Source organism: Myripristis murdjan, chromosome 10 (genome assembly GCF_902150065.1).
Source record: "Myripristis murdjan chromosome 10, fMyrMur1.1, whole genome shotgun sequence".
Classification (NCBI taxonomy): Eukaryota; Metazoa; Chordata; class Actinopteri; order Holocentriformes; family Holocentridae; genus Myripristis; species Myripristis murdjan.
This window is the reverse complement of record NC_043989.1, coordinates 27,195,891-27,468,633: the sequence shown is the minus strand read 5'-3', so window position 1 is coordinate 27,468,633 and position 272,743 is coordinate 27,195,891. Positions and strand designations below refer to the sequence as shown.

General features: G+C 41.8%; 15 protein-coding genes and 2 long non-coding RNA genes across 28 annotated transcripts; 11 read left to right on the top strand and 6 right to left on the bottom strand.

Moving 5' to 3' along the window:
* Window positions 1-33,707: 33,707 nt before the first annotated feature.
* Window positions 33,708-45,797, bottom strand: clcf1 (cardiotrophin-like cytokine factor 1). Its single transcript, XM_030061649.1, has 5 exons — window positions 45,700-45,797; window positions 35,926-36,080; window positions 34,317-35,069; window positions 33,963-34,079; window positions 33,708-33,800 (listed from the first exon to the last, which is right to left on the bottom strand). The coding sequence occupies exons 1-5, from the start codon at window positions 45,716-45,718 to the stop codon at window positions 33,708-33,710; spliced, it is 1,137 nt and encodes a 378-aa protein (XP_029917509.1). The 5' UTR covers window positions 45,719-45,797.
* Window positions 45,798-48,020: 2,223 nt separating this feature from the next.
* ssrp1a (structure specific recognition protein 1a) lies at window positions 48,021-62,689 on the top strand. 3 transcript variants are annotated; one of them, XM_030062323.1, is made up of 19 exons: window positions 48,021-48,093; window positions 49,050-49,132; window positions 49,506-49,691; window positions 51,889-51,994; window positions 52,779-52,972; window positions 53,694-53,794; window positions 53,942-54,071; window positions 54,229-54,332; window positions 55,108-55,236; window positions 55,410-55,631; window positions 56,560-56,632; window positions 56,768-56,773; window positions 58,114-58,246; window positions 58,364-58,409; window positions 58,627-58,759; window positions 59,194-59,361; window positions 60,107-60,204; window positions 60,311-60,494; window positions 62,102-62,689. In XM_030062323.1, the coding sequence occupies exons 2-19, from the start codon at window positions 49,079-49,081 to the stop codon at window positions 62,162-62,164; spliced, it is 2,130 nt and encodes a 709-aa protein (XP_029918183.1). In that variant the 5' UTR covers window positions 48,021-48,093; window positions 49,050-49,078; the 3' UTR covers window positions 62,165-62,689. The 3 variants fall into 3 exon arrangements, with proteins under 3 accessions (XP_029918183.1, XP_029918186.1, XP_029918184.1); XM_030062324.1 differs by having other exon boundaries at window positions 48,027-48,093; window positions 49,053-49,132; XM_030062326.1 differs by lacking the exon at window positions 56,768-56,773 and having other exon boundaries at window positions 62,102-62,687.
* A 5,189-nt stretch (window positions 62,690-67,878) lies between these two features.
* On the top strand, window positions 67,879-77,305 carry p2rx3a (purinergic receptor P2X, ligand-gated ion channel, 3a). The gene is made up of 12 exons (XM_030062051.1): window positions 67,879-68,229; window positions 69,736-69,871; window positions 73,014-73,085; window positions 73,225-73,294; window positions 74,632-74,728; window positions 74,878-74,955; window positions 75,111-75,252; window positions 75,588-75,724; window positions 75,866-75,959; window positions 76,274-76,339; window positions 76,432-76,509; window positions 76,754-77,305. Exons 1-12 carry the CDS (start codon window positions 68,096-68,098, stop codon window positions 76,874-76,876), a joined length of 1,227 nt encoding a protein of 408 aa, XP_029917911.1. The 5' UTR covers window positions 67,879-68,095; the 3' UTR covers window positions 76,877-77,305.
* Window positions 77,306-82,107: 4,802 nt separating this feature from the next.
* Window positions 82,108-87,922, bottom strand: LOC115366076 (nucleolar protein dao-5). Its single transcript, XM_030061308.1, has 6 exons — window positions 86,251-87,922; window positions 86,003-86,151; window positions 84,991-85,414; window positions 84,606-84,747; window positions 84,261-84,466; window positions 82,108-83,989 (listed from the first exon to the last, which is right to left on the bottom strand). The coding sequence occupies exons 1-6, from the start codon at window positions 87,376-87,378 to the stop codon at window positions 83,735-83,737; spliced, it is 2,304 nt and encodes a 767-aa protein (XP_029917168.1). The 5' UTR covers window positions 87,379-87,922; the 3' UTR covers window positions 82,108-83,734.
* A 1,218-nt stretch (window positions 87,923-89,140) lies between these two features.
* On the top strand, window positions 89,141-95,137 carry rad9a (RAD9 checkpoint clamp component A). Its single transcript, XM_030061763.1, has 12 exons — window positions 89,141-89,434; window positions 89,591-89,661; window positions 89,788-89,861; window positions 89,967-90,015; window positions 90,129-90,243; window positions 90,992-91,091; window positions 91,861-91,967; window positions 92,391-92,497; window positions 92,657-92,721; window positions 92,810-92,908; window positions 93,765-94,008; window positions 94,603-95,137. Exons 1-12 carry the CDS (start codon window positions 89,401-89,403, stop codon window positions 94,723-94,725), a joined length of 1,188 nt encoding a protein of 395 aa, XP_029917623.1. The 5' UTR covers window positions 89,141-89,400; the 3' UTR covers window positions 94,726-95,137.
* Window positions 95,138-106,029: 10,892 nt separating this feature from the next.
* On the top strand, window positions 106,030-109,330 carry ndufs8b (NADH:ubiquinone oxidoreductase core subunit S8b). Its single transcript, XM_030061764.1, is given in 9 exon segments — window positions 106,030-106,146; window positions 106,694-106,754; window positions 107,445-107,510; window positions 107,613-107,702; window positions 107,813-107,985; window positions 108,574-108,658; window positions 108,661-108,701; window positions 109,068-109,169; window positions 109,172-109,330. Coding segments are annotated over 8 exon segments (636 nt in total). The 5' UTR covers window positions 106,030-106,146; window positions 106,694-106,705; the 3' UTR covers window positions 109,202-109,330.
* Window positions 109,331-110,691: 1,361 nt separating this feature from the next.
* On the top strand, window positions 110,692-114,851 carry ran (RAN, member RAS oncogene family). Of its 3 annotated transcripts, none has more exons than XM_030062398.1 (7): window positions 110,692-110,784; window positions 111,767-111,832; window positions 111,996-112,080; window positions 113,099-113,224; window positions 113,499-113,686; window positions 113,832-114,002; window positions 114,450-114,851. In XM_030062398.1, the coding sequence occupies exons 2-7, from the start codon at window positions 111,797-111,799 to the stop codon at window positions 114,492-114,494; spliced, it is 651 nt and encodes a 216-aa protein (XP_029918258.1). In that variant the 5' UTR covers window positions 110,692-110,784; window positions 111,767-111,796; the 3' UTR covers window positions 114,495-114,851. The 3 variants fall into 3 exon arrangements, with proteins under 3 accessions (XP_029918258.1, XP_029918259.1, XP_029918260.1); XM_030062399.1 differs by having other exon boundaries at window positions 110,695-110,784; window positions 111,770-111,832; XM_030062400.1 differs by lacking the exon at window positions 110,692-110,784 and adding an exon at window positions 110,801-110,876.
* Window positions 114,852-117,721: 2,870 nt separating this feature from the next.
* On the top strand, window positions 117,722-135,365 carry stx3b (syntaxin 3b). Of its 2 annotated transcripts, none has more exons than XM_030062037.1 (11): window positions 117,722-118,132; window positions 124,920-124,994; window positions 125,130-125,229; window positions 125,572-125,646; window positions 125,779-125,849; window positions 126,092-126,200; window positions 126,369-126,442; window positions 127,838-127,972; window positions 129,214-129,324; window positions 134,486-134,576; window positions 134,668-135,365. In XM_030062037.1, the coding sequence occupies exons 1-10, from the start codon at window positions 118,103-118,105 to the stop codon at window positions 134,561-134,563; spliced, it is 858 nt and encodes a 285-aa protein (XP_029917897.1). In that variant the 5' UTR covers window positions 117,722-118,102; the 3' UTR covers window positions 134,564-134,576; window positions 134,668-135,365. The 2 variants fall into 2 exon arrangements, with proteins under 2 accessions (XP_029917897.1, XP_029917896.1); XM_030062036.1 differs by lacking the exons at window positions 129,214-129,324; window positions 134,486-134,576; window positions 134,668-135,365 and adding exons at window positions 128,714-128,824; window positions 131,400-131,519; window positions 131,938-134,002.
* Window positions 135,366-135,963: 598 nt separating this feature from the next.
* Window positions 135,964-150,916, top strand: kdm2ab (lysine (K)-specific demethylase 2Ab). Its single transcript, XM_030061321.1, has 23 exons — window positions 135,964-136,180; window positions 136,629-136,669; window positions 138,222-138,360; window positions 138,580-138,658; window positions 138,846-138,892; window positions 139,573-139,751; window positions 140,289-140,395; window positions 140,573-140,666; window positions 140,776-140,929; window positions 141,145-141,260; window positions 141,899-142,025; window positions 142,970-143,247; window positions 143,428-143,505; window positions 143,886-144,152; window positions 144,579-144,707; window positions 144,822-144,908; window positions 145,116-145,340; window positions 146,270-146,299; window positions 146,679-147,745; window positions 148,027-148,190; window positions 148,385-148,531; window positions 148,803-149,018; window positions 149,179-150,916. The coding sequence occupies exons 2-23, from the start codon at window positions 136,634-136,636 to the stop codon at window positions 149,358-149,360; spliced, it is 3,948 nt and encodes a 1,315-aa protein (XP_029917181.1). The 5' UTR covers window positions 135,964-136,180; window positions 136,629-136,633; the 3' UTR covers window positions 149,361-150,916.
* On the bottom strand, window positions 146,832-165,669 carry LOC115366089 (uncharacterized). The gene is made up of 4 exons (XR_003928806.1): window positions 165,631-165,669; window positions 159,460-159,618; window positions 152,858-153,062; window positions 146,832-146,921 (listed from the first exon to the last, which is right to left on the bottom strand). It is a non-coding gene; the product is annotated as an uncharacterized LOC115366089 (long non-coding RNA).
* On the top strand, window positions 151,063-211,164 carry ankrd13d (ankyrin repeat domain 13 family, member D). 2 transcript variants are annotated; one of them, XM_030061323.1, is made up of 16 exons: window positions 151,063-152,047; window positions 152,187-152,319; window positions 152,413-152,537; window positions 152,886-152,931; window positions 153,563-153,706; window positions 154,747-154,936; window positions 155,775-155,841; window positions 156,481-156,562; window positions 157,205-157,266; window positions 157,373-157,503; window positions 159,473-159,630; window positions 160,037-160,150; window positions 161,614-161,786; window positions 208,666-208,745; window positions 209,207-209,440; window positions 210,558-211,164. In XM_030061323.1, the coding sequence occupies exons 1-16, from the start codon at window positions 151,964-151,966 to the stop codon at window positions 210,619-210,621; spliced, it is 1,887 nt and encodes a 628-aa protein (XP_029917183.1). In that variant the 5' UTR covers window positions 151,063-151,963; the 3' UTR covers window positions 210,622-211,164. The 2 variants fall into 2 exon arrangements, with proteins under 2 accessions (XP_029917183.1, XP_029917182.1); XM_030061322.1 differs by having other exon boundaries at window positions 152,184-152,319.
* On the bottom strand, window positions 185,250-189,918 carry LOC115366088 (uncharacterized). Of its 2 annotated transcripts, XR_003928805.1 has the most exons (4): window positions 189,760-189,918; window positions 186,446-188,258; window positions 186,181-186,269; window positions 185,251-185,659 (listed from the first exon to the last, which is right to left on the bottom strand). It is a non-coding gene; the product is annotated as an uncharacterized LOC115366088 (long non-coding RNA). The 2 variants fall into 2 exon arrangements; XR_003928804.1 differs by lacking the exon at window positions 189,760-189,918 and having other exon boundaries at window positions 185,250-185,659; window positions 186,446-189,050.
* An 875-nt stretch (window positions 211,165-212,039) lies between the features above and the next one.
* LOC115366293 (signal-transducing adaptor protein 1-like) lies at window positions 212,040-218,328 on the bottom strand. The gene is made up of 10 exons (XM_030061648.1): window positions 218,227-218,328; window positions 217,879-217,950; window positions 217,316-217,432; window positions 216,977-217,033; window positions 215,600-215,793; window positions 214,972-215,103; window positions 214,235-214,304; window positions 213,258-213,360; window positions 212,278-212,460; window positions 212,040-212,107 (listed from the first exon to the last, which is right to left on the bottom strand). Exons 1-10 carry the CDS (start codon window positions 218,326-218,328, stop codon window positions 212,040-212,042), a joined length of 1,098 nt encoding a protein of 365 aa, XP_029917508.1.
* An 11,056-nt stretch (window positions 218,329-229,384) lies between these two features.
* On the bottom strand, window positions 229,385-233,780 carry LOC115366706 (paired box protein Pax-5-like). Its single transcript, XM_030062276.1, has 7 exons — window positions 233,647-233,780; window positions 233,368-233,533; window positions 232,272-232,469; window positions 231,328-231,368; window positions 231,141-231,248; window positions 229,587-229,730; window positions 229,385-229,490 (listed from the first exon to the last, which is right to left on the bottom strand). Exons 1-7 carry the CDS (start codon window positions 233,687-233,689, stop codon window positions 229,468-229,470), a joined length of 723 nt encoding a protein of 240 aa, XP_029918136.1. The 5' UTR covers window positions 233,690-233,780; the 3' UTR covers window positions 229,385-229,467.
* A 3,154-nt stretch (window positions 233,781-236,934) lies between these two features.
* Window positions 236,935-238,985, top strand: LOC115366878 (growth-regulated alpha protein-like). Its single transcript, XM_030062537.1, has 4 exons — window positions 236,935-237,049; window positions 237,310-237,439; window positions 238,332-238,412; window positions 238,734-238,985. Exons 1-4 carry the CDS (start codon window positions 236,986-236,988, stop codon window positions 238,843-238,845), a joined length of 387 nt encoding a protein of 128 aa, XP_029918397.1. The 5' UTR covers window positions 236,935-236,985; the 3' UTR covers window positions 238,846-238,985.
* A 1,288-nt stretch (window positions 238,986-240,273) lies between these two features.
* Window positions 240,274-255,360, top strand: LOC115367109 (zinc finger CCHC domain-containing protein 7-like). 4 transcript variants are annotated; one of them, XM_030062841.1, is made up of 8 exons: window positions 240,274-241,114; window positions 246,327-246,379; window positions 246,951-247,058; window positions 251,313-251,450; window positions 251,693-251,728; window positions 252,203-252,307; window positions 252,637-252,754; window positions 254,497-255,360. In XM_030062841.1, the coding sequence occupies exons 1-8, from the start codon at window positions 240,703-240,705 to the stop codon at window positions 254,979-254,981; spliced, it is 1,455 nt and encodes a 484-aa protein (XP_029918701.1). In that variant the 5' UTR covers window positions 240,274-240,702; the 3' UTR covers window positions 254,982-255,360. The 4 variants fall into 4 exon arrangements, with proteins under 4 accessions (XP_029918701.1, XP_029918699.1, XP_029918700.1 ...); XM_030062839.1 differs by having other exon boundaries at window positions 251,280-251,450; XM_030062840.1 differs by having other exon boundaries at window positions 246,948-247,058.
* Window positions 255,361-255,930: 570 nt separating this feature from the next.
* Window positions 255,931-271,382, top strand: LOC115366549 (E3 ubiquitin-protein ligase RNF38-like). 2 transcript variants are annotated; one of them, XM_030062053.1, is made up of 13 exons: window positions 255,931-256,992; window positions 257,070-257,387; window positions 261,871-261,923; window positions 262,080-262,261; window positions 263,081-263,519; window positions 264,801-264,941; window positions 265,152-265,340; window positions 266,641-266,802; window positions 267,137-267,240; window positions 267,460-267,541; window positions 267,643-267,764; window positions 268,560-268,659; window positions 270,250-271,382. In XM_030062053.1, exons 2-13 carry the CDS (start codon window positions 257,111-257,113, stop codon window positions 270,310-270,312), a joined length of 1,914 nt encoding a protein of 637 aa, XP_029917913.1. In that variant the 5' UTR covers window positions 255,931-256,992; window positions 257,070-257,110; the 3' UTR covers window positions 270,313-271,382. The 2 variants fall into 2 exon arrangements, with proteins under 2 accessions (XP_029917913.1, XP_029917912.1); XM_030062052.1 differs by having other exon boundaries at window positions 255,932-257,387.
* The last annotated feature ends 1,361 nt before the right edge of the window (window positions 271,383-272,743 follow it).

Here is a 272,743-nt window from a genome sequence, read left to right as displayed (position 1 = left end):
AATGTGTTATTTTGGGAAGTGCGCCTCTCATTAGGCCTATGGATTAATTGTTTTTATACCAGCGTTTCTGAGTTGACAGAGGAGGTAAAGCGATTGAAAAAAACTGTAATAAAGTAATGCTGAGGAACTAAGTAATGCAACTAAAACTCCACCTGCTCACTAAAACCTTTCTTTTTCAAGTAAAAATCTTGAGAAATGTGTATTTAAGCAGCAAAATGATTAACTAAATTTAATTCATTAGTATGTAAATTTTGATTCTGGCTTTTGTCCTCACAACAGCACTGAGATAGCGCGAGTTAAAGTTGTGAATGACCTGAGAATGAACATGGATGACAAGAAACCCTCAATATTTGTTCTTTTGGAATTCAGTGCTGCTTTCGATACATTCAACCATGACGTCCTGATTGACAGATTACAGAAATGTGTTGGTCCCTGTGGTTCAGTTTTAGGTTGGTATAGGACTTATCTGTCCAGCAGAGACTCCCTTGGTGACCACTCCTCAGTTAACATGAGCATAACATGGGCTCAAGGCTCCTTTCTGGGAGCTATGTTTTTTCAGCTAGCACTGGGAAATATAACCACAGAACACAGGATTGCATTGATTGATCTTATCAGCATGTGAACGTCATGTAATTTCTTGTAACTGAACACTGAAACAGGAGAACAAAATTATAATGGATTGATAAGATGTATAAGGATTGTGATGAGTATAATGTCAAGTGGTGCCAGGTGCCACCGGAGCAGTCTAAGACCTCAGCCACACAACTGCCATCACCATGGAGACCTGGCAAAAGGATAGGCTACATATGCACATAGGAGACTCACATCACACAGTACACACACACACACACAGGAGAAAACACAAGAAGGGCATCACATATAGAAGGAATGTGGTGAGGAACACACCAAGCTGTGTCCAGGTGCATCTGGAAACTAACTAACCAGCACTAACTTAAAATCCTTGGCACTATCCCTACTAAAAACCTGCTTCTTAAAAGAAATTTTAGGATATACCTTTTTAGTTTAGCATTCTCTTGATCCATTTTATTTTAATCTATACCCTCTTCTGCTGCACCCCACTGATCTCTCGTGTCTTTTATTTCCTATATTATGATATCCTTAAATCACCATTTATTTTCACCTTATTGTTCCCTCTTCATTGTATTGTTGTAGTTTCATTGTATTATTAAGCACCTTGTATTACAATTTTTTTCACGAAAGGTGCTATAAAGTTTGATTCAATTTGGCCCACGCCCCAGACTTACACCTACAGACATCCTAAATACCAAACATGATAAAATCTAAGGAGCATACACCCTGATACTGAGAAATGCTTGTATGACATCATACCATTACCTAAATGACAAAACACAGAGTAACCAAGACTTGAAATCACTTATGGCTGAATAAACTGTTGAAAAGCTCTGTCAGTCCCTCAGTGATGAGCATAATTTCCTTACAGTAGGCACATGCCTGCACAGACAACTAAACACCTGTCCAAACACGTAATGAAGAATGAAATGACTAAATCTAATGAAGAGGGCTTGGATGTTGCTCATCATTTTTTGGCCTGTTTTCAGCTTGATGCTCACTTGAGCTTTCAACTTCTTCACTGCTCGAGACACTCGCTGGTCTGAATGACTGGACACTGATGGAAGCTTCTGTATTTTCCTGACACGTCTCCCACTGTTTCAAAGATGCAATCAACCCAAACTTCTCACTGCATTTGAAGTGTTTTAAAACAAGCAAAAATATCTGTTTTGTCTTTCTGTCCAAGTCCACATCAAAGCCTTGACCACTGTGACCTTTACCTCACAGTTAAGCTTTCAGTGGCTTTTCCAATGTCAGTCACCATTTCCCTTTTAATATGTCAAATTGCTAGAATGAAAATATGTGTAATGGGCTGATTCACATGGTATAACGTGCACACAGTCATCTTGACCTTTTAATGACACAGAAAATAAATGCAAATAATGAAGATAGTATAAACAATTACATGATTATTATTATTATTATTATTATTATACAGCAAATGCACAATCAGTACAACCACTTCTGCAAACACTGAGACTCATACAAGGTACTGAGACAGTTAACTACCAGATGTACCGTGAGCAATTAAAAATATATAACAGAGCTCTGAAAGAAGCAAGAAATAACCATTTTAGCAGAATAATCTCATTTCACAACAACAATCCCAAAATCCTCTTTGACACCATCGACCGTTTAATCAACCCCGATTCCAGCAAGTTCCATCACACTCCAACAAACTCTCTTTATGAGGACTTTGCGGACCACTTCAGAGGTAAAATTGATTTAATCAGATCCACAATTTTAGGTAACCAAAATACTAATTTTAATTCAGTTGAATGTCTGTTTTACCCCGAGGAAACACTGGACAGTTTTGTCCTGGTTGATGCTGACATGCTTGGTAGAGTAAGTTCCCAAGTCAAACCAACAACCTGCCTTTTAGACCCGATCCCAACATCACTTTTTAAAACATTTTATGGATTCTTTGAAGCTTTTAAACATTGTCAATTCTTCTCTTCAGACAGGCGTCTTCCCTGCAGCTTTTAAAACAGCTGTAGTGAGGCCTCTTCTGAAGAAGAACAATTTGGATCCCAGCATTCTTAATAATTACAGACCAGTATCCAACTTACCATTTTTAAGTAAAATTTTAGAAAAAATTGTTTTTATTCAGCTGAATGATTTTTTAATTAATCACTCAATCTTTGAGAAGTTTCAGTCTGGTTTTAGGATGAATCACAGTACAGAGACTGCACTGTTAAAAATTGTTAATGACCTCAGGTGCAATTTGGACACACACAAGCTTTCAGTCCTTGTGCTACTGGATCTAAGCGCTGCTTTCGATACAGTAGATCACACTATTCTCTTAAATAGACTCAGACACCTGGTTGGCCTCTCTGGCACTGTTTTTAAGTGGTTCACTTCCTATCTCACAGTGAGAAAATTCCTGGTAAGCTTGGATACGTGCTCCTCAAGAATACATGAGATAAAATGTGGTGTGCCCCAAGGATCAATTTTAGGCCCCATTCTTTTTAATTCATATATGCTCCCACTTGGCAGTGTCATCAGGAGACATGGGATCAATTTCCACAGCTATGCTGATGACACACAGCTGTATATTTCCATGTCTCCTGATGACGCAGGGCCACTGGATGCCCTTTTTAACTGTATTTTAGACATCAAGTCCTGGATGGCAGAAAATTTCCTGCAGCTCAACCAGGACAAAACTGAAGTTTTAATCATCGGTCCTGAGGCCCAGAGAGTGAAACTTTTACCAAAACTACAAACGCTGTCTTTAAATCCATCCAATCACGTAAAAAATCTGGGCGTCATTTTTGACTCTGAGCTCAATTTTATGCCACACATTAAAAATGTTACAAAAACAGGATTTTATCATTTAAAGAAAATAGCCAGAGTCCGCCCGTTTCTCTCTCGGGCAAATACAGAGATGCTGATGCATGCTTTTATCTCCAGTCGTATTGACTATTGCAATGCCCTGCTTTCTGGTCTTCCTAAAAGAAACATCACAAATTTACAACTTCTACAGAACTCAGCTGCACGTGTGCTGACGAGGACCAGGAGGCAGGCGCATATTACACCGGTTTTAGAATCACTGCATTGGCTCCCTGTATGTTTCAGGATCGATTTTAAGGTTCTCTTAATAGTTTTTAAATGTCTTAGGGGTCTTGGGCCTTCTTATCTTTCTGAATTGCTTTTACGTTATGAACCCTCGCGGACCCTCAGGTCCTCCGACACCGGCCTGTTATGTATTCCCAGAGTTAAAACACGAACACACGGTGAGGCATCTTTCCAGTTTTATGGCCCCCGATTGTGGAACAGCCTGCCGGAGGACCTGAGGGCCGCAGAGAACGTGGATATTTTTAAAAATAGGCTCAAGACCCACCTCTTTAATTTGGCTTTTAACCCATGCTCTTAATATGCTCTTTCTTTTAACCTGACTTTTATTTAATGTTTATTTTATACCCTATACGTTTTGTTTTGGCTCTTACCTAAATGTTCTTATATGTTTATACATGCTTATCTTAGCTTTTATTGATGTTCTTATATATTTTTACTTTATATGTTTTTATTTCTCTATATACTTTTTTATATTCTTATTTTATATGTTTTCATACTTTTATCCCATATATCCAGTGTTTCCTCAGTGGGGGCCCTCTGCGCTGGGGGCTGTTCTCGGCTGGGGCTGGGGTGTCTCTTCTCGTGGGGCACACCGGCTGGGGTGGGTGGGGGCTCTGTGGCTCTGTGGCGGTGCCCCGCTGCATTGCCATGGGTCCTCTGCCTACCTGTGGCTTGGTGGGCCCCTGAGCTGTGGCGTCCTGGCCTGGGCCATGGGCAGCCCCCAGCGCAGATGGCAGCGCTTCCTGACCTGGTTCCTCTGTACTCAGCCAAACAAGCATTATGTGTGTGTGTGTGTGTGTGTGTGTGTGTGTGTGTGTGTGTGTGTGTCTGTGTGTGTGTCTGTGTGTGTGCGAGTGTGTGTGTGCGTGTGTGTGTGTGTGTGTGTATCTATGTGTGTATATAAGAGAGAATCGTGGGGTGGGGGTTTAGAGGTTGGGGTGGGGAGGGGGGGCGGGGGGTGTTTTTAACATGTAAAGCACTTTGTGCTACATGTCATGTATGAAAAGTGCTCTACAAATAAAGATTGATTGATTGATTGATAATACCACAACTATACTACAATTATTTCAAATGGCTGAGAAGTTTGATTTGATTTGGTCCACACCCCAGACTTACACCTACAGACATGGGATGATTCCAAGATGTTTCCATGACTCTACAACTGTCATACATGTGAACAACACCTTTAACTGAGACATACACAATCATATACGATACGATACAATACGATACGATACGATACGATACGATACGATACGATACGATACAACTTTATTGTCAGTAGTACTGAAATTGGTTGTACGACACAGCACCTGTATGCAGACATAATCACATAAAGCAACAGAAAGCAACATAGAGCACAAAAAAGTGTCAAGCACATGCAGCACATAGAGCAGACACGTGTACTATACATACAATTCATAACAGAAACATACAAGACAGAGGCATAATCAACATTTTCTCTTGATCAGTGGTTCAGAGTTTGATTTAGTTGTAGGACTGACTGATGTACAAATGACTTCTTCAGTCTAACCTTGCTGAAGCCCGGTACTCTATATCTTCTTCGTGAGGACATAAGCTCATATTCCCCATTTAACGGATGTCTACAGTTAGAGGTAATATTCCTTGCTAGCCTCAGCACACTGTTGTTATAGGAGGATTCATAGAGTTTCTCAAGTGGTTGGCCAACAATCTTAGAGCAGATGTTCAGTTGCTGCATCAGTTGTGATTTTAAGGCAACAGACAAACATCCATACCAGGTGGTACTACAGTACTGGAGGACACTCATAATGACAGATGTAAAAAAACAAAAGACGGATCTCTCTACTTGCCCCGAAGGATCTCAAGCGACAGAGAAACTATATTCTTTGTTTTGTTTTCTTACAAATGGTTTCAACCTGTCCCTTCCAAGACAGCAGGTGGTCTATAACTACACCAAGGTATGGATATGAGCTTACTTGCTCTATGTTTTCACCATGAATGTTAAGGGGGAGTTATGGTTTTCTGGTGCTTTACCAAACACAATCTCTTTAGTCTTTTTTGTATTAATCAGGAGAGCATTGTTGTCACTCCATTTGACCACTCTATCAACTTTTTGTTGGTGTGTTCCAGGGTCATGTTCTCCCCGTGTCTGCGTGGGTTTCCTCCGGGCACTCCGGTTTCCTCCCACCGTCCAAAGACATGCAGGTTAGGTGAATTGGAGAAGCTAAATTGCCCCTAGGTATGACTGTGTGTGTGAATGTCAGTGTTTGTCTGTCTGCCTTGCGATGGACTGGCGACCTGTCCAGGGTGTTTCACTGCCTTCGCCCTATGAGCGCTGGGATAGGCTCCAGCACCCCCCCGCGACCCTAGTGAGGATAAGCGGTTTAGAAGATGAATGAATGAATGAATGTTCCAGGGTCACTGCTGCTGTTTAGTAGGGAGATCAGAACTGTGTCATCGGAGTATTTTAAGATGTAATGTGATGAGTCAGAGTGACCCACCTGAAAACAGTGTAGAGGGTGAAGAGTACAGCTGAACTCACGCAGCCCTGGGGAGCACCAACATTTGTTGTTATTGCTGATGAAAAGGTATTGTTCACCTTTACCATTTGAACCCTCTCTGAAAGAAAGGAGGCATACCAATGGATTAAATATGGGTTTGCTTCTAGCTTCCTCATCTTTGACACAAGAATATCAGATTGTATTGTGTTAAAGGCTGATGAGAAGTCTAGAAAGAGAGCCCTAGCATAGTTAGTGTTAGACCTGTCCAAGTGTTTTGTAATAAGGTGAGCTAGCGTGACAACTGCATCCTCTGTGCTGCATCCTTTCTTATAGGCAAACTGACATGGGTCGACTTTATCCTGTGTACTTATAATAAGATGCTGTAGCAATATCTTCTCAAGTGATTTCATGACCACTGAGGTAAGGGCAGACTACCTACAGTATGTTGGATTGAAGTTGGATCCAAACACACCTGTCCGTACACGGTGCCTTGAAGAACTTTGCAGCTGCCAGCTGAACTGTTACGGCCATACTGGTCCAATTAAAATAAATAAATAAATAAATAAAAATAACAAAAAAACAAAAACAAAAAAATAACAACAAAAAAAAAAGGTGCAAAATAACTTTGCAGCTGCCAGCTGAACTGTTACGGCCATACTGGTCCAATTTAAAAAAAAAAAAAATAAATAAAAAATAACAAAAAAAAATAAAATAAATAAAGGTGCAAAATATAGGGCTCTGGCGGAAAAATACTTGAACTATTGTTAATGAAGACATGCACAATCCAAAAGGTGCAAATCATCATTCTCCAGAACAATTTGGGGAACTTCCAAAAAATGGAAATTATGCAATAATGACAAGGATGAATTGATGTCAGTCTGCCCTAGATTGTAACTGCATAATCATGTTCCTGGAGGGCAACAGTGGAACTTGCATCACCATCATAATGTGCACTTTGCTTTCAATGATTCAGTTTCTCATGTAGCAACAGCTTTCACTCCACCCTTTCCTGTGTCACCCACACATGCACACTTGCATGTACACACAAACACACACACACACACGTACGAATAGCTATACACACGGATAGTAGTTATTGGGCAAGAGCCCACCCCACTGCTTCACTCCAACACCCACACATGCATGTTCCATCATAAATAGGGTTGACTGGGGCCATAATGGAGAAACCTGCACATAACAAAGACTTCACATCCAACCTGCTGCTCCTCACAACAAGTAAGTCCTGCTTCAGGGTGTCATCCTGCTCTGTTTTGATTTTTATCACACAGGTAGTAGTGATAGGTAGTAGGTGTGAGCAGAATGCCCCTTCAGCAGCTGCACTCACACATGCACTGATGGAGAAAGACACAAGACATAGATAGATAGATAGATAGATAGATAGATAGATAGATAGATAGATATACTTTATTGATCCCAAAGTGGGAAATTCTTGTGTTGTCCAGATATTGCACAGGAAACCATAGAAGGCTGCACAAAATATAGCTCTCAACACTAGGAGAGAAAAATAGATATCTTTAGACAAATAAAACACAAGTGACAAAATAAATAAAGTGGATCAATATAAAGAATATAACCTATTGCATACCGTTTAAAATACACTATATATATATTCATAGAATATCAAATAATAATATAATAACAATAACTACAATGCTATTAATAATATAATATGAGAATACACATAGTATATATCAAATATACTATGAAAAATCAATCATCCAAATGGGATAAAAAAATTTTTTATTAAATTTTAATTTAATTCAGAGATTAGACTAGATTAGGTAGATTTGATTAGATTATATTAGTTAGATCAGATTATATTAGATTAGATTAGATTAGATGACAAAATATACAATGTACCTGTAACAGTGTTCATAAAGTATTATCACTGCAAGACCAGTATTTCTGAACAAGTCATGTCATCTGTCCTTATAATTTATCACATAAACTCCTGAATGCACATGATTTAGTCTTCACAGAGACTGTTACTAGTTTTGAAATGGATTACTTTCTCTCACCTGAAACAAAAAAATAACCTTCTCTCCCCAGTGGCAAAGTGGATCCTAGAGCTTGCCTTGGCCTGCATCTTGTTTTACACAGTGACGTTTGGGGCCCCAAGCCGCCGGTTGGCCCGTAATGCGCCGTGCAGTCATGATCGAGAAAAACTGGAGGATGCGCTGGACGACGCACCACCAGGCCCAGATGCCTTGAATGTGAGTGAATGAGCATTAAAGATGCAAAAAGAGGCCATTATCGGGACAGAAACATATGAAGATAAGAGGTTTTGGCGTCAGAAGAGGACACCATCTTAGAACAGGACAGGAATCCGTGATTTTTAATTTTTCTTTAACAAGGATTCGTTCTGTCATAACAACACACTTTTGCTATTTTGACTCACTGGCTTTCGTCTTCTGGATACAGCTACTGTCACACTTAAAACTTATCTCAAGAGGTCCACCTTGAAGGAATGAGACAAATCGGCTTATCTTCAAATTGACGACCATATATTTTAATCAAACTGTAGGTTTGAATTTGCACATTTCAGTCGGCACATACACAGATGCTGGTCATTGTTTCGTTCCACTGTATCAGAAATAAAGACCAAAAGGTTTGAGGTTTTCATCCAACGGCAACCTGCAGAATTCAGCTGGCCCTTGAATTTGCACAGTGTATGTACAGGTGTCAGTAGGTATGTGCAGTAAAGGTGCACATTTCGCGATGTTTCTATGCTTTACTATGTTTTCTATGTATGATTCAGTTTATTTTTCACTGTTATTCATTGTGAAATCTTATAGTTGATGCCCGCCTGCCTTCTTCTTTACAGGTTTCAGATGCTCAAAACAGTGAGGTACGTTTGACATACAATATTGTGACTTGTAAAAGATGATGATGATGATAATGATAATTATTGTTAAATTATCATGGATTGTAAAGTGAATCACTAGTTTGAGTTAGGGGAATTGCAGGATTGACTATTAAGAAAGCCACAGAAAATCTACTATCTGAATAATGAGGTTGGTTCGTTTTTTTCCTACAGATTATGTGCACATTGAAAAGAATTGGAAACTGGCCAAATAATCCCAAGGTTGACTTCACCCAGAGTTTAAAGGCACGTGCAAAAGACTACGAAGAATGTTTGGAATTAAATGTGAGTTTGTTTGCATGACCCTATTTTTGTCCTTGTGTTCAGCCAATATTCATACATATTACATGTCTATGCCAGTGTTTCAAACATTAATGACGGAAATATCTTGCAGGGCTTTGCACCCTCCAACTGCACGAACGTGGGCTCTGACAGTGATGACTTTGTGAATTTGGCAGACAAACAGAGTCTGATCGCTGCCTTGAGAAAACACATCGAGTCACATCAAGCATGAAAAAAAAAAAAAAAAACCTGGAAACACCTCCCTGACAAGACCAAAGAGCCTTTATTTATTGTATTTATTGTTTATTTATTGTTACACTATGATATTGTGCTTTTTGTAGCAGCTATTTACTTGCCTGATGACCAAGTCTTTGAGTTTTGGTGTCTATAAGTTGTTTTCAGCTTGCAACCCTGTAATGGACACAATGCAGCTCTGTTCATTTTCCAAGCTGCTTATGTTCATCAGGGTCGCAGGGTGCTCGAGCTGATCCCAGCGCTCACTGGGCGGAAAGCAGGGAAACTCCCTGGATGGGTAATGTTTGCTATATTTATTTTTATTTATTAAATTATTTAGTTATGTATATTCATATGTATTCCTAAGATCTAGTTTTCATGGCCTTGTTTGCTGGCGGATGAGGATCAGTACAATCTGTAGCTGTTCCACTTGATTTTTTCAGTGGTTGTCTCCCCCTGCCCTCTCCCTTGCAAACAGTTGTATCTGAATCTGAACAGAGAAAAGTTTATTTTATTTTATTTTATTTTATTTAAGAAAAATCTATTTTTGTACTTTGGATTTGTACTTTTGCACCTGTAATAACACTAGAAATCTACTGATCCCCTTAAAAATAGCCCTTTACTTAAAGGTGAACTATGTACTGATGTGAGGACTGTTTAGACTCAAGTAACTGAATAAATAATGCACTTATTCCATGTTGTTGTTTTTTTGTCAGTTGTGTTCAAATGGTTCTTGCTTCAGTGGAGCCACAGTTTTGCATAGGGCTCCTCATTTAAGCCCACCAGCAACTATAGTTGCCGAAGTCTATGCCTGTCATTTTCTACTCAAAATAAAAAATCTATATGTTACTCATATAGTTTTCTTCAATTATATGATAGTAGACAACTTAGACAAAGGTCTTAAGAAAAAAAAAAAAAGTTTGCAAGTGCTTCCTGTCAAATGACATCATCGACTTCCTGCCCCTTCCTCCCGAGAACATGGCGGCAGCAAACCCTCCCAGAAAGAGCTCATTTTCTTTAAATTATGATGTTTTCAACCCTGACATGTATATATGTATTTAATCATACAAGTCTCTTGAATAACCCAAAAAAATAATTTTGTACCTGGGATGAATAGTTTTTTGTTTATGGGCAAATTTGTGCAAGCGGCAACTATAGTTGCCGGTGGGCACATAGCTTGTAACTACCATGGGAAAACACTGTTTGCAATATTGCTCATGAATTACTTATTTTAAATTGTAGAATGATGTACAATGGCTCATTTTAATCCTCTTAGATTACCTTTTCTAACTATATAAGGACACTGGTGTTCAAAAGCCACATGTCCCTAGATTTTGACACATTTACACACCTCATCTTGCTCGCTGCTAACATAATCGATCCTACTTTGCTTTAGTATTGAACTGAGGCAAAAAAAAAGACTTTTGTCCAATTGGAGATGCTTTTCCCTTCATACACAAGTACTAACCCCAACCAATGCTCCCACCCTCCCACCCAATCCCCCCATTTCGTAGCTAACACACACACACTCTCCCCAGGACCTATCCCCAGTCCCCCCCCAATCGCCTCCTCTGCTAAATGTTAGCACTTTTCATATAATAATCAGGTACCAAATGAATAATCATGTATATATTCATGGATGACATGAGAGGAAAATCAGTTTTTAGAGGTTTTGGGTCATGTTTGAAAAATGAAAAGTCCATACTGTTTTTACATGAACTACAATTCATAATGTTTATGCTTTATACGATGTTTATCTATTTCACATGCACTTTATCATTTCTAACTTTATAAGTTTTAAACTTGTTATGGACTTTTAAAAAATGTTAATGACCCTTTATGAAATTCTTGTAATTGGTTTACATTTGCTGCAATTGGTGCTTTGATGTATCCAACTTGTTCTCACATTTTTTGTCGGTTTTGGATTGACAAAGTGTTATTTAATGTTTTAAACCTTTGACTTGATATTTTAATCTTCAATTTTGTGCTAAAACAGATTTGAGCTTACATGTAGCTCCAGCATAAAGATTGTTTATCAATAAAGAAAATTGCTGGAATATTTTTTTTATTTCATGATTTGATTTGACCATTGTTCAACATGTAGCTTAGAGGAACCAGGATTCGAACCAGTAACCCTATGATCATTGGGTGACCCCATCACTATCTGCCTGGGCCAATAATTCATATCCATGTACAGTAGGGTGCATCAAAAAATAAAATTTTTGAATTTTGATATGGCTGGGTGCTAAAAGTGTTCCAATATATGTTTTAACAACACATGCAAAATATTTTTCCAATACATCAAGGTTTAGGGGTGCCAGCTCACATGTGTTTCTGTGGATAAAGGGGCAACAGTGCTAACCGATCACCACAGAGCTCTGACGTAAAAAAAAGACTGCACCTCAAGAAAACTGAGGAGATATTTATATTTTTGTGTTGGGAATGTATACACTTATTACATGTAATTACCATATCTGCAGTTGTTTCTTTGTATATTGAAATACATTGAGTGAAATGTAGTCATATTTAGAGGTATTTGGTGCTCATTACATCTAAGGTTAACTTGCTAGCCACAGTTAGCTAGCTATGTTAGCTAAGCTATTAAGCTTATCATCAACAGTATTTTAGAGTAGGCAATATCATATTCAGAGTATTGATGTCTCATCTTTATTGAGTGTAGCATTGTAGCTGTTCAATTAACATTTTAAAGAAAGGTAGGGTTGCCAACTTTCACGCAGAAAAGAAAAAAAAAAGTCTGTCCTAGTTTGCTCAGAGGTTAATACTGAAATGAGGCCATATCACACTTCTTTGGAAAATTACAAAATAAACAGGCTTCAATCACAAAATGTTAACAGTGATAATGCACTGACTGTAACACTGCAATTATTCATTATTCGTTTAAGGGGCTTTCACACAGCACTCGGTTTGGGCCGCACGCTATTAATTATTATTCCCTCCTATTGGATGCACCGAGGTGTTGTCACTGGGTGCTGCGCCCAAGTTAAAATATTTTCAATTTGGCTCCCGGGTACCTGCTGCTGTTGCTATGGGCAGGCACTTTGTAGCTTAGCAACTCTGAGTGACAGCGCTTTCACCAATGAACGGAGTGCACACTCACTGACGTGTGTGAATGAGCTCCGCTCATTGGTCAAACAGCGGGAGAGGGGGCAGACTCTCAAAAATAAGGGACAAAGTACATCCCTTATTGGTTCAATACAGGACGTGTGTTTTGGTTGCCAAATATGGGACGATTCCGTATTTCAAGGGACGGTTGGCAACCCTAACCAACTGGTCCCAGCCAGACTAGCTGGAGACATTTCGGGTGGGATGCACCAGCTAGGTTCAAGGTTCCATTTCCATTCCCTCTCTCTCCCTGGTGATGTTGCTCAGTGGGGCGGACTCTGGCACAGACTGAGCATTTACGTTTTGTCAGTTCTTATCATTAGGTTGTGTGAGTTTCCACTAGGGTTTGTTCTTTTAAGTGTCTCACTATTGCCCCTTGTGTGTAACAGTAAAGTCAGTTAAACTTTATATTTGTGTCTGACGTCCATCTCTGCTGCACAGACATAAAGAAAAAGGTGAAGCATCATCCAACTTAGCACCCATAAAATTTTGGCTTGGATCTGACATGTCGGTCCTTGATCTCCAGTCATTGTTTGGACCAGAATTACACAACCTATAAAACAGATTTTGAACAAACTTGATACAGGTGTGAAGCATTGGCCAACCTAGAAACCCTAAAATGTTGTTGTGGATCCAACCCACAAGGCAGGTCCACAGGCCACGCGAAGTTGTCCTATTGCCCTCCATTCATTTGTCTATAAGCTGTCGTAAATGAAGAATCTTGAAAGGTGAATTCTAAGAAATTCCCAAAGTTATCCAAAGGGCAAACAAACTAATTTTGCTTGAGTTACCCTATAGAACATGTTTCTGTATAAAAGTTCACCTTATTTAACATTTCTGGGTCAACCATTTGGCAAATAGACTAAAAAATGCACATTTTTTGACATTTCACAGAAGTTCATGTGTTAGCTGGTACCCCTAAATCTCAATGGATTTCCACAAAACTTTGCAAAAGTCATTCGTACATGAATAGGAACAAAATGCAATGCCAGCCAAATTGATATTTTGGAATTAAAATTTCACCATGTTAATTTGATGCACCCTAATGTACAGTTGATACAAGGTATGTGCCCACCGGCAACTATAGTTGCCAGTCATTAAACTGCTATTTTCTTCAAAGTAGAGTACAAAATGGAAAAAATACATACATAACATCATTGTTAGTGACTCAACTGACATAATTATATGCATGAAACCTTTGAAAAAAATTTGGGCATAAATGGGTTAATGTGCTGTGTTCTCCTTTCACAGACTTTGATTTGCTGATGTGTTAAATGACTTTAATGCCAGAGACTGAGAAAGTCAAATTACAAGCACTTTTTGATAAATAGAACAGTTTTCATTTCTTGTTTTCATTAATTCATTCATGCATTCAAAAATAGATTTATTGGTAATAGAAAAGTCTTTAGAATATTTCCACTTTTCCACACACCAACAAATTGGTTCAAGATCAGCTCACTCGCTGCCTGCTCTGCTGTTGCCAACATTCAGTTGTTTTTTTTTTTATCTCTCTTTGTACAAACAGTCAAATTATATATGCTGGGTAATGACATCTTGTAGAGATGTGTGCACTAAAAAATGTAATGGTTTTATAGGTGTGAAAAGCCCTTTAAAGGAAATGCCTTTACACAATACATCCTCCTTCGCTTGTGCTTTCTAAAACAAATGATATTACCACCGTATTAACTACAATATACTAATAATAAGAAGAGGAAGAGGAAGAAGGAGACGAAGAAGAGGGAGAAGGAGGAGAAGAAAAAGAAACAACTGTCTAATTAATTAGAATGAATGAAAAGCTGTATCTAGCATGTCTCATAATAATTTATAAATGTAAGTAAACATTACTTATGCGGTCATTTTCACCACAACCAGTAACTGTGGTAGAATGACAGCAGAACATAGATTTATTCTAATAATGTTCCGCCTCAGTTTGATACCACCAGTGCAAATAAAGCATTAAATCATCTCTTGTTATAATCAATCTGTGATGTTTAGGTATTACAGGAGTTCCTCTGTAATCTGTCTTTTGTAATACCCACTCTCCTTCAGCATTCTTTTGTTTACATCCGGTTTAAGCAAGTCATTTCAGAGTGCTCCACACTTTTTCCCGGAGTGCCTGCAGGCCATCCTCACAGGATGAGAGTGAACTTGTTGCATTCAAGCGCTGCTTCTTCAATGTTTATCCATTGTGTATTAATCATGAAAACCCCTTAAAGCCCCTTACTTGAAATATCACCTGTGTGCTGGCTGCACTGTTTACTGGCCACTGTGGGATGAGACGTGTGCATCACCTCCTCTTCCTCAGTGGATTTCGCCCTAAATGGCAGCCCTTTGCTCTTTGATTCCTGCTACCATCACATTGTCCACATTTGACCTTTTATCCACAGGAATGATACAAATGCGCCACCAAACAACAAAAGGAGCCCAGAAATACAAGGGATATCACCAACAGTTAAGGTGTTTCAGGGTAATCACCCTGGTTGATCTTGCACTCTGCTTTCCTGCTTGCTTAAACACGGGGAATTCCCATCATTTCCGCTGGATATGACAATTACTGGCTCATACACACAATCTGTCTTATCTGATGAGGCTCTGCATATTCAACCCACCATGCCAATGCCAAAAGGAATCCATCTTACGTTAATGGTGCTGTCATACCCATCAAACAAGTCTAGACTCGCATGCACTGTCAAGGGCATCGGGACTCGAGAGCATGGCGTCATTATTGCGTACATGCATGGTAAGCGTAAAGAGTCAGAGTGCTGCTGAATTTAACTAAGTGTTAGTTTAAGAAAACTAACACGGAGTGAAGCTGGTTGGCTCTGGATCACAGAGGACTGGTGGCGTGTCTGGAAGAAATTACAACAAAAAAAGGTCACTGAGCAATAAAATAAAGCAAAAGTGTCACCAGGTAAATGTTGCCAAGTCAGTTTCCACATGGCACTCATAGCTAATTATTTTCATGATCTCATATTGGTGTATCATTACAACAATATAAACACAGTAATTGAGGCTAGCAGATACAGAATGATGTTGATTAATATTTTTTTAATTGATTTAACTTGTTACTTCCCTTCCCCTTTAAGTTATTCATTAGGTGGAAAACACTTTACAAATCATTACTGAGCTGTTATAACACACAATCGTAACCTGTCGCTTGCCAAATAGTGAGCCTAAATTTAGCTGTGTGTCCTGTTAAGCCTCTGATCTCTTTGGTTACCTCTCTTTGTCTGACTCTGTCATTTCTACCAGCCAGCATTTACACCCGCCAGCTTTATCAGATGTTTGCAGTTTTTTTTTTTTTATTGATTGTGTGTGCTTTTATGTTTTAAATTGTGTGTGCTTTTATGTTTTATATGTTTGGGTTTTTATGTTCAGCTGCAAATTCCAGCAACTATCCAGCTGAAGTGGAAACAAAGCGTTGAATCTTGAATGTCCAGGAGTAAGACTTTATTTGGTTTCGTTGATTTACATGACAGTAAATCAACAGCTTTGGTTTTATTTCACCCTCTTTACAAAATTCACTTTATTTTTCTACACTTTTTTTGTGGTGGGGGTGGGGGTGGGGGGCTTTTCTACTTGTTGTCTTCTTCTCCTTCTGAAAATTTTCATTTAATTTTAAATATACTGATATACTGTATATTTGTAATAATTATAAATATTTTTTGTAATTCTTTTATTTGAAGAAAATTTATTTATTTTTGGCAAATTTTCCAGTGATATTTTAATGATCCTTACAAGTTTTTAAACCAAGAACAAACAAACAAACCGACTAAGTGTAATAGTTTTTTGTTGCAACAAATTTGTCAGCGTCAGAGGAAACAGACTCGACGCCCCTACTGCTTGCTGACCTTCCCACCTCTTGTTATATAACAAACCAGATTACAGAGGTGCATTAATGTGATTTTGCATTGTCATAATTTGCAGATGATAACTTAATGTATTTTGAATAGACCACAATAAAGTTGCCGTAATTACTCTGTGTGATTTTCTGCACAGAAGTGACACTGAATGTTAGATTAAATTAAACATTAGCGATTCCTGTGGGGAGGTTTGGCTATCACCTTAAACTTAGTATCACATAAAACACAATCAAAGTAAACAGTGCCAGATTCTGATTTTTATATATTCAGAGAGGTTACAGAGCGCCCAGTGTGTGAAAAAGAAAAACACCCTTGAACTCAGTGACTAGCTACACCAACATTAGTGGGAACAACAGCAGCCAAAAGCTCTCAGTACAAACTGATCAGTCTCTCACAGGGCTGTGGATGCGTTTGGCCACAAACACAACTGCTGCTGCTTGTTTAGTGTTTATAGCTCCTTTTGTAGGCTTTTGGTAATTTGCACCATTAGAGGCTGGATTGAAGGAGCTACTTATGCTTGTGGTTTGTTTTATGGGCATTCTTTTGTTAGCGATTTCCTTTTGTTCACACCGGCGGAGGCACGAGAGAGCACAAAAGGTCATTATTAGGCAGGGAGGAAGCAGGCAGGTGATGCACCAGTAAGAGGGCATTGTTTTCACCATGGAAAAAGTTAATACGAGGTAGAAACTTTAGAAATGTTACACGCTTGCATCGTCTTTGTGGAATAAACTCAGATTCAACATGAATCCTTTCTGATGGACTTTAGAGGCTCTTTAATCTGTTTTTATTCTTTGTCATTTTTCATCTCTTGACAAATAGCCACAGCACTGATTTAGAGCCGCTCATGTGTTTCAGATTAGCTCGTGGATGAATGGCTTGACAGTGTCCCGGTCCAGAGCAGAGTTCACAGTTCCTTCTGTCCCAGCAGGTGGCCCAGGTCCTGATGCAGCATGGAGTCCCCAGACCAGGATGCTGCCACCACCACATCAGCTGCTGGTGCACTGGGGAAGCCAGCGCTGTGGGCCACAAGGCTGCACTCATAAGGATCATGTAGGTATGTTTCTGGCAAGTCTCAGACAAGCATAGATTTTTCTCTTCTCAATGAGCAGTGGTTTCCGCTTTGCTACTCTGCCATGAATCCCGTTTTCCCCCGGCGTCTTTTCTGATGGTGGAGTCATGAGCGCTGAGCGTGGCCAAGGCCAGAGAGGCCTGCAGATGCCTGCATGTTGTAATAGGGCTCTCTGTGACTTCCTGAATGATTTTATGCTTTGCTGTTGGACAGATTTTGGCAGAGCGACCGCTCCTGGGAAGATTCACTACTGCCCAAACTTACTAAAATGTATTTGGCTGTGGTTCAGTGGCCCCGGAGCCTTAGGAATGGCTTTGGAGCCGATTCCAGACTGATAGGCGGCAACGACTTTTCTCCGGAGGTTTAGAGGAATTGCTTTTGATCTAAAACCTGTGTGCTGCGCTCTGATGGTAAAGGCCAAAGTTTGTCAGAATTGTCATGGGGAAGTCTGGTCCAAATCAGACCGGATAGTTAACCACCCCCTAATTACCCCTTCTGCTAAAGACTTGAGTTGAGGAATTAGCCTCTGCACCAACAACGGCAAAATAAACACCAAATGCTGGTGTCATATTTTTTTTTAGTTAAATTCCTTCTATAAACCACTGTAACTCCAACTGTAATTTGAAAATCTGCAAAAATGCAAAACATCAAGCAAGACATAGTTTACCAAATCCATCACTTTTGTATAAATAAAAAACATATTTTAATGATGTGACGGAAATTAGTCTGTATCTGTTTGCAAAACCATTACAGAAGAGTAGAGTGAGTTCTAATCAATTGCATATTACTTTTTGTACCTATGTGTGTGTGTGTGCGCGCGCACGTGTGTGAGTGTGTGTGTGTGTGGTTCCAATTGACCTGAAGCCCCTTTAAAAGCAGTCCTGTGATGCGGCTGCTGTTTGACAGAGTCAGGGAAATTCCTTCCTATTAGGCCTAATTATCATTCTTCAATCTGCTTCTACTCTAATAAGCTCCAGACAGCAATCAGTGTACACACGCACAAGCACACACACACACACACACACACAGTCAATGTGGTCTTAATTTTCATTAATGCGAGGATGGTTGGTGGTTGGCAGAGGAGCAGGGGAGTCTCACGGTACCTGAAACATAAAGCTTATCTAATCCCATGATTCCATTAGCAGACAACCGCAACACATCATTCTTCCGAGCTGAAAAGTGCACACAGGTGGTTAAACACACACAAGTTGTGAGAGCCTGTGGAGAAGTAGTAGTAGTACTGCTCATTGATCACCACAGGAGGGCAACAGAGGGCCATAAAAACAGCACGGATGCTGTGTTTTACAAGAGCCGGCTCTGACTTCTGTCTTTTACATTGTCTTGAGCGTCAGCCCATCATTTAGGAATCACTGGTATGAGCTGAAAATAAAATGTTTTTTTTATCAGAAGCAGAGGGAATAGTCTGGAAAAGAGGCAATTCCAGCGGGGGAGTCTGAGATTTTTGACCCCTGGCAAGGAACAGAAGCTTTCTGCTTAACCCTTTGGGGGATAATCCCATTGTTGCAGTTATGGTTTCTAATGAAATTGACAGGGGGTGTAGTGGACACCGGGGGGTGTGGGTGGGGGGCTTCTGGAGCCTGTCCCCCGTGTCCCCTGCACTCTCCTCCACCTGCAAATTGTTAGTCCACTGACTAAATAGTTCACCCACTGTCGGGAGCTGGCCTTCCTGCCTCATACTGTGTCTTTTTATTTTTTTTGTTTAAATGTTTTCACAAGCATTTAAGCCTTTGAAACCTGAGCTAATTCACTTGATTTCTTTGAAAAACATGGGGAAAAAGGTGGAAATAAGCATTAAAAGAGACAAGAAAATTAGCACAAAAAAAAGCAAGAGAAAATGTCCAGAAAATTAGTTTTAAAAATGTATCAAAAAAAAAAAAAAAGAGTGAAAAATAAAAATTCTTGGAATGTTAGTGTAACTTTTAAGAAGTTGCTCAGATTCAAAAGAGTTTGTAGATACACACAATGAAAGTTGATTATTTTATGTTTTAAAAAAAATAAAAAAAAATCATGCTCTTAAACATTCCATCCCCCTCACTTTTGAAATTCTGGCTGCGCCCATGGAAATTGGTACTCGTTTCAAAGCTGCTGTGACTTCCCTATTGCTGATATCCTGCAGCTCATCTGGTTTCTTCGATCACTGAGTCACTTCAAGAAAATATACGGCTGCTCAAAAGCCCTGGAGACGGAAAAGAGATAAAACTATAATTTACTACTGTATTTACTGTCAGTGAAGTGATTAGCACAAAGGGAGCTTTTTCCCATTATTCCTGTGTCGTTTAAGAAAAGACAACTCATAAAAAATATGACATGAGGCTGTTAATATCATGTAAAATAACTGTGACTCCAGGGGGGGCGTTTAATCGGATGCAGCGGCTGCCCATGCATTATTCAAGGCAAAAACAAAGCATCAATCAGCCCTTCATCTGCTTTGTCTGTTTGATCGCTTGCTTTGTCTTTGGCTCGGGTTCCTTTCAGTGACTTGGATGCGTCTGTGCCGCTGCTCAGACTTTAACAAAGCATGCAACTCCAGCCAGCTTCAACTTGGCAGCTGTTTTCCCATCATTTGCCATCATACTGATTCCGACCAAAATCTTGTCAGTGTCTTCAAGATAGAGCCACTTACGTCATGCCTGCCTGGGTGTGTGGACCGCGGACAATGTGTGCTCTACTTTACATTTACAGCAAAGCAGGTAGGCAGGAGTAAACACTGATGTGCAACAGCATCAAAACTATGAGAGAGGCAGGGCTTTGGATCAAATGGAACAGAATTTAAATCTTTTTATCTCCTATCATTACAGAGTGAATCATCAGTACCTTAAGAATACAGATGCTTTTGGGGTGTGCACATGTTCACGTTCATGTATCCATGCGCCAGTGCAAGCAAGATTTATAGCAAGTGGCTCTGCAATGACGCACATGATGAGATTTTGTCAGAATTGAGAAACGGCTGGAAAAATGGGGTCAAGGTTGAAAGTGGAGTTACACTTCAACCCACTGAACTCTTATCTTCCTTCAAATGCCCCCTTAAGTATAGCTTCAATGTTTCAAAAAAAAAAAAAAAAAAAAAATGTCTGTGCATGTTGTAGGACAGTGTCACATGCACGATGTGTATCTGCTGGTTGCGACACCTCGCTGAAGTTACATCACACTTATTTTGGGGGATACATTCAAACCCAAGATGCCATTGTTTTGTGGCTGCAGCATTACATCAAACAGAAACTATGTAGATGTTTTGTGCATCATTTTATGCGCTTTTCCCTGTAATTCAGCAGGACATGTTTGGGATCTCTGGAAAGCCTGGAATCTCCATTAGAATTTAAAATAAAGTTCTGTGGGTTTGAACAAAGCTCGGCTGCACAGCATGCATTTGTAATGACGAACCCACCGATGGGCCTGGCAGGGATGAAATAGTTTTATGGGAGAATTTGGACACTCGGGGCATAAATGGTAGTAATTGCTCTCCCTGTCACCGCTGTGCACACTTCTGCTCTGTGGTCCTGTGTAGCCCAGTGGGCAGAGCATGGCACCACCAACACTGCTGCGGTTAGGGGTTAGACTCCCACTGTGGCGGCCCAAATTGAAAATGTATGCATCAGTAGTGAAGACAGACTTTCAAGAGACAGACTCCTCCGAGGGTCTTACGGTGCACTCTGTGTGTTTGTGTCTGCGTTGGGCGGGAGAGTGCCCAAAAGTAATTATCACATTCATCATTTTACCCTGGGAACTCTCATTGTCTGAAAATGACAGCCATCACTGAGAGCGGTATCAAATCAAAGGGATCCCATAGTGCCGTTAGCCCTGTGGGCCAATCAAACGTCTCCCTCTGGCTTGAATTATGACATGAAGCTCTTCAAGCCCGGGGCAGAGATGCAAAGGAGCCCTGAGTGTGCATATAACCGAGCCAGCGCCAATATGGGACAAGAATATTCGCATAAATGCGAGACAATTATACGACAGTACCACAACCTCCAGCGACAGCACATGATGGATGAGTCAGGGAGAAAATAAATGAAAGAGGCAAAGGGAGAGGAGGCAGAGGGAGTTGAGGAAAGGCTACCGGTGTAACACAAACTGTGGATGGAGGGATGGCAGTGAAAGACCAAACAAAAGATGAAGCAAGGGAGGGAGGAGAGATGGCAGAACAGAGGCGCAGATAATGGTGGAGGACTTGGTGTCTCCGGCCTTAAGTATTGCCCCTCTCTGCTTGCCCTTCTTCTGTTTCTGCCTTTTAAGGCTGAGGCTCTTCAGAGCTTCAAGTGCGTAATGAGTGCCTTGAAGCAGGTTGAGTAAATCACAGAGTGAGAGAACAACGGAGGGAAGGGAGAAAAGGTGCGCTGGGGTGCGGGGGTTGAAGGAGAGATGGCTCAAGAATGCTGAGGAAAAGGGGGGGCTGGTGAGAAAAAAGCGTTAGGGGGAGAGAGGTGGTGGGACACAGTGAAAGGAAGAGGGAGATTAGAAGTGATAACAAACGGAGCGAGAGAGGCAGAGAGAAATGTGGGCCGAGGCGAGCGGGCCGAGCGAGGAGCTAAGCCGAGTGGAGATGCATGATAAGGTTGTGCATTAACTTAAAAGCATGCTTTAATGAAAGAGCTTTGCAGAGGGAGAGGGAAAGACGGGCCTCATGCAGCTCAAGAGAAAAAAGCATGTTACTGGTAGATGTTTTTGTCCTCCATATATTTGTTTAACCCCAGATCCCTTTCTCACCATTCTTTACATTCATCACTTTCCTCAATTTACAGTCTCGCCAGCCTCCCTGCCGACTCCGCTGAAGCAGAGGGAAAAAATTACCGTGCACCCGAAAAACTTCACTTTCTCTGAAATGTTGTGACTTCGCGGGCGCCTTAAGGGGACACAATGAATTCATCATGTGATTGGCTGAACTGTAACCTCTGACCCTGATTGGAGTCATGTGTGTGTGTGTGAGAGCGCCGCTGCTCCAGCGCCTCCTCGTAAGCTCTGAGATCGGAAGCTGTAAATGCAATTTGTCATGCATTCAGGGGCTTTTGGTCAGAAATAAAACCAACATGGACGCCACAGCAAAAGCAGATTTGTGGGCGCCTGTTGTTTGAAATATATAAATCAACAAAAAAACACTACTTTGTGTTGTGGTGGCAGAATGAAGAGCAAAATATCTGTTGGCTATGTAAAGATATTAATTCGTGAAAAACAAAAAAATCGTGACAGCTGACAATTGAATCAATTGAAAGTATGTACATGTACATGGGATTCCTGTTTACAAATTACAGTAGAACCTTGACTATCCGAACCACTTGGGAACCTTTTGGGGAAAAAAAAAAATCATATTTACTGAAATATATTAGGTTTCCAAACATTTTTGTAGCTCAAATAGCCTTTAAACCACAAATATGTAGGCCTGGCAATAAAATCTTAGTTGTCAGCAAACACTTTAGGACAATAGCAGCGTCAAAGAAATCACTTATTGTGGCTGTAGTGCATGCACACACACATGCACGCACACACACACACACACAGGAACAAAACTAACCAATGAACAGCCTGATTTACGGGAGAACAACACTGTAACGACAGCAGAATTAGATCGGTAGGCTACTGGGGAGTAGGACGCAGCTTGTAGCGGGAAGGAAAACAAAGGAAACGGCAGTGCGGTTGACGGGTCATTCTGTATCATCAGGGGTCGGATCGTCGAGGTCCTACTGTTCATCATTATTACTGACTACAATCATGGCTGGCAAGCTCTGCAAAATGTCTCCAAAACGGTGCAGTTCAGCAAATGTGACCAAAAAAGTCAGTTTATTGAGTCATATCATGTGCCCTCGGTTTGTAATTGCGGTATTTTGGATGGCACCTGAAGGCAGCGTAAGGTGAATGGAGAATCAAAGACTTTTTGGTTCATCATGCAACCATATACGATGTCTGCATATGTTTGCATGACGCAGGATGTCGCGAAAAGCCTGTCATTCTTGAACAAATAACATAGTTTGAACAAAAAACATTTTTTGTGTGTGTTCGCTGTAGTTTAAAAATGAGTTTTGTCAGTTGCCTGTCCGGTGCTGCTTCTGTCGTCCTTCCAAGTGGCCGGCACACGTCCAATCAGGCAACATCACCATTTGTAAGTCATACAACCTTATGTAAAAAAAAAAAAAAAAAAAAAAAAAATGCCAGACTATCCCTTTAAGGGGAATCCTGGCCACTCGGAGCGGTTACTTTCAGTGGATATCACAGCCTCCATCTTCATTGTGAAACAGCTGTTTTGCATTCCTACTTGTAAACATTCAGTGTAATTCATTTAGGGACGCAACATGGTGCACAGGCAACAAATAACTTAACTGACACTGAGTTTGTGTGTGTGTGACTCCAACAGCTATATCTTATGGATTTCTGTGGTAAAGATACAGTTTCGTCTTTTTCAGGCCGACACGGCAACAGCTAGTCTAATGGAAAACAAATAGCAAATATGCTCCGGCTAATAAGCTCTGGTGGCAACGGAGGAAAAAAGAACACATCCCATTCTCTCACCCCTTTTTTTCCCAGCTCTGTCTCTATTCGACAGTCTTCCTCTGGATTTTTTCTTTTCTCCGTTCGTCCAGTTCCCTGTCCCTAAACCACAACAGTTGTGGGAAATCAGTCCCAGCTGTCAGCACTTTGATTTGATTGTAGAATGTGTCAATCAAGCCCGGGCACGTTGCGCAAAATCTAATCCGAGTCACTTATTGTTTCAGCTCCCACCAAAGTCTTTGCCCGGGGATTATCTTTGACGGTAGTGCAGAGGAATCCCAAGGCAAAACTGACCGGCGGGCGCGAACTTCATTCCATCCGCCGATGGAGCTGAACTGGAAAGCACAAAATTTATTCAAAACAACTTGTCCTGGTTCCCTTTCAACATCATCGCTCCTAGCAGTGAATACTTGGATTTGCACGGCAGATGTGAGATGATGTTTCTCAAACGTGCGGCGTTTATAAGACCTTTATGGATTCAGAATGTCGGGCCCTGTTGCAAATTGTGGTGATGCTTGTTCCTATGTAATAAAGCGGGATATCTGTGTTTGGTATGGTGGTATTTCAGAGAGTCCAGATCTCTGTCTGCCAAACATCACATGGATGTCAGGAGTAGGACGTGGATCAAAAACCGCTCGGGCTCGCTCAGCAGTCTGGTCAGGAAGAGGAGAGGTCGACTCCAGACTCTCTCTCTCATCCCCATCCTTCCTCCCAGGCAGACACACAAGGCATGCCTGTTTGAGTTTGTTTTGGTCCGCTCTTGTCTAAATGTGTTCGAATGGTGAAAAACCAAAAGGGAATTAGAGAAAAGAAAACTCAGACAGCGCGACGGAATGAAGAAATAGCATCGTATCGCCATGGGGTTTCGAGAAGACCGTAAAAAGATATGCCCTATGTACTTTCCAGGGTTGGAATGGGAAAATATTTGGTTCTGCCTTTCCGACTCCCTTGAAAAAAAAAAAAAAAAAAAAAAAAAAAAGTGCGCTGTGTGAGAAGAGGAAGTAGTCCGGCGCTTGTGAACATTTAAGAAAAATTGGTGTACATGTGCATGTGTGCATGCTTGAGTGACTGTGTATGTGTGCAGGTGCAAGATGGTAACATGTGTTTGTGAAGGCGTTAGAATAAGGTGGACTGTTTATGTAAGTCTTTGCATCCATGTGTGCATGTGTGTGTGTGTGTATGTGCATGTGTGTGTGTGTGTGTGTGTCAGAACAGGCACCGGTCTGAAGCTCTTCCATAATCTTCTGTCTTTATGTGTCACACAGACAGACTAAAAGCTTTCTATTTACCTTTCGCACCATTCGCCCATCTTCAGAATTCAAGGAAGGATGGGGGTGAGAGAGAGAGAGAGAGAGAGAGAGAGAGAGAGAGAGAGCACTCTTCCCGTTCCACCAGTGTGGGTGGACAGCTGGTCCAAAGCAGGCGTTTTTAGACTTTAACAAACCGTGACACGTCAAACATGTAATACAGACCGCGACACACCAACACGTAAAACGCCTCATTGACTCCCACCCGGTGCCTCGAGGAAAAGAAAAGGAGAAGCCTCATTCACACACTCCAACTGCAATCATTAATCATAAATGAAATTTTATGAGGGATGGAGAGGGATGTGATTGTCGTGAAATGAGCAAAACAAATGTGCAGAGGGAGGTTCCTGGCTGCGGCTGCGGCTGGAAGCACCTCGGGACAGCTTGGCACGGGGAACAAGGTTGTGCAGAGGTACCCTGGGTTTGGATGAGCGCGGTTACCTCGGTTACCCTCCCCCCCGCCCTGCTGCTGTTTTGCGTTTGCACATGTGAGCTGCTGCCAGGATGCCTGTCAGTTGTCAGACCTATTAGATGCCATCAAACGTCTCCTCTATCATCTGTCTGTCATCTGACTCTGCACTCGCTCTCTCATTCTCTCTCTCTCTCTCTCTCTCTCCCGGTCTGGTTTAAAGACGCTCTCTGTTGTTCTCGCCTTTTATCAGTTTCTCACCACACACACACACACACAGAAAAGTAGTGTAAATCCTGCCAACTACAGAGACCGAGAAAGAAGAAAAAGAGAGGAACGCAGGGAAAGAGAACCTTAGCATAAACACAGCAAAGACACATAAACACACCGAAAACCCAAAACACACACGCACGGTCTGCGCTTCGAAGAATCATTCAAACATCGGATGAATCAACACCAAAACACCCAGTTCCTCCCCTAATCGCTTTTGAAAAAACAAAAAAAAACAGGGAACATGGAGGATGACAGCTCTCGGTGTTTTCCTAAGGGACTAAGTCAACAAGCACAGACAGCGAGATGAAAGGTTTCACACACCTCTGCGGTTTGCTCGCTCACACGGACGGCCAATTGATTAACTCATAAATCAACCTCATCCCAGGCCCCGGGCCCTGAGACTCCCCCCGGCAACCCCCCCTCAAAAAAAAAAAAAAAAAAAAAAAAACCACGGTGGTGAGAAGGTTCAGCCCAACCCAGCGCCCTCCAGCTAAGTCAGCGGAGGCGGAACCTTCCATCACATGGCAGGGACCCAGCAGAGTGGGAGGAGGGGGGGTGAGAGGGGTGGGGGTGGGGGGGCAGGTACGGTGGGTGCTACGGGGTAAAGAAAAAACTGGGTGAGGCCGTGGAAACGAGAAGATCGAAGACAGGTATGGGATTGGTATGTGTTGTTCCACAGCGAGGGAGGGATGGAGGGAGAAAGCAAAACAAAAGAGGGACTTAGAGGGGGATAGAAACGTGTTAAATAGACAAAAGGAGAGGACAGGCCAAATCTAACGCTGTGTAGTGCTGCCAAAACAGAGAGGAACAGGGAGAGACACATACAGAGAGAGAGAGAGAGAGAGAGAGAGAGAGAGAGCATGGAGGAATGCAGTAAATCCCTGAGCGACTCAACAATTCTCTGGAGAAAGAAAAGAGGAATTTTTATGTGCTGCAGGTGAGCAGAACAGAGAGAAGGAGGGAAAGAGAGAGGGAGAGAGAGAGAGAGAGGATGAGAGATACATGGAAAAAGAGGGAGAGAACGCGGGGGTGGCCGAGGGAATTTGAGGAAAAGTGTGAAAGGGCTCGATTGTGGCAGAGAAAGGAGGGGGGACGCAGGCGGTGAGAGGGAGACAAAAAAAAGACCCAAAAAACGCACCAAAACTCCCGCCGCACGCCGGACGGAACGGCATATGGATGGACGGAGAAAGAAAGACATATGGAAAAAAGATTGGGAGAGAGTGTGTGACGAGAAAAGGAGAGGGAGAAAGAGAGAGAGAGAGAGAGAGAGACAGACGGACAGAGGGGAGGAGGTCCGAGAATGGCTGCACAGGCGCATCTGTGCATCTTAAAGGAGAACACCGAGCTTTTTGGGAAATCGGTCAGCTTGGACGCCGAGTGATGAGAACATGGACAGGAAAATCATGTGTGTGTGTGCCAGGAGGATCGATCCCCAGAGCTTTAGCAAACACACGATCGGGTCCTATCGAGGCAAGGAGCATTAGAAATAAGAGATAAGCATAATTTGTAGGTTGGTTTGTTTGTGCATGTGAAAGAGAAATACATCTTCTACATCAGGCAACATTTTAGAAGAAGAATCAAACATTTGGAGGTGTGATGGCGGTTGAACTCAAAGATATTGGACTCAACTGCGAGATCCTGGCAACATCTACATTAGTAACATTAGTTTGCCAAAAGCAGACATTTATTCACAACATTCATGAATATCTTTGGTGAAACCTGTCTAAAAAAGTAAGAAATCAGTTAAAGTTTGCCATTTTGACGATGACGACACTATCAAATGAGTCTCACAAACACCAGTCTGGGACATATAGAGTTGTTTTCTTCAGGAACTATCCATCACAACATAGTGATTTTTGCTCATTATATGGACAATAAGTTTGGGGATTTTTTTTTTTTGTGTTGTGCATTGATGTTGCTAACAGAAAATATTCACAATTCTTAGAGTTGTTTCATTCACACCAATAAGCTTAAGGTAAAATGTCACGTCTGAACATACAGTAAATACCCCTGCACATCTCAATGTAAACACTTAGAAAATTCTCCCAGCTGTTATGTGCTTATATTAATTTCCCTTCATTGGAAGCGGCGAAATTCTGGTAGCTTTAGCCAACAAAACAGCTTTGTTAAGATTAGGAAAAGGTCATGGTGAAGGTTAGAGTTAGGGTTAGGAAAACATTACAAGTATTACTTTAGCTGCTGAGAGCAAACCTAATGTTACCTAACATTAGCTAATGTAAACATTCGGTGACATTAGGAAAACAAACACCGCTCTCACCTCCAGTGGGACTCAAACTTTGGGTCTGCAGAGTGAAAGTTGTGTTGATGGACCATCCGACACCCGACCACCTCCTTCCTCCTAACACTGACCCTGTGACTGTTTATTCCACCTCACAACACATGATACAGGCACGGAACATACTTCTGTTTGAAATGCATGCTGACTGCCACAAGACGTGTCCATGTACACCGCTCTATAGATTACACTTTATCACTGTATCACAAACTGCTATGAGACTGGGCTGAATTAAAACTATTTTATGTGGACAGCCATGAACTCATCTGCTGTCCTGTCATATTTAGCTGTACTGCCTCCTATCACCTATAACCTTTTTTTTTTTTTTTTTTAAAGTTATCCTTTTCTCACTTTGGAGAAAACACTAGTTGCCTTGTGTCACTCAACATGTGGACGGATAGTCCAGTAATTTTAGGCCAAAATTGGGGTCAACCTAGTACAAATTGCAAGAGAAGCAAACTCAACTGATTTTGGATCCTCAGTTTGTCCTGAGTGAGGGAAAAAAAAGTCCCAAGAAATCCCATTGGTGGAAAGTTTTGAAAATCACCTATTTATGACCACATATTACCAAAAAACAGTTTTTAACACACAGGGGAAAGGGGTTCAAAATTTTACTTTCAGATATCACTATAAAAATTCACAAGATGATTACACACACAAAGACAAGAAAAAAAGTAAATTACAAGTTCTTTGAATTATTCTGTTTACACATGCATATCACACATTATCTGAGTTGATTATAGTAACCTTTTAATTCACTGTTTAAATGTGTGATATGCATGTGTAAACAAAATAATTCAAAGAACTTGTAATTGACTTTTTTTTCTTGTCTTTGTGTGTGTAATCATCTTGTGAATTTTTATAGTGATATCTGAAAGTAAAATTTTGAACCCCATTCACCTGTGTGTTAAAAACAGTGTCTTTTGGTAATATGTGGTCATAAATAGGTGATTTTCAAAACTTTCCACCAATGGGATTTCTTGGGACTTTTTCCCCTCACTCAGGACAAACTGAGGATGCAAAATCAGTTGAGTTTGCTTCTCTTGCAATTTGTCCTAGGTTTTTTCATAAAATGACTGGACTGGGAGCGTGGAGTGGATGATCCACCAGGGTCACATGGATGGTTTTTAAGTGAGTCCATCTCTCCAAACAGAGCTGCCTCCCATATTTGGTCTGTTGCTTTAAGGTGAGCAGGGGGTCTTGAGAGGAAGAGGGAGCGAAGATAATCAAAAAAGGAGAAAAGCTCCCGCTAAGTCCTCTCCAAGAGCCTATAAAATAAAAGCTTTTCGGCAAAACGGACCATAGATCAGCTCCACTGCAGGCCGTAACTCTCCCACTGGCTCACAGGCTGCCAGTCAGACGGACGGGCCTTTCATCAGCCAGCACCTGCCTGGTAGACTGAACAAGGCAATAATGTCAAGCCGTTGTCACTCACACTATCTGTTCCTACATATGGACTCAGCAGCTGAGTCATGCTAATAGGACTGAGCTGTTCTGTTATCTATCAGTTCCAGCGATTTGTCTCTGCCGCGCTGACACAGGCAGAGAGGGAGGAACAACGCTGAATGATGGGCGTACGATAGTTACGCATGACAAGCCTCATTCCAAAGAAGTTCTGACACATACAGAGATAATGACTCACACACGTGCTGTGCTTGCAAGCCCACACAGGGGCAAAATACACACACACACACACATACACATATACACACACACACAGAGAGAGCATACAACACACAAAGCTGTCTTTGTTGATAACTGGTGGCCCTTCTGTTGTGGCTTACAGAATGTGAAAAACACACAGTGTCTTGTGCACGTATATGTGTGTGTGTGCATCCTATCTGAGTGTGTGTAACCCTAGCCCAGCGTTAACCCTTTCACCCGCTGCTCCCTGGGCCTCAGTCATGAGTGTGACCATGTGTCAGCGCTGACACCGCCGACCCCCGCCGAAGTCACTTCCCGCTCAACCGGCGCCGCTTTTAAGGCTCGCGTGCAAGTGTGCACTTGTTTGCGAGTGTGTGGGTGTGTGTGTGTGAAAGTGCGCTTAAATATGTGTGTGTGTGCCAGGGCGAGTGTGTGGTGGTGTGCAGGTGTGCACCTCGGAGGAAGGGAGATTCTCATTGATCCCTTAATATCTGGCCCGAGGCAAAGGGGAGGGAGCCAGCGAGCGAGAGAGCATGGGTGACAGAGACTGATGAGAAAAAAAGAGATAGACCACAAGTAAACAGCAAAGAAAACAGGTGGGAAAGAGTGAAAGAGGAAGAGAAGTGTGTGAGAAACTTGTGACAGTGATTAGAGGCACAGACACAACAAGGGAGGCAGGCCGTCAGTGGGATTATGAAGGATGTGTGTGGCCATGTTTGTACCTGCGCCTGTTTGTGCTCATGCAAATCCCCCCCTGTCACAGGTCACCGGGATTTTTCGGGGGGAAGAGGAGCTCCGTGAGATAGTGGGATCGGAAAAGAAGAACGCGGGACGGAGGGAGGGACCGAAGGAGGGCGGAGGGATGGTGGGGAGAGGGAGATGAAAGCAAAAGAGAGAGATCGTAAATTTTCGCCAGGACAGACAAATAAAAACTGTCTCATCCCCCGCCTCCCTCTCTCTCTCTCTCTGTGATGAATGTGAGTCGGCCTTTGTTTCCAGAAATGCCCCGACCCCAAATTCGTCTCCCCTTGTGCCAATCACCCAAAACCATTCCTATAAAACGAAACCATCGCAAAGGCAAAATCCCAAGTACATTCTTTCTGTCTCCCATCCCGACCTCTCCCCAAATGACCATATAACGCGACGCTCAGTACAAAAGCTAGTATTTATTCTCTTCTTGTTATGGTACAGTATTTTCACACTGAGAGGAAAGAAAAAAAATAAATAAAAAATCTTATTCAATAAATATTATAGGGATATGATTCATAACCTTTACACACACTGTCCAAGGCACACAGCAAAGACACAGGCAAGAGAAATTGCAAAAAAAAAAAAAAAAAAAAAAACTGAGCCATTCATAAGTTTCTGGGGGAAAAAGTGGTGGAGATGCTGAATTTTTCATTGTAACTTTTGACTCAGATTATCAAGTCAGAGATGTTGCTCTACTCAGGTGACACAATAACTTCATTCTAATAACTCCTTTGGTGTTTTTTTTTTTTTTTTACTTAACCCTCCTATTATGTTTGGGGTCAATTTGACCCCAGCCAATGTTTAACGTCTCTAAATAAATGATTAAAATCATTTTTTTTTTGCTTCATATTTAATGAGTGTTCCTAATGTAATGGGTTCTACCGGGTAAAGATGAAATTCACATGATGATATGTTTTCAATGTCCTGTACACACTTTGTAACGCATCGGTTATAAATAACACAAATCTGTACTTAGAAATAATAAGTCATTAAAGCCATTAAAACACCAAAAATTAATATTTCTTTCCAATTTTAGATCAATCAGTGAGATTTTATGGTGACTTGAATATTTTTCCATTGTCGCATAATAGGAATACTGGATGTATAAGTGAGGGTGGGGTGGAGTTATGTTTTATTTAAAGGACTATTTAGGTCGTCAACGAAGAAACATAAAGTACCTGACACATAAACTTTGATAACAATTTTAGTTATCATAATTTTGTGGAAGTTTAAACTGCAGGGGTCAAATTGACTCCAAATATAAAAGATGTTCAAAAATGTGAACATAACAGGAGGGTTAAGTGAGTTAAGCAGCAAAACTAGAAATACTGTGATAGAAAACAAAGGAAGAATATAGAAATATTTAAATATTTGGGGTGCTGATTTGATCATATATTGCAAATAAAGTTCACTGTAACAAGTCATTTTCCTGATCCTGGTGAGCTGCTCTGCGTTATCCCGCCTTGTTTCAACATATTGATACTTAAAAAAAATCCTCCAACAAGTGAAACTGCACTGGCATGTTCTCATTCCCCCTTTGAAGGAAAATACAATGTTAAGACTGAATATCAGACTGAAAGACAAGGGCTTTTTTTTTTTTTGCAGCATAAAATAAAATAAAAATAAAATAACTTTCTATTATTTACTCTGGAGTGGAAAAAAGTACAAAGTGTTACAAATCGATGAGTGCTGAATCCAAAGCAGCATAGACATGACTGGTACGTGAAGGCACCGCTGTGTACCACCGCATTTGTGTGTGTGTGTGTGTGTGTGTGTGTGTGTGCGCGCTTGCGAACATTTGTGCGTGTTTCACCGTCTCTATGTGTAGCGTCGTTGTAGGCTTACTGTAACTGACTGGTGGATTTTCTGATTACTCAGCAATACCCCTCCATCCGCTGACTCACGCCTCCTCCCGGTTTCCTCCCCTTTCTTCCTCTTCCCCTCCTTTTCAGCGCCCTCTCCATCCCTCTGGCCATTTCCCTCTCTCCCTCACGCCGCTTTTGTCTCGGGCCCATTCATAACTTTCCCTTCTTCCCTCAGAGAAAATGAATGTTTGCTGATTCACGCATCTGAGGGCCGTCTGAATCAGCGTTCGCTCAATGGTCGCACTGTCTGTCAGTCAGCCTCTGTGCTTGGCGAGTGTGTGTGTGTGTGTGTGTGTGTTTGTGTGTAACCACCTACAGTGGTATTTCAGGCTGATCTATGAGCCGTGAAGTCCGGTAACTCAGCCCAGTCTCATCGGCTCTGGCTCAATGAGCTGCTATGTGCATTAGGCGGGTGACAGTGCTGGTAATGCGCTGGCTGTGTGTGTGTGTGTGTGTGTGTGTGTGTTATATTCCATTAGCCCCGCTGGTGACCTGCCAAATAGTCCTTCATTCACTTATTCCACCGCGGAGCAGCACGGTATGAATGAACGTGTAAGAATGAATGTGTTTATATGTGCATCTGTGTGTGTGTGTGTGTGTGTGTGCGCGTCTGCAGTCTGGCGTGTGTGTGTGTGAGTGTGTGTTTAGGTCTGTAAAAGCTCTCTCAGTCTGTTTCCATACAGATGCACATCCAGTCTGCTCCGATTCTGTGCAAGTAATATAGTTTTGATATACTGCATGTTTACACTATGAAGATCTCCAGCTTAAAAAGTCATTTAGTCTCATATTCAGACCGAAAATCTGAAAAGATGAGATAATCCCACTTGATTCCAACGCTAATCCATTTGATTTTCTTGAATTGAGTGTCATTTTCTTGACTGGATTGAGCACAAGTGGGATTATCTCATCATCACTGGCAGATTTATTTGACTTGTTTTAAGAAATAGGAAGATTTTAACACTGAATATGGGGCTCAGTGACTTGGAGATGGCAGTTTTTTGCAGTGTGTGTGTGTGTGTGTGTGTGTGTGTGTGTGCACAGTGTCAGCGTCCAGTCCCGCCTCAGCCTCGGAGTCTCTTCTTGAGGCGGTTGAAGTCCTTGGCCGAGCGCCACAGCCAACTCTGCAGCTCCCGCAAAATCCAGAAGCCCTCCACCTTTCGGGAGAAGTCGTTGAGCGTCGGCCGCACGGACAGCAGCGGCGAGGAGGAGGAGGGGGACAAGGAGGAGGAAGAAGAAGGGGTGGAGGAGAGCGAGGAGAGGAGGGGTGAGAGGGGAGGCGAGAGGAGGGCGGGGCCCCTTCGTAGAGAAAGGGGGACGGGCTGCGGGAGGAGGGTGTGCTCCTCGCCCACTCCGAACGGGTAGAGGAGGGAGAGCGTGGAGAGGGGGGGGTGCAGGGTGGGAGAGAGCAGCGAGCGGGGGGAGCGATGCTGCTGCTGGACAGAGGAGGAGGAGGAGGAGGAGGAGGAGAGCATGGAGGTAGGTTCTCTGGCTATGTGCGTCTCATCCTCCATGAAGAACGCTCCTCCCGCCTTGACGCCGTCCTCCTCTCTGGCTCTCTCTGGGTAGCCCAGGTTGTAGCTGTACTGATTGTTGTTGTTGTTGTTGTTGTTGTTGTTGTTGTTGTTGGTTTGGAAGCTGGACAACAACGCCAGTTCTCCGTCCTCCACAACACTCAGCAGCCTCCTCCGGCCCCATCTCTGCGCTCCTCCCTCGCTCTCCAGCTCCTCCTCCTCCTCCCCGAATCTCTCTTCTTCTCCGGTGGCCCATCTCGCGCTCTCCGGCTCTCCTCTCTTCCCTCTCCTCCTTCTCTCTCCTTTCCCCTTCTCCTTCGATCCGCCGCCTGCCTCCGCTCTCCTCCCTTCTTTCCCACGCCATTTCTCCGCCGCGTCCCTCCTGACCCCGTCCTCCCTCCCTCCCCTGACCACCCTCGATCCGCCTCTCCTCTGGCTGTCGCGCTGCCCGGACACAGGCCTCGTCCCGGCCCTGGCCTTGTACAGGCTCTGGCTCATCAGTGGAGCCGGTCTGCTGCCGCCGCCGCCGCCGCGTCCGCCATCGCCGCCCGCGTCCCTGCGAGGCTCCTGCAGCTCCCCGTCGCTCCCGCCGACGCTCACAGCAGAGGGAGGAGGAAGTGCGTAACCGAGGGTGGTCATCAGCCCGGATATGGAGCCCAGCAGGCCGTCCAGGCCGGTGCAGAAGTGCAGCAGGGAGGTCTGGAGGTAGGGGCAGAGGGTGGAGCGCGCCAGCTCCCTGACGGCCGCCAGCAGGACGGAGTAGGCCCGCTGGTTTTGGGCGAGCCGGGCTCGGTTCTCCAGGCCGCGCCACAGCTCCAGGCGGGTGGCAGCGCTGGGCAGGGAGAGGGCCGTGGTGTTGGGACGCGGGGGTGAGAAGTCTTTCTCATTGAAGGGGGGGCCCAGATAGGACAGCTGCAGCAGAGATACACAAGTGGCAGGAAGGGATGAAAGGATTTAAGTTTGCAGAAAAATGCTTCAGTGCAGGTAGTAGCTACAGATGATCAGGAATGTTTCTCAACTTTAGCACTCTGTCTAAGAGTCTTGTTCAAAAATACATCCTGTTGACAGTGGGATCATGGGGCTCAATAACAAATCAATGGAGACACTGATGATGCCCATATTCAGAAGACTGAATGCTTGAATGTGTGAACGAGTGACAGGACTTGTTCTTGCGCAATATTTGCAGCTTGCATTTTTTCCAATAAAAACACAGTGTTTATTTGCCTCTCATTTTTATTAGATATTAGCCTCCAGACAGAGCCGCAGAAAAATTATTTTGTCCTGGCATCCAACCAAGATGATCTGTGATCTGTCATAACACTACAGGCCAATATTTCAAAGTCTTGTTCCTCTTCTTTACTTCTTCTTTATCAGTGTTCAGGAAGTGTTTTTGCCTTTTTTGTCACTGCACTTTAAATTGTTAAGTCCTGTCACTGTCCATACACACACACACACACACACACACACACAGCCCGGCTCATTTGCACATGACTAGAGTCGACCTCAGTCGTAGCTCCGTGTTAACAGCAGGACTTGGTTTTACTCGTCGCTGCTCTTGTTAAAAATTTAAATATTGAATAAGAACTTGACCGATTGAGCACCAAACGAGCATATTTATCTCTAATGTGAGGAGTGAAATCTAGTAGCTTTGATCATATTATGAAGTGGTCATTGTCAAATAAAACAACGAATAACCAAAATTAGCATTCACAAATAGTATCTTCATAAAATAAATAAATAAATAACTAAATAAAAATCTTTTACTCACATATGTGTCCTTGATTTCCTTGAGCTGGTACTCCAGGTATTTGGTCAGCTCGTACGTCCTCTCGATCGACGTCCTCTCGTTCGCCAGGTTGTGGGCGGGGTCCAGGGCCGTCGCCACGGCGGCGACCAATAGCAGCACGAGCTGGTTGTGATGGACTGCGGAGAGACGGAGGAAATGAATCTGATTAAAAACAGCAGACAGAAAAAAAAACGTGGGGATGTTTCCGCGCTGGCGCTCAGATCTCGGGTGTCCGAATGATAATCAGCACGCCGCAGAGGTATTCGTTTAATCATAACAAAAGGGCTGAAATTTATATCGGCACTTATTTTCTCAGACGTTCTGTGATTATTTCACTTGGATGCCGTGTTTTTAATTAATTCGATGATGATGGGACGTTATGCTGGGAGTTGAAAAGACAAAATCACCCTACGGCAACCGTTTTCCAACCTTTGCTGCCGTCGGCGCACCATCGCACTGTTTATAGGAATTTTTACAATATTCCAGTTTATTTCTTTGTCTCTATGGCGATGGCCTTGTCTGTTTACACATTGCCAGAATCAGAGTCATCTGACACTGCCAATAAAGCTTTTTCCGCTTCAGGTCTAATTTTAGAGGTTTCTGGCTGTCGTAGGTTTACTCTGGCTTCAAATAAAACCTCGTTTAATAGCCTCAGACAGTCAGACAAATGGCTCCTATGTTCAGTCCACCGCTCTGTCAGGCAAACAGGCACTTAAGCACACACATGTGCATGTCACTTTCTTTCTGTCTTCCTTCCTTCCTTTCTTTCTTTCTCGTTCACGTAGTTCTCTTTCGTACACAAATCACACACACATCCTCATTCCTCACCGATATCCTGAAATAGAAAGACATGTGGCTTTCTTTACAATCATAAACATTAATGTGTGTGTTTGTGTCAGTTGTGTATATGTGTGTGTGTGTGTGTGTGTGTGGGTGTGTGGGTGTGTATGTGTATGAATGCATACCATTGAGCTCTTGCTTATGTTTCCGAGTGCTTGCATAGGTGTTTTGTGTTACTGTGTGAGTGTTTGTGAGAATGTTTTGTATCCGTAATGATGTATGAATGCATGCACTGCATCCACAAATGAATACAGTGAATTTGTGTTTGTGTGTGTGTGTGTGTTTGAAGGTGTGTGGTGCAGCGGGTGACTCTGGAACCCTTTTAGTGCCTCCCTCTCTGGTTTCAAACAGAGAAAATTGGAGCTGAAAGGTGGTTTTTCGACATTAAGGAACGTCATGTCCGTCTCCTCCTCCCGTGCGTGTTTCTCCTGGACACTTTGGCCTTTTCTCCCTCGCTCGCCTCCTCTGTTTCCTTTGTCCCGACCTGTCCCCCTCTCTTCCCCTCTCTGGGAATCTGTATTTTACTCGCCTCCTCGCGTCCTCACACACAAAACATCCCCCCCCTTTGTCGTCTCTGCTCTCCGTCATCCTTCCCCGTGCTCTCTGCGTTCTCTCATTAACCCCCCCCCCCCCACGCCCTCCTCCCTCCCCTCTGACAGCCACACGGTAAGCTGTGATTCATGCTTGTAATTATGGGCGAAACATGCTGCTATTCAACAGGTGTGAAATATGTGTTGCACAATGAATGACCCCGTCAGCTTTCTCTCCCCGGCCTCCCGTCACTTCGCTAATCCAAACCCTTTCTCCTCTAAAACTCGTCAAATGACTCTCTTTCGCGACGCATCTTTCATGTCTTCTCTTTCATCTCCTCTTCTTTTTCAAGTAAATCTTCCCCACCCCTGACGCGTCTTCCTCCCCCTTTCCGCACTTATCTCGGTTTCGCCCCGGGTCAAAATAACAGCAGCCAATTAACCCTGATTAGCTCTCCTCCTCTCATTCTATCACTCCCTTTTCTCTCTCTCTCTCTGTCTTTTTTATCCCTCCATCATGAGGAGTCCCCCCCAGGGGGGAGCACGAGATTTTAAGTGGAGCATTTAAACACCTTGCAAAACATTTACCCTCAACATGTTCTCGGCTGCGCTAAGCAAACATGTCGGGACCTAAAACAGTCAACACCTACTTCCTCTGACTCAACCGCAACTTACACTCAACGTGGAGCAGCGTGCACTCCCACACAGGGCTGGGTGGAAGCGGGATATGTGTAATTATGTTGGGCATCCTAAGAAAAAAAAAATCAAAAGAAAGCATTGCAAAAGAAAAAAAAGGGAAATAAAATAAATGTAAATAAAATATAAAAAGAAAATAAAATTAAAAAGAAAGCAGTTACATGAAAAGGTATCCTGATTACAGATCCTCTGATAATATGATTTCAATATAAAGGCAAGAAAGGGCGTTTACATAGAGATTTATGTTCTATACAATATGGCACTGAGAAAAAAAAACGTGTCTGTATTCAAATCTGAGATAAATATCCTGAACTTTGCAATTTCTAATTTTTTCCAATCTGTATCCTTTCAAAGTAAACATCTGAAAACAATCCGAATAGATTTCTCAATATGGGCAGTCTCTTGGATTATATCACTAAGCATAATTTTGATGAGATAACTATAATGGCAGACATTATCTGATGCCTTCGGTGAGTTTGTCATTGCTGCAGAGCCGAGCTTCGTTCAAACCCACAGCATTTTATTTTAAATTTTAGTGAAGATTCCAAGGTTTCCAGAGGTCCCAAATATGTGCTGCTCAGTTCAGGGGAAATGCGTATAAAATGACATCTAGATATTTTCTATTTGATGTAATGCTCCAGCCATAAAACAATGACATGTTGGGTTTGAATATGTGTGGCATCGCAATCAGCAGGTACAAAATATGCATGTAGCATTGTTGTGTAATATGGGAAAAAATGTGTTTTCTAACTTACTTTCTTAAGGGGGGATTTAGGGAAATTTGAGCATTCAAGGGGTTAAAGTAACCGACCCAACCCTGCTCCTAAACTAGCGAGGCGAGCTGTAAGGGAAGGAGACAGGAGGGAATCAATTTGTCACTTGCTCTAATTGTGTTCAGCTCAGTGACTTAGCTTTAATGAGTAGCTGATGGGTAATTTTGGTGTCATTCAAGAACAGCTGAAAAAAAAATTGTTGACAGAAGCACTGAGGCAAGTTTAAGGCGAGATTGCTTTTTGCGTTTTAATGAAACAGTGAGGAACGTGCTCAGGTGCAGTGCAAACGTTTCAGTCCTGGGACACCTTCATTCACATTTGCCCTGCACCTGAATGCCACTTTCTGAGCACTCCTCACTTTGCCATTAAAAATGAAAAGCAATATTTCAAATTTGAAACTTGCCTCGGTGCTTCTGTCAACAGCGTGCTGGCTTTTTTTGAGCTGTTCTTAGATTACTGTAGTTAATTTTGACGTTAAAAGCGTTGAGTGGCACTACCAAACAAAATCAACAAACACAACATTGAAATCGCTTGATGCAAAAAAGGCTGTGAGCAGCTCTGAACAAAACCAGCCTCCGTATCACTGTTCATACTTACACTACCAGTTGACCCTGAGTTGTCGGCTACATCAAAGCAGCTTCCCAGACTCTTTGCTCAAACACTGAGGTTGGGCCAAGGCAACTCCCACACACACCTTGAAATCAGTCAACTAAGACAACCCCACCGGCTCGCAAACAGCCGAGCCTCCTCCAATTGTCTAAACCACAAAAGCCTCATCACCTGTCAGAAGCAATAAGCATCTCCAAGAGACGCCGAACATTTGGAGCTCATCAAGCCGCGGGCCCCTCCTACCGAACATCCCCCATTAGCATCAAAACACCCCGAAATCAAGTCGACATGGACGACTCTGCATGTAAACACCCTCTAAAAGAGAGGACGCACTCTTTTCCAGTGCATGAAGGTCGCATTCGGAAGGAATAAACAGGTTCCAGAAAGAAAAAAAAAAAAAAAAAAAAACGTCTGGAACCGGGAAAGAGACTTCTCCTTGGCAAAATTCACCCCAAACTGTTCCAAACTGTTTCCTTTTGTCTGCAGCCACATGGTCTGAGATGATTGCCAGACGTGAAAGGCTCTTGTTGTTTTGATTGAACGCTGACATGTCTAAAAGCATCCTTCTCCGGGGCTAAAGACAACTGGTCTTTTGTACGAGTGGCGTAAACTGAGATAACTCCCAACCAGAGCCGTGTCCTTGTTATATAATAATATATTGGGTAACTTTAATGCAGTCGGCAGATATCCCGGCTTCAAGGGCAGGCCCTGCAGGCTTGGGGCTGTGTCTGTGTACCTGGCAGTGGGAGCACACTCCGCAGGGCAGGGTTGAAACCAGAACATTCTCCAAGGGAGGATTGCATTACAGCAACACAGGGGTTCCCTACAACAGCCGACCATGACCTGCCTCCGTGAGTGTGTGTGCGTGTGTGCGCGTGTTTTCGTCTGCCTCCCCTCAGCTCTACATATTTTGGCACGTATACCCATCGAGGTTGTGGAGTGATGCACGTACATGCAGGGGAGCTCCATTCTTCACAACAGATCGCTTTTTTTTTTTTTTTTTTTTTTTTTTTAATACGGTTTGATCGCTGATAGAAATTCAGATCTGGTGTCTGGTTGCCATCTGTAACACAGAGCTGAATGTGAGCTGGCTCCTATGCGGGGGTCAACATTAAAATCCCAGGGTTAGAGGGTTCAGAGTTGAATGTCGGGGCACCAGGTTATGTTTAGGGCCAAAAGAGCCTTGTAGCACACTTGACACTTAATACTGCAGACGGTGTTTTTGTAAACCGGTGACCCTGTCTTTGCGGGTGTTGTATCCCCTCCGTCCAAGAGGAGGACTTGTGTTTCATCTTTCCCAACAAGCACCATCATTTGAGGTTTTAAACAAGCAGTTAAATTGGGTTTGGTATTGTGGGAAAAGTATGCGCGAGTAAATCTCCCCGGTCTAGTCCAGGAAAACGTCGCTCTCGTGCCAAAAAAAGTTGCCCTCTTTTGCTCTAACCACTTGAAAAGAGGTCTGACCTTAAACAGGAAGGAGAGGAAAGGTAGGTTTAAGAGATGCTCATCCTTCCCAGCTGTACTCTGAGCGGTGTTTCTGGTAGGGAGTGACGCAGCTGATGAACATGCACTGCAAGATTTGGGCAGTATTTAACCCCAATTAAGCCATCAAGCACGATTTAAAAAAAAAAAAAAAAAAAAAAAAAACTGGATTGAGTGAAAAGCCAACATTGTTTTCCTCCCAGGCTTCCAGAAGAAATGTCTGGTTCACTAACCACAATTAAAAAAAAAAGAAAAAGAAAAAACACTTTTAACTCATAAGACACAATGAGTTTGTTCTAAACAAATGAAAATTCAAAGAAGACGTTTAATGTTATATTTAGGTGAAATGTCTTCTTTTTCTTAAAAAAAAAAAAAAAAAAAAATCAGCCAGTGGAATGAAGATAATCCCACTTCTTTGCAATGCAGTTTCATTTGTTTTTCTGAAGGAAAGCAGAATAAGGCAGATCAGCCCACCAGGATGAGGAAAATGACACTTGATTCGAGTGAATTGTGGGAAAAAGTTAGCGCTGGAAACAAGTGGGATGATGTCATCCCACGACAGATTTTTTTTTTTAAACTTGTTTGAAGAAAAACAAGATTTTAACACTGAATATAAGACTGCATGATCGCACTATGTGAGGTTCATCTTTCAGTATTTCTATATATTATTACATATATATTACATATACATATATATTGTATAATCATATAATATTGTCAGATACAGAATACAGGAATAATCGCATTTTTCTTTAGTTGCCTTAGTCGCCTGTTTGATTTTAAAACATAATCTGTTTCGGTTTTAGCCCATGATTCATTTCCTAAGACGCTGTGTCAGTATTACATCTCGTGTCAGGATGGAAACCTTCAAAACATCGACAAGTCTCACAGAGCACATCAATCCCCTGCATTTCCTGTTTCGAACGTATTAGTTATTATCTCGCAGACATGTGGCAGCAGAGACGGAGCAGCGGCCTCAGCGATGACAGAGGAGGACACAGCACAGCCAAATCCGCAAGAGCTGTTTGTTCCTCGCATTTGAAAAAAAAAAAAAAAAAGTTTATCCTGTTGCACTGCACCTGGAGACTCGTAACGCCTGGCCTGCATGTCAACACACCTGTGTATGGAGACAGACACACATTCACAAACACACACGCTGGCACTCGGGGTGGACCCTGCAGACCGGACAGTGCCATGCACGCGGGGTGCGGGCGGGGCGAGGGAGGGGGAGGCGGGCCGGGGTCAGGGTCGGCGTTGTGTGCCTGTGTACAGTTAGAGGCCAGATTTATGTGCAGCCTGTACTCAATCAAATGTGCATTCCTCCACTAACTCAACACACACACACACACACACACACATACAGATACACACAAATGCACAGGCACACACACTCAGAATTCTACACACATATGCATCAAGGATGTGCATAGAAGTGAAGCATCCATCACACGTATGTGCAAAGACACAACACTGAGCAAATACATGCAAGCGGGCGCACCATTGTGGACGCACGTGCACACACACACACACACACACACACACACACACATCCTCCGTCTCCTCTCCCTCAAGATATCCGCCTCTGGAGTCTGTTCATACTGAATTTCAAATTGATCCTCTTGGCACTGGACGTGCGCTGGAGTTGCCAGACACCATCAATGATCCAAAAAAACAAAGGCGAAAATAAAGAGACACATTAAAAAATGCTATAAAAATTATGTTTATGCCCACAAACTTCTCTGCGCAGCCATTTCTCACTGGCTTCTCCCATAGCCCTTTCTCATAAAGCCGACGTCTCCAGTTTGCCTTTGTTTAAATCTCCTTCTTGCCCTCTCTCTCTCTCTCTCTCTCTCTCTCTCTCTCTCTCTCCCTGTGCGTCTTCACCTTATAAGCCAGCTCGGCCTAACTCTCCTTTTTTATTGGATGATTTCAATCGCTCCATGTTTGGTTTCGGTTTCTTTGTCGCTCCATCTTTCTCCCTGAAAAATCAAACCTCCATGTTATTCTCTCCTTCCTCTCTCTCTCTCTCTCTCTCTCTCTAATTACCTCTCCCTTCTCTTCCTTTCACTAATTGGCTCCACTCTTTTCCTCAATCCTACCTCTTTCATTCCCTCCTTCCCCCCTTTTTTTTCAGACTTCAGTTTTTAATTTACCTCTCTCTCTCTCTCTCTGTGTCTCCTTTTCTCCACCCCCTGCTCCAACCCCATCTCCACACTATGGCTCACTCTTTTTAAAAAAAAAAAAATCCTGAGAACAAGATAATAACAAAAAAAAAAAAAAAAAGAAGAATGGCAAAAGCCCTCCATCCAAATTTCAATTTCCCTGCCCTGTCTATGCCTTTGGAAAACAGAGGGGAAAGATAAGAGGAGGAGGAAGAGAGGAATTGAAAGAGAGGAGGAGGAGGGAAAGGAGTTGGTGGAGGGAGTGGAGGACAGAGAGAGAGAGAGAGAGAAAGAGAGAGACGGTGAGGGAGAGTTTGCTGAAGCGAGGGGCCATGTTAATTTGGGAAAAATGTAAACAGCATGTGTAACTGTTCAAAGCGTGACCGACTCATTTTATATCATTCCCCCCCTCTTTCTCTCCTTCCCTCTCTCCTTCTCTCTCTCTCTTTCCCTCTGGGTGCTACTAACTTCTGTCAATCGTGAATCTGCACTGCATTAACCCCTCCGCCGCTGGTCCCCTCCTCCTTTGTCTCTATTTACTTTTACCTGCCTGTCCCTCTCTTTGTCTCTTTCTCTTGGCTCCCCCAGTACCAACCCACCCTCCTCACCCTCCTCACCCTCCTCACCCTCCAGCCGCCACCACACATCCTCTTCACATCTCTATATATAGTCCGTGAAGAATCGAGGATGGCGCTGAGCGAATCGAAGATGTGAAAGGGTCACTTTTTCCTCTCTTTCCACATGCTGCTGCTCTCGCTTCTCTCTCTCTCTCTCTCTCTCTCCCTCCCTCTCTCTCTCTCTCTCTCTCTCTCACTCTCTCTCTCTCCCTTTCTCTTTGTTTCCTCCCTGCTTGCTGCTGGGTCTCCACTCGGGTCGGCTGGTCCAACACACACTAACGCTTTTTATCTGAAACACACCGACACTAATTCTTCCCTCCCAGCAAGAGAGAAGGCCTCGTGTGTGTATGTGTGTGAGGGAGGAAGAGATAGAGAGAGAGAGAAAGAGAGAGAGAGAGAGAGAGCAGGAAAGGGAATGTGGTGTGTGTGCATGCATGCATGCATGTGTGTGTGTGTGTGTGTGTCGCTGGCTGTGTGTTGCTGTGTATTTGTTTGCTCTGAGTACCAGAGGGAGCAGCAGTTTGCTCTGCACCCAGCTCTCTATTTATTGATCTTCTGAAATTACACCAAAGTTTCTGAATAACAATGGGACGTCCAGTCACGTGGGACAGCTGAGACGGGACAGGGACGGAGAGAAAGGCAAAAGAAGGACAATGAAAGACAGCAGACCGGACAGAGAGAGAGAAAGAGAGAGAGAGGGACAGGGAGAGAGGGGGAAGGAGGGAGAGGAGCTTGGTGATCTTTGCTCTTTAAAGCTCAGCGCATCATTTCGTCACACAGCCTTCATTCTATCCTCTCTCTCTCTCTCTCTCTCTCTCACCCCCTCCCTTCCCTTCAGAGACATGGAACAGCAGCCGCAAGGGTCATCCCAGGGGGCAGGTGTGTGTGTTAGTGTATGAGTGTGTGTATATGTGTGAGTGTGAATGTATGTAAGGAAGTCTGTGTGTCAACTTGAGAGGCTGAGATGAGGAACTGTGTGTGTGTGTGTGTGTGTGTGTTTGTGTGTGTGTGTGTGCATGCGTGTGTGTGTGTGTTCTCACACCCTGACTAAAGTGAATCATGTACTTTCTCATATCGGTGACAGCTAACTAGACAGGGGCTTTAGCTGCCTCTGACCCCCTCAACCCCTGTCATTTTTTACAATGAATGAGCCTCCCGCCTCTCTCTCTCTCTCTCTCTCTCTCTCCACACACACACACACACACACACACACACACACACACACACACACACACACATTTTCTCTCTCTCCTTCTCTCTGTTCATTTCCTTTACAGGCATATTATTTAGAAAATCTAAAAAAAAAAAAAAAAAAAAAAAAAAACAACAACAACAACTCTAAAGTTAATACAAGTTTTCCCAAACTGTTTTTTTTTTTTTAATCTACTCTGTCAACTTTCTATGAATATTATAGATTAAATAATCAGTCTGAGCTCTGCTGATGAGCTACCAAACATGTACTTTTTTTTTGTTTTAATGTGAAAACAAAAAGAATTTTACAACTAAATTCCAGTCTTTTGGGCACGCATTAACAAAATATCTAAAAAAGAAAAAAAAAACAAAAAGGAAAAACAGATAAAAAAACAAACAAAAAACGATTCGCCAAATATTTGTTTAAAGTTAATTGTTTTTGTCTCCTCAATACTACAATAATTATTTCGATTTGTCATGGCATTTGTTTTCTACTTAATGTTGCTTTAGGGTTAGGTGTAAAATTACTGCATGATTAAGGCGAAGACGAAAACATGCAATAGCCTATGAAAATATGAAATGTTGGGATTTAGAAAGTGGGGGGAAATTGGAAAACATATGAATAAAAAAAAGTTCCTTGAGGCTTTTACAACTTCAAGGGAATTATCCCTCAGATTAATTAGCCGACAGCTCATTCTGGAAGAAAACAATTCGCTTTAAAATAGCCAGGCGGTATGAAAAGAAAAATCGAAACAAAATCATTTTGAATCGTCCTGCCTTGAGTATTACATAATTATTTATTTTGGAATGGGCTACTTCAGCACTTCCCATATAAGTCAGTGACTCGGGGACTTACCTCCGCACAGCCTTTTCATTTCGCCCAAATCCTTTTATTTCCGTCCGGTGCGCTCTCCCAAGCTCAGCCACAGGCAAACGAAGCAAATCAAACCAGACGAAATCAAATGAAGCGCCGGTGCCGTCCTCCTGTGACTCACTTTGCTCTTTTCTCTCTGAAACTTTCGACCACACTTCGCATCATGTGTCGGCTCTGTTGGATCTGCTTCCCCCCGACTCACAGGGATAAATGATGAAGGAACAATGCAGGTGATGTCGCGTCACTTCTGTAAATACACGTGATGATGAAGATGATGGTGATAATGAGAGAAGATGAGCTCCGGGGTGAACGGAGGTGGTGACAGGATGAGGTCTGGATCCTGACGGTCCGCAGACTTGACTGGGTGCGTGTGGTCTGTGTGACAGACTGACTGACGGCGGAGCCCTTTTGTACCTCCTAGCTCCCCCCTCCTCCTCCTCCTCTTTTTTTCCTCCTTATTCTCCTCTTTCTCCCCTCCTTCCCATCCCTCTCTCCCTCTCTCTTTCTCTCTCCCCCCCTCTCCCCGTGTCTCTGTGTCGTTATCCTCCTCGGTGATTCACCGGGTTGACGCATCGGCTAAACTTGACAGAGCCGCTGAACCACGGGACTTGTCACAACTCATTTCAGTCTCCGCGTTTGGGTCTTTCCTTCCATCATCCTCTCAGACGCGACTGGCTGGACTCGTTTGATGTTTAATCAGCTTCCCTTATTAAGGTGAGAGTCCGCCCGGCCCATTCGGTCAGACAGGCCGGAGCGACCCCGAGGTTCAATCATCCAATTAATACTCGTTTTCTCTCTCTCTCTCTGTGAGAAATGATAACAGCTCTTTCATCTCCTCCATGCTCTATTGAAATCTCTACATTTAAATAATCCATTGAGAAATAAGAAATTAATCCCGCCCAACATACACACCCCAATTTCCCCAGGTTTATAGTAGCCTGATTACAAAATAAACTTTATAGAAAACGTATAGAAAAACTTCTAATTATTATAAAACTCCTTAAGTAGCAATGCAAACCTCTATAATAATATTATAAGCTATTGATAGGCTACCAAGGGTAATAAAAAAGTCTACCATAAGGTTACTATAAACTTACCAGCCCACTGAGTGGGCCTACAGGCAGCCTATTCAAGTCGCTATGGGAATATTATAGGAATATTACAGTCTCTGCCTCTGCCTCCGTTTAGAAAACGGGGGAGGAAGACAAGTGTTTGCCTGCTCTTCACAGCACCTTTCTTTCTTCTGTTCCCGTTCCCTTCATTCCTTTGGTTTTACTTTTATTGACTGTGAGATTAGGCTGATCTCCTTCTCTCACCTCGAGCTGCCAGCATCCACTGTGTGTGTGTATGTGTGAGTGTGTGAATTATGTGTGTGTGTGTGTGTGTGTGTGTGTGTGGAGAGAGAGAGAGAGAGAGAGAGAGAGAGAGAGAGAGAGAGAGAGAGAGAGAGAGAGAGAGAGAGATTCAGGTAGATTATCCTGGTATTCATGTGTGCTGATATTTTTGCAGGATTCAGATTACTAAAACAGCACTTCTCTCCACACCCGGTTTTGGTAGAATATATTGATTTTCACGGTAAAAAATTAATCACTTAAATGCCAGTGGTCCCATTCTTGTGACCAATAGTAGGCTACATATATTTTATTTGACCCACTCAGTTTGTGTTTCCAAAATCCCTCTTACAGGCACAACCGCTGTTGTGTTATTACCTCTGCTATTACAATACAATGTTCCTACTGATTCTGATCAAAAGAATAGCGGTACTCGACTTAGCATTTTAATGTTGCAGTATGTTTACTTTACTGTAGCCTACTATTTTATTTTGTAGTGTGTGGTTTTTACTGTTACCCAGAAGAAGAAGTTAGACTACAAGGAAAAGTTTTTAGAAAATTGAAATTTTGTTCTTGGAACAAGCGGCTTGAGAAATGAATGAATGAATGAACAACAGTTGAGTATAATAGAATAGATGTTGAGTATAATAGAATAGAATAGAATAGAATAGAATAGAATAGAATAGAACAGAATAGAATAGAGTAGACCATCTCATTAGTTTTGCGCCATTTTAACAGGATGCCGTGGTGCCACCCAGTGGTGATGTGTGGTTACTGCAGCCTGTTCTGCGCTCCGCTGACTTGGTGAACCTTTTGCTGCGCTCCGTTTTAAGCTGAAAAGAAAAAAATAAATGTAGTATTTAAAACAGGGAAGCATCTAAACGGAACAACAGTGTGTTTCTGAAAAGTTAAAGGGCTTTTAACAACAAATAAAACCGCTTCACCAAACCGGAAGTATTTTGAAGAGCCCAGTTTCCTTCCTGTGACGTCGCGCTAGCTCCCGATGCTACACGCGGGAAACAGGCGAAGTCTGGCCACACTGACAGTAAGACATGAAGTTTATATTTGTCCTTTATGTTGTATTTAGGAACTGGAGGTTCGTGTATTTACAAGTAATATGGAAATTATGACGCAGAATACACTTGTAGTTTGTTTGGAGCTATCTAGTTTGCAAAATCAACTCTGAACATCACTTGGGAATCGTTACGCCGGCCTTGTTTTGTATGGGGCGCTGCATTTGTTTCACGGTGCGCCTACAGTGGGGCGGGGTTTATTAACTTGCCGTGCACTTCAACGGTGATTCACTCCACTCACTTCCAGTCGGTGCTACAAATGAAGCGCACCCCACAGAGCACAAGCCAGCGCTAGCTTAGCTAACGTTATTGTTAGTGGCGCAGGGCGCAAGTGTGCCAACTTTAACCTTTATTTAGAGAAACAGCGTTACTGTTGAATTAGTGCCAAGCGACAGAAAGGTTCACACGTTAATAAAAACCAAACTGCAACACGGCTCTAGCAGCAGCGGTGACGGCAGTCGGGCATGTCAGCAGATAGTGCGGTAGTTAGCTAGCTAGCTCACAGCAACATGTAGCTGTTCAGACATAAACAGTTATGTAAAGGTAATGCATATCCTCTTTAATGCTCATCAGATCACCCTTTAAGTTTTCTTTATATGTCCCATAAAAGTAGTGGTGAGGCTGCCCTCTGTTTTTATGCCCATAAACTGTGGAGCACACCGTCCCTGGATATCAGAATGACAAGCTCGCCAGGAAATTAAAGACCTATCGTTGCAATATGGCTTTTATTTTGGAGTAATGTTAAAGCCTTACATTTTCAATTGAATCATTTGTTTTCATATGCATATTTTCCTTTTTTTTGTGTTATGGCATTTTATTTTATTGAGTTTTGTTTAATTTATTTAGAAGATTGATAGCCAGAATCTCCAAATTGAATGAGGGATCTTGGTGTGTATTTGGCTACATTTTATTTACTTCTTCCTGTCAGTAGAGCATCAGTCATCGCCTGTCACCAAGATGGGAGACACACTGGAGTTCAACGAGATTTACCAAGAAGTCAAAGGCTCCTGGGTGAGTATCCTCCTCCTCATCCTCATCATCATCATCATCATCATCATCAACATGTCTGTCTTCTGAACTCATAATCAAAATCTGCAAAGACAGAGGACGTAAAGGGGATTCATTCATTAGTCGGTGGATATGTATGTCATATTATATATCCACATTGCGTCCTTGAGGTTTTCGTATATTTTGAAATTGGAAATGTTTTATGTTTGTGCTGTTGTAAGCAGTGGGATTAAGTGATTTGTATTTTAAGTTGCAGGATCTGTAAGAGATGTAGCATGTAGGTTAAGATATGCACCAACTAATTTTGGATTCCAGCCTATAATCACATCGTTTTCTGTCTCTGTGTTTGTGGAATCTTGTCCGTCTGTCTTTGCAGAATGACGGGCGTCTGCGTTTCAGCAAGCAGAACGTGGTGTATAAGAGCAGCAAGACGGGCAAGGTGGACAATATCCCAGCTGGTGAGCTCAACTTGGCGCAGTGGAGACGGGTGTGTTTAGGTCACGGCATCAAGCTGGCCACCAGCACTGGGCACGTCTACAAATACGATGGCTTCAGGGACACAGTGAGTATGCACATATTTGTGCTATATGTGCGCCTGTGGCCATATGTAGATTTCTCTTTGTTTATTTACAGAGTTTTGCATGTTTGTTTGAGTTGTACAGTTTCCAGTAATGTGGGGGGACCCACCAGAAACAATTATAATCACAGGCCTTCCATTTTCTGTCTGATGCTCTCCATACTTTACTTTCCTGAAACCTCTCCACACTATAAACATTATTCCCTGCCTGTATTTTTTTAAATTTTTGTTTCTTGGAAATAATTGTTACCTTACTGCATACAGAACAAAGCAGCTGTATAGTATTACAGAGGCAGAGTGCAATGTTTATGACAGTAGAGACAACATAAGCAAAGGGACCACCACTAAACAACTTTCATCCCCTCGTCTCTGACATTTCCATGGAAAAACGCTACCATCTTGTGAAAAGGTCACCACTGGAATGTGTGTGGCTCTGCCTGTGTGTGTTCAGCCTGTGTTTTTGACTCATGGTTCTCAATCAAAAGCATGTGAACGAGTAGCCTCCTCTCCCCAAACCTCCTAATGGGATTAATGAGGGAAACCAGCGCTAGCATGTGTGTTCCATAAACACTGTAATCATCGGCTCATGTGAGTCAGTGTTTATATCAATCCGCTGTAACAATTTGGCTCCGAGGACAGACAAGAAAAAAAAGATTGTGGTTTGTGTTTGTTTTTTATCACCCTATTTTTTCCCCTGGAGTGTACGGGAAATGTCAACACGCAAGTAACTGACTGGGATTTTGCATGCACATGTAAGGGCGGGAGACTGGGGGTCCGTTGCTCGCTCTCGCTGGTTCGTACGCGCAGCAGTGTCTCCGGAGGTTAATCAGTATATTTTTGAAGATGGATCCTCTGTGTCCCGGGGCGCAGGGCCTGATGTCATTGTTTATTATCCCACAGCCAATGTCAGTAACCAGAAATCAGCCGGAGGTCTAGCTGCTGGCTAGCTGCAAGCCATTTTAATGAGACTGACCCCTCCTTGGCAGATGGTCACCTCCTTGCCGAGGTGCCCTTGAGCAAGCATCCGGACTTACATGTCATTGTTTACATCAAGAGCATGGCATTGAATGCACACAGCATCCTGTTAAGGATGCAGGACGCTTCAGTAGAATATTAAGGTGTGATTAGCCGATGGGACACGTGTGTGTTTAACAGATGAGAGGTGTGTGTGTGTGTGTGTGTGTGTGTGTGTGTGTGTGTGTGTGTGTGGGGAGAATTGGGAAATGTAATAACAGACAGACGGGATGGAACGGGTGTAGCGTGTAGTCAGGTTTGTGTTTATTATGATTAAATGAGCTAAGCAACAGAAATTCTGCCAAAACGGTAATGAGGAATAGAGAACACTACACAGCAGGCCTGATGAGGACAGTGGGAATGAACACACACACACACACACACACACACACACACACACACACACACACACAGTATCGCACATCAATGCTAAAAGGCCTCCTCTGCCCAGACTCATTTTATGTACTGTATACATTTACACATCTGTGCACACATGCTCTCCTGTCAATACAGCGCCTTATTACAGGCTAACACACACGCGCACACACACACACACACACACACACACACACACACAGTGGTGAAAATGTGCGTACACTCGCTCACTCCCTGGGCTCTAATTAGCTGTAATAACCTTATGGACAGGCAGATATCCAGGTGCGTAAACTCTTGTTTCCCCACACAGCCTCATTCTCTTCTCCCATGCGCACACACTCACACGCCACAATCACTTCCACATGTGTGTGTAGGACAGTGTGTGCGAGTGTGTGTGTGTATGTGGAGAGTGTGTCCTTTCCCGTTGTAATCGGGCCTACAGGATAAATAAACAGGCTGATTGTCAGTGGCAGGGAACAGAGAGGAGTGGTGGATTAAATTCACCTCCAGCGTCCCCCAAGAGGCCCGAGCGAAGCGGCAGGCGGGATTATAATTGCACTTTGATTAATTGGGACCCTCATTATGGGGGCGCAGGGTGTTTTGCTTTACTAAGCTTTGAACCATGCGACGCCAATGCATTTGCTGCCATACTGACGTCTGAGTCTTTTTGAGCTCTTCCTTCCACCTCTCACTTTTAAAATCTCTTTTTCTCTCTTGCCGTGTTTTCTTTCCCCTCCCCGTCCACCTTGTCCTCTCTGTCGCCCCTCCTTCCCCCCACCCTTCAACCCATCAGGACTTTGAGAAGATCTCAGAGTTTTTCAAGGCAAACTACAAGGTGGAGCTGACAGAGAAGGACCTGTGTGTCAAGGGCTGGAATTGGGGCACAGCCAAATTCTCAGGTGGATAACACACACACACACACACACACTCACACACACACACACACACACACGCACAAAAATGTCCCGAACCAGTAGGCCACAGCAGCATTACCCAGTATCTCCTGGTACATGACCATTGTAGAATGGTTTGCAGCTTGCACAGACTGTGCAGTCCCATGGCACATTCATCACATATGTGATTCTGAAAATGTTTGCTTGAAATAAGCAAACAACGTTTGAAGATTCATTGAGCCAAGTTTTCTTTCCCTCAGTGGTAGATTTTTTGCTGTCTTGTTTTAGTTACACTACTAAGTAAATAATACACCCAACAAACTTGGACTCAGTTTGATTGCACACAGGTACAGAGGAGGCCTGAAACTGTCTCTTCATGACTATGACACTGAAACCATAGTGACGTGGTATAAAAGAAATTTTGACAAGATTTTAAAATGTGTTTCTATAAATCATTCAAATTAATCACAAGTGAAGAATTAAGTGCTGCAAAAAATTTCAAGTCATTGTGCATTTTCTGTCAGCGTTACACCATGTGGCATGACAGACAGCTCTGTTTACGTCAGAGGTTAAATAGCAGCTGCTGATGTCATTGAATCTTAAGTGAATGTACTGTTTTTATTCAGCGATTGCCTTACTGTAGCAAATCATTAAAATTTTATCATCCTCAAGCAAGTGAATAATCTGTTAGTTACACTTTTGGCATTCATTCAACAGTTGCTGTTTCCATCAAGCACTTTTTAACAGAATTAATGGAAACTCTGTTAATGTCTCTCCACTTGTCTCCCAGGTCCACTGTTGTCATTTGACATCAATGACAGCACGGCGTTTGAGATCCCGCTGTCCAGTGTGTCCCAGTGTGCCACAGGGAAGAATGAGGTCACTCTGGAGTTTCACCAGAACGATGATGCAGAGGTTTCCCTCATGGAGGTCCGCTTCTATGTCCCGCCCGGCCAGGCTGATGAAGGACAGGACCCTGTGGAGGTGAATGCAGCTTTTGATTGCCATCAACAGGCAGTTTGTAACTGGTCCTGAATATCAGGCCTGGATAGAAGATCTCTGCTGCTGTGTCTCACCCAGCGCTAGCTGTGGTTGGAAAACTAGTTTGCACTGTTTCTGGCTCAGTACTTTCACTAGTGTGCCACGTACAAGGGCTGCACATTCTATTGTTTCAGCATCGACATCAGCATGTGCACATGTGTAGGAGTCACATTGCAGGATGTGCAATGTCAAATAAGACAAATTAATTCAAAGATGTTATGCAACATTTTTTGCTGCTTAAAACAAAAGCAAAACGTGCAAGTTTCTGATTTTTCATGACTGATCTACAAGAAAAGTCAGTCTGATATTAAATAACTTTTTCTCACTAAGGGTTCTTGGATAAACACATTTTGTTGCTAGTGGCATGCACAGCGATCAGTTCACTATTGTGTACTTGAAGGGGTGCAAATAGCAGACTGACCGCTGTGCATGCAGAGCTGCTTGTTACCCACCTGTAAACACGCAAAAGACACAGCTACTGTCACAGATTATATCACCTGGAATCTAGAGACAGGCATTGAGTTATGTAAGGCATCTTTTGGGTGCATGAGTTCAAGTTAGCAGCAGCACGTTGCAAATATTTCTTTAATTGAACGGGTCCTATGGCGTTGGGTTTAAAGCACTCTGTGTTCATTGGCACTGACATGTGTCTGTACATCCCCAGGCATTTGCCCAGAACGTGCTCTCCAAGGCAGACGTCATCCAGGCCACAGGAGATGCTGTGTGTATCTTCAAAGAGCTGCAGTGTCTCACACCCAGAGGAAGGTAGAGGAACAACACACACGAGATCACACACTCACACACTTTAGTATGAGTGATCCAATTGGGAATCAAACCTCTAACCCTGACAATGTTAGTGCCATGCTCAACTCTCCTAGTAGGGCTCTATCTCACTCCTTTCCCCCCCTTCAGATACGACATCCGTATCTACCCAACCTTCCTTCACCTCCACGGTAAGACGTTTGACTACAAGATTCCCTACACTACTGTCCTCCGCCTGTTCCTGCTGCCACACAAGGACCAGAGGCAGATGTTCTTTGTGGTAAGTGGGCTTTTCTGTCTGCAGCTCAGTCTGTCTGGGGTTTCTTAAAAAATGTATTTTTGACGCTGTTGACAAGAGCTGTTAAATTTTAGTTTTTTCCTTTTCTCACACTGTTGGCTTCTTTTGCCTTCTCCTGTCTCTCTCTCTATCTGTTTAGATCAGTCTGGATCCTCCCATCAAGCAGGGTCAGACACGGTACCACTTCCTCATTCTGCTCTTCTCCAAGGAGGAGGACATCAGCCTCACCCTCAACATGAGCGAGTGAGTAACCGAACACACTCAGGTTTTGGGTTTGGGTGTTTGTGCACAGGGTGTACATGGATAACGCAAGGCAAACCTGTGCCAACACAAGTGGGGAACAAGGCAAATTCTGTGCTCCTGTGGCACACATGTTGACTGACTTCCTTGAATCCTGTCTGTTGTTCAACAATTTGTCCACAAGGGGGAAGCAGAGCCTCTAGTCTGGAATGAGTGATCCTGGATGGGCAATTTTAAAAGCATCTACTTAAACAGGAATGTATACTTGCTCAGTGTCAGCTGTCACAGAGACAAAAAGTTGAGTAGGTACGAGAGTGCTTTTTACCTGGCTTGTCAACACAAGCCAGGTAATATTAGTTCATGCAGAACTGAATGAAGACTGGCAGCTCCAATATTTTTTGGGTGTCATCAAAATTTGGCAGCCTTTTCCTTTATACATCGCCCGCGGCGTTTCTGTTGGCATGCCATAGCAATGAGTTGTTAGAGAGATGCCTGTGTGCCCACATCATTTTGTCCAAAGGCTCTTCAAACTCTCACGTTAAGATGTTTTCTTTGATTGTGGTTGTTTATTGCACAAGTATTTGCATTTAGCACCACTACTTGAAAAACATGTCGTTGCAACATGCGTGCGTGTTGCTTTATAAAACTGGGATAGTCATTTTGCTGTTGAGTGAATAACATCAGTATCGTTAGGTGCTCTTGTGTGTACCGTTTAGCGGGCCAAAGAGTTGAGTGTTAAGATGGTAAATATGTTTTTCTTGATGTGTTTGTCTAACAGGGAGGATGTGGAGCGCCGTTTTGAGGGCAAGCTGAGCAAGAATATGTCGGGCTCTCTCTATGAAATGGTCAGCAGGGTGATGAAGGCCCTGGTCAACCGCAAGATCACTGTGCCCGGAAATTTCCAGGGGTACACACCAAGGCAACACACACACACACACACATACACATTCGTAGCTAACCTTGACCTTTGAGCTCTGAGGCAAGACAAACAAGAATTTTACTATTGAGCTCAAAGAATCACTTTCCACACCTCCAGTAGCATTCTGTCTCATTTCTCTCTCCCTTTTCGTGTTCCTCCAGCCACTCTGGGGCTCAGTGCATCACCTGCTCTTACAAGGCCTCCTCCGGCCTCCTGTACCCCCTGGAGAGGGGCTTCATCTATGTACACAAGCCCCCCGTGCATTTGCGCTTTGAGGAGATTTCTTGTGTCAACTTTGCCCGAGGCACCACCACCACGCGCTCCTTTGACTTCGAGATCGAGACCAAGCAGGGCAACCAGTACACCTTCAGCAGCATCGAGAGGTGAGCATGGCACACACCCACCTACGACAACCTGTAAGAAATCTAGGATCTAAATGAAAGTGAGAAACTAGCCTGTCCACTCGAGTCAAATCCCTCTCCTCACTTCTTTCTCATGTGGCTCTCAGGTTTTGCAGACATAAATCCACTACACAGTAGACAAATTCTGATGAAGAGAAGTTAGCTCGCCATCACTAGCTTTAGTAATGAATCAGAAACTACACTGTAAATACAAGTGGACAATTTTCAGTACAAACTCAGCATCACGATTCCCATTTCGTCAGCAGTTGATTGCCATATTAGTTCTTTTTTTTCCACTCTGTCTGTTACACAAGAAATCCCAGAAATCTCCCAAATGCAGACACAGCATGCAACATGGGTTTGTTTGGCATCGGTGAAAACATGGTGGAATGCAGTGACAGCACTAGAGCTGCAGTGATTAGTTCAATAATTGATATGTTTCCAATATTTAAATGAATTGATAATTATTTTGATAATCCATTTATCATTTTGAGAAATTTTTAAGAAGAAAATTTTCAAATTCTATGATTTCAGCCTCTCAAATGTGAATCTTTTAAATTAATTAATAACAAAAATATTCATTAGTTGCAGCTCGGCACGGCACATTTGTTTTCATATGTTCACATCAGGTATTGGCTGTGCTATTTTAATGGTCATGCAAACCAAAAGTGCATAGTCCCACAAATTTTATTTGTGGTTTTCAAGGATAAAACCTGAAATAATTTCATTTTGTGTATCAGTACTTTCTGAACATTTTCAGCACATTTGAACAAAACAAAACTACAGTAATACTGGTAACTGTGATAATTTTGGTCACTTATAATGATGTGAAACTTTGATTCGGTTTAATCTCAGACTGTGTGTTGTGAGTCTTGGCTCAAATGACACCTGGCTTTCTCCTCTCCCCCAGGGAAGAGTACGGCAAACTGTTTGACTTCGTTAACGCCAAGAAGCTCAACATCAAGAACAGAGGATTTAAAGAGGTAACACCTGTGGCCTTTGTTTCCACCCTCTGTGTGAACAAAGACATTACACCAGTTTGTGATTAGACTGATTTCCATCCCGTGTATTGATGGTTGTCGCCCTTCTCCTGTCTGTTTGTCCTTGTACCTCTGTAGAAGAAGGTGGGTATGGTAACGGGCGTTCACGTGTGGAGTGGGCACTTGATTTTATTGGTTTGCAGTGCTTACTGCTTGCATGTTGTGTTTCTGCGAGTGTGTGTATGTGCGAGAGAGTGTGTGTAGGTGGGGAGCGCCTGCTGTAATCCTGAATTCGATTGGACATGTTGGTTGATTGTTGTTTGACCTGATAAACATTGAGTGATTCACCGCTAATCATGTGACATGGGGGTGAGAGATTGTGTGGCTCTGATAACTCGGTGTTTGAGTGTGTGTGTGTGTATGTGTGTGTGTGTGTGTGTGTGTGTGTGTTTGCATCGTGCTGACTAATAAATGGCCCTTGGGGGGGGGGGTTTGGTGTGAGTTAACTGTAATCATGACCACTTCCTGATATAGGTGCTGGTGATCGCCCCACACACAGCGCTGTCTGTTGACATAAACAAGCCCCCAGTCTGTCAACACAGAGAAGAACTGGCTTCATTTCATTAGTAGCAAGGTCATCTGTCGCCATGGTTACGGGGTCAGCAAGTGAGGTCAATTAGAATAAATGGCCTTGTTCTCCATTTCCTCCTGTTAGAGGTTGAAGCGGAGCCTCCCTGGCTTGTCCGCCGTCTCTTGCTGTCCTCTGGCAGGCAGCGGTATTGACGGATGGAAAAGGAAATGTCAGAGCGAGAGCGGGGAAAAACACGACTTTGATTTTTGGTGTCAAGTAGGGCGGCACAGTGACACAAACATTACAGTATGAATGAACTGCAGTTTTCAAATTACGTGATGGCGCAATTATTTATCAGAAGGAGGGTGCTCAAACTGGACACCTAACACCTGCTATTCTGATGACTTGGATTTCTGGTCTATAAATTAAATTGAACATTGCATATAAATAGAACAGATGTTATGCAGAAATAGCTCTGTTTTAATTAAAAAAAAAATATTTGTTTGCCGAAAAATATATTTAAACAAAAATGTGTCCAATTGCAGCGTCCAACTAAATAATCACAGTTTGTTATTGTGCCGTCCTATTTACAAATTCAGCCAACCTTACCAGCTCCGTTTAATATTTGACCGTTTCCTAAGGGAGTGGAGGTTCGGCTGCACTGGATGGAAATGAACACATAAATGCCGTCGGAGTGGCCATTAAGAAGCCAGCGAAGCTTTTACAAAATGCAGCTTGCATCATAATCAGAAATTGGCACAAACTTGCTTTTCATCACTCATGCGGGGGCATCAGCTATTGGAACACACCCCAGAAACGTGCACTCTTTCTTCAGCTTCATTAATAGCTGAAGTAAGACTGGTCCGATGTTGCATCGTGGCTCGGGCTGTTTTTGACTGCGGTGTGTTTCCAGGGCATGAAGGGTAACAATGACGAGTACAGCGACTCTGACGACGACCAGCACGATGCCTACCTGGAGAGGATGAAGGCCGAAGGCAAGATCAGGGAGGAGGGCAACGACAGCGACGAATCAGATGCTGAGAGCGGTGAGTGACGGCCTCAATCAACCAATAGGATTGTCAGTATGACAGGTGGGCAGTGCGTGTTGTCTTCAGGAGATAAACATGTTTGATTCAGAGCTTTTCCTTCCTTTTACATTTTAGATGAGTCTTTCAACCCTGGAGAGGAGGATGATGACATTGCAGAAGAGTGAGTGACTTTTCTTTAAATTTTGCTCAATTTTTATATCTTTTTTTTTTTTTGCCATGAGTTTCTTCCCCCTTTTCCATCATTTTTCCCTTTCTTCTCCTGTCTCTCACCATCAGTTGTTTTTCTTTCCTCCTGTCCTCCTTCATTAAAGTCGCCTTTTTTTCCCAGGCCAAGTAACTTCTCTTTTCTGTCTTGTTTCTCCACTTGCATCCATCAGGTACGACAGCAACGCCTCAGAGAGCAACAGCAGCGAAGGTGGGGACGACAGTGAGGAGGACAACAGGAAGAAGAAAAAGGCCAAGAAAGCCAAAGTCGTGAAGGAGAGGAAAGAGAGGAAACCACGTAAAGAGGTGAGAGGAAAGATGATGACTTGCATGTAGTAATAGTTTATTTTCAACAGTAGCATGCCCTAGTATTTACTTCCTTGATGTTCCCCAAAATCGCTCTGTTAAGCCAGTGAGGTTATCATTGGTAGACTTGCTAGTTGCCTCTACAACATTATCACATATGATTATCATTATCTCAGTGAAACAAATGCAACACACAGGACATCACATGGTTGTTGTGTTTCTTTAACTTGCTTTCCGTACTTGACAGCATTAACACCTGCTTATTTTCATAAACTACATCAAGTCAATGAGGAGTCAGTGAGCACATATTTGCAAGTCATGGATATGGATCTCCTTTAGACTGAGGATAAGCATAAAGGTGTTTGCATGTGATAGTTGGAGTTAGAGAGTCTGTTTATGGGTCCATGTTTACCTGTCACTCTCCCTCGCTGCAGAAGAAGCAGAAGGACACTGGCGGCCCCAAGAGGCCGATGAGCGCGTACATGCTGTGGCTGAACTCCAGCCGCGAGCGCATCAAGTCGGAGAACCCGGGCATCTCCGTCACGGAGATCTCCAAGAAGGCCGGAGAGATGTGGAGGCAGCTGGGCAAGGACGAGAAGGAGGTGAGAGAGACAGTTTGTGATGCTGTTTATCAGTTGCACCCCGTGCTCCTGTAGTGTCGTCACAAAACCAAATGTGTGACTGTGTCGAGCATCACAGTCATACTTGACATTAAAATTCTAGATTGGCCTTGAGCTTATACTTCTGTCCATTTACTCAAAATAAATAATGCACTATGATGTGCTTAAATTTCTTGATATCAGACATGATCAGCAAGATAAAATAAGGTCTGCAAAGGTCAGGAATGGTGTGGCCAGACAGTAGTGCTGTGACCGTGAATCATCATGTAGGTTATACGACAGCTAAATCCTACAACAGTGGAGAATATAAGATAAAGTGGGAAATACGAGTGAAAGGCACAGTGGGAAAAACATGGAATTAACATTTCCTGCTTCCCTGCCTGTTGCAGCCAGCAAAATGGTACATTTATCAGAATGGAGCATATACTTATCTGAAGTTGCATATTTCATAGTTTTTTGGTTTTATGAAAGGCAAAGTGGTTACGTTAATCTGTTTTCCTAAGTTTGTATAAAGATTTATATTTGAGTGTGAACCTTGAGCTGACGATGACATGACTGCAGGACTTATTCAGTATGATACTCCAGGCGATGCTCAACTTTTGATAGTTGTGTGTCCTTTGTGCAAACCTCTGCTTAAATAAAATAAAAAAATTGATAATGTGACCCTCTTCAACCATTTTGTCTTCAGTGTTTCACTCTTCCCTCACGTTTCCTCTGTTTGTTTCAGGAGTGGGAATCAAAGGCAGGGGAGGCAAAGAAGCAGTATGACAAAGCCAAGAAAGAGTACAACGAGAGCGGTGGAGGATCTTCTGCCGCTTCCAAGAAGTAAGGCTCACACACACACACACACACACACACACACACACATTTTCTTGACATAAACAGGCCTAAATACTTTTCTCCTTTGTTCTCTTATCTTCCAACCCATCAGGGATAGCAAGAAGAAGGGAGGCAAGAAGGAGGAGAAGAAGAGGAAGTCTGCCGGCGGAGACAAGGACAGGGAGCGAGGAGGCGGCAACGACAGCTTCAAGAGCCGAGAGTTCATCGAGACCAGCGAGGAGAGCTCCTCAGACTCCGACCGCAAGAGCAAGTCCAAAAGCAAGAAGAAGAAGAAGGTAAAGTATTTAACTTGAATGGGGTCACCTGCATGCGTCTTTTCAGGTGGTCAACAGGATTTACTCCTCCACAGTGTCTGCAACTCCTTCAAGTCTTAAAATGTCTTAGATTCAATTTTATAAATAGTAGACGTCATTAAATCGTTTTTAATTTGAGTTTATGATGTCCTATCAAAATAAAAGAAAATGTGTGGAAAATCCTCTAGCTACTCAAACCTTCAATCTGAACTTACCTTCATATTAACCTGTAGTACTTATTTGAATAAAAAAAAAAAACTCTATCCAAACGTCAGTCTTAAATTTCATTAAAATGTGCCTTTCAGAAGTATTAAATTTAACTCCAATGCCTGGCAACAGCCTGATTCAGGTTTGTCTGTGTGCATACTAGTTTTTGGAAAGACACATTTTAAAGTATACCATCAGTTGGAAATCAAATTTCTACAGTCACAGTATTTTTTCTGTGTCGTGGGGCGGTGCTCCTATCAAAGTTTCCCTGCGTGCAGACGGTCACTTCCTGACGAAGGATGAATGTGGACCTTCAGGCTGGACGAGCTGAGAACCACGGACACAAACCATCAAAACGTTTTGTTGCTGCTGTCTAGTGCTGGGTATCGTTTCAGATTTCAAGAATCGATTCGATTCCGATTCACAAGATTCAGAATCGATTATCACGATTCGATCCGATTCGATTCGATTCGATTCGATCTGATATTGCCGATCCGATTCGATCCGATATTGATTTGGTTAGTTTTATTAAAAAGCATTTTGAGCTGTTACTGAGTTACATGCCTGTCTAGTTATGCAAGACATTAATACTATTATTATATTGTGTCATTTGACAACAGATTAATATAGGTATTGATAATTAAAATGGCTGTAAGACTGGTAAAAAAGGCTAGGACCACCTTTTGTTGCCCAGACTTGGTATGTTGTGTTAGTGTATGTTTATGAGTTGTAGAACATAATAAATTATCTTGCAGGAGTAGATGGTTACCAGTAAGCGTGAGTCAAATAATTTAACAATATGTTAAATTATTATTTGTTTTATAAATGTAAATTACTTATCAAACAGAGCTAACAATTCAGCTACCAATGAATGAGCTGTAGTATGCATGTGATAACATGGTTTGAAAAATATGCCGAAGTGATACCTCTTCTCTGAATAGACAAGCTAAGCCAGTGTGCTGCTGTTAGCCAGTAAAAATAGCACAGAGTGGGAACTCTTCACTTTGTACGCAATCTATGTCAGAGCGCTGCGGTAGCCTGGAGAGTTTCTCTGCGTTTTGGACTCGTGCGGTGCCGGTGCAGGTGTTGTAATGTTTTTTCTTGGTGGTGCAGGTGAAACCACTGGAGCGGTTGTGCCACCCAGATTTGCTTCCCTCCATGTAATTTTCCCTAGACATACGTTCATATTCCACACAAAAACAGCATTTATATATATATTAAAAGATCGATCTTTCGGCGCACAGATCGATCCATGGGAATTTAGATGAAGATCGATTCAAAATCGGAGGATCGATCTTTTCAACACAGCTCTACTGCTGTCTTTGACATACTGTACACGAGCTCTAATGATCTCAATGTGTTATTTCTTTTGTGTCTGTCAGGAATCAGAGGACGAGGAGGAAGAGGTCTTGTCCACACCCCCCAGCTCAGAGGAATCTGACTAAACACACACACTCTCATCCATCACATACACTGCAATCAAGGACCAAGCATTTGTACTCCTTTATGTGCATATCACAGACAAATGGACTGAAAAACAAACCAACGGACTTGAGCTGTATGTTGTTTTTTTTTGTTCTGTTTTGTTTTGTTTTTTTTCCCTCCCTCTCTACAATATATAAGAGTACGGATTCACATCTTACGGCTAACTCTCAAAACAGAAATGGTAATATTTGATATTTCAGATAGGTTTTCCTACTGAAAGTTGAGTGATTTGGTGGTATACAGGTGGACGATATCTTCCATAATTATTAAGGGGCTTTCATCTCACCCGTGGCAGTGGTTTGGAGTTTTACAGCACTCAGGAGCACGGGAGTTATTCGTTGGTTATTGTGGACGGGGAAGGGAGGGTCAGTGAATAGCATTTTTTTTTTTTTTTTTCCCCTGTGTAGAGAATTTTAAAGCCGCAGTTCAGTGTGTTTTATTTTGTTATGTCATTTTCAGGATGAATAAATAAATGAATCTTTTGTAGCAAAGGCTCACTGTTGTGATTCATTGATGGCTCCTGTGTTGTTATGCTGTGAAGTCAGTTTTGGCGCCAGCTGTCTTGCAACGGATTTATCTCCATCCATGGTTAGGAGCCACCTCATCAATTCATATGACTTGTCTCTCTATGGTACACACTAATAGATGCTCCAAAACCAATCCATCGACAATGTGTTTTAAGTAGCGTATTATAGTGCAGTGCAGCAGTGAGGTCAACTGTGTTTTTCTCCTTGGCTCCCTGAATCGACACTTCTCGCTGTCCTTGGACTCATCTAACCCTCTACAATGTGATTTCACTCTCAGACCACCAGATGTGGAGTGATCCTCCACATTTTGTCTGGCAGAGGATGAAAAGCTCTTAGGGTGTCTCGGGAATTCCCAGAGGGGTTCCCCACTCTCTGCTGCCGCTCATCAAGCCCATTTAACCAGGCGGGGTGCCGGGTGAGTGCGTGTTATCAGGGGAAGTTAGATGACCGCTAGATGGACAGTGGTTTCAGAGGGAAGGCCGGGGTCTAAGTACAAAGGCGATTGAAGAGGGTGGTTTTTAAGAGCCAGTTATTCCAGGATGTGTGGTCCACTTCCATGAGGTTTTGAGGATAAAGTACTTCACCTCCTCCCCTATCAAAACCCTCACCTCACACTGGATGTCCCAGAAGTGACCCCTTCACTGTTTTGTCCTGGAATCATACTGTGACAAGTCTGACATGATTTCATTTTCTTAATCGGGACTCGTTTCCTTGTTCAGGAAGTGAAAGCTTAGTCAAAGCAGTGAGGTGCATTGGTTTATTGAAAATTATGACTTCAAATGACAAATGGCCCAAAGTCATGCTTCCCCCCCCCGATTTATTTTTCCATTTGTGTGATTTCGACTCATTCTTGATATAACTGCTGTTTTCTACTTTCTTATTGTCAAATATCTCAACAAAAGGATGAGAGGGAGTCGAGCACACATCATGACTGGGACAAGGTGCTGCTCCTTGCACCATGTGGATGTGTAGCGTCCACATCAGCACGTGTGCCTCAGGAGCTACAAGACAAAACAGCCTGCCACAATTCCAGCTTGCTTTTTCTTAGCTAAGCACCTCCCACTAACACACCTGCCCCGACTTCACCTTCACCTGTCATCCACCGAGGGTCCTGCTTCCTAAAGTCCCAGCTGCTACACTCAGGTTCACTCACCAAAATGAAGTGTTCACAGGTGTGATAAATACATATCTGTCACATGACCAACCATCACAGTTTTCATTTTTCCTAAGTATGTCAATATGTTCATACAAAGGTGAATCATATTACAAAACCCATGAAATTATTCCTCGACATTATATTTTCCAAAAAACAAACAAAACAACAGCAACAACAACAACATGCTAATATAGGACAGAGTTACAAGAGCCCATAGTGTAAACTTAATTGGAAAACTGACTCCTGGTTACAAGTGGCAAAACAGGATGAGCTAAATTTCTGTAGAAAGATAGATTATCTGTCCACGACTGTCCCAAGAGGGGCGGTTAACCAGCTCTTAACCCTTAGATGACCTACCGATACCTACACTCTGCCATGAGAGAGGTCAAAAATGACCCCATTTAGAATGAATGCATTTTATGTTGTAAACTTAAGAAATTTCTTTTATTTTGGTTAAAGATGATGATTTTTATTATATTTTGCTCAACAAAAGAATTATTTCATGTTTGACATGTCCATTTATCACTTTTTATTAACATTTTATCACAAAACATATTTTACATATATTTTATTTTTTGTCAAAAAATGATTCCTATTAGAATCAATGTGTTTAATGCAATATTTCTTCATTTTGGTTTTAAAATAATGATTCTTATTATATGTTGGTCAACACAAGAATAATTTCATGTTTTACATGTTCATTTATCACAGGGCTACTCAACCCGCGGCCCGGGGGCCACATGGAGCCTGTGCATCATTTTTATGTGGCCCGCCACTGTCATATAAAAAAAAATATTATTATCCTATCTAATTATTGACTTTCAGTCTGTGGACAATTCATTTCTATCACTAACATTTTGTGAATGAAGCCTGTTTATTTTATAATGTTCCAAGGGAGTGTGATATGGCCTAATTTGAGTATTAACCTCTGAGCAAGCTGCCCAATCTGTTCACATTTTGGGAATAAAGCCTCATTTTGTTGTAACCTGATCATTTCATCATTAATCATTGCATGACAATCTTTTGTTCAGTGAGGTTTGGCCTTGGATGGAAATGTAGCTGTTTTCTGTATGTTTCATTCATTTTTAGACTAGTCATGTAGCCTGTGACAAAATGAATGTTTAAACGTCCAAAACAGGACAGACATGTTTAGCTTGCGGCCCTTGGACACAACTTAATTTTGCTGAGTGGCCCCTGAGCCATCTTAAGTTGAGTGGCTCTGATTTATCACCTTCTTTCATTTGCTCAAAATATTGCTATCAATGCTGCTATCAAAACGCCAACATTCATTGTTTGTCTGTCTGTCTATTTATGCACGTCCACACATATGTACACACACGTGTCCTCTCTCTTCTCACTGTGAGCAGCTGTTACAAACTACTTGTTTGTGGCTGTGAGCTGCACACAGGGTCACTGCATTTCCAACAACTATTGCTGGCTTTGCAATCTTTGTTTCTTGGACATATCTTACACCTCTTTCTCTTCTGCTGGCCCTGTCTGTTTCTCTCCTGTGGCTGGATTGAAGCTTTTGTCATTCTACACCTTCCCATTGCTTCAGTGATGTAGGTTGGTAGGCGTGGGTTACCTTCCAGTTATCACATATATATTCTGAGGTATAAAAACTGATGATAATATTTACATGTATGTTGCTGTGTAAAAATAACCTTCAGGGTGGTGAGACTGCTGGCATTAGATGTGGGGATCAACACTAGATGTTTACCTGACATTCACAGTTGATAAAAATCAAAGGTTCCTAGGGTTAACCCTTGAAACTCCATAGAAAATGCTTGGGGTAATTTTTGACCCCACGTATGGAAGAGTGGGGTATTGATATAAAAAATGCAATTACTTAAAAAATATAAGAATCAGATACAAATCCAAATGGCCATGTCAGAAACAACCTATTTGAGGAATACATGCAAGATTAAACGATAACATTTTAAAATTGCAAAGACATTGCAAAAAAAAAAAAAAAAAAAAAAACTGCTGAGGTCATTTTTGACCCCACTTATGCATCTAAGGGAAAAAAGAGAGGCATTTTGGATTTATGAATTGAACACATCTGAACCTTATGGACTTAATGAAAAAGGGTCTGTCTTCTTTTCTTTGATATGAAAACATTAATTTATAGTTCTCCCTACAGGTAACTTGGGCCCTCAGTGAGAGCCACCAGGTCCCCTGACACTCACCCTTCCTCTGTGGTGATGTAGCGGGACAGTGGAAATTTAGCCCATCCTGTCCAGCCAGTTGTAGATGGGTGACAGCTTTGTAGTCTAAATTATGGCAAATGGTGTCATTCTTACAGCTCTGACCTATATTAACCTGGTTGTTTTTTGAAAAATTGAATGTTGCAGAATAATGTCATGGGTTTTGTAAGATGACTCATTTTCGATAAAAATGTTAAAACACCATGGAAAAAAGTGAAAACTGTGATGACAGCTCATGTGACCAATATGTATTCATCACACCTGTGACCACTTCATGTTTCTGAGTGAACCTGAGGAGGAGACGGGAAAAATGCATCGCTGGCTTCCAGTAAAGTTCCAGTGAAGTTATTTCTGCCTGCAATGATTCATTTTTGTCCTCATATACATAACAGCATTATCATTTATTCAGGGGCTATGCGATGTCAAGTAGGCGGTGTGTCTGTGTGTGTGTGTGTGTGTGTGTGTGTGTGTGTGTGTAAGCAAGTCAATGTATTTATACTGATCATTTCCTGTAGCATGATGGTCACTTCCACAGTGGTTTCCCCTTTCACAAAAATTGCATAGAGGATAGTCTCTCTCTCTCTCTCTTTCTTTCTCTCTCTCTCTCTCTCTCCTCATTGTGTTTTCCTACATCTGAGATGTATAAATTGCCCAGTATCAGTGTATGGATTACATACGTCTCTCGAGCAAACACTGTGGCAGAGTGATGGGCACCATCTGAGCTCGTCTGCTTGTCTCTGCAGCACGCGTTCATGTTTGCGTGGATCTTGTCGTGGATTGGGTTACCGTTAATTGACCACAAACATAATGGAACCACTTAAGAAATGACAGTCTCTAGCAGACAGGCACATACGTCTGCGCACGTACACACACACACACTGTCATTGCATTATTACATTATCTCATTGATGTGTGGGGCAGTAAGGATACTAACGCTTGTGAGTGGACTGAGAAATGGTCATATCGCATGTCACAATTATTGCACGGTTGTCAAAAGTGCCACAGTTTGTAATTTATATTTTATGCATTTTGATCCAGGGAAAAAAAAAAAAAAGTGCCTATGTACATACAACCAGAGACAGATAGATGACCAGAGGTGTTCAATGTACATTGTTCAAATTTGATTTCAAGCTAATGCATTCTCAGTAGTCCTTCCTTTTTATGGTCCATTCAGACAGACTCCAGTCGACACATCACAGCTAAACCTGTTCCTGATTGGCTCCCCTCACTGAGCGATTACTAAAAATCCTTCCGCAATCCCTCCTCGCATTTGAACTGGAAAAACCTCCACTGGAGAGTTGACTTCTTTGAATGAGGTGAACTAATGTTATCGTCCAGTCAGGATCAGAAACAGTTTTCCTAGAAGACTTGAGAACAAAATTAGGAGTAATAATGAGCCTCTGAACATAGATAGCACAGGAGCCAAATCAGAAATGTATTCTTCCTGTTCTGGGTTTTGAAATCAAAAGGCTTTTCTTGAAATGTGATGACCTAAAAAAAGAAGGCTGCAGACTCATTTTTGAGTCTGGGATAGATTGCAAACGGAATGTTGCCCTCGCCAATAAGTGTGTGTGTGTGAGTGTGTGTGTGTGTGTGTGTGTGTGTGTGTGGGGAGTACACCAGAGAGGAAAGGAGAAAAGAGGAATGGGAAATGGGGATTTGTGGTGAAGAGAGAGAGAATGTGTGTGTGAGGGAGGGCCAGAGGAGAGGCTATGTGTTTACCCTGGCTCATATGGAGGAGGAAGGGGAGGTCCACAATTAGTTTCATAAACAGAGGAAACAAAGGCAGCGAGTGAGAGGAGGGAGCCAGGGAGTTTGAGTCACCAAATCAGTGATGTACCAGCGGGGCTCAGGCCACCACAAGGAGAGAGAGCGGACACAGCTGAGCTTCCTGGTCACTTCAGAGGCAAACTTTAGCCAGTTTTAGTCCACCACACAGCTCAGAGGGCACCTGTTGAGACCGGACAACAGCTTTTTTTTTCTTCTCTTGACAGAACAGCTATGGCCTCCAAGCTGCTGGGCTGCGTGTCTGACTTCTTCACCTACGAGACCACCAAGTCTGTGGTGGTGAAGAGCTGGTCTGTGGGCATCATCAACCGGATCGTGCAGCTGCTCATCATCGCCTACTTTGTCGGGTCAGTCGTGTGTGTGTGAGGATGTGTGTGTGTTTTGTGTACATGTCTCAACATGTGTGATTAACTTCATCCATCTATTTATCCATCTGTCTATCTGCAAATTGCTACTCAAGTAGACGTACTGTTACTTTGCTGATATGGCTGTCAAAACATACTGAAGTAAAAGTAAGTTACTTTTTCCAAACACTAAACTTTGTTAGGTGTGATCTTTTCCATGCACTTATTAAAGGATGAGACAAAGATGCATTGTACCAAAGGCTGATTGAAGCCTAGGCCGTCTTGACTCGATTGACAAATATGGAATAAGAGCATTATATGATGGTTGAGTCTACGTGGTTCTCATCGCCAGGCCTGCTCACTAATATTTTCGCTGTTTTTTCCCCACATTTATTCCACATTTGTGCTACTTGAGTCTTAATGGCGGGTGCTTCCGTTGACCGTCTGCAGTTTTTCATTGCGCAACTTTCACTGGAAATTGGGAAATGAAAAAACAAACTGTGAAAAAAATGAAAAAACAAACTAGAAGCAGATTCCTCCTCTGCTGACTCTACTGACGGAGCGTTCATTGTGAAAGTTTCCACAACCTGCCACTGATCATTTGTTCTCTGTGACGGATGTGAGTTAAAATAAAGTACTCAAGCAAAAATGTACTGAAGTAAAAGCACTGACTCAAAAAAAAAAAAAAAAAAAAAAAGTACAAGTGTAGAAAAAGGCTCAATCACAGTAAGTGTGCATGTAATTGGTTACTTCCACTTCTGCTATCTATTTACTTAGATTTTAGGGAAAGTGAATGGAAAAGTGTTTTAAATCCCTGCTAGTGTACCGTTTGTTAAAGTGCCACCCACTGCATGCTGTATTTGCACTGCAAAAAATATTATTCACTCACATTTTCTACTGAAAACAAGTGTTTCCCAGTGCAGATCAAGAATTTCATTTTCTTGATACTGGCAGTGTAATTAGACATATGTATAATGTACTTTGTCTTTTTCTATTTATACATTTCTATATTTGTATTTGTAACTTATGATGCTTGTGTTTTTTTTTTTTTTAATTTACCCACCTAGGCACTACAGATGTAAATTACCATTATTGCTTATCTGGCATGTTTACATCTCACCATTCCATACTGATTCATTAATGTGCTCTGTCCTTACCAAAGAAATACATAGATACCTAAATAAATTAATCACCTAAATTTGAAGATAGTTTCACTTCTGTGAAGAAAAATAACAAAACAGAGTGAAACTACATTGACTTCTGTTTTTCCCATCCTGTTTTCATAGCATGTTTTTTGAGGTATGAGATAAACTGAGTTGTTAAGATGGACTTTTGCAGTGTGTGTGCATGTTTGTGTGTGTTTCTGTGTGTGTCAGGTGGCAAAGTGTCAGACTCTCAGTTATTTTTGCAGGTTTGCATGGAAACAAGCACACCTGTGTTTTTCAGACTCAGTTCCTTCATTTCGGGTTCAGTTCCTCAGTTTGATTCGTCCTGTCTGTCCCCCTGCAGGTGGGTCTTCATCCACGAAAAGGCCTACCAGATGACCGACACAGGCATTGAGTCCTCTGTTATGACTAAAGTCAAAGGCTTCGGTTACCATAACAACCGGGTGATGGATGTGGCCGACTACGTCTCCCCTTCACAGGTGGGGGACCCTGATAACACACGGCCAACACCCAGACATGCATGACCTCTGACCTTTCATCCAACCGCTGCTTTCTAATAACTCCACTCTTTCACTGCTACACACACACAGTTACATACACACATATGCAAATTTAGCCTTTTCTAAATTATCTTTGCGCAACATTTTTGGACTCGGTGAGAGGTGAAATCCAAAAACCAGACGCGGCTGGTGGTCTGTGGTGCAGATGAGGTACTCAGATCTTCAGGGTGAGCTCTTAGTGCCGTCACTGATCCTGCAACCGTGGTTAAGTGTTTCTGTTAATGAACAAGCTGCTTATTATGTCAGCGTTCATGAGGGTTTCCCATTTGTTGGTTATTCTGCCTCAAAGTCATTGATTTAGACGTGCGTTCATATGTTTCAAATCAATTTGCTCAGGTGGCTTGCAGTTTCTTCGCTGAAGCATGAAAGATGTCGATTTAAAAAATATTTACAGCTGCGGTCTCAGAGATTGTGCGTCTCTGCTCATGCTTGGCATATTTTCCAGTGAGACAGAGCGTTTATTTTTCAGTGGCATTCGTATGAAACTGACAAGTTTTGACTGTCCAAAGCACTGATGTGGCTCTGGGACGAGTGTTCAATACAATCTAAAGTTGTCAAATTATCCCTGGTGGGTCTGGACTTGGATAACACTTTCACAGTTAATATTATAATGCCTTTATTTAAACCTTAAAATGACTGAGGGCAAACCCCACTTTTACCATGGCACCGAGCAGAAATAAAATGATAAAAATACGAGAAAAAGAAGAACAAACAATCGAAACTAACATCTGAGTACAATGAAGCATCCAAATTAGTTAAAACAGGTACAAATGGGAATTTAAAGGTTTAAGATTATGGACTTAAAATAACCATGAGGGACAAAGAAAATTAATTTTTAAAGTGTTGTGGTGATTCTAGGTGGAAGGTGCAAAGAAGCCAAACCCTGATCTTGTATGTAATAACCATGTATAATATAACACTGAATATTTTACGTTAATATTATATGAATGTACACAAATATATAAAACAATCAAATATTACTACAAAAAAAAAAAAAAAAAACAGCCAACAGTAAAAGCAATAGACTGCTCATGTTCTCCTAATTTCCAAAATGCGCAGGAAGGCTCAGTCTCTGATGCTTCTACACTTAAACAGGCATCTGACTTGAATGTTTAGTATTGAAAATATTCATAGTAAGAAATAAGCTATGAGAGGATGTACTTTACAGTTTGTCAGCGCTGACTGGTCCATTCCAAATACCCAAGAAAATCTGATAATGCCCCAATAGAATAGAATAGAATAGAATAGAAAATACTTTATTCATCCCACAGGGAAATTCAGGTATCCAGCAGCTCAAAAAACACAAACATATAACATATAACAATAAATAGATAAATATAAAAAAAAAAACACATACGAGCAGCATAACATAGTATAATAAAAGCAGCAGCAGAAATTATTGCACACAATCCAGTGTCAAAACCACATAACACTTCATTCAAACACTAATGCAAAAAAAAAAATCACATCTCATGCAGGTACTTTGTGATATTAACTGCTTTCTTTAGCGACTGTGTAAACCTTTTTGGTGCATGAACAACATCGTATTGGTTTTATTATTTAATAATTGCTGCTTTAAAGCTGCAGTTGAGTCGCTGCTGTTTTCTAAAAGCAGTGAAGCAGAAGCTGATGCTGAAGTGCGTAAAAGCCTCTGAGCTGCTGTTAAATCTCTGTGCAGCACATCTGCGAGTGGCCAATTGCTTTTCTCAAATGTCACTATCAAACCACTGCAGTCGAAATGATCTTTAATTAACAATATTTAATTCATAACAGGAATTAAATGGCAGTGACATGGCCATCAGAACTAAGGACATGAACTGTCTGCCTTAATAAAAAAAATAAATTCAAAACAAAAATACTATCCTTTTGACTGATTTAAGCCTCATCAGAGTGTTTTGTTTCTATGGTTAGTATTACGATCATTTTTCCATTTTGGACAGCCTGTACTGACCATTTTGAATTTTCAGGACACCTTTACACAGTCAAAGCATCCTCATTAATTAATTGATAGATTGGCTGATTGATTCAGTCAGTCAGTCTTTGGAGAGAGGCAGGGAGCTTTTACGACCGCAGTGTTTACCAAAACATGTGAGTGAAAAGTTACTCTCACGAGCTCCGTGGTGACCGCAAGAGTTAGTCTGTCAGGCCTCAGAGGTCATGTCATCATTTGTCTCGGATTTGCGGTTGTGACTAGATGGTAACCCTAGATTTGTCAAGCTCTCGCACACTCTCACACATGCACAGTTGATTCAACACAGTAGTGCTTTTCTCTGTCCTAACCCTAACCCCAACTCTAAATCCTGAACATAACCCAAACCTTGACCCTCACCACAGTAACCCGAGAGTTTGGACCTAGATTTGTGAGAATAGGGTTACCATCTAGAGAGGACCCCAATTTGTCAGCATTTTTAACACTTCTGGATCAAAAATTCGATTGTCTGTGGAACAAATAAATGTTTTTTTCCCCCATTTCTTCAAAATAATTTACAACATTTGGACATTTGTTTGTACGTGAAAATTAAGAACATTTTTTGCATTTTTTTTTTTTATAACTAGGAAGAGCTTAGTTTTTTTGGTGTAGTTTTAAAAAACAAACTGCAAACGGCTATGTGGCTAGTCACCCATCCTGAAATGTTACACATAACCAGTAGTGTAGTGAGTCTCTTTCTCTTCATACATTGTTATGGTCATTCTTGAATAAAGATGACAGAGTGGCCAAAGAAATGAACATGGTACTTAGCTAACCAAGTTTTTTTTTTTTTTTTTTTTTTTTTAATCTATCAGCAGCAAGCTAGAATAAAGCCGCAGTATTCCCTGGATCCAATCAGTCCAAGTTAAGAGAGAAACGTTCAAATGTACAACAGCTATGACAACGATGATGATGATGATGATGATAATGTGAAAACCCTGTGTATTTCCTCCATAGCTAAAACTCATTGGCTCCAGAGTTCCCTATGTTTGGTTTACACCCCTCATATTGCTTGACTCAGTCCACCCACTGAGAAATATTACATGAGATAACGTAAAAAAAACATATCGCTGACAATCTGCCTTGTTTCAGGGTGCATCTGTGTTCTGCATCATGACCAAACTCATCATCACAGAGAATCAGTTCCAGGGAAAATGTGCAGAGGTGAGTCCACGTTCAAACACACAAGTGAGGCTTAGCTCCTCCCAGTGAAATAGTCCACTCTTTGTCATATCAATATTTAACGCTTCTGTACGTGTTGGCATGTGTAACGGTGTGTGTGTGTGTATGTGTCCTTTTTCAGACTGTACCCATGTTCAAATGTGATACAAATGAATTCTGTGAGAAACATTTGAATGCCTACCTTGGCAATGGTGAGTTCAGCTCAAGTGATTTGGGGACAAATAAAGTATGATTGATTGATTGATTGATTGATTGATTGATTGATTGATTGATTGATTGATAGAATAACTCTGTTGTCACTGAAAAAAAAAAGTGGTGGTATTATTGAATGAATATCTTGTTTGCACTGCTAGTGCTTTAACTTTAAATAAGGATGTCCACTAATAAATATGTCAGTTATACAGTATTTTATAACAATATCAAAAGAGCTCAGTGACAAAAACTACCCTAGTGTCAAATTACAGGTAACTTGAAAGTTTCTGAGGTAGAGAGCTCAATGCACACTATGCAGTCATTTTCATCCAAGCTCAGGAAGACCCAGCATGACCTCTTAAAGACCAGTATGTCAAGCTAACATCCTCATGACAGTGAGCAGCATCTGCATCTGCAAAGCCAGTGGAGCAAAGGACTCCTTTCTGCACGTAATAAAAGTGAAGTCAAAAGACAACTGGCAAACTGCAGCCCTAACGGTATCCACATCAATTCTTCAGTGATACAAGAAGTCTAAATATTTGGCACTGGTCAGCGTTTGAACTTTATGATTGCCACTGGAGAGCTTCTGTCAGGCATCACACACATGAAAGATTAATCCATCAGTGTTTAAAACCTACAGTCAGATATGGTGGAAACATTCAGGTGTGGAGCCGTTTCACTAATTCCACACTTTGGCGATTTGCACAGGATGAAGTACTCTGTTGTGCAGAGGATGTAACCTCCTCTGGTTTAAGGAAGAGGGTTCGTTTTCCAGCAGTACAATGAACCTAACCCTACACAGTCTGAACCTTTTCAAGACTTTCAGCTTTCCCTCCATGGTCAACAAATCTTTGAGAGCATTAGAAAAGGGAAAATGCTGTAACATCACACTGGGGATGATCTGAAAAAGATGGACAATTGTGAATTCTCAGATTCTGCAAAAACTTTCAGAATTGATGCCAGACCGACAGCAAGCTCTTGTTAACACAAATGGTCGATAGTGGAAATATTGAGAAACTTTCACTTTCAGTAACATTTTATTTTACTTGTAGCAGTGAAGGAACGTGTAAACATGTTATTTAAATAGATGTGAAATGATGAAACAATATATATAGAATTCTTGGGAGTGGACTTTTTGGAGATCGCCAGTGTAGATAGGGATGATTATATGGGTTTGGGCAATTGACGAACTCAAGATATTACGCTTAATTGATCAAAACAAGTCTTTTGAGTATCTTTGTATACCTCAGAAACAGGAGGTGAAAGATTCTCTCTCTCTTTATCTCTTTTTATCTCTTTATCTCTCTGTTTTTCTCTGTCCCTCTCCCCACACCAGGCAGAATAACAGGTGTTTGCCTTAAAGCCTCAAATGAATCCCAGGGTAGCTGTGAGATTGAGGGCTGGTGTCCAGCTGAGAATGACTCGGTCCAGAAGTGAGACACACAAACACACACATGCACACACAGACACACATACACACACACACACACACACACACACATATATATATATATATATATATATATATATATATATATACCACGTTTGTCTCATTCAAAGTGTCCTTCCCCTTCCTTCTCAGCAAACCCATGCTGGATGTGCAAAACTTCACAATCTTCATTAAGAACAGCATCCGCTTCCCACTCTTCAATGTCACCAGGTGAGCTACACACACACACACACACACGCCAAGGCAAACACACATGTACACACATTCAAGCATATGGTACCCTTATGATAACTTAAAAACACTTGTGAGATATGTGTGAGAAATATGATGCATCATAACAACGAGAAATAATCTCTCTCACTCAGAGGAAACTTCCCTTCCAATCTGACTGCAAAAGATATCAAGAAATGCATATACCACCCAGTGAAAACTCCCTACTGCCCCATCTTTCGGGTGGGGGATGTGTTGAAATACATCGGGCATGATGTGGAAGCCCTTGCTGACAAGGTATTATCTCCATCTTCATCACTTTCTCTTTCCCTCTTCCTCCTCAGCTGCTCTCCTGATTCTAGGTGGCAACTGGATACACAAATGTGAAATCAAATTTCATCTGCATTGACCATTTTTTTGGGGGGGGGGTTGATAGTAAGTGGTGTTGAACTGGTGTGATATGAAGACAGAGCCTTCTAAGGAACAGTGGGGCATCAGTCAACACTTCTCTGAAAACATTGCTGAGGTTTACACTTTGTTTTATGCCCCACTTTTGTGTCACCAAATAAAAGACAGGTGTGAATGTTCACTGTGCATTTCTTCCTGTGTCTGTGTCTCTGTCCTCCTTTCAGGGTGGAGAAATAGGAATAAACATTGAGTGGAAATGTAACCTGGACCTAAACATTAAATTATGTGAGCCCAGGTACTCTTTCACTCGACTGGACGCACCATTTATGAAGAATGCCGTCTCCAAAGGCTACAACTTCAGGTAGCAGTCCATTTACATGTTTCCTGTCTTTCTTATTTACTTTCTTCTTCCTCTTGACATCCTTCCATCATTGGCCATACAATAAATCCATCGTCTCCCCCTGTCTGTCCTCACTAATTGCCCTTCCTTCTTTGTCTGCAGGTTTGCCAAATATTTTAAGACAGAGAATGGGACTGAATTTCGAACGCTCCATAAAGCATATGCCATCCGCTTCGATATTATGGTTACTGGCATTGTGAGTTGTGCAGGACTATTGCATTGAAATTGCACTTGACATTCACTGCAACTGCTAGGACCCCCATGTCCATTGAAACTATTAAGTTATTTTAGTTTTTAAACTGCTCTCCTTTGGCTAGCAGTCATGTGTAACCCCCATCCCTGTGAATACAACAAATATGTTCACATTTTCTTGGAGAGCGTTTAGTACATAACACATTTTATTTGATATGAAACATCTTTACAATATTTTGTCAGTGGTTGAAACATGTACATTTCCTTTGTCTGTCTTGCATGTCATCAAACTTGCTGTGTCCCTTTCTGTGCTTTCAGGCAGGGAAATTTAACACGATTCCTACTTTGATCAACCTGGTGGCAGCCTTCACTTCTGTTGGACTGGTAACGACTTCATTCTCATCCAATCAAAATCCATGAAAACATTTTTTTCTTGAAGCTATCAGACTGCTCATCAGTGTGTTATGTGGCTTTAGGGCACAGTTCTCTGTGACATTATCCTACTGAACTTCCTGCAAGGGGCAGAGCAGTACAAAGCCAAGAAATTTGAAGAGGTAAAAGAACTCACTTGAACTCACTATAAACTGTCCTTTTTCATTGTCCTTGTTTATATGGATTCAGCATCTTGCCTGCTGAAGTGTCCTTGAGTAAGACACTCCTTCAAGTAGCTGAACCTGATCTCTGACCTCTCCCTGGGAAGGCACATGAAAAGAAATCTTCTTTCACAGGACTTGTTAAAAGAATCCTTGACCTCATGTCCTCTTCATTCTTTTCTCCCTCCATCCCTGTTTCTCCCAGGTTTCAGGAGCTCAGATAGAAGCATCCCTCTCTCAAAGCCAATGCAGCCAGCTGTCCATCAAACCAGACATGAAGAGCTCATATGACTCTGGAGCTGTCTCACTTACTGACCAGGCTTTCTGATAGGGACAGTGAGGCAATGAGCAAACAGGTGTTGTAGATTAAAAAGTTTTTTATTTCTGCAAAAGATGCAAAACCACCATAAACCAACAAGTCAACAAAATATAACTTTACTCAGTATAGTGTAACAACAATTAAACAAGATGTTAACTGAACAAACTGACCTAACACATTGACGCACAAGAGAACATACTGTACATAGTGGCTTGGCCAAACCAAATAACACACAAGGGGTAACCAACACATGGTTTGGCTCAGTGAACTGGCTTCAGTATTTAGTCCCCAGCCTTCAGTCATGCCTTTTGCCAGGAAGGGACGTCCCCCAAGGAGAAAATGATTTATATAAGAGAAAATTGCCTGTGTAACCCCACAATGTTAAAATGTGTGCATTTCATATAAAACAATGTAAGGTTAAAAGGAAATAAACAGGTTCCAAATTAAACAAACTGTGAGATGTTAATTGTTTCGGTGTGGTTGGCTGCAAATCAAATGAACCTGTGTAGTTAACTAATGAGGTGAGGGAGTGTGACTTGGAATAAAATTACCATGTGTGGCTGTGACCATCACCCCCATGACTACCTCTGGAGAGAGGTAGTGACTGCTAGTGACTGACTTCCTCGTGAGAAAGGTAGTCAGTGGTGAAGCTGTCCTTGCCTGAGATGTGCTAAATTCTGGATCTGAACAGTTGCAGTGCCATTTATGACCTGGGGGAAAACCGTCCATTGGTATCTTTCATCATTTCCATTCACTGAAGTGATTCATCTCAGGGCATATCCTCCACCCAGGAGGTCGTAATGGAATGAGTCAAGGGCCCAATTGATGGCCTTCTCCACCGTCGAATAATGAACCTCCCTGGGGAACAGTTTCCAGCCGATGTTGGGAACTGGATGTCAGTCACCTGGCAATCTCTGGAGAAGCTTCACATCTGATTGCAGTATGAAAATTTCAAAGTTTGGACTGTACAGAACCAGTTTTTTACTCAATGTTTGCTAGATGTCGTGCAAATCTATTACTACCTCCTCTGTCCACTGGATTTGATTGGGACACTGGGATCCAATTAGGTCTGGAAGTGGAGCCTCCCTGGTAGAGAGTTGCAGTTTGGGGTGATGATAGAAGCTCGACATGCCCGGAAAGCACTGGAGTTGCTTCCTTGTCCCTGACCCGAAGAGGCAAAGATGCACTTTGATGGGTTTACAGTCAACTTGGCAGAGTGGAAATGATCCAAGAGAGCATGCAGATGTTCCAGATGTTCCTTCCAGGTGGTACTGTTGTAACAATCACAACAATCAACTCTCAGTGGAGAACTTAACGGACCAAAAGATGTTCTTTCAATAAACAGTTTTATTAAATCTATGGGAACAGTTTGCACTTAATTACATTTGTGGTGTCTCTCAGAATGTCCACAATGTCTATAAAAAAAACAGTCCCCAGGCAAAAATCCCTTTCAAATTGCAAAAATATAACTCAAAAACAGCAGTGCATTGCAAAAAAGGAAAGCAAACAAAAATGTCTCGATCTCACCAACAGATATCCAGGAAATGGAGGAGTGGATGAAAGTCCATACAGATGCTGTAGAATACAGCTTTTGCTCTTGCTTTGAGGTATTCAGCTCAGGGGAACCTTTCCCTTGGGCATGGCTGATCTTCTTGAACTAAGAGTCATTCTATTAATTTAACACATCTTAAATCAGATCTGCTCTCACTGCTCCCTGGTTTTCTCTCTCTGCTCCCTCTTTTTTCTTCCCTCACGCCCCAAACATTCCTTCAATTTCATAGCTCCCTCTCTTTGTTCATCCAGCCCCACCCACATAGGAAACCACCAATAAGCACTTGCACGACCATATATGAACACTACGTATACCTTATCTGTGGGCCAGGATTACACACAGGAATCACATCAGGTAGATCTAACCCAAGGCTTTAACATTTAGATCAACCCATTAAACCACTGATCTCACGCCGGTGTTGATGCCACACTGTAATGACAATGCCATCAAGATGTGCTGCAGCAAAACTGGAAAAAGAACCAGGTCCATGAGCCTCTGGAAGGTCGCTGGAGCATTGTGCAAACCAAATGGCAGGGCCGTGAACTGGAGGAGAACCTGGTGTCCTGAAGGCTGTCAGCTCACTCGACTGCTCAGTGAGTGGAACCTGCCAGTAACCCAGGTCCCTGAAGTCAATGCAGAACCTAATGCGGCCATCTTTCTTTGGCACCAGGACCACTGGATTACACCGCTTGCTTTATGAGGTCTTGATGATCCCCAAGGACAGCATCAGATCAACCCTGTTGCTTAGCAGATCCAACTGGTGCTCAGGGATCTTGAAACTAAGTCCTGTAACTTCTCACAAAAGCACTTTCTCTAAAAACGTCATGTTCAACAATGTTTGTCTTCCCAAGGTTTTTCCTGAAATTCTTCCCAATTCCAGACTGATCTCACCTCAGGCTGTTTGTCTTCTGAGAGATGGCTGAGGCCAAATCTCTCTCAGCAGTGAGAGAGGTCCTCATGCTTGCCTGTATAAAAACTCAAAGAGAAGGTATGCAGTCACTGATCCGACTACTGACTACTAAGAAAAATAGACACAGGTAATACAAGTTATTTGTTTATTTATTGACATTTCTGACAGTCATTTAATTCACAGGCTTTTACTGATGCAAAGTACTACACACGTCAAACTGATCATGTCATCGGTAATAGTTTTGCCTGTTTTACAGCCTTTGTCCAGTAGAGGGCTTACTGGGAAAATGAAGAGCAGAAATGAACCCTTCAGTGAACTAGTTTGATAGAAAGCATCAGTGCCTCATGAAGCTTCTTTTCATCATCACAAGCAGTGAGCCAATGAGGAAGCAGGAGTTATAGATGAAAAAATTGGTTTTTATTTACCTAAAAGATGCAAAACCATCATAAACAAAGAATTTAATTAATAACTAGGCCTATAAAAGAGGTCAACAAAACCCACAGTGTAAAAAAAAGTGTGCACTTCATGTAAAACAATGTAAGGTTACAAGCAAATAAGCACACTCCAAATCAAACAAAGTGTGCGATGTTAATTGTTTGGGTGTGGATGACTGCAAATGAAATGGAGCTGTGCAGATAGCAAACTAGTGATGTGAGAGAGTCTGACTTGGGATAATAACACCATGTGTGGCTGTGGCAATCACAGCATCTTCTCAGTTTGAGCTCTATGCGGATTCCATTCAGATGGCCTGTGTCTTGTTTTGCTTAGCAAGAGATTCATCATGTCTCTTCCGGATGACAGGGTCCTATTGGCTGTAATATACAGACAAATTACAGGGAAAGTCTAGCTGACTGAAGGATTCATGACAAACTGAAGGCTGGGTTCTGGAGTTCTAGGATGAACTTTGGTGAGTTCCTTTGTCATGAAGCAGGTCCAATCAACACCTTAGATAGCCAGTTACACAAAAATAAAGAACCAGGGTGCCTCGGTAGCTCATCTGGTAAATCACAAACAACGAAGCTGAGTCCTGACCATAGCAGCCTTGGTTCAAATCTGAGCCCAAGCCATTTGCTGCATGTGATCCCCTCTGTTTTTCCTGTCTCTATCTCCTGTAACTATCAAATAATAGAAATATGAAAAAAGCAGAAATATGAAAAAAAATCTTTAAAAATAAAGGACCATTTTAAGTCATCTTTATAGTTTCAATGCAACTGTGCATGGTCTCTTCTTGATTTAGAGTGCCACCATACACGTGACTTCAGTAGTCCCATAATGGTTTGATACAAGCAAAAATAAAAGTTTTTGTTTTCCATGTCCATTTCAGTCACTGAACTTCAGCCAATTTAACAAGTCATCTGAAACCCATCCAGAATGCATTTTCCACCCTGCTCAACTAAACACCATTTAAAAAACAACAACACAAACATCTTGTGTTATAATGGCTTCACATCCATCCAGTAATGTTCAACACACTCAAAATGTGTACTGCATTAAAGCTGTTTAGAGGGCCTTTTCAATCTCAAATTGAGTTGATTTAAGTTGCAGATCCAGAATGGTTGTAATATACAGTTTACATTATACTACTTATGAAACCATGGACCTTTCACTCACTGTCAATAGTAAGATTGTAATCCTTGCCATGTATTTACTGCTTGTTAAAGCTACAGACATAAAACTTTAAAGCCACAAATGAAATGAAAAATTACATAAAATTTTCAACTCGGCAGCTTGTTTTCCATGCCAGAATATTTAACTATTTAACAATAAATGGCAAAAAAACAACAACTTTTTTATATATTTATACTGCACCAGTAGGCATGAATAAAATTTGAAAAATTTTAACCAATAAAAACATCGCATTTTTGAGCAAACGCGCCCCTCTGATCAAATAAAATGGCCTTTCCCCTCCTGATTGCCCATTGTTTCACACTTTTCAAAGATACATCTCTTTGTGTTATGTCCCGCCCACAAATACTGTTTCATTGTGGTGTAAAACAAATTACATGGAACTGGAAATTAGATGAACTGAGATATTTTGGTATAAACAGTCTTAGAAATCCATACTACCTCCAAACCAAAGGAAAATGTAGACATGTATAATGTATTAAACCTGCATGTCCATACATCTGAATTTCTCCATATCGTTCCTTCTTTATTGCAGATTTGCTGTGGAATTTGTTTGATGTTGAATGTTTGTGGGGAAAAGGGAGTTTGCTCAAAGAGAAGCACTGATGAGCCTCTTAATGGCATAAACCATGCCAATATTGACGTGCTTATGTGAGGTGTGTGTGTGTGTGTGTGTGTTGGGGGTAGGAGGTAAATGAGCGTGTGGCTTGTGGTTTCCAAATGGGCCATTATTAGTCCATTTCTGGGAGATGGCATAGGAGATGATACTGTATGGACTAATGGACTAAGGAAGATCAGTGTCACACAGGAAGATACCGACTGAGCGTGTAGCTGTGTGTTGTCAGAGGCAAGAAAGAGACAACACTGTGAATGTCATTCCCTGTTTCTTTCTCTCTTTGCTTTACCTTTTAACCCCCATCACAGTAAATTACAGTCCAAACTCAGAGGAAAATCCTTCTTATTCTATCATTGTGTCGTTCGACCCGACACCACACAATTCCATCTGCTGTGCCCCCTCCTCTCATTGTAGACTCTGACCCGGGGCACTAATAGATCCCTTAAAGAGCCTCTTAATGGCCCCGACAGTTATTTATGAGACGAGAGAGCTGTGAAGTGAGGACACAGAGGAATTGACAGCATTTAGCCGTGAGGACTGATGTACTAATTTAATCACACAAAAGTCAATATTACACATTTAAAGGAAATGGCAGAGTATGATACACAGTGGCACAAAGCTCTCTAGCTCAGAAATCATCTGGAGACTGAGAGGACTAACAGAGTTTTTTCCAAACTCTCGAACTAACTAACTAAAACAACAGTCAGTGACTTGGCAGCTCTTTGATATGCATGTGGGTGCAAAAACAGAAATAATTTGCCAGCTTATATGACTTTTCCTTCAGAAGATATAATAAATTAAGATGGGACAATGAAGGCAGCTGAGGTGGATTTGACCTTGTCTAGATCATCTTCATTTCTTCATAAATACCCAGGTGTTGAGCATAACACCTGGGAGCTGTAACTTAAGCTTTTGCCTGTCCCTTGCAGATTCACTTACTTCCCATGCATCTACAGGGAGGCACCACTGTAGGTGGTTTAGGTTGAAAACTAGAATGGAGGTCACTTATTTCTGTGCCATCAACACTGGCACTGCACTTCCCCAGTGGCCTGGAATTATGTGTACAATAGAGGCCAAAATTGATAATCCTCTGAAGAACATTATGAAGAGGAGAGGCCCGTTCAGGATGGCACTGTAGCTGGAGTAGCTCAGTGCCCATTAGCCTCCTTTTAGCTCTCAGACAGGGCCTCACCAGCTGAACAATGAGGAGCAAAAACCACTGACAGTCAGCCACAGCTTCGCCTTCCAGCCAGTGTCTCTTCCATCTACAGGCTCTGCCAGAATGGAGGCAGGCAGATGCGACTAGTGCCAGACAGGGAGCCATTACCAAGAGACAGATGATGCAGAGCGGGAGACAGGAACTGTACAGTGGAACCGCACAGTCGTCTGCTGCTGCGCCCTCTGAGATTCAGGAGGACAAGGCAACAGTTTGGGGGAAATCTCCAAAAGATGGCAGAGGGATGTTAGCTGATTCAGGCACTGGATGTGACCTGATTAGATGAAAAAAAGAGCTGGAAAAGGCAGGAAAAAAACTACTTTTTGAGATTAGAGATTTGGGCTTTTTGCTATATTGAACCGCTCGACCAGCCAGGGCTAATCTAAGTGCTTAGTCGCCAATAGAAGGTAGTTGTGCAGGAAAATGTTGTGAATGTGAGGCAGGGCGTTGCTGCTTGAATTAAGGTTGAAAACTTCAGAGTTTGGAGCCTGAATGTCAAAGAAAATCAATAAACATATGCAGTTCTTTGCCATTTTGTTTTGGCTCTGTGTATGAAATCCAGACAAGAGCTAATGAATTAATAGATACACTTAGGTGCTCTCATGTCCAAGGAGAAACCAAGGCAAGAAACAATGATCACACTGCAAATAAATAGTCATTTTTACATGGTATTCAATCTAGAATTGAGTCTTTAAAATGTGAAAAAAAATCTCTTTGTTGGGTGAGATAATTTCACTTGTTTTTAATTCAATTCCTTTTTTTATATTTTCTTGGGTCAAGTTGTTTCAGTGCTCCAGGAGTGATCTGCCCTATTTGAAAATCACGTCCTCCCTATAGTGAAACTATCTCCCCTCTGTGGCAGATTTGCTGAGGAAAACAAGTCTTTGAGGCTCAGTACTCAGCCAAATGACTTGTGGAGTTGGATATTTGTTGCAGTTTGTTTGTGGTCAATGTCTGAGCTTCCTCCCCGTCTTTCTCCTCTTCAGGGCAAGTATCCAGGCAGGGAGTGCGGGCCGCGGTGCCGGTGCCACCTCCTCCTCCATCGCTGTCTGCTCCATCTCAGCCTCCTCCTCCTCTACCACCGACTCCTCTTCTGTCCCAGAATCCTCCTCTGAGTCGGCACCATCCAGATCCAGCTCTACGGCTGGTATGCTAATCACCTCCTCTGCGAAACGAACCCGCCGTGTCTCCTCAACTCGCCTCTGACCCAGAGAAGATGAGCAAGAAAGACGTACAGAAAATGGAAAACACATAAAGATATTAAAGCCAATTACACAAAAATATTAGCTGATAACTTTTAAACAAAGTTTCACTCTCATTTCAGCAATCATAAGAGTACATGTCACTTTATTCACATTTAACATGTCCACTTCATCAGTATCAGCAATCCTGTCTAGCTGCATTTTTTTTTCACACCACAGGGAGGCGCTGTGATACAAAGGACGTTGTACCCTAGAATGCCCAGATACTTACCTTTTTTGGGACGGTCTCCATTAACAAGGAGGACTCTGAGTCCTGAGATATGGAGTGTTTGAGCACGCTGCGGGGTGCACGAACAGGAGGAGTAGAGGAAGATGGGGAGGGAAGAGAAGACTTGATGGGATGTAATGTGAAGACATTCTCCTCTGTTGGCGTTTCTGTCTCATGACCGGCTGCTCTCGGAGAAGACTGGGACTCATCTGCGAGACAAGAGAGACAACAGAGAGAATTGTCTTTCACATTTTTTAAAAAAACGATCCAACTCAAATGCACCATATGCCACTGCCCAGACGCTGACTTTTTAGCCAGAATGTGGAGAGAGTGTTAGTTTGGTCTGACCTGTCTCTGCTTCTTTTTTGTCTCTTGTCTCCCCTTCCTCTGCTTGCAGCCACTCTCCTCCCTTCTCCTGCGAATGATGCGCTCTCTTCCTGTTGAGGAGGACTCTGCTCTTCAAGGCCAAATTGTCCAAAACATCTGCAGGCTGCGAGGAAAAACAAACAGCAAGCAAAGTGTTGAACTCAGTTACAAACCTGTAAAAGTGACATGGAACTTTTTACAGGTAAAAATCTGTCGCAAAAGGATAAAGTTTATAAAAAGTTATAAATGTTTTTATGGGTTGGTCTTTAATAATCCAGTCATTTTACTAACTTGGCCTGCAGAAATGATCATTTTGATGAAGGAATGTTCTTTGGAATGGCCCGTTAGTGGCTGGTTGATACCTTACCTTTTTATAGGTAACAGCTTCTTGATCTTTATGTTCCACTCCCTTTCCGCTCTCTTCTGACTCCATGTCTGCTTGGGTGTGACTGTGCTCCATTGGTTCTGAAATGTCCATTCTGGCAGGCACGGAGACATCAGCTGATACCGGTGCCATGCTGAAACCTGAAACTTGGGTTGACTCACTTCCCCTGAAGCTCCAGTGGTTGTTCACACCTGCTGGTTGGTTCGGGATCACTGGTGACTGGGCCCCATTTTGGCCTTGAGGGCTCAAAGTGCTTTCTGGCTTGCTTGATGGCTGTTCTGATGATCTCTGATTGGTTGAGAAGGCTGGCAGGGCAGGATTTAGGAATTTTGCCCACTCTTGACCTGTGAGGATCTCCTCCATCAGGCTGAAGGGCCCCAGGCTGAACTCAAAGTCGCTGATGGATCTGTGACACAACATGAGATTTGCTAAACTCAGTGCATTACACATACATACATACACAACTGTGAACTTTTGTGGATGATTCTCTGACTGCGTAAGGGTATGTGTGAGCTTGTCTCCTTATAAGGAGTGAAAGCCTCATGAGCCCATTAAAACATTCATGTCATTGTTCCCATAATATAAAATAACTCAGTCTGAGTGCCAGGGTGAAGACAGAGGGCTGGTGACAGCCTCTATGAGTGACAGGGGTGTGTTTGTCACATCAGACCAGAGAGAGAGAGGGAGAGAGAGAGAGAGAGAGAGAGAGAGAGAGGAGGGGTGCGGTAGGCAATATCATCATATCATTATCGTCAATATTGCAGTTATGTGTGGTAACCTCTCACAGATTCCACACATATCTTCCTCATGTTGCTGGGAGGCTTACAGTCGTATCAAAGCCTGTGTGAACCTTTCAGGTGGTTAACCAAAGTTATACCTGTATGTGTTCAAGTGTTCACATGTTCACATGTTCACATGTTCACATGTTCACATGTTCTGCTTCTCTGAGGCTGGTTTGAGAACATTTATATATGTATATTTTCTGGCTGATTACCTGATCTGACTCTCTGCGGTGCAGTCCTCTGAGAGTGTGGGGCTATCAGCGGGATCAGTCCTGTCTACTGAATCCTGGGTCCTTTCCCCCTGTTTGGTTGTCATGTTGATGGGATTTTCTGCAGCTGGTGGCTGGCTTGGAGCTGGAAACTGTAGAGAACATAAGTCTTTCAATGTTGCACTTCAATTTAAAGACATCTTTCAATTTTGACAAATATAAGGTCAACAGAACTACAGAACACTACTCACTTCAAACTCTTTTCCATTCTTCATCTCAACTCTCCCTCCAGCTTCTTCTCTTTTTTTCCCCAAACTTGAGCGCCTCTCCGCCCATCTCATTTTGATCTTCTGTGTCCACCTCGTTTTAGTCTCAAAGGTTTTTTTGGGTTGCTTTTCTGAGGTGCCGTTCACTGTCTTTTGGCTCGCCGAGACAACCTCTGTGTCTTTGCTACCTCCATTTTCCACCAGCAACGTTTTCTCGTCTTCACTCCCTGTGCCTGGACTTGTCTCTGTGGCCTTCAAGGACCAAACATACACTCTGGGTGTAAATCCCTGGACCGAAGTGGGAGAGCCATCTTGGGCCTCACTCTGCTGTGGGCTTCCAGAGGTCAAAGGTGAAGCATCAGGGAGTGAACCTTGATCGTCATAGACATTTGTGACAGCATCCGTCACTGAAAGGTTTTCACAGGGGATGCATTTTTTCATTGCAGAATTGCCATTCCCCTCCTTTTCCCTTTGTATCTCATCTTCTGTCCCCTCAGACAAAGTGACATCAGCATCCTTAAGTGGTTTTGCAGGAAACAGCTGCTGTCCCGTTGGGCTGAGCGCCGGCAAATCAGCCTGTCCCGAGCCCCTGTTCTCACCCCTATCAGTATCACTGTTGTCTTTATAGGAGGGGGAGGAAATGAGTCTCGGAGAAGAAGCCATTGTTTCCTGTCCCCTGTCTATTTGACCACCATGGCTTGGTTGCTGTCCCTCCCTGCCTCTGGGACTGCTTTCCAAGTTGCCGTCCCACGCAGGGATCCCGAATTCCTGCCTAGAATCCCACTTCCTCCCCTCATGCCCCTTTTGGGGGTTGCCATTATTAATGAGTACCCCTCTGCCCTCTTCTATTGGCTCTTTGATGATGTCATCAGTCTGAGCCGACTCTGCCGCAGCTGTCCCAAACCCGTTTACAGAGATGCTGTTTACTCTGGCAACAGCCTGGAGGCTGGGAGATCCTTTCAGTCCGTTCTGCCCCCAGGTGGGAGCAGCGGTGTCAGGCCTGGGGGGGTGCAGGCCTCCCAAGCGCTCCGTGCCCGGCTGGAGCTTCAGTCGCTGCAGCATGGACTGCAGAAGGGCCTGGGTGTCTGTCGTGGAGCCGCCTGACTGAGACATCCAGGAGTTTTACTGGGACGGGTCTAACTACTGTATATCAAATCCAAAAGTCACACAGAAACACATTGGCAATGAGGGCACAGGAATGCCGCTGGGTAAATGTGAGTATTTACAAGAAGACTTGAGACTGTATGACACCTGGAATTACTTCTGTGTGAGGGTCTTCTGTGCAATAAGATATCACCCCTTTGTCCAAGAAAAGAATCCTTTTTTCCTCAAAAGCATGGAAAGGTTTTCTTTCTTCTTAATGCTCCAGATGGTTCCCATGATCACCGTTTACACAGCTTGCTTTTAAATATTCTCAAGATATTAAGACTTTTACCTTCCTCAGCAAGGTATTCTTTGTTTTTCTGTGTGTATTTTGCTCCTTCTCACAGATGATCCTTTGCAATACCACGTCCACTCCTCTGTGATATGGAAAAAAAAGTTTCAACACTCTCTCTCCTATTACATCCAAAACTCAGCTGTGCAGAAAAGCAGACTGAGCTAACTCTGACTTCCCCCCGTTCAGTTTTGCCTTCAAAGTTCTGTCCAAGACTCTCGACAGATCCCTCCAGGTTTTGTGTACAAAGGTTTCTCAGTCCCACCTCTTAAGCGACAGTCATTTACATCATGAGAGAGAAAGACGGGAGGAGAGACAGTAGAGCAGCGTTCCTCAGAGTTGACACGCACAAAGGCAGCACAACAAGAAAGACCAGTGAGGCTAGATAACTTTGCACTGACAGTGTATTTCTCTATCTCTTTCTGCTGCCCTCCCTTCCTAGTTCTCTCTGTCTGCCCTGACATATTGCTGCACACACCCTCTGGCTCTCCACTGTGGCCCGTGGTGCGGTCATCACAGGGCGTTTTGGTGGCAATAATTGCTATTTATATGCCTGTGGTTTAAGGCTGAAGCGAATGAAACTGCCTCCCAGGGGCTGCACAGCTCCATTTGTAGCAAGTCTGGCAACTCTTTTGTCTTCTTTATTTTTCTGCCAGACCAAAAATGTGAATATGTCTACACTTGTGTGTTGAAAACATAACATTAAAAAAAAAAAAAAAAAAAATCCCATTTTTATGATGGAGCATGATTACTCCAATGCCACTATACCACACTTTACACGTCTCAAGAAGGTGCATCCCAACTCTATATGCACCCATCTGTGTAGACCGGTTTATCCATTAGGTAAAGTCCCCCCCCACACACACCCCCCCCTTTAATAGAGTTATGAACTCCAAAATAAGAGCCCTGTTTCAGGACAACATGGATTCTACTGCTACAGCAACATTTTATTGGAATTATTTTGTTATTAATATTGACTAGATTTTTTTTTTGTCCTTACCACAAAATTTCCTCTAATAAATAACCTTGTCTCATTTAAACCGATCCACACATTGTATGCAAAAAATAAATAAATAAATAAATAAAGATTTACACAATAAATAAATAAATAAATAAATAAATACATGAGTGGAGAACAGCGTCAAGTTTGTTTAACATTCCCAATTTTTCCGCAAATGTTTTGATGTTAAAACATATTTTACCACAATTGAAAATTTTAAACTCAGAAGTCACAATTGCCAAAAAATATTAAATTACTCACACATTTCAGATTTACTCCAATTAGTTAACAGACCCTACAGGTTTATTTGTTTGTTTGTTTGTTTGTTTCTTCCTTTCATTCTCTGTACGTGTGGTTACTTCAGACGTCCACTGCGCATGCTTACCCCCCAAACCACGCCTACAAGACTACGCGGCTCTCTGATTGGTGGAGAGTGCGGAAACGCGTTATGGCGGCGTAAACAAGGCGAGTGTGCTGTCGGAAGCGGCGCGCACCACTGTGTTTTCAATGCGTTTTTGTTACATGGAGGGTAAAACCGTAACAAATTAAAATATAATAAAGTATGTTTGTGTTTTAGGGAACCCAGCTTGGCGTCCAAACGTCATAACTCCGGCGTAAAGGGCAGCAGCCGCTAGTTTCGGCTAACTTTTAGCCTTAGTTGGCTAACGAAAAAACGAAAAAGTTGTCAAAAAGGGGCAAAATGGACTGCGTCGTCACTGGAGGAAATGTGAAAGGTAACATTTTCCACTGTTGCAAGACGTCACAACATCAGTGAAGGTGCTGGTTTAGCTGTCATGATGACTGTGTGTGTGTGTGTGTGTGTGTGTGTGTGTGTGTGTGTGTGTGTGTGTGTGTGTGTGTGTGTGTGTGTGTGTGTGTGTACTGTCCAGTGCTGGCCAAAGCGATCCACTCGCTGTCCAGGATAGGTGATGAGCTCTACTTGGAGCCTCAGGAGGACGGGGTAAGCTGCCCTGCATGTTGACTTTTGTTTTGCTGTGTTGTTTTCTGTTGATGCTGCCGTCACATCACTGTACATTGACTATAATGTCTAACTCTGTTTCTCATTGGTCTCTGCTCTGTCTTGCAGCTGGCCCTGCGGTCTGTAAACTCCTCTCGATCTGCATACGCGTGCTTCCTCTTCGCACCGCTCTTCTTCAGCAGGTACAGCTCCTGTGTGTTTGCTCATGCACACCATCTGAGTGTGTGAGTCCGCGGTCTTTTCTGTGGCCCTGGTATCAAACTACCATCCCTCTTGTCTTTCTGCAGGTACAGCACCCCCAGTGGACATGCCTTTCGCTGCAAGATGGCAATCAAGGTGTGTTGAGAGAAAGGAAGGAGCGATGGTTTCTTTATTGGTTTGAATATTTTCTACTTGCGTTTTTTTTTTTTCTTCTCATATGTCTTCCTCTCCCTCCCTGTGTGAGTCAGAGTGTGCAGGCAGTTTTCAGGTCCCTGGCCTCGCTGGAGAAGACAGTAGAGAAGTGTCACATCGAGCTGGATGGGCAGAAGAACCGCCTCACATTTGCGCTGCACTGTAAATATGGTGCGGACACTCCACTTTCCTCAGTTTATTTGGACGCCTTTATTGTCCGGTTTAGATATTAGGGATGGGAATCAGCAGTGACCACCCCATGTGTAAAGTTAGGACAAAGTTTCGATTCAGGGTCAGTATAGTGTTAGCACCCGATTCTTTTGTTGAATGCCCAAGGACAGACCGGAGTCAATCTTCAGCTCTCAGATATAATATTTATTTGGTCACATATAAAGCAGGGCAGCGCTGGTCTCAGTGTGACAGAGCTGTCGCAGGATCTCAGTCAGAATGAGCCTCGATATTAGGAAATGATACACATTTATGTTCTTGGGCTTGGGCCTGCCCCGTACATAGGTTGGACTTAAACGCAACCGAGAATAATTGGCCAGTTACCCGGACATGGACAGGCCAACCACTGTCCATGCCTTGTTTCTGGAATGTGTGATGCTATGTGTGTGAATGTTGACTGGGCGTGTATCTAATGCAACAGACCTAAATAACAAGATAGAGAAAATACATCTGGCTTTTGCTTTGTCTGTCCTCTGCTTAGCAGCCAAGCTGCCCTGAACTATGTAATACATTGGATAATGCAAGAAACATGAACTATAAGGCCAATTATAACAATAGCAATATAGAAATTGTGATTTGTAACTATCCCTGCTAGATGTACCGCTTGACTGAAAGCATTACATAACACTAACAGTGACAACAATCTGCAGTCTAAGAGCCGTTGTTGTGTTTGCGTGTCTGTGCTCTGCAGGACTACTGAAGACACACAACCTGTCTTTCCAGGACAGCGAGAGCTTACAGGCTGTGTTTGATAAGGACAGCTGTGCCAACACACTCCGAGTCCAACCCAGGTCTGTAAAAAATTGTCTGTTATGAACAACAAATAACATACTCTTTTATCTTCTTTGTTAGTACTCATTGGGTTTTAACTAGTACGGCTTTTTTTTTTTCAAGTAAATAACCACTTACATGAACAGAAAGTTCAGTGTAATTTATTATTGTCAGGGTGGAAAAGCTTCTGATACATTTAGACATTTGTCTTTTCAATGTGACTTTGTGGTCGTGTGCGCTAGATGGGAACTTAGCTGTGTCCACGTGTGTGTGTCCAGATGTGACACTTAAATGCGACCCACTTGATTGGATACAAACTGTGTGTGATTGGATATATTCCCAGATATATTCCACCATATGTATTGAAAAAAATTGTCTAGATTGTACCCACATGCTTTCCACACCTAACTGAGATCTCAACTCAATGTGAGCCAGGCGACCTCAGCATGCGAGCGTACAGACTTGACGATTAATGCATTATCGCATGGCAAAAGTCTTATTGAAAAGACAAGTGTAACTATGTGACCAAACGTAACTGCAGTATGAAGTGATTGGGGAAGAATTCATTTGCAAGACACATTATTGGTCTAGTAAATAAAATGTACAAAGAAAATGAACTACCTTGACATATTTTACAGTGTCCTTTAATACAGCTGTGGCTAAGGAGGAACCTCCAATACATCCGCAGTGGATGACTCTTACTGATAGCCAGTATTTCATAAAAAGCTGGTGCTGGCTCTATATATTGTCATAAAGTGGTTCCTGCAGCTCAGCCTGTTTGCTCCGCAGGGTGCTGGTGGACACGGTGGTGCACTTCCCTCTGTCTCTGGAGGAAGTGACCGTGTCTTTGAGTGACGAGCGAGTGTGGTTCCGCAACCATGTGGAGGATGAAGCAGGTAACAGCGTTTCCTTTAAGGCATTTTTTTAAAAAAATTGTTGCAAATTTATCACAGCAGATACATTTTGTGACACTGTGACACCGATTTTTGCTGAGATGAGCACTGAATAGCACAAAAACATAAGGGAGACCTTTTTAATTTTGCTTTGCAGATCCTTTTGCACAATCCATATCTCAGATGTTGCAGTGCTTAAACATCATTCTCAAACTTCTCTGCCTCTTGGTGTCTGTGAAATTTCTACGTGCATTGCAGTTGTACCATTGTCAGTCATTCAGTGTGAAACAACCTTAATGTGCAACTGAGCTGTTATTTATTTGTAGAAAAAAAAATCAAAACTATAATCCCCATACTATTTCCCTTCCCTCTCTGATGCCATTATTTGTTTCTTTGTCCTTCTTTATCTCCGTCTCTCCCTCTCAGAGCAGTCCAAGGCCATGCTGACAGAGATGTGTCTGGCCTCAGATGAGTTTGACCACTTTGCCGTTCAAGCTCAAAACAGCATCACATTCTGTCTGAAGGAGCTACGGGTGAGACGGAGGGAGGGAGCGAGGGATGATAGATTCAAAGAGACAGGGTGGGAGAGAGAAGTCCTATGAAGGCATGGACACTAATGAAGGAAGGGCAAGAGCAAATTGTACGCAGCATTGGTTTGACTGCTAATTGATTTCCTGTCATCTTCCCTCCAGGGCTTGTTGGTGTTTGCAGAGTCTACTGGTCTCCCCATCTCTATGTACTTTGACGAGCCAGGCAGGTAAAGCTGCTCACATACAGATTGTTTGTTATTCAGTCAACATTGTAGAATGACAAGTACAATTTGTGTGTGTGTGTCTGTGTCTCAGTCCTGTGGTGCTGTCAGTAACAGACAGTGTTCTGGAGGTGAATTTCGTGCTGGCCACGCTTTCCGATGATCCCAGTCTCCGTAAAAACAACACCAAACGGTAACTAGCCCTCATATCAGAGATGATTCTGTTACTGAGATTGTGTAGTATGCTCTGTTTTTTTTTTTTTTTAATTACTGTATTTATGCAGCTTTTTACTATTAATAGACAACAATACATTTGCATAATCTAAAAAAAAAAAGAAAGATATGTACAGAGAAATAAGGCATACCAGGGAAAAAAGCAAAACCAGCAACAACATCCACATCTGAAATAGACAGATCACAGAAAAACAAAACAAAACAAAACAGAACACGTGTATCATAGTGTATTTAAGCATGGATAGGACAGACCAGCCTTAGAAGTATGAGTTCATAGCTCCAGGCCACGTAAAGTAGGCACATTGTACATGAATGAGTCCCAGGCTTTGTACAATCTCTTAATGGAACCATTGTGGGTGCATCTGAGTTTTTTCCAGCTTGATATTCTGCATCTTACTGTGTCTGATCCGCTGGCTGTATGACAGAGGGGTTACATCCTTCCATTGCAATGAAACTATGAGTGTGTAGCTAATAGAGCAAAAGGCAATGACCTGTGAATGAGCAGGGAGATTGGAACCATCTGGAGCTGAGAATAGACCGAAAATAACAATCGTAGGAGAAGGCTTAATATTACAGCTGTAAGTCTTAGAATTGAAAAAAAAAATGACCTGAGCATGCTGTATTTTTAAATAGTGGTTCATGTAGGACATGGCTGCTGTTGCTTTGGTCTAGCTTTGGAAATGTTAGTGAGGCTAGTTAAGATAAGATCATGGAGATGGAAGTCAAGGAGACATTTAAAAAAAAAAAAAAAAATTGTTTGTTTTTTCATTTTGTTTTGTTTTGTTCATCTATTTTTTCTCTCTTGAACCCCTCAGAGCAGCCTCACCACCCCCTCCTGATGACTTCCTGAACGATGACATGGACTCCTACCTCATCGCCATGGATACCAGCATTGCACCAGGGACCTCGGCTGCAGGTCCACCCTCGCCTCCCTCGGCTAATCATACATACTCACATCAGCCTGCTGTGGCCTGTCACAGGACGAGGCCGCACAGCGAAGACGAGGAAGAGGAGGAGGAGCAGGAGACAGATGATACAGAAAGGCCACCTAATAAAAAGGTATGTTATGGTTCAGTATAGCAGGACTAGCATATTGTTTTATGTCTTTTAAGTGGTTTTTTTTTTTTTTTTTTTAACAACGAATACAACCAGTATATTTACTTAAGCTCAGTAGGTTTATTTGTCCAACATGGGGCAACTTAAGGGACACAAATAAAGGGTTGAAACAGTCATGAAAACAGGTCATAGAGTAAACGTATCACACAATAAAAAGAGACAAGACAAAACAGATTACCACACTGGCAATTGTTCTTTTGCATATTTGTGCTTTTCAAGTACAAACCAGCATATATTTTTATTTTTTCTCTTTGCATAAGGCAGTGAATGGGTTAGTTAAAGTATTTGTGTGCTGTTAACAGTCTTCATTGCCTAGCATCATGCAAAAACCCATCATGCTGATCATATTGACATCTACAGCTCTCTATCCGAATGTGTGCACACAGCTTGCAGCCTCGGATAAATGGCTGGATGTCGCTCACAGAAACATTTTTTTTTTCATTCAACCGACTCTTATTTTTTCTGCATCACTCTCTCTTAATATTAACATGTATTTTTTGTGCATCTTCTCCCCTTTTTTCGCCCTGTCTGTCCCAGTTCCGCTCGCTGTTCTTTGGCTCAGTGTTTGCCACGGCTTCTCAGATGACCAATCAGACAGTGACCAGTCAGGAAGTGCTGGCCAGTGACAGTGAAGACGACACGCAAACGGAGTCACCGTGACCAGACACTGCTGGATGAGAGGAGAGAGACGGACTGAACTGAAAGTGTGTGTGTGTGCATAACGTTTCACACCTTGGCCAGCTTGAACCCCTTGCTCTTGATTTATGTTCAGATTTTATAAGCCTGTACAAGAGCTCTGCTGTGAATCACTTTTATTGCCCGAGCTAAAATATGCAAGGAGGGCACACACAGTGTGGAACAGGATAGTTGCTCCGACTCTATTCTGACTTTTTACTGGACAATAATAATTATGTTGGACTTCTGGGATTATGAGAAATTTGATAAATGGCACTTCCTGTTTCATTTGGCACAGAAACCATTCAATGTTTGAACAACACAGGCCGGCCAAATAAAAATTAAAAAAACATTTGAGAGTCTGAAAATAGAATTGTTTTATTTACATCCCAAAAAGTTAGACAATAATTTGTTTGTCAGAAGTAGGATTCAGCATAAGAAGCAGAGTGTCTAAGTGTCTGTGAGCCACTGTTTGCAGGATGGACGACGTCATAACTGCCTTTGTCTCTTTGCACTTGGAAACTTTTCCCCCTTGTCTGCGGTTTCTTCCTCTCCCGCTCCTTCTCCTTCTCCTTCTTCATCTCCTTCTCTCTCTTCTTCCTCAGCTTCTCCTCTTCTTTCTCCCTCCTCTCGAGCTCTCTCCGTCTCCTCCTCCTCTCCCTGGAGCTCAGTTTTTCCTCCCCCTCTTCCTCGATCGGGCTCCCCTTTCCTACTCCATCGCTGAAGTCCTGAATCAGGATTTTGGGGACTTGCATCTTAGGTGCCCCCTTTTCTTTGCTCTGTTTGGTCTGCTCGCCTCTCAGTCTGCGGAAGAGGCCAAAGCGTTTGGGGGCGTCGGGCGGGGGCCCCTGCTCCTGCTTTTCCTCACTCTGCAGTGCCACACTTCCTTTAGCACTAGCAGCCAGATTTTTGGACTGTGTTAATTTCTGGTTAGATGCTCCAGATTGGGTTGTGTCAAGGGGAGTTTCGATGGAGTCTATAGCCCCGGGATTTGTTTTCAAGTCTTGAGTTTGGGAGTCGGGGATGGACTGTGATTGGGTAGCTTGTGGAGGGGCGGTAAAAAGATCTTTGGAGAGTCTGCGAGTAAACCCATGGGAACTGGACGACTTCCGGACGCGGAAATCGCCAGAAGATGTGCTGATGCGATACCCGGCCGTGGCTTGTGTCAGCTCGGGATTACCCAGATCAGTCTGGTCTGTCACGGCGTCTGTTGTGTGACGTTCATCCTCTTGAGCTGGTCGAGGAACATCAGATATAACACTTTGATCCGGAGAAGATATGAAGACCTCATCTTCTTTCACTTTTTCTTCCACATGTTCTGTTTCTTCCTCCTCCACAGGAGCGATGGGGAGCTGACTCTTTGGTTCCTCAGAGGTAACTGTTTGTACTGAAGCTGTTTCCCCATCAGGCTCAGCGGTGGAGTCCAGCTTTGCTGGTTGCGTTGAAGTCTGCGTGTTCTCTGGAGTTGTTACGAAATCTGTTTTCTCCAGGTGTGTCTCTGTTTCTGTTGGCAAGGCCTCGTCCTGTGTTTGGTTGCAGATATTTGTGTCTACGTCCGCCTCTGCCTCTGTGCACACGGCTACAGCTATTTCCTCCCTTGGCTGTGTAGGTTCTGGTGCTACAATCTCACGTTCTTCCTCAGATTCACCTAACACCTCGTCTGATTCTAATGCTGAATTTGCAACTTGTATTTCTGAATTGGTCTCTGTGCACTCGGTTAAATTTGTCGTTGATTTCATAGCTGTGTGAACCGCTAAGTCAGTTTGTTCTTCTTGGGAAATACATTTAGCTGAAGACACAGTTTCATCCTCTGTCTCTTCTACAGATAATCCATCTTTGGACAAATCGGTGTCTTGTTCTTCCTCTGGCTGTGTATCAGTCTCAGGTTCCTTCAATGTCCCTGTGCCAAACTCTACCTTTTCCTGAGTCTCTGCAGGCAAACTGGTTCCTATCACTAATTGTAAATCAGTCTCAGGTTCCGCCTGTGTTAACTCCACCTCTTGTGTGTCTGCAGCTACGTTTTCCTCTGGCTCTGTCTGGGTCAGGGACTGTGCTTTCATTTCTGTTTCTGCAGACAGATCAGTGCTTTGATCTCTTACTTGTAACGCATCTACTTGTGAGTCTTTGTCTGACTCTTTTATTTCATCGTGCTCTTGTTGCGTCTTTGTCTCCGTCACAGGATCTGGATTGACGACAGGTAGCTCTTCGACATCTATATCTACCTGTGGGCTCAGACTTGTCTCAGTGCTTATCTGTAGCTCACTCTCCGTCCTGATTTCTATGACTGTGTCCACATTTATCCGGGGCACAATTTCAATTTCTGTCCCCTCTTGTTTGATGTCAGGTTGTGTCACTGGTTCCTCACTTATGCCTACAACTGCTTGTATCTCTGGATCCGTGTGTGTCTCTGTCTCTGTGTCTGTGTTGGTATCAGTATTCGCATCTCTCTTTATCACAGTCTCTATTTCCTCTGTGGCAATCACGTGTTCACTGTCTGCTACCTGCTTTACAGTCTCTTCCTCCACTGAGTCTGTGTTTGCATTTTCCTGGTTGTCCCTGTTGTGACTCTGCTGTTCCAGGATTTGGGATTGGTTGTTACAGTCCATCTCTTCTCCCTGTTTGGCGTGAAAGGTATCCTCAGTGTGCTGGAAATCATTTTCATCACACTGGGCTGTAGCTGGACCTTGGTTTGGTTCTGCCTTGGCAGTTCTGTCTTCGTCCTCTGAGTTATCTGTTTGTTGTGATGGCACTGTGGCCTGATCGTGACTTTCCTCTACTTCAGCTTTCGTTGGTTCTGCCTGTTCAGTCTGCTGTTCTACTTGATGTTCTTTCTCTTCTCGGTGTTGTGTGGGTTCGTTGTGCTTTTCGGACAGCTCCTCAGGTTCTTTTAGAGGTTCTATCTGTTCACTTTGTCCCGTCAGTTTTGTGTGGCTCGGTTCTTTGTGTTCCTCCCAAACTCTGTCCTCCTCCTCCTCTACACACTGCACTCTCTTGAAATTTTCATCCGCCCAGCTTTCCCATCCCTCGTCATTCGCTCCCATTGAAAGGTTCCTCGCAACTCGACCACCGCCTTCCCATTCACCCTTGTTGGCCTTTCCCCCTTTCCTCCACCTCTTGCGGAGGAAAGAAGGGGAGAGGGAGAGAGTGGAGGCTGAGCGAACGAGAGGGACGGTCAGGTTCCCTTTCTCCCTCTCTCTTTTGTCCTGTTGTTCTTCCCTCGCCAGAGCCCTTGCCCACACCATCTGGTATCCATGGCAGCGACCTCTGGGATCAAAGGTGGATGAAGGTCGGTCTTTCCTCCACTTCTCCAACTCCTTTTCTGTCTGTTTCTCCAGATCTTTTCCTGACAGCGGCACTGAGCATACCTTGGATGATTTTGAAAGAGAAAAAAGGGAAAATACTAATGTTGCGATTATTTTATATTGCAATTTTAATAATTTCATTCATTATATGTTGTGCAACTAAACTATAATAGCAACTGTTCAATGGGACATAACATCAGTAGCATAAGTACATTTGTTAAAGGTTGATCCCCAATGAATGAGGTGCCACACATCCTGATCTACAAAGAATGTATTCTAGTAAGGCACCACTCCACAAAGTTCTGTATTAATATGTGCTTTTTTGTTCCTTAAAGCTTAGAGAAGGAAATAATATTCATTATTCGGGTGTAGTGTAACTATATTTTTAGTAGCCTTGCATTTGTGTAACTCAAATTGAATCTAAATAGTGTCATTGCTTTTTTGTTGTTGTGAAGTGTGGTTAACCATCAGCTACAAACTACAAGCGAAAAGGAAGTCACATGTTATAAAGGCCCTTTCATGTGTAAGTTTTCATGCAACACGGTGTCAACAATCCCTCTACTTTTTTGTGTGAAGAATCCAAATTCTGAATGTTTGATTTGGTTTAGGTCCAGATTGTAGCCCGGACAAGCATCTGCATGAAAATATTGGAGAGGAGGACAGTACACTCAAAAGGAATTTCACATTCTGCTTAATAATTGATGACCTCAGTTAAAATGATTTGGTTTGTGTTCATGTCCAACTGTAGTTTCTGGCAGCCAGCGGTCTGTCTGAGTGTGACCATTATAAATACAGAGAGCATTTAATGCCCCGTATTTCAAATTAAACACATTCTTTCAGGCATTGTTATATAGCATTGCCTTGAGAAACTTTTTCTGTGTAACTCAGTACATGTCTTTGAGGATAGCTTTGCTCTTGTTCAGCTTCTTGCAGTGAGAAGTGACAGGTGGCTTGTGAACTGGACGTCCTCAGCACTGTCACATTTTTGGTTCTTACTTCCGCTATGAAGGCATCGTCTTCCTGTTGCACATGGTCTTTCACTCCCCGCAGCCTCTCCAGAGTCTCCATCTGGCCCTGGCACTCCTGCCTCTGCTCGGACCGGCCCAGCACCAGACGCACCAGCACCACCGCCACCTGGTACAGCACTCGCACCCCTGGACGGGACAGGACGGACGGGTAACAGCAAGGAAATGCTTATACACAGCAGAAAGGATGGAAATAGGTAATGGGAGCAAACATGGGAAATGGAGGTGATTATTACCTGGTTTGGTCCATTTTGAGATTAAGTTGCCCCACTGAAACTATTATTGTTTAAAAAAAAAAAAAAAAAAAAAAAAAGGCCCTCATAACAACAACAGTGAATATGTCTATTTGTAAATTTTTAGACGAGACATGTTTAAGTGCTTAAAGTACAACAGTCTTGGTATCTTCTCTGCAAAACATACTTTCTTCCATAACTTTCTTTACTACTTACATTTTAGATATGGTCACCAAATTTGACATCCTGCTTCTTAACAGAAAAAAAAAAAAAACAAAAAAACGAAACAACAAAACCCTGAAGATTAAGTTTTTTTTTTCTATACTTGTCATGCATGCAGTATCATAAACAACTATTTTACAAATCCCATTGTAAATGACACAGTATCTAGTTATTCATAAGAGTGAAACAGGAAAATACACTTTGACCTCATTGACAGAGAGAAGGTGTTCTTAAATATATGCAAATTTGCATTTTTAAAATAAAATATTAGCCAATTGAAATATGTAATGAATACTGCATTTGTGTCCAATTCAACATAAAATGAAATATGTTTTTTTTAAATTCACATGCAGTGTCTGGAATTAAATTCATTATCTTAACATTTTACACCCAACAGAAATTTCCTCCTATTTTATAGAGAGTGAAAACATAGAAATTTGGATTATTGTGTAACCAAACACTATCACATTCACTGATTCAATAACCACTTTCATGAGAGATGTTTGGGCTGTTATTGCTGTTTATTTGTTAAGGGCAGGATGGCTCTCATCCTAAGTGGAGGATGTACCGTAGCAGAAGAAGAGGTCCCAGACTCGGAGCAGCGTGTTGAAGGGCAGATGGCGTGTGAACAGACACATCAGCCAGTCGGTGGCGAACATGAGTGGCTCCACGCTGTGGCGCTGCAGGTGTTTGTGGGCGGCCGGACACGTCCTCTTCAAAACCCAGGTCAGCATGGCGGCATCAAACAGGACTCCCTCCTACACAACACAACACTGCAAGCTCTGACAATCCAGCATAAAAGATATCCACTGTGTTCCTAGTTTCTATCGCTAGGTGATGTAGTGTAATTTAAATTTAAAATAAATTTTCTTTCATTTGCATATTTTATTGCATACTTAAAAGGTTTCTAAAGACATTTTTGTCACCTATCTCCACAGTTTTTATGCTATGAAGACGTTATATATGTCAGACCATTAGGCATTCTTTGTAGATTTACGCTATTACCTTTGTAACACCTTATGCTTTTTGTATCTGTCTGTCTGTCTGTCTAATGTTGAATAAGATTACTTTGACTACCATTATCTTTGTAGGTCAGCCACAGGGTACAGCAGAAATTCCATTCAAATGTCTAAATGCTCAGTATGACATGTTGATCAAATGTCTGCACTCTCTTACTGGTGACATGTATGGTTTGTTAGTTATGAAATACATGGAAGTCAGTGAAGCCCCATCCACTCCCATTGTATTTGTAAGTCAGCAAATATGCACAGTAGATGTGGCAAAAGACTTTGTAGGTAATGTACTCTAACACAGTCCTCAATTCTCCTGCCTTACACTGCATGTATCTTTGTAGGACCTCGTGAGGAGGTTTTGAAGAATATAGCTATATGTAGGAACATGTTCTCACCAGCAGAGGGCTGTAGTATCCAGGCAGGTACTGCTCACTGATCTGCACCAGGCACCAGAAAGCCTCCTGGCAGGGTTACACAAGGCAACGGGACACATAAAACATGTCAGCATGTCAGTATCAAATAACACCGCAGCTCACAGTCATTTTTGGATAACTGTCAGTATAAATTCAAAGTCAACAGCTCTCTTGCCCAAACAAGGTAGGAAATAGCTTTGGCCTCACGTGGGCTACAGATAATTATCCAGTATCTTAACAGCATAAAACAACAAACATATGTAGGTCGTCTTAGGTTGCTGGAGGCTCTGCAGATGCATCTTTTGCAAAGACAGAGCTACTTTGTTTAGTAGGTTAATTACTTATGGGATAAGAGATTTCCCTCTGACACTGGCCACTGTGCCTAATGAGCTTCCACTTTCAGTCCCTCTGACATTATTTATATATAAATTATATTTAGAACATGGAGCATTCTAACTCCCCTTAGATATCTGTATTAATGATTTTTTTTTTTTTTCAAATTGTGGTGTTGATCGCTACCTCAGCAGGCATGTTCATGAGCAGCACGGCAGCCACAGGCCCCTGCGCCTGGCAGTAACCCTCCTCTGGCTGGTACTGAGTGTAGGCCTTCAACACCCGGAACAAACCGCGCTGCCTACACACACACACACACACACACACACACACACACACCCACACACCACAGTAACAATACACACAGATTACAAGTTAATAGAGACAGTAATCATTAGAGATGGGGAAAAAATTTGTTCAGTTATAAATTGCGCTTTTTTTTTTTTTTTTTTTTTTTTTACATTGCTGTGCCGACCGTGAGTTGATAAATACTGTTTTAATTTTATTAAAGGTAGAAAAAAAACATTGCTGCTTAGAATGCAACAGATGGCTTTGTGACCTGCTCAAACAGACATTTACTTGCTGGTCTCTTGCATAGCATCATGGAAATCAAGCCTATCATCACAGGAATTAAAGACTGAAAGAAAAAAAACAGATTCATGCTGCAACTCCACTCTTTAAATCAAACATCTGGAAGATCTTTGGTTTTAATCGTTGAGAAAGTAAAGATTAGTTTGGCATGAGCACTGCTGTATGCAAACTATGCAAACAGAAAAGTCAAGTAGTGTGGTAATATGAGCGATGTGTGAGCCCACATTAACCATATCAGGTTAAAAGCCTCAGAGAAAAACACCATGTTTGAATCTGACCAGCAAAACAAAACAATCTTTAGGCCTGCATTAAATGTTAAAAGCTCAAAGTAAATTTGACTGACAAAAAGTGATCCAAAATCACACAATATTGAACAACTGAATCGCAATACTAACAGAATCGCAATACATATCAAATTGCCACCCAGATATGATGAATTGTATAACGATTTCCATCCCTAGAACTCATTGTAAGTTTACATGCACACCAATTTTCCACTATTATTCCAACTATAACAATATTTATAATATGATACACGTAAGGTAAACAGCTTCTCCTGTTTGGATATTTCAAATTAGGCCTTTTAACGAGTGTAGCATTTTCCGATTAAGACATTATTTGTGTTTTAGGAGCATTCCCAGGTATGCAGTGAATCTGGACTGTGCATCTCAACTGGAGTTTTTAAACGCAGTTTGCGACACAGCCTCTTGGTATTTTACAGTCAGCTCTGTGTTGTAAACAAACCAACTAGCCAACAGTTGGCAAGGCTGAGGTAGAGATGCACTCACAAAAGAAAACCCCACATTTCTTTTAAGATTTTTTGGGCATTTCTGGTTTATTTTACAGCCACAAAGGCGAGAGACAGGAAAGGCAGGAGAGAGAGGGGATGACATGCAGCAAAAGGCCTGGGCACGATAAGTGGTACACACTCTCACCAAGTGAGATTCCAGGACGCTCTACAAAAATGCTTCTGGTTGGAAGAGAAACACACCTACTTTTAAACATTATGAAAGACTTGGATATGTGCAAATATTGCAACACCTTTTCAATATGAACCAAAGAGGCTGTGGAGGCTGTGTTCGTATTAATTTTCATTAGCTCTGTAATCACCTCAGTAGAATTATTGTCTTTTTTCAGAATCCAGGCCAAATTCGTAATATTTTGTGCACATAAACGTAGTCACTGTTACTCACTTTCTGAAATACAGGATTATTCTGTTGCTGTTTGTTTGTCAGTAGAAAAGAGTAGAAGCAGAAATGTAGCATACCCGTGTCCGTCCCGGGACAGGAACATCTCGTGGAAAGGAAACTGCCGGTCCAGGTCTCGCTCGATAACATCCACCCAGCTCTGCAGAGCCGGCTGTGAATCCAGAGACTGGCACACAGACACAGAAGGTACTATAACTCTGTCATTAAGAGAGGGGGTCGAGGTGCAGTCCTTCTACCGACGAGGCCTTGACATGAAGCCTGGGCTGGTTAAATGTCATCTCCTTTGCCTTTCTGTCACTTTTTTACAACATCCAGTGTTACCCAGCTGTAGCATGGTGATATTTAATAACAGAAAAAATGCCTCAGCTACTCCTCCTCTACATCTGTATTCGTATCAGGCCTGCTTCTGTTTTCCTTTTCCCTGTGTCTGGTTATCTGTGTTACCTGGTAGAGGTCTTTGTTGTGTTTCGTCCTGTTGGTCGCTCCACACAGCAGTGGCCAGCACTTTGCTCTGAGCGAGGCCGGGATGCCCTTCTGACACTGTATTTTGACCTGTGGGACATGAGCGAGTGAAGGGAGACACAGTCAGTCCAAATGACTACAGTGATATTCCATATGTGACTGTATGTTACCACTGTTGCCATTATGGAAGCTCATCACCTGTCTTGGCATTACAATACATTTAATATTTTTCAGTGTCTTCACCAGGACTGACCTTGCTGCTCTTCTTCATCAAGATGCGATCCCACTGGCTGATGATGTTGATCCACTTGGCCTCCCTTTGTCTGACCAGCTCAGGGGGTGGGCCCACACTCCTGACACAGAATGAGGTACAAAGAAACAGGAGAGTATTTCAAACAGAAAATCCATAGCCGTACTTATTGCACGTGTCTGACCCATGGGCTATAATGTGGCTCTGAATGCAGGCATTTAAATGGAATTGACTAGGTCAGCGCACAAAGCTGCATGCACTTTTGTGTGTTATCATCACAGACTGAACAAGGCTGCACCCCAAAACGAGACAGGAAACAGGAAAACCACACGATGGTGGCGCTCATGTCTCTATAGCAACGGGCCAGGATGTTATCAATAAAGAGGGTGAAGGTGTCGGGGAGCTGTTGCAATTTTTTTGTCTGGTCATATCCTGATTTTACACTGCTTCATCTGCAGATGATGAAGAAACTTGATGCTATTTATTTTTGTATTGTGCGTATGTATGCATTTTTAGAACACCTTGGTCCTTCTATTTTGCCTCCCTGAAGACTGAGCTGAATAATCTCACCTTTAACCTCAGGGTCCATCTGTCTACCTACCATTTTAACTGCAAAAATTAAACTGCTGTAAAGAAAAGAGTTTGGAAACTGCCAGAAAACCAGCACAATTTCCTTTGTTTATGTCAGCGCCACAGTGCCAAGTAGAAACCTGACTACTCACCCAGCTGTGGTCCATTGGTCAAATGAAGCCGAACCGATCTGTCTCAGTGGCCGCTCCGAGCCAGAACTATCCTCTTCACTGAGGTTCGTCTGGGCCGATCGATGTATTCGACTCTTACGTTTGGAGGAGAAATGACAATATTGTCTCATAATTCAACATGGACTGTGCACCCTGCTCCATCATCATGTTAATGTGAAGCCTATGTGGGCAGTTTGTCAGAGGAGTCCTCATTTACGCCTCTGCCCATATATTAATATTTTGGACATGTTAACCTTCTTACATCAAACTAACAGTGCTGCTCAGAGTGGCATGTTTGTTTATTAGTAGTACCTTAGTATGCACCTTGATGTAATGGGATATGCTCAGTCACAGTTTTAACACTACACCATATTGTACCAAAAGCTTCACCAAAAAGCAATAAAAGTTTGTTTCTCACCCCTTATAGACTTGCTCTTTGGTTTTTAGCAGAAGTGTAAAACTAGTTGACTTCCTCTCCTCCAACCACGAGCATAACCGCACCCATCGAGCAAGCCTGTTCCATCTGCTAAATGACTTCAGTTTAACTTCAGATACCTTTTAAATGTCCCTCACTTTGATCCCTCGGTTTGGCCTCGTGAAGAAGTGAAGTTTTAGCTCCTCAGTGATGGGAGAAGTAGACAGAAAGGTCATCTCTCGCTCTTTCTGTCTCCGCTGCTCTCATCTCTGCTTCCTCCCTCTGTTCGTTTCTCTCTCCCTCCCTCTGTTGTTCTTTCTCAGTTTCTGCCTCTGTCTTCATCTCTGTCTGTCATTCTTTCTCAGTCTGTCACCCGCCCTGCTCGCCCTCTCAGATGTATGTACTCCCACCTAAGCACAACTATGGGCTGTTGTAGCAGTGAATTAGACCATTTTTGGAATATTTCCTCATGATACATACATGTTAATGAGCATTACTTAGACTGAGTCAAATGAGCAGTGAGGGAAAATGTTTGCATATGCCATACTGGGTATGACACAGGCCATCCAAAAAGGCTTCCTCTTGTTTCCTCATCCATCTGCTGCCTTCAGGTGCTGTGGGAAAGACTGCAATCACATATATAGATAGTGGGCAAAAGAATGGTTCCTACTGGTGGTAAAAATAGTTGGCTGAAGTTGAGGTACGCTATTTTGATACCCAAATATCACAAACTGATATGTTTAGACGATAGAGAGCATGAAAAGTGGTTTGGCATTACATCGTCAGGCAGATTTGTTTATATTTTTTTCGGCAGTTTGAAAATAATTACCATATATTCCTATATTTATGCTTGTGAAACATTAGATGCTTCATATGTTGAATTAAAAACATAATGTGCATTTTCCTCCTCACCTTTCTGTAGTAGTAGTTTTAAACTTTATGCTATTTGATAAATGACACACAACGACCACAAAAACTAATGTTCATGTGTCCATTCAATTAATTAATTGATTGATCCATTAATTTGTTTCCAAGCAAACAAACTCGAATAAGCACCAAGAGTACTACTTACGACTTCCGCACAGAAGTAGGATCTTCCGAGGAGCACGTGAACGCAGCATAAATACGCACAAAGCAATTGCGCAGCTCCGAGTGCCTGTTGCGTCTGCTGCCTGTCGCTGGTCAAAGTTGTGAAAGAGGTATGTGCAGTGAATGATGATGACAAATGCTGTCTTCTTGTGATTATATTGTGTGATTAATTTTGACTTCATATTGCTGTCTGTCTGACTTTAGTCCATCATGACTGCGATTTTGGTGAACGCTGTAGTTATGTAGGATGTGCTACTTCAGGTTACAGTGTGTCCACACTAGGCAGGGAGTTAATTAAAACTGCTGTCGTTAATGAGAAAATCACCAAATGTATGTACTTTTGGTAGGCCAGTGTAACTCTATGGTTCAACAAGTTTGTGAATGCCGCTGAGGAGCGCACATTTTTCTAAGGGGCTCGTGTTTGTCGGGAAGGCTGACGTAAATCCAGGGATTTGGAGCGGCAGATTACATGATGCTGGTGCTCAATCAGCTGGCAGTCTCCCTCCCTCCCTCCTTCCTCTCCTTTGTTTCAGAGAAGAGCTTCCTCTGGTCACATGGTGGCAGCAGTGGAGGTTTTCCTCAGTCACTGTGACATTTCAGTTTTTTTTTTTTCAATTTAATGTGGATGATAGTGCAGCTCCACCTCTGTTTCTCCAGTTTGCTGCTGAGATGTCTACTGCTCTGAGTCTGCGCCTCCTCAACTCCTACTCAAGGCCAGGTACTGAAGCAGTTTCTGAAACATTAATTACAATATATATACACAGATATACATACCATGGTGTCTGTAGGTCCTTCATTTTTTTTTAATGTCAGAAATTCATTAAATATTCTTAAATTTGAATTTACACTGTGTTAATTTCCACATAAACATGCCATCTGATTTCTTTTATCCATCCTTTGTTTTTCTCCATAATCGTCAAGCTTTTCTGCATGAAATTCAACATTTCGGATGTTACAAAACTGTAAATCTACTACTGAACCTAATACTCTCTTAATATTGATATTGCTGCAGTTAATAGACTAAGAAAATGCCTGTTGCAGATTACTCACGTTAGTTTTACTCTACTATATATACTACATTTACATGCACATAAAAAACCTAATTATAGACTTTAACATCTGTAGAGAGAAATCCACAAATATCTTTGGATTTACTTTGGACTTTGGTTAAAAAAAAAATCCTGATCTTATTTATTTCTGTTAGAATCATGTAGTCAATAACCAAAATATACCAACCAAACATATTCCTACCTGAAACTAACCTCGGCACAAGACCAAATATATTGTACTTACCTTTGCACTTACCTGAAATGGTTATTTAAATAAGGATGAGATGATATTTCCCAAAAAATGAATAATAAATTGTTTATGATCCCAACTGAAGTGTCCCCTTTTCATGCATCTCCAGGTGTATTTGGGGTCAATCCCGGCCTTGTGCGTCCATTCAGTGTCAGTGTGCAGAGGGAGGCCTACAGTAAGTCATTCTCAAAACAAAAGCTGCTCCTGTGTGTGAGTTTCAGTGAGCGGCCACTGAAATTATCTGACCATGCCCCCCCCTCCACTCTTGTATTTGCAGAATATGTAAATGCCCAGGAGCTGCCGACCGATCTGAGGTCCATCACTGACAGGGCTGCCACAACTCTCCTGTGGACTGAGCTCTTTAGAGGTCAAAACACACACACACATACACACACCATGATTTGCAGATAAACAGTCTATGTAATGGCAAATGGTTAAATATCTTTGACTCTCTGTAAACCGCTCGTGCATGTAAAGGTTTGGCGATGACCATGAGTTACCTGTTCCGCGAGCCTGCCACCATCAACTACCCGTTTGAGAAGGGCCCTCTCTCCCCCCGCTTCCGTGGAGAGCATGCCCTGCGCCGCTACCCCAATGGAGAGGAGCGCTGCATCGCCTGCAAGCTGTGTGAGGCCATCTGCCCCGCCCAGGTGAACACATGAACACATAAACACGCATACACACGTTCAAGTCTGTGCACAAGTCACTATATACCTACATCCTATATCCTGTGCCAAATGAATACTTGAATTATATATACTTGACACCTTATGTACTTTACTGTCAGCACTCTGCATAATTAAATTCTACACACCACTGAGTGCATGCATGTTGCATTCCCTCCTATTTAGCTGAATATTGGCTGACTGCTGGTAGTATTGTGACACTTGAATTGCCACTCTTGTTTACTCTGGACGTGACCTCACTGACCTACTGTTGCACTATGCTGTCCTGTGTTGTCTTGTTGCACTTTTTTGTTTCTGTGTATTGTCTGTGCTTCTTGTGTGAATTCTAATGATAGTTAAGTTAAACTGAGTAATGCATGAAGCCCATTGCATGTCTCTGTTTGCACCAGTGTGCGACTGTTACATTTCGATGTGGCCCCAGGTCATGTCATGTCTGCGTATGTCAACAGGGCCGCACCTCTGGAGTTGTCCATTCGTAATTGCATGTTTGTAGTAGCAGTGGCTGACTTCACCTCTGTTCTGTGTCTTCTTTCCATCTCGTGTCGTGCTCAGGCCATCACCATCGAGGCTGAGACTCGCGCTGACGGCAGCAGGAGAACTACGCGCTATGACATTGATATGACCAAGTGCATCTACTGTGCTTCTGCCAGGAAGCCTGCCCTGTTGATGCCATTGTGGAGGTAAACTGAATAGCCATAACTGTAGATTGGAATTAAACAGGGTGGGGTAAAGCTGTATTTCCCGTTTAATTTTTTCTGTACTTTACAAAGACAAAGGGGATGTATTTCATATTTTCTGTTGGAGGAATACATATACTTTTTGGCTAATAATCTTTCGGTTAAATGAATCAGTTCCTTGTGAGCTTGTAGGGTTTCAGTGGCTTACTTAAGGACACTTCAGCAGGGTGAATGCTTGCCACTACAGGGCTTTAGGTCAGGTCTTCCTATTGAAGGACAACACTGCAATCATCAAAGGCTTAGGGCTCCACAATAGATAATTTGAACTGTGAGTTTTGTTTTCTTTATCACTCTCCATCCCTTCCTAAGGGTCCAAACTTTGAGTTCTCCACCGAGACCCACGAGGAGCTGCTGTACAACAAAGAGAAACTGCTCAACAACGGAGATCGATGGGAAGCTGAGATTAGCAGCCAACATACAGGCTGGACTACTTGTACAGATAGACTGGCTGTTGGATTGTAAACTGTCTGCCAAGACAACATGTCCTATTAGCACATTATATATGTGTGATTCTACTATGCAGCAAAGAGATTCATGTAGTTTTTACAGATGTTCCAGTGAGTCTCAAATGAGCAGTGCAGTACACATACAGCTACAGCCACTGACCCTGTCAGGAACCTATAAAACACGCACAATATATAAATGCACATACTATCCTTGACTTTATGGCACTTTATTGATTTTGATATTATATTCTGCATTTTGGCCATATCGCCAATCTGCAGCTTGTGAAGAATAATGTCTGATGCAATCTGAAAGCATGTAAGTGATTTAAATAATAGGGCACTTTGAAAGAGCATAATGTGTTATGTTTAACTATTAAAAATCTTCATGTTACCACGTGGTGTGTGTGTGTGTGTGTGTGTGTGTGTGTTTATTTTATTTATTTATTTATTTAATTAAACTGGCTTGGAATCTACACTCAGTGTCTACTTCATCAGCTCCACCTGTACAGTCTAATGCAGTTCAGTGCAACAGCTCTGCCATAAATTCTACCTTTTAAGAAAGTTTATAATGATCAGTTTTTGTTGACACTGTGGAGAATGTATACATTTAATTCCATGTTTATTACTGACATTGTAGTTTGCAGAGGTCTTGTACTGGACTACATTATACCGAGAGGTGTTTCTAAGTTTTTGTCCTCCCTATTTATATACATGAGAGGGGGCAGAATAGTAGAAACAGCTCTCAGTAAAATGCAGTCCAGTTCAACAGCAGCACTAACTATGAGCTCAATGCCAGAGAACAGAATGAACATCTCTATTATTGTGACAAAAAGAAAACCTGTGCATTATAGGCATCATAAAAGGAAACTATGGCACAACAGTTGGATTGGATTAGATTTTACAGCTTGACCTAATAAAGTGGCCTCTGAGTGTATAATTCACCAAAGTATTCATTCTCTTGATATACTAAGAAAAAACATATCGTTGCCAATCACCAATCATGCTTCACTCAAAATTAATACACTTCCTTGATTTATGTAGTATGACTGATGACTTTAAGTTGGGTTGTGCCGAGAAGTGAGGCTATGTATAAAAACGATAAAATATGACAAGTCATAATTTCAGTTTGAGATTATCTACGTCATTCTGACGAGCCTCTTCAAGATGCAACGTCATGCTGACTAGTGACAATATGCAGCATCTGAAAAGGGACTATGCAGATATCTTGAATCATGGAGAAATAAATCTTGAATCCGAATTATGACCAGTTACAATTAAACTGCAGATATCTGAAAATGGAATTACCAATATCTACAGCTGAATTGTTAATAGGCGATATGGCAAAGAGTTTGATGTTATTAATCAAAATAGTGCACACTTCAGAGTTTTGATGAAATATATTTCAGATGTGTTATGGTAATCAGGGTCAGTCCTTTAGTGCCACAGCCGGTGACTGCACTAAAATGCGTATTTTACCGCTAAGATGGTCACGTGATAAGGGCGGAAACTGACTCATAGTCCACGCTGAATCTCCCGCGAACGCAGCCATTTACTTCTTTCCCTCTTCGCAGCAACACCGGGTGAGTCTAAACATTTTCCCTCACAACGTGCCATCCTAAATTCAAAATAGGTGCGGATCGGGGAAGTAGACTACAACGCCACAAACTTCGGGGTATATTTTAGAAGCTCTTTTGTTTCATGTTGCGTTGTAAGTCTCACCGCGTGTTTAAGTTATCAGAACAGATTTATCCATTGGTTTCTTGCTAACTCACAGCTAGCCTGTTAGCTTCGTGAAAAGAATGGCTTCCATGTTGTACAAGCTAACGGGTTAGCAACTCACGGTGTAGCTCTCACTGATTTCTTGGCATTGTTCTTTTGAGCCGTTCTTGTTTCTACCTTTTACAGTCCGATGGCGGTTGGGATCAATTCGACTACGCGAAAGCATTTTGTAGTGTCCCGAAAGTTTTATTTTTGTTCAAACCCTCGACCAACCGCAACATGGAACACTAGATGCTTTCCACTCCGATTGTTCCAGACGAACAAGAAAAAAGTGCGGGTCGCGCGATCGTAATGGCGCACTCAAACTACTAGCATTTAGCTAACGGTAGCTAGCTAGCAAACCTTCCGCGTCAAGATACAGCTTAACAAGTGAGCTTCCCATGTTGTTTTCTCACTATTTCGGGCTCGACGTTGCTGTCATGGCGATTCGGTGTATGTTGTGGAGTGAGAATCTACAGTTGGGATTCCGCTTTGCATCATGTCCGACTGCGTTCACCGTTAACGTTAGCTTGGGGAGAAATTGCTAGAATTGGTTAACGGCTAATTTGGTTAGCTGCTTAGCTGTAACGTTGCCGCCCAGAGGCGACAGGAGCACGCTGGCTCAGAAATCAACTTTGATGCATCATTACTTTAACTTTGTTCCCAATTTTGGCTCGGATAGTTCCTAGGGCACTCTATAATGATTAATAATACTAGTTAACTTACTCTATATGATAGCTTGTTATCGTGCTGAAGTGATAATGGAAAACTAACTTCACTATCCCGCCTTGTTTTGTCTCAAAGTAGACTACCGAGACCACGACAGATTCGACAATGGCAGAAACCGATCAAGTTATAGTCCAGTTCAAGGTAAGTGCTGCCTGTGGTTAGTAGTTCTTGGGCTAAATGTGTGTGAGGTGTGTGTATGTGGGGAAAGGCGCTTGGCAGTTGTCGACTTGGCTAAGCTAACAGCAACTTTGTGCAGAACCAGTAGCAGCCAGTTCAGACTGTACCCTCTCCTCTGCGCTCACAGCTTGTGTTGGTGGGAGATGGCGGAACAGGAAAGACAACGTTTGTGAAGAGGCACTTGACGGGAGAGTTTGAGAAGAAATATGTTGGTAAGTATTTTTTTTATATACTGTAGTAAATCAGGCCCCACTACTGCGTTGCTGCCAACGAGGAATTAGAGGCTCGCAGCTGCCATCCATCAACTTTTTTTGGATGAGGGGGGGGCTTAGTCATCAGCTTTTTGCCATCCTGTTGTATGGAGCAGGCTGGCAGAGGTGGGGAAAATGTACCTTCATCAGCACATAAACTAACACTTAGCCACAGTAAATTGACGGTCCTTAACATTGACATGGAATAGGTGTTTGACATGTACTGATCAACTGCTAAATGAAACATTTTGTGATAAATACAGCTGATGTTATTCATAGAAAGGCCTTACTGGTCTCAACATATCACTGGAATTTGGGCAACATTGCAACTTCACTTTCCTCCATACACTAATATTGCAGAAAATGATACTACTTTCCATGAAACTCAAATTTCTGTCAGCCGAATTAGATGCACAGTTGTAAATGCCATTAACTATCTTATACTTAAATCTAATGCAGTGTTTCCTCTATAATTTAGAGGTGGTGGCACTACCACAGCAAGGATGTTAAAACAGAAACACTGAATCAAAGAATATTGTAATTGTGTCTTAGATCTAATTATCTCAAATTTTAAACTGTTAAAATGTTTTGGAAGTAAAGATTATAATTTAAAAATATTTTCAGTATTAGAACCTCAACTTGAATCATAACTTTAGGCCAAATCAGCAACAGATATGGGACAGTTCTGTCTCAAGAGCACCACAGCTGCACAAAATGTTGAGGAACCACTGAAATAACAGTGTGAAGTGCACCCCAAAAAGGATGTTAATATAAGCATGTCTAAAATTGTAATTCCAGTTGATAAACTTTAGGTTGTTTATATACTGACCAAATATTCCTCATCACATTTCATCCCCTTGATTTTTCTCAATCTCCACCGCTTTTTTTCCCCATCTCCCTCACTTTCCTCCATAATGCATGATTCAATCTCTCTTTTCCATGTTTTGCTCATTGATTCTTTTTCTTTGTCTGAATCCAGCCACTCTTGGAGTGGAGGTGCATCCACTGGTCTTCCACACCAACAGAGGACCCATCAGATACAATGTGTGGGACACAGCTGGACAGGAGAAGTTTGGAGGACTGAGAGATGGCTACTACATTCAAGGTACACTTCACCATCCATAGCAGACTATTGGCAACTGGTGCAGACACAGTGCTTAGCTGTTACAATAAACGGATTAATACTGAGTCAGTGGAGCACACACAGCCGGGGATGCCTGATGAGTGCAGGCATTTTATAGGGTTTAATGATCCTGGCCACATTTTGACTTTTGGTTTAACAGTAGTTGATCTTTGGGATCTATTTTAATACTCAATTTTTCTTTGTCTCTGTCTCCTCCCTGAACCCGTTTCCTTTTCTCACACCACCACCCCAACAGCTCAGTGTGCTATCATCATGTTCGACGTCACTTCCCGAGTCACCTACAAGAACGTGCCTAACTGGCATCGTGACCTCGTCCGTGTCTGCGAGAACATTCCCATTGTCCTTTGCGGCAACAAGGTGGACATCAAAGACAGGAAAGTCAAAGCCAAGAGCATTGTGTTTCACCGCAAGAAGAACCTGCAGGTAATATTTGGTAATCAGTATGCAAGTGTGCATTAACATCAAAGCATTTCAGCAAAGACCAACACTTTTAATGAGTTACACTGAGTTTGAGCTCAGCTTCTCTGATGCATTTTTTAATAGCAATGTCTTGCTTTTACGTCCACAGTACTATGACATTTCCGCCAAGAGTAACTACAACTTTGAGAAGCCCTTCCTGTGGCTAGCAAGGAAGCTAATTGGCGACCCCAACCTGGAGTTTGTGGAGATGCCTGCCCTTGCTCCCCCAGAGATCCAGATGGACCCATCTCTTGCTGCGCAGTACGAGGAAGACCTCAAAGTGAGTATAACGTCCTGCAATGTCTGTTTTGTTCAAGAGCAGGGGTGTCCAATCATGTGCCATGGAGGGCCAAGAGGCTGCAGGTTTTCATTCCAACCAAGACCTCCACCAGGTGATTTCACTGATTAGTTCCTCCTTTCTGATACAAGGTGAGGTGATCAGTGAAGTCACCTGGTGGAGGTCTTGGTTGCAATGAAAACCTGCAGCCTCTTGGCCCTCCATGGCACATTATTGGACACTCCTGTTCAAGAGACTAAATACAAAGTATAAATAAGCCTTTCTTTGTTCAATTTGTATATTCATTGAGGGATGGGCATTTCAGGCAAAAATGCAGTTGGATAATCATGGGGAACTATTAAAGTTAAACTGGGAATGGAAAGCATGATTTGCCACAAAACGCTGTCGATTCTGCTCTAATACTTGGCCACCTGTCTTTCTGCTGTCCAGGTTGCATCACAAACAGCGCTCCCAGATGAAGACGATGACCTCTAACCTGTTACCTAATTGTACCCTCTCCCCTCCGCCGTGGACAGGAAGTTGTTGGAGTTTCGCCCCCCCCTACCCCCCTCCCTTTACTGTAAAATCCTGTTGCAGATTTATTGTTATTTTTGAACTTTTTTTGTTTGTGTTCTAAAATCTAAGGAAAAAAACTTGGTGGAGAAAAAAAGTTGTGGCTCTGATTTCACTGTATAAGACACACACCCACCCTAGTGTTGTTGTTGGCATGGCGACGTGCTACTCTTCATCATTGAGCACCCTCCACTGCATTTACCCAGCCCAAATGCTGTTGTAAGGTGTACTTGAAGCACTAAGGGGAATAAACTTTGAATAAAAACATTCTCAATATAACATGGCCTTGTTTTGGATTAATTTCCTTGCATTGTAGAAATACAGGATGTGTGAGTAGCTCTTCAACAGCAGTACTTAAAATGTGTCATCTGATGCTTTTTTTAATACTGTACCTGGTAGTTAATTAAAATGACTATGATCCACACTTGGGAAACAAGTCTTTATTTTATGAGAACATGATGTACTAACACAGCCGTAGCAGACTTTAGTGATCAGCATTGTGTTGAATTACAAACAGCTGTGGAAACTATCTGCTGTGTACAGTAGTGTGTAGCAGTATGTGCCTATTATGTAAAGCTGTTATAATTGAAACATTTATTCATGTTAATCATAGTAGTTGGATGTACTACATATCCTACAGATAACTTGAAATCTGATGCGAAATATCTCCAAGTCTTCAACTGTGGCCTGCTGCCTCATTCAACCACCAGCCACGAGGTGTCAGTGTTGCATCGTTTTAAACGTCATGCAGAGCACTGTAGGTAAAATTACATAATCATGAGTCTATTCACTGTGGAGAGTGACGTGACTGTTACAACACACCAGGTTAAATCATGTTGCTCTAGTTTTGCCTCAAAACGTAATTGTGGAGATTTTCTGTCTATAATGGTGGAATATAGGCTGCGCTTCCAACATACTCAACATCACTTTATTATGTTTTTCTAGGCACGGTTATATGTACTATCCTGTTCATTTTTTTTTTTTTTTTTTTTACCCCAATGTTGAAAGTGTGTTCTTGCAAGGTCCCTATTATCTGTGCTGATCTTTGCAACATTGAAAATGAGGGGCTTAAACCCTCCATGCTCTCTCAGCTTTTGCCAAAGTTCATGATGATGATTATCTCGGTGTTCAGTGTTTTGTCTGTGCGCAGGAAAAAAAATGCCCCAACCGAACTGAGCGTGAGTGAGAGCGACAGGGATGAAACAGCTGTTTTCTTTGCTGCCTGGCTGGGATGCAGTAAACACAGCGGCGGCCAGCTCCGCCCGCTCACGGGCCGTAATGAAGCGCTTCCTTATCGGCTTAACGAAGAGGGAGGGCGGATGAGCAGGAGCATGATCTCTCTCTCTCTCTCTCTCTCTCTCTCTCTCTCTCTCTCTCTCTCTCTCTCTCTCTCTCTCTCTCTCTCTGTTCCATTCAAAGCGGGTTTATTGGCATGGGAAACACGTTTACATTGCCGCAGCAAGTGTGACATAAAACAGCAAAAAGTGCACATTGAACAGTGCAATTGCTGTTATAATTATGTATACAGATTAGTAAAAAAAAGAAAGAAAGAAAAATATAAACAAATGTAGACTTGCAATTTAAGATATTTGTTCTGTAAGTATGTAGAGTAAGAATGCCTTTGTACAGAGACCAGTACAAATGGTCAGTGCAGGAATACACAGGAGAGCAGCCCCCCACCCTCTCTGTGCAGATAAATGTTTAACTGTAGCTGATCGATCTGTGTATTTAAACAACACATTCACAGTGAATTTGTTGACTCCTGGTCAACAAAGATGAAAGAAAACTACAAATGCAACAGCATAACCTAGCTTTCATATCTCCATGCTGCTGCCACTATATTATGTTTATATTAGGGATGTAGTGGAGGACAAACTCACATGAACTCTGTTTGACCATCTAAGCTTCCTGTTTATTACAACTTTATGACGCCAATTCGAGGCACATGCCAAATGTGTTTGTGTTTGTGTTTTTTTTTTTTTTTTTTTTTTTAGCGTATGAAGGCCATAAGGGTCTACATATTAGTCAGTAACTCTGATTAATATGCTGGTTATGGTACCTCTTATTATAAATAATAATAATTATAAAGAACAGTTTACCCACAGATCCTCAGTTCTGATTGGCTGAGTCGTCACGTGCAGTAGTAGCACACCGGTAACGCGTGGAGGTTAATTGGATGTATTAATGCGCAACTGAAATTCACCAGTACCCTTATCTGCCAACTGTGAACGTGTTTAACGACTGTTCACAATCGTGTGTAAAGAATGGCATTAAACTAGTGTCATCATTTCATCACCATGTCATTATAGACTGAAAATTAAATATTTTTCTGTTACCCGCCGTGTTGTAAATGGAAAAGCACGGCCTCTCGTGGCATAACTCCCGTAACATCACTACTATGGGCGATGATGCATTCAATACATATGAGAAAAACGGAAAATATTGTTTCCTACTTATATGCAGCATTCCACCGCAGCTTTTGGGTAGTTTATGAGCACTTCTAGCTGACTTTTGGTGATGGACGTCAATTTGTCTTGATTTCAGACATCATAAAAAAGAAAATAATCTGCAGTGACGTCCTAAGCACGAAGAGCTGAACGTTGGTGCACTTAGAGCTATGCAAATTTTCATTTCATATAGTGCAAGACTTTGGTTGAACAGTGTCTTTTTCAAGGCATGCCAAGTGGATAATATCTCAGTTAATTCATGGCTAGGTACAAATGCTTATAGGATTTATTTTGTTTTATTTTATTTTTTATTTTATTTTATTTTTTTCTGCTGTACATTTGCAAGTGCATTAGTGCATGTACCAGTGTGAAAGAGATGGAAAAATAAGCCACTGTACCTTCAGCCTCAACAGTCAGTATTAATCTTTTAGGTGCAGTGGCGTGACAGTAGCACCTGGGCAGCCCCGTCAAAAAGCACCTTGTTTGTAGAATAGTTTACAGATTTCCAACACGCACACACAATCCATCAGTTCCCTGTGACCTGTCATGTCGAGGCTCTTTCTTTCATTGTTAAGTGATTTGACATTTTTTCCCACGGGACATGAATGCAGCATGCGTGCAGGTGCACCTCTCTCCCTGACAGTCAAGGGCGTGGTTTCATCAGAGGACCAGTACTTGTCTGCGCATGCGTCAGCCAGAAAAGTGCGTTTTAGAATGATTACTGTGGGCCAGCGGAGAGACAGATTATACGGCTGTACACAACTGCTGTCCTAATCCCCTGAGCGGAGAGATTTAGCAAATAAATAAAAAAAAAAAACAGGCTTTAACCTCCGCAGCCATATTGTATGGAAAAACGACGGAAAAGAAGCAGTTTTGTAGAAAAACTAATCTCCCAAGACACCTTTGACAGGACTTTTGGAAAACTGAGTTTTTCTCTCACTGGCGGTGGTCTTCTGTTGCACAGCTAGCTTGCCAGCTGGCTGAGGAATTCAGAGATTTGGGACTAGTTTTTGAATAAGAGCGGATAATATAGAGTTTTAAAGTGCATATTTTGTTTGGGAGTGTTAATTTTCCGCTTGTAAAATGAAGGACCGATTGGAGCAGCTCAAAGCGGTAAGTTGTGTCCAGGAAATGTAAAGTTTCTTAACAATGTCATTTATCCCAGTCTCGCTGTGTAAACGGCACAGTCCAAGGGCCTCGTCATATAACGTCAATTACGTGACAATACGATAAGCCAGTGGCAAATGACTTAAACATTGGGACACTGGACTAATTCCACGTCTACATATGGTTTTCAGAAATGCTCTTGACATACAGTTCATCAGTTTTTTGAAATAATGTTGCCCTGTCTCGTGTGATGATAACTCATTATGGATGACAGTATCTGAAAGGAAATGGGTCTGGCAGACAAAAGTGCTGTCATATGATCTGGACATAATTTCCCTGTCGTGTGCCAATTGGAAGTTTTGTTTTTGTGGTTTCTGGAGGCAGTGATATATGGAGGTGTTGGGGGGGGGGTGTCAGGTGTCTAAAGTGTCCCAGGTATAACTATAGTTTCAGTAATAATATACTCAGTATACCCAAGTGATTTACAATAGATTATTGTTTACATGTATAATATTCACATAATGCTGATTGACTAAGCAGCCTCAAAGTATGTTAAACAAGCTAATAATGACCATGGCCTGTTTTGTCCTTCAAAGACGTTTCTGTGATTTTTCTAGAATTCATAAATGACTTTTGGCTCTGCTAATGGAAAAATTCACTTCCAGGTAGATAGGGGTGGGAATCACCAGAGGCAGCACAATACGATATTATCAAGATACTTAAGTCATTATATGGTAGTATTGTGATTTTAAACAGTATGCAATATCCTGAGCATTGTGATAACATACATTGTGATATATTGGGATTTATTTCCTTTTGTTTAACTGCAGAATGATGTCCCCAAAGGAAAACTGTGTCAACGTCTGATTTATTTAATAAGATAAAGTTTTCATTCTGATCATCTGACTTCAATCACTTGTATTGCAGCAAAATGGGATTGTCAAGCAGACAGACTGACCAACATTGTCACAGTAATCTGTCATAAATGTTGCATCGATTCTTGGCAATACAATATCGATACCGGCTGTGTGTGTATTGCCATAATATTGCCACACAAAATATGGCGATACCATGCTGTATGGATTCCTCCCCCACCCCCACAGGTAGAACAACTTAAAAACATCTAACATATATTGAATATGGCCAGTAAAGCCCATATCACAATGATATTATCCATCTTAGAGCTACCTTAAAATCCAGCAGGTAGTGGATCACATTCTGGCAACAAGACAGGATCTCAGAGGCAAAATCCTTTTACAGTTTCAGGTTATCCAGTTGATACCTTCAGCAATAGAAAGAGAGCTAACATTAGTGGAAGGAATATCTGTGTTTTTCCTTATTCCTGTTTTTTACTTAGCAGGATTCAGGATCTAGACAATGTCAGTAAGTCAGCTAGACCTTCCTCTGCCTATGAGGGCAAGGCCCTGCTCCAGTCTAGCCCTGTTCGGGATATGTTGCTATAGCCACCTGGAACTGTTGGCCAAATATTTGCTGTGTTTAAGCCGTTGAACTGCGGTCTCTCCCTAGACATCAGTAACCTCACGCAGCTGGCTTCTTTTCAAGGAAAGGAAATATAGCATGTGAGATACAGATGCACGTCCTTGTTGGAACATTATCAGGGTCTGTGTTAAGGCCTATAAAGCTACAACAACTTATGTTCCTCTGTTTTTCTGCCTGCTTCCCTCCCCGCCCACCTACACTTTTTCCCTTCACTACTCCTCTCTCCTCTCTCTCTATTTTTCAATCCCACACAACTTTCCCTCCCCCATTGAGTTTCCTTCCTAATGTTTAACTTGCTGGCGAGGATCTGGGCTGTGTATTGGATTGTGTGTGTGTGTGTGTGTGTGTGTGAGTGGCCATATGTACATGTGAATGCATGCTCATGCCTCGTGTGATTAAGTCACCTGACTTGATGTCAGGGAAAGAGGAGCAACAGGAAGTGTCAGGATAACAGTTCAGCTTGCAGTTATGGCTGTGTAGGAGAGCTCATAGTGCCTGCTATTCAGTACACTTGCTAGTGCACACTATTTTTAATATAAATATCAGTAAAGTAAGACCATGGTTCAACTGGCCATATTACCACCTGACTGATGATGTTAAAATTGCACTGTGGCCGGATGTTAATGTGAAAAGTTGTTATGTAGGCCCCCTACTCCTTTTGGAACCTGATATTATAGTAGCCATTCGATGGTTTCAGCCTGCTTTCAAGGTTTCTCTCAGTGATGTACAGCCAGGATGAGCTACTTGTTTCACTGTATTCCTTCCCTGGTTGAAATGCTAACAAAATAAAATAGGAAGTCTGTAATGTTTCTCAAATGGCTCAGCTTGGCTGGCTACTTCTATGTCAAAAATGGAGTTTTTAAATCCCTTGTCAGATTTTAGCATCACATTGATATAAGGCCTGATGGAATATTTTGGACTGTCATCATGCTGCAGTAAATCTGTCCCCCGGTCCCCATCCAGCTGCCCTCGTGGGCTGCAGACACCGCTTCTAACTGCTCCTCCATGGGAAATCCCAGGGTGCACGTTATTTCATCTGTGTATGGCCATGTGTTTGGCTCAGTGTAGTCTTTTTGCCTGTTAATGAATACAAAGTACTTCTGGGTTTTAGTGGTTTACAGCTGAAAGTGTTATATCCGGTGTCATTTCCTTATTTGTGATCCACAGAGACAGTGGCAGTTTCTCAGATCTCTTTTTGTAAGAGTATGAGTAACAGCAAGATGAGAGAGAGGAGAATGTGCAGCACGGGTCACAAGGATGAGCTCATCCCAAATCACTAAGGATTAGGGTTGTGCAATATATCCATATTATATCAATATCGTGATATATGGCTAGATGTTTCCTGAGCTTTTGGATAGTGTGATATCATGTTATGCCATAATTGTTGTCTTTTCCTTATTTTAAAAGCTAAATTACAGTAAAGGGGTGCACTTTTCTGAACTTAGTAGTCTGTTCCAGATGGTCTGTTTATTTGTCTGTATCTACTTGGTCATCATATTTCCATTACTAATAATTGTTTATCAGACATCTCACTGTGTAAATTTTTGGAAAGCTCCAGTAGTCATCCTTACAATATTGTTGCAATATTGATATTGAGATATTTGGTGAAAATATTGTGATATTTGAGTTTGTCCATATTGCCCAGCTCAAATAAGGAGTGATGGAAGTGATTTCTCTTCAGAGGAAAATGTCTGTGTTCCTGCTTTTCTGGCTGACCGTCTGTCTGTCTGATTGTCCATCTGTTTGTCTGTCTGTTTATCTATCTGGCTGATTGCTTGTCTGGCCGCGTTGCTGTTTTTGCTGTCTGGTATAGTTCCTAGCCGCTAGACAGTTGTGAGATCAGCCTGTTGCTTGTCTGCCTGCATGTTTGTAGGAGTTTTACATCCACGGTTTTAATCAGTTTTTCACCGTGCTACAACACTGATCTGTTTTTTCCAGAAAGCCGAGGGATTTAAGTTCTGTAAGCCTTTACAGTGCTGGCTCCAATGAAACGTCTTTGTTATGAGAGCCATTCAGTTTTACAGTCAGCTGTGTGTGTATATGTGTGTGTGTCTGTGGGGTCACTGTATATGCATCACTGCAAACCTCTGTTCAGTTATTGCCTTATTTAGGGATTATGTAACTAGACATATGTTGCTTTGCATGCACAATAAATGTAATAAAATGTTGCAAATAGCTGGAAAAGGTCAGATGCCAACATATCCATCATTCATTTATTGATTTGCAGCTGACAGCCTTTGCACTGCACCCCTCAAATTTTACATATTCATTGACTGACTGTTCAAACATTATCCAGGATCTTACCATCAAGTGGTGGGATGGTGCTACTAGATCAGCTGCTTTAAGACAGGGGTTCAAATCCAAATTTTGACGTGGTTACATAAAAGCTAGTGGCATTAAAATTAGTTCCAAAAACATTTGCCCACAATTATTTTGATGTTGACTATATTTTATCTGAAAAGGTTTTTATTTGAAAAAGAGTACAGTAGGCAACACAGTGGTTATTGTGAATTATTTGGCATCAATTCATGAACAGCTGTCAGTTATTTGGTAGCTCATACTGCTTCTTCAAGTCATATCCTATTGACTAATTATTTGGCTTGGGCCGATTGCCGATTGAATTGGCAGTTGCCGATGGACAGAATCAAACGTGATTGCCAGTTTAGCTGTCGATGCTGTATGAATATACTCATGTAAAATGTACTCATTGTTTAAATTGCTGAGTTACTTTTTAGAAACAACAATATTTACATACAGTAATAAATAAACAAGGTTGCAAAATTTAATCATGCTTCTTTTAATTTTTATTTTTTTTAATGGAAATGTTGAAATGACTTTAAGTGCACCAACAAATTAAAGTTAGATTAGCTAATCTTCCAAAGATTAGCCTACTGACTTGAAAAAATGCTCAAAAAAGTAGAAGCACACAAAGGAGTTATTCAAGTACAGCAACATGAGTAAAGGTAATTAGTTACTTTGATCCTTGCTTGTACCAGCTGTGGACAGTGAAAGATTAATGTGACATGAACAATGTTTTGAACCAAAATGGTAAAGCAGTTCCTAGTGGATGTGCAATATGTTTATTAATTTTGATCTCTAATGTCATCCAGCGTCATCAAGTTGAGTCATAAGATGAGCTAGTGAGTTTTACGACACTTACTAAACTTGTCCTCATGACTCCGATAAAAAGTCACTCCCTTTGTTCTTGCTTCTGTCAGCATCAAACTGTTGCAGCCTGTGTGTGTGTGCGGCCTGAGTCTGTTAACTTTGTGGCAGCTTTTCTTTCACACAGCATTCCCTTTCCCTCATTTTTGCTGAATTAGAAACACAGAGGAAGGAAATGAGTGCTCGATCCTATCTCACCGCTGCAGAAGTGTTGCGCGTGTGAGCGTGTGTGTTTCCGTGTGTTCTATGTGCCATACCGTCATATGAATAACTTGCTGTGAAACTCAAAAAGAAATTGCTTATGCTTTGTCTGTGGCACTCTGTGTTCCCTCAGATGTCAACCAGAGCAGCCTGAACCAAATTGTCTAGGTTACATTTGCAATTCAAATTGTAGAGGAAGGGTAGAAGGTTAAAGACCATCTAAAACACAAAATTGGGACATCATGATCTAGTTCTGTTTTATTAAATGTAAACTCAAGGTTCATTTTCCTAAATTTCAAAAATTTTATACATTAAAAAAGTATTAATAGTGTAACTTCTTGTGAGAGACTGGAGAGGTCAGATGGTAACAGAGAAAGAAAGGAAGTTGAGAGAGAGAGAGGGACACGTGTGGTCTAACATTTCCCATGCCTTGACTTTGCTCCATGCTGATTAATGAGGAAAGTCAAGTGTTCAGACTTTAGACCCTTGGTCACTCAATGCAGATCAGAGACATGAATGACTACCGGGTGTTCAGCTGGACAGTAAAACACTTGATCTGACACGCTCCACAGCACCTGTCTGTCAAAATGGTTTTCTTTTTCCTCTTTTATTTACCATTATCTATCCCTCATTCCTTCTCGCTGTTTTTGTCCAGCTGACTCCTCTGCCGCGTGATGTCACGTCTGTTTGCTGTGCTTTCTTAGAGGCTTTGAGATCAGCTGAAAACTGGTTGGGTCCTGGAGCCCGGCCCTAGTCCTCCACAGTGTCAATATTGCCCAGTGTTGAGCTGTTTGTGGTCAGGCTGCTGCGTTACTCTGTGTTTACTGACCGCCCTTTGTGGCGTACTTATGACCGCAACAGCCTGCAACTTCTGATGTGTTATATTGTGTTTAGTCTGGGCTGATATTGGCTTTTCATTTAATCTTGAATGCTGGTGTTGATTTGTTGTAATGAAGGTGCCGTCCTGTCTCGAGCTACGTGAAAGCTTTACACAAAACAAAGAATGACATTTTTATTTTCATTGCACATTGTATTTATTCATTCAAGAATGGAGAGGGTCACCCTGCCAAAAGGAGCTACTAACCCAGAAATAACGTAATTAGTCTCGGTTTCAATGCAGTTTTATCACTTGGTCTAAATCAGGGGTGGGCTGAATGTGCGATGGAGAACCGAGAGGCTGCAGGTTTTCTTTCCAACCAAAAACTCCACCAGCTGATTTCACTGATTAGTCCCTCCTCGCTGCTTGAAGATGAGGTAATCAGTGAAATCACCTGGTGGAGTTTTTGGTCAGCAGTCTAATAACTTCAGAAAATTTTGTTTCTTTACTGTTTATGCAGCCTTTGAAATCAAGAAAAGACAACAGTTATGTCATATCATGATATTACTAGCCTATATCTTATATCCGAGATGATACCCAGTCTCATATCACAGTATCAGTATAATATTGACCCAGTCCTACTGTGCGATGCACACAGTGTATGTATGTAAATAGGTGATTTCCAACCTTGTTAGGGCCTAGTTTGTTCAGTAATTACTACTGACACAAGATGTTTTTAATTGGTGTATATTTCATGGCTTGAAAACAGTCCTTTGCACTGAAAATGAAAATTTCAGCAGTTTAAATATATAAGCTACAGTGTTAATGGTACACTTGTGCACTTCCATTAATACAACAGTTGTATGTTTAAAATGAAGCCTCTTCCCTCACAGTAACATGTACAGTTTGGTCCGCCCTCGTCTCCAGATAAACTTATAAAATCATGTATATTATTAAGGATGACCTGGGTGGTGGCCGTTCATGCCCACTGAGCTGTGCATGAGCGCTCAGTGCCCGCCATGTGACTCTGCTGGCCAGCTGGAAAGTATAAGTGCCCTATTATTGCATATGCATACTCTTTTTTTAAAATTTATTTTTTCTTCCTTCCAGACGTGTGATCATGATGATGAAGAGGTGGAGATTGCTGTGGATAACGCAGCCTTCATGGATGAGTTCTTCTCTCAGGTGAGTGTTATTATAAGCATGTTGTGCATTTTTCTGTCATCTGTGTGTGTATTTATGAGGGCATGCATAGATAAATATTTGGTATTGGTGGAAGCATATCAGTGAGATGTCCTTTTCTGTGTCTGTGTGTTTCAGATTGAGGATATCAGGAACAGCATTGATAAGATCGATGAGAACGTGGCTGAGGTCAAGAAGCTGTACTCGGTCATCCTGTCTGCTCCCACATCAGACCAGAGTAAGACACCACAGCTTTTTTTTTTGTCAATTTCAACATGTTAGTCTTATGCTGAGTCTTAAAAAATCCTTAAGATAAGTTAATAAAAAAAAAAGAAAGAAAGATGAAGCTCCACAAAATTTCACAGAAACAAATGCTAGTATACTGAAAGAAATTGGAATGTTCCATTTGTATCAAGAAAATATTGCCTGATTCAAGAAGAGGTTGATCTGAAATCAATGAAATTCTCTTCTTTGATCATTTGTATGATTTTTAAATTTTCAGTAACACATTTAATGATAAGATTTGGATATGGACACTTCTGCCGTAACTAGTCCATCTCCCATGTCACGTCCTCCCCAGAAACGCAGGATGACTTGGAGGCAATCACCAATGACATAAAGAAGATGGCCAACAATGCCAGAAACAAACTCAAGAGTGAGTCCGCTCCCCCACACACCACCACACAGCTCACAATGTGACACAAAAGAGTGGAAACTGTCATTAGACCAAACACGGTGATGTGGTTTCAAACATGGTCACTAATCAGTCATGTGGATCATTTCTCAGCCATCGAGAGGAATCTGGAGGCGGACGAACAGGAGAGGATTTCTGCTGACATGCGGATACGTAAATCACAGGTAAGTCATCTCTTTCATGTGACCCCTGCCTGGTGTTGGCTTCTGTCTGCTACACACACTTAAACACTTTGGGTATTCTGTGTGACGACTCGATTTTATTACTCTCTGAGGTGCTTATGTCTTAAGAGTTTGTTAAGAGTTGTCAGATCCTGGGCTAGGTCATGACGGTTATTCTTTAGGTGGTGCAACACATTATGAAAAACTGCAGCTGTTGTAACCCAGTGTTTGCTGTCTTCTCCCAGCATGCAGTGCTCTCCAGGAAGTTTGTGGAGGTGATGACAAAGTACAACGAAGCCCAGGTGGACTTCAGGGAGAGGAGTAAAGGACGCATTCAGAGACAGCTAGAGATCAGTGAGTGACACACACATACACACACACATACACACACATCCTCTGAGACTGTGGTGACCCTGGGCGTGCTGGCGATATGGTGTGGTGCCCCTTTCTTCTTAGTGGAATTCTTTGTCATGGTTGCACATTAATTTCTTTGTCTTTGCTTTCTTTTCTCTGCCTTGCCAGCTGGCAAAGCTACAACAGACGACGAGCTGGAGGAGATGTTGGAGAGTGGCAATGCTGCTGTGTTCACTGCAGGAGTAAGTGTGTGTTTGCTCATGAGTTTTAGTGGTTTTGAACAGTAAGCTAGCATTCCCACATCGAGGTCCGAGAAGTTTACTTGCCAGTTGAGGCTGCATTGAGTGGTAACCTGACTAATGAGATCACATGGGATTTGAATGAGATTTATTTAGTTTATTATCTTAAAGATTCTTTTTGGGGGCATTTCTTCTTTATTAGACAGTCAGAGTGGAGAGAGACAGGAAAGACAGGGCACAGGAGGGGTTGCCGTGCAGCAAAGGGTCCAGATGTGAACCCAGGCCACTGTGGCTAAGTTAGCCTCAGTGGTACGTGGTGCGTGCTCTATATGGTGAGACACCGAGGCAACCCCAGCCCAGAGATTTATTGTGAGGATGACACATCGCATCCAGACAGCACTGCATTATAGTTCAGAGCCAGTTGGAACTGCTGGCAGGATAAACAGCGGTGCCACGTGATTATAAGCACATAGCCCATTTCAAACAGTGATGCTTGTCTGTGCTTGCTTTCTTGAAGTTTGTTTTCTCCAGTACAGTTTGGGAACAAGGACAAGCATCGACTTGGTGTTGTTAGATGTGGCAATCACCTAATGCCCACTGAAAGATAAATGCTTTACCTTTTATATAACCCAGGTTCTTTTTGTCTGTGCATGGCCCTGTAATAAAGAAAGCTATAAATAAATACTTACATATTTAAGTATACATAAACAGCAGTTAATATCAAACATATGTTTATATGTACAGTATAATGCTTTATGCTTGTTATCTTATATCAGGAGATATAGACATCTGCTAACTTTCACTTTTAAATCCTCTGTAGCTGATTTTAGCCTTAATGTTTACAGACATCTAAATATGTTACAAACATTTAATTGATGTTAAATGTTTCAGTGGGTGTCTTTCTAACCTGGCTGAACTGGGTGACCCCACAGCTGAACCAGCTCCCTTCACAGTTTAGTCAGACTTTGTGAAATCTGCCCCTAAATTGTGACATTGAAGATGATTTATACTGGGGGAACATTGTATGTATGTTGTGAAAAGGTTTGGCACTACATCAATTATACTAATTGCAGCATTTATATCTGTCACAAAATAAGCAATTGGGCAAAAAATGGCTTAAAAATGCCGGTTTCCTATTGGTTATCTTGTTGTCTTCACTCTGTTGGAGAATGTAAGATCTGATAAAAGGGGCACAAGATGCACTAGTATTCAGTGCCTGGTGTTATATGGCAGGCTGGGTGTTCAATGAAGATGCAAACTAAACCAGGCTGAACACGCACATAATGGTGACCAGGCATTAGACCTGACCAAATGACAAATCTTCATTTTGACACCTAAAAGTCTGAGGTGTTTGAGTGTTCTCTGTTCCTGGGTGGTAACATTAAGCCCTCCCTACAGATCGTGGACTCGGGGATCTCCAAACAGGCCCTGAGTGAGATTGAAGCCAGACACAAAGACATTGTCCGTCTGGAAAGTAGCATCAAAGAGCTGCACGACATGTTTGTAGACATCGCCATGCTGGTCGAGAGCCAGGTACACTCCTTTACTCCACCACTGCACTTAATAGAAGGTCATCAGCTTTATGAGCACAAACTCCTCATTCATTCATTCATTCATTCATTCCTCCTATCCATTCACCCACCACTTATTCCTGCCCAAGGCCTTGCATTCAAACCTGACTCATTTATCTCTTGTTCTTTTCATTTCCCTTGCTCTGTGTGTGTCTCATGGTCTGACTTTCTGCATCTACCTGTTTGCTTCCTCTTTTCCAGCTGCATGCCTTTATAACCTCCATCTCATCACTCACTCATCATTATGGGATTCATCATGAATACACTTAGTAAGAGGTGTGAAATTGAGCATCAGTGGTTCAGGGAAGATGTCATCACACTAAGAGTTAGTACATCTTCATATTGTTAATCAGTCAGTTCTGAATATAACCACATATTTCTTGCTGCTTACTTCATTGCTTCCTGAGGGAAAGCCTTTTTTGAGGTGAGGCACTTCATTTGTCTTGCTCAGTGTTGTATTTTTGTGTTGTGTGGATTCTCTGGAATGTTGTTGTCATTAAATTAATGCTAGCATGAAAGTAAAGCTTCTGATAGACTGGTTATTGAAGCTGGCTTGAGACCTTTGTTTGAATTTGTGTGGTTTTGAGAATGCCATAAGTTGTGTTTTTTAAAAATGAAATTGTTAATTTAAATGACTGTACCTTGTTTTTCTGGTCATTATGTGTTACTCTGTGTCTTACTGTGCTTTATGTGTGTTTTTCAGGGCGACATAGTAGACAACATTGAGCAGAATGTATCCAAGTCAGTGGACCACATAGCAGTTGCCAAGACAGAAACCAAAAAAGCTGTAAGATACCAGACTAAAGCTCGTAAGGTAATGTGCTCCATTTTATCTAACCACTGCACTCTGAGCTTGCTTGTGACTGCAGCTTTTGCACATTATGCTGCAAAAATTTCCATCTTCATTAGTGATTTAGTCTCTCATACAATGTTTTTTTCACTTAGAAAGAGGCTAACTGACTTAAGATGGCTATTTTCTTGCAGTGTCAGCTTCATCCTGTTTTTTGTGTTTATCTTTTTGACACAATCATACTGTTTTCACCGTTTGACACTTTAGAATCACACATTGTGTTCATACAGATCACACACATTACTAATCACACACAACTGTTACAGCCTGTGTACTTCTTCCCTTCTCTCTTCTTCTCTCTTTCAACCTCACTGCATGGGTTTCTTCTCCTTCATCGTCCCGCCCCGTGCTAGGGTGGAATGATTGACAGGATTGAGAGTAACATGGACCAGTCAGTGGGGTTTGTGGAACGAGCGGTAGCAGACACTAAGAAAGCCGCAAAGTTTCAGCAAGAGGCCCGACGTGTGAGTGACCACTGTCAAGAATAACGGCCTGGTTTCCCAAAAGCACAAAGACTCACAACAAAACAATACTGACAAGAATGCTACTGAAACTCAAATGAATTTTGCGTAGCATCTCTGTTTCATTAGTATAGAGAGGAACGTGATAGGGAAGACAAAATGGAGCAAGGGGTGTGCCCTGTGATAAAGAGCCTCAGCCAGATTGAAAATAACAAGATGACTGGCATTGTGTTGGAATATCAACATGTGAAGTAATCTGTGTTGGTCCTACAACCCTGGGCTAACATGCATTTGAACATCAGCTCATCAACCTCTGCTGTCTAACAATATTGGACTGAGGTTAAAGATCACTTTTGAAACTGACTTGTCCCAGAGACCTACAGTGTATGAATGATGGAGTTGACAAAGATGCATTTTGGGAAACCTGCCTGACAACATGAAGAGCTCTCCCCACATCAAGACCCCTGACCTGCATCGTGATCCTGACCTGTGATAATCCCTGACCCGTTTACCTGCTCTGCTCCTGAGCCTCCCCCTTGTCGCCTGTGGATCCTTGTCGTAAAAACCGCTGATAAACCTGGAACCAAGACCCCTACCCCTTCCTCCAGCACCCACACACACACTCACACTCACACATAATGACAGACATACTCAGCTTTCACACTCTTATTTTTTTTCTCTCTCTGTCCTTAATACTTACTGTTCTCTCTACTGTTCTTCTTTGCTTTCTTTCTGCATCAGCCGTCATGTTGTTTTGGTTTGTAGTTGGTCCATGACTATGGCATTATTCTTTTGACCATCTTAGCACATGCTTGCTGATTTGCTTTAGCTTATCTTTATGTTATGTTATGTATATGTTGTATACATATATATGTTAAGAAATGAAGTGCTGTGTCAGTACAGCTTGATGCATAGAGTCAACACTGCAATGCGTGGAGAAAATTGATGACTTCAGCAGGGCTTTAGCAGGTCTAAACACAGCCATTGTGTGGTTGCCAAGCTACATAAAGAACAGAGACAGCACACAACGCGTCACACTTGAAAAGCCAAGTCCACTGGAGGGGAAAACAATCCGTGGTGATTAATGCAACCAAATGTAAAACGGCTATCAAAACACCTGTAGCTAGCTAGTGTCATGATTTGGCAATCTGTGTCCACAAGAGCACTGGTTCTCAACCTTGTTTTGGTGTCAAGGACCCCAAATTGCCACACATCAGGCGATGGACCCATATTTGATAAGATGTATTCTCAGGGATCCCCTTCTGATAACATTTCGTTATTCTGTAACTGTCTGTACTGTAGATTGGCAGATTAACAGTGAAGACTGTGAAACCTATGAACAGAATAGTCATTCTTACATTTACATTCATACATTTTCTCATTACGCTAACTTATAGTACATGGAATAGTAGTGAAATTAAAGTATTCCCCACTTTACTGGGGACCACCTGGAACCCCCTCAAAATCCTCCTGAGGGTCACCTAACCCCAGGTTGAGAACCACTGCACTAGATGGGAAAAATTATTTAGAGAAGCTCAATATTGTTAGTCACACCAAGTGAATGAAAGGAAACTTGAACTGAAATGATACAGTGGGCAGATCACGTCAAGGAGGAACAAATCCAGCTTTACACTTTAAAGATTATTTAACTGAAAAATCCCCTTCCTTTTTTATCGCATCTCATTGTCTGAATCTGCATTTCTCTTTTTGAATGCTAGCTTTTCCTGCCATAAAAACTAGATTCTGGATTCTTGACCTTGTTTTTAGTGCTTTTGGGCATTTTTTCTAGCTTGTTAATGAACCAAAATTGCAAGGAGACATGGACACTGAATATAGAGTTAGGGCAGAGTAATGTTTTTTCCCTCTTATGTGTGTAGGACTCATTTGTGCGCTGTCTCTGTTCGTGATATTTGATACATCCATTGTTCCATATCGATTACCATGTACTTCCTGCTACATTAGTAGCGCAGCACATACTTCACATGTGTATATATACTGAATATTCTTACAGGATAATAATTTCAGTTACTCCCATCAGAGAATGGTCTTTATAGTATGCACTTGGTTGTTCCCAACAGAAAGTGGTGGTAATAGTGGTGGCTGTGCTGGTCTTGCTGGCCTTACTAGCTCTAATTATTGGCTTGTCAGTTGGACTGAGCCAAAGATGATGAGCTATTTGAGTAACAGAGAGCTAAAGGGTGAGTAACTATGGAGCAAACTACCTTTGCGGTACCACAATGGGTGTGGGTATGTGATGAGCTTTGGAAAAGGGTTCGCATTCTGTTCCCCTCAGGCTGTGTGTGCATGTGTGTGTGTTTTTGCATGTGCATGTGAGTGACTGTGTGTACACATGCGATCTCTCCCTCCTGTTGACTCACATGAGGTGTGTTGTGTGTACTTTACGTCCTTGGGTGTGTTTTTTTTTTTTTTTTCCCCTGTCTTGGGTCCTTGCTTCCAGGTATTGCTGAACAAACAAAGCAGTACTAGAAGTGAGCTACTTAGCCGTTTTGGTATGTGTTTGGGTTGGTGGTGTCATTTTGGCTCTCATATTGGCTCATATGTCTTTCATATGTCTCAAACTCTGATGTTCTCTTTATTCTCTGTCTCTCTCTGTAGAAGGTGATCATCATTGGTGTGATCTGTGCCGTGGTTGTGCTCATCGTCCTTGTTATCGTCCTCACCCAGACATTATAGAAGGATCTCTGTCTCTCTCTTATCTTCAACTTGATCATCATCACTCCATCTTGCCCTCCATCTGCTGTACCACCATTAATAGAGAAGAAAAGACTGAAAGCTGTCACCCCATGTGGATATAAACATTTTTCCTCTGCATCTCATCAGCTCAAAAAACACCGGGAGTCCAATAGGAAAAGGCCTGGTGGTACATCTTAACATTGGACTTTGCACCGATAGCATCAGGCCTTGTATGACTTCAACCAATACAGTCAGGCTCGTCTTCCTTGTTTGTGAGCTGTGGTTTGACTCCCTTCAGGTGATGTAGAGGATCTATGAATACTGTACTACAAATGAGGAAATGAGACTGCAGTTGACTTCAGGTTCAGTACCTGTTGTATCTCTGATCACTGCGGGGGAAAGGGGAATTGAAAATAACAAATCATTACGACGAGTTAATGTCACGCAGCATTTCATTGTTCAACATTGCAGTGTCAAACAATCATTCTGAATTGTGTTCATGTTGTTTACTTGATTTTAATGTTAAGTCACTCAGACATGACCCTTGTAGAACCACATCCCCCCTCCCTCGTCATGATTTCTTGCCATTATGAGCCTTGACACATTTGAGGATAGAAAGCTAGCTATCATCCACTGTACTGCTATTTTGGAGGGGATCGGGAGTCCAGCACTTTCACATGTAATATATGTCTGTCTGTAATGAGACTTACTCACGTAAACACTGGATTGATTTTGTATGTCTGTCAGTGTCTAAACTTGCTGAATATGGCCCAGTTCTCCAACTTCAAGAGGAGCGGTGTGCTCACCTATTCACCTACACTGTATGATTCTTGAATGAAGAGAGCCCAGTGGTTTTAATTTTAATGTGAAGGACGGTGCTTATGAATGTGCATGGGTAGGCGGAGCTAAGCAACATTTCAGTGGGGTCAGGGAACAGGCTGGGGAAATAAACACACATTTCATGCTTGGATACTCATCCAACCCACGCGATCACTGGGAAGCTAGATCTGAAAATCTGTTTTTTTTGTTTGATGTTAGCCATGTTGACTTTTGCATATTTTTGCCTTTGCTGTTAATAAGTTAAGAAACAACTTTTCAGTGCCAGCAGGTATAAAGAGGGACCAGTAGCAGAAGTAAGTTAGCATTTCCCTCCACAAGTGCCTGAATGGTTTATGTATTTAACACTTATGAAGGAAACCCGAACATAACGCCTCCCAGTGAAGGGATACGGTGGCTCTCTACCAGTGTTGCGGAGTGCATTTCCTGCCATGATGTACATCTCATGAGTTTTATATTGCTGTCCTTATTCTGAATTATCACCATCATCCCATGTGGATTTATTTCCTCATATTGGGAATTAGGGCTGCCCCCTGACAATAAGTCAAATCATCAATCGTAGACCTCCACGGGGCAAAGAGTTTAGTCATCGTAATGAAAAGCGGACTCTGAGTTGAGTCAGTTGGGTACAGCCCTAGTGGGAACATCTCAGAGTACCAGTGCCCCTATTGTTAAAGAACAGGTAGTCACCCAGTGGTTTGACTATCATAATATTAGCCATTTGCCCATGTCCTCTGATTCCAGTAAAGTGTACAGCAGTGATTCTTCAGAGCTATCAAAACACCAATTTCCATCATTTGCTAAAAAGCAGCAAGAGCCACCATCACAGAGGGAGATTACTGTTGTACCAGGCCATAGCCTGAATGGTGCCTTTAACTCTGGGTGTTTGTGAAAGCATTTGAAAGCAAGAGGCCACCAGACTGGTCTTTTGACAATGCAATCTGCTCTTCTGGCTACTTTTCAAAACTAGTAGAATGCTTCCATTCAAGCCTTTTGCTTCATACCACACTGGCTGTTAGCAAAGGCTCTAATGAGAAAGGGACAAAGAAATTAAGCAGTTATGTTATCGACTATTTTAATTGTACTCTTTTTAAGTTATAGTGCCAAAGATTTCAATGAAAGAATTAAAGATTTTATGTTTTGTACTGCCTGGTGTAAGAGTGTTTCCTCAGTAGTTCCTTATGCTCATCAACTCAGTTGATCAAAGGTTAATATGTGGTATTTGGTGACGCCATGTGTCTGTGTAGTTGTGTGAATGTTTCATAGCTGTTTGCAGCTCATGATCTTTGCTGGTCTCAACACTGAGGATGCAGCATGAGAACTGCTGTGTTGCATAGAGCACTACACTGACAGCTTCACGTGTAAGACAGTGGTGCAGAAATGTTAAAGTAACAAGGAGGTAAGGTCTCTCTCTCTCTCTTTTCACACTTACATGCACACACACACACACACCCTAACCTCTCTGAACCTTTGTTCTCCTGCTCAGTCATTTCCTCAAACCAAACGGTACACTTTTTTATTGTCCCCCAGTCCATAAATGTCAATAATTGAGCTGTTACATGTTTACATTAATGAATTAACCCTGAACTCCAATGACCACTGATCCTCTTTCAAATCTGTATTTTACCTACAGAAAAAGATGATGATTACATTGTGCTGTGCCATCATTGGAATCGTTGGCTTCTCCTATCTCTACAGCTTTTTCTCATAAAGGCTTAACACAGGTAAAACAAACACCTATAACTACTCATGCATTTTATCGAAACACCTGATTTTTTTTTTTTTTTTTAACCCCCTTTTGTACATTGTTTCCAGAGAAACGGGTGTCTCGAAGACCTAGAAGTCTGGCTGATGTGCACCTCCTTTTCCCTTGGTCGTATTTGAATCTATTAAAAAAGTAATAAAAAAAAAAAAAGTCTTAACCATGGCAATCCTGTGAACAACTCCTGTTGATCTGAAATGTTTAAACATCTTTCTGTATGAAGTGTTTGAAAATGTGTTATAGCTGATTAATGTCTTCCTGATTTTGCTCACAATCTGTTTCAATATGTGTTCAAAACCAGATGGCTAAACATCAGTAATACCTAATCATCTGGACCACTTTGGACATGTGGCGCCTCCTGGTGGCGCATATTGAACAAGTACATTTGGGGCTACTTTTGGTGGGGGCGTCGGGGGGGGATTAGACCAATTTGACTTATTTCTAATATTCCTTACAAAATTAAATAGAGTTGTATACATAAAACCTGCGCTACTTAAGCTGCAAAGTCCAATCATTAGACATAGCTGTACTCTGGTCAAGAATATGTTTATCGGGCAAGTACTTTCTTGGGCTTTATTTTCTGTCATATTAAATTGTTTGTGTGTGATTTGTGTATGATCTGTCTGTATGTTATGTGCTGCTGAAAATGGTTGTACTGATGATCTTTTCTGTAACAGCGGTTGTCGCCCATTCACTGGCTGTGTCAACCTAGTAAAGCTTGTTATGTAATAAAAGATTTGTGTGCATTGCATTAAGTGTTGTGCGCCTCGCTCTCTTGCATTGGATTACTCCGGGTTTATATAGTCCTATGTTGCATGCTGTTGATGAATGCATTGAGATTTACACTGGCTGAGAGCATGATTTGTCACAGTTTTATCATTATCAGCTGTGTCCAACCACCCTCCGACTATCTCTGAATGTCATCAGTAATTTATCCCCTTTATTTTAGCATGCACACATGCAATAATGATGCAAATCCGCCACCTAACATCTATGTAAAAGGCATTTTCTTGACCTCATTTCGTCCCCCATCTCGCTGATCCTCCAAAACCATAAGCAGACACAGTCCATAAACACCGTGCGGGGTGGGATTCACAAAAGGGTGAGTTCGTTTTCACTCTTCCTGCATGTAGGGTAAGCAGGATTGGGGCACTTGCGTCTGAGATATAATAGAGAGGGAAAATACTCTTGTTGACCAGTAGGGCTGTGAAGACAAATCAAGTGCGCCTCCTTCTTAAAATATTCCAGCCTTTATTAAATAGCACATATCCTGTCCAATCAGAGCGCTGCTATGCTAATCCTCCAGGCTGCTAGTGGCCAGTGGTGTAAATAGGGGGGCGGGTCGTGGGCTTTGGTTTCTGGTTTATGTGTGTGTGAGTGTTTTGTGACCAGCTGAAAATGGCGGCTTGAAGCGTCGAATCGTCTTAACTTTATCGCACAATAACAAACATAACAATATACACAGCCGTTATTACATAACATGGGGAGAAACTTAACTGGGAACCCGTGCGAGCTTTAGTTCAGAAACGCTACCGTGACCACTACTGCCAAACGGACTTAAGACAGGTACGATAAAGACTCAAACAACTACCGTAGGAGCTAATGTCAGCTCGCTAACGCTAGCTAGCGTTAGCCGACGACTTATGAAAGGGACTGCTAACGGCTCGGCTAGTTTACGTTAGCGGATAGCGCAGACGGTAGTACACTAATGCCTGCTAATATAATAATACGTCCTGAATCTGAACGCCTTAATAAGAGTTGCGCAGGCCAGTGCGTGTCAGGTTTCTTAACGCACTGAAGTGAGACTTTCAGCTCTAATTGTGTGTTTGTTGCTAACGTTAGCTTACTTGCTAAAACAACACTGCTCGCTAGCGTTAGCTATGCTATGTAGCTAGCTTCTCTAAAGAGAGGGGCCGTGTTTCTCTCTGATAAACTGTCAAAACAAAGTCATATTTGGCATACATTGGTTTTAGGGGTTATCTCACTCACTTCCGAAACTTTGTTCCCATATTAGAGATAATGGAGGACCCACATACACGGTACAGCAAGCGCCTGGTGAGTAGCTTTCTTTAGTGCTCTCTGTGTTTACAATGTCATTGTTATATGCTTTTCTTAAAAATTAGACATGAAACCCTTGGATAATATGGGAATTAATCTGCCCAACTGCAAATGTACTGTACTGGCCCGGACTGTAGTGTTTTACATCAATAGTTTGTATAATATAGACCATTCAGCTCGGTTGTTTTGTCAGGACGTTTGGCACACTAATAATGAACCTGTCCCAAGACAGTTTGGGTTCGAGACAAGTTCAAGTTCACTGTCAGACCTCAGAGCTTTGTTCTGACCTTGCTTCACCTCGCCAACCTTTCAGCCCCTCGTTGAAAAATAATAAAACAGCTCAGTCAGTCTTTCTGTCTGTACATGTTTAATTCGTAGTTAACTACATAACATTGTAATACAACATAAATGTTTGTGAAATGGGGCTTTTTCCTCTGTTATTGATGGCTCTTGGAAAGTGTGCACGCCAAGGCAATTAAGATAGCAAAATCACAAATTAGTAGAGAATTATTTTAATTGTAACTGATTGAGTTTCCTTAACTCCTCCCTTGTCATTTTTGCCAGTTTTTTTATTTTATTTTATTTTTTTTTATTAAGATCCTTAAGTAGGTTTTCTCTCATGGTAATTAGCCTGTTTGCGCTGTGACATAATATTCCTAGGATTTGTGCATCTGCCATTTATTCGTGGTACAAGCTCAGAGTTTAGATAATACTGGAGTTGTGGTGAAGGGATGGGGGTGGGGAGATTTGAGAGTGGGGGTGCTGTGCTTGATCCATCTGTCTAGCCAAGCAGTAATGCATGGGGTGAATGGGAGCGGGGGAGTAAAGGGGGGCACTGTGTGTGGAAGATTAACCCCTGCTATTGTAATGCATTATTGTGTTTGGTTCACACATGAACTGTTGAGTAGCTGACTGACTTGTCGTTGTCAGTGTGGATTCATTTATTGTAGTTTTCAGTCAGTCCAAGGTTACTCTTGTGTCATAGTCTTGTTATTAATTTGTTTTTTCATAGTTATACCAGTAAAATTAAACATCGGGGACAATTTTGCCTGTTGTTTATATTTATCATCTTATGGATCAAGGCTAGCCATTTGGTAGTTGAGTGATTTGATGCTGCTTGTTTTTTGGCTGTCTCTTCATAACAGGAAATAGACCCTTGAGGAATTGACAGTTAAACCTGTATATGTAGCTAGTTCACTTCCCAAGTTTTTCCCTGAAGCCTCCTGACTCTGTGTACTCGTTGATAAATGTGTGATTTTTATTGGTGAAGTATTGTTAGCAGTAGTGATCCATCCATCCACTACTGCTGTCTGATTGAGTGGCTGCTATAGTGTAGCTTTGTCATGATACTGAAATATCTCTTATGCAGTCAGATGTAAGGCTTAGAGGGTGAGTTGTGGAGGAGGCAGAAATTTGCCATGGTAGACAGCCCAAATAGTTCACTGCAGATTATTCCAGTCATCTGCTTCTGTCTTGTCTCCTCTGCTTACTACAAACGATTTTGTTGAGTTCTGCCTGGGTGTTAATGGAGCTCTTCTTCTGTCACCAGCGTACAGGAACACGCCGCCGCTACCAGGACGATGGAATCTCTGATGATGAAATTGAAGGGAAACGGACATTTGACCTGGATGAGAAGTTGCGGTGTGACAGGTTTAACTCTGACCTGGTCAAACACATGGAGGGCAAAGGTGAGCTAACAAAGAAAGACATAGTTTTTAATATAATTTTAATACATCCTACTTTTAACAGGCCGGTAACTCTGAATCCTCATGTTACAAGAGGAGAAATAAGACTGGCTGTTGGTTTTATGGGCTGTAACACCTGGGGAACTGAATGTTATTTATGCAGTGTAAGTTTGCTGTTTTGATAACTCTGTTGGGTGGTGTCTTTGCATATCTTGTTTCCAGACTTCACATTTGAGTATATTCAGAGGGAAGGGCTCAGGGACCCCCTTATCTTTGAGAAGGCAGATGGTCTCGGCATACAGTGAGTCGCTATCCCTTATTGTTCATTCATAAATGGTTCTTTTTTGGGGGGTGATACTAACATTTGTTTGAAAGTGAGTATGCGCTACAGTGTTTTTTAATGACTTCAAAGCTAATGCCAGTAAAAGTGTTTAATTGCACGTCCAGCATGAGATTTTTTTTCACATGGAATCACCTTCTACTTTCAGAATGCCAGACCCTGATTTCAGCGTGGGTGATGTCAAGTTGTTTGTTGGTACGTTCCAGTCATGTTTCTCAGAGCAAATTATGGCATTCCTTTCACCTCCCTATTTACACAATGTAACAAGGGCTGCAAATTGTGATTTTCAGCATCTCATTGTCGATTAATCTACTGATTGTTTTTTTTTTTTTCTCAAATAATCAGGCATTTAGTCTATATTGTCCGAATAGTATTCATCAATTGTTAGAAGAGCCCAAATGTGATGTCTTAAAATTGCTTCCTTCATCAGATAGGCATCCAAAACAGGAAATATAACCAAGTCTTCACAAGTTACTGATCCCAGTGAAGCTGTAATCACCAAATGTTTGGGACTTTAACTTGGAAAAAAAGTAAAATTAATCATTTATTATCAAAATTACAATCAATCAATTCTTTCAGTAAATTGCTTCAGCACTGTAACATACCATATGCCATTGTGCTGGGCATTTTAAACCATGTGTGTATGCATGCTAAATTCACAGTTGTAATCTCCAACATCTCAACCCCTTGGGTTATAAAGCATCAGAAATTAAGTTGTGTTATAAACAGAGCAAAGAAGACAATGTGTACATTTCCCTTCTTTTGCCTTGATTACTATGGGTACATTGTGTGTTATGACCTTGGAATTTGAACATTTCTTGTTGACGTCAATGTTTTTGTGTGTCTCAGTTGCTAACACTTTTCTTCTCCCACAGGCAGCAGGCGCATTGTTGATGTGATGGATGTGAACACGCAGAAGGGGATTGAGATGTCTATGGCCCAGTGGCGCCGCTACTACGAGACTCCGCCTTCAGAACGCGAGAAGCTCTACAACGTGATCAGCTTGGAGTTCAGCCACACCAAGCTGGAGAACCTGGTCAAGAGGCCTGCTTCGGTGAGAAATCAGAAATACTTTATTACTTTATTGATCCTTTAGGGGAAATTGGGTCAAGTATGTGTGTTATGTATAAGTTGTATCAAAGGTATGTGCAATATTGTGTGTATTAAGTCTCAATATGCTCATAATCACACATAATTGCACTATTGGTTAAGGCCTCAAATCTTGTCAGATTAAACAGATGCATGTAGTTTTATGCTGCAGCAAAGCTCTTACTGTCATATACCCGTTAATAATGACCTGCAGAAACCATGAAAATTTAGAGAGACATTTTGGAAATCTGGCTCATTTCCCTAGTTACTTGCATGTACTTATGACCTTTTACAACACTATTTTTATAGCTTTGGCTTGATCTCATAGTAATGCGACATTCTGTACATCCAGGAGACAGTGTCATCTGTCAGTTATAGTCTGGTAAAAGACAAATTCAAAGTGCACTCTTTTCCAGGGCACTGATGAGCTTGTCATAGACTTTTAAGGCTTCGTTCGTACAATTTGTGTGTCCTTTTAGCACTTTCTCCTTTTATTATCCAGGTGGACCTGATTGACTGGGTGGACAACATGTGGCCCCGTCACCTTAAGGAGAGACAGAGAGATTCCACTAACGCCATCATAGATATGCATTACCCCAAAGTACAGAAGTGAGTAGATGAAATAAATACTTAACTCATACTGTGCTTTAGTTTAAGAAGAATGTGGTTACATCCTATGTAAATAATTTCTTGCTTCAAAGCCTTTTTTATGTTGCCCCGTTTTTTTAATCTGAAATTGTGTTTGTTTAATGTTTCTCACTCCCTGTCCCTCACTTTCACTCCCAGGTACTGTCTGATGAGTGTTCAGGGCTGCTTCACAGACTTTCACATCGATTTCGGAGGCACTTCGGTTTGGTACCACATCTTGCGAGGAGGAAAGGTCTGCGTCTTTCATCTTTCATCCTCCAACTTCCTTGTGCCTTAAACCTTGCTTTATGTCTGTTTTGACCTCCAACTATATATTATAATTTGACCTTTGACCCATGCAGGTGTTCTGGCTGATACCGCCTACCCCCCAGAACCTGGAGATGTACGAGAACTGGGTTTTATCAGGGAAGCAGGGAGACATTTTCCTGGGGGACAAATGCCATGACTGTCAAAGGATAGAGCTCAAGCAGGGCAACACGTTCATGATCCCATCAGGTATAGTGCTTTAACGCAGCATACGGTATACACTTGTTTTGCTCATGATGACCAGAACTTCTCTCATGGAGTAGAAATCATCTGTTTTTTCCTATTCTTGCTGGTAAATTATGTGTATATTAAATGCTTACGTATGTGAACACACACAGGCACATAGACACACAAACTTCATTGTTCCCATTTGGCACCGCCATCCCATGTTTGGTCTGTTGTAGGCTGGATCCATGCAGTGTACACTCCAGAAGACACGCTGGTGTTTGGGGGGAATTTCCTTCACAGCTTCAACATCCCTATGCAGCTCAACATCTACAGTATTGAGGATCGCACACGGGTGAGCAGCACAGTGCACTCAGAATGTAGTCTTGCTATTAAATATGAATAGTTCTGTGTCTTCTGTTATATGGGTGGTTGCTTCACATTTTGTGATTATGCAAGGAATGATTCAGAGGCGGATTATGTTGAACTGCATATCATTAAATTACTGACACAAGCAAATTGTGATGACAGGAACATTTCGTATCATGTGACCCTACTCTCAGGATTTTTGAAAGAGACATAAGGCTAGACACTGTAACAAATTACTGAAGATGTTGAAATGCTACAAGTGCAGAAAAAAATCATAATGTCTTACCATACATACTTTTCCTGGAAAAACAGGGAAAATTAAAATAAACTAGAATAATGATGTAACTGTAAGTATTTGCAAAATCTGCACAACGCTACCCCTCTCATCCCTGCTATGTGTATGCATTTGTATACAGTCCTGAAAATACCTGAAAAATAGGAAGAATAATTAATATCACATTGTAGCTATAGTCGCATAGCCGTAAATTGACAGTTTAATTGGTCATTTTTATGCTATTTGTCAATGTACACTAACTTTCCCTTATTTTTTATGTAGTCATTTGTTTATTTTTCTGGTTCATGTCCTAATTTCATCTCTAATGTAATGCTGTCTTCTTCCTCCAGGTGCCAGCAAAGTTCCGCTACCCATTCTACTATGAGATGTGCTGGTATGTCCTGGAGAGATACCTCTACTGCCTCACCAACATTTCCCACCTCACTCCTGAGTTCCAGAAATACTCGCTAGGCATAGGTAAGGGCTGTTGGATACACACTTTGAAATATAGCTAGCCTCTTTATTTTTTTCCCCACGCTCAAACCCACACACACAACTTCAACTCTTAGCCTTTTTCCATACACATATGCTGGCCTGGCTCTACTTGGTTTGACTTGACACGTGAGCCCAGCATGACTGGGATTTGCGTTTCTATAACAACTTGTCCAGCCGCTTGAAGGTGTGTCTTCAACTTTAACTTTAGGGAACAACTTCTCATCTAAGGGATTGTGTAATCTCCCATTTAAAAAAAAAAAAAAAAAAAATCTGCCTCTATGTTTTCTTGCTTCCTCTGTGCAATTTATGCAGCTCCTTGCTCTGCCTTGTAGCACTTCATTGTAGCACCTCTGTGCTTTTGGACCAGAATGACACTTGATGTCGTTGTTCCTCCTGAATAGATCTTTGCTTGTGGTGTATAAAAATTTCATGTACATCGCTTTGGATAAAAATGTTTACAAATGTGAATTGTAATTGTAACTAATGGTCAAGCTCCAGCGGTCGCCTGTGGGATTGTTGACTAATTTTTCTTCCCTTCTCTACCAGTGGCCCTTGTAAGCTTTTTATATTCAAAAAAGCAACAAGACCAACTTGAAATGGCTGTTTCACATGAACAATATTAGTGTTACTAATAATTGAAAAAAACATGTTTTTTACATGGTTAGATTATCAACTATGGTACAACTTTCACAAGTGTCGGTGTAGGGAGTTCCTGATTTTAAGCAGCTCTGTTATAGAGCTATTCAATTTATCTCTGCCTAATGAATGATGACGAAGCCCTCTGATGCTGCCCTACTCTGGAGATGGTGGGTCAGCAAAACTTGTCGTGCTTAAACTGGTAATGGAAAATTAAATAAGCGTGGAAAGGTTCGACTCGGTGCAGTCAAAAGTGCCAGTGGATAAGCAGCTTCTGTGTCCCCTTTCAGGACTGACCCCCGCCGACGTTGAAAACAGTTGCCACGCCAGGAATGGCACCTCCAATGGAAACGAAAGTGACACTGAAAATGAGGAGAACAAGATCAAGATGGAAGAAGAAGTTAAAGAGGAGGAGGCACCTGAACCTGCCAAGCCGCAGGCCATCCTGACCCCCTTTGAGCTGGAGGGCCTGTGGAACCTCCTCGGGAAGCTGGAAGAGTTGCCGGCCCACAAGAAGTGTGTCCCTGCTGGGATCAGGAATGCTCCAGCCCTGCTCCAGGACATGAGAGTAGGTGTCCTCAGTTTTCCTGTAGAGTAATGGATTGTATGTGAACTTGACTGGCACACAGATTGAACAGTGTGTCAAATTGTGTTAAATTGTGCCATTCCTGTATTGAGCTTTGGTACAAGCCTGAATGTTTTTAATTTTCCTTCTTCCCCATTGTTCTCCTGCTGTGCTTGTGTCCAGGCTCTTCTGCAGGAGCACTCCAGTGATAACCCCAAGTTGTCCTACACTGGAGAACCCATTGTCAAGTGGCCCAAAAGGGTGAGCAGGGACTGTATTTAAGCTTTTGCCTGCTTAGGTCACTAGCTGCCTGGGTTGTGAGTGCCATGGAGTTCTGACAATCACAAGAAAGCATTTGGACTGTTTTTTTAGTAGACACTAATTGAAATGCCCTCATGGGGTAACTTCCATCCATCATATAGCAGATTAAAAATTATCTCTATAATTAGGTGCAGCCATTATATGACTGTAATGCAAATTATTCATTGCAGGTATTTCGAATTACACTATCAGTGTAAATTGATATAAATTAACAAGTCCAGTATACCAATTCACAACAAGGACTTGGCTATAATAGTATTGTGAGAGAGAAATATAATTCCGTTTCTTTTCTTTCTTCCCTGCTGACATCACTGGTACAGCCATCATGGTACCAACCTCCCACACCCCCTCCTGCTCCCGTCCTGTACCGTCCCCGCTTGGGCCCCACCCTCCACAAGACTCTGGGTCAGCGGCCAGTCAAGTCTGCCTCTTCCATCTCTGCTCTAAGGCGCAGACGGGTGAGGTGCAAGCGCTGTGCTGCCTGCTGCAGGAAGGAGTGTGGCACCTGCCAGTACTGTCACGACATGAGGAAGTTTGGTGGCCCTGGGCGCATGAAGAAGAGCTGCATCATGAGACAATGTCTGGCGGTGAGATGTTCTGCCCTTTAGCATGTGTGTGTGGGTCATCTTGAAACTTCTGGGGCATCAGCTAAGGCAGCACATCTGTGTGTTTGTGAAATACATGCAATCATTTGTTACATTACTTGTGGCTTCAAAAATGAGGATTTAATGATCAGGATAACCAAATGACACCTGTGCCTGATGAAGTCAAAGTAATGGGAGTGCGTCTGCTCAAAGACAGCAAACCTCTCTGACTTTTCTGATCTGCTCTAGCTTGGCGGAATGCACAATAACCAGTTCTGGTGAATACAACTTAGTGTATTGGGTGGGATAATTCAACTACAGTTTGATATGTAGAGGAGGTGATAACAGAAGAACCTTTTTTAAAACTGAATTACCAAAATTGAAATGGCAATTAGTTATACCACTACTACACCTCTGCCCTCTCTTTAGCCTGCCTTGCCAAACACAGCACGGTGTGCTGTGTGTGGAGAAGGGGAATCTGAGGAATCAAACGCCTCCACTCACACACTCATGGAATGCTCTATCTGCGCCCAGATTGCCCATCCTGAATGCATCAAGGTGAGTATTTTCTAGACATACCAAAGGATATAGACTCCCCTTAATCAATTAATAAGTACTTGGTGTTGTTGCCCACAAGTTGTTTTAAAGTCTTGACTAACTGTTCTCTGTCAGGAACCTGGTGAGGGAAGAATCAACAAGGATTTACCCAGCTGCTGGGAATGTCCCAAATGTTACCAAGGCAAAGACTCTGCCTCAGAGGTACCAGCCTACATCTGCTCTTCCTACTCTTTCTGTTCGTCACTCTGCCTTAATCACTCTCTGCTTCTCTGGGACACACATTCACTCTTGAAATTGCTTCTTCCCAGGTTGCCTTTACCATAATATGGTTGGCAATGAAGTTGACAGTGACATCTGTTTTTTGTTTTTGTTTTTTTTGACTCTTTCTCTTTGCCCCTCACACCCCAGTCTTCCAGTGATGAGGAAAGTGTGGAGTCAGAGGACTCAACCTCCTTGCAGCCGTCCAAGCTCACTCATCGGGAGGGCATTGGTGTGGGTGAAGGGGTGAGAAGAGGGAGACGTGGCAGACCCCCATCCCGACCCATGGCACCCCCACCCTCACAGAGACTCCTACTGCAGCACCAACAGAACCGCAAGCGGGCGAGTGCGCTGGAGTTCAGACTCAGGAAGAGGGTGAGGGAGTGAGGTGAAAGTGAGAGGGGCATTTTTCCTGCAATGGGAGTTGATTTTGCAAACACCAAAGCTTTTTCCTTTGGCACAAAAGTGACAAAAAAGAAGTGGAAACACAAACTGGAAAAACATCACCTCCAATCATTTAACCACGACATAGTGCGACCACATGACCAGCAGAGGGTGTGTAGTAATAACATAACACGTTTCCTAAGTAGAACAAATAATAACAGCAATCTTCTCATTGACTGTGTAGGTGGGGTATGTACTGTTTATAGCCAGTCAAGATTGACTAAACATGCAGCTGTTCCCAACTTTATGACTTTGTCGATATATTTAACTTTCTGATTGCAGTTTTATTCATGAGAAGGCGCTGGCACAAACTTTTTTTGGACTACAACTTAGAATATTCTATATAGCCTATTATTTAGAATTATTATTGTTTATTGTTATTTATATTATTGTATTATATTACTGTATAATATTCTATTGATCAACAAAGCTGTGTCTGTATCTGCAGGGCTGGGAAAAATACTCAGATGTCTTGAATTTGGTTATCAATTTTAAAAACTGCAGAATTACTAAAATACTGCTAAATACAATCTTAATACAAGTTAAATACAAGTTTTCAACAGTATTTGAATAGTTTATTGGTGTGCGTTTTTCGGGTAGAATAAGTCTAATTTTGTATACCTAAAGTGATATTTCATTTTATCAGTTAAAAAATCTGGAAAACTTTCATCACATTGATAAAACTTGCACCCCAAAATTGGTAAGGCTGATGGTACCAATATGCAGCCCAGCACCTCCTTACAGTGCCAACAAACAAAGACCAGATTTGAAGTCAGGAAAATCACTCTGCATGTGATTTTTTTTCTCTTGTTTGTCATTTATCTTATTCCCTAAATGTTCCCTTTTTCTTTTCCTTGCAGATAAAACTGGAGCGCAGCAAAATTTTAGCGGTAAGCAACATGCATGCTTGGCTAACATTCTGTAGAGCAGTTAAGTAATACAGTAGATATGCAGTGCTAAACCAAGGGCCGAGCAATTTTCTTTTTCCAAATTATGTTCCAACCACGTTGATTGTCCATTAATCACAGTGAGCACAGCTTGAGTAAACATCAGTCGGGTCGATACTATAGGCTGTCGTTAGACAATATACATTTGTTGGTAAATTTTACATAGAAGCAATAATATCATGGAGAGCATTATGCATGTAGCAGTATTATTTTAAGTATGCATTCTACATCTTCCTTGAAGCTTAACCTGTCTCCCTTTTATCTTGACCCCATTTCGTCTCCTTTTCCCTTTCCTTTCCTTGCCCACCTTCCCTCCTTACAGAAGCAGTCTTCTCTAGACCGTTCTCCCAGGCTGCTGGGTTCCAGGGTCCTGTCCCGGCTGCGCTCCCCAACCAGCAGACTGTCTCGGGGCAGAGGACGGGGGACCACCTGGGCCAGTGGGTCGCCTTACCGCAGCTCTCCAGTAGGGACAGTGCCCTTCCAGCATCAACAGCAGTCGTCTTCCTCCAGTCTGGTACTGGAGCCCAGGGGAGAGCCACGAAGAGGGAGGGGAAGAGGTGTGAGACTGCGGGGGGGAGGAGCAGGACGAGGGATTAGAGGAGGAAGAAGCCACGGAGAAATGGAGGAGGAGAGTGAGGACAACAGCACCAGCAGCAGCAGCAGTAGCAGCGACGATGAGGAGGAAGAGGACAGGAGTGAGAATGGAGTAAGGGGAGGGGATAAAGAGAATCAACCACATGCAAGGAGAGGAGGACGAACAGCCAAAGAAAGAGAGGAGGAAGCAAATGAGGTGGCCAACCAAAACGGCACAGAGGAGGAGGAAGAGGAGGAGATGGAGCAAGACAGTCAGTCAGGGGACAGGGACGTCATGGTGAAAGGCTCGTATCTGAAAGTGACACTCCAGAAGCCATCCAGGGCCAAGCGGGACCCATCAGCCATCGTCCCCAAACTAGAGGCAGCCATTTCCCCTCGGACTGCCACTTCCACGATGCATAGCCAGTCCAGGGCGCTAGCCCGCCCCCCCATCAGAAACCACAGCCCCCACCCTGACCAGCACCCTTCACACTCTGACAGATACACACCGCCACACACCCGCAGCAAACATACACACTCTCACAGCTCCCATTCAGAAAGGCTGGAGGTCTCTAAAAGAGCAAGGCCGGTCAGGCCGGCTAAACTGAACAATGGTGCGTCCTCCTCTTCGTCCTCTCAGGTTCCTCCTCTCCGCATTCCCTTGTCAGCCCTGCAGGAGGGAGGGAGTGAGGCAGACAGGGAAAACGGAGGGAGTGGGCCTGGCTGTGAAAGGGAGGTGTGGGTATCTGTCTTCCGCTACTTGAGTCGAGCAGATCTCTGTGTCTGCATGGCTGTCTGCAAGAACTGGTACAAATGGTAAGACTTACTGTCATAGTTCCTGTTGTTTTTATTGCAAATTAATGAGTAGTCAAGTGTTAACATTTTGCCATGTTAAGCTTTCTGCCATTGTTCAGTGTTTTGTTTAGGATTTCATTGATATTTGTCTATTTTCAGAAATTAATATGCAATCCAGTGCTCTGTTTTTCATTTTGTGTATTATCATAACTCAGTGGGTCCTTGTTAAGACAAGTATTTCTGTGTGCATAGATAACTAGATAAATGAATGTTTATTGTCATGGCTTTGTACTTGTAATTAGGTGCCTAGATAAACGGCTTTGGTCGCGAATTGACTTGAGCATCAAGCGCACCATCACTCCCCAGGCCCTGACAGGCATCATAAAACGACAGCCAGTCACACTGGATCTCTCCTGGACCAACATCTCCAAAAAACAGCTCAGCTGGCTTATCGACCGCCTGCCTGGTACATACATATGTATACACACACACACACACACAAATACACAAAGAGAAACTCATGGCTGACTCTCTTGTATGTGCAAGTTGCACGCTTGTAAAATAATTATGTCCCAATCCCTTTGCAGAACCTCTCTAAAATGGGGGGGGGGTCACATGTTCACAATGCACAAAAACCGAATCCTTTTCTGATTTTCTCAGGGCTTAAGGATCTGATGCTGTCAGGTTGTTCCTGGTCATCCATTTCAGCTCTCAGCTCACCCAGTTGCCCTCTCCTCCGCTCTCTGGACCTGCGGTTTTCTGATGGGGTCAAAGACTCTCAGATCAGGGACCTGGTCATCCCTCCAGGTGAGGACAAAGCGGCCGAGAGAACCGGTCTGATTTTTGAGTGGCCCTTTAATGGATATGAATGAAGTCATCAAGTTTTATTATCCTCCAATTAACTTTGCGCTAATTGTCTGTTATCTCTACTCTCAAATCATCACCCCCCTTGCCCTTTCTTTCTCCCCTGTCCCTGCAAAATCATCTACAATCTCATGCCATTTGCACTCCTTTGCCTGCCCCTTGTTCTGTTCTGTTGTTCTGTCTCCGGTCCTTCCCGTGCCCTTCCTTGTTCCAGGCTGTGACAACCGCAGCCAGTTGCGAACCATGCAGTGTTTCCGCCTGGCAGGTCTGGACATCAGTGACTCCACCCTTCGCCTGGTGATCCGCCACATGCCCCACCTGACACGACTCGACCTTTCCCACTGCAACAGCCTCACTGACCACTCCATCAACCTGCTGACCGCTGTGGGCTCATCCACCCGCAACACACTCACAGAACTCAACCTGGGAGGTGAGAGAGGGATGGAGATGGGAACAGCCAAGACTTTGAACACACATCATCTCAGACAATTTATTTTATGGATGCACATGTACAGTCATTGGTACTATTTTAATTTCTCTAATACTGCATTGCCATCAACTGTTGTGCTGTGCATATGCTCCTTTTTCAGGCTGCAGTAAGCTGACAGACACATGTCTCAAGTATCTCCGCCGCCTCTCTTGCATCTCCCTGCTCGACCTGCGAGGCTGCAAAGGTGTTTCCCGCAAAGCCTGCGAGTCTTTCATCTCTGAGCTGTCCGTCAACACCCTCTACTGCCTATCTGATGAAAAGCTGATCCAGAGGATATCCTAAAGCATCCACAGCAGATGTGGTTGAGGTGCATGGAGGACGCGGGCAGTCATGACAAGATGCTGTGTAATGCAGAAAAAGACTTCAGAGTGTCAGAGAAGGTCACAAGCACCTGTTCTGCACAAGGAGGTTTGGGGTCTAAACTGGGAGCGCTTATTCACTTTCTGGTATTGGTGGAAGGGGCTTGTCAGGGCTGGAGCAATCTTTGTTTTAAATGTTGTATACATTTCTATTTTCTTCTTTTCAAGTACTGAAAAAGAGACTCAGGAGTTTTGGAGTTTGGGAATCAACATTGCACGACAGAGTGGGAGGTCTTTTTTATGGCTAGCAGTGGGAGAATATGGGGAATTAATTAGCTATTGTTAGACTACACATCCATCGGGTAACCCAGTGCTTCATGACATAGCTGTCTCAACTCATCTTAAGGCAGTTTCTCAAATTTTGACGCTGTCACAAACTCTTCAGCTGTGAGAGGGGGATAAGCAAAGGCTTGGAGATTCAGCCTTGGGTGTACCTGTTTTGGTGCATTCACTGGGTCCCCATAAAGTCAGATTTATCTTGTGACCAGTTTATATTCATAATTTGACCTCAGTTACTCTTAGGTTCTTGATTAGGTTGATAAAATTTAAAGGCTGGTGAGGTCTCGTTGGATTGTTTTTCGTGAGTCACAGACCCAGGTCTTTGCAAGATTTTATGATGCTTTTCGCACAAAAGTGATGCCTTGTTGGCACTTTTTTCCCTCGCACGACTAAAGGCAAAAGGTCTGTCATGTCACAGTAAAGTGAGATACTGAAATAGCATGTATGTATCAGTTGTATGAATGACCTGGTCAGACATTTGGTTACAGCTTCCCTATGGTATACTTAAGTGATCTGACTGTAGTTAGTCTGAGTCTCACCCTGACATGAGGGCTTGAGAGGCTGCAGAGAATAAAAGGACTGTGAGAAGGCAATCGACATGGCAACAAGACCACTCCCCATCCAGGGCGGGTTTTAGTAGTTGTAAGGTTTAAGGGTGTGAGTTTAGGCAAGGAGTAGGTGTCATATAAATGGTGCATCAAACAACCGTTAGAATTCAGGTGCTATTATTCCCAAACTCCTCTTGCTTTGTTTTTGTACAGAGATAAAAAATTTAGAACAAAATGTTAATATTCTAGAAAAACTCCTCCCTACCCCTCTTTGATACACACACTTTTGTTTGTTTGTCATGGATGAAAATGTGAGTACCCACTTTTCACTGAATTTCAGTCTTTTCAGAAATCATTGCAGAAATGTATGAGGTTTTTTTTTTTTTTTTTTTGAGAGGTGCTTAATTTTCTGTTCCCTTCAAGTCTAGTGGTTCTGTAACAAGGGTCTCTTACAAGATCCTTCTCCTTGCCATATCCCTAAAAAGAATATAAATATATAAATATATACTTTTGTGTAAATGTGTTCTCCTCTTTTAGAATATGAAAACGAAAATCCTGTAGCATTGTAATTATTTTCAGAAGCCTTTTTCACTTTATGTTATTGTTTGTGTTATTTTTCAAGAAAAATAAAAAAATGGTAAATAAGGGTAAACGGTCAGATATATTCTTACTGAGTGTGTATGAGACGTACATCCAGTACAGTGTGTGTGTGCCCTCGTCCTGCTCCTCTCTGTGCACTGTCACTAGGTTTGAGTTGTGGTTGATCTTTGTAGCTAATTTGCTCTGCCAGGATTTCTACCAGAGGAAACATGAATCCCTCCCCAACCCCACCCAGCCTCTCCTCATAACCTGGAAATAAAGCGACGCAGAAAAAGACGTGAAAATAAATAAGTAATGCCGTAGCCGTGCCTTGCTTTACCTCAGCATTTGTGTGTGTTGCTCAGTAACACGGCATCGTTTTGTCCTTCAGCTTTGGCAAGACAGATGTGATCTGGATTAATTTGAGGCAGAGGCAGGGCTCTGTTATCGGCAGCAGCTGTCATCAACATCGGATCGGATGGCTCCAACTCGAGTGACCTGGATGTGAAACTGGAATGAGGCCGTATCTCGGTTTATTTTGACAGCCCGAAACAAACCCACTGCGATACACACACAGGATGATTACAGCAGCGGCGGGTAGCTAACTTGTCAAGCGGCATTTAAGACACTGTTTTCTGAAATAACAACCGTCGTAAAGTATGGATGAGGTTGGAAGTGTGTGGTTAGTCTGCTAGCTTTCTTGCAGTGTGCAGGATGGAAAACAGATGGCAAGCGCAGAAAACAATGTTATTGTTAGCCAGTTAGCTAACGTTAGCGCCTCGGCTAGCTATCAATATTACAACAAATTAGAGGGCTGAGTTAGCCTAGCTAGCCATGTGTCTAAATGGGCACAGCATCCTAATTTGCTAGCTAATCAGCCACTTTGACAGCGCTGCTGGCAGTTTTGGCAGACGAACACTTAACACCTGCCCGCACCACAACTTGCAAACAAGCTTTAAACATTTGCTGCTGTGTGAACTACGCTAGCTAACCAGCTGTGCGGATCAGCATTGAACTTCCTTGCTACAGTCTGCTGTGGTGTCACTGCAATCTGCTTCTTGCAGTAAACATATTGCAAACGTAGCTTGGCTACTGTCAAACCAGCCAGCGAGCGACAGCCATGGCTCAAGAGGCGTTTCCCCTACATTTTCTGGTTTGGAATAATCAGTACCTGGAACTTGACAGAGAGCTGCAGAAAAAGGAGGTAAATCGGCAAGACCAGATTATTTTGCAGTTGTTGGACTAACTATTATGAGTTTTAAAGGTGCGTTTGTTGTGTTGCACTGCATTGCGCGTCGCGTCGCGCCCCACTGATCCTGGATGTGTGCTTTGTTCTGCAGCAGGATGTGGAGCGCTTGGACCCGAGGGGGCGCACCCCGCTGGAGCTGGCAGTGTGTCTGGGCCACCTGGAGTCAACCCGTGTGCTGCTCAGACACTCTGCTGACCCAACGCACTGCAACTCACAGAGCTGGACCAGTAAGTGGTCTGCTGTGGCTCTTAGTGTCATGTAATGCAGCTGCTGAGTGAGTCCAAAGACCCAGTGTCATTAAATTTGGATGCATGTTTCAGTTCTGCAGGAGGCAGTGAGCACTGGGGACCCGGAGCTTGTTCAGCTGGTGCTCCAGTACAGAGACTTCAAGCGTGCTACTGAGAGACTGGCTGGCATCCCAGAGCTGCTCAGCAAACTACGACAGGTTAGGCAGCTCAGGACTGATCATTCACTTAAAAATGAAAACCTGCTCTGCCACTACCTGCGATACAGCACAGACCAACCAAATCTCAAACACTGCTCTAACGTTGTGGTGGTGATGGATGTTCTCACTTGGGTAAAGGCTGGGAGGAGTGATACTAATCCAGAAAGCTGCCATCTCTCCCCACCTGGCCCAGTGAATTTGCTGTATGTTCATCTGTATGGTCACACATTCGCAGGTCTAATGTTATGCTTCATTAAATGAGGATACATGGGATGTCAGAAGAAATGGCACACTGACTGTTACCTTTTTTTAACATTTACCTGTTCTGTAACTGTTTGCTTCTTCCAGGCGCGGGACTTCTATGTGGAAATGAAGTGGGAGTTCACCAGTTGGGGTGAGTTTGTTGTTTCACTGAGAAGTTTGGTCCCTCTGGGGATCAGAGGTCAGTTTCAGCACCACGGTCAGTGGACAGCTCCAAACAGCAGCTGTCACTCAGTGCACTTTGAGAGATGTGACCGGGGAAATCTGTAACCCATAACACAACACTGATTCATCAATAATGCAGTTCACTGCATCGCTCACTAGTGTAGTCTGGCTTCTAATGTTTGGATTACTTTGCCTTCACAATCCACTGAAAATGCATTAATAATAACAATTAGTTCCATTTTGTAGATTGGTATTTGAGTAATGCCCCCATCTTAAGTCATTTATCAGAGAAGTTCATATCATCTATAATTTCATTGCCTAAATGTCTTTTGGTTTGTTTGTTTTTTTTACAATGACTAATGGATTCAAGCTATACAATTTTGTAATTATCAGCCATTGTTGGAGGATCTACATGTTCATAATACCATTATCAAAATGTCTTAAGTGGCTTCGACTTGGAAGTGTGTCCACAAGCCTTACTGTTGCTTCTCCTCCTGTTTTTTTCCTCTCTTTCCCCAACTTCTTTTTCTCTTTTCTGTCTTTCTCCCATTTCTTTTTTCATTCCCCTCTCCTCTCCTTATTCCTCTGTTTCCCTCCAGTGCCCTTGGTGTCAAAGGTGTGTCCCAGTGACGTTTACCGGGTGTGGAAGAGCGGTTCGTGCCTCCGCGTGGACACCACCCTGCTGGGGTTTGAGCATATGACCTGGCTCAAAGGACGACGCAGCTACATCTTCAAGGGCGGAGGTACGGAACATTCCCAGAACCAGCATCACATAGTAAAAACACCTGACGTCCAGCAAATAACCAAGGGCAGAGGGGGAGGGAAGCCGAGTACAGTCTTTCACACTGATCAGCTGTATTTGTATTGTATTTGTAGACAATATTTGCACATTTTTCACCATTAGACTGTTAGAAAGAAGGACTGGGCTCAGTTAACACATCGAAAAGACTTTTTCTCCTGCCATCAAAACCCATATTTTATACAGATTTTGTCTAAATTTGACTTGCAATTACATTGAATTACATTTTACACTTTTTATGTGTTTTGTAGCATGGATTTGTCTCCTTCACTGTCATTTTCTCATAATAATTATGCCCTTTTAAAACATTAATATTTTCCTTTTCTCACCTGTTCCTCATCCATGAGTATCTGGTCAGTCCATTTTCGACAATGTTGTTGACAATGATGTTGACTTTCTGAGTTTTCCGGGTTTGCGGACATCACATCTTCAATGCATGATGTGTGCATTCACTGCTGGATTTTACGGGTTCTTGCTCTTTCTGATCACAATACGACGACTTGATTTGATTAAGATGTCTACACCAGATGTAAAGGGGTTCAGGTTTTTTATTTTGTTTTTTTTTTTTAAAGCACATACAGTAGTTAAGATTCAGGTCCTGGTAGATTCATTCCTTCCACTGCAGGGGCCCTTGAAAGTGTATCACTGCCTTATTTGTGCAGCTCACAGTTATTCAGCTGGTGCTCTTAATTTAAAAAGTGAAGTGTATTTAATGAATGCTCCCCTTGGTGTGTGTCTGGGCTCAGGAACAGCTGTCTCTCTGCCTCCACCCTGTGGTATGCTCTGTCAATGACTATGAGAGAAATAGTGTGTGTGTGTGTTTTCCAGGCTTGCGTTTGATGAAGCCTTTGGTGTGGACGTGCTATGCTTTCAGTTAATTTGTAATGCAAAATTCTGATCATTCTGTGTTTTTTAATACAGCAAAAGCCTCCTTTTGCAGCCGGTTGCTGTGTTCCCACTCTACCTGCGTGCTTCCCTCCTTAGATGACGGAGCCATGGTGATGGAGGTGGACCATGAGAAGCAGGTGGTGTACACAGAGCCCTTGGTGTTGTCCCCTCGCGATGCCCCCTCCCTCCTGGCCGCCATGCAGCCGTCACAGGAGAACACGGCCCAGAGGCTCACGTCGCCCATCGTCTCCACACACCTCAACACACGCAACATCGCCTTCGAGAGGTAACACACACGTCCACACAGGTAGCCTACAAGAACAGCCCCCTCTCCCCTTTTCATGCCACAACAAAACATTTGTAATGTCTCCTAACACCAGATTACATGTAATTCACAATGTGTTGCTTTTCCACTTAGCTTAAAACATTGATATAATTCTGGGGAAGAACCAAGGACCTGGGAGTTTTTGGCGTGAAAATAGTCAAATTTAGCATTAGAATCAGCCTTCAAAAACTCCTATTGATGGTGCTATATTTCTGCTGGAGCATAACCTTTCATTGTATCTTGATTCTGTGAAATGGCATGGCTGATAATTTAAGACTTTGTGCAATGGTGCTCAAATGCAAATCTAGAGCTAATTATTACAATAACCAAAGATATGGTAACTGACTTTCACAGGGTGCCTCAGTCTCCATCAAATTCATCCATTGCTTTTACTGCAGCTGTAAAGACTTTGGGACTACTATTGATAACAAAGTGAAGTTTGATTTAAAACACCAATGCAATCTGCAAAAACAGACAGCAGCTGTATTTTAACCCATTAAACTCAAGAGTTCCAGTTTCATCCACCGGGTCAGAGGTACAGAGCTCTTCAGGCAAGATAGAGGAAGATGGAAAAACCTCTCCAGTATTTTCTTCGCTTTGAAGTGTGTGTGCAGTATGGGTACTGTGCATTGTTTTAACTGTGTGTTTTTTCTTGCACCTGCAAGTGGGATTTTCTTCTTTGCCACAGTAAAGGCACTGAACTGATTTAAAAAGGGTTTTTATTATTGCAGTACCTTCATCACTACATTATCTAACTGCATTGTTCCTATTACTTCTCTGCCTGCTTTTCAATGTCCAGAAACAAGTCGGGAATCTGGGGCTGGCGTTCTGAGAAGAGCGAGGTGGTCAGTGGCTATGAAGCTAAGGTCAGTGCCTGCTGACTGAAACCCTGTCTGGTGGCTGTAATTCTTAATGTTGATTAAACTGCTCAATATAGCACATTGGGCTAAACCACATAGAGCAGCACAGTGGGTGCCAGAAAGTTGAGACCATTGGAAAGTCAGTCTGTGATGACAAATTATCTGAATTGTCCAGATGCAACTCCACCTAGCACACCTGAAAAATCTCTGAAATATTAAATACAATAATGACATATTGAATAAATATTTGAAAACTGTTTGGCTAACACAGTCATGGACACGTGTGGGTTCACATGAAATATTAGGCGAAGAGATTTTTTAGGATGTTAATATATTTTTCATGTTTTCACATTTGTCTGGTTGAGATCCAGAATCATTTTGGCAAGGGAGACCTGGCTAAGATAAGAGCATGTTCAGTGTCAGATAAAATTAGGGGGGGGGAAAAATCACAGTGTGCTTTAGGCTCTGTCAGAAACACTGGCATGGCTCTACGAGGAAACAATGATGTTACCAAGGCAATGACTAATACATGACAGTAAATCCATGTTTTATAGCCCTAATAACGGCTTTAAACTGAGCTTCATTCGTCCTAAGTGCATAAAGGTGTATCTGACATGTTGCTCGTCTGTGTGTTGGTGGGTTCAGGTTTACAGTGCTACCAATGTGGAGCTGGTGACTCGCTCAAGAACGGAGCATCTATCAGACCAGGATAAGTCAAGGAGCAAAGGTGAACACACACACACACACACACACACACACACACACACACACACACACGCACGTTGGTTTCCATCACTTCTGGGGACATTACATTGACTTACATTCATTTCCTGTAGATTTATCCTAACCTTAACCCTAACCACTACCTGCCTAACCCTAACCCTAACCCTAAAGTTATCTTAGCTTTAAATCAAGTCTTCACCCTAAAATTAATGATTTTCACTTATGGGGACTTGCTTTTTGTCCCCATAAGGGAGGTGAGTCCCCACAACGTGACTGTGTAAACAGATTTATGTCCCCACAACATTAGCAATACCAGGTACACACACACAGACTTGAGTGTTTGTTTTGTGTATGCCAGTGTTTATGATAAGTGGCTTTAAAATAAGTTAATTTACGATAAGTTGCTTGGAGAGACATTAGATGTTTGACTGACAATACAAATCTGTCTCCATATCTCTAACCAAGTGGTTTCCTTTTGTTCAGCAGGGTGTTAGCTGTCATGCTGACGTTCAGAGTCTAGATCTAGACAGTGAACCTGACATGAAAATGATTTAGTGATTAATCTTAGCATGGAGAGTAATGGTCTTATGGTGGTGGGCTGCTGTTTTATGATCTCTCATGAGCTCCCTGCCTTATTCCCACTCAGGGTCAAAGACCCCTCTGCAGTCTTTCCTCGGGATAGCTGAACAGCACACTACTCACAATGGGGTGAGTGTTGCCGCATTGCTCGAGCATTACATCTACACGTGACGTGAGATTTCTGATGGACAGACTGACTTGTAACTGACTCTACGTCTCTGTGTGTCTCTGTCAGAGTAATGTGTCTCAGTGCGCCAGCCCCCACAACCCCACAGCCATCACAGCTGAGGAATACTTCAACCCGGACTTCAATCTGAACGGCCGGGATATCGGACGCCCTGTCGAGCTTACCAGCAAAGTCCAGAGGTACGCTGTCGCCACGGCAACACCTTGGACAAACATCCCCGGATCAGTTAGCTATCTAGATCTAGATTCTAAAACTAAAGTCAGCATTAAGAGATGCATTGACACTGATACTGGTGTTGGTCTACCAGGCTAAAATAGAGTATGGTATCAGAGATTTCACCTGGCAAAGACTATATCCAACACCAAAAGCCCTGAGTAAAATGTTAGAAACTATAAGCGAAATGTCGTATTGTAACCAGTGACCCCAAACTAATGTGCCAAGCGTTCTTTGTTCATTGAAAGAAATGGATTGGCACTTTAAGTCTGGAGCTTTGTATTGTCGCTTTGGTATCGGTGCATCTCTAGTCAGCGTGATAAATAACATCAAGCTGAACAAGTGGAAATCACTTTGCTTACAGCTGTGCAAAAAGATTTGTATAGTCATTCAGAGAAAAATTTCTTTCCAAGTATCTCTCCCCTGAGGTTGTCTGTCCTCAGTCTGTTCAACTTGGCAGCACTGGTAAATCTTTGCAGACACAGTTTCATTAGTGGTTTAACTCACCCTCGTGCCACTTTTCCTTGAGGGAATCCCCACCGCTATCATAAGTGTTGTTCCATTTGTCTGTAAGACTTTGCCTGGACTTTATGAGATTAACCCTTGGAGGGTGGAGGGAACAAGTCAGCAGGAATGGTCACCCCAGAGGTGTCTATTAACCACAGTGCATTGCAGTTCTCTGTTATATTCAATTAGAAGTCAGCATGCAAAGGCAGCAAGGAATTTAAGTGTAAGTAAACAAACAACCTCCCTGTGTCCTTACAATAACAGTAATCCCATGGGAAGTGGAATGAACTGTCATATCACTTACTGCTCTGTGGAATTACCTCATGTTACCCTTGTAGACCAGTGTCATCATTAGAAACAGAGACGTTTCAGAAATACAAATACAGGCCAGATAACCAAAAGCCAGTGTATCCCAGTCATCTGCAGAAAACGGCAAGTATTTCTACCTGGGAAAAGCAACAGTGCAGCATGGGCTGAACTGTGTACAGAGGGAAAGTGTGTTCCATTTAAATTCCCCCCACTTCTCCATGTGATGTATGTTAAGTATTACCAAGGGCCAAGGGCTGGCAAACGATCTGCACATTTCAGTCAGCAAACGTTGCGAAAGACAAAACTGATTTTGGCTTACTATAATACTCTTAGCCAGGTGGCAGCTTGGACGGTATCATGCATTTAGTCATATTTATCTGTCCCTGTGTGTGTGTGTGTGTGTGTGTGTGTATATATCTGTCTACAGCTAATCTCGCACACTATATTTTTTGTGCACAGTTATGACTGTATCATCAAGGACTTCTCATGGTTGCAGTGATTCAAAACCTTTGAAAAACCTGTTTTATGCCGCAGTTGAGTGCTAAGTCATTTCTCTTAACCAGCTGGTAGGAGCCACAAGTGATCAACAACCGCTTCACTTTCCATTTCTTTCTGCTAAGGGCAACCAATCACGTCTTAAAAGTTAACATACGTGCCAGGGCTGTTAGTTGGCAGACTCTTTTGTTGTCATTTTCTCTTTAAAATTGACATTGTATGTCACTGCTCTTCTGGAATTGTTCCTGTCCAGATGTTCAGGCCAACGTAAGACAGTTGTGGCTTGTATTCATTCAAACAAACATTACAATATTGTGGTCATTTGAAAACATTCATTAATGTCAGTCAGCTGCTGAAATACCTTTGTTGGATAACTTACCACTTATGGTGGCATGGTAATGTCCTCTGCATATTGTCTCCCTTTCATTCCACTTCTCTCATACACACACACACACACACACACACACTGGACACACCGCCTGCTCTGCAGTCCCTGTTCACCACCCACGTGTCCCAGGCACGCCCAGGCAGAGGTCAGCACTCAACTGAGTGCACCCTTCTACTTTCAGTTGTTTTTTCATAAAGGATTGTTCAAGTTTTTAAGCTCTCACCTTCTCTTTCCAGGTTTAAAGCCACCCTGTGGCTGAGTGAGGTTCATCCTCTGTCACTGGCTGAGCAGGTGACGCCCATCATCGACCTTATGGCCATCTCCAACGCCCACTTTGCCAAGCTGCGGGATTTCATCACCCTGCGCCTGCCTCCGGGTTTCCCTGTCAAGATAGGTTGGTGTGAGGGATCAAACAGTGTCGCTGTGTGTGGCCAGCAGGGCAGTGTAGTGAGATGTGAGGGTAACTCTCCTTTAACTTGGGTTCAAACTCCCTGTTTCTGCCCTGTCAAAGTGTCTTCAACACAGAATCACTACCAGCTCCAGTGGTGCTATCCTGCACTTGTCTACAAGGATCTATATCACAAGTCAGAAAAAATTTTGTTAATTATAGTATTGATAAGTTAAACCTATAATATGGAGATTGTACATATAAATTTGTTAGGCCCCTAGGTGTTCAGAAGCATTAACAGAATTATGACCATGTGCACTCAGCTGCATTTGTTCTCTGCTGAAGCATGAAGCAGGTAGTTACCTGGCTCAGTCCACGCCTCCTGCCTGAATGAACTCTCTCTGCCCTCCAGAGATTCCCCTGTTCCATGTGTTGAATGCCAGAGTGACCTTCAGTAACCTTTGTGGCTGCGATGAGCCTGTCAGCTCTGTTACCGTACACACACCAGAGGGCTCTGCAGAGGCTGGTAACTATCTACTCTCTCACACACACACACACACACACACATTATGAATTTTCGAAAGGGCCATTAATTGATTCATGTCTTTTATCAGCCTTATCAGCAGTGAAGCCATTGTAATGACACCAACAGGTCTCTGGTATAACGTACAGTGGCTTGTAATTGACCGAAATCTAAAAGGCACATTTTCAGAGTAGAAAAAGTGAACTCACTGATCAGTGCAGAGATGAATAAGAACTTCCTCATGAAGAGGTAATTTATTGCCATGCGGTTTTTCATACATCTTCCAGGCTTGGTTGATCAAACCTTGGCCTGTATCCAAGTGGAAATCTGCTGACCCCACCGGTCATCCGCGTTTCAACCAAAGCCATCTGGAGCCAGATAGCTTTGGTGTGTGTTAGCAGAGAAAGGGTTGCTCTTCTTCTGCTTGATCCCATAATGCCTAGGGTTCTGTAGGCCTTGCTGAGGGAATGAGTTGCAAACCCCCGACTGCCCACCTCCACTGGCATGCACCTGGTCCTCCACCTGCTCCTGTTACCTTCAGTAACATGAGCTATTTTGTGGCCTCAGACCAAGATAATGTCTTAATGAGGACTGGATGATATGTGGTGGAATTTTCAGCTGCCTCTGCAGGTCACCTGTCATCACCCAGTCCAACAGAGCAGGTTCTTGAGCCTTTTCTCCAGCAGCATTTACATATCTACTCTCACTGATCCCCTTTCTGATTGGCTCAACTATGATCATGAGGGCCTGGTCGTGTCTCCAGCGATAGCGCCACTTGCCTAGTGCCTTGGAGCATCTGCTCAGGATGTGATGACGGTCCCTGTCTTGGAAAACAGGATGCATGTGGGTGTTTGCACTTTGTTCCATGTGAGTTGGCTGGATGAGCTGAGGAGGACTTCGTAGACCCCGAGTCAAGAATTTGCCGGTTGGAGGTTATACTTCGAGTGGAACCAGTGTGGCAGCCAAAAATCCTCTACACCCCTTAAAATGAATGAGATTTCTCCTGCCTTTGCCTGCAGTAGTTGCATTTCTGCTCTTTTCTCAGTGTGCCCTGCTCGAAGCAGGCACACAAAATTCATTCTTCTAACACCCGTGATGCAAGAGCCTGCCTAAAATCCCTGTTTAGGAAGGTACGCACTGCTAACTAAGCAATAGGAGCCACAAAGCAAGGGGGAGAGTCTTCTCTTTGTAGGTTTTGTAGCTTCCTTAGGGTCTTAGTTTAGAGGATTTGGTTTTGGCTGCCATTGTATAATACTACAACACTAATATTATACATTATTAGCAACAAATTATAAAGCTGCTTTGTAATTTGTTTTTTGCGTGAGAACAAGATATTTGGCCATTTAACGTTTTAGCAAAATTGCTGAGTCATTAGCCACCATCAGAAATATGATCATGTGATGCTGTTGAGCAGGGAAAGTCTTTGGCTTGCAGACACAGTGATGCTCTAACCCCTCTGCCCTCAGGTCAGTCTCCCCCTCCCTTCCAGTGTGAGGTGGACCCCTCTGTGTTCGAGCCCCCACCGGACTACACCACGCTCGGTCCGGGCCGCAGTGAGCCAATGAGGGATGAGGATGACAACCTTCTGCAGTTTGCCATCCAGCAGAGCCTCTTGGACGCCGGCACAGAGAGCGACCAGGTCAGAACAAGGCCTGTCAAAACCAGTTTTAAACAACTCAGGTTTGGGACGAGTGCTTCATAATGAGTCTGCCCACAAGAAAACTTCCTTTAGATTTCGGGTCATGAAAAGAATTGTTTCTTCTTAACATGCTTGCATAGACTGTGTTCAATATATTTAGCGTATTATGATCAATCTTGAAGGGATGACAAACCCATTGAGAAACATGGATTTTCTTAATTGGTAATATTTTTGAGTACTGTCTTCAGCATCCACCAAGTTCTGACAGTTCCTAAAGGCAATAACAGTAACAAAATGGAGTTTTAGGGACTGCATTTTCTACAGTAATCCATTCCAGCAGGGCTAGGTGGGCTTTAGTTCCCCTTGAAGGGTAACTATGGGAACAGCTACAAGTTTTACTAGCGCTTAGGCTATAAGCAAAACACTGGATCGCTCCACTCCTGCATGTAAAAAGTAGAAAAGTAATTTAAACTAGACTTTATAAAGTTTCTGAAGAAACTTTGATGTGCTTGCCTTGCGAGCGCCTGGACATGCCCTATGCTGTTTGTGGGCTGTGTAGTGTTGTGGCTCTTGCCCAGGCGGGGAGTTGAACCCTGGTCTCCTGCATGGCAGGCAGAGACACTATCCACTGTGCCACTGGGGCTTGTGTGGGCGGAGCCAGAAATGAGGCTCTATGAAGCACACAGCATGAGTGACAGTGCTGCTTCTGTGAAAAATCACCTAAACGTAGTGGTCAAACTACTGCTTTGTTCTCAATGACAGTAAGTCCGAGCAGAAAATAAAAGGTATCATGAGAAAGGCAAGGCTTTGGCCTTTCAAACTGTGTCAAAATTATTTTCCAACTCCCAAAAATGCCCACCTTAGAGCAAGTTGGAAAAGTGTGTCCTTCTGCTTCTCTCCTGAGACTTTGCATTCCAGATATAATGGGAGTCTATGGGGGAGAGAGCTGGCACTCCTGCCTCGTTAAGGGTCACAGTTTAAAAAGTTGAAGGTACTTTGCTTTTGTATTTACATTTTTCAAAGCAGAACTAGTTTTCCTACTACTTTCCAAAAAATTATGCATGTGGAGTGAAAATTGTGGCCAGGAGAGCAAGTTAAAGACAAAAGTTTTAGGCGAATTTTAAGGGCTGCTCCACTCTAGCCCTCAGGAATGCCACTCTAGCTCACGCAATACACACTCATTCAAAAGTCAGAGGCGGCTCAAAAATAACTCCAAACTTAAACTGTGTTTTATGCCAAACTAAGACAGACATGAAAAATTGAAGATGACACACATAAAGTTGAACATCTGCTGAGTCATTTAAGCTTTGAATGGAGTCTGTGAGCCAAAGAATGAGGGAGCTGTGAGGCTTTGAAAATGCATGAGTGTCTGCCGATTTCCCATTATTTTTCTATGAGGGCAAAATCGCGATTTTAAAATTGAATTATGAGAAATCGCAAGGTCCGATCGGTTTGAAAATTGACACACCTCTTCTTCTCCACAAGACGCACATTTTTCGTATTTGGTGCGTGGACGCAGGTCCAAAGCTCTGGGCCCTGGAGCCTTCTGAAGTTTTGGCCATTCATTTCGGATGGCCAAAATTTTCAGGAAAATTGGAATTTTGAGAATTCCGTGGGTCGGATTCCTTATAAAAGTAATAGCACACTTCTCCCAATGGGGCCCCACATTTTCCCAATTCATTGTGTGGGCCTAAAACCAAAGCTGTAGGAGGAGTAGCGCGCCGAAAAACGTGCAGAATAAGAAAATATAACTAGAGGATAGAAAGTTTCTGAAGAAACTTTAATGTGCTTGCCTTGCGCATGTCGGGTTACACGCAACATCACCAGAGCCTGTCTACTGTATTAGAGTTTCTCTGATATCGCGTGCCTCAGCTTCAAAACAAACTGCTGCGTGCTGCTCTCTCTCTCTCTCTGTCTCTCCTCGCCGCTCTACACACATCCGTGATACTCAAAGACACGCGGTGGTTATGTCATGCACAAGCACATGCACGGTCGGGCACGCGAACGTGGATACGACGTAAATCATGCAGTCCTCCTCCCTCCGCAAAATCGTTTAATGCAAACGGCGGCATTGCGCAATCAATAAGCAACCGATAATAATAATCAACCAGATCCGGCAGACCTAACCTGAGGGCTGTACTACGAAGGAGGCTCAATATAGCCAGGCTTTGTGTTCACTATCAGGCTCAACAAAACCTAAAGCTCCAGTCAAAGTTAAGTGGTATCACGACGGCGGTTATCATCAAGGTTTGTTAAGTCCGGCTGTCAGCTTTGTGCTCTGTGCGCATTCACAGAAAAGGGGGCGTTTTGGCATCATATGATTCTACTTCCGTGAAAAATGGACCGTTCACGGGCTGCATAGTTCACGCAAGAGGAGCAGCTTGTCCTCATGGAAAGCTATGAAAATTTCAAAAATAAAATTAATGCTAAGAGCAACACTGTGGCCGCAAATAAGGCGAGAGAGGAGAGCTGGCGATTAATTTCAAAGGAAGCACAAAGGTTGGGGATTCTGTCACTGTTATAGCCATTTGAAATAATTGCTGCAATATTCATTCAGTATTATGAATTTTAGTTTAGAAATATGTAACTTCAGTAGCCTTATGGGAGTGTTGCCTAGGAATTGGAGGTAAAGCCTGAGGTTAAGTCAGGTGACTGAAGGTGTGTGTGGGTGAGTGTCGGACGGAGCAGGCGGTGGTTACCATGGTTACATGACAATTTTGACCACTATTTACGCTGTTTAGAGCCACTTGTCAGTAGTTTCAGATAATTGTTCGTTACATTTGAAGTTTAACTTGAATTATGGAGCCATTTCGGTTGATGTTTGTTTGCTCCTTTTTTGTTAAATCTTTCTTTCTAAATCGAAATAAGTGGCGTTTGGAGTGCGTTTGAATCACCACTGGCTGCTCCCGTCCAATCATCATGCCGTGACAGTCACCGTTATAAGGGGTTTCCTTTAAAAAAAAAAAAAAAAAAGTAGCCTACTATAACAAACGTGAAGTCTGTGCACCACTAATAGTATACCTGCATTGTGCATATGTGCCACCAAACACCGGACAAAAATTATTTTTCGTGATTTCACCTGGGTGAGATAGCGCCGCTTTTATAGCCGGACGGGGTTAAACTTAACTCATAACCTGGTCGGGACCAGGTTATGAGTTAAGCATAAGTTACCATGGTGATCTAGCCGGGTTAAAAGAGAGCCACCTTCATGATACAGGAAAGCCTGGCTTTAGACTCAACATACCTCGCTAACCCACTGAACCTGCTTCGTAGTACAGCCCTCGGGTGGCCACACACAGCGTGAGGTGCTGGCCAACACCGAGCCGGCACCGCGCACACAGACTGTCATATAGTGGAGCACACTTGCAAAGGACGACGCTTACAAGGGCGTTGTGGTCGAGACGAGTTTACTCTCCATCTGTCAATCATACATAACAAGACACACACATTGCAGCCTGGTTCATAACCGCACGTGCAGCTCTTCTGATGATTACAGCCGAATGTAAAGAGCACGAACACAACAGGGGATCAACATAAAAACAAAGGCGACCGTCATGTGCACTGTGCTACGACATCAAGTAAAGGGGGCAGACTATATTAGTTACATTTTGCACTCCATAATAATAAACATCACCCACCGTCTGTTGACATTAGCTCCGGGTCGCGGGAGCAAGCTAAGGGTAATTAGCGCTTAGCGAGCGAGCTAGCCATAACAGTTAGCTTACTCACGTCATCAAATAAATAATATATTTCCTTCGTGAGTCTCTTTGATATGTCTCGCTACCCCACTCACATACACTATTTCACACACGCACATTTCCATTAATCTAAACAGTCTGCTTACCTGTCAATCATACATCACAGAAGACGCACACATTGCAGCCTGGTTGATATCGGCATACGTAACTCTTCTGACGATTACAGCCGAATGTAGCCGAGCACGGCGTCTGGACGGACTGTAATTCTTGTCTTAGCGTGCCCTCTTGTGATAAGAACTGGTATCACCACAATAGACAGTTCTCCCTTTATCACAATGCACAAGGTAAGTCCCACAATAACATGTATTTCTTATTATGAATCAAAAATAAAAATAAAAAATAAATGGGGGCTCCGGCTGTCAGTTGGACACAGACGGAGGAAGTTACCTCTGAAACTGTCAAGGTAAATAAACACCCCTTAAATGAAACAAAACGTCTGTTAGTTAAAAGGAAGACATGATGAATGTATGTGTGTATTTCAATGTGACGTGCATACCGAGGGCAGTCGCGCTGGAGCGCGTTTGGGCTTGATAATGTGAGTGCAGGCCAGCAGGGGACTGGGGAGGGGGGAGAGAGGGCGGGACACAGCCATGAAAATGTAGTTTTCAAATTGATTCGTAAATAACTTCAAATATACAATTAACCTTGCTCTTGTGTTGATTTCATGGTAACACCCCCGGTGTTAGGCTCAGTTTTGACCCGTGTTTTAAATCAGCCATAAAATACCAACAAAAAACAATTATTTTTCATCCAATGTGTTTCTTATCTCTTGGTTACCTTGTTACTTCCAAAAAAAATCCCAAGAGAATTATATAGATAAATAAAAGGTTGTTATGCTACCTGACTATTACTGAGGGATATTAGAACACATAGAAAAAAAATGTTCACAATTTTTTTTTATTATTATTTCAATATCATTAACTATAATAACATCTATTTTGTATATATTTACAGGGCTGCCAGTAGAGGGAGCTCACGCTCTTTGGATGTAAATGTAGATACAGTCACAAACAGAGTTAAGACTGGAGATCAGTAGAGTGGGTGAAGACTGGAGATAAGTATCACATTCCAGCAGATTTATTTATTTATTCATGTATTTATTTATTTAACTACCGTAAATCAGTCACAGTCACACAAATAGGCTCCATATTTTTTCTTACCTTGATGCAGAATTAGTGTTGAAAGTTGAAAGTTGATAACCAGCCAAATGTTGCCAAAAGCAGGCCAATTTTGAAGTAGACGCCCAACGTGATTGTTCCCTGCCCAACGGAATTAAAAATAGCCCAATCTGACAATCCTGGCAGGAGGAGAATTGAACTCCGTTCTCCAGCATGAGAGGTTTAAAGCTTACCGCTGCGCTACTGGAGCTCATGGGGGCGGAGCCCGAAATTACTATCTATGAAGCAGAGAGGAGCAATGACACTGGCGCTGGTGACAAGATCGCCGAAAACCACGGGTCAAACTACCGCATTTTTCTCCGCGATAGTAAGTCCGAGCAGAAAATGGATTGCACCACGAGAATCCTAAGGCTTTGAGCTTTTAAACCATGGTTAAATTATTTTCCAACTCCCGAAAATGCCCGATTTACGGCGATTTGGAAACGTGTGTGTCTCTGCTTTCCTCCCGCGACTTTGCTTTGCCGATATAATGGGACTGAATGGGGGAGAGAGCTGGGACTCCCGCCTCGTTAAGAGTCGAAATGAAAAAAGTTGAAGCTACTTTGCTTTTGTCTTTACATTTTTCAAAGCACAACTATTTTTCCTACAATTTGATCCCAAATTTATGCATGTGGAGTTAAAATTATGGCCAGCACAGCAAGTTTAAGAAAAAAGTTTTAGGCGATTTTTCAGGGCTGCCTCCCTCTAACTCTCAGGAATTCGAGCTATGCCGCTCTAGCTCAGCCTACGTACCTCTCCCATTCATTTGTATAGAGTCTTAAATTTCGACTTCAAACTGGAATTTAGGAAAAACGGCATGTCGGATCGGTTTGAAAATTCGCAAGCAGCTTCCTCTCCACTAGACACAAATTTTTCTAATTTGGTGTGTGGACCTAGGTCCAAAGCTCTGGGCGCTAAAGCCTTCGAAAGTTTTTGCCCATTCATTCGAATGGGCCAAATTTGCCACAAAAATTGGAATTTTGGGAATTCCAGATGTTGGATTCCTTATAAAAGTAATAGCACACTTCTCCCAATGGGGCCGCACATTTTCCCAATTCATTGTGTGGGCCTAAAATGAAAGCTGTAGGAGGAGAAGCGTGCCAAAAAATTTGCAGAATAATAAAATATAATAATAATAATAACTAGACTTTATAAAGTTTCTGAAGAAACTTTGATGTGCTTGCCTTGCGAGCGCCTGGACATGCGCTAAATCAGCAGCCCTGTGCTGTTTGTGGGCTGTGTAGTGTTGTGGCTCTTGCCCAGACGGGGAGTTGAACCCTGGTCTCCTGCATGGCAGGCAGAGACACTATCCACTGTGCCACTGGGGCCTGTGTGGGCGGAGCCAGAAATGAGGCTCTATGAAGCACACAGCATGAGTGACAGTGCTGCTTCTGTGAAAAATCACCTAAACGTAGTGGTCAAACTACTGCTTTGTTCTCAATGACAGTAAGTCCGAGCAGAAAATAAAAGGTATCATGAGAAAGGCAAGGCTTTGGGCTTTCAAACTGTGTCAAAATTATTTTCCAACTCCCAAAAATGCCCACCTTAGAGCGAGTTGGAAAAGTGTGCCCTTCTGCTTCTCTCCTGAGACTTTGCATTCCAGATATAATGGGAGTCTATGGGGGAGAGAGCTGGCACTCCTGCCTCGTTAAGGGTCACAGTTTAAAAAGTTGAAGGTACTTTGCTTTTGTATTTGCATTTTTCAAAGCACAACTATTTTTCCTACTACTTTCCAAAAAATTATGCATGTGGAGTGAAAATTGTGGCCAGGAGAGCAAGTTTAAGACAAAAGTTTTAGGCGAATTTTCAGGGCTGCTCCACTCTAGCCCTCAGGAATGCCACTCTAGCTCACGCAATACACACTCATTCAAAAGTCAGAGGCGGCTCAAAAATAACTCCAAACTTAAACTGTGTTTTATGGCAAACTAAAGCAGACATGAAAAATTGAAGATGACACACATAAAGTTGAAGGTCTGCTGAGTCATTTAAGCTTTGAATGGAGTCTGTGGGCCAAAGAATGAGGGAGCTGTGAGGCTTTGAAAATGCATGAGTGTCTGCCGATTTCCCATTCTTTTTCTATGAGGGCAAAATCGCGATTTTAAAATTGAATTATGAGAAATCCTAAAGTCTGATCGGTTTGAAAATTGACACACCTCTTCTTCTCCACAAGACGCACATTTTTCGTATTTGATGCGTGGACGCAGGTCCAAAGCTCTGGGCTCAGGAGCCTTCCAAAGTTTTGGCCATTCATTTCGGATGGCCGAAATTTTCAGGAAAATTGGAATTTTGAGAATTCCGTGGGTCGGATTCCTTATAAAAGTAATAGCACACTTCTCCCAATGGGGCCGCACATTTTCCCAATTCATTGTGGGGGCCTAAAACCAAAGCTGTAGGAGGAGTAGCGCGCCGAAAAAAAGGTGGAATAATAAAAATAATAATAAAAAGAAGAACTAGAGGATTGTGCAGTTTCTGGGGAAACTGCGTGGGCAAGCTGGAAGCGTAACCGCGGCACGCGGTTTCCGAGCAGAAAATAAAACGTATCATGAGAAAGGTAACGCTTTGGGCTTTCAAACGGTGTCAAAATTATTTTCCAACTCCCAAAAATGCCCGAGAAACGGCGAGTTGAAAACGTGTGTGTTTCTGCTTCTCTCCCGAGACTTTGCATTCCAGATATAATGGGAGTCTATGGGGGAGAGAGCTGGCACTCCTGCCTCGTTAAGGGTCACAGTTTAAAAAGTTGAAGGTACTTTGCTTTTGTATTTACATTTTTCAAAGCACAACTATTTTTCCTACAATTTGATGCCAAATTTATGCATGTGGAGTGAAAATTGTGGCCAGGAGAGCAAGTTAAAGACAAAAGTTTTAGGCGAATTTTCAGGGCTGCTCCACTCTAGCCGCTCAGGAATGCCAAGAATGCCACTCTAGCTCAACTCCATTAGTGTGTATTGCGTCTGGAATTCCAACTTCAAACCGGAATTGCGGAAAAACGGAATGTCGGATCGGTCTGAAAATCAAAACCCTGCTTCTTCTCAATAAGACGCACGTTTTTCGTATTTGGTGCGTGGACGCAGGTCCAAAGCTGTGGGCCCTGGAGCCTTCCAAAGTTTTGGCCATTCATTTCCTATGGCCAAAATATTCAGGAAAATGGGAATTTTGGGAATTCCGTAAGTCGGATTCCTTAGAAAAGTAATAGCACACTATTCCCAATCGGGCCGCACATTTTCCCAATTCATTGTGTGGGCCTAAAACGAAAGCCCTAGGAGGAGTTACGGTCCAAAAAAACGGACCTATAAATAAAGAAATAAAGAAATAAAGAAAGAAATAGTAGGAACAACATGAGTGTGCAAGCTGTAGCTTGCCCACTAAATATGCAAGATTTTAAGATGTGTTGCCTTTTCAAGGCAAGCACATAATAACTAGAGGATTGTGCAGTTTCTGGGGAAACTGCGTGGGCAAGCTGGAAGCGTAACCGCGGCGCGCGGTTTCCGAGCAGAAAATAAAACGTATCATGAGAAAGGTAACGCTTTGGGCTTTCAAACGGTGTCAAAATTATTTTCCAACTCCCAAAAATGCCCGAGAAACGGCGAGTTGAAAACGTGTGTGTTTCTGCTTCTCTCCCGAGACTTTGCATTCCAGATATAATGGGAGTCTATGGGGGAGAGAGCTGGCACTCCTGCCTCGTTAAGGGTCACAGTTTAAAAAGTTGAAGCTACTTTGCTTTTGTATTTACATTTTTCAAAGCACAACTATTTTTCCTACAATTTGATGCCACATTTATGCATGTGGAGTGAAAATTGTGGCCAGGAGAGCAAGTTAAAGACAAAAGTTTTAGGCGAATTTTCAGGGCTGCTCCACTCTAGCCGCTCAGGAATGCCAAGAATGCCACTCTAGCTCAACTCCATTAGTGTGTATTGCGTCTGGAATTCCAACTTCAAACCGGAATTGCGGAAAAACGGAATGTCCGATCGGTCTGAAAATCGAAACCCTGCTTCTTCTCAATAAGATGCACGTTTTTCGTATTTGGTGCGTGGACGCAGGTCCAAAGCTGTGGGCCCTGGAGCCTTGCAAAGTTTTGGCCATTCATTTCCTATGGCCGAAATTTTCAGGAAAATGGGAATTTTGGGAATTCCATAAGTCGGATTCCTTAGAAAAGTAATAGCACACTATTCCCAATCGGGCCGCACATTTTCCCAATTCATTGTGTGGGCCTAAAACGAAAGCTGTAGGAGGAGTTACGGTCCAAAAAACGTACGGAATAATAAATAAAGAAAGAAATAGTAGGAATAACACTAGAGGATAGAAAGTTTCTGAAGAAACTTTAATGTGCTTGCCTTGCGCATGTCGGGTTACACGCAACATCACCAGAGCCTGTCTACTGTATTAGAGTTTCTCTGATATCACGTGCCTCAGCTTCAAAACAAACTGCTGCGTGCTGCGCTCTCTCTCTCTCTCTCTCTCTCTCTCTCTCTCTCTCTCTCTCTCTCTCTCTCTCTCTGTCTCTCCTCGCCGCTCTACACACATCCGTGATACTCAAAGACACGCGGTGGTTATGTCATGCACAAGCACATGCACGGTCGGGCACGCGAACGTGGATACGACGTAAATCATGCAGTCCTCCTCCCTCCGCAAAATCGTTTCATGCAAACGGCGGCATTGCGCAATCAATAATCAACCGATAATAATAATCAACCAGATCCGGCAGACCAAACCAGAGGGCTGTACTACGAAGGAGGCTCAATATAGCCAGGCTTTGTGTTCACTATCAGGCTCAACAAAACCTAAAGCTCCAGTCAAAGTTAAGTGGTATCACGACGGCGGTTATCATCAAGGTTTGTTAAGTCCGGCTGTCAGCTTTGTGCTCTGTGCGCATTCACAGAAAAGGGGGCGTTTTGGCCTCATATGATTCTACTTCCGTGAAAAATGGACCGTTCACGGGCTGCATAGTTCACGCAAGAGGAGCAGCTTGTCCTATGAAAGCTATGAGCTATGAAAATTTCAAAAATAAAATTAATGCTAAGAGCAACACTGTGGCCGCAAATAAGGCGAGAGAGGAGAGCTGGCGATTAATTTCAAAGGAAGCACAAAGGTTGGGGATTCTGTCACTGTTATAGCCATTTGAAACAATTGCTGCAATATTCATTCAGTATTATGAATTTTAGTTTAGAAATATGTAACTTCAGTAGCCTTATGGGAGTGTTGCCTAGGAATTGGAGGTAAAGCCTGAGGTTAAGTCAGGTGACTGAAGGTGTGTGTGGGTGAGTCTAGCAGTGTCGGACGGAGCAGGCGGTGGTTACCATGGTTACATGACAATTATGACCACTATTTACGCTGCTTAGAGCCACTTGTCAGTATTTTCAGATAATTGTTCGTTACATTTGAAGTTTAACTTGAATTATGGAGCCATTTCGGTTGATGTTTGTTTGCTCCTTTTTTGTTAAAACTTTCTTTCTAAATCGAAATAAGCGGCGTTTGGAGTGCGTTTGAATCACCACTGGCTGCTCCCGTCCAATCATCATGCCGTGACAGTCACCGTTATAAGGGGTTTCCTTTAAAAAAAAAAAAAAAAAAAAAGTAGCCTACTATAACAAACGTGAAGTCTGTGCACCACTAATAGTATACCTGCATTGTGCATATGTGCCACCAAACACCGGACAAAAATTACTTTTCGTGATTTCACCTGGGTGAGATAGCGCCGCTTTTATAGCCGGACGGGGTTAAACTTAGCTCATAACCTGGTCGGGGCCAGGTTATGAGTTAAGCATAAGTTACCATGGTGATCTAGCCGGGTTAAAAGAGAGCCACCTTCGTGATACAGGAAAGCCTGGCTTTAGACTCAACATACCTCGCTAACCCACTGAACCTGCTTCGTAGTACAGCCCTCGGGTGGCCACACACAGCGTGAGGTGCTGGCCAACACCGAGCCGGCACCGCGCACACAGACTGTCATATAGTGTAGCACACTTGCAAAGGACGACGCTTACAAGGGCGTTGTGGTCGAGACGAGTTTACTCTCCATCTGTCAATCATACATAACAAGACACACACATTGCAGCCTGGTTCTAACGGCATGTGCAGCTCTTCTGATGATTACAGCCGAATGTAAAGAGCACGAACACAACAGGGGATCAACATAAAAAACAAAGGCGACCGTCATGTGCACTGTGCTACGACATCAAGTAAAGGGGGCAGACTATATTAGTAACATTTTGCACTCCATAATAATAAACATCACCCACCGTCTGTTGACGTTAGCTCCGGGTCGCGGGAGCAAGCTAAGGGTAATTAGCGCTTAGCGAGCGAGCTAGCCATAACAGTTAGCTTACTCACGTCATCAAATAAATAATATATTTCCTTCGTGAGTCTCTTTGATATGTCTCGCTACCCCACTCATATACACTATTTCACACACGCACATTTCCATTAAACTAAACAGTCTGCTTACCTGTCAATCATACATCACAGAAGACGCACACATTGCAGCCTGGTTCATAACTGAATGCTGAACTCTTCTGACGATTACAGCCGAATGCAGCCGAGCACGGCGTCTGGACGGACTGTATTTCTTGTCTTAGCGTGCCCTCTTGTGATAAGAACTGGTATCACCACAATAGACAGTTCTCCCTTTATCACAATGCACAAGGTAAGTCCCACAATAACATGTATTTCTTATTATGAATCAAAAATAAAAATAAAAAATAAATGGGGGCTCCGGCTGTCAGTTGGACACAGACGGAGGAAGTTACCTCTGAAACTGTCAAGGTAAATAAACACCCCTTAAATGAAACAAAACGTCTGTTAGTTAAAAGGAAGACATGATGAATGTATGTGTGTATTTCAATGTGACGTGCATACCGGGGGCAGTCGCGCTGGAGCGCGTTTGGGCTTGATAATGTGAGTGCAGGCCAGCAGGGGACTGGGGAGGGGAGAGAGAGGGCGGGACACAGCCACGAAAATGGAGTTTTCAAATTGATTCGTAAATAACTTCAAATATGCAATTAACCTTGCTCTTGTGTTGATTTCATGGTAACACCCCCGGTGTTAGGCTCAGTTTTGACCCGTGTTTTAAATCAGCCATAAAATACCAACAAAAAACAATTATTTTTCATCCAATGTGTTTCTTATCTCTTGGTTACCTTGTTACTTCCAAAAAAAATCCCAAGAGAATTATATAGATAAATAAAAGGTTGTTATGCTACCTGACTATTACTGAGGGATATTAGAACACATCTAAAAAATGTTCATAATTTTTTTTTTATTATTATTTTAATATTATTAACTATAATAACATCTATTTTGTATATATTTACAGGGCTGCCAGTAGAGGGAGCTCACGCTCTTTGGATGTAAATGTAGATACAGTCACAAACAGAGTTAAGACTGGAGATCAGTAGAGTGGGTGAAGACTGGAGATATGTATCACATTCCAGCAGATTTATTTATTTATTCATTTATTCATTCATTTAACTACCGTAAATCAGTCACAGTCACACAAATAGGCTCCATATTTTTTCTTACCTTGATGCAGAATTAGTGTTGAAAGTTGAAAGTTCATAAGCAGCCAAATGTTGCCAAAAGCAGGCCAATTTTGAAGTAGACGCCCAACGTGATTGTTCCCTGCCCAACAGAATTAAAAATAGCCCAATCTGCCAATCCTGGCAGGAGGAGAATTGAACTCCGCTCTCCACAATGAGAGGCTGGAGAGGTTACCGCTACGCTACTGGAGCTCATGGGGGCGGAGCCCGAAATTACTGTCTATGAAGCAGACAGGAGCAATGACGCTGGTACTGGTGACAAGATCGCCGAAAACCACGGCTCAAACTACCGCATCTTTCTCCGCGATAGTAAGTCCGAGCAGAAAATGGATTGAACCACGAGAATCGTAAGGCTTTGAGCTTTTAAACCATGTTTAAATTATTTTCCAACTCCCGAAAATGCCCGAGAAATGGCGAGTAGAAGACGTGTGTGTTTCTGCTTTTCTGCCGCGATTTTGCTTTGCCGATATAATGGGACTGAATGGGAGAGAGAGCTGGGACTCCCGCCTCGTTAAGAGTCGAAATGAAAAAAGTTGAAGCTACTTTGCTTTTGTCTTTACATTTTTCAAAGCACAACTATTTTTCCTACAATTTGATCCCAAATTTATGCATGTGGAGTGAAAATTGTGGCCAGTACAGCAAGTTTGAGACAAAATTTTCAGGCGATTTTTCAGGGCTGCTTCACTCTAAGTGTGACGTCACTCACTCTAGCTCTCTCCATTAGTGTGTATTGCGTCAACTTCGAACCGGAATTGCGTAAAAACGGAATGTCGGATCGGTTTGAAAATTCGCAGGTAGCTTCCTCTCCCAAAGACGCAAATTTTTCTAATTTGGTGTGTGGACCTAGGTCCAAAGCTCTGCTCTGTGGAGCCTCGGGAAGTTTTGCCCATTCATTCGAATGGGCCAAATTTGCCACAAAAATGGGAATTTTGGGAATTCCAGATGTTGGATTCCTTATAAAAGTAATAGCACACTTCTCCCAATGGGGCCGCACATTTTCCCAATTCATTGTGTGGGCCTAAAATGAAAGCTGTAGGAGGAGTAGCGCGCCGAAGAAATTTGCGGAAAAATAATAATAATAAAAACTAGATGATAAAAAGTTTCTGAAGAAACTTTAATGTGCTTGCCTTGCGCATGTCGGGTTACACGCGACATCACAGAGCCTGTCTACTGTATTAGAGTTTCTCTGATATCACGCGCCTCATCTTCAAAACAAACTGCTGCGTGCTGCTCTCTCTCTCTCTCTCTCTCTCTCTCTCTCTCTCTCTCTCTCTCTCTCTGTCTCTCCTCGCCGCTCTACACACATCCGTGATACTCAAAGACACGCGGTGGTTATGTCATGCACAAGCACATGCACGGTCGGGCACGCGAATGTGGATACGACGTAAATCATGCAGTCCTCCTCCCTCCGCAAAATCGTTTAATGCAAACGGCGGCATTGCGCAATCAATAATCAACCGATAATAATAATCAACCAGATCCGACAGACCTAACCCGAGGGGTGTACTACGAAGCAGGTTCAGTGGGTTAGCGAGGTATGTTGAGTCTAAAGCCAGGCTTTCCTGTATCACGAAGGTGGCTCTCTTTTAACCCGGCTAGATCACCATGGTAACTTATGCTTAACTCATAACCTGGTCCCGACCAGGTTATGAGTTAAGTTTAACCCCGCCCGGATATAAAAGCGGCGCTATCTCACCCAGGTGAAATCACGAAAAGTAATTTTTGTCCGGTGTTTGGTAACACATATGCACAATGCAGGTATACTATTAGTGGTGCACAGACTTCACGTTTGTTAGAAATATTCCGTTGCATCACAGACTTTGTTATAGTAGGCTACTTTTTTAGGAAACCCCTTATAACGGTGACTGTCACGGCATGATGATTGGACGGGAGCAGCCAGTGGTGATTCAAACGCACTCCAAACGCCACTTATTTCGATTTAGAAAACAAGATTTAACAAAAAAGGAGCAAACAAACATCAACCGAAATGGCTCCATAATTCAAGTTAAACTTCAAATGTAACGAACAATTATCTGAAACTACTGACAAATGGCTCTAAGCACCGTAAAGTGGTCAAAATTGTCATGTAACCATGGTAACCACCGCCTGCTCCGTCCGACACTGCTAGACTCACCCACACACACCTTCAGTCACCTGACTTAACCTCAGGCTTTACCTCCAATTCCTAGGCAACACTCCCATAAGGCTACTGAAGTTACCTATTTCTAAACTAAAATTCATAATACTGAATGAATATTGCAGCAATTATTTAAAATGGCTATAACAGTGACAGAATCCCCCTTTGTGCTTCCTTTGAAATTAATCGCCAGCTCTCCTCTCTCGCTTTATTTGCGGCCACAGTGTTGTTCTTAGCGTTAATTTTATTTTTGAAATTTTCATAGCTTTCCATGAGGACAAGCTGCTCCTCTTGCGTGAAATATGCAGCCCGTGAACGGTCCATTTTTCACGGAAGTAGAATCATATGACGCCAAAACGCCCCCTTTTCTGTGAACGCGCACAGAGCACAAAGCTGACAGCCGGACTTAACAAACCTTGATGAGAACCACCGTCGTGATACCACTTAACTTTGACTGGAGCTTTAGGTTTTGTTGAGCCTGATAGTGAACACAAAGCCTGGCTATATTGAGCCTCCTTCGTAGTACAGCCCTCGGGTGGCCACACACAGCGTGAGGTGCTGGCCAACACCGAGCCGGCACCGCGCACACAGACTGTCATATAGTGTAGCACACTTGCAAAGGACGACGCTTACAAGGGCGTTGTGGTCGAGACGAGTTTACTCTCCATCTGTCAATCATACATAACAAGACACACACATTGCAGCCTGGTTCATAACCGCACGTGCAGCTCTTCTGATGATTACAGCCGAATGTAAAGAGCACGAACACAACAGGGGATCAACATAAAAACAAAGGCGACCGTCATGTGCACTGTGCTACGACATCAAGTAAAGGGGGCAGACTATATTAGTTACATTTTGCACCCCATAATAATAAACATCACCCACCGTCTGTTGACGTTAGCTCCGGGTCGCGGGAGCAAGCTAAGGGTAATTAGCGCTTAGCGAGCGAGCTAGCCATAACAGTTAGCTTACTCACGTCATCAAATAAATAATATATTTCCTTCGTGAGTCTCTTTGATATGTCTCGCTACCCCACTCACATACACTATTTCACACACGCACATTTCCATTAATCTAAACAGTCTGCTTACCTGTCAATCATACATCACAGAAGACGCACACATTGCAGCCTGGTTGATAACTGTATGCGGAACTCTTCTGACGATTACAGCCGAATGTAGCCGAGCACGGCGTCTGGACGGACTGTAATCCTTGTCTTAGCGTGCCCTCTTGTGATAAGAACTGGTATCACCACAATAGACAGTTCTCCCTTTATCACAATGCACAAGGTAAGTCCCACAATAACATGTATTTCTTATTATGAATCAAAAATAAAAATAAAAAATAAATGGGGGCTCCGGCTGTCAGTTGGACACAGACGGAGGAAGTTACCTCTGAAACTGTCAAGGTAAATAAACACCCCTTAAATGAAACAAAACGTCTGTTAGTTAAAAGGAAGACATGATGAATGTATGTGTGTATTTCAATGTGACGTGCATACCGAGGGCAGTCGCGCTGGAGCGCGTTTGGGCTTGATAATGTGAGTGCAGGCCAGCAGCCATGAAAATGTAGTTTTCAAATTGATTCGTAAATAACTTAAAATATACAATTAACCTTGCTCTTGTGTTGATTTCATGGTAACACCCCCGGTGTTAGGCTCAGTTTTGACCCGTGTTTTAAATCAGCCATAAAATACCAACAAAAAACAATTATTTTTCATCCAATGTGTTTCTTATCTCTTGGTTACCTTGTTAGGCTTCCTTATCCATGAAAAGATTGGTTTTTAATATTTTTGTAGTGCCCCTTTGTGGGCCTTTGTTTTGACACCATACCTCTTGCTTTCAATATTAAAAAATTCCAAAAAAAAAATCCCAAGAGAATTATATAGATAAATAAAAGGTTGTTATGCTACCTGACAATTACTGAGGGATATTAGAACACATCTCAAAAATGTTCATACATTTTTTTTATTATTATTTTAATATTATTAACTATAATAACATCTATTTTGTATATATTTACAGGGCTGCCAGTAGAGGGAGCTCACGCTCTTTGGATGTAAATGTAGATACAGTCACAAACAGAGTTAAGACTGGAGATCAGTAGAGTGGGTGAAGACTGGAGATAAGTATCACATTCCAGCAGATTTATTTATTTATTCATGTATTTATTTATTTAACTACCGTAAATCAGTCACAGTCACACAAATAGGCTCCATATTTTTTCTTACCTTGATGCAGAATTAGTGTTGAAAGTTGAAAGTTCATAAGCAGCCAAATGTTGCCAAAAGCAGCCCAATTTTGAAGTAGACGCCCAACGTGATTGTTCCCTGCCCAACGGAATTAAAAATAGCCCAATCTGACAACCCTGGCAGGAGGAGAATTGAACTCCGTTCTCCAGCATGAGAGCCAGACAGTTTACCGCTGCGCTACTGGAGCTCATGGGGGCGGAGCCCGAAATTACTTTCTATGAAGCAGAGAGGAGCAATGACACTGGTGCTGGTGACAAGATCGCCGAAAACCACGGGTCAAACTACCGCATTTTTCTCCGCGATAGTAAGTCCGAGCAGGAAATGGATTGCACCACGAGAATCGTAAGGCTTTGAGCTTTTAAACCATGGTTAAATTTTTTGCCAACTCCCGAAAATGCCCGATTTTCGGCGAGTTGGAAACGTGTGTGTCTCTGCTTTCCTCCCGCGACTTTGCTTTGCCGATATAATGGGACTGAATGGGGGAGAGAGCTGGGACTCCCGCCTCGTTAAGAGTCGAAATGAAAAAAGTTGAAGCTACTTTGCTTTTGTCTTTACATTTTTCAAAGCACAACTATTTTTCCTACAATTTGATCCCAAATTTATGCATGTGGAGTTAAAATTATGGCCAGCACAGCAAGTTTAAGAAAAAAGTTTTAGGCGATTTTTCAGGGCTGCCTCCCTCTAACTCTCAGGAATTCGAGCTATGCCGCTCTAGCTCAGCCTACGTACCTCTCCCATTCATTTGTATAGAGTCTTAAATTTCGACTTCAAACTGGAATTTAGGAAAAACGGAATGTCGGATCGGTTTGAAAATTCGCAAGCAGCTTCTTCTCCACTAGACGCAAATTTTTCTAATTTGGTGTGTGGACCTAGGTCCAAAGCTCTGGGCGCTGGAGCCTTCGGAAGTTTTTGCCCATTCATTCGAATGGGCCAAATTTGCCATAAAAATTGGAATTTTGGGAATTCCAGATGTTGGATTCCTTAGAAAAGTAATAGCACACTTCTCCCAATGGGGCCGCACATTTTCCCAATTCATTGTGTGGGCCTAAAATCAAAGCTGTAGGAGGAGTTGCGCGCCGAAATTTGTCCAGAAAAATAATAATAATAAAAATAAAAAATATGCACAACAATAAGATGTGTTGCCTTTCCAAGGCAAGCACATAACTAGAAGATAGAAAGTTTCTGAAGAAACTTTAATGTGCTTGCCTTGCGCATGTCGGGTTACACGCAACATCACCAGAGCCTGTCTACTGTATTAGAGTTTCTCTGATATCACGCGCCTCAGCTTCAAAACAAACTGCTGCGTGCTGCGCTCTCTCTCTCTCTCTCTCTCTCTCTCTCTCTCTCTCTGTCTCTCCTCGCCGCTCTACACACATCCGTGATACTCAAAGACACGCGGTGGTTATGTCATGCACAAGCACATGCACGGTCGGGCACGCGAACGTGGATACGACGTAAATCATGCAGTCCTCCTCCCTCCGCAAAATCGTTTAATGCGAACGGCGGCATTGCGCAATCAATAATCAACCGATAATAATAATCAACCAGATCTGACAGGTGCGCTGCGCACACAGACTGTCATATAGTGTAGCACACTTGCAAAGGACGACGCTTACAAGGGCGTTGTGGTCGAGACGAGTTTACTCTCCATCTGTCAATCATACATAACAAGACACACACATTGCAGCCTGGTTCATAACGGCACGTGCAGCTCTTCTGATGATTACAGCCGAATGTAAAGAGCACGAACACAACAGGGGATCAACATAAAAACAAAGGCGACCGTCATGTGCACTGTGCTACGACATCAAGTAAAGGGGGCAGACTATATTAGTTACATTTTGCATTCCATAATAATAAACATCACCCACCGTCCGTTGACGTTAGCTCCGGGTCGCGGGAGCAAGCTAAGGGTAATTAGCGCTTAGCGAGCGAGAGAGCCATAACAGTTAGCTTACTCACGTCATCAAATAAATAATATATTTCCTTCGTGAGTCTCTTTGATATGTCTCGCTACCCCACTCACATACACTATTTCACACACACACATTTCCATTAAACTAAACAGTCTGCTTACCTGTCAATCATACATCACAGAAGACGCACACATTTCAGCCTGGTTGATAACTGCATACGGAACTCTTCTGACGATTACAGCCGAATGTAGCCGAGCACGGGGTCTGAACGGACTGTATTTCTTGTCTTAGCGTGCCCTCTTGTGATAAGAACTGGTATCACCACAATAGACAGTTCTCCCTTTACCACAACTGAAGGTAAGTCCCACAATAACAGGTATTTCTTATTATGATTCAAAAATAAAAATAAAAATAAAAAATAAATGGGGGCTCCGGCTGTCAGTTGGACACAGACGGAGGAAGTTACCTCTGAAACTGTCAAGGTAAATAAACACCCCTTAAATGAAACAAAACGTCTGTTAGTTAAAAGGAAGACATGATGAATGTATGTGTGTATTTCAATGTGACGTGCATACCGGGGGCAGTCGCGCTGGAGCGCGTTTGGGCTTGATAATGTGAGTGCAGGCCAGCAGGGGACGGGGAAGGGGGGAGAGAGGGCGGGACACAGCCGCGAAAATGGAGTTTTCAAATTGATTCGTAAATAACTTCAAATATACAATTAACCTTGCTCTTGTGTTGATTTCATGGTAACACCCCCGGTGTTAGGCTCAGTTTTGACCCGTGTTTTAAATCAGCCATAAAATACCAACAAAAAACAATTATTTTTCATCCAATGTGTTTCTTATCTCTTGGTTACCTTGTTACTTCCCCAAAAAATCCCAAGAGAATTATATAGATAAATAAAGGGTTGTTATGCTACCTGACTATTACTGAGGGATATCAGAACACATCTAAAAAATGTTCATAATTTTTTTTTATTATTATTTTAATATCATTAACTATAATAACATCTATTTTGTATATATTTACAGGGCTGCCAGTAGAGGGAGCTCACGCTCTTTGGATGTAAATGTAGATACAGTCACAAACAGAGTTAAGACTGGAGATCAGTAGAGTGGGTGAAGACTGGAGATAAGTATCACATTCCAGCATATTTATTTATTTATTCATGTATTTATTTATTTAACTACTGTAAATCAGTCACAGTCACACAAATAGGCTCCATATTATTTCTTACCTTGATGCAGAATTAGTGTTGAAAGTTGAAAGTTCATAAGCAGCCAAATGTTGCCAAAAGCAGCCCAATTTTGAAGTAGACGCCCAACGTGATTGTTCCCTTCCCAACGGAATTAAAAATAGCCCAACTGACAATCCTGGCAGGAGGAGAATTGAACTCCGTTCTCCAGCATGAGAGACAAAGAGGTTACCGCTGCGCTACCGGAGCTCAGGGGGGCGGAGCCCGAAATTACATTGTATGAAGCAGACAGGAGCAATGACACTGGCGCTGGTGACAAGATCGCCGAAAACAACGGGTCAAACTACCGCATTTTTCTCCGCGATAGTAAGTCCGAGCAGAAAATGGATTGCACCACGAGAATCCTAAGGCTTTGAGCTTTTAAACCATGGTTAAATTATTTTCCAACTCCCGAAAATGCCCGATTTATGGCGAGTTGGAAACGTGTGTGTCGCTGCTTTCCTCCCGCGACTTTGCTTTGCCGATATAATGGGACTGAATGGGGGAGAGAGCTGGGACTCCCGCCTCGTTAAGAGTCGAAATGAAAAAAGTTGAAGCTACTTTGCTTTTGTCTTTACATTTTTCAAAGCACAACTATTTTTCCTACAATTTGATCCCAAATTTATGCATGTGGAGTTAAAATTATGGCCAGCACAGCAAGTTTAAGAAAAAAGTTTTAGGCGATTTTTCAGGGCTGCTTCCCTCTAACTCTCAGGAATTCGAGCTATGCCGCTCTAGCTCAGCCTACGTACCTCTCCCATTCGTTTGTATAGAGTCTTAAATTTCGACTTCAAACTGGAATTTAGGAAAAACGGAATGTCGGATCGGTTTGAAAATTCGCAAGCAGCTTCTTCTCCACTAGACGCAAATTTTTCTAATTTGGTGTGTGGACCTAGGTCCAAAGCTCTGGGCGCTGGAGCCTTCGGAAGTTTTTGCCCATTCATTCGAATGGGCCAAATTTGCCATAAAAATTGGAATTTTGGGAATTCCAGATGTTGGATTCCTTATAAAACTAATAGCACACTTCTCCCAATGGGGCCGCACATTTTCCCAATTCATTGTGTGGGCCTAAAATGAAAGCTGTAGGAGGAGAAGCGTGCCAAAAAATTTGCAGAATAATAATAATAATAATAATAATAAAAAGAATAAATATGAGCAACAATAAGATGTGTTGCCTTTCCAAGGCAAGCACATAATAAGAATAAATATGCACAACAATAAGATGTGTTGCCTCTCCAAGGCAAGCACATAATAAAAATAATAATTTAGGATAGTAAGATGTGTTGCCTTTCCAAGGCAAGCACATAATAATAAAAATAATAATTTAGGATAGTAAGATGTGTTGCCTCTCCAAGGCAAGCACATAATAAGAACTAGAGGATATAAAGTTTCTGAAGAAACTTTGATGTGCTTGCCTTGCGAGCGCCTGGACATGCGCTAAACCGCCAGCCCTATGCTGTTTGAGGGTTGTGTAGTGTTGTGGCTCTTGCCCAGGCGGGGAGTTGAACCCTGGTCTCCTGCATGGCAGTCAGAGACACTATCCACTGTGCCACTGGGGCTTGTGTGGGCGGAGCCAGAAATGAGGCTCTATGAAGCACACAGCATGAGTGATAGTGCTGCTTCTGTGAAAAATCACCTAAAAGTAGTGGTCAAACAAATGCTTTTTTGTCAATGAGCAGAAAATAAAATGTACCATGAGAAAGGCAAGGCTTTGGGCTTTCAAACTGTGTCAAAATTATTTTCCAACTCCCAAAAATGCCCACCTTAGAGCGAGTTGGAAAAGTGTGTCTTTCTGCTTCTCTCCTGAGACTTTGCATTCCAGATATAATGGGAGTCTATGGGGGAGAGAGCTGGCACTCCTGCCTCGTTAAGGGTCACAGTTTAAAAAGTTGAAGCTATTTTGCTTTTGTATTTACATTTTTCAAAGCACAACTAGTTTTCCTACTACTTTCCAAAAAATTATGCATGTGGAGTGAAAATTGTGGCCAGGAGAGCAAGTTAAAGACAAAAGTTTTAGGCGAATTTTAAGGGCTGCTCCACTCTAGTTCTCAGGAATGCCACTCTAGCTCACGCAATACACACTCATTCAAAAGTCAGAGGCGGCTCAAAAATAACTCCAAACCTAAACTGTGTTTTATGGCAAACTAAAGCAGACATGAAAAATTGAAGATGACACACATAAAGTTGAACATCTGCTGAGTCATTTAAGCTTTGAATGGAGTCTGTGGGCCAAAGAATGAGGGAGCTGTGAGGCTTTGAAAATGCATGAGTGTCTGCCGATTTCCCATTCTTTTTCTATGAGGGCAAAATCGTGATTTAAATCGTGAATTATGAAAAATTGCAAAGTCTGATCGGTTTGAAAATTGACACACCTCTTCATCTCCACAAGATGCACATTTTTCGTATTTGATGCGTGGACGCAGGTCAAAAGCTCTGGGCCCTGGAGCCTTCTGAAGTTTTGGCCATTCATTTCGGATGGCTAGAATTTTCAGGAAAATTGGAATTTTGAGAATTCCATGAGTGGGATTCCTTATAAAAGTAATAGCACACCTCTCCCAATGGGGCCCCACATTTTCCCAATTCATTGTGTGGGCCTAAAACCAAAGCTGTAGGAGGAGTAGCGCGTCGAAAACGTGCAGAATAATAAACTATAATAATAATAATAACTAGAGGATAGAAAGTTTCTGAAGAAACTTTAATGTGCTTGCCTTGCGCATGTTGGCTTTCACGTGAAATCGCCTGGCCAATGCTGTTTGTGGTTTGTGTATTGCTCCTGCTCTGGCCCACGCCGGGAATCGAACCCCGTTCTCTCACATAAACGGCAGCCTCACCTACTGCTAGACTATGGAGGCTGCTGTGTGCCTCCATAATTTACTACAGATAGTAGTAAATTCACAAGTAAACCTATGTGAAATTAAAATACTAAGTCAAAGAGGTTTGTCTTCATTATAAAACAACTCATTGTCCTACCTGAAACAAAAATACTAACTGTGAAGGGGCTTGTCTTCATCATACACCAACTCATGGACTTACCTGTAGGAGACACCATGCGACATCACCATCTCTTCTTTGATGTATAGTATGCTGATAGTGCCATTTACAATTTTCATTGTCAAATGTTGTAACATTAATGGATTTAGTCATGTTTTTCTGCATTTTTAGATTCACAATACCCTTTTAATGTTGTGTTGTGTTACTAGGAGTGAGTGAGTGACATTGACTTTGAGCAGGGTGTGGGTCATTGTAGCTGCAGTGACATGGCAAGACTAAAAATGGTCAATGCATTTAAAGGGGAAATAAATGCTAAACTTGGTATCAGTACATGCATGCTATTAACTTAGTAGTAGTTTTGATGCTTAAATTATGATACAACACAAAATATGTTTTTAATGGATCTAACAGGATTAATACAATTTGACCAAAACTGTTTACCTCTACAAAAGGGAATCAGGAAAAAGTAAATATAGGAAATAATGACTGCTGAAACACCAAATGTTTTGTGAGGAACAACATTTATTTACAGTAGAAGAGCAACACACTGAAATCTAACTAAGCTCCTCCCTAGTCTTCAGGCGCTACTTGTGGCGGGTACTTATGCACTGTAGCCCGATAGCCTGGTAAAGCAACCATAAAATGGTGACCCACCTGTAGCTTCGGATGTGCTCCCGAGACAAATGCTCTAACCACGTTCATGCCACACTAACACCCCCCCCCAAACGAGTTCCAAAGGGAACCCGCTCTTAAACCTAACTGGGGATGGAACAATGTCCACTCACTATGATTGTGCACAGGACCAATTGAAATCTGTGCCACAAAACTAACATGTCCTCAGTGGAGCTCTTGTTCCTTTCTTTGGTTGTTTTCTTCTTGAGTCTTCTGCAGTATCTACAGTTGGAAAGAGACAAGACAATGCAATACATGTTTTGTGTTTGTATAGTGGTTTTGACATTAGCTTTGGAAGCATACATAATGTATATAAACAAAACATAAGGTCATGAGACAGTATCTAGACAGTGTAAAAGACAGGTCTTCAAAGTAGTGTATTAAATTCATGTTAAGGAAAATCAACACAAAAATTTTTATGTTGAGATTTACGCATATTCTAATATTAGATTATGTGTAGTTGAATGCAAACCACTTTACATGCAGGTATTATTGTTTTTCTTTGTAACATGTTTTTGTCTCCTCACTGGAGCAAGGTCAGAATTTCTCTAGTACTTGGTCAGTTTTTCATGTGACAAAAAATGACAATAATTACTTGTTAGTTATGTGACCATACTCGTGCTATGTTGAGTACAATCCAATCAAAATAAACTCTGTATAAATAAGTGAAACTTTTCTGTTGCCCCTTATAGATATATCTATGTCTACATCTTTTTCAAATGTGTTATCGGTTCTCATTTTACCTGAACTTTTTCATTTGTTGCTGCTTTGATTCCTCAGCAGGGGTGCCATTGATCTGCCTGGCCATCTTCAGTCTCCTCGGCTGCCGTGCCTTTAAAATGACACATGTAATATTAAGCCATTGTAACACTGGGCTATGGAATTAAGTACACAACTTTCATATGCAAAACCATCAGAGTTGCAATATTCTTTGGTTAACTGTAAATGAGACAAAACCAAAAATTAAGTAGATTGTGATGCAGGATAAATAGGATGGATTTTTTGTACCTGTGTGCTCATGTCCTATGCAGATGCTCAATGTTTCGGTGGCTGGGGTCTTCCTGACAGTTGCCCATTGGTCTTCTTGGTCTGGAGCGTGTCACGTCCTTCATTTTTGTGCCCACTGGAGAAGTTGCCATCCTTCCTCTGACCAACTGACTGGGGCTGTGAGGACTAGACTTAGCAGTGACATGTATACACAATAATTTGTACAACTTGACATTACATTTCAAACCTGCAAGGCGTCTTCGTACATGGACAAGCTGAGCTCTATGGATGAAGTGCGGGTGTGGCTGATCCAGGCTGTCACAGAGGGGCTTGGCAGACCTGCAATACAGTTAGAAAAAGACTGCTCTCTTCCAAAAAGAGGCTGGGAAAAGTTAGTTAAAGTGACAACCAAGCATTATGAGATTGCTTTTGTTTTGTATTAATAAAAGGACATTAGTGTGATTGCAGTGTTGGTATGATTTAACCTAGTGGCGGACTACTGGCTTGAAACAGCCAGCTGAGAAGGTCACACAGCGAATATTATCATATATATAGTTTTTTTTAACACTACGAGCAATGAGTGGTCTGTCTACAGTTTTTGTTTGGTTTTGTAGAGCAGAATACATGTCAACAGTCAATTTAGGTGTGATTCAAAGTAACAGGTGACTGATGTCTAGAAACATTGTAGTAGCAGTTTGGAGAGCATTTCACAATGGAGATAATACTCCTCATCCCAGAGGGTCTCCCGGTACTGGGCCACACACTCTGGGTCTGAGAAATATACCTTCATACACCAAGTGCACTGTAATGTCTTGCCCATAAAAACAGGTTAAACAGTGTAAAGAGAAACAGTTTTGCAGCTGGGGGTGCGAGAGGGGGATAATTGCAGAAATGGGAGGTAATTAATTCTCCTTATCCCTGGGGTGTTTCCCGGTACTGGGCTACACACCCTGGGCTTGAAGAAACCATACCTCCATAAAATTATTGTGCAGAAGTGTATTGTCCATATAGTTATTTGTACTATAAAAGTTATGGAGCCCATAGCGAAGTGATAAAAATGTTGTGTGATTTCAAGTAAGGGTTGACTGCTAAGTTGAAATAGCTTGCTTATTAGGTTGTGTGAAACCATGTGACCAAGTAGCAGAACCTGACTCCCGGTACTGGGCCTCAGGAACTGTCAGACTTGATTCAGGCTTATGGTATCTGTAAAAGTTACAGAGCCCATACTGAAGTGATCAAAATGTTGTTTGATTTTAAGTAACGGTTGAGTGCTAATTTGAAACAGCTTGCTTGGCAGGTCAGAAATTTTTTTAAAGTTTTTTTTAACACTTAGAGCAATGATTTATCTGCCTACATCTGCCTACAGTGGTTTGTTTTGATTTCCAGAGCAGCATACATATTGACAACTAATGTTGGTGTGTTTTAAAGTTATGACAGACTGCTGGTTTGAAACAGCTTGCTCAACAAGTTTGAAACTGAACACTAGAACTAAAGTACCAAAAAGCAATATAAACATTATAAACCAGGAATGTAGAAAAAATACTCTATGAACCATTTAAACAACAGAAGAATATAACCTAAAACCTGAGGGACAACACGCTCTGACGGAGGGTCAGGGTTAGCGTGAAACCATGAGACCAAGTAGCAGAACCTGATTCCCGGTACTGGGCCTCAGGAACTGTCAGTCTTGATCCAGGCGTATGGTATCTATAAAAGTTACAGAACTGAACACTAGAACTAAGGTACCAAAAAGCAATATAAACATTATAAACAAGGAATGTAGAAAAAGCTACTCTATGAATTATTTAAACAACAGAAGAAAATAACCTAAAACCTGAGGGACAACACGCTCTGATGGAGGATCAGCGGTAGTGTGAAACCATGAGACCAAGTAGCAGAACCTGACTCCCGGGACTGGGCCTCAGGAACTGTCAGACTTGATCCAGGCGTATCGTATCTATAAAAGTTACAGAACTGAACACTAGAAGTAAAGTACCAACAAGCAATATAAACATTATAAACAAGGAATGTAGAAAAAATACTCTATGAACCATTTACACAACAGAAGAAAATAACCTAAAACCTGAGGGACAACACGCTCTGATGGAGGGTCAGGGTTAGTGTGAAACCATGAGACCAAGTAGCAGAACCTGATTCCCGGTACTGGGCTTCAGGAACTGTCAGACTTGATTCAGGCTTATGGTATCTGTAAAAGTTACAGAGCCCATACTGAAGTGATCAAAATGTTGTTTGATTTTAAGTAACGGTTGAGTGCTAATTTGAAACAGCTTGCTTGGCAGGTCAGAAATTGAATATGAGTTAGTTTTTTTTAACACTTAGAGCAATGACTTATCTGCCTACATCTGCCTACAGTGGTTTGTTTTGATTTCCAGAGCAGCATACATATTGACAACTAATGTTGGTGTGTTTTAAAGTTATGACAGACTGCTGGTTTGAAACAGCTTGCTCAACAAGTTTGAAACTGAACACTAGAGCTTAAGTACCAAAAAGCAATATAAACATTGTAAACAAGGAATGTAGAAAAAACTACTCTATGAACAATTTAAACAACAGAAGAAAATAACCTAAAACCTGAGGGACAACACGCTCTGACGGAGGGTCAGGGTTAGCGTGAAACCATGAGACCAAGTAGCAGAACCTGATTCCCGGTACTGGGCCTCAGGAGCTGTCAGACTTGATCCAGGCGTATGGTATCTATAAAAGTTATAGAACTGAACACTAGAAGTAAAGTACCAAAAAGCAATATAAACATTATAAACAAGGAATGTAGAAAAAATACTCTATGAACCATTTACACAACAGAAGAAAATAAACTAAAACCTGAGGGACAACACGCTCTGATGGAGGATCAGCGGTAGTGTGAAACCATGAGACCAAGTAGCAGAACCTGACTCCCGGGACTGGGCCTCAGGAACTGTCAGACTTGATCCAGGCGTATGGTATCTATAAAAGTTACAGAACTGAACACTAGAAGTAAAGTACCAAAAAGCAATATAAAGATTATAAACAAGGAATGTCGAAAAAATACTCTATGAACCATTTAAACAACAGAGGAAAATAACCTAAAACCTGAGGGACAACACGCTCTGACGGAGGGTCAGGGTTAGTGTGAAACCATGAGACCAAGTAGCAGAACCTGACTCCCGGGACTGGGCCTCAGGAACTGTCAGACTTGATCCAGGCGTATGGTATCTATAAAAGTTACAGAACTGAACACTAGAAGTAAAGTACCAAAAAGCAATATAAACATTATAAACAAGGAATGTAGAAAAAATACTCTATGAACCATTTACAAGAAGAAAATAAACTAAAACCTGAGGGACAACACGCTCTGATGGAGGATCAGCGGTAGTGTGAAACCATGAGACCAAGTAGCAGAACCTGACTCCCGGGACTGGGCCTCAGGAACTGTCAGACTTGATCCAGGCGTATGGTATCTATAAAAGTTACAGAACTGAACACTAGAACTAAAGTACCAAAAAGCAATATAAACATTGTAAACAAGGAATGTAGAAAAAATACTTTATGAACAATTTAAACAACAGAAGAAAATAACCTAAAACCTGAGGGACAACACGCTCTGACAGAGGGTCAGGGTTAGTGTGAAACCATGAGACCAAGTAGCAGAACCTGACTCCCGGGACTGGGCCTCAGGAACTGTCAGACTTGATCCAGGTGTATGGTGTTTATAAAAGTTACAGAGTTGAACACTAGAACAAAAGTACCAAAAAGCAATATAAACATTATAAACAAGGAATGTAGAAAAAATACTCTATGAACCATTTAAACAACAGAAGAAAATAACCTAAAATCTGAGGGACAACATGTCTGAGGGAGTGTCAAGGTTAGTGTTAAACCATGAGACCAAGTAGCAGAACCTGATTCCCGGTACTGGGCCTCAGGAACTGTCAGACTTGATCCAGGTGTATGGTATCTATAAAAGTTACAGAACTGAGCACTAGAAGTAAAGTACCAAAAAGCAAAATAAACATTATAAACAAGGAATGTAGAAAAAATACTCTATGAACCATTTACACAACAGAAGAAAATAAACTAAAACCTGAGGGACAACACGCTCTGATGGAGGATCAGCGGTAGTGTGAAACCATGAGACCAAGTAGCAGAACCTGACTCCCGGGACTGGGCCTCAGGAACTGTCAGACTTGATCCAGGCGTATGGTATCTATAAAAGTTACAGAACTGAACACTAGAACTAAAGTACCAAAAAGCAATATAAAGATTATAAACAAGGAATGTCGAAAAATACTCTATAAACCATTTAAACAACAGAAGAAAATAACCTAAAACCTGAGGGACAACACGCTCTGACAGAGGGTCAGGGTTAGTGTGAAACCATGAGACCAAGTAGCAGAACCTGACTCCCGGTACTGGGCCTCAGGAACTGTTAGACTTGATCTTGCCTCATGGTATCACCTCTTCCCTCCAGTTTAACTATAATTCTATACACGTTACACTGTAATGTATTGTCCATACGAACAGGATAAATAGTGAAAATAAAACAATGTAGTGGCTGGGGGGTAGGGAAGGGGGATTATTACCCAAATAGGAAGTAATTAACTTTCCTCATCCCAGGGCTGTCTCCCGGTACTGGGCCACACTCCCTGGGCCTGATGAATCCAAACCTTGTTTTTTCAGCAAAAGAGCAACACAAAGATTTACACACACAAATCACATTTGCATAGTTACAAAAACATGCTCAATAAGTCCAAATACACAGCCAAAATGTCATTGAAGTCCTGTCCCCCTAACTGCCTAACCAAAATCTAACTAAGCTCCTCCCTAGTCTTCAGGCGTTACTTGCGGCAGGTATTTATGCACTGTAGCCCGAGAGCTCGGTTAAGCAACCATAAACTGGCGACCCACCTGCAGCTCTGGATGTGCTCCTGAGACAACTGCTCTAACCACGTTCACGCCACACTAACATCCCCCCTAAACGAGTTCCAAAGGGAACGCGCTCTTACACCTAACTGGGGACTGAACAACGGTGACTCGCTATGACCATGCACAGGACCAACTGAACTCTGTGCCACACAATTAACAAGGCCTCAGTGGAGCTCTTGCTCCTTTGTTACGTTGTCCCAGGGGTGTCTCTTGGTACTGGGCCACACACCCTGGGTCTGAAGAAACCATACCTCCATAAAAATATTGCATAGAACAGCCCGCGCAGCAAGTCAGAAACCGAACATTAGGAGTTATTGCGCAAAGTGGAAATTGTAATGTGCCTAAACTATACAATACACAGGGTTATGGTAGCTATAATACGTTTGCAGTACACCTGATGTGAAGCAGACATTTGGCTGAGAAACATAAATGTGATCCAGAAGTGTATTTTTTTCTGTAGTGGCATCAGTGATAAGCTGTGTATAACCCCTTGACACAAACATCTCTAAAATAGGTTTATTTACATTATCTAATAAATTTTCGTTAAAGTCTCCACAAACAATGATTGGGTGTGGACAGTTAACCTGCAAATAATCTAGGAGGTTTTGCAGGTTTGGCATGAAATGTTTGAGACTATAATTTGGAGGTCTATATATAGCTGTTATCACTAAATTCACTGGTGCTTTAATTTTGATAGCTAAAAACTCAAGGTCGGTGACATGCGGTACATACTCATATACCTCTGCGCTAACATGGAATTTGCAGTACATTGCAACTCCCCCACCTTGTTTTCTAGCCAAGTCAGGAAAATGCATGTAACAGTGCTGTCTGTTGCATAAATACAGTCTGTATCCGTCTAATGCTAAACTGTCGAATGGAATTGAGTCTGACAGATGTGTTTCAGTTAGACATAAAACATCTGCAAGTCTCAATTCGTGATGGCGTTTGATGTCATTGATGTGACAGACTAAACCTTCTGTGTTGTGGTGCACTATTTTAAACATTTGTACAAGGTCTGCTTCACGTACATGTTTTAAAAGTGGCATAATACCTGTGAGGGATGTTGTTTTCATGGACTGCATTGCGACAGCAATGTCACCATCAGCATAAATTTTGCTTTCATCAAAATCTGTTATGTACAATCCATCTAGAGAGGTTGTCCTACTTAAAGAGACGTATGCCATCCCTGCTTCAAATACATGTTTAAGTGATACAACCGCAGATTGTACCGTCATGCCTTGTACTTTATGGCTTGTACATGCGAAAGCCAATTTAACAGGGAACTGATGGCGAACTACACCTTTTTTGCTCAAACTTTCCTGCAATCTGTCCATGTAAAACAAGCTATCTGGTGTACCCTGCGGGATCTGGCGCTGTTTCTGACCTGCCTTTGGATTATCCAGTCTAAGTCCTAGCTTTTGTACTCTGGTGTGCCCATCTTTGGTTTCAGTGACTATTTTTTCTATTTTTCCAAATGTGCCATTAACAATACCATCTTCTACATCAAGGTTTCTAGTAATCATGATGCGTGCTCCCTCAGCTGCTTCTAGAGTTGTAAGTAATTCTCCCTGTTTACTGTTGGTGGGAGCTGCGAGCCTTTTCATCTGCCCTGTTCGTGTGTCTTTAAGATAGTCTTCCGCATCAATGGTTATAATCTCTTTATGAAGGGCACAAACTGTTTTACTGTTGTGGCGGTCAACTTCTTTATTGGTAGGGAATATGTAAATAACATCAGCTGGGCAGGCTTCGGATGTGGTGATGGCGCGGGCAAGTAGAGTTTTGTCAGTGTCACTAAAAGGTTCAGTTTTTTGCTTCACTCTAATCCTATTCAAAAGCTCTGCAAAGGCAAGATCCTCTTTTTGGCGCATGATTTCTGTCAATGTTATCATGGTAAAATTTTCCCTCCAAAAGTCTGGCTCAGTTTCCTCATACACGCAGAGCGGTTTGGCTTTGCCGACGGGCCGCAACTGGTAGAAATCACCTACACTGAGGACTGATATCCCCCCAAAAGGTTTTTTATTTCCTTTGATTTGTTGAAATCTCCAGTTGACATATGCAAACAGAGGCTTTGAAACCATGGAAATTTCATCAATAATAAGTATTTCTACATTTGAGAGGGTTCCTCTCATTTCATCTAAATTGTTTCCAAGGCCTTGGTAAGGCGGCTTTAAACTACGTGGCAGTTTTAACAGAGAATGTAAGGTCTGTCCTGAAATATTGAATGCTGCAGTACCAGTAAATGCAGTCAATAACACAGTTGGCATTGAAATGTCAGCTTCCTCGCGTAGATTAGGAAGCTGACGAAATAGTTTTGTTGCCTCTTCAAAAATGCATTTTATTACGTGTGATTTGCCACAGCCGGCACCACCAGAAACAAAGTAAAAGAATGGCTGCGGGTTCTGGCCCCAAACACGCTTAAGGCACCACTGACGCACAGTGTAGAATATCGACGCTTGAGTGGCATTTAGACTTTGATACAGCTGTATGACGTATTCACGGCTAACCTTTGGTGGTTGTATTGAGGGTACAACTCCAGTTTTCTGTTTAGGATCAAGTTGGTACTCTGGAACTTCATCCTGCTCATTTTCTGTGTTATTTAACTCTTGTTCAGCAATACACTCTAAGCGATCTGCCTCTGCTGCAGGTGCAATTGTTGCCCATGCATCCTCAAATGGATGGCTAAGAAGTTCTTCATAGGCTACATCTATTTCTTCACTGTGTTGTTCATAGTTCTTTTTGTTATTTGAGACTATCACGCATACTGCTAGGAGGCAATCAGTTCCAGGAAGTTTAACATAAGCACCTTTGTAGAACTGCTCATATGTTGGGTGCTGGGCTGTTTTTAGCTGGGTGTCAGAACGGTAGGGGAGATACAGTTTAAGCAATCTACTGTAATATTTTTCAGGATTTTTTTGTTCAGTGAAGCGAGCGTATCTGATTATGGCTGGCTTTCCTACTGTTCTTTCCTGAATGTGTCCCATGTCACGTAAAAGACTTTTCACCCTTTTCCCCTTTGTTTGTTCGCCATAAACTATCCTGTATTTTGAAGCAAATTCCGCGAGACACATGTTTTCAAATTCGGGCTCCAGAGGTCTAGCTTTGTATTTATCTGTAATTCCTTTCATCCAAATATCTTCACTGTTGTCCTGTTGCATTAGTAGTTTCTCAATAGGAATACTAATTTTCAACGCGTCGTCATCCGTTTGTATGAACACAATGTTGCGTGAGCACATTTTGAGTTTTAGGCTGCAAGTTCGCGCAACGGCCTCTTGTGCACTGACTTGTCTATGCCTAGAATAAGCTTGCATTACTTGTTTCATTTGATCCTGTTCATTTACATTAGTGTCACGCGCAGCCTGAAATACTGATTTCAGGTAGTCAGCCATCTCATGCTCTGGCTTGGACACATAAGATAGCATGTACATCAGACAGCTATAGTGGTCCAGAATGTATTGAATGTCCATATTTGCATTCCAAGCTCTTAGCAGGTCAGCATTGTATCCATTGACCCAACAGTCTTTTGGTCGACGCTTCATCAGAATTACATTGGAGCTGAACACTGCAGCAGCACACTTTTCATATTCATCTAAGGTTAGGTTACATTTTTCCAAGAGTTCTGACAAATTATCAACTGACACTTTTGGGTCATTGAGCACATCCCATATGGGTTTAAGCTTCCTTTTAGCCTCTGCAGTTGCCTTGTTGTCCCCTTTGGTTCTGCGAGTTTTCTTGGTTTTTTTAAATGTCACATCATCATCATCATCATCATCATCAAGTGGTCTGGGACGGGTTATTAGAGTTGTCTCCATGGGCATTTTAGGAAAACCAAATCTACAGTGAACATTCCCCTTCTTACATGATTTGGAATGGTTTCTGCTGTGAATTTGAACCTCTGAGACAATTTTATAGAGTTCTGGGTCAGTTTTGGGGTCAGGCATCTGGCATGTTATGTACCGGTCAATAAATTCATAAACTTTGTCGTCGGGGTCGCTCTCAAATTCAGGGGCGTCTTTGATCCAAGCAATTAAATGTATGTGTGGAGATCCTCTCATTTGATATTCCATGCGATAGAAGAAGTCCTCTACTTGACCAATGGGCTGAGCAGGTGACAAGAGAAGATCTTTCATTAATGCGTCAACACGCTTTTCAAACATGCGCATTACAGTGACAGGGTTACTACGCAGAATTTCACATTTTGTATTCCAGTCAAGTTGTGAAAAGTCTACTTGTTCACCTTGTTGCCTCTTTATAACTGTTATCACTTCAGGCCATCTCATTTCAGCTGCACTGAATGTACAAAAGAATGTAGGTTTGCCTAGCTGTCTAATCATTGCAACCAAGTCTCTAAGAGTTTTTTGCCAATAAGCTGGTGTCCCTCTTAAAGGCTGCATAAAGCGGGTTGCATCCTGGTGTCGTAAAAGTCTTTCAAGTTCCTGTTTATCCTGAACCATTTTGTTGCTAATCCTACGGCCATCTCTCGTGATGGGCTTACTCTTTCGCAGTTGGATGGACATGCTGTTTCTAGCCATGTGTGTTTCAGTGACAAACTGGGCAAAGAATAAGTAACTTTGGTCTTGTGCAAAACGGGTATCGACCGAGAACAACCTTACATTAAAGTACATACTTGGCGATACACTGATTGTTCTTACTTCATCCAAAGTATTCTGTCCATCAGGGAATTGTACGGGAAACGCCATAGCCTCAAGTTTTGGAATCGCAAAGAAACCAACAGGCTTATTTCCTTGGGCAGGTGCAATGCTAAATATTCCCTCACCATATGCAAGGATTTCATGACCTATGTCAGGTGGCTGCATGCAGGAATCTAACATTAGGCCTGGCCTAAGTTCATCTTTCTCTTCATCGTTACTAAGTTTGTCATTTGTATCTACTTGCTGTGTATCACTTATTTGTACTTCCTGTGCATTGACAGCCTGATTTGCAGCATCCCTTAGTCCCTCAGAGCTATGGGGCTGCACATTGCAATTATCATTAACTGGTTCCTCTGTGGCAACTTCAGGCTCATGTTCATCACACTCATCATCAAAATAATTTTCCAATATAGCTACTTCATTAATGGATATATCTTTGTACTCAGAATGCATTTCCTTTAGTACTGATAACGCTGCCAATACACGGCTCATATTTACAGTATGGAACAGCTGATGTCCTTTGTAATTAAGACGACGTTTTAACTTGACCTGCAAAATCTGAGATTCACTTCTGCATCTTGGGAGGCAGTTCACAGTTTCTTCCATCTCTGATGGAACACACACAACGGCTCCGTGAACTGCTCTTTGTTGACCTCTAGGCAAGCTAACAATTTTGGCAAATGGAATAATTTTGGCTATAAGCTGCCTTTCAAGTACATTCAAATCAAGCAACTCTGCAGGAATACATGCCAGCTCCAGTTTATTTTTTACTGCAATGGATGGCATGTTCCCTCTTTTTAAATGGTTATCACATGTGTGGCAAATCCATTCCTTCTTTCTCTCTTGGGGAACTATACATGGCTTTGGACCTGTGCATTCACTGATACAAGAGTGAACATATTTTCCTGTCAAGCAAGCTGTTACAATGTTAATGTTTTTTACATACTTTGTCCTATTACAGACCTTAACTTGATCAGGAAAAAGAGCTCTGTGGCACACTGTACACACATGAGTGGGACCATATTGAATTCTTAAATGGAATGTAGATATTGCCTTTTGCATCAGGCTGTTCAGAAGAGGTGCATCTGGCTGCAATTTTTGTTTGTAGAAACGATTGTATTTAGCTTTTATTTTCAACGCACATTGCATTTTACGGTAAATATTAAATGTGTGATCTTTAGATTTGTTTTTTTGATATAATGCACACCATTTAATATGTTGCACTCTAAACTTTGGGTCATTTTGATATCTGCTTTGAACAGTCTGTTTTTTGTTGGATCTGTAATCAGGGTTACATGTGTATCTTAACGTCATGTATGATTTCTGTTTATGTCTGAATTCAGGATCAGTGTTGTATTTTTTAACCATGTACTGTTTTTGCTTGCTTTGAAAAACAAGGTCTTTTTTATATCTACTAAGTATGTATGCTTTCTGTTTACTCTGGAAATCAGGATCGTTTTTATATCTTTTAACAATGTAGCCTTTTTGTTTGCTCTGGAAATCAGGATCGTTTTTATATCTTTTAACAATGTAGCCTTTTTGTTTGCTCTGGAAACCAGGATCGTTTTTATATCTTTTGACTATGTATGCTTTGCGTTTACTCTGGAAATCTGAATCATTTTTATATTTTCCAAGCATGTAGGCTTTGTGAATAATTTTAAATGCAGTATTTGTGTGGTATTTGTCCACCAGTAATGCTTTCTTTCTGCTTTGATAATCAAGATTCAGCTCGTAACGTTTTTTCTCACATTGCCTTTTTTGTTCCAATCTTGTTTTGTGAGACATAGATGTATGTGTTTGATTTTTAGTGCGAGTCGTTTTTCTTCGGCGAGATTTGTTGAGTTTGCTCACATTTACCGGTACTTCTTTTGCTGCTGATGCAACAAGTTGATCCTGATTTTTTACTGATTGAACTTGTTTTGGTGTAGGGTTTACAAGAGTAGGTTTTGTACTTTCAGAAAGTGTGATGAGTGTGTTTTGGGCTCCTGCACTCTCCTGCTTTTTTGGTATGGTGGAAGCAGTCGTATGTTGGCTTTTGATTTCAAAATGTACCGGCATGAAATCATACTGTACATTGTCTTCCCAGCGGCTGTACATCATATGCAGTCTGTCAATCATCTCATTGAGGTGGGTGAATGTCAGCATGACAGCAGTGCCATTACCTGTACGGGCAGGCAAACCATCTGCTGTTCTGGAATGAGAATCGAAAAACCCATACCGTCCAGATTTGTCTCTAAACACTGCAATGCACAGTGGACTGATTGTCAGCAAGGCATGGGACACATCTGTCGACAGACACTGAAGTCTTTCGGAAAGACTAATCCACCAGCTTGGATAATCAGCCGTTCCAGTGGCTCTAAGGGATCCCGCCATTATGTCATGCTTATGTACTTTGTAAGTGTGCCTGTCTGTTGTGACTTTCTCTGGCACTTCCTCCAAGGTCAAGTGGTTGTCCTGAAACTTCCCCTCATCTTTAAGTTGCTGTATATGGCTAGCGTACAGGGCATCGCCACCCTGTAGCACATTGTCAAGGTCGCTGGTACAAAAATGTGTTCCCTCACTGTTGTAAGCCAGAAACATGAGAGCATTACATGTGCACTGGTGATTGCGCGAGGACGGAGCATACCTGTTATCACCCTGGTGATGGGATGCCTGGACAGATATTACCCTGGGTGCATAAGCAGTGTCTTGTGAGTGCTCCCTGGCAGAATGTTCAATTGCAGCTTTGGTCTTGCTTGGCTCCTGATGCTCCAGACCACGTACCTTATGAATATGTGAATAGACAAAAAGTGCAGAATTATTGACACAAATGTTATAAAAGTGGGGAGGTGGGGTTCACGTGCAGAATCCTATATCCATGATAACAGTAACAGGGTCTTAAAACAATCTATTTGTTACATCTGTGAGGGAGTATAGATTTCACAATACCTAGATTTTTTTTTATTATTATGGAGTGGCTTTGATGGGTAGGAGACTGATCAAGCAATGTGATATTGAGGATATTAAAGCAATACAACTGTGTTTCAGGCAGAATAGTGTTTTTACAAGTTAACCATCCAGAAACAAGATGGCTGACTCCGTCATAGTGAAAAAATAAACCTTAAAGTAACACCAAAGCTGTGTTATTAAAAATATTTAGCATGGGTATTTGAAATATGACTTGACATTGAAATAGGGGAGAAAAAAAAGATGTTATTTTAGGAGAAGTAAGCTGGTGATACACTTAAAAAAAAAACGCTTTCAGAACCGCTGTAAGGTTTATTTTTGCACTTTGACAGAGCCAGAGCAATGACTTCAAGTCGTTATTTAAGGATTCTTTACTGTCATACCAACAACACATGCATTCACATGAGGAGGTATGAAATAAAGCAAGCCAACACAATATCGAATGCAAAGGAATTAAACCACTGAACTTAGATGTGAAAATGGCATGTATTCACCCCAGCATGAGTAAGCAGAACAGAGTGTTCTGCCTGAAACATAGGAATATTCTTTTAATCTATACAGACTACATTAATAACAATTGCACAGCAAAAACAATTACTTAATATTTAATTAATTGTTTATATAAAATGACCATATTGAGAAGTCTATTTCTTATTACATTGTTAATTTCATACTTGATAAACAATACTTGATCAGGTTTTCATATTTTTCTCCTTGTATTTGGAACATTTGTGTTTCAATTCAACAGTAAACAAAGTAAAGACTGCAACTGAGCTGACAGACATCTTCAATCATTACCCTTTCAGTTTACTTTTATTACATGTTTTGTGTACTACATAATTGAAAAAGTGCAAAAAAGATCAAAATAAAATGAAAAAAACATAACATGATGAATTATCTTTGTCAGGGAGGTCATCCAAAATGTAAAAAGGAAAAAACCTTTACATTTAGTGAATCAAAATGTAAAAAGGAAAAACGACATTTAAAATTTAGTGATTGTATATGAACTATTTATAATGAAACTTACAGAAAATGTGCTGTATAATCATGTGTATCTCACAACATGAAGACTGATATTGAGATCGGAAATTTAAGACATATTGCACAGCCCTGCTGCATCCTGCACATTTCTCTCCTCTGCCAGTATAAAACCTCTTGAATTTGCTCACACAACCTATACTGAACTTTAACCCCTACAACAGAACTTTTGTATTATACACCACCATCATCTCTTTAACAATAGAATATCTTAAACATGTTAACTATATATACATTTGAAGAAATTAGTAACAATAACTGGCTAGGAACCAACCTAGCCAGATTAGCAAATCAGTACTACAGAAAATAAAAGTTATGTCAACCTTAATGTTTTTCTAGAGCGTTTCAGTGTCTTTAGTATCAAAAGTTTGATTAAAACAATGTTTCAGTCTATTTTGTGTATATTGATTTAATGTGTGGTTCTAATGATACTGACTGGTATAAGAATATGTATTCATGACACGTGTAGGGTGCGAAAAACCATAATAAGACTACTTGTAAAAGAGAAAAAAACTGCTCTTATCTCATGCATTTTTACATAACATGGGAAAAAAACTAAATACCAAAAATAAGTATTTCAAAACATGTAAATGTATTCTAACTTTCATTAACTTCATATTTACGGTTTATATTTACCTGTAGAATTTGCAGTATACCACAAATAGTATGAAACCAGTTCCCAAAAAAGGCAGATATGAATAATAGTGCATTCTCATGATTCTCACCAGTGAGACATTATCAGCAGTTCCAGGAAGTAAATAAGTCAAATGTTACCACATTTCTTAATATACCTGCTGACTTGTCATAGGTTGGCTCATCTGAGGATCTGCCAGGTCCATTTTCCTTGACTGGTCTCTTGCAGCCTGGGATCAGATTAGCAAATAGCGACAAAGATGTACATGTTTTTTCAACCTTTATTTTGTAAACAAAGTTTTAGTGTGTTTACTGTTACAAGTAAAATTAGGGGATCAATTTTGCGTATGCAATTGAGAACCTAATTTTATGCCCCGGATTGTAGAAATTCTAATTTAGGACATAAGGAGCCCCAGCAACCCTGTAACATGTCTAAAGGGAGTTTCAAATGTATGTCATAGCCTTTTATGCCTTCAAATTTTAGCAAGTGTCATCCTCTAAGAAATATGGCTAAAGCTAATTTTCAGAGATAACAGGAGAGGAAATTTTGAAATTGTAATTTGTTTTGTCATGTTATTAGAAAATATTAATTATGTAAATGCAGGAGAAGTGCACACACTTATTCTAACTGTACCTCTTCACTGGTCGAAAGTGAGCTTGTCTGGGTGTCAGCAAGGTCCAACTTGGTCCAGCGGGCGCGTGCAGCCTGGGATCTCTTGCTTCTTCTTGGCATCTTAAAAACAAGCAGAAATCCTTCCAGTTACTTAACACCTGTTACTTACCTAGTATGTAGTTCGTCTGTAGTTGTAGAATGAGAAGAGGGAACCTGAAGGGGGAGAAAAAAAGAAAAAAAAAAGAAGAACGTATACACACGTTATATGTACATATAAACATACAGGTATTAAAAGCCAACTATGTTGCAACTCAACAAATTAATGTCACAACAATTTGACCTAGCAGGATGACAAAATGACACATTGGTGTGACACTCACCAAGGCAGGAAAGTGCAAGTTTGCAATCTGTCACGTGAATTCTTCTGTTGTGGACCTGTTGTACAAAAAGGGAAATCAGCTATGAGACAGAAAGTTTAAAGTCTTATCTTACCCATATGAAGGTTACTTGCTGCTCCATGTGATATGCCAATTGAGTGTTTATATTGCCATTTAAGAATGTTGCATTTTAACACTAAAAAATGTGATCACACATACACACTAGTAAACACTTGAGAGCAAGCACACAGTAAGACTAGATTTGCTTCAATGATGCTTAGACTCACAATGCCAGCTTTTCGCATCTACTGTCTACTGTCATTTTTGGCATGAGACTTCAGAGTGCATCCAAAATGTCACTTACTTAAACAGTCAGATGATGCTGAAAAGGTCTCCTATGAGTTGGTAGGGCCACTTACTTACAATATAATAATAATAGTAATATAGTAATTGTAATCTGACATCTCCAGTGGTGCACAGACTACCAAAAAAACAAATAATAATAATAATAAAAAACCCTCATCTAACCAGCATCGAGTGATGTTCTTGGTTTACAAAGGCTGAAAGCATCCTTTTAGATAGGATAGTGGATTTTTTCATGCAACTTTATTACTTCAAATGGTTTACTCACCTGAAAAACACTGGGGAAAGCTGGAGACAGTAGTTAAACAGGACAACTTTACTGTGTAAGTATTTAAGACTGTAATATGTGTGATTTAAAATAAATGATTTAAAATAAATATGAGTAACTGGTCTCTGTTGTTGGTAAACACAGGAAACCTGCAAGACAGAAAGAAATTAAAAATGGTTTTTTTTTTTTCCTAAACTGCAGTACATACAGTACTGTTAAATGCAACATTAATCACTGCATGTCAAATCATCATAATTTGAAACTGGGATATTCTTACCAGGATGTAAAATGCAAAGATGTGTAGTCCTGAAAAGAAATAACAAAAGACATGTGAGAAATTAACAAAACTATGATACAGTAAGCAGTCAACGGAGATGCAGTCAGCCCCAAAATAAGTTCTCTCCTATTCCTATTTCCTAAAAAGATGTATTTTTCCATAGCTTTTGTAATAACACATTTTTTAAATTGGTGGTAGCTTTCCAGATAACATTAGTCACTGCAATTTCAAGGCTGGATCTTTAATATGGTTGCTTTGATGTGATGTGATGTGATGTGATGTGAGACCAAATCAAGCAAAACTGACAACATAACCTACCTGAAAAGGACCGTTGTGGTATAGATGGATCTGTAGTATAACATAAAGGAGGAAAAAAAACAAGTCAAATAAGCATGTTTTTCAATTATCTGTCTTATAAACATAACATTAGTTAAGTCTTTTCATACTTAAGGAAATAAGGAACTAAAGATGCTTCAACTCTTCAGATCACTGCAAGTAAATGCGCAAAATTGTATTGGTGATAGGTTTGGCATTCTGCTTGTGCAGAGGCAATCCTGAACGAAAATGAAAAATTGCAGCATAACCATATAAAACTGAAAGCCTACATTTAATAGTAGCAATAATATGTTCTTTATAATGCAAAGAAAAGGAAACATGACCTTACAGCAACAAGTTTAACTTTCAACAGTGATACTGAGGTGTAAAAACTTATTTTCAAGCATTGTAAGAGCAAATCTCTACGTGTAGCTATGTGAGTATAAACTGTACATTTATAAAACTTACGTAGTGAAACCTAAAAAACTTCTAAAACTGTAGCTCAATAAATCAATGGTGTAACATTAACCATACAGTTGTGATTCACTGCAATTTCTGCAATGTGATGTGAAGGTTGCAATGTTAAATTGTAATTAATATTCAGCATTTCAGTTTCCTTACCTGAAAAGCACTGAAAGTGAGCACTGTAGTTGGAACAAGCGTCTACAACAGAGGAGAAACTACTTAACATACATGACCACAGCAACAATTACTACATTTTCTCTACTAAAAATAAGTGAATTAATTTCAAAATAAACATAAGTGTACATCAACTATACTAGACTGTATTGCTATATATACACACAGTGTATTGTTTTTTTTAAATTTAACACTACCAGTGCAAATGGAGGTTGTACCTAAAACAAGAGCAGTAACAATAAGATGATGCAGACATTTGAAAGACACCTAACCCACCAGTGAGCTATCAAGCAAAGGTTTGTCAATTTATGAATTAAAAGATATACAGTTAGATCTTGTACATCATCACTACCTCATTTTTACTAAATAAAAAGGTGCTACAATGGGAAAAAGTGTGATAAACAGGATGAAGATATAGGAGATACACAGTAATGATGTGCAAGTTTAAGTATCAAGACCAATTTATTGCTAAGTAGGTGCTGTTATGTATTTCTGCACTGTAATATATCTCTAACCCATCTATGTTAAAATGGTCAACTTAGTCTGCCATAAAGGCAAACGGGTATGCACCGCTTCATCTATTTAAAAATACGCAGAGCCATCATGCACAGACAATATATTAGAGCAGTATAAGTTATTGCCTCTAGAATGAACCTATGGTGTGACAAGGCAAAGTAAAAACACATGTGAATTTGTGTCGGCGAATGCACCAGCGGGAGCCAGCCATCTAGCTTAACGTTAGCAAACAAACGCCGGCCATGTGTATGTCAGTTAGAGGCGAGCGGCTAGCTTAACGTTAGCAAACAAACGCCGGCAATATGTATGTCAGTGCTGGGCGAGCGGCTAGCTTAACGTTAGCAAACAAACGCCGGCCATGTGTATATCAGTTAGAGGCGAGCGGCTAGCTTAACGTTAGCAAACAAACGCCGGCCATGTGTATATCAGTTAGAGGCGAGCGGCTAGCTTAACGTTAGCAAACAAACGCCGGCAATATGTATGTCAGTGCTGGGCGAGCGGCTAGCTTAACGTTAGCAAACAAACGCCGGCTATGTGTATATCAGTTAGAGGCGAGCGGCTAGCTTAACGTTAGCAAACAAGCGCCGGCCATGTGTATATCAGTTAGAGGCGATCGGCTAGCTTAACGTTAGCAAACAAGCGCCGGCCATGTGTATATCAGTTATAGGCGAGCGGCTAGCTTAACGTTAGCAAACAAGCACCGGCCATGTGTATATCAGTTAGAGGCGATTTTCTCCCAAGCAGCACTGTCACTCGTGGGCTCCGTTTCACAAAGCAGGGTTAGTGAAAACTCTGAATCTGTTAAGAGGGAGCCTGTTAACCCTAAAATGAGGGATTTCAGGGTTAACAGTCTCAGTTTTCACTAAACCTGCTTTGTGAAACGGACCCATGCTGTATCCTTACCCAACTCACTGCCTTATGTGTTACACAACAAAGTTTATCAGAAACATGCGTCTAGAAAATTAATCTTACTGTCTCATAGCATTTGTAAACCAAGAAAATTAATCGTAAATCAAAACCATTCTTACCTCTCAGCAGCAGCAGAGTCAAAGGGGGTTACGTTCGGAGTGCGGCGTGTTTTTGTAGTCCCCGGATGCGTCACTCAATACTGCAGCAGTGATTGGTCCATACTCCGCTAGCAAAAGCGCTACCCAATCACGGCTTTTGTAGATAAAATTTCAAATAATGCAGCATCGTATTCCTTTTAAACCGGACGTGTCGTCACCGACATTACTGCGCATGTCATATTGTAAATACCGTAACATTATGTCTATGGTAACATCCGTAAGGTTTGCTCTATCGGACAAATTCCGACTGCTCCTGAAAGCTGAGAAGTTGCTCTTGAGCTCACAATTTCAAATAATGCAGCTTCGTTCTCTTAAGATGACTGACTAAATAGAGCTAGACCAGATACAGAGAGAGGTGGGTGAGCAATGAGAGACATGAGTTTTATAGTGAGCCACCTGCTGGGCGTTTGGGGGACACGTATGTGTCTGCTGCAGTGCACAAAAAGAATTTGCCCATTAATACTAAATACTATTAATACTAATACTATTACTACTAAAAAAAAAACTATATAACAAGAACAACAGCAACAACAACAACAACAACAACAACAATAATAATAATAACCTTATTATTGCTATAGGTGTTATTATTATTATTATTACAATTGTTGTTGTTGTTGTTGTTGTAGACAGATAGATAATCAGATACATAAACAGATAGAAAGATTTAGATAAAGGACATTAACCTTGCTCTTGTGTTGATTTCATGGTAACACCCCCGGTGTTAGGCTCAGTTTTGACCCATGTTTTAAATCAGCCATAAAATACCAACAAAAAACAATTATTTTTCTTATCTCTTGGTTACCTTGTTAGGCTTCCTTATCCATGAAAAGATTGGTTTTTAATATTTTTGTAGTGCCCCTTTGTGGGCCTTTGTTTTGACACCATACCTCTTGCTTTCAATATTAAAAAATTCCAAAAAAAAATCCCAAGAGAATTATATAGATAAATAAAAGGTTGTTATGCTACCTGACAATTACTGAGGGATATTAGAACACATCTCAAAAATGTTCATACATTTTTTTATTATTATTTTAATATTATTAACTATAATAACATCTATTTTGTATATATTTACAGGGCTGCCAGTAGAGGGAGCTCACGCTCTTTGGATGTAAATGTAGATACAGTCACAAACAGAGTTAAGACTGGAAATCAGTAGAGTGGGTGAAGACTGGAGATAAGTATCACATTCCAGCATATTTATTTATTTATTCATGTATTTATTTATTCATTTATTTATTCATTTAACTACCGTAAATCAGTCACAGTCACACAAATAGGCTCCATATTTTTTTCTTACCTTGATGCAGAATTAGTGTTGAAAGTTGAAAGTTCATAAGCAGCCAAATGTTGCCAAAAGCAGCCCAATTTTGAAGTAGACGCCCAACGTGATTGTTCCCTGCCCAACGGAATTAAAAATAGCCCAATCTGACAATCCTGGCAGGAGGAGAATTGAACTCCGTTCTCCACCTTGAGAGGTAAAGAAGTTACCGCTACGCTACTGGAGCTCATGGGGGCGGAGCCCGAAATTACATTCTATGAGGCAGACACCAGCAATGACACTGTTGCTGGTGACAAGATCGCCGAAAAACACGGGTCAAACTACCGCATTTTTCTCCGCGATAGTAAGTCCGAGCAGAAAATGGATTGCACCACGAGAATCCTAAGGCTTTGAGCTTTTAAACCATGGTCAAATTATTTTCCAACTCCTGAAAATGCCCGATTTACGGCGATTTGGAAACGTGTGTGTCTCTGCTTTCCTCCCGCGACTCTGCTTTGCCGATATAATGGGACTGAATGGGGGAGAGAGCTGGGACTCCCGCCTCGTTAAGAGTCGAAATGAAAAAAGTTGAAGCTATTTTGCTTTTGTCTCTACATTTTTCAAAGCACAACTATTTTTCCTACAATTTGATCCCAAATTTATGCATGTTGAGTGAAAATTGTGGCCAGTACAGCAAGTTTAAGACAAAGGTTTCAGGCGATTTTTCAGGGCTGCCTCGCTCTAGGTGCTCAGGCACGTCGCTCTATTTCCTACGTACCACTTGAATCCTCGGCCATTTGTTGTATTTCGTGAGCTGTTTTTCGTGAATTGCGAAAAAACGGCATGTCGAATCGGTTTGAAAATTCGCAAGCAGCTTCTTCTCCACATGATGCACATTTTTCGTATTTGGTGCGTGGACGCAGGTCCAAAGCTGTACGATCTGGAGCCTTTCAAAGTTTTGGCCCATTCATTCGAATGGGCCAAAATGTGCCACAAAAATGGGAATTTTGGGAATTCCAGATGTTGGATTCCTTAGAAAAGCAATAGCACACTTCTCCCAATCGGGCCGCACATTTTCCCAATTCATTGTGTGGGCCTAAAATGAAAGCTGTAGGAGGAGTTGCGCGCCAAAAATGTCCAGAATAAAAATAATAATAATAATAAGAATAAATATGCACAACAATAAGATGTGTTGCCTCTCCAAGGCAAGCACATAATAAAAATAATAAGTATGCAGGATTTTAAGATGTGTTGCCTTTTCAAGGCAAGCACATAACTAGAGGATTGTGCAGTTTCTGGGGAAACTGCGTGGGCAAGCTGGAAGCGTAACCGCGGCGCGCGGTTTCCGAGCAGAAAATAAAACGTATCATGAGAAAGGTAACGCTTTGGGCTTTCAAACGGTGTCAAAATTATTTTCCAACTCCCAAAAATGCCCGAGAAACGGCGAGTTGAAAACGTGTGTGTTTCTGCTTCTCTCCCGAGACTTTGCATTCCAGATATAATGGGAGTCTATGGGGGAGAGAGCTGGCACTCCTGCCTCGTTAAGGGTCACAGTTTAAAAAGTTGAAGCTACTTTGCTTTTGTATTTACATTTTTCAAAGCACAACTATTTTTCCTACAATTTGATGCCAAATTTATGCATGTGGAGTGAAAATTGTGGCCAGGAGAGCAAGTTAAAGACAAAAGTTTTAGGCGAATTTTCAGGGCTGCTCCACTCTAGCCGCTCAGGAATGCCAAGAATGCCACTCTAGCTCAACTCCATTAGTGTGTATTGCGTCTGGAATTCCAACTTCAAACCGGAATTGCGGAAAAACGGAATGTCGGATCGGTCTGAAAATCGAAACCCTGCTTCTTCTCAATAAGATGCACGTTTTTCGTATTTTGTGCGTGGACGCAGGTCCAAAGCTGTGGGCCCTGGAGCCTTGCAAAGTTTTGGCCATTCATTTCCTATGGCCGAAATTTTCAGGAAAATGGGAATTTTGGGAATTCCATAAGTCGGATTCCTTAGAAAAGTAATAGCACACTATTCCCAATCGGGCCGCACATTTTCCTAATTCATTGTGTGGGCCTAAAACGAAAGCTGTAGGAGGAGTTACGGTCCAAAAAACGTACGGAATAATAAATAAAGAAAGAAATAGTAGGAATAACATAAGTGTGCAAGCTGCAGCTTGCCCACTAATAAATATGCACAATAATAAGATGTGTTGCCTTTTCAAGGCAAGCACATAATTAAACATCACATACTTCAGATTACCATCCCTTTAAGTTGACGATTAGCCTATTTTCTCTTGGCAGCAAAGTGTCCCGTCAGTGTTGTTCCCATCCCATATAAAGCCAGTTGTCTCCCATGTAGGTGACCATCTGGGAGGCCCTAACCAACAGCCGCCCAGTCCCTCAGTCTCCACTGTATGAAGAAGACTCTCAGCTGGAGAGGTGAGCTGGCCTGACTTCTGCCTGTCTTAATATGTCAGGGGTCAACATAGAAATCTTCAAGCACTCACTCTCTGTTGCCTTGAATCCCCGATGAAGAATATTTAAGCACAAGCCTTCACAAGCTCTCTGGAAGAGAGAGACGACTGGAGACTTGGATTATATTTCATGACGAGTGTGAGCTTTTTAAACAAAATTTTTTACTTACTCAAAGTTGATCTTATATCATTGCTGTTGTAAAAGCATGGACCCTCTTTTTCCCCACACTCAATCAGAGATGGCTAGCATTTTTTGAACTGGAACTTAACCATGAAGGCTTGAGAGTGAAACTTTTTCAACCTTTTCCTGGGAGTCAGTCATGTTGCAATTAAGTCCAGCAGGGAAATGTTCTTTTGAAGTCGTCCCGTGTTTTTTGACCTTGTCTTCCCCTTCTTGTTCCACTCTTTTATTTTTTCCTCTGACAGAGCGATCCAGGAGTCCCTGTCCATCTCTTTGGCTAGTAGAGAGGGAGAAGACACCGCTGACCCCAGCCAGCCCTCCTCTGCCTCCCCACTGGACCCTTCTGCTAATTCCCCGCCCTCCTACAGCACAGTGGCCGAGCCCCTTTTGCCGGGACACTTTGGCGTGGCAACCAGCTTCGATGAGCAGCTGCGTATTGCCATGGAGCTGTCGTGCAGGGAGCAGGAGGAGATGGACAGGTGAGGCTCCGGGGCATTCCTCATTTCACACACCTGCACATTTTCATACATGTTTGAGTTTGTGTGCAATGACAAGCTTTTAGAGCAGCAATAGCCAGTAAGAGCCTGGCAGGAGAGCAGGCATGAGAGGAACAAAATCAATATTTACAAATGACTGGTAGGGGTGTGACTCTTTGGGTTAACATCGACACAGTTCTTCACAGTCAGTTTGATTTAAAACAGATTTTTCAGATTTGGAACAATTCCGTTTGATTCAAGTTGGTAAAATGCAATTAAAATCAATGATGGGAAGGAAGTCAGTGATAGTATATGTTTGTAGGGATCCATTCCATAATGTTGTCAGACGCATACAGTAACAATCTGAACCTGTCAGTGGCAAAAACAAGCACTTTTAGTGGACATTAATTTGTTGTGTGCAGTTTCTCTGTTTGATTACTTTGCAGCCCATCATGCGGCTGTTTGGTTAGGGCTTTTGCTTAATACTGCACCAATTCCAAAAGTTTTTGTCCCTATGGGTCATTTGGACCCAGAAGGTGGAAAAATGGGGCCAAAGTTGAAAAATACTGGAATTAAATTTCCACAGTAGTTCATTCAGGCAGGAGGCGTGGACTGAGCCAGGTAACTACCTGCTTCATGCTTCAGCAGAGAACAAATGCAGCTGAGTGCACATGGTCATAATTCTGTTAATGCTTCTGAACACCTAGGGGCGTAACAAATTTATATGTACAATCTCCATATTATAGGTTTAACTTATGAAAAGATTCATTCACAATTTAAAAAAAAAAAAAAAAAAAAAAAAAAAAAAGATTTTCTAGTCAGTAGCAGCTCAGATCACTTTAATTGGCAGAATTTCTTGATTTGCAATGAATGAATTTGTTACACCCCTAATGATTGGTTATGCAATACATTCCATGGTTTATTTTGTCACACATTTTATCAAAAACTGCAGGCCTTGAAATTTGGACATTGCACCTGGCCATTTTGCAGTTTTGATAATATTGTGATAAAATGTCCAGCCCTAGTGCACTATTTTGTTTAGTGCTCCTCCTAGCTTATAGCCTGCAAAGTAGTTGTATCAGTTATATCCAATCAGCTCTATTTCTTATTCTTGACTCAGGAAGCGGAAGGAGGAAGAGGAGGAGCTTGAGAGGATCCTTCAGCTGTCACTCACCGAGAAGTAATGTCACAACAACATCGATGGAGGCGGGTCTTCGTTGAGGAACAATCCTCTTAATTTATTCTGTTTGATTTGGAGTTTTTTTTTTTTTTTTTTTTTTTTTTTAATCCTGAGATGTTAAGTTATTACAGATATTTTATTTGTTTCTCAAACAAAGGCTGCTACAAGTGTTTGGTTAATATGGGGTGAATTAGCTCAGCGAAGTGAGTGGGAGGGCGAGCAGGTGAAAACAGGTACTCTTAAACACTACACTGATGGAGGAGGCAAAAGGGAGAGTCTTTGTTTTTTTCTTCTTTTATATTTTTCACAAATTCTGCTGTCTTTATTGAGTGATGAATGATCCTTCAACTGTAATCCTATAATATAAACTATCGATGATACTGATAATGATGAAAACTAAGAAATTACCATTATAATGGAATAACTGATAAAAAATATGATTATAACATCTGAAACATATTTATGTTGGATGACTCCTGTGTGTGGGGAAAAAAAAAGATCCTGAATGATTAAGTACTTTATTTCACGCTTATGAACATGAAATTAAATACAGGACTAATGCATATTTGTATTTCCGTTTTATATGTTCTCTTACATTTTGAGCATCACATCAGTCTTGAATAACAGAATCACTATGATCCATACAAAAAGTTTGCTCATATAATTCACTTGATCAGTTTTACCACTTCAGAACTACAGATAATAAGCAAAACAGCTGATTAGTGTAAAAGCTGCTATGCCCACCCAAAAGTGAAGGCCATGACTACGATGCGTCTTATTTTCCAGATATGAGATAAATGTATCGAGCTTCAGTGCAACTCAAGTGCCAAGGTTTCAGTTCATGGTTTTATCAAGGCTGCCGAGTGTGTTGGTGGTGTTTGATCGTGTGAATACGTTGTGCAAAATGAGACGAAACAGCCTGGATGGAGAGGATGGAGCCTGATCTGATCTTTCTTTCTGTCCATATTTGATGTCATATTAGTGTTTGGCAACATAAATCAAGCATACCCCACTTCCATTAGACTATTCAGACATTATAATACTCAAGTTAGATGGCTCATAAAGCAATTAGTACCAAAGGGAGCATTTTGTAATTTAGGCAGCATGTGATAAGACAGCAACTCACTTGTTAGAGCAAAACATGCATCTAGAGGAAAAAAAAATATGCCTCAATAATTCCCTTAAGTAATATTATGCTGTTTTCTCTAAATGTTCAGCTCTTTAGTCCAATTTCAGGCTGGACTCCCATGAATTTTATAGCTCAATGGAGAATCAAAAAAATGTCATTTCATTTTCACATTTTCACCCAAATAATATGCTACATTGCTCCAATTTGCAGATGACACTGTGTTTCTAACACGAGTGATTACATAAGACAGCAGTTCTTTTTGTGGGATTCTCATTGCATTTCATGGCAACTTCTTATTCGTCGTCTGAACTGTACATGACTCCCCTCCGTAACCGCATGACCGCCTCGAGCTCCGAACCAACTAGTGGACAAAAAAAAAGAAAAAAAAAAAAAAGAGACAGCTATCACTTGGTCTGTAATACAACAAATACATTATTCACTCATACTGTATGAGAAACATTTCAAAGGAACAGTTCACCCAAAATAGAAAAGTTTAGTTGAGAATTTAGTCTAGTTGAGACTGTCACTTACATTGACGCACACCTTGCTTTGCTATTTCAGCATCAGGCACCAAATAATTGTTCTCTGCCGCCTTCATTACAGGAGGCAAGAGCTCTTTTTCCTGTGATTGGACCATGGGTGACACTTGAGCCCAGGGTACCGTTTTGGGTGCTTTGGAGGGGATGGTGACGCACTTGGGCAGAGGTGGCACTTCTGTTGAACACATACACACACACACACACACACACACTGTCAGGAGTTGTACTGTGTCTCCGCTTGCTCTGTCACATTTCAAGTGCGTAAATGAAGACGTTCACCAAAAGTCAGAAGGCCTGAGATGCTGTCAGAGATGATCTCATAACACTTTACAATACAGTAAACAAATTCCTGGGTTGATACCAAGGAGCAAGTCAAGAACCAAGCAAGAATCAAGAATTGGTCTGCAAGGTTTGTTTGTGAAACCAAAAATGTTGTTTGTGAATGCAAAAGTTTTGCCTGCTGTTGAGTGGAATCTGGTGGGCGGGACCTACACTGAAAAATGTAAGACACCTCTCTATTGGCCAGTCTCAATTGGAGTGACAGCTCCAATTGAATAACTGAATCGAGTAATAGTAGATCACTATAAGTTACCTTAGAACAGAAGTTTAGGCACCATGTTAATAAGCTAGTATCTAATTATTTGTTTTTGATTTTGGCTCCTATCAATGCACTACTGTTTTATGATTACATTTTCATTAGTTACCATTTTTGTGTCCCTGCAAGGTTGAGCATCAACTGACAAATAAGTACTGCATTATTACTGATATTGCATCATTATTACTGAGTAAAATGCTTCATTCTGAATTTGTAACACTTTATTCAGTGTTATTCAGAAACTACTTGTAAACTATTAACTAACAATGTGCTCCTCATTTGTTCCTCACTTGTTCCTTGGTAACACCCCAGGATTTTGTATACCTTATTGTGAGGTGCTACCATGGTTTCTATTGGCAGTGCAGTGCTTTTCTCACCGATGCGAGTGTCGTAGCCCTGTGACTTCACATAGGGATGGAGGCGGTGCTCCGTCTTCTCCAGGAAGTATTTAAGCACTGCGTTCAGGGAGGGGACTGTCACCTAGTGAACCAGACAGGCAGAGAAAGACACTTGTAAGGACGATGGTCACAGCATATATGATTTATATTTACATTTCCTTCACTGTGGCTTTGACTCTTGCACTCTTTACTACTAGTTTGCTTGTATTGTTGGTGATCAAGCAATTTAAACTTATTTTATTGATGCTCTCAGCTATAATTAAGCCTGTATAAGAGCATCAGGTAATTACCTAAAATGCAAGAGGGATTTATTATTGGCATGGTGTAGATCAGGAGAATGAAAGTAGTGGCAGAATGGGGTTTGTTTCATTTTGGCCTGAGGGTGGCACTACAGGAAACGTAAACATCATGTGATCACCAGTGTTGACAGGGTTCATCTGTAAGGGAGCATGAATGTGTTTTTAAAAATTCACAGCAATCTGCCCATTAGATTTGAGATATCAAATCAGAGCAGTTTGGCCTGAGATTGGTGCTACAGGTAGGGCTGCAGTGACACCAAAATTGATCAGGTTCACTCCCGAGGAAGCATGAGTTCACTCGGGAGAATTGCTGATCAATCCGTTATTTTTACAGATGTGTTTGGTGCTAGAAGAAAGGTCATAAGATCACCATAAGTGGAGTATTATATGAATACACTCATCAATGCACTAATTAAATTTAGTGATATGAGGCCACCAAAGTTGAAAGGCTTCATTCTTTGAGGAGCATGAATGTGATCACCAGCTTTCATGGAAAGCCACCCAATACGTTTTGACAGCTTGCCTTTGAGCCTCTCCCATCTTACCATGGAAAATATAACCAGAAGAATCAGAAAAGAAAGAAAGAATCCCAAGACTCATCCTGCTACAGCTGTTGCTTATCCTGATGAATAAAAAGAAGACTATTTTGGGACTTACTGGTGTTTCCAGTTCGATGACAAACCCTGAGCTTGTGGCCGTCACTCTGTAATTCTTCTTGACGGGCCCGCTGAAACACAAGGAAGAGCAGGATTAGGTGGATGCTTCCCGTTGATTATGTGGGTAGGACACATGTAGCAAAGAGGGTCCAAGATGTCTGACTTGAAGACAACTGTGAACTGTTAATGTAATAACCTCTAATTAAGCTAACCTCCTGTTGCAGCTAAGAGTATAATAATCCTGCCATTACCTGAATATCGAATTATTGTAATAAAGCTGATCAGGCATTGACGTAATGACAATTTTCCTCTTAACATACGAATTATTATATTACTGAGTTGAGATCATTATGTAATTGGGTATTATTACATAAACAGAATAATTAGAGTGTTTGAAATGTAGCCCATGCATTTACTATAATTATCGTAGTCCTCTTCCATACATATTCATCAAATTTAATAACTAAAGGACCAAATTTAATAACTAAAGTTCTGAATGGTGACAGATATTTGGCAACTTTTACTACATTAATGACAGGAAGCAGTTCACACACAATAGCATGAAAACATCTAACTTGGCACTGTAAAATAAGAATGAATCAAAAAGTTTGACCAAACCAGAGGCTTCGACTTTACTGATGAATCATCTATTTTCCAACTATTTTCTTTTCTTTAACTTTTTTTTTTTTTTTTTTTTGTTAATATTTTGGATGAACTGTTAAGGTTGCAGGGCCAGACCTGGGTTTGATTTGTCTCATGGTCACAGCATAGTTGTGGGGCAGTGTGGATGGGCGGATGATGATGCTTCCATACTCCGGGTTCTTCTCCAACATCTCCTCTGCCTCCTGGCGAGTCACATCATGGAAACACCTAGAGGAAGCAGCAGATTCAGTGCAGATTCATGGGCAATCAGGTTATACTGTGTTGTCTCACAGAAGGCAAAGGACAAGGTACATGCAAAAGGATTTATCAATTTTTGATAAAAAAAAAAAAAAAAAAAAAAAAGTGTTCAAGTGATAGGGGGAAATAGGGGGGAAACCACTCTCTGCTCACAGATATTGCCCAACTACTTATCCTGCCAGACACATTTGTCAGGGGTTGTTGCATAAGAATTAAGAAAGACAAAGCATTTGAGTGCAGTTGTTGTTTTACTGCACTGTATTACAGTCTTTTTAATCTTCCTCTACTATCAGTCAGGCCTTTATGTCTTCCCAGCAATGACTAAAGTATAACTGGGAATACATAAAGGGCGGGAAGTGAAAGACAGGTGGTAAATGTGAAGGTCGGAGGGAGGTTGCATCTGGGAGAGAGAGAGCAAGAGTCCAACAGCTGAGCTGAATTTTCAGAGCCAGATGCTGAAACTTACACAGGCATCTTGGGGTCGGATGTGTCTTTGTTTGAAGGATGGGAGGTTGTGGGCTCAGTGGAGGATAAGTGGGAGGGACGGGGTGGGAGAGGTGGGCGAGTTTGCGGGGTTTGTCTCTTTTTCTCCTTTTCCAGTGTATCCTCCAGCGCCATTTTCTGGCCTGGCAGCAGCTGCACTGTACTGGGAATCTCCTTCTACAAGGCGCATAGAAAGAGCTCATTAGCATTATTGTGCTCATTCCCATTAGTGGTAGCATCAACTTATATTAAATATTAAATAATATTAAAACAATTATGACTCATACAGTTTTCACATTTGTCAGTTAGTGCTACCTTCCACTTCCCACCACAGCCCTGATATAAAATGCCATGACTTTTTTTTTTTTTTTTTTTGTCAATCCTGCTGGACCACTGTGGGGAAAACCAGCTTAAATCCAAAATCTAATGCACTTGTAAAGTGGACCGTCCCTGTTACCCCTTGACTTCACCTGAGAAATGATCAAATTTTCCATTTTTCTCTACTTTACACACGTAGTCACAACTTCCATGATATTCCAGTAATTCCATGACCGTGGAAACCCCGTAATGCTATAGTTACTGTCGTCACCTTTTTTTATTATCCCCATAAACATTTACATAATAGTCAATGTCATTGTCTTGTCAGCGTCATTATTAACATTGAGATAAGCATTATTATATTTATCATTTCTTATCTATCTCCCCTGTCAGCAAGTGCATGGCAACAGTGGCAAGGAAAAGTCCCTTTTAACAAATAGAAAACCTCAAGCTGAACTCGGCTTTGGGTTGGCGGCCATCTGCCTCACCTGTTGGGCTTGGGTTAGTAATTGTTAAAGGAATACTCCAATGTTTTGGGCAAAATCATTTTTTACTGACTTACTCAGACCGAGATACCATTTTTACCTCTGTATGTGCAGTGGCTCGGCTCCTATAGGTGGAATCACTTTTGACAGAGCTGGGCTAATGACTCCCTTAGACTTCAAGACTTCATGCTAAGCTAACCTGAAATGCTACCCACTGGAACCGAACCACTGGATGTACAGAGGTGAAAATGGTATCGAACATTTTGTCTCAGTCTGACCAAGTAGGAAATTTTTTATTCTGCCCAAAACGTTGTAGTATTCCAGTAGTATTAGTAGTTTTCTGTAGTCTTTGCATGGAGGGTTAATAAAACCACAGAGGTGATGAGCAGCTGTCAGTAATACGTTGATGGTAGGTATCCTTGCTTAGGGGCACTTTGGTAAAATTCTGCATTATTGCACCACAAGGGATAAAACAAATCTTCCAGCCTATGTGTGTGTGTGTGTGTGTGTGTGTGTGTGTGTGTGTGTTTTGTGTGTGAGTACGGGTGTATACTCACATTGGTCACAGTGAGGATAAAGCCCCTCCACTCCTCTCCTATCTTAAAGTCGTCAATCTTCACACAAACACAAACAGACATTTGTTTATATGCTGCTTACAGTCTCTTTTCAAGAATAAAAAGGGGTTTGGCACATGAATCAGAGATCAAGCTGAGAGAAGAACAAAAAAAAAAAAAAAAAAAAAAGAGAGAGAGATGACGACCAGGATTGGGGTCAATTGGCTTTCAATTCCCTCAAATCAAACTGATCTCCAGGTTTGAATGGCACAAACATGACCCTGATGAGGAGAAAGGGATGAAACCATGGAGAGAAACTTGGGACGTTTGACTGCAACACACCTTTAGCTGGACTTCCCCTGTGCGCAGGGGGAGAGTGATGACATTTGATGTCTTGCTCTGATGTGGACAATCTAACAGCGGTGACTTCAACTTCTCTAGTTCCAGCCTCTCTGTGTACTAGAAAAACAAGACAGAAAACACACTTCACGTGCTGATAGTGACGCATCAACCATCATATTATTATTATTATAAGATAAGATTAGCTCAAATAAATTGTAAAACGTGCATCAGTTCCTAGGCAAAAATAATAGCATGCTAATATAATAACGACTTGGAACAGGATTATAAGGAGCATAAAGTAATTTGTGCATCTGATCTCTATTGCCCTCTGCCCTCTGTGGCTTTTCCACCAGCTTCCTTATGGCCCTTCTCTCCCTGTTTTCTTGTCTCATAGCCAAAGAGCTGTTGCACGTAAACTCTATATATTCATCGTTAAGGAGCAAATATCACCTCCAGCTCCCAATCAGTCAGATGCAAATAATGTTACTACGGTAATTTATGAGCGAAGAACTTACAATTATTAAAAATGTCACTTTAAAAAGCAAATAAAACTGTTTTCTTACTGTATCCTGCGTGTCGTCTGTGTACAGAAAAATTGTGCATCCACGGAGCTCTCCATAATATTTAGCAAAATCCTGGAAATCAGAGCCATCATTGTAAATTATTAATTACATTGTCTAATTATTTACATTCTGACACCATTCAAAGGTATCAACTGTGTAAGGTTTGCAGTCATTAAACTTTCATTGTTGTGCTTCATAAATACATACCTGTGAAAATGAACTTTTAGACAACATTATTTAACTCTTATTTCTTGCTCCCATTATGTCATATCTTCTTTTTTTTTTTTTATTTGTTTGTCTCTATAAATGAGTGTATTTGCACTGCTTGTCTTCCATCTTTGTCCTCACCTTCTCTCCAGCAGATTTTTTCAGCAGGTGTCCGGAGTAGTAGAGAGGCAGATCTGTGATAGCGGCCCTCCTCTTGTGGACCACCCTGGTGGGAACAGCCATTTTTCAGCAGTTTGTTCTCTGTGTTTCAGTTTGGCCCGGTTCGGTCCGGCTCACTTCCGAGCGAGTGTGTTTTGTTCTCCTCTGGCTGGTTCAGCCCAGTTCAGTTCTGTTTAGACCCAGCTGTCCAGTCGCTGTGCCTGCAGTTTGAACATTCAGGTGTGCAATACAGTCCTGAGATGATTCTTTACCCTGTTGGCCCGTTAGCAGCTGTCTGAGAAGTGATGCCTTTACACTCCTTTTCCAGTATACCTGAGTTGATTATTGGTCCATAAATCTGCACTGATAAGCTAGTCTTCCCCTTTTCCCTCTGACTTTGTGCTTCACGGCTGTTTTGACTCTGAGAATGAGGAAATAGCGGTGATTTACAAAGAAGGAAGTAAAATGAGTATCCAAGTGGGATCCACTTGTGTACTTTGTACTTGGGCACAGCTTAAGGAAAACAAACTAAGAAGCACACATGCATGTGCACAGGTAGATACACAAACACACACACAGATACACTCCAGGCTGGTAAAACCCAGTGCTAAAACTCCTCTTTATTTAAAGGCAGCCTTATGGCATAAAGTATGATTAGTCACGTCTTACAGGAATATTTTCTGTGCAGTGAAGCTGTGTCCAGGGAGATTTCTGACTTGAAAAGTAGTGCACTGAGGAAAAGTAACTTCAGGCATATTTAAGACCTCACTGTGGTGTCAATTTAAAACTTTTTAAGACTTTGAAGAGACTTACACATGACCATTACAAAAACATCGACAGAGTTAAAGGGGAATTTCACTCAAAACGTCCTAATGTAAAACAGAAAGTCTTTACACCGCCAAAGATAATGAGGTGTCTTTGATTGAGTGGTCAGATTTGGCCAGTTATTCTAATAGAGCCCAGCTTTAAATTGTGGTTTAGTGTGTATTGCTGTTTATTCCATTGTTGAGACATACTGTCAAACTCCTTATGTTAGAATATGGTCAAAACTGTATCTTTAGTGCCCCATTAGGTAGTCAGTTTAGTAACTACATTGTGCTTTGAGTTTATCAAAGGGGTTTATTATATTTCGTTATGGTTACCCAATATGGGGTCTCACCCCCTTCTTTCTCATGTTTTTCTTTTACCACTCCTATATTTGGGCACGTAATCAGCGTTCAAGGAGGCCTCAGGGAGACACTTTATTGCCAGTTTATTGGCTTATCTCACTCAATCTTGTTTGTTTCTTTCGAGTTAAAGTGACCTATTGAGGCTGATATATGAACTTGTGTATTTATTTATTTGTCTTCTATTGTCCTTTTTGTCTTGTATGAATGACTCGCTGCAAGCCAATTTTATCTTTCTGGTATCATTAAAGTAAACTAACTAACTAACTAACTAACTGATATGACAAATCATACTTTGAAAAAAAAAATCTCTAGTTTTTGTTTGTACTGCAATTTGGAGCGCGTCTTACCACACCATACCTGGAGAATCAAGGCAAGTTTGGTCTATGGAATTGCCTATTCACACACACACACACACACACGCACACGCACACGCACACGCACACGCACACGCACACGCACACGCACACACACTGTGCAAGGGTGAAATAAGGGAGTAATAATTCTGTTATGATCAGATTAGAAACTGGACACTCATGTGTAGATGATTTCAAGCAAAGTGCAAGACAAATTTCAGACTAGTCTGACAATAAAGCGAAGTGAAGATTTATTAATGATCCTGGGTCATAAAACTGTAGGCTGGTGTATCTGGCATAAGAGGAGAGAATACATTTTTATATCAGTAGGCAAACAACATCTGGTTTCTCTCATTATCCTACACACATCCTTTAGACATAAACCCTCCCACTATAGAGACATCATATAGCATGTTTTCAAGACTTAATGGTGCCAGTTCTTGGCTGCACAGTTGAGAAAAACATATTTGATCATGAGAACATCATTTTCCCTATGACCTCTGGAAACTACGGTAACTACAGAGAGAGTATAAAAAATCATAGGATCACATGCACACACACACGGGAGTATATTTTGCATAATTCATCAGACCAATAGAGGAAACATAATATAACCTGTTAAAATCCACTGGTTTGGCGGTGCAGTGGATTAGGGTTAGGGTTTGGAGATACCAGTGACACCACAACTAAAAACACTAAATTGGGATTGAGGTGTAAGAGATTGGAAGTGCTGCACCGCGTCAAACATAAAGAGAAAATAATGGCAGTGAAATAAAATGTGAAACACAATCGCGTGCTCTTCCAGGATGAGGTAAGACAACATAAGACAATAAAAAGTCACTGCCAAATTGTCTTGTGAACGAAGTCCATCGGTGAAAAACAGTCCAATAATCTGGGGCACTCTGATCCTTTATTCAGCGCGGGATAACAATCAGTTACATCGTCTAATGCTTTTTCACTATCGGAGAGCCTCAAACTGTTTTCACAGATGAACTTCATTAACAAGAGATTCCTTTTTAATAGTCTGGTAAAATGGTCTTATTCTTTCCTAGCAGGGGCAAGTTCACTGTCACTATAATGCGACAATACACACTACATTACTACAGCAAAACAGGCCCATGTATATCAATGAAAGTCATGAGGAGTGTGATAATAGCAGGTGGAAACACAGAATTGGATACAGGCCAGTCTTGCACTCATTTACAGTGCCACTTCATTTGAATGTTTGTGATGTAGCAACAGACAGTGTCTGATATCTGTTCGATTGTCCAGGAGATTAGTATTATACTGTCCATGTTAAAATTCAACCACTGAGAAATAAAAAGAGGGAGCGTTGTGGCAGCCAAACCAGTTAATGATTGGTTTAATTTGTTCTTTTTGGCTTCACAAAAACAAACAAAAGAATAACAAATGACACAATGAAATATAAGTATTGAGATTAACACACAAGTACACACAGTCTGAGGATGTTAATAGGCTCTAATGCATTCTTAACATTGGTGATCACTGTAAACGTTCACATAGTGTGTAAATGCTTGTATGATAAAATGAGCTGTGCTGCGACTGTAGATGCCAAATAAGGCTCTTAGTTTGTTAAATGGGAAATTAATGCAACAAAAAAAATATTATAATATTATGAGAGAGAGGGAGAGTCAAAAGCTAATTTTCCTCATAATGAAGTTACATTGCTCTTCTGTCTTCTGGCTCAGATCTGACAGCATTGGGACATTGTGAGTATGTTACTTAAGTGTGTTGGGGTTTATATTTATTTTGGAGTCAGTGTATGCTCCACTGGAGCATACACTGTCTTGTGAAATAGAAGGATTGATATCCATCTCATTTTGTGCTACAGGTTCTTCTTCACTGCTGTCCTCGGAAAGAGTGCCTATCTAAGCCAGAGGAAAAATAAAATGTCTTGTTGTAAAGTTGAATTCTTTTGACCAGGCTAAAAAAAACAAAAACTGAGTAGATAGAAATGGTCTAAATTTATTTATCTCTGAATTCCCTTGAATCCCTGAGCTCCACCAGCTGTCCTGTCCATCATAAACCCGTCAAGCATATTCCAAAGAAAGAGTAAATTTCCTCCCTGCCTGAGAAAAGTGAAAGCCACAAGGGAAAGTAGCTCACAGAAGATCAGCACACAGCTCTTCCCTATGCGTTGACTGACCTAGTGTTTTAAAGGAAAGAAAACATGAATTACTTTCATTTCAGTGTGCACGAATTCCACAGAAACTGGTCAAGTGCGATAGATCAGATGCACTTGAATCATACATGTGTTTTGGCCATACAGTTCTTCTGTTATAAGCTTTTTCATTTTGGTATGCTACAATAGGTAAAATTTGTAAGAAAAAATTGTTGGTTTTAAGGGATTAGGGTCATGGTCAGCGCACGTGTGTCCGCATATGCACATTATATATATATATAATACTAAATTGGGGTTGAGGTGTAAGAGATTGGGAGTGCTGCACCGCGTCAAACATAAAGAGAAAATAATGGCAATGAAATAAAATGTGAAACACAATCGAGTGCTCTTCCAGGATGAGGTAAGACAACATAAGACAATAAAAAGTGACTGCCAAATTGTCTTGTGAACGAAGTCCATCGGTGAAAAACAGTCCAATAATCTGGGGCACTCTGATCCTTTATTCAGCGCGGGATAACAATCAGTTACATCGTCTAATGCTTTTTCACTATCGGAGAGCCTCAAACTGTTTTCACAGATGAACTTCATTAACAAGAGATTCCTTTTTTATAGTCTGGTAAAATGGTCTTATTCTTTCCTAGCAGGGGCAAGTTCACTGTCACTATAATGCGACAGTACACACTACATTACTACAGCAAAACAGGCCCATGTATATCAATGAAAGTCATGAGGAGTGTGATAATAGCAGGTGGAAACGCAGAATTGGATACAGGCCAGTCTTGCACTCATTTACAGTACCACTTCATTTGAATGTTTGTGATGTAGCAACAGACAGTGTCTGATATCTGTTCGATTGTCCAGGAGATTAGTATTATACTGTCCATGTTAAAATTCAACCACTGAGAAATAAAAAGAGGGAGCGTTGTGGCAGCCAAACCAGTTAATGATCGGTTTAATTTGTTCTTTTTGGCTTCACAAAAACAAACAAAAGAATAACAAATGACACAATGAAATATAAGTATTGAGATTAACACACAAGTACACACAGTCTGAGGATGTTAATAGGCTCTCATGCATTCTTAACATTGGTGATCACTGTAAACATTCACATAGTGTGTAAATGCTTGTATGATAAAATGAGCTGTGCTGCGACTGTAGATGTCAAATAAGGCTCTTAGTTTGTTAAATGGGAAATTAATGCAACAAAAAAAATATTATAATATTATGAGAGAGAGAGAGAGAGAGAGAGAGTCAAAAGCTAATTTTCCTCATAATGAAGTTACATTGCTCTTCTGTCTTCTGGCTCAGATCTGACAGCATTGGGACATTGTGAGTATGTTACTTAAGTGTGTTGGGGTTTATATTTATTTTGGAGTCAGTGTATGCTCCACTGGAGCATACACTGTCTTGTGAAATAGAAGGATTGATATCCATCTCATTTGTGCTGCAGGTTCTTCTTCACTGCTGTCCTCCGAAAGAGTGCCTATATAAGCCAGAGGAAAAATAATATGTCTTGTTGTAAAGTTGAATTCTTTTGACCAGCCAAAAAAAAAAAAAAAAAAAAAAACAAACAAAAAAAAACTGAGTAGATAGAAAGACATAGAAAGTCTGTCAAAATGGTCTAAATTTATTTATCTCCGAATTCCCTTGAATCCCTGAGCTCCACCAGCTGTCCCGTCCATCATAAGCCCATCAAGCATATTCCAAAGAAAGAGTAAATTTCCTGCCTTCCTGAGAAAAGTGAAAGCCACAAGGGAAAGTAGCTCACAGAAGATCAGCACACAGCTCTTATGAAACCCGATCTTCCCTATGCGTTGACTGACCTAGTGTTTTAAAGGAAAGAAAACATCAATTACTTTCATTTCAGTGTGCACGAATTCCACAGAAACTGGTCAAGTGCGATAGATCAGATGCACTTGAATATGAAGTGTTCATCACTTCCAGTTAACAATGGACCAAAGTGCTTGGCAAGAGTGAGTGATCTCTGTACAGCTAAATGCTGTTAAAATGCTGTTGAGCAAGGAGCCTAAACTCCAGCTGCTCCATTGTAGCTCTTTATTGGCCAACAACTGTGGATTAGCTGTTACTTTCTCTAGATAAATAAGGCTTTCATTAGAACAAAAACAAAACCATGGTGATGAATAGCAGCAGTAGTGGTAGCAGTAACAAGAGGTTCTCACTCACTGACATTGACACTTCAGTCTGACTGCGGGCGGCTCAGTCAGCGACTGCGATTCCATCTATTAGTGCTAAGGCAATATAAAAAATACTATATTTTTATCTTCTATCTTACATGATTCATCATTAATATATTTTTAAATATATTTTTGATTTTAATAATGATTAAATACAGTTTGGTTTCACATTAATAGCTCTCTATCTACTTTCAAAAGAAATGGATATAACAAAGTAGCGTCTACTTCAATAGATCTATTAATTATTTTTAAATTTATGTGCTCATACCCTCTCTCCATAATTCTAGCTCAAAATACTATTCACAAGAACATCTTAATTCTGAATATGTGAGGAGGCTGCACTGCACAGCAAGCAGTAGTAAGCAAAGAGGAGGGGCAGTGATGGTGATGAAAATTTCACAATCAAATTGAGCATTTTTGCACAATTTTCAGAATCAATTTTAGCATTTTACTAATCATATTTAAAGGATTACACCGGTCATTTTGAATGTATGGCTACAGTTTTCCCACATTTTACATCACAACAAACCATTTGGCAAATCACATGGGGGATACTGAAAATGTCACAACATACAATCAATATCACTCAATTTAAATTTGAATGTTTGCTTGAAACACTCACTTTATAATCTTCTGCTTCATCAGCTAATGAACTTGTCTCCATTCATAAACTACAGAACTGATAAATGGCTGTCTAAAGCATATGTTTCCCCAGGAATATTTTCTGATGCATAGATTGTTTCACTTTGCCCAATTTCAAGTGATTCAAGTCATCCAAAAACAACAGTCCTGCTGTTTTTAGGAAAACTAATGTGGATGACTTTATTACAGTGATGGAATACTGGTGTGAAGAAAGTTCGAGGTCTCTGAAAGTGCATTTTCTTATCACAGTGGAAAGAATGGAAACCAATGGCTGGATTAAAGATTGGAAAAATTATGAGGTCTGAAATATAACTGAATGCTTTGGGGAAATATTAGCAGTAACGTGCAACTTTGTACATATTATGTTACACATGCGTAATCACCAGTATGGTCCTTAAAGGCAGGGATGAGTGGGACTGACACAGCAAGTTACATCACAGACCTTTTAACCCTTTATGAACCAGAACTCAGCGTGAGGTCCTGGACAGGTCCCAGTTGATTGTTTCAGTCTGGATTAAAAACAAGGTGTCACCACTGACTGTTCTGTTACATCACAAATCTCCTAGCAACCCCAGCTGGCAGAGTTGGCTGTGTGGAAATAAAACAACAGGGCAAGACAGGGAGACAAGACATTAGTCATAATTTTTCAGGGAAAAGTTAGATCTTAAGACGATAAAAGTCAGTTCATACACATTCACAGTCACAAATTCACAATTAGTTCACATAAAGGGATCACACTCTGAACCACAGCACCACCCAACCTACCTGGGTATACACATCAACTCTTCTGGGGGTTTTGGCCTTGCAAAAAATTAATTATATGGAATTTGAAAGTAACATTCAATCAAAACAAAATAGAATCTAGTTAAAAATATTAAAATTAATTCTATACCCAGCCTTGCTATATGGGAGTGTGGGGCCAAATAATGTACCCAATTTGGGATCAAAATCCAACATAAAAATTCCTACAGCATTTCCAAAACATATCCTTCTGGTGTCCACCAAAACACTCCAAAATTGCATGCAAGGTGCAGATTTCCACCAGGTGTATCTCCTCCTTTCCCTTTCCCTTCTCTTTTTTCTGCTTTTCCTTTGTGCTGAGCAAAACGTGGGAGAAACTCAACAGACAACTGTTTTGTCAAAGAGTGATTACAAATTAAATAACTGTTTGTTTAAAAAATCATTCAGTACAGTATTGAAAATCAACTGCAAAACTTCCAAAGCCTCTTGGGTTTAACTGTTTTGTTTTTCTCTCTGTATCTGTTTCTCTTTATTACATGCATTATACCAGAGGTTGGGAACCTATGGCTCACAAACCATTTCTGACTCTCAGCCAAAAGACATTAGGCTTTTGTCAGAAACAATGTTTCAAAAACACCTCAAATTAAGATAGCAAAATTCTAAATTAAAGGTCTCCCTCTCTCTATGTCTTTTTCTCTCTTTCTCTCTTACACACACACACACACACACACACACACACACACACACACACACACACACACACACACACACACACACACACACACACACACACACACACACAATCACACACCACTCAGTGACGGCTGTTTTACACATCATTTTCTATAGTTTTGAAACATAAATCTTTTTAACCTAAAACCCCCGCTTTTTGACAGATTACATCAGCCTCTGACACTTTTTACAGTGTTTTTCTCCCATGTGTCTGCTCACCTACAACTGGAGTGAACATGGCCATAATGGGATAAAAAAAAAAAAACACCTTTAGGAAGATGGCATGCAAATTTGTTTCCCTCGGGCACTGTAAAAGCCATCTGGTAGATGATGCATGTTTGCTGCTTATGAACTCATTGCCCTGGACAATCTCCTCCACATGGTCTATGTCCAGGTCAGCTGGAGGTCGGCATTGTTATGGACTGATTTGAATCTCTTTTTTTTTGCACCCTACTCTTGTACTTTTTGTAATTTGCCAAGATTGATCACACTGACAGCCCACCAAAACTAAATATGATTAGACTTACAACTGAGCATCCAGTACTTTTTCCATTTTGGACACAATTTGCAAGTTTGCCTCAGCAGGCAAAACAATTACATCATTTCCTTGACTAACAGAGACCAAATATTTATTCGTACATTCTGATGAATTTCAAGACTACAGCCCTGGTTAGCCAGTGCCTAATCCGGCTCTGGTTATCAGTCAAAAGCAGCAGAGAAATGTCTGATGACTTTAGCTCACTAAACAGTCTTTCTCCATCTCGGTCACCTTCCTGCAGGAAAGCTGCCCATCAGCAGTCGCTGTGTGTTGTCCAGTCCCAGAAAAAGATGCTCCTGGCACCTGGAAATGCAGCAATTTGATCTTCTACTGGCTTCTGGGACCAAAGTTTGATAGGAGCTTTTCAATTTGGACTTCAGTAAAACCTGTTTTGCTTGGCCTGCCTTCAGCGCAGCCTGCTTAGCTAATTGACTTTAGCTATCCTATGTGCAAATACATAACAATAGCTCGAGACAGTCCATAAGTGGATACAACCTTACACATCTGTACATACATGCAAACCAGCACAGCAAATGCTAAACTGTACTGTTGCCCCAAGCTCTCTCTGGATTTCCGTGCATGGACGTTTCAACAAGTGGGTGTCAGAGACAGACAGAATCAGTTTCCTGCAAAAACAACAGAGCCCTATATAAGCTGTTCCAAAGTTTAGATTAAAAACAGGAGGCGATCATGTCTCTTAGCCTGACAAAAGTGGAGCTGAACCCCGTTCTCAGCTGCTGTGGTCCGTCCTGTTCGAGGTTTGACAAGCTGATCTTTGAAGCTGATCTTTTCCTTATGCATATCACTATTGCACTCTGTTGATAATGTCTGCATACTTGGAGCCTGTGATACTTGAATGAGTCTTGTCATTCTTCTCTGACCTTTCTCATCACCAAGAGGTTTCTTCTCACAGGACTGATGCTGGCTGGATCTGTTTTGTTTATCGCATTCTTCTCAGTATGGGCACATTTCTGAGATGTTGGAAACACATAACAGCTGTGCGTCTGACGCTAATGGCCATACCATGTGCAGAGTTGCTTAAATCAGAGTTTCTTAACCAATGGACCCACTGATGCACTGTGAGCACTCTTCTTGTGGGCTGTTGAACGCCATGGGAAGAAGCCAGAGTCCTGTAAGGGTCCAGTTTTACAAGCCCATGTCTGACCCGAACCAACAAAGATCAATAATGCCCCTGTTACTTGTGATTTACTCTTAATCAATTCTGGACCCTACCTGTTAATGCAAGATTCACAACCTGACCCATACCCGCTGTGAAACATAGCGCGCCACATTCTGTGTAAAAAGGTGTTTAGGTTCAGTTTGCCGTAAAACAGCGAGGCCAAGGGCAGTCTTCCTCACCATTTGTAATCACACTGAATTTCTCAAACATGTCTGACTTGCCCTGTTCACCACTTCAACCTTTTTTTCGAGCCAGCAAGATGCTATTAAAGTAGGTAAGACAGCATATCACAAATTTTTGAAATCATGGGTGATAACGTGGGATGTTGAGATGGCTTCTTTTTGTGGATCTAGATCCGGTTTATGGATCTGGACCTATTTTTCTTTTTCTTTCTTAAAAAAAAAACAAAAAAATCCAAAAAAAAAACAACAAAAAAAAACTGTTTTTTAAATAGTTATGTATTTCAAGGACTTTAATTGAACAGTTTTAATTTTATAGTGATTGTAATCATTCTGACTTACATGCTCATAGAGTTTATGAATGTTTTTAAGCTTTCATGTGAAAATTCATGTGAAAAACTGTTATTAGTGTCAGCACTTGTTTAATAAACAAAAGAGTAGATTCACCAAAAGACCTTGTGAGAACTAACACATTATAATGATGAATAGGGGGACCTTGGGGTGGAAAAGGTTGAGAACCCCTAGAAGAAATCATGCCAAAATTTGTTTAAACAGTTTCTAGACCTCTTGTTCCTGTCTGCATGCCTTGTACTTTGCTTTACTTATTCATGACTCGCAATCCTGAGGAGCAAATAAACACATTAGTTTACACACACTCTTAAAGATTTTTCATACTTTGGAAAGTGTCCCCATATACATCTCCCATTCGGCAGTGAGTATTTATGTGTGTATATGAATACTTTGCTTGCGTGTGCATGTGCATATCCGTTTAGGCATGAACAACCATTACATGGTGGCTGCTGCAAACTTAAACCCACTGCTGGCCTCCCACTTCTCTCACAGTGCCGTTTCCTGACCCTGCTGGTCCCTCCGGCGCCTCCCATCTTCTCCTTTAATTTCTCATCCTAGAGGGGAGGCAAGGGAGACGGTTACTACAGAGAGAAAGCAGCCGCTGTGCTCCATCATGGGAACCCTAATGACGCCCCCCAACAACTGACAGGGGAGATGACAGCCACTGGGGTGGCAGAGGAAGGGGATGATATATCACACTGATGAAGCGCTATTAAGCCTCTGAGATAACAGCATGTGTATATTCTGGTTTGACCCCCAAATTATGCAAATAAAGCATGAAAATAAAGTTGGGCTACATGCATTCATACATGTATGCCAATGCACTTTTATTTTCCATACGAAAGAGCATTTTTAAGGATGATTTGGGTTTCCGTTTTCAGACATCAGATGGTGTTCTGGTAAACACAATTTCATTCCCTCCATTTGTGAAGTCTTGTTTTTGACAACGCTGGGATGATCTCTTCTTTGTAGAGCTGATATGAGCAGTTTGTGTCTCCACTCAGCTGTAATGACATGGAGACCCTAAACAAGGGAACAGATCAGAAGAGAACTCTTTGAGCCTGACATCAAATTCATTTTATATAAGAAATAAAAGTGGGTTGTTTTCGGAGGACTGACCTGGAAGGTTTGGGTTGTGTCTGGTTGATAGGCTGGGGTGAAAGGTCAGGCAGGAGATGGAGGTTGGGCAGGGTTCAGTCTGTCCCCAGGCCTTGACACAGGAACACTGGTGCTCGTGGTACACGCTACAGGAGACGTCCCCACCTGCAGAACAAAATGGCCTCTATCTAGGTTCAGTTTTATTTTAGATATTGTGTTTCCCTCCCTGAACCTCCATCCCTTCCCTCCTCGGCTCTTTCAACATCCACAATCGATTCTCTTTTAATTAGCAAAATGATAAAATACAAGTGTGTGTGCATGTGTGTGTATGTGTGCTCCCAGGCGTATGTACGTGTGTTTATCCATGTGCTCTGCTAACAGCTCCAGTGATGGAGGAGTGGAGGTGTAAGCAGGCCTGTAATGAGAGGCCAAGGCGAGGGGGAGGCAGAGAGGAACAGAGAGCATGCTGACACTGAGGACAGAAGCCTGGGGCTGCGAGGTGGACCTCCTGCTGACGAGGTTGCTTCAACCAGACTAATATTAACCCAGCACCAGCGGCAGCATACATTGTCTGCCATGTGGTCCAATAGCACTCAGAATGGACCATAATGTCTCTGTCTGCTCTGCAAATAACATCCATCTTCATAAGACTTTTGGCACTGACACAACGTATTTAACACACACACACACACACACACACACACACACAAATCTGCAGACATTTTCTTGCTAGTGGGAGTATGATCTACTAAGTTTATACTGACATATCAAGATACCGACACGTTTCTAGGGAGTTGCTGAAACAAAGGAGGGAATTGGAAAGAAGAAAATTTTTAGACTGAATATGGAAATAAATGATGTGCTGAAGCTGACATTTTTTGCAGCATCTTTCTCTCTCAGATGTGCTCTAATGAACATAAACGCACACACACACACACACACACATACAAACAACAACCATAAAGACACACCAAAAAAGAAAAAACATACACATATGCACACCAGGCTAAGTAAGTAGGCTATGCATACATGTAAACTATTATTTACATGCATTCTGCGTCCTCGACACTTCGCTGCCTAAACTCTGTGTATCACAGTTTTCTGCATTTTATTACCAGCTCACTATGTTCTGTGTGATCTGGTTTTCATTAAGCCTAAGGAGACAGCAGCATTGATATATTTTCATTTACAAAGCCATATTGGGTGAACTCCCTTCTTATCTGTGTAATCATCCCTCACTCACCAACAACTGTTATGGTCTCTGCCCTACCAGGTACCCAAGAATAATCTTCAAAACACACTACAGCTTAATGATTTTGTCTCCCTGAGACAGTTCTACACTCTGGTAAAAAAAAAAAAATGCTATTCCTAAACTGTCCTAATCTGTTTTTAAAATGCTGTATTTTAATTGGCCCTGGTCTGTTTTTGTTATGCTCTGTCTTGTTGTTTTTGTAACCTTAATGGTGTGCTATCTTAGCCAGGTTTTCCTCGAAAAAAGACTTTATCTCAAGGGACTTTCTGGTTGAATAAAGGTAAAATAAACTAAAAATAAATAAAATATACAGGTGGGATTACCTTCCTCATGCTGGCTACTGCTTTTTCTGATTCCCAGAATTTCACTGATGGAATAGGTGGACTCGGTGGGATAGGTGGTTCCCATGGAGACGGATGACGTGGATGACACTGGCAGGGGTAGAGGTCAATGTGAAATATTGAACAGAGCAAGAGGAAAAGAGGTAGATGGGAGGGAAGAGAAACTTACCAACTTCACTAGACTCAGACTGGACTTTGTTTCTGATGATCCTGCAAAGACAAGACAGGAGGGAAACAGGTTCTGTGTCATACACACTAGGGATAACCTTAGAACTGATTCTATGATAGAAAGTCAAAGCCAAAATTTTTGAACCAGATACCAAAGCTGTTTTTAGTGACAGTAGTATCATTACAACTTGATCCCTGACTCTATACCCCTGTTTTTATTTTTTCAGTTCCACTAATATGACATAAGTATATTGTTGGGCTTTTGCTTTCTATTTTAAAGCTATAGGCCAGTGTTACACATGTAACTCATGCCGCTTTTCCACTAGTACCTACTTGGCTTGATTTGGCTCGCCTCGGTTTCGGTGGGTTTCCATTACAATTGAGTACCACCTCGCTGTCGGTGGAGTCGTCATAGCAAGGCGGCCCCACCGCCAAGCACAGAAAAGTCTCCACCTCTTCATTTGACCACAGTACTTTTTTGCTTGCCATTTTCCAACTTTGTCAACCTCAGTGATGATCAATGCACACGGTTGCTGTTGCTGTTTTCTTTTAAAAATGCTGGGTTTGGTTTTCATGAAGGAGTTGCTCTCATGTGTCATTGCTCCCTGTCCAATCAGTGGCCTGCACAGCATTTACGTCACATTTCGGCTTGACTCAGCTCGACTCAGCTCGCTTGAAACCCCGGCAGAGTAGGTACTAAAATAGTACCTGGTACCAGGTACTACCACCTAATGGAAAAGCTTACAAACTGAGTAGAGTCGAGCCGAGTCAAGCCGAGTAGGTACCAGTGGAAAAGCACCATCAGTGTTCGTATCCTTAGCCGATATGTTTAAATACTTGAAACACACAATTTCTTAACACAACCTGTTTAAATAAAAGAGTATGTGCTGAATGGGATTGTGCTGAATATCACTAACAAAATGCTGGTACCGTGACACCCGTTACCTGTTGATGGAGCTGATGCTGGGCACGCTGTCCCGGTCACACACTCTCTCCAGGAGCAGCCTCTCTCTGATCTCCCAGGCGAACATGGTGGGGTTGGTCTGCTTCAGGTGCAGGATCATTTGCACCACCCTGGGAGTGGCCACTTTGGGTTTGGAGCCCCCGATCACTCCTGGTCGGATGCTGCCCGTCTCGTTGTACCTGAATCAACAATTTGGATGTCATTCTGTCAAGAGGAGTGAACATTTCACTTGACAGGAAACAGGTTTTGAATAAATAGGATGGATTCTGCTGTGATTCATGATTCATGTTTATGGAATAGATTGGGATAAGTGAATCAACAACAGGGCATCACTGGATTCAAAGATGTCATACACGAACAACTATATGAGTCTAAACAAAATTCTATATTGATGAAAATGGTCTATGTAAGGTCACAATAGACCGTTGTGTCTGACATATATGAAAAAAGGTCAGAAATTTCTGAATGTATCCCTAAAAAACAGAAATAAAAACATATCAGTGAATATTTACATAGAAAAAAATATTTTACAATAGACTCTGCAAATGTAAAATGTATTAATGCCAATGTGGAAATACATGTTAGTAGCATTCATATTCTCAATTTCTTATTTCTGCATATATTGTTGTAATATTGCTGTAGAATTGACGCATACATTTCTACATAATGCACATACTTTTAAAAAAATTCTAATGCACATATTTTTATATTTCTTATTTCCTTTTCTATTTCTTATAATTCCACTTGTTCTAACAGCTTGTTCTCTTAAGAATCTGAGCGAGTGAGACTGACCAATTTTCCCTCGGAGATCAAAAAAGTATTTCTGATTTCATGTAGAACATACTTATGCCTACACAAATACATGCTTTATTGCCTCTGAATAAAGCATGTATTTGTGTAATATTTTGTAAGCTATATGCATTCATTAATGTTTATAATAGCCTATAGACTATATGCACTTTTATAGCCTACATTTTATAAATAGCCTAAAGGGTGGTCTTATGCAAGTTAATAAACAAAATGTGGTTCATAGATACTTCAGCTCATATGAGGGAAGGATGCGCAGCGTGCATTTACCTGGCCAGGATTTTGCTGACGCAGCCGTGACTGACGCGCAGGCGGCGGGAGATCTCACAGGGACGCACGCCCCGGTGCGCGAGCTCCACGATGTGCTGTCTGACCACGTGCGGTAACGGGCGGCCGTTGATGAAGACGCCACCGAGCTGGTTCACCCCGCCGTGCCCTGCGGACACCGGGGCAGAGACGGACACACACACATGGCTACCCACCGGAGCGCACACACGGCAGCTGAGCATCAAACACCGCTTTGACTCACAAACGTCCCCTGTCACTTACTGTGCGTCACGGGCAGCGGCACCTGTCCGAGGCGGATCTCCATCACGGGAGCTTGACAGGACTGTGTCTAACCCCTGTACTTCCCCGTTAGCAGTCGGTAAACTTTAGTTTGTTACAAATTCGCCACGTGTCATGTTTATTCAAAGCAAAAGCTGAAAAAAGTCCGACTGAGTAAAGAACTGTTGAGAAAGTTGTGTTGTGGCTGCATGTGAGCGCCAGCAGCAGCCGCTCCGGTGTGTTCAGCACCTGAGCGGCGGACAGAGCAGCCACTGGCGCCTTTGATCTTTGATTGGATGTACGGGGCACACACACACACACACACACACACACACACACACGCACACACGCACACACGCACACACAGGACAGAGCCACGGTCATATGGTAGCCATAAGGTAGCACACTTTAGAGTGTAAGCTTATTTTTGCGTTTTTCCCACAATCCATGCACGCTTACTCTTACATGTTGTGCAATTCTATTGTAAAAAGTAAAGACAAATTTCAAGGACAAATCTCCTTTTGTAGATATAGACTTTTTTCAGTTGGGGTGGTTATTGCTTTACTGTGTGAAACACTTTTTGTGTTACATGTACTTGTGTGAAAAGAGCTATATAAATAATTACTAATTGAATAAACCACATGCTACTAATTAAGGGGGAGGGGAGCAATCTTAAATATACTAGAAAGCAATAGTTTGTCATGGCTGACAACAAATGTAACTGTACAAGTCATTGTGTTTAACCCTATAAAGCCATTTGTATCATATATGATACACATTATCAAATAGCACATTCCGTTTTCAATTTAATCAATACTTGACCAAAATACTGTTGTATACCTTTGGACACTTCCCCTGTTCACCCTGGACCATACCACTGGCACTTCAAGTACTGTCATATATGATACAACAGAAAAATCCTATGTAATAACATATTTTTTGAAAAATCTTTTTTTTTTCCTCTCATTTTGTTTTACGACTAAATAAAGGGTTCAAAAAATTGGAATTTTCTGCCAATTGTTTCATAGTTCAGACTCTATAGGGTTAAATTAGTCATTAAACAGTTAATTTTGATACAGTGCACTGTGAAGTAGCTTAACTATTGTAATTGCAAATATGTTACCTAACTAGATGTTGTTTAAGGTCAAGTGATCGTTTGCGTTTCATTTTGTGGTAAATCAAAGGAGGGAAAAAAGCACATTTCCATGGTAGATAATCATGTGCTGCTAATTGAGGGGAAAAAGCAATCCCAAGCTACCAGATAAACACATGGGTGATTAAGCAATATCTACATAGTTTTATTTGAGCAGTGTTGATTGATTTTAGGCAACTCTGCCCTGGCCTTTCACTGCCTCTCCCAAACTAACATATTTCACGAAGAAAATCTCCCTGTGTTTCATACATACTTCTTGTGAGGTATCCAGGGAGTTTTTTTTTTTTTTTTTTTTTTTTTAAATACTTGCAACAAGGTTATAGACACAGATTAAATGGCAGGCATTTGTCTTCATTACTATTTCATGACATGTCAGTCTCAATGGCCAGTATTTGTCAGTGTTTGCAAGTTGAAATGCAGCAGGTTTGGCAGACTGAAACCACTTCAGGCTTGTTTGGGATTTCTAATATGTTGATGATGTTCCCCTGGTCATTTACACAAACGACAAGTGGCCCCTAACTGTGCAGAGGGCCCTCAGGCTTCTTATTTCTCAGGGACTATAAAAGCTGTCTTGCATATCTCCACTGTTTATGACCTCTGTGAACTGTAAACTCTGTACACAATCTCCTGCTGTTACCTGCTCTGACTGATTACACAGCCTAAAATTCACTGGGGGATGCAGTACTTTCTTGATTTTGGACGAATTTTGTAAACTCTGCAAATATTCCAAATATGTATCTCTCCATTTTGGTTAATTCTGGCGTTGTGTATTATCCACGTGCTGTCCACTTTTGCAAGTGAAAAAAAAAAGGCCCTCCTAAGACCTGTGTTATTTCATAACTTTTCCAGGCCTGGCGGACAGCAGCTGTCTAACGCCCCCCCGCTTTGGTCTTTCATCATCTTAATGCTTCAGGTAAATGATTTTCATGATGGAGCTGCTACACTGATGCCAAAGATGTTATCAGATATCTTTGTTTAAATGTGAGCAATGTACAGATTTTCTAAAAGCAGATCTTCGGTAAACTATGCGTAAAATATGCCCACTCCCTGTCAAAATAAACAAAAAGGCTGGTACTCTCACAGAAGCATTATAGACTATGGATTTAATTCCTTAAAACACTGATTTGACTGATTTAAAACAAAGTTCCTTGCAATGATTTAGGTCTGCAAGCTCTATTCTGCCAAAGGGATAATGGGTTTAAATGGCTTTAATCTCCCCTAATTCTTTGATATTTTATAGTGACTTTAATAGTGATATATCTACATTGCATAACACAAAAACTGTGGTGATGAGGTTATTGATGTTTGCTGACATCTCTCTTTGCCATCATCATGTGGCTTGTGTTTATTTATTGTATCTTTTTAATGTACTTTGATTTTTTTTCTCTCTCTCTCTCTCTCCCGGTGGAGACTTGGATTTTTCCTCTTCTTTCTGTGTTTCATCAGCCTTTTAACTCTTGGCTGCTGTATCTCCTCACCATGCAACCAAACTAAAGTGACTGAGAGGAACCGGAGAAGAGTTTGTTGCGCAAGACATGTAACTTTACATGGGAAATAAATAGTGCAAAGATGTCATATGTGTATGTTGGCTTAAGGGGATGATGCTCTAGCCTTCTCTGTCTACTTGATAGGAGAGCGAGAGGGACTGGTCAGGAAGTTTGTGCAATGAGGCTGGGGAATGCTGTGTGTACATTTGTGCCTGTGTGTTTGCACTCATGTGTGGGTGTGTGTGAGGTGGGGATGCTCATGCAAGCCTCATGAAGAGTAAAAATGATTAATTGCATCCCTCTGCCAAAAGTTTCAGATTACAACATCAGTTCAATACGACAGACTAATGCACTTGGCCCAGAGGATCATATATAAATCCCTGCTGTGACCATCCATTCACCTCCACAGAGCCCACCTACAATTCATGTTTTTTTTTCTCTGTGCTTTTCATCATAGTCACACTATAAACTGAATTGCATCCTGGTGCAGCAGCAGACTCCACTTGTCCACTCTGGAGAGAGGAGCAGAGACAATACACAGCAGTAAAACTCTTCAGATACGCAAAGTGGAGATTCAAGAATAAGGAGGCCAGCGCTGCGACTGTCCTGCCTGTTTTACACTCAGCACCTGGAAGAGGACGAACACGACAACGTTTCCACAGATTATCTCCACGGAGGAAAGACTTTACATCGAAGACGATCATGAACTCTGCAGTCATGTCCTTTATTCTTCTGGTTGCCTCAGTAACCGTTTACACATCAGATGGTAAGAATTGCTCTTTGCGAACAGCTACGTGAACATGGTGAACAAACACATATTTTCAGTCAAAATCTAGGCTACTGTCACTGCCGGGATTTGAAAACAGCATTTTTAATTCATTTGCTGCATTTACAAGAAAAAGCAATCAACTGAATTATTGTCCTCTTCAGACTGGCTCATGTAGTTGGTGCCAAACTGATGAAAGCATTAAAATATCAGTCACTTCTTATCTCACTCTCCATTCTTCCCCTCTGTTGGGCATTCAGGGAGAAACTTAGTGCTTCGATGTCGCTGTGCTCAAGTGCGCAATGGAGGACTGAGCCCCAGTACCATTGCCAAAATCACTAAAGTGCAACAGCTCGCTCCACGTCCATACTGCAACAAGCAAGAGCTAATGTGAGTTTACTGTCCCCGGAAAGAACTATGCAGTATTTTGGGTTTTGAACAGAATAGGTTTGCAATTAAAAAATAGATTTGAGAGCAAAACTATAGACAGGCCAATCCAAAAAATTTTTCATTGCAAGAAAAATAAATTTGCGATTAAAATGTGAATCAAAAACTTTTACTTACAAATCCAAATATTTTATTTGCAAATTCAAAGGTTTTGTGTGCACATTTAAAAGTTTTGTTTGCAAATCCAAAGCTTGTCTGCAAACCCAAAAGTTTTTTTTTAGTGAATACAAAAGTTTTATTTGCAAATCGATTTTTTTTTTTTTTAGAAAATCCAAAAGAAACCTCTCTATTGGCCGGTCTTCATGAGAGGACAGCTTGGCAACATCCAGTTATAATGTAACAGTATTACCACCACCTCGTGGACAGGAGTGTGGATCAGAGCTGCTACTGTAACATTACATGATGACTGTGGATGCTGCCAAGCTGTCACTCTGATGGAGACCTGCCAAGAGAGGTGTGTCTTACATCTTTCAGTGCAAGTCCCAGAAAACAAAGCTTTTGGATTCACAAATAAAACTTTTGGGCTTGCAAACAAAACTCTTATATTGCAAAAAAAAAAAAAAAAAAAAAAAAAAAAAAATTGCCCTTTAACTACTTGCAGTAACACATTACTTGCAGTAACACATTTTTTGCAGTAACACATTTTTTTATTACAGTGGTGATAGTTTCGCTCTCAAATTTATGTTTTGATTGCAAACCTATTCTACTTTACTATGTTCCTGATTGCATGATAAAGAAACATGATAAAGATAATCAACAGAATGAGGACTACTGTCTGAAATTACAATTTTTTTCCTACTGTGCCAAAAATAATCATATTATATGGCTGTTGCAGCATCATACTGAAAGATGGCACGTCAGACTGTCTCAAACCTGATGGGCTCTTGGCAACACAACTCATCAAGGCAATGAACAAGTGGGTAGACAAGATCTGAACAAGTTTATGTGCACATGCTGCTTTGCCACTTTACCCACTGAACAGGGAAAAAAAAAGTGAAATGAAGTGTGTATTTTTAAGAAGCTTCCAAGGAAAATATTGTTCTTGTAGAGATCATACAATACAATTTGTATCAGTTAGTAACAGCAACAGTGTGATTTTTTAGCATCGATCATCAAGACTGCTGCAAGTCCTAGGAGCTTTAGCTGAACTGACATGAAGCTTTAAAAATATTGCACTGACCAACAGATACAGCACGGCTTCATGGATTTGTTTTTTTTTTTTTTTTTTTGTCTACAGATCCAGAGAGAGGCGTTTAAAGGCCAAAGTGACTGCTGCCACCACGACTCATGTCCCCACCACGACACCTAAAACTACACCTACCCTACAGCATACCAATTCCTCAGTGTGAGAGGTTTGTGGGGAAATAACCACTAATGCACTGATTAAAGAGATTTAAGTATATGTCAGAGGAGCCACTGGCAGGTTTTTCCTCTAAGATGTAGAATTGAGTGCACAGTGAAATTATATAACCTGTTCATATAGAGCACTGGTAACATCCAATACAGATTTCTGATTATCTGCACTTCTCTGATTACATTGTTATAAACAATCACGCACTGTGTTGTAATGGTTCAATAAATCTAATATGTAACTTCTTGGCCAGATCTGCCTTGGTAACAGGATATTTGTGTTTATTTATTTCTTACATTTCAATTGCAGTTTCATTTCCTCTTTATGAAACTACATAAATTACATTAAAACACACTGTGCATTACTTGCTGCTGTTCTTTTATATCCAAGAAATCTGTAGGATGTGAGTCTATTAATAAAACACTTACTGGTATAAACATTCCCTAAAATGAATCATGTTGTTTCATCAGAGGGATCTTGTTACACCTAAAACATGACGATACACTTAAAACATGACGATGCACTCAAAACATGGCGATGCAAGATATCTGTTTGGTTTGAGTGGGCTACTTGAGACCTTGAATGTGCTGAAATTCTGCCAGTCAACATAAACCAAATTCGACACAGCCATTAAGACCATAAAAACTGCATGATTTATGATAATCTACTCTGTTGTGTAAAGCTATCAGCTACAGTAAAGATAGGCCATCATATGAAGGCACATCACAGTCGGGCTGTCCATATTAATCTTAAATAGTCCTTAGGATTCACATTGTGAATTTGTTTGCAAATGTCTCAGGACAGATGAGTCATTTTCAGTGTATTTTGTGTTATTTCCTGGTTGAAATGTTATGAGTTAATTTTTACATGTAAGTCACAGTTATTTCTAAAGGATCCTTGCATCCTTGCTGCTGGTGCAAATGTTGAAGGTGAAATGCAGTAAAACATGACACATGATGGACAGGATGTAAGGGATGAGGCAGGGATGTTCTCATAATAGTGTTCTTGTGTGGCTGAGTAAACCGTGACGACGACGACGATGATGATGATGATGAATTTCAGTGACGAATCAAAGCTCAGTGAAACTGCTGAAGAAATAAAGAGGCTGACAATTTCGACTTATGTTGCAAATGTTAAAACTCACACTTTGTGTATCTGTCTTTTGAAGTTGTCTTAACCTTTCCTGTATTCTGCACACCTAAAGTTAAACTCAGCATCCCTAAAATACTACTACTACTAGTACTACTGGTCTATGCATGTCACATTCTCATCAGGGGCTGAGCCAACCTAAACGTTTAATCCTTGATTCGCCTCTGGATTCATGATACATAATAGTCCTCACGCCCGCTTTAGTATCTGGGTTTCGTTTTGGTTGTCCAACATTTTTTTCCCCTGCCGGCAGCCGTCCGGAAACCCCGGAAAAGCGCTTCAAACATGTAAACAACACTGTCGGCTGTGCGTCACCGTGGTCGAGGTACTGTTACAGGGGGTTGGAAGCGGTAAAATCACATAAATGCCGCCGTTTTGCACTTAGTGACTTACATTCTCGGGTCATTGTGGTTTTGCGGGAGACTGCCTCGGCTGCGTGGTTAGTTAACAGTGTTTGAGCGCGTGAACCTGGCCCACGTGCCAAGACATTTTTAAAGAAGTAGCTAACGTTAGCTACTTAGCGACCTAACTCGACACATCTAACCTGTTCTTAGAGAAGCTGGGCCAAATGTTAGCTGTTGTAGCCAGCCACGAGTCACACACAGGGCTGTGGTAACGCGAGCTGAGTGGAGCCTGGAGGATGTCATACCTGTGAGAGGCCGCTGGATGGCGCTGTTCAGCCGCAGAGCCTCTGCCACCAGGTTGGATGATGGACCACCTTCAGCAGAGCGAGGATGAGGACGCAGAGAGGGAAGGTGATGAAGACGAGCGCTTCTTCGTTGAGGACTGCAGCAGCTCGGGAGGTGAATTTGAGTTTATGTTCAGGCACCAGCAGCGTCACAGCGGCCGTGAGAGCAGCAGGACCGGCTCTCCTCCTCTGGTCCTGGCCTTCTGTGTCTCCACTGGAGGGGCTCAGCGGGACGGCAGCCCGGGGCCAGCCCCCTGCTCTGACCCGGACTCGGGGCAGGAGCAGGAGCAGGAGCAGGAGGAGCCCATCGAGGAGTGGATGATCCTGGGAGGAGAGGAGCAGGAGGGAGACGCCAGCATCCAGCTCAACCTGGGCTACTGGAGCAGCAGCAGCAACTCTGAGGATGATGACTGTCACTCTGGAAATGAAGGTGATTATACCTTTACCTGTATGCAGCAGAATTAACCAGTTAATTCATCTAATTTGAGAGTGCTAAAACATTTCCATTTTGCATATCACTGACTCCCAGCTAGACAGACAGGATTGGGGTTTGTCAACTTGAAGTCCCAGCCCAGTTAGTTTTAAACTGGACAACTGTCAGCACTGTACAGTATGTGGGAATATTACAAATAAAATCAAACTGAAAGTACGATAATTAAACTAAATTCCACACATTGATTTCTAACAGCCAACTTTAAAAGTGACAGTGTCTGTATTTTTGAAGTTAAAGTGTTGCCGACTTTTCCACCATGTGTGTTAACCGGGGAAATGACTTTACCACAGTTTTGCGGAGGAATAATCACTAAAAATCTGGTTCTGATGGAAGCATAAGGCAATTTTCAGGGAGAGATAAAAGTTCGACAGTAGCTGCCACATAGAGGTTGCATTGATCATCTGAAAGCTGGGGACCTGAGGTAAATTTTCAGTTGCAGCTCAGCACTGTGTGTCAAGTTTTTGTAGTCATAAATCTGTAATAAACATTTCTAGGCATATGTTTATTTATTTATTTAGAGTGTGTAAGGGTTACAACATTATAATCCAAGGATGTGATGGCCATTCCCATGCATAAGTTGTTGTCTCATAGGTTGTTGCAGCAGTTTTTGAGTTAATACCATTTGTTACACAGATTTGGTGCAAAATTTGACCATTTCTATCAATTGTTAAGTGATAAGAAATGAAGAAATGATCAAATTCCCTCCAGAATACCACACTGACAAACCAAGACCTTGACGAAGACTATTAAAAAAACATGCTTTGATTTGGTGTCAAAAACTTTTGCTGTTAGGACAGTTCATAAAGAACTGCATTTGCATTAGTGTGCATTACATTCATTGGTAAACATGTGACATGCTAAAGATTGATTCCTATTTTGCATTAAGTTAGGCAGTGTTGTTCCTGTTAATAATGAAGTGTAGAAGTACACAGTAACTGTTTCATTTACTCAGGTGCACCCAGGTGCAGACCAGCCTACAACAAACAATATAAAGTGTGTTGGTGGTCCTGGTGGCGATGGTGGAACACATGTTAAGATAAAGAGAGGACAAACTGGTCATCTATGAGGACCCATTGTCTGATGTAGGCTGCAGCTCTCCAGAGGTCTGAAAACACATTGCCCCTGTTCCCACACAGAAGGAGTTCACTCGTCATCACAGAACTTCACAAAAGACTTTCTCTTTGTATAATGTTAGGTTCAGTTACAACCACTGTGACTGAGAAAACATATTAAATATTTATAAATAATTTATAAATAAATATTTTTAGTCCTTTATCACTTCACTTGTCGCTGAACCCCCACTAGTAAGGAAGGTCTAGAAACTTGAATTGTTACTAGGCTACATTCACACAGTGACTGAATAAAAAATGACATCGGTGTAACAGTCCGTCATAACAAAGAATGAAATAGTGGTGCAGGAATTCATTTCCAAAATAGTGTTCTGTGGTGTGGTGGCATTGTGTTCAGGCTGAGGGAGAGGAGGATACAAAAAGGGGCTTGGATTGAAGCATCTTCCCATATATCTATTAAATTTGTAACCTCACTGTCTCCCTCTGGTTGTTGGTGCTATTCATATTTTGCTAGGTTGTCGGCAGGGGGGCTAAATATTGCTCCAAAGGTAGGCTACGTGTACTGAGAATAAAGGGGAGTTTCTGAGCAATTTCCACAATGGAGAAGAGGATAATTGATAAACACAAATTGCAATAAATAATAAATTGTGAATCATAATACTTGTAGAATGACAATACATACACGGCACCCAAGTATTGTGAAAGCATCAAATCGGGAGATAAGCATGTCGTCCCAGCCCTACTGTTCAGACTGTCAGACAAATCAGATCTGTGTCACATCAAGGCCACTTGGCACCGGCTGTGTGAGCGTAGCCTCACAGACTTATTAACTTTTCTCAGAACTGACCTGGAGCCTCCCAGTGGCAGCTTGACATTGCTGAGGAACCTGGCAGGCTCAGAGCTCGCTTTTTTTAGTTATTTTAATTTTGTACTTTTTCATGTCTGAAACACCCCCTGGTGGTTTTGGTTTGGTAAATTTATAGAGTTTTTCAAACTTCATGTCTGCGTATATGTATGTATGTGAAATGAGTACATGAATAGAGGTATGTTGAATGTAGATATGTATGTGGAAGATGTGCAAATACTTGCCTGTTGACTTCATCAGTGAACAATGTGCAGACGTGCTCGTGTAAGTGGTTCTCATTTATAGTGATGACCCTCTGAGGGTAGTCTTGCAAGGCCGGAGGAGTTCACTTAAGAACAATGGGAGGTAGTGGCTCTTCTTCAGCCTCTCAGCATTGGCCTTGATGCAAGTTAATCAGTCTGCACAATGTTTAAATAACTTGATTCAGGTTTTATTTTCTTAGATATTAATTAGACTACACTCTGGCTTTTATTATTAATTCAGCCATTGTGTATTATGGTAACCAAGAAGAATTATTTCAGTGTGATTTTAATGAAAGACCAAATGATATCTAATGATATCTAGTCATATAGTGATATTATATGACTGATATGCAATATAACATTTTATGATGAGCATAAATTGTGGTGAATTAAACCATGATTTATTCCTCACATGTGCAGTGCAGTTTTGATATTGGAGATCAATTTAAAAAAAAATCTTTCTGGCAACAGGAAATCTAGGATTCTACAGAAATTTCATGCATACAATGTGAGAAAGAGTTCAGTATGTTGTCCTTGGTAAACCATCATTTAATTAATGTGCTTTATTTGCAGATGGGAGCAAGGACAAATTCTGCCATTGTCTCACACTTTTGAAAAATAGTGAATGTTATGATTGACTATGGACAATACACCTAGGTTGACAGTCAGTGATTTGCATGTCTTGCTGGTCATCATAACTCTTAAATTATGGACTGTGTGCTGTTGCGCTGCAGGCAGCTCACCACACTCTATCACAGCAGAGCTTGTAATGGTTATAGTGATGATACTGATAATAAGGGTGCTCCTCAGTGCCATCTTTACAGGGAAAAACACCCTCAGATACTCTTACACTGTTCACTATCAATGTATGATGTTCAGTATAGAGTTGTGATTAACTTTTTTTAGTGGACCCACTTAAGTAAGATGTGGATAGGTCTCGAGAATGAGACATTTTATCTCAATGAGATTATCTGTATAAATAAAAGTTAAGTAATATAAACAAATAAATTAAACAATGCTGCTTCGGTTACGGATTTCTTACATTTCCCAGGGTGACTTACAACAAACCATATAGGATAATGAGAAGCTAAGGTTTCATCTCATGCTGCTTATTCGTTACAGACTTCTAATGATCTGTGTAACTGCAAGGCTATTTTTGTGTACTTGATGAAATCTTCTCAAAGTGGTTCCCTGCCCAGTCCTGCAGATTTTTGTTTCAGCTCTACTCTTGTACACCTGACCCAATTAAGGCCCATGCACCTTTAAGCATGTCCTGTTCAGGTAGATGTGTTTGAACCGATCAGCACGAAGCCCTTAAATGCATCAGGGATGAAAGAGTAGAGCTGAAACAAAAACCTGCAGGACAGGTGGTGCTTGAGGACTCGTTTGGGAACCACTACTTATAGTAAAGAATTGGGGAAAAAAGAAATTAAAGTGGCCTGCTCCCAAAATCACCTGCCTTGACTTGAGCAAACTTAATTTCATGCAGTGCCCATAGTTCAGAAAGAGGAGCACAAATTATCATTTCATCTTTTAATTTTTTTTTCAGGGAAAATGAAAATTGATGCAAAAATTAGCATTCCCAATAAAACCGCGAATCATATCATAGTTGTGTCAATATGTGCTTTTTAAAAAATTTTTATTTAATTCTTTTTAACTCTATGGTTCAGCTGTCCATACCAGCATCTGGTCAAAAGTGATTTCCCAGATTTTTTGAGGTTCTTTTTAGTCATAAAATAGTCATGAGTGTTGTTTACACTATGAACATTTGAGACAAATGTGCCTGTGCTGTATTTATCTTGCTAAATCTAGCACAGTTTGTAACACAGTGGCACAGGACTGGTTATTTTGGATTATGTACTTTGCACATGAATTCTAAAATGCAATTGTTTCTGCTACTCTGCACTTTACAAATGGAAATTGCAGCAGAGCACTTTGAAATTAGGATTTCTTTCCTCCTGAACAATTTTAAAGCAGTGACATCTTCACATCCCCTGTGGTGTTTGTAATTACGTTTCATAAATCATGTCGAATTTTAATTTGAGGTTTAACTATTACTTGAAACGCTTGACTAACTCTGGGTATCTATTTGAATTATTTTATTGAAAGTGTTCTGTAGAACATAAGACAATAGTCTTTGACAAACAGTGAGTTCCCAGGTGTAAGAGTGACAGTGGACTTGAGATTAATTAACTTAAAAAAAATCTCAAAATTAAATGACAGTAAGGTGAAATGCAGTTCATCCAAAATGCAAAAGAAAAACAATTAAAAAACTTACACTTAATGCAATGTATTCTTCAGTTTCTGTATGATTTGGTGAAGTTTTCCAGTTTACTGTGCTCTTTACTGTTTTGCAGCTCTGCCCTTATCTGGTGTGGATGGATACAGTTTGACAGTGTTGTTGGCCAGAAATAGTCCCCAGTGAAACCCCTCTCCCCTTTCCTCCCTCCTATCTCTGAGGGTTGTAGTGTATGTCATGTGTCTATGTCATTGTTTTTGGAATGATTTTGTGTTGAGTTCTTCACAGCCCAAGTGTGTTGGGGTAAAGGGAGACAGGAGAGGTTGGGAGTGACCTCACTAAATCACACAGAACGTATCTGGGTAGACACATTGCACAAAGTGTAAATAAGAAAACATCTTTGTATTTTGGGTGAACTGCTCTTTTAAGTGTCTTGTTGTACCTTAGTAGCAGTTATTCTGAAAAGACTAAGGTGTTACTCATTGACTCTTTGAGACCTGAAAGCCATGTGGATCTCCTGTTGACTAGTGGTTTTGCATGTTTTTGCTTTTGAAAGAGAGGTCTTTATCAGTCTCTTTTTTTTTTCTTTTTTTTTTTTGTAAAAAATGGCTTTCTCGTTTGTTTGTGTAACAGTTCAATAAATGTCAGTGCATGAGAGCCACACAGCCTGTCTTCTGGCAGTAGAATTAGTGGGTGTTTATTTAATGTTCTCTTTGTTCTCTCTCCATCGTAGGTCAGAACCTAAAATCAGTCGATCATCCCTGGGCTGTATCAGACAAAGACAAGGTAACAGTCTATCAGCAACCATCAAATTTACACTAACACTGGCACAGGTAGATTATTCAGGGAAATATGCACCTGCTACTGTTACATTTGATCATGGCAAATATGCAGGCAAATATCACTTGAGTAGCAGTCAGTTTCTTTATTTGACTCATGAGTTTTTCACATTGTATCACCAAATTTCAAGGTTTAGGATAGATACAAAATGTACACATTTTGAGAAAAAATGTACATGACTATTAAAAAAGTACATGGCAATGATTTTAAGAAAATTTTAGAAATCACAGTTTGGATCCCTAATACCTCAAGGTGAAGTTGAATGATCATTTCCCTGAATACTTCCTAAAGAGTAAAGATAAGCTCTGAGTCATAAAAGGCTCAATTTGGATTTATGAAATCATACTGGAGGAAAGAAAAGAGTTTGTCTTGAGTCACAATTTACAGTAACTTCTCAAAAGAGTTACATCTGGCTGCAGTCTCCATTGCAGTGTTAACGCAAGTTTGTGGGCTCATGTAATTGGCTTTTCTGGGATATCTGTCATGTCTCTGTTCAGTCATATTTATTATTTAGCAGGGCGTTGACCAGTTGCTCCCTAGCCGCTACTACATGCCTGGCCTCTCTTTGATGTGTCACTGCTGCAACAAGACAGGACACCTAGCCAAAAGCTGTCCCATCCGCAAGGTAAAGAAACACATTCACCCTACTTCCCTATCACTCTGGATAATATTCATACTGTCATTGAGGGGTTACTAAGCTCTATCTATCTGTGCCTGTCTGTCGTCTCTCTGTCTGTCTACATATATACAGTATATCTTCATATATATGTGTGTGTGTGTGTATATATATATACACACACACACACTACTCACAAAAAGTTAGGGAAATTTGGCTTTTGGGTGAAATTTATGGAAAATGTAAAAAGTTCACGCTACAGTGATATTATATCATGAAAGTAGGGCATTTAACAGGGTATCCGCGGGGTTTTGAAAAGTATTAAAAGGTGATAAATCAATTTTGGGAAAATTAAGACCCTTAAAAAGTATTAAAAAGTCGTATCACGACTTTATAAAGTCTTAAATTTTGAAAGTATGTTTTTCTGAATTAGCTGTCCAAGAGTTTGATTCCCAAAAACATCGTAAAAGTGTGTGAATTTATTCCTTTTTATTAAAAAACAAAGATGAACAGGTACATAAAAAGCAAGGCTATTGTGGGTTTGTTTGTAAATTGTCTCTGAGAGCGCCACAGCGAGCAGGCGGTCGAAATTCAGAAACACAAAGTACGCTCTGGCACTCCCAGTGCATATTACGAACGCACTGAAATGTTACATGAATCCATGCGTTCAGCTTAACTAGGGCCGAATCGCGGACGGAATCGCGGAATTAGCCAAATAAAAAGGAATCTATTTTTAACGCGGAATTTGACATAATTTGAATGAAATGCTGTTTTGTGTGGAATATGAACGTATGTCTGGGGAGAACTACATGGAGGGAAGCAAATCTGGGTGGCACAACCCCTCCAGTCGTTTCACCTGCACCTGCACCACCAAGAAAAAACATTACAACAACTGCACCGCACCGTACGAGTCCAAAAGACAAAGAAACTTTCCAAGACAGCAGCGCACTGACATAGATTGTGTAACAAAGCGAAGAGTTGCCACTCCGCTCTATTTTCACTGGCTAACAGCGGCACACTGGCTTAGCTTGTCTATTCAGAGAAGAGGTATCACTTCGGATTATTTTTCAATCCATGTTATCACATGCATAGTACTGCTCATGGTAGTTGAATTGTTAGGTCCGTTTGATAATTAATTTACATTTTTAAAACAAATAATAATTTAGCATCTACTCCTTCAAGATAATTTATTATGTTCTACCACTCATAAACATACACTAACACTACATACTGAGTGTTTGAGCAACATACAGTATCTCCTCTGTGCTGAAAAAGATCCATGGTAAAAAGTACTCCGTTGTTGTGCGGTGAGGTATTAAAAATATTGAAAGGGTCTTGAAAAAGTCTTAAAAAGGTATTAAAATTAACTTCAAGATTCCTGCATATACCCTGTTTAAGTAGAAGCATACACTAGTGATTTCCTCATCTCAAACAATTTCTTGAAACAAAAGCCAACAACAGTGGTGGGTATACCACAACAAAAAATGTCAGTGTCAATAACTTGTCATGTGCCCTTGAGCATCAATTACAGCTTGACAACGACGTCTCATGCTGTTCACAAGTCGACTTATTGTCTGCTGAGGCATGGCATCCCACTCTTCTTGAAGGGCGGCCCTCAGGACATTGAGGTTCTGGGCTACAGAGCTCCGAGCCTCTACATGGCGACTCAGCTGATCCCATAGGTTTTCTATGGGATTCAGGTCTGGAGAAAGTGCAGGCCACTCCATTTGAGGTACCCCAGTCTCCAGCAGCCGTTCCCTAATGATACGACCTCGATGAGCTGGAGCATCAAACACCTGATGTGAATTTTGCCGTTAAACTCCTTGTTAGAGAACAGCAACTTGTGCAAAAAGTACTGAAACATTGAACAGTTGGACATGTGCATTCAAAAGTTTACAGAAGGTCACATTAAGTTCACCTGTAAAGGTTATAATGCATTTTAGGTTCATCCTGAAATTTCACCCGAAAGCCGAATATCCCTAACTTTTTGTGAGTAGTGTATATATATATATATATGTATGTGTGTGTGTGTGTGTGTGTGTGTGTGTGTGTATACAGTATATACACACACACACACATATATACATACACACACACACATATATATATATATATATATATATATATATATATATAAGTATAAGTATGTATGTATGTATATATATATATATAGATAGATAGATATATCATAAAATATATATCTGTGTATCTTTATGTAGATATACATCGATATACATATATAGATATAGATATACAGATAGATATAGCATGATATACTTGCACTATCACCATGCTCATTTCTTTACATATTTCTCTCCAGAATAATTAAATTGTTTTGGACTCACAAGATTTAGTCTGGTTCCAATAATCATTTTGCATTTGGGACAATTTGGAGAAGCACCTGCTGTATACTATATAAAGATATGTAGATCTTATGTAAAATATTATTTTACCATTGCCTCCTTAAGCAGTGTACGCCAAGATGTTCTCAATGGTGCAAGTCTATACTAGATAAATTTTTGTCACTCAGAATAAAATTTTGATACAAGTTTTTCATACATTTGAGGGTCCAGAAGAAAAATCTAAGAAATCATCAAAGAAATTGAGAGTATTTTTTTTCTTGTATTTATAGTGCCTGACTTGTAAATATTTGTGAAAATCCTTGGTGGTTATATTGTGCTGATCATAAAGTCACTTTATAACTGCTTCTTGTCCTCTACTGATAAATCTGAATTATCCACCAATGTTGTAAGGCCATCTATCGGGTGTGTTTTCTTAAAGATTTTCCTTAAGCTACTGTCTTTATTATGTAAATCATTAATAGATTGTGCTTAACTATAATTGGCCACTCGCTCACTCGCTTCTCTAATAGATTTACAGAGGAAAAGGGTTTGCAGATAGCCAAGGCAATCCAGTTTGTTCAGCCACCCATGAAGAAATAATTCTGCCATGTAAGATAGTACATAATTTTCCATCTTGGCAAAACCCAACCCACCTTGTTCTTTTCGGAGTTGTGAGATCTCCAATTTAATTTTGGGTTTCCTCCCTGTCCAAATGAAGTCTGACATTGCTTTATTGATGTCTCTATTATCATTTGGTTTGAAAATCACAAAAAGCATAGACACAGGGTAAATTATTTTCGGAACAGTTGTCATGTTAATAAGATTACTTTTGCCAAGAAAGGATATCAGAAGATTACTGCATCTTATCATATATTCTTTACAATGTTTTATCAAACGGTTAATATTTTTAGCGTACAGCTTTTGGTATGACTTTTATTCCCAGATGATTGATGTTGCCTTAACAGCACAGAGTCCTGATAAGCCCCAGTTTTACTGATAAGTGAAGGTTAGTCCACATGACCCCCAGCAGAGGATCCTAGCTCTCGGGCTGAAGTGAAGAGGATTCGTCCAGCTGCTAACTATCTGCTCCCCAAACACTTCTCTTGGAATTCTAGCAATACAAAAATCCTTTTTTTTTTTTTTTTTTTTTAAACGACAGCTCCCTTCCAAATTCCAGCTGTTGTTGTCATTGCTGGTAATTCTTTAAGCTGCAAGTATTCTTTTGCTTCTAGGGAAATGTTTGAGGTCTAGACCAGCCCTTAAGAGCCCCCTTTTCCTGTTTTCCCACACACAGTTACAGAGAAAGATATTACTCAGACATGATCACACTGTTATCAAGGTTAACAATCCAAGATTACTTGCAAAGTGTACTCATAGGACCAGGGCAAACAGGAGAGGGGGCAGCGAACTTCCTTTGGCAGTACCTCCTGTTGCTTCCTAAGACCATTTGTGAAGACAGAGGCTATAGGTGTCTTATACAAAAGTTTAACCCAACCTAAAAAATTGGATCAAAAGCCAAATCTCTTCAGAATTTCAAACTTATATTTCCATTGAGTTTGATCAAAGGCTTTTTAAGCATCCACAGAAACAATGACTCAAGGGGTTTGATAATGATTGAGATAATAAATGATGTTAAACAAACATCTTGTATTGTGATCTCGCATTCAACCCTTTGTATTGCAGTGCTTTTTAACAAATATGTCATTTTTTGAGTGTCATTTCACAGGATTATGATATCCAAAACCCCAAACAATAGCTGTTCTCATTTTACAATATCGACATAATATGGATACATTGCCCAGCCCCACTGAGACCTGTATGTTCTCTTGGTAGAAGATGATTTAAAAAGTCAGAAATTACTCAAAAAAAAAATTGTATGTATGCACAGAAGTGTCGCACCTGTGTGCTGTGTGGGATCCAGGGCCACATCCAGAGGGACTGTCCAGGTCGACACTGCCCCACCTGTGGACTCCCCTCACACGGCCTCAGGCCCTGCCGAGAGCCCCCCATATGGAGCCAGCACTGCCAGCGCTGTGGCATGACAGGACACCTCTCTGATGTGAGTTTGTCCACTAGCCCTCAGGTCTGATGCCTGTGTTTGTGTGCTGTGTTGTTGGAAAGAGCTTTGAAGACATTTGTCATTTGTGTGTTGACATATTCAGCCTTGAGCATGTGTGGGCTTTTAATAAGGTGTTGTTTGAGCTTGGCAAACTGTTGCTCATTTTACAATGTGGTTTCGTCATATTTTCTTGTATTCTTGCTCAGCAGGATAAATCTCCTCTCTACTTTCATTTTCCCCAGGCCTGCCCGGATACATGGAGACAGTACCACTTGACAGTGAGTTACTGGGGAGTAACAGGAATAATTGGAAACATCAAGTTCATTGAAGTTTTTCCAAGACTGCTTGTGCTTTCTCACCTCGCCTTCCCAAATCACCAGGGTGTAAAAAACTTCTAAACATAGAAGGTTCTTTTTGGTTCATGATCAAATAAACATTAGTCACTTAAGCTTTCCAAAGTTCTGTTAAAAATTTGAGACCAGAATTGATCCCGCAGGAAGAAACCGTTTTTATCATTCGTGTTATATTATCCTGGTAATTTTCACAGCTTGAATACCTTGGCAAGTATTGATAAAGCTGATAAAGCTGATTCACAGTTATGTGATGTGACCATACCTGAAAGAGAGATAGAGAACCCTGACATTTTGTGTTACAGAAGGTGAGATCAGCGACCATTAGCTAACAAGGCATGGCTTGTCATCCATTTTCTTTTTCCATGTATTACAATTCCATTTGCCTGGACTGTTTTCCAGGTCCAGTCAGAGGCTCCCCTCAGGCCACAGCCAGACCGCTCCGTCAAACACACCAAACACCGTGCTCACTGCTACAACTGTTCTGCTCAGGGACATTACGGTTATGTAAGCAAACAGAAACAGGAAACCTTTCCTGTTGCTCTTAATCTTTCTGTCCTCCCTCACTAACAATCTTCTGATTTTAATTTTTTCCAATGCTTAATTTGTCACCCCTCATTTTTCTGATCAGTCTGTTTTATCCCTACCCCCTCTCTCACCCTCTTGCTCCCTCTTTCTATGTGAAATTTCCTCGTCTCTTCCCATCCACCACTTTCTCCCTGCCTCTTTTTCACTGACCTTGCTGTTCTCCACTGATCTGCATCTGTCCTCCTCCTTTCATCTCGCCCTTTGTCAAACTTCCTTGCTGTGTCTGTTTTTCTCTCTGTCGGTGTCAGGAGTGCACTAGGAGGAGGATGGTCAGTGGGATGTTTCCTTCCCTGCCCTATGTTTGTCACTACGACACCAAGGAGGACATTGTCCAGCATCACACCAGGATGCAGAGGAGAACCAAAGGTGACATCACGCACATGCACACACATGCACACACATACATGTGAATGGATGAACATACTTGTCTCACACACAGCACCTGTGCTGTATATACACATGAAAGTGTCAAGTACTCTCTATAAAGCAGACAGGTGGGTTCTTCATTATGAATGCTTGGGTAATGTTCAGCACTGGTACAAAACAAACCAGCTAATATAAATATTAAAGGTGTAATATGCAGCATTTAAAAATCTGTAATTGATAACCACAATAATGGTGAGACAATAATTAACAGTGGGATCATTGCTGAAGACTGCTGGCAACCTCTACATTGCATTTTACATTGTGTGCCATTGTGCCGGGTTTTGTGTGAAATGTACTGAATTGTTTCACGGCACTACACCAAAAGATAACTGGGAGAAAAGGCCTTCAAAGCAATGCAGAATATAGGATAATCAAAATAAAGGAGGTGGAGGCACCTTACTTGTACAAGGTCAATATTTATTGAAGCTTCAACAGCTCAAAATAAGCATCCATGCATAATGAGCAGGTGAACATAGACTAGCTGTAGTGTGCATCTATATTAATGCAGAATAAGCAATGTGTTTCTAGCTGTTGCTCAGGCAGTGTTGCTTATTCTGCATATACACTCATGGACAAAAGTATTGGGACAGTTACACATTACACCTACAGGAGCTTTTATGACATCCCATCCTAGATCCATAGGCATTAATATGGAGCTGCTCCCACATTTCCAACTAGAACAGCTTCCACTCTTCTGGGAAGGAAAACTGAGAATCTTGTTTTCTATAAGATTTTGGAGTGTGTCTGTGGGCATTTTTGGCCATTCATCCAGAAGAGCATTTGTGAGGTCAGACACTGATATTGGACGAGAGGGCTTGGCTTGCAATCTCTGTTCTAGTTCATCCCAAAGGTGCTGGATGGGGTTGATGTCAGGGCTCTGTGCAGGCTAGTAAAGTTCTTCCACACCAAACTCACCCAACCATGCCTTGATGGAACAGAAAAGGGCCTTCCCCAAACTGTTCTCACAAAGTTTGAAGCAGAGAATGTATATTGATATTGACAAACTATATTCACTTGCTCATTATGTTTATATTTGCACTTTAGAGGCTTCAATAAATATTATGACGTTGCACAAGTTAGTTGGTTCTCATCCCTTTGTGGCACAAACGAAGCCATTTCACTTTGCAAGTCATACACAGCTTTATCACAGTCGCTCTGCTGTGACTACTCTGTTTAAATACTTGTTTGCTTACTTCATCTGAATGCGTAGTCACTGTCGCTACCGGTTTTTATCCATATTTTGCTCTTATAAACAAACACGGGGTGGAGTTGGAGTAGTGCTGGGAAATATGGACAGAATCAGATATCACAATATCTTTAACTGAATACCTCTGTTGATACTGTGACAATATTGTTGGGATGATGACTGGTGCTTTCATGAGATATTTACACACAACGCTATTTAATAAACCGTGATTAGCATTGGCCAAGCAGGTAGAGACATTTAATAGAACAGCTGTAGCAGTCTAATGAGTTTAAAAAAATGCATCCCTTTACTTTAACGCAGCCTTCAAAACCAGGAAAAGACAACACTTATGCCATATCATAATATTCTAAATCCCAGATGATATCTAGTCTTATATCATGATATTGATATAATATTGATATATCGCCAAGCCCAACATATAAGTTTACTATACAGAAATGTACAATTTCATCCAGCATGTTGTCTGTGCTTCCAGAGCTTGCGAGTGCTGGCTCAGTGCCTCTTCCAGAGCACCAGCACTTGTCCGAACCAGCAGTGGAGAGCGGGGAGGAGAATCAGCCAGCCCAGGGGAAGAGAAGGAGCCAGGAGGCACGAAGCCGGGACGGCAGGAGGAAGACGTGGCCAGAAAAACGCAGAGAGAGACGGGAGTTGAAGAAGCTGAGGAGGGAAGCCCAAGCCAGACGGGAAGGAGCGCTGCTTGGGAGAACGACCGGGGGAAGCTCTGATGATGACGTCTGCACCACGGACCCCTTCAGGATGTCTTCCCATCATTATAGGCAGTCAGAAAACCCTCCGAAGAAGAGAAGGAACGAGGAGAGGGGTGGCAGGAGGAGCAGGAAGAGCCGAGAGGCAGAGAGATGGATGAAGAGGGGGGGGTTGAAGCACCCACACATTCACCTGGGAGCCATAGATGAAAACCTCCTTTCAACTAAACAAAGGGTGCGCCACCGAAGAAGATGATGTATGCCTGTTGTTTTGGTGTATATGATGGACCTAGGGAAGGACCATGACAGAAGACCAGCCAGTCTTGTACAAACCAGTCAGCTTTGTATTCATGCCTCATTTTCTGTTTTTCATATTTTTATCTTAAAGGAGAAAAAAATAATAAAGGTGCTTCCCGTATCTTGTTATACACACAGAGGCGGGGTCAAGAAACTGGTCTTGTACAGTCTAACATATTTGCTTATGTTACTATATACCACACAGTTGCTCATAGAATATGTATTGTGCATTGTGGGGACTGTCAGACTGACATGGAGGAGTGCTTTTGTTATGAGCCTTTTATCATACACACTTTTTTGTAATAGATTTTTTTCCAATTAAAATGCGTGAAACAAGGTCAAAAGCACCTACTTTTTATTGACTGCCACAAAGAATCCCATTTACATTGGGGAAAAAAACAATACAAATGTAATCCAAGGTAATGTAACGTAAACGATTGGTATGTAAGCAAAGAATTATAGTGTGTTGATATGATCTTTACAGAGCAGGGCGAAACGGAAAAAAAGGAAAAGGAAAAATGGTAAATCTATCTAGTATGTTGAGATTGTCCTGTATAACCATCATTGTATCTAGTGCCAGCCTCCCTGAAAAGCCGTATAAAGGCAACAGTCTTCAAAGCGTAGTCATAGTATTTCTGGTATAAAGCTACTGAATTATTAATGAGCTTTGCTGCTGCCCGCGGTTTACCAGGCAGAAGTAATCCACTCAGATAACCAGCTCTTTGGTAAAAACGCCATCGATCGTTTGTACTCAGTCAAATTTCAGGGCAGCCTGGGTGTTAAAAGTGTATTTGACGTTTTCGCCATCAGAAACTCCCGTGATTTCCTTAGAAGAGCAGCGCAGGTCGCGTAAATCACGGTCCGGCAGAGCGTCGCATTTCTCTGTGATCGTTTAGCTGTGACTGGGCAGAGATGTAAAAATCCCATTGATTGATCTCCACTACGTTCCCCGCTGACCAGAGAAAACACTCGATAGCGAATGTGAGAGGGGATTTACATTCGGCAAAAAATTGCGAGGCTTGCCCATGAGATAAGGTATCTGCTTGCTCATGTGTGCTATAGCGTTGTGATAGTAGCGCGGATTAATGGTCGCCAACTCGATATTGCACGACGTTTGCTAGCTAGTAATGTCGGCACAGTTGGACTTGTTTTCCTTGCTAGATCAAGCTTCCTGTTGTTAGCCTTGGGCTAGCTGGGGGAATATAGATAATATGCTAATGAAAGGGCAGGTATAGTTTGCGAACCTAAAGGGGTGTAGCGTTACTATCGGGAATAGATTACCCGTTGCAGTTTAGTTGTAATTTAATCACAGGCCTATGCGAATAACTTTGTTTGCCAGTCAGCTAACTGGGAAGCTGGTTTCCTTTAGTTTGCTAGCGTTCGGTAGCTAGCCATCTTGCTTGCATTGAGTTCTGCCGTGTTGAGGGATTATAGTATTTAACTTGGCTTTTGGTGGTTTTCGCTGGCAGCGTTCACTTCTGTCAGTCGCAATTCCTTGTAAACAAATGCCCCACTAAAGGGTTCGCTTAGTGTATGGAGCCGTTTGCTTGCAAGTAATACTTACACGCCCCAAAAATACTTTTTACTGTGGGAAAGCCAGCCGGAGCTCCACTCTGGAAAGACAATAGAGAACCTGAGACTTGCTCAGCTGTTGTTCTGCTCTCTATTATACTGAGTTACGCTTCACAGACTTACAGAAAATTTGTTTTAAGCGACGTGGATATGCTTAATTGATTTAAATTTTCATAAAAGTTCATATAAAAAGCGTCATTTCACTAAGTTCTAGCAGAGATAGCGAGAGGCAGAGGAGTGGATCTGGTCGATGCAGATGGTGCTTGCGCGACATTAGGGGGCTGTGCTGCTCTTAACCCTCCGTTACCTCCAGCTATCCCGTCTCATTACATCCACACCACGGCTTTAAATGCCTAAGAAAACACTCAGGAGAAGTAGTCGGTAACGGAGATTACCAGGTGGGTGGAGAGACGCGGAGACTCGGTTTGACAAGGGAGGTTCCTGCTCTCGATAGTTAAACCGTCCATCTCTCCAGCCTACCTTCATTACGTCCAGCCACCACCGCCCTCCTCAGCCATGGACCCCCCGAGGACTCGGTCGCGGTCTCGGTCTGGCTTCTATCATTTCGGCATGAACGGCAGCGGCGGAGGCAACGGCAGTAACGCGGTCGGTAACGGGAGTATGATGAACGCCAGCGGCGGGGTGAGCTACCCACAGCAGAGCAACCCCGGGTGGGCGCCGCACCACGGAGGTCGGAGCTACCCGGAGAGCCAGCAGCACACCCAGGGGAGCTACCTGTCCGCAGGGGCGCCGCGCCACTCCTCGCACGGAGCGCATAGACACCCCGGGGCCGGTAAGCAAGCTTCAGCGAATAGGGCCTTCTGCCCTGCTAGATGCATGATCACACACACTCACAACATATACCCCCCTGGGGGATAGAGGCAGACCGCTGGCGGTGTAACAGGCGTGGAGACATGTAACTGTAAAGGCTTGGTCAATTCACTGCCAGCTGTGGACCGAGCAACCAGGCATCATGTCAGGTGTTGTGGTGGGGCCATGCTGTAGGGGGGTTATAGCATGTAGGCAGGTGAATTGGGCACTAGGCTCCCGAGTTTTACCTTGTATGTCACTGCAGTGCTTTATAAACTCAGTGTACAGTCTAATAATTAGCCTGTCCCTCAGCATGAGATGTGAAACTGCATAGAGCAACCCCCCACACACATTTTCTAACATGGTGGTGCTGGAAGACTGCAAATGACATCGTATTACCCCTCTTTAGGTGGGCAAGGTAGTGCAGTAACACGAGAAATTAGAATTAATTAAATTAAAATGAATGCTGATCATCTCCCAACAATTTGTGGACACAGTGTTAAATGAATCAGCCAGCAGGTGGATAGTTGGAAGTAGAGCATGTTCAAATTGCAGTATTGATGGGTAGCAAGCTTTTTCATCTATCATCAGATCAATGAAGTATGCAATCGCCTAGTGACTCAAACACAGCCTACACACCTCCTACAGTCTTTAACCAGACCTATATATGAGAGGAATCTGTTAAGAGATCAATTTGAAATCGTGAAATGGTTTGAAATGTCTTGAAATTAAAAGACTCATTTTTTTTTTTTTTTTTCTGGTGGTGTTCTGAGTATCTTTTTTCATATTGCTCATCTCTGGGCAGTAACCTAGCACAGTATGCATACTCTAAATACATGGTAACCATTAAGCCTATCATCTATAAACCATTTTACAGTGAAAATAATAATGATTTTCAACCTCCTAAACCCAAATAGAAGTGAGTTTGGTCATTGAAAAGCTCAGGGTTTTTTTTTGGGTTGCTCCCCCAGAAACAAACAAACAAACAAATAAACACACCGCTCCCATTTAGTGGTTGAGATAGAATAGAGTAAAAATAGGTTAGGCTTAGTAGTTTTAAAGAGCTGTCAGATGACAGTGCCACAGAGGAAGGAACAATGGGGTTGGGTTGGCACTTTGTTGGTGTCTTTACTTTGTCAGTGGTTTCAGCAGTGACACCAGTCTGTCTAGTGTTCAGCAGGTTCCACTCACTAACATTTGGAGGGAGACTGGGGAAGCATGCCAGTATAGAAGAACAGATTCCCCCAAAGGCAAAAAAAAACCCCATGCAATGAATGAATGAATGAATAAATGAATGGAGACTTTTAATGGAGCCCTGTTTTAATAGCAGCACTGTTGCCATCCAGACCCAAAATAACCCACACAGAAGGGATACACACATGCACACATGCTTCCCAAACTGAGACACTACAGAGGGATTTGTGTGTGTGACTTAAACAGTGTATCTCCCAGCTGTTTGATCCACCTCCTTGCTCTTAGCAGCTGCAGATGTCTCTTCCTCAACACTCGGTGTCTTTGTGTGTGTGTGATCTGTTAGATTTAGGCGTGTGTGTGGTGTAAGAGTGTGTCTGTTTGAGTGTGTTATAGATTTCCCGTCTGTCAGTGCTTGTTTGCGTTTGTACATCTCAGCATTTTACGCCTCTTAACATCATTTTCAGTAGAACGTGTCAGGATAGGATTTTTGGGGTGCTGAAAATGTGTCCCTGTGTTGCCTAGCCGTTGTTTTGTCCCTCCGATCTCTTTTCCTTTGTCTCCCACTACTCTCCCTCTCTTGCTCTCCCTCCAATGTTTCAAGTGTAATCCCATCAAGACACGTCATGACTTTCCATAACTTCAATTGTGAGTGTCCCATCTCAGAAGCTGCGTCCTTTAGCCCGCTTGAAGTCTATTTTTTTCCTCTCAAATAGCTTCAAAGTTGTAAAAAACTGTTTTTCTCAATTGTGATGGTGTCACATACATATCTGTATCTGTTGGTTGGAACACTTCATTGAAGGTCATTACATTTATATTGAGTGCAAGATTAAGATGTCAGATGCCATTGCATTATGACAGCAGTGTTACATCAAATAGAGAATATCTAGATGTCTTGCGAGTCATTTTATTCACACTTCCCTGGAATTCAGCAGTACGTATTTGAGATCTTTGGAAACCGTGGGATCTCTACTAGAATTTGAAATAAAGTTCTGAGTTTGAACAAAGCAGCATGCATTTGACAAACCCACCCACAGGATTGGCAGAATTGGAGAAGTTAAAAACTTCACAGCAACACAGCATCTGTTTTGTTGTTGTTGTTGTTGTTGTTGTTGTTGTTGTTGTGTGTTTTTTTTTTTTTTTTTTTTTTTAAACAGGTGCACCAATACTGCAATTACATATTGTGTGGAACCCAGGCTAAAATGTTGATGTCTGAAAGTTTCCTGATCATTAAAATCTTTATTTGATACAAAGATCTATGTGTAATAACTAGGAAACCAAAGCCCAGACGCTTGATTTTCTGCTTGATCACATGAAGAGCAGCATAAGATCTCTAGTCAGTTTGTTTATCTTTGGCTAGTCATCCTTGAATTAATGGTCTAAAGAAAGGCATCAGATTTCTACTCGGTGTCAACTGATACTTAAAGTTTACCTGTCTGAATACATTGGCGGTGGCTGAGAAGTTGTGTCAAGCCTCCCGGCAAGCCAACACAGCCCACCCCGACCGGGCCCACCACCCCGTCTCCCACCGCTTGAGGTGAATCAGCATTAACAGGCATAGTTCTTGTCAAAACACGTGTGGGTGAGGCCCGGGCCCTGGAGGCCTGCCGGAGTGTGAGGTCTGAAGAAAAGGGATAGTGGACAAGTTAAGATGTAGGCTAGTGTATCAGCCGGATCCCTACCTGGCTGAGCTCCAGAGAACCAGCCAGCCAGCCAGCCAGCCGGTTAGTCAGCCGCCTGTCCCTCTGTTCTCCACAGCCACTAGCAGGGCGCCTTTGAGCTGTCACTCTCTGCAGACTTCACATGGCTCTGGTGTGGCGTTGCAAAGACAAGAAAGAGAAGGGAGGGCGCTTTCAGATCTGTTGTTTGTGAGGAGGCAGAAGGGGCTGGTTGGATGAGGGGAGGCATAGAGAAGGAGACAGAAAAGAGATGAGGCGAGTAGAGAGGGCTTTCTTTTTTTTGTTGTTGGTGATTAAATATTTTTGGGGGGGATGCTTGAAGGAAACTCTTGTGATCTGAGTTCAAGGACATCCTTCTTAAGCTGTAGAATTGTGTGTGCACATGCAGCAGCCAGATTACACATGTGGACTGTCAGATAAACAATTGGAAAAGCAGAGGGGAGAGCTTTTTTTTTTTTTGGCTATTTTTTGAGATTATGTTTATAGTATTAGTACTTAAATCAGAGATGTGATTCCCTCACTTTTTTCCCCAGTATTTTATTTTTTTTTGACACACAGCTCCCATTCATATATTCAAGGAGATTACTGTTATCCTGCTTTTATGTGCCCTGCTGTTTTGTGGTTCTCTGTTGCTCCCCAAAGGAGAAATTTAGCTTTTTGTTTGTGTAAAAGTCAGGTCAGCTGCAGAACACCACCCCTGGAGCCACCAGGGATTCAGTACCTTGCTCAAGTGTACTTCAGCAGGGCAGACGCATGCTATCACATGGACGTGAACCCAGATTTAATGATTTCGCTCATCACAGCACAACCTCGCTGCTGTTCATACCATAAAGACTGAAATAAAAGCTGTCGGAGCCCGATAATGACATGCGACATGGGTTGGAAACTTGGTTAAAACATGTGATGTGCATGTAGGCTAGATTGCAGAGCCAACAGGACACCCTCGAGTGTTGCATGTATTTGATAAGGAGAGGACTGTGTGTGTTAGTGTGTGCGAGTCAGTGTGGGCATGTGTGTGCGTGTATAACCAAAGGCAGCATGCTTTTCATGTTAGATCAGAGAGAATGATTTGTCTGTGAGAGCGGGAGAAGATGAGAGTCTAGTGTGACATCTTCCAGAGATGGCTTCCTCTCTGGTCTGCCTGTCTGAAGCAGGAAATTCAAAAGGCAGTTTTGAAGCCAGATCCTCACTGAGGACAGGGGACTGTAGCACCGGACGCAGCCAGTATTTACATGGGCGTCTGTGTAGCGTGAGCAACGATACATGGTGTTGCTTTCACTGTACAAGTTTGGTCATAGTCTAGTTTAGATTTGAGTCTTTGTCCGTGTTCTTCTAACCTCTCAGTCCATGAAATACTTGTAGAAAATGGGCCGGCCTGCACCAAGGCGCAGGCTTTTTAGGCTTCTGATGTGATCTTGGAATGGAAAATACAATCAACTGGGAGCACAGCTGTCTGCGTTGCTGGTTTATTTCTGTTGTTTTAGCAGGCATATGTCTGAGAGTCTTGTGATGTTGATGGGCTTGCTCAGTGCTATCTGATTCTGTGTGATTTTTTTTTTTTTTTTTCACTCATTTTTTTTTCTCTGTGGCCCACAGGAGGAGTGCTACACTTTCATCCAGATAATGTGTGCAGTGAGGATCGGGACAAGGTGAGCGTTAAACATGGCCACAGCATGCTCTCAATTTGAACAGGAGTTGTATTTCAGCCTTTTCTATTTTCTGTTCATGCTCCATCTCTCCCTGCCTTTGTTCCTTCCCTCCTACCACCTCTCTTGGTCTCCCTGCCCCTTCATCTCGCTCTGCAGATGGAAGACAGTCCAAGTCCGAAAAGGCAGCGTCTTTCCCAGCAGTCCATGTTGGATTTAAGCTCTGCCCCTCCCTCTACTCCTTCCTCTCCCATTCGCCCCTGGGAGCTGCCCCCCAGTCGCAGACCTCACCCCCACTACATGCCAGAGAGATGCCACACGCCTGTTCGCAACCGTCGCAGGTAAGGGTGTGTATGTGTCTGTGTGCGTCATCATTCAGGTTTTCATATATTACCTTGAAAACAGGAAAGGTTTGTTCGAACTACCTAAAATACAAAGTAACAGAGTTTATTGAAATAATACACTAATAGTCTGTATGTAATTATGTTTAGTGATGCACAGTGTTTCTGGTTTGCTGTATTTACTTAGACTGTTAGAAGGAATTTCAATATGCCATATTTTTAGTTCTGGTCCTGACCTGTCCATCAAATGGGTCAAAACAGCGCTTTTCTTTTATCATCTGGTTAAAGTTAATGCCTCGTTGTCTCCTCATAGACTCTCACTCTCTGTCACTCTCAGGAAGCTCTCCTACCAACCTACTAGTACACTTGCTGGCAGTATTGAAGCAGAAAACACTCATCCTGATGAAGAGATTGTCATTTATCCTAATTTAATAAGTAACGCTTGTAAAATGTTTGGATTTCCCTCAGTAAAAGGCAAGACTCACTCAGTGATTTACTTCTTTCAGTCTTACAAATTTGAAAGTAAATATCAACCCAAATCATTCAAGGAACTGAATAACCAAAAAAAAACTGCATGCTGTGAATCTCTTGGGAGAAAAAAGTCTATTAATTTAACATGCATTATCTGTTCATTACGCTCTGCTTTCATGTGTCAATATTATGTAAATTTTTATCATTAATATTCAAATTACAGTCAAATTTGACTCCTCTGTAATTCATGAGGGCCAATTGACAAACCTAGTATTTATGGTGATGCAAATCGTGAGTAAACACAACGCTCTATCCCCCTTCCCTAATTTCCCCCCTCTCTCTCCGCAGTCCTCCGATGAGGCGCCAGCGCGGCCGAAGGGACCGCCTGACCCGCCACCACCACCACGCCCACAACAACCACCACCACTACAACAGCAACAGTAACCACCACCACCACCCCAACCCCCACCACCATCACCACCACCACCTGCACTCGCACCACGGTCCGTCGCCAGGCCACCAGGACGAGAACTACCGTCACCCGGCACCTCCGCAGAGCTACCCCCCGTACAGCCAGCAGCCTCCCCGGGGGCCCGGGCCGGGGCCGGGGCCTGGTCCTGGGCCTGAGGAGCGCCCAGGATATCACCCCCCAAATCTCTCCCCGAGGCCCCTCCACCAGTCGCCGAACCTGTCCCCCAGGCTGCTGCACCCGGCCGCACACCCACAGCACCCCCACCCCCACCCATCGCAGCAGCAGAGCAGTGTAGTGCTGGACCTCCACGAGCAGGTGAGCAGAATAGATGATGGGGCCTTGTTGCCTGCTGCTTTGCAAAAAAAAAAAAAAAGCACCACTGGCCAGCAGAGACGTCCTTACAATTGGGAAGGCCCTAGCACAGCAGCATTAATGTCTTTCACATTGAAATGAGACCAGGGAACTTCTGAATCCTCTGGAAACATAGAATGCTGTTAATGATTGAAGGCTTGATTCATCAATATTGCCATGTATCAACTCACTTCACATGATCACAGGTACATTAGCTCATTTTTTGACTGCAAAATTTTTGGACTACAGTGCAAGTATGAATAATGTTGTTTTAATTTATTGCTGTGAGCTGTTTGATCTCGAAAAGGCATAGTAGCAGCCAGGGTATATATGTTTTTCATATCGCCTGTGATTTATGAAGGACAACTCAATACAGTGTAAATTATACAGTGTAGCCTCCTTTTTCATATTGTACCATTAGTTTTTTTTTCTTCAGTGACCTTCTAGCTACCACAAAATCTAAAAATATATACTTCCAGAGGTTAGTTAAATTTCCACTCCTCTTAAATTTTTAAGAGGAGTGTGTGTCTCATTTGGAAATATCAATAGAATATCAAAAACAATATCACGTGAAAATTGGAAGAGGAATCGACTCACATCTTAATCATTAATCAACCAAATGCATATCACATCCAAAATTCATATCCACAATATTCTGTGCCAAGTGCAACATGGGAAAGTATTGAAGTTTTCTTAGCATCCTAATTGTAAAATGTGTTCATGCTAATAGTACACTTCTGTTTGTGATTCAGGTACTGATGCTCGCAGATTTCATGACGCTTTAGAGCTCTTCAGCTCTAAATTGCACTCCAGATGTGTAAGGGTCATAGGCCTGCTCAGTTACAACAAAAATCATAATCAGTTATTTGAACTAATATTCAGATTATGATTATTTAACATGATCACTCATTGACTTTGAAATCATCTTTGGAAATATCTTTTTAACGGTGGTTTTCCGTGAACTTTAAACATAAACATGCCACAGCCTGGCTGAGTGAATCTGGGCTTGTGGTGCGGGCCGAAAGTGCACCGCTGCAAAGGGAAGGGGTGCGCTGGATTTACAACACAAGACAAAACCAGAGCATCACTGCGAAACAGAATGCGACACAATAATCCTTTTTTTTTTATCTCAATTTGTCTTGTTTTCATACATTTTGGAAGCCAAAATCATACTCAGAAATAGAATTTGATTCATTGCTCAGACATAAAGGGTCATACCTTTGGCTGTTTCATCTCTAAATTCAGGGCTCAGCTCCGGTGTCATATCCCGTTTCTCCTCCGGGGGCGCCACCCGGCCTGCCGCCTCGCTCTGCCCCGCAGCAGATCCCAGCATGCTCGGTGGTCTTCAGCGGACAGCACTACCCTGTCTGCAGCGTCCCGCCTCCTGTGAGTGTTTGCGTGCGTGAAAGTTTCACTCAGCTGGGATATGATTTATTTTATCCTTACTGTGTAGATTTTTTTTGGTCAGTAGAGTCTCACATTGATCTTCTGACAAGGTTCCTGTATTTGATGTCTTTTCACTTCACCTCAACCTCTGTTTTTAAATGCTTTCTACTGATAAATAAAACATAATTTCCCTTTGTGATTTCCCCCTAGGTCCTCCAGACCTGTTCTGTGCAGCACCTACCTATGCCCTACCCGTTCCCATCGCTGCTCTCCAGTGACCCGGCCTTCCTCCTCCCCCCTCCCCACCTCCCCCACCCTCCTCCACACCTGTCCCACCACCCACCTCACCTACCCCAGCCTGGACAGTTTGGACCGTACCCGACACAGCAGGCGCGATCGGTGAGTAGGAATAAACGGGACGTGCTGTGTTGACCGGCATGCTCGTTCCAGCCATCAGACAAACTGAAAAGAAGGCAATGCAGCTATTTAATGCATCGGCAAGCCTGGCATATTAATTTTGAGTCTGAGTTGACAAGTTTAAAAAAAAAATCATTTTTATCTGCACCCATTCGGGAGGTACAAGTCCATTTTTTTCATGTTTGATGATTAAGGGTGTGGTCCTTGTAATAAAACATTCACATATTTGGTGTGGGTTGGAAAGCTGTAAAGGCTAAAGCAGATTATGGTAAAAAAAAAAAAAGTTGCATCACTTGACTCTTGGAGGTACTGATCAGTCATCTTTAGCAATCATGTCAGCGCTGACAGCAAAGATTGGGCTTGTTTCACATTTCTAAGGAGCTGGCACCAGTGTCATGCTAGTTTGGCCTTCTCCGTCTTTCTTACTTGTAGAAATAGCTGCATCGCTCTCTCTGATGATTCAGGTTTGTCATTGTGGCGCCACGGTTTGACAGCTCTCCTCCACATACCTTAAACTGAAGTCGATTGTGCTTAACGTTTTTTTGAAGTTTGTCCATGCTGGGCCTTTTCTGTGGCTTTGATAATGGCATAATTTCTAGTGAAAGCAGGTACCCGAGGATAAAGCGTGAATTTTTTTTTTTAATTTTTTGCCACCCAAAGCTGCTAAGCTGCTGGTGTACCGCTTTAGTTTTTACTCTGAAACTAATTACATGCTGATCTAATACCACTCTGTTGAAATTGTGGTTACACTTTATTTGGACTGCCCAGTGTTTATGGTGAACTTTTTGTGTGGAGTTTCACAATTTAGTCAATTCAGATACTTCACACTAACCCTGCCAATGTAAATACTCAACGTAATATCAATAGACAAGAAGCTGACTTTTAACTTTGTATCAGTTACGGTTAGGTTGATTCTAACCTGATACAAAGTTGATTGTAAGTGGTTTAATATTACCATTAAACAGCCCTAATAAAGTGTTGTCAAAATTATTTTAACACCATGGAATGATGAAAATGCTAAAAGTCAATACTGATCCTTGCTGATATTAGCTTTTTAAGACCCAACCCCCCCCCCCCCACCAGTTTATCTATCAGCTGTATCACATCCAGAGAGAAGCAGTGATATGTGCTCGATCAACATTTCTTTGTAATCTGATGTTTGAACTGATGTGATTACACAAATCAATATCAGTCTTTTACAAATCCTGAATATGCGCTCATGCTGTAACTTTTTTTCCTCCCATTTTCTTCTCCACCCTGACTCCGTGTCGCCCATCTGCAGCCGTTACAGAGGATAGAGAACGATGTGGAGCTGCTAGGAGAGCATCTGTCCCTGGGCGCGGGGCTCCACTACCCCCCTGCTGCCCACCCCACCCTCACCCCACACTCCACACAGCTCCACTTCCTCTCCCATGATCCTCTGCCACAGGAGTTCTTTGGAGTGGTGAGCAATCAAGCCTATTTTGGTATTTTTTATCTCTCACCGTTACCCTAACTGGGCTGTCAGTGTTTAGTCTGTGAACATTGTAAGAATGCGTTGTTGCCTTCTGCACTGATGGCGTGTAAAGAGAAATTCCTGTCAATTTCAGAATTAACAAAGTTCGGAGTGGTGAGCAGCATCTATTATTTCTTCTTGATGTCAAAAGTTTAGCCAGAATGGATTATTCCCTCCTTTTGAAGAGGCTTTTATCAGTGGAGTTTTGTGATGTTTTTTTTTTTTTTCTCTGCCTAGATCTTGTTTGACATAGGATACATGCTTTTTGTCAATTTCCCCCTAGTCCTACCCCAACTTCATGCCTCGGCGTATCCCAGGGCGACGTTACCGCTCGCAACAACCACTGCCACCTTCGCCTTACCACCCCAGCTTTCTGCCTTACTTCCTGTAAGTAGATCGTTAAATTGTCCATCCACGCTGAACTGAGTGAAAATGTAGCAGAGCCTCACACACAAAGCAGACAGGACATACTGTATGACAGCAAAATAGTCAAACTCAACTCTACATTTTGGGTTGAAAAATTCTTCTAATGTCGCAACACTGATGTTTGTCTTTTGGGTAAATTAAAATCCCCAAATTCTCCGTCTTAACTATTTCTCTCTGTAGCTCGATGCTGCCAGTCCAGCCCACAGGTCCTGCAATCAGTCTTGAACTGGATGTAGACGACGGAGAAGTGGAAAATTATGAGGTTTGTCTCTTGTGTTTTTTTTTGTTTCCTCCACTTGTTTTCCCTTGTCTGTTTATTGGATGCAGAAATATGATCTATGTGTTTGTTGATGACTCCCACAGGCTCTCCTGAACCTGGCTGAGCGCCTGGGAGAGGCCAAGCTCCGAGGACTGACCAAGGGAGACATCGAACAGCTGCCTTCTTACCGGTTCAATCCTAACAACCACCAATCTGAACAAACACTGTGAGTGCTGCCCTTGTAACAACATTTTATCAATCCAGAGTTTGTTTTCCGAGCTATTCTTAAACAAACTTCACCGGTTGCTCCATGTTCAACGAACAAGTGGAATCCAATATTGATTCTTAAAATCTCAAGATCGATCGTTTACTCTTTTCCCTTTTCGGTGGATATATGAAGCTTTTTGCTAAATGTATTTTGTTGCTTGTCTCCTGTCGGGCAGATGCCACCCTCTGAACTACTAGCCTACAGAAACCCAGTAGACCAAATTATATTTACTGTATGAACAAGGCCGGGAGCTTCGCCTCTGAAGCATTTTCCATTTTAAAAGTATGATATTACAGAAGAGTTGGACTAAAGCAAAGCTATAGCCTGTGCAAAATTGGCATGGTAACTGAAATATTCATAGTGAAATGATGAGCTGACCTGAATTGAAATCAGCAACTTTTTTGTACTGTGATCTTGAGTTTCTTGAAAGGTACATACAAATGAAATGTAGTATTGTTATTATTACTATTACTATTTTCATAAGGAGTTGAGAAGTGTGTCCCAGTACCCAGCCCTATTGAAAATCATATGTGTCAAATGCAGTAAATTGTGATGGAGTCTGATCATGTGGGTAAAGGGAACAAGTGTCTGACCTAAATCTGTGTCTTGATGCCCACTGCCTTGAGGAAATAAAGGGCTCTTTTTGATTTTTGCTTTGCTTTGTTTTGATTTTTAAAAAGCACTCATGTTTAGCTTAAATTATAGACCTGTGGTCTGGCACTGCTTCGCATTGTAACGGCCACTGTGTTGCAGGTGTGTGGTGTGCATGAGTGACTTTGAGTCCCGCCAGCTGCTGCGAGTCCTGCCCTGCAGCCACGAGTTCCACGGGAAGTGTGTCGACAAGTGGCTGAGGGTGAGTTCACACACCGAGTCAGATGGGCGCTGTGGAGCCCCGCTGACTCACACCGTCCGTCTGCAACTCGCACACAAGCCTTGAGTCAGTCCAGGTCTTATCACACGTTGTGTTTTTAGCTGAAATGTCACCCAGCAGTTGCTTCAACGGCAAAGGCAAGGCCGGTGGAAAGCTGATCAGTGCTCCAGGTCTGCTCTCTGCATGTTCCCTGACCAGGCGAATGTGTTTAGAGACTGAGGCCGGGTTACACCAACAAGAATTAATTTAATTGCAGATTAGTTCTAATCAGAGTTTAGTATAAACTAGGTTTGAAATGAGTAAATCCAGCTTTAAAAGTAAGTAGAACTCTGTTGCACAATTTTAAAACTAATCCCAAATTTCGTAAATCCCAAATTTAGTGGCTTAAACCTAAATTAAATAATTAGTTAAACCAAGATGATGATGTTTGCTTACAAAAAAACCCCCAAAAAACAGAAGAAGTAATCAAATGATCATTTTAGCTCAAAGAAAAGAAAACATGCTGTCAGAAATATAAAAAAAATAATCTGTCGACAATGTAAAAAGGTTGCTATGCACCCTTGTTAACTAGCTAGCCTACTCATCATGGCTTGGAGGAAGTTCAAAATTTTCTTTCTCTGAATAAATAAAGCAGGACCAGATTATAGAAGATGAAATGGCACAGCGAGGAAAAAGGAGACTGCCTGACAGAAGCTGTCAGACTTTAACTGATCACCAACAATAAAGGAGAATCTGTCTCTCTCTTTGCAGAATTTGATTATTTTATTCAATTCATCTAAAAATGCAGCCATTTTTAAAAGTTAAACATGCTCAGGGGTAAGTTTAAACTAACCCTAATACTAGATCATAGTTTAAATTGGACTAAAGTAGTGCGCAGTAGAATTATATTTAATCTAGGTTTAGAATAAAAACTGAGATTTAAGTTTAACTTTAAATCCTCCATGATTTAATCTGGTTTAAAAACAAATTCTTGTCGGTGTGACCCAGCCTCAGCTTGCTGTTGTTCACTTTGCTTTATTGTGAAGCACATACAGACTCAAATCATTTATACATTCATGGAATCTCACAAGCAGCCTCTCTCTGGCTGTAGGAAAGTCGAGTGAAAACCTGTTAAATTTGTTGGATTGAAATCCACGGGGTTCTGTGTGTAAGCCCCAGGATTCAGCACAGTGTGTGTGTGTGTGTGTGTGTGTGTAAACCACACTGAACCTCAGGACAGGAACGTCTGGTGGAGCCGCAGACATGCATCGACACGTGTTTTTTTCCACTGAGAATCCTAAAACACATCCATTGTTTGGCCTTTTTAAAGAGGCACTTGAACCGGAGACACCAAATCCTTGTGTTAATCAAATCCTGGTCATATGATGTAGAGGCATAACCATGGCCCAAAGCCTCAGTGAGTCATAGGGTTGTGTTGGATTTCAAATCAAAACAAAACATGTCACCCAAACATCCAATGAACTCTTAGAAACCTTAGCAACCGTTTTAATGCAGGAGTGTGTGTCAAAAAAAACAAAAAAAACAAAAAAAACGTCACTTGCTTCTGACTGAGTCGTTTTTTTCTGTCCACAGGCCAACAGGACGTGTCCCATCTGCCGCGCCGACGCCTCAGAGGTCCAGCGAGACTCAGAGTGACCACAAGGGGGAGCTGTACACACCTAACTGCCCCTCACACCCTTTTGAGCACCCCCCCCTCCAGTCCTGAAATATTAACTTGTGTATGCACGCGCACACACTCACACACCACCCTCTCGCCTCCCCCTGCAGCACTTTCTACTCCCTCCTCCTTCTGTTTGCATTTTGAATCCTTTAACATACCGTCTGATATATATATATATATTTTTTTGTCATTTTCTCCTCCTCATCCTTCCATCTTCCACGTTACATATATGCAAGCCCTCGCATCTCTCAGTAGCGCTGAGCGGCGTCCCGCTCGGCTCGCTCAGCCTCCGACACAGACTTTGCCGGGTCTTCACGCTGCAGTGGTGTGTGTGTGTGTGTGTGTGTGTGTGTGTGTGGGTGCGGACGCACGTGCACTGACGTTGTGCAAGCGTTGTTTGGTGGCCCCTATAATTCTGGGCTTTGGTACATGCCTGTGTGTGGGTTTGTGTGTGTGCGTGGGCGAGATCTTTTCGGATGTCCCGGAGCATGCCTGAGTTTCTGTCATGTATCAGACAAAAGTAATGACATCTGAGAGTTTTTGCTCTTGTGAGTGACTGACTTTACTTCCTGTTTGTACGCACTGTCTGTATGTATGCATACTGTGTGTGTATGTATGTAATAGACTTTAATCCTTTTCTCTAGTTTGACACTAAGGGTCCATGCTGCCACTGTGCTCCTAGGTTGCCTGATTGATCAGTTTGTTTTAATAGATGATATTATTATTATTATTATTATTATTATTATCATTATTGTTATTATTATTATTATTTGACCATTATAAGTGATTGTTCTTCTGCCTGGCAGTTACCTCATCATTCCGATTTTGATCATCGTTCATCACACACTTCACTGTACTCCTCTGAAGTTAAGCACATTTTATATTTGTATTTCTTTTCCTATACTGTCCTATCAGAGATGAGTTTGTGATTTCCTTTTTTGCAGTGGCACATGTGTTACATATATACATATATCTATATATACTGTATAAATCTATGAATATCTGTATACCAAATAAAAGGCTTGATATGAACTTTTTAAACTCACCTTTTTGTACAGTTTTTTTAACAAGCAGATTATGACCTAGTGAAACGAGTCAAGTTTGTTTCCGGATTTCTGTGTTAGACTTGAAGTGGTGGTATATTATTAAACATGCTGATGCACACTCGTGTTGTGGCTGGCTCCATCTTTTTTTGTGGTCAAATTTTGTTCCTGTGCTCTTGAAGTGCAACAGCCCCAGGCTACCACTAGGCGGTGTCACTGCTCTTCCTGACGGGCCTTGTGCTACACATCCATCCAAACAGGGGTATCTGACATTGCAGCTGCATGTCTCGTTGTTAGTGTTTGTAACATTTCACTGTAGGTGGTGACTGTTGGTTCAGCAGAGCGTCATCACACAGCATCTTTTTATGCACCCAAAATTGAAGGTGTGTGTTGTTCCTTTGGCTCCAGACAATACACCGATGCATCTGTCACACTGAGCCATAGCCATGTTTGGCAACAGTTAACCCGGATTTGCCTAATTCCCTTTTTCTTGGGGGGATAATCCCAAAAAGTCATGACAAACTAGAGCAAAGCCTTGGTTTAAACTGGGATTGAAACACCTCCAACACTCAGGATTTAAGAATCTCCAAATGCTCGCATGGTAGCGTGTATTTTGAGCAAACTCAAATCGAATCAAACCATTATAGTCCAGCATCTAATGAAGCAAAGCAAAGATCTGAGTCGGGGGATATAAAATGAGAGCGTATTAAAAGTGAAACGACCATTTTATATTTAGATCTATTCAGAGATTAAAATAGATGGCTGATGATGGCTTGTTTACAGCTCTGTCTGCAAGCCCAGTTGGAGTACAGACATGCAAGCCAGACCCCAGTGACACATGCCTGCTTCCTCTAGCCGCCCACTTCCCCTCGCTGCACATGTACATGCTTGTTTCCCATCCCTGGCTGCACACAGCTGTTTCCCTAGCAGCACATGCCTGTTGCCTAGCACCTTCTGCCCACAACAGACAGAGGAAGTGCGTTATGTGGTAGTTTACTATATGGGGAGTATGGCGTTGCATTCCAATTGGCAGACCCCCCCTCTGGGCTCTGCGGCACACATGGGTACATTTTTGATGGGGAACTTGCTCGGGGAGCTGCTCGAGGCACAGAGAGCACAAATGTCAGAGTTTTGCATCAGACAGAACTTTACAAAGCACAATTATTGACAAAGCATGTGACCTAGAGGTTATTGTTACCAAGGGACAGTTTTCATCTTGTCTACACATACTGCCATTCTTACACACTGATTCTGTTTAGGCAGTTTTTACTGACTTGCGCTGCCTCGTGTTTTCTTTTTCTGCTGGAGAAGCTTTTGAAGACCTCACTGCAAAAACTCAAAATCTTACCAAGATTATTTGTCT

Bases quoted from the DNA above. Each gene is read 5' to 3' on its own strand.
- clcf1 (XM_030061649.1), bottom strand. The intron at 35,070-35,925 runs GTGAGTAAAAGA...TCTCTGCTGCAG, and splicing joins AGGAAATCAAGGACACATAT to CTGTCCTATCTGGGCCCCCC. The intron at 33,801-33,962 runs GTCCCCCTTTCT...TTCTCCCGAAAG, and splicing joins ACACCCTCCTCCCGCAGCCC to GTGGAGGGCTTCTGGATTTT.
- ssrp1a (XM_030062323.1), top strand. From the start codon at position 49,079: ATGGGAGACACACTGGAGTTCAACGAGATTTACCAAGAAGTCAAAGGC. The intron at 55,237-55,409 runs GTACACACCAAG...GTGTTCCTCCAG, and splicing joins GTGCCCGGAAATTTCCAGGG to CCACTCTGGGGCTCAGTGCA. The intron at 60,205-60,310 runs GTAAGGCTCACA...CCAACCCATCAG, and splicing joins TCTTCTGCCGCTTCCAAGAA to GGATAGCAAGAAGAAGGGAG.
- p2rx3a (XM_030062051.1), top strand. From the start codon at position 68,096: ATGGCCTCCAAGCTGCTGGGCTGCGTGTCTGACTTCTTCACCTACGAG. The intron at 75,960-76,273 runs GTGAGTTGTGCA...CTGTGCTTTCAG, and splicing joins ATATTATGGTTACTGGCATT to GCAGGGAAATTTAACACGAT. The intron at 76,340-76,431 runs GTAACGACTTCA...ATGTGGCTTTAG, and splicing joins CCTTCACTTCTGTTGGACTG to GGCACAGTTCTCTGTGACAT.
- LOC115366076 (XM_030061308.1), bottom strand. From the start codon at position 87,378: ATGTCTCAGTCAGGCGGCTCCACGACAGACACCCAGGCCCTTCTGCAG. The intron at 84,748-84,990 runs GTAAGGTATCAA...TTTTCCTCGCAG, and splicing joins AAGCTGTTACCTATAAAAAG to CCTGCAGATGTTTTGGACAA. The intron at 84,467-84,605 runs GTCAGACCAAAC...CTTGTCTCGCAG, and splicing joins CAAAAAAGAAGCAGAGACAG to ATGAGTCCCAGTCTTCTCCG.
- rad9a (XM_030061763.1), top strand. From the start codon at position 89,401: ATGGACTGCGTCGTCACTGGAGGAAATGTGAAAG. The intron at 89,435-89,590 runs GTAACATTTTCC...TGTACTGTCCAG, and splicing joins CACTGGAGGAAATGTGAAAG to TGCTGGCCAAAGCGATCCAC. The intron at 89,862-89,966 runs GTACAGCTCCTG...GTCTTTCTGCAG, and splicing joins GCACCGCTCTTCTTCAGCAG to GTACAGCACCCCCAGTGGAC.
- ran (XM_030062398.1), top strand. From the start codon at position 111,797: ATGGCAGAAACCGATCAAGTTATAGTCCAGTTCAAG. The intron at 111,833-111,995 runs GTAAGTGCTGCC...CTGCGCTCACAG, and splicing joins AAGTTATAGTCCAGTTCAAG to CTTGTGTTGGTGGGAGATGG. The intron at 114,003-114,449 runs GTGAGTATAACG...TCTGCTGTCCAG, and splicing joins AGTACGAGGAAGACCTCAAA to GTTGCATCACAAACAGCGCT.
- stx3b (XM_030062036.1), top strand. From the start codon at position 118,103: ATGAAGGACCGATTGGAGCAGCTCAAAGCG. The intron at 124,995-125,129 runs GTGAGTGTTATT...TGTGTGTTTCAG, and splicing joins TGGATGAGTTCTTCTCTCAG to ATTGAGGATATCAGGAACAG. The intron at 125,850-126,091 runs GTAAGTCATCTC...GTCTTCTCCCAG, and splicing joins TGCGGATACGTAAATCACAG to CATGCAGTGCTCTCCAGGAA.
- kdm2ab (XM_030061321.1), top strand. From the start codon at position 136,634: ATGGAGGACCCACATACACGGTACAGCAAGCGCCTG. The intron at 138,659-138,845 runs GTGAGTCGCTAT...TTCTACTTTCAG, and splicing joins GCAGATGGTCTCGGCATACA to AATGCCAGACCCTGATTTCA. The intron at 145,341-146,269 runs GTGAGGGAGTGA...TTTTCCTTGCAG, and splicing joins AGTTCAGACTCAGGAAGAGG to ATAAAACTGGAGCGCAGCAA.
- ankrd13d (XM_030061322.1), top strand. From the start codon at position 151,964: ATGGCTCAAGAGGCGTTTCCCCTACATTTTCTGGTTTGGAATAATCAG. The intron at 152,320-152,412 runs GTAAGTGGTCTG...TGCATGTTTCAG, and splicing joins CAACTCACAGAGCTGGACCA to TTCTGCAGGAGGCAGTGAGC. The intron at 154,937-155,774 runs GTAACACACACG...TTCAATGTCCAG, and splicing joins CGCAACATCGCCTTCGAGAG to AAACAAGTCGGGAATCTGGG.
- LOC115366293 (XM_030061648.1), bottom strand. From the start codon at position 218,328: ATGGCTGTTCCCACCAGGGTGGTCCACAAGAGGAGGGCCGCTATCACA. The intron at 215,794-216,976 runs GTGAGTATACAC...TGCGCCTTGTAG, and splicing joins TTATCCTCACTGTGACCAAT to AAGGAGATTCCCAGTACAGT. The intron at 213,361-214,234 runs GTAAGTCCCAAA...CTGGTTCACTAG, and splicing joins TCATCGAACTGGAAACACCA to GTGACAGTCCCCTCCCTGAA.
- LOC115366706 (XM_030062276.1), bottom strand. From the start codon at position 233,689: ATGGAGATCCGCCTCGGACAGGTGCCGCTGCCCGTGACGCACA. The intron at 232,470-233,367 runs GTAAATGCACGC...TTGTTGATTCAG, and splicing joins GTCAGCAAAATCCTGGCCAG to GTACAACGAGACGGGCAGCA. The intron at 231,369-232,271 runs GTAACGGGTGTC...TTGTCTTTGCAG, and splicing joins AGCATCAGCTCCATCAACAG to GATCATCAGAAACAAAGTCC.
- LOC115366878 (XM_030062537.1), top strand. From the start codon at position 236,986: ATGAACTCTGCAGTCATGTCCTTTATTCTTCTGGTTGCCTCAGTAACC. The intron at 237,050-237,309 runs GTAAGAATTGCT...TTGGGCATTCAG, and splicing joins AACCGTTTACACATCAGATG to GGAGAAACTTAGTGCTTCGA. The intron at 238,413-238,733 runs GTGGGTAGACAA...TTTTGTCTACAG, and splicing joins CTCATCAAGGCAATGAACAA to ATCCAGAGAGAGGCGTTTAA.
- LOC115367109 (XM_030062838.1), top strand. From the start codon at position 240,703: ATGATGGACCACCTTCAGCAGAGCGAGGATGAGGACGCAGAGAGGGAA. The intron at 251,451-251,692 runs GTGAGTTTGTCC...CATTTTCCCCAG, and splicing joins TGACAGGACACCTCTCTGAT to GCCTGCCCGGATACATGGAG. The intron at 252,308-252,636 runs GTAAGCAAACAG...TGTCGGTGTCAG, and splicing joins CTCAGGGACATTACGGTTAT to GAGTGCACTAGGAGGAGGAT.
- LOC115366549 (XM_030062053.1), top strand. From the start codon at position 257,111: ATGGACCCCCCGAGGACTCGGTCGCGGTCTCGGTCTGGCTTCTATCAT. The intron at 257,388-261,870 runs GTAAGCAAGCTT...TGTGGCCCACAG, and splicing joins GCATAGACACCCCGGGGCCG to GAGGAGTGCTACACTTTCAT. The intron at 265,341-266,640 runs GTGAGTAGGAAT...GCCCATCTGCAG, and splicing joins CGACACAGCAGGCGCGATCG to CCGTTACAGAGGATAGAGAA.